The sequence below is a fragment of the Stigmatopora argus genome, chromosome 21, assembly GCF_051989625.1.
Source record: "Stigmatopora argus isolate UIUO_Sarg chromosome 21, RoL_Sarg_1.0, whole genome shotgun sequence".
Lineage (NCBI taxonomy): Eukaryota > Metazoa > Chordata > Actinopteri > Syngnathiformes > Syngnathidae > Stigmatopora > Stigmatopora argus.
The window spans coordinates 9,930,458-10,218,815 of record NC_135407.1 but is presented as its reverse complement, the minus strand read 5'-3'; the positions used below and the strand labels follow the sequence as shown (position 1 = coordinate 10,218,815).

Genomic DNA, 288,358 nt, shown 5'->3' with positions numbered 1-288,358 from the left:
GCCAACTGCCTGAGTCAACTCCCGTTTTCCCGCGGATGGGTCCTAATCTATTCCCGATCGCGTCGCGACGACGCAGCGAGATCGTAACAGAACGATCCAGCCCTCCCGGCCGAGGGGGCAGGCGGCCCCCCGAGCAGCCAGGGTAAGGTGCCCGACGACCGTTCTAAGATTCTGGTGTCTGTTAAGGGCAGGGGGCTTGGCCAGCACCTTAAGGACCAGCAGGGAGGCCCGCCGGACCGGCTACTCCCACTCCTCTACAAGGGCCGACGTGGACACCCGCCGGATAGGCCCCTCCTAAGCCTCGTCTCAGGCCGGCGCAGACGCCTGTCCGACCGCCCACCTCGATACCTCGTCACCGGCCGGCGTGGACGCCCGCCGGACCGGCCACGCCCATCGTAACAAGTGTATGTGTCAGGGGGCTTGCTCGGCAATACAAGAGGAATACTTCAACGATATGCACCCTCCTGAAGCAGAAGGACGTGACTAAGGAAGACTAAGAAACCTTCCAAAGGACTAACTCAGGCATGGGCAAACTACGGCCCGCGGGCCACATCCAGCCCGTTAGGCTTTTTAATCCAGCCCGCCGACATTGTCCAAAGATTTTTTTTTCTTCCGAAGATGGCGCCGTCCGTCGGAAGCCAGTGGCAGTAGCTCTGTCCACTCTTATTTGTGGTTATTACAGTCATTTCATTTAGCGTTTACTTTTGCCACATTCAAAATGGCGGCAATGTCACGTCATTCTTCCGCGCTGGGGCGACTGTCTATGTCTGGCTCCTCTTAAAAGGACTGCGTTCCAGTCTCCGTCAAAGAAGAAGAATTCCAGAAATGCCTCAACTTGCGGGCCTCGGTCAACCGGCGCGACCGACTAGTTTGAGCGGGGAGGTCCGGCCGGTGGTGCTATTTTCCGGCTAGTAAAAGCAAGGTGTGTGTTGCAGGGGACGTCCATCTTTTGCATCGGCTATGGTCACTGGCTTGCTAGCTATTCGACTAGGCTGCTAACGGTACCGTACCGCTGTGCGGACAAAATGGAATTGAATCCGTCATCATAGACGCCGTTCAAAGCGGCTGCTTGTTGCAGTAGCTCCCTAAACCTTCACTCATATTCTGTATTTTTTACAGCTTTTTTATCCTTTATTTTTACGTTTTATTGTCTCTTAAGACTTTACTTGTTACTTTACTTTGGTCTTTGATCTATTAAGTTTAGTTTATCTTTGCAAATTCTGGACATTACATTTTTGACCCACTCAGCCATGCCGACGCTGTTTTACACAAAGGATCAGCTGTTAGCGCTACGCAACACCTGGATTCCCCTGGGCCTGGACCTCCCCGCTGAGTTAAAGAGGAAGAGAAGAGGATGCAGAGCTGGACGAAAATGTCAGGAGAGAAAGCGACGCTTCAGACCCAGCATTCCATCTATTATGAGGAACGTAAGCTCTCTCCCCAATAAGATGGAAGAGCTAACGGCGCTTACCAAACAACAACGACAATATCGGATAATCTGCATTACAAACGCTCCCCTACTTACGAACATTCAACTTACGAACAACGGTGCATACGAACATGTCTGCAAATTGCGTTTAAGTCGAAAAATGTGCGCAAGTCCAATTTTGTATTTCGCGCCTTTTTCAGCGTAGTACTTCTTTCCGCCGCTAATACCGACGCCTGGCGCTGTGAGAGCTCAGCTCACCCAGTATCTACCTTCTTCTTCGTTGCAATGCGGAAGTGCGTGAATGTATCTCCAGTGTGCAAAGAACCTTTTTCATTTGTATCATTAAATATCTCATGCATCCATTATTGAATATGGTTGGTAAAAAGCTAAAGGCTTCTAATGAGGGAGTTGCAAGGAAGAGGCAAGCCATTTCATTTGAAACGTGTGGCAATAATAACGAAGCTTGATGCGTGTGAGAGTGGTGAGCGTTGCACATATATGTACAACTTGAATCGTTCGACCGTCAGTACCATTTATAAACAGAAAGATCGAGCAGCAGGACCCAAATATTGAACGTTGTACAAAGTTTGCAAATCAATTGAATGATGCCATACAGTGCTACCGCATCATTTATGATGAAAAAAAGAAGAAAACTGTGCAATCGTCGTTAGATCGCTTCTTTCAGCCAGTTTCTAATACATAAATCTCTCTCTCTATACAGTACTGTACATATTCTCTCCGGCTCACACTGACGCTGCGGCTTTATGCTCTCCAGTTCGGTGTCGTTCGTTATCTTACAGTCGCCAGGATTTACTCACTATCCGAAGGATATGCGATACATCCGATTTCTCAACAAACTCTCCGGGATCTCCGTGGCTAGCCAGCCCAACAAAAGCACGTCGAAGGCGGCGAAGGGACAGAAAACAGAAGCGTGGATGCCGGGCGGGCCTTGCTGCTAAGCTGAAACAACCACACCGAGCACCGCTTCCTAGTATCCTTTTGACCAACGCCCGATCCATCACCCACAAAATGGATGAGTTGGAACTTCGTATTGCTACCAACAGCTTTGTTAGAAACTGTAATATTATTATCATCACAGAAACGTGGCTACACCCGCATATCCCCGACGCTGCGGTATCGCTAGCTAGCCGAACGCTTTTTCGGAACGACCGTTCAAAAGTATTAACAGGCAAAAGCAAGGGAGGAGGACTGTGCATGTATATACATAATGAATGGTGTTGTGACAGTAAGATTATTGACACTCACTGTTCCCCGGATTTAGAGTTATTGGCAATACGGTGTAGGCCCTATTATCTACCAAGAGAGCTAACCGTCGTCATAGTAACGGTTATCTATATACCTCCGAATGCTAACGTTACCACGGCACTTAACCTCCTGCTAACGGCTGTAAACAAACAACAGCTTGACCACCCCGATGGAGTTTTTATTGTCGCTGGTGATTTCAACAAGGCGTGTTTAAAGACTGTTTTACCTAAGTTTATTCAATACGTAAATTGTAATACTAGAGGAGACAAAACTCTTGACCATGTCTATTCTAACATCAAACATGCTTATAAAGCCACTTCCCTCCCTCACCTAGCTGGATCAGATCACCTCTGCCTATCTCTCACCCCCGCTTACACTCCACTCCGGAGGCAAACAATGCCACAAATAAAGATAATAAAAACTTGGCCCGACGACGCACTCTCTCAGCTGCAGGACTGTTTTTCCCGCACCAACTGGGAACTTTTTGTACACGACAACCTCCAGGACTACACGGACTCTGTACTTTCTTACATAAAAAAACTGCATTGACAACGTCACTATAGATAAACGAATACGGGTTTTTCCTAACCAAAAACCCTGGATGACCAATGAGACACAGGCACTCATCAAAGGCCGTAACTCTGCCTTTAGATCAGGGGACAAGATAAAATATAGAGCTGCCAGAGCTGAGCTGAAAAGAGGCATTAAAAAGGCCAAGGCAGCATATACCAAGAAAATTGAGGAGCACTTCACAGAAAATAACCCAAAGAAGATGTGGCAAGGAATTACCAACTACAATAATAATAATATGTCTGTTAATGCAGATGCCTCACTAGCGGAGAAATTGAACCGTTTCTTTGCCCGCTTTGAGACTGACAAATCAGACCCAGTCTCAACACCCCCACCACCACCCCGCAGCAATTCACTCACGTTCCGGGAACAGGAAGTGAGACTGGTAATGCGGTCTGTAAACACCAGGAAGGCTGCTGGCCCAGACGGAGTACATGGGAAGGTGCTCAAAGCCTGTGCTGACCAGCTGGCTGGAGTCTTCACAAACATTTTCTATTGTTCCCTGCAACAATCCATCATTCCATCTTGTCTGAAATCTGCCACCATCATCCCTATCCCCAAAAAGCCAACCATTGGCAGCATGAATGATTATAGGCCTGTTGCCCTCACGCCTGTGATCATGAAGTGCTTTGAAAAGTTGGTAGCCCGCCATATCAGGAATACAATCCCTCCCTCAATTGACCCTCACCAGTTTGCTTATAGAGCAAACAGGTCCACTGATGATGCTATTGCCATTGCTCTTCATACAGCACTGAGCCACCTGGAACACCATGGGAACTACGTGAGGATGCTCTTCATTGACTATAGCTCAGCCTTCAACACCATAAAACCGGACATTCTGACTGACAAACTCTCCCACCTTGGACTATCCTCTTCAATCTGCTGCTGGATAAAGAACTTCTTGACCAACCGACCACAGACTGTTAGACTTGGTCCCCACCTCTCTTCCTCCATTACACTAAGCACTGGCTCCCCTCAAGGCTGTGTACTGAGTCCTCTTCTGTACTCCCTGTACACATACGACTGTACACCCACCCACCAGTCTAACGCCATCATCAAATTCGCTGACGACACCACTGTGGTCGGACTCATCTCAGGAGGGGATGAGTCGGTTTACAGAGATGAGGTCAACAATTTGTCTTCGTGGTGCTCGGTGAACAATCTCACACTGAAAACCACGAAAACTAAAGAAATAATACTGGACTTTCGCAAACACGGCACAGATCTGGCCCCACTCCTCATAACTGGAGTATGTGTAGACAGGGTCCAGTCCTTTAAATTCCTGGGGGTCCACGTCACGGATAAGCTCTCATGGTCTACAAACATCACGGCAGTGGTGAAGAAGGCTCAGAAACGACTCCATTTCCTCAGGGTACTTAGGAAGAACAACTTGGCCACTAAGCTTCTGATAACCTTCTATAAAACCACTGTAGAGAGCATCCTGGCGTACGGCATCACAGTGTGGTACGCTGGAAGCACGGCGGCAGACATAAAGGCCATGCAGAAAGTGATTAACACTGCCCAGAGGATTGTCGGCTGCTCTCTGCCCTCACTGGAAGACATTGCCAGCCCTCGTTACCTCAGCAGAGCCAAGAACATCATAGGGGACCCTTACCACCCTGGTCACAACCTGTTCCAGCTGCTGCCCTCTGGCAGACGCTATAGGTCCCACAAAGCACGGACAAATAGGCTTAAGGACAGTTTCTTCCCCACATCCATCAGAAATCTAAACTCGCGGTAACATAACACACATTCCCTTCTGCGGTAATATAAAAAGAGGTTTGGGTGGTGATCTGCCTCCTACTAGCTGACTGAAGTAAGGTAAGTGGAAGACAGTGAGAGGTAGGCGAGAGGTAAGCGACCTGTATCCACAATAGCAGAATGCCATTTTGCCGAGTAAACGTAGATTTAGGTCTTTTGCCGAGTAAACGTAGCTTATGGAGAAGCACCATCAATTTCGTCACACGCAGTTTCTGCGTGTGATGACAAGTAGGCTTTTTGTGTTGTGATAACGACAACAGGGGCCTATGTCCGATTATTATTATTAAAATAATGTCCGATTATTATTTTTATTAATGTTTTTTTCAGTACAAACCAATGCGTGTTACTTATACAAGCCTTAAACATACAAATGCACTTATATCAACCTTCAATATACTTATATAGGCCTTAAACATAAATTATATTACAAAATATAGCACTGAATCAACTTACAGACAAATTCAACTTATGAACAATCGCTCGGAACCTAACTCGTTCGTAAGTAGGGGAGCGTCTGTATGTGCTTCACGGAGACCTGGCTGAATGAACTAATTCCGGAGACTCTCGTCTCCTTGGATGGCTTTCAGCTGGTGAGGGTAGACAAAGATGCTGAGAGCAGTAGGAAGAAAGGTGGGGGACTAGCTGTTTTTATTAATAGTAGACGGTGCAGCCCCAGGCATATTACTGTGAAGGAGCAACTTGTGCACTCGAGATATCGAGCTAGTAGCTGTTAGCATCAGGCCGTTTTACGTTTTACATCCCCCGGGAGTTCTCGCACGTTATCGTAATAACTGCGTATATACCTCCCTCGGCCGATGCGACAATCGTTCGCGAGCTGCTCCACGCTGCTGTGTTCTGGCTGCAGACGCCACACCCCCAGTCTCTCCTTATCTCTGGTGATTTTAACCATGCTCCCTTGGCTTCTACTCTCCCCACCTTCACTCAGTATGTGAAGTACCACACCAGGGAACAAAAAACTCTGGACCTGCTGTATGCCAACACAAAGGAGGCATACAGCTCAGTCCTCCTCCCCCCACTGGGCCGCTCAGACTACAACCTGCTCCATCTGATCCCCACCTACATCCCTATGGTGAGGAAAGTAAAACCTACCACAAGGATCATACAAAGATGGACCGAGGAGACCAGCATGGTACTGAGGGACTGTTTTAAGACCACTGACTGGGAGGTGCAGTGCAATTCACATGGGAAAGACATTGACAGCTTGACCCACTGCATCACAGATTTTATTAACTTCTAAGTTGAGAACATTGTACCCTCCAAGAAGGTCCGTTGTTTCTCCAACAATTAGCCGTGGGCCACCAGGTATCTAAGGGCCCTCCTGAACAAGAAGAGGGCTTTTAGGTCTGGGGAGAAAAAAAGTCTGAAAATGGTGCAGAAGGAGCTGAAGAGAGAGATAAGGAGGGGAAAGACTGTATTATATTGATACTAGAATTGTTAATTGCCTCAGGTTATACAACTGTGTTTAACCACACCCCCTGGTGACCGTTGTGAAATACACCGTGACCCGGATGGAGTGGTGTTGTGTGTCCGGTTCTGGTGTTGCAATAAAGAGCTACACGTGTGAACCCTGGGTCCGCCGTCTATTTCTGTTATGGTTATATTAACAGTTATATAAAGTGCAAAGTTATCGCAATTCGCCGTGGGCCACCAGGTATCTAAGGGCCCTCCTGAACAAGAAGAGGGCTTTTAGGAGAGAAAAAAAGTCTGAAAATGGTGCAAGAGGAGCTGAAGAGAGAGAGATAAGGAGGGGAAAGACCATCTACAGGAGGAAGCTAGAGAACCAACTCCAGAGAGCCAACACCAAAGAGATCTGGAGGAGCTTGAGGACCATTTAAGGCCATGGAGGCAACAGTGAGAGAGACCCAGAGTCCGGAGACAGGGAGTGGGCCAATGAACAAATTCAGTCCTGCCCCCAGTCCCCTGACGCTCCAGACCAGAAGCTACTCTCCCCCCTCTTTCTCCTCCTCCTCCCCCTCTTCCACCTGTCTCTGCATTAGTGTCAATCAGGTGATAAAACAGCTAAAGAAGATTGAGGCAAGGAAGGCCTCAGCTCCAGATTACTGAGAGACTGTGCGTATCAGCTTGGCAAAGTGATTCTGCGTATTTTCAACCTCAGCCTTAGTCTGCAGAAGGTCCCCACATTGTGGAAAACTTCCTGTGTGGTCCCAGTTCCAAAGACTGTGAACCCCAGAGAGCCAAACCACTTCAGGCTGGTAGCATTAACCTCTCACCTGATCAAGACATTGGAGAGAATCATCCTCAATCACCTCAGCCCCCTGATGAATGCAGAGCTGGACCCTCTGCAGTTCGCCTATCGTCCAGGCATTGGTGTGGAAGATGCTACCACCTACCTGATGCACAGGTCTCTTTCACACCTAGAGAACACGGGAAGCACGGTGCGAATGATGTTTTTTGACCTCTCCTGTGCGTTCAACACCATTCAGCCAGTCCTACTGGAGAGGGAAACTGGAAGAGGCTGGAGTAAGGAACCACCTCTGGAAGAGGCTGGAGTAAGGAACCACCTCTGGAAGAGGCTGGAGTAAGGAACCACCTCTGGAAGAGGCTGGAGTAAGGAACCACATAGCCGCATGGATCATTGACTTCCTCACTGACAGACAACAATATGTGAGACTCCAGGACTGTTCGTCTGATGTGGTAGCTTGCAGCACGGGGGCCCCACAAGGCACAGTGCTCTCCCCACTCCTCTTCTCCCTCTACACATCAGACTTCAAACATAACACAGACACCTGCCAACTCCAGAAGTTCTCTGACGACACCACTATTGTTGGACGAGTGACAGACGGGAACGAACTAGAGTACAGGGAAGTCATCACAGCCTTTGTTGACTGTTGTAGGCAAAACCACCTCTACATCAACATCATTAACACAAAGGAAATTGTCATCTATTTTCAGAGGAATCCTCAACAGACCACTCAGGTGAACATCCAGGGTACAGACATTGATAGCGTGGAGAATTTTAAGTACCTGGGTGTTCACCTCAACAACAAACTAGACTGGTCCACAAACATAGATGCCCTGTATAAAAAGGGGAGTGACATTCTCTGATGGAAGCGACCAGAGTTATGGAGCCGTGGTGTACCTCAGATGGGAGACAGCGACGGGCTTCAAAGTCAGACTCGTCGAGTCCAAGGCGAAACTCTCACCACTTGACCAGAAGGGAGAACTAGTAAAAGCTGAAATATGTGGCGCTGTCTATGCGGCTCGCCTCAGAAGATACATCAAAAAGCACAGTCGAATGGAGATTGAAAAATGGGTCCACCTAGTAGACAGTCAAACTGTGTTAGGAGCAATCCAAAGAGACAGTTACGGATATCAAACTTTCTTTGCGAACAGAGTTGGAGAAATTCAGAAGACCACGTCCGTTGACGACTGGTGGTGGATCCAGGGAGACCTCAATGTAGCGGACATACTAACAAGAGGAGTTGCCCCGGAGGACCTCAGAGAGGGCTTCACGTGGCAAGATGGACCCGAATTCTTAAGGCTGCCCATAGGAGAGTGGCCAAAGAAGTCGCTGCCTATGCAAGGGAAGGAATTAATAAACTCCAAAGGAAATCTTTCACAGCAGTACAGACCAGGTCACAGACGAAAAAAATACACGAGCGATGCACCATTTGCCGGAACAAGTAATCCGACCCATGCCACGAATGGGAAAGATCAGAGTATCCCACAAGAGGCTGCAAGCGGAGATGAGCCCTGAGCCTGAAGACCTCCAGCCGGATCTGCTGTGAAAGAACTGATCGATGTAAGGAAATTCAGCAGCCTAACCAAGTTGATCAGGGTTATAGCCTGGGTATGAAGAGCTGCAACAAAATGGAAGTGTATTGGAAAAAAACCCAACTACAAGTAAACCAAAGAGGCAGAGACTTTCATCGGACCAGATAAAGTCCAGAGCCAAGCAAGCTGTACTTACACTGAGTGAGTATGAAGAGTCGAAGAGGGACCTCTTCCAGGCAGCCCAAGAGGGTGCATCCTTCCAAGACACCACCCTCAACAGGTTGGCTGTATACAGAGGCGGAGACTGAACTCTTGGTCTGCGGAGGAAGATTTCAAATCTTCGACAACGACAAAACTGCCGTACCAATTTTACCCCATGATGCATGGATATCTTCTCTTCTGGCACAAGAAGCCCACAACGCAAACCATGAACAGCAGGCACACTCCTGCGTATGAGGAAGAAAGCGTGGTTTATAAGAGGCCAAAGATTGGCTCAGAAGATCGTAAATGATTATGTAACCTGCAGAAAAAACAAAGCCAAAAGATGCCAACAAATCATGAGTGACCTCCCATCCGAGCGAACGACACCAGCCAGGCCATTTCAATACGCAGCTGTGGACCTGTTTGGCCCTTATGAAGTGAGGGATGAGGTGAAGAAGAGAGCAGGACTCAAAGTATGGGGACTAGTTTTCTGCTGCATGGCATCCCGAGCCCTACACACAGACGTTGTAAATGACCTGTCATCTGAAACGCCTGTCCCCATCAAGAAATTCGAGATGAAACTCTTGACCAAGGGGTTTTCGCTCAAAGATAAAGCCATCACACACTTCGAGCAGCAAGACCCAAATATTGAACGTTGCACAAAGGTTGCAAATCAATTGAATGATGCCATACAGTGCTACCGCATCATTTATGATGAAAAAAAGAAGAAAACTGTGCAATCGTCGTTAGATCGCTTCTTTCGGCCAATTTAGGGTTAGGGTTTTCAAATGTATTTATTAACCATCTCTTTTTCAGCACCTTTCTCAAAGAACTGGAGAAATATGAACACATGCCTGAGGAGTTTGGACGCTGCTTTGTCACATGGGTATTTATTGCTTTATCTATAACTACTATCCTGCTGAAAATTGACCCATAACGATTCCCTAACAATTTAGCTTGTTTGCAGGCTGTTAAGTTTCAGTTCTATGTGGATTATTGCAAGAACCATCCACGATCCTCTAAGCTCATCATGGTGCATTCTCGGAACTATTTTGATGTATGTTAAATATCAAACTGATCAAAACTTGACTCCAGGACACAAATTTTCATGATCTTAGTCTTTTCTCTCTCTGTGTTAAACAGTAAATTCAGCAAAAAAACCAATTGCCAAAAACGATCGCCTCCTACCTGCTGAAGCCTGTACAGATAATCTAAAAATATCCACTCGTGCTCAAGGTAAGTCCAAAAATGGTGGTAAGATTTTAGTATTCAGTAAACCAACATTAATTGCATTCTTTACATACTCATAATAGGTGACATTCAGCAAAACCACTTCTAAAGGTGTCTAATTAAACAACAATACAGTGGTACCTTGAGATACGAGCTTAATGCGTTCCGGGACTGAGCTCGTATGTCGATTTACTCGTATCTCAAATCAACGTTTCCCATAGAAATGAACTAAAATAATAATAATTGGCTCCAAACCTCTGAAAAAACACCAAAAAACAGGATATTGCAATGGGAAAACATTTTTATTTGTTATACAGGTAATTGGCCAACTGAGATTCTGTGGAAGCATGTTAATAATGCTCTTCATTTATTTAGAACCTCCTGGAAAGTTGTGAGAGGAATAGCGAGCTCCAGGAAGCCGTGGAGGGGATGCTTAGCATTTCCAAGGCAATCAATGATGCCATGCATCTCTCCTTGGTGGATGGTAAATGAACACTTGGCAAGATGGCCACACATTTGCTTTTCATTGATGTATCATTTTCTTACATTGCCTACTTTACCCTTCTTCAGGGTTTGACGAGAGCATCAAAGAGGAGCTGCTCCTAGAGGAGTCCTTCAAGGTGTGGGATTCCAAGTCACCCTTCCGAATGTGCATAATAAGGCACCTCTTTCTCTTGGAGAAGAGATTGGTTTTCTACAAGGTGGCCAAGGACACCAAGGGAAAGTGCAAATACTAAAGAGAAAACTTAATGTGAGTAATCCTTTACACCATTTTTATATGTGAACAAAATCTGTGAAAATGATAATCCCATTGCCTCCTCAGCTCTTCGAACTAAATGTGATAGAGCATGTGGAGGGAATCCCCGCAAGTTTGCACTTTCGATGGGTTGCACATTGAACAACACCATTGTTCTCAAGGTTAGGTGCTCTTCGCTCTCTTTGAAAGTAAATCAGAAAACAAATATTGTAACTCTTAGAGTAATTGAAATTCCAGCGAATAGTTTAGGATGCTTATGTGGTTCTCAAAAGTGGTCCAAAAGGCCACATTTTACTTTTGCCTGTCTTCCAAATCAATAGGCGTCCACTGTTAAGACCAAACTGGAATGGATCGAGCACATCCGAAAGCTGATCCATGAACAGACCAACTTCCTGGGGGCAGGACTGAAGAAGCCTCTTTATATTCCTAAATTCAAGCACCAGAGGTATTTAAGTACACTCCTACAATATACAGGCACTTTTTGGTTTAGGTCTACACCAGACATGTCCAAAGTCCGGCCCCCGGGCCAATTGCGGCCCGTGGACAAATTTTTACCGGCCCGCGGCCTCTATCATGAAATCAATAATATGCGGCCCGCCAGCCCTGTTGACCACAGTATAAAATACATGTGTACAAAAAGCTATTTTTCATATTTTTCATTTCACCAGAAGATGGCAGTAGCCCTGTGGCCGCACTCTGGCCTCCGTGACCCTTGACCTTGCGTGATCGTTTCAGCCCAGCCCATTTCTAACATGGCGTCTGTAAACAAAAAAAGGAAAGTTGACCGCGAGGGCCGCCGCTTCCAGGACAAGTGGAAATTTAAGTATTTTTTCACTGAAATACAAAACAACTGTGTCTGCCTAATTTGCCAAGAGACTGTGGCTGTTTTCAAGGAATTCAACATCAAGAGGCACTACCAGACGAAACATGCTAGCTACGACAAGCTAACTGGGAACAAACGCGGTGAAAAAGTGAAGCAACTGGAAGCTGTTTTAACGGCACAGCAAAGCTTTTTCACAAGAGTCCGTGAGTCAAATGAAAATGCCACAAAGGCAAGCTACGAAGTGGCAACGCTGATTGCAAAGCACTCCAAACCTTTCACTGAGGGTGAATTTATTAAAGACTGTGTAATGAAAATGGTTGAGAAAATTTGTCCCGCGAAGAAGCAAGAGTTTGCCAATATTTGCCTGGCTCGTAATACTGTGGTACGGAGAATTGAAGACGTTTCATTAGATATTAAGAGACAGTTAGAGGCAAAAGGAACTGAGTTTGACTTTTTCTCGTTAGCGTGCGATGAAAGCACGGATGCGTCCGACACCGCTCAGTTACTGATCTTTTTAAGAGGAGTGGACAATGACATGAACGTGAGTGAAGAGCTTCTGGACCTCCAGAGTCTGTAGGGCCAAACAAGAGGAACGGATTTCTTTGTTTCTGTTTGTTCCACCGTAGATGACATGAAACTACAGTGGAATAAAGTCACCGGGATTATTACGGACGGCGCACCTGCCATGGCTGGCGAGCGGAGTGGATTATCAAGCCTTGTCTGTAACAAAGTCAGCGAAGAAGGAGGCAGCGCTATTAAACTCCACTGTATTATTCATCAAGAAGTTCTCTGTGCCAAATATATGAAATATGATAATGTTATGAAACCGGTGATAAAGACTATTAATTATATTCGCTCCAAAGCGCTGTGCCACCGCCAGTTTCAACAGTTTCTTCTCGACATCCAGGCTGAATACGGAGATGTTTTGTATCACACCGACGTAAGGTGGCTCAGTCGGGGGTCTGCGCTGCAGCGCTTCTTCTCTCTCAGGGAGGAAATTGGACAATTCTTGACTAAAAAGGGACAACCCATGCCACAATTAAATGATCCTGTTTGGCTGGCTGATTTGGGATTTTTAGTTGACATAACGCGACATCTGAATGCGCTGAACACAAGCCTTCAAGGGCAAAATGCAGTGGTAAGCCAACTGTATTCACACATCAAAGCCTTTCGGACCAAGCTGCTACTTTTCCAAAGACACCTGTCACAGGCGCAGCCCAATACCGCACATTTCCCGTCGCTGCAGGAAATTGTGACCAGTTTCCCACAGATCAATATCAGTGCGCAAATGACAAAGTATGCAGCAGACATCTCATCTCTGGTTGAGGAGTTTCAGCAGCGCTTTCGGGACTTTGCAGCTATTGAAAAGGAGATCACGCTTTTTTCCTCTCCTTTCTCCGTGGACCCTGATGACGCTCCAGACCACCTGCAACTGGAGCTCATTGAGCTGCAGTGTGACGCCGAGCATCGCAGTCGGCACCAACAGCTCCCTCTTGTCAACTTCTACCGCCAGCTGGATGAAGGCAGGTTCCAAGCAATTCGGACATTTGCTAAGAAAATGCTGAGCTTGTTTGGCTCCACATACATGTGCGAGAAGACATTCTCCGTTATGAACATTAACAAGAGCCGCATGAGGACGAGACTGAGTGACTCTCACCTGCGTGACGTCTTGCGCATCAAAACCACTGCTCTTGAGACAGACATGGACTACATACTGCAGTCAAGATCCCAGTATCACCCTTCACATTAGTGCAGGCAAGACCTTTGTTAAGTCCTGAGTTGAATAAATTCTTAAATCTCAGTTAATTAATTTTTTTGTGATGGTCAAAATCACAATTTGAATATGCAGTGATCATTGTTTTGTTTTCAGCACTTTTCCTACAGTGAGCATATAATAGTGAATAATATGTAATGTTTCACATGAATTTAGATATCCTTTATAGTTTTCTTAATTTTTTGTGGTTTGTGATTTCGGTAAAAACCTAAATGTAAAAAAAAATGTAAAAGTATGCCATTTGTAATTAAAAAAAATCCCAATAAGTTAATTAGTATTTTATGTTAATGGTTCAAAGAATGTCAGGCTAAATAGTCGGCCCCCACACATTTTCACCTTACCAAATCTGGCCCTCTTTGCAAAAAGTTTGGACACCCCTGGTCTACACACTAAAAGTGGTGTTATGAGTCATGACTGAGTCGACTGTTTTTTTTTTTTTTAAACGAGCCATTGTATTACAGTTTTTTTTTCTTTCGACTTAAAATGTTTGCGCAGTGTACTTGACCCAACTGGTTCCACGATAGAAAATAGTTTGGTCAATAGTAAACAGTTTTTTGAAAAAAAAAACAAAAGACAAATTACAGCTGCTTTCTTGGCCCTCCCATTTGACGTGTGTAATGACTTGTTATAATTCCTGCATTCCAACCTATGTGCCAATTTTGGATACGACACAGCCGTAAGTAATAAAGAATTGAAGTTATTGCAGCACTGCCTATTTGCTTAAATCAAACCGGAATTGTCATGATTTGGGACTGAAATTTCTGAGATTTGACTTCATGCTTAGAGTGGTTTTTAATCATTACAAAACTTTTTTGTAAGTATATTTCTAGAGGGCGGCCCAGTGGCCTCACAGGTCTGGGATTGAAGGTTCGTTCCCAGGTGGGTGCCTACTGTGTAGAGTTTGCATCTTCTCCCCGGGCTTGCATGGGTTTTCTCTGGGTACCCCGGTTTTGAAAACTCTATAAATTGCCCCTAGGTGTGAGCGTGAATGGTTGGCCAAGGACACCAAGGGAAAGTGCAAATACTAAAGAGAAAACTTAATGTGAGTAATCCTTTACACCATTTTTATATGTGAACAAAATCTGTGAAAATGATAATCCCATTGCCTCCTCAGCTCTTCAAACTAAATGTGATAGAGCATGTGGAGGGAATCCCCGCAAGTTTGCACTTTCGAGGGGTTGCTAATTGAACAACATCATTGTTCTCAAGGTTAGGTGCTTTTCACTCTCTCTTTGAAAGTAAATCAGAAAACAAATATTGTAACTCCCAGAGTAATTGAAATTCTGACGACAGCGCTATTATTGGACGAGTGACGGACGGGAACGACCTGGAGTACAGGGGAGTCATCACAGCCTTTGTTGACTGGTGTAGGCAAAACCACCTCTACATCAACACCAGTAAGACAAAGGAAATGGTCATCGATTTTCGGAGGAATCCTCAACAGACCACTCAGGTGAACATCCAGGGTACAGACATTGAAATCGTGGAGAATTTTAAGTACCTGGGTGTTCACCTCAACAACAAACTAGATTGGTCCACAAAGATAGATGCCCTGTACAAAAGGGGCCAGAGCCACCTCTACCTACTGAGGAGTCTACGTTCCTTTGGAGTGTGCAGGACACTGCTGAGGACTTTCTACGACACTGTGGTGGCATCTACAGTGTTTTATGCAGTGCTCTGTTGGGGATGCGGGAGCACGGAGAGGGACAGGAACAGGCTGAATAAGCTGGTCAGGAGGGCCAGCTCTGTTCTGGGCTGTCCTCTGGACTCTGTGGAGGAAGTGGGAGAGCGGAGAATGCTGACCAGGATGATGTCCATCAGGGACAGCACCTCCCACCCCCTGCATGAGTCTGTGGAGTCCCTCCGAAGCTCCTTTAGCAATAGACTGCGGCACCCTCATTGCAGGAAGGAGCGCTTCCGCAGATCTTTCCTCCCATCAGCTGTCAGGCTCTTTAACAAAAAAATGGCTGAGTGTTGACACCTACCGTATGCATGCATGTATATATGTGCTAAGCAACACACTTATTTATTTATATATTTATTCATGTATTTATTTATTAACTTACTAATTATCTATCTATTTAGATCTCAAATGCCTTTCCTATTTCTGCATCCTCACCCTCTAGCTACTGTGACAACGAAATTTCCCGAATACGGGATGAATAAAGTTATCCAATCCAATTCAACCCAATGTTAATTTGAAGCGAAATTTGCCATGATAGATCAGAAAAATGGGACAAATTGCACGTGTAGCAAATTTAATTGCTGGACTTAGTTCAGGGCAAATTATTATTTGTTTTAAATATAAAAATTACAATCCAATGTCAATTTGAAGCGAAATTTACCATGATAGATCAGAAAAATGGGACCTGCAACCTTGACAAATTGCACATGTAGTAAATTTAATTCCAATTTTCTCCAAATGTAATCTGTGAAATTGTATAATTTGAGTTTCTGAGTAGTCAGAGAGGTCTGCTACAAGGATTGAGCCACTTTCTCTGAAAACTGTGAAAACATTTTTATTTACAGTACCACAAAAATGAGAAGTGCAACCAATACAAAGTGACACATAAAACTTTTTTCTTAATTTAATCTGTGAAATTGCATAATAGTAGTCAGGGACATGAACAACTAGGATTGACCCACCTTGCTTGGAAACGATCAGAAAATTTTGATTTACAGTCCCACAAAAATATGGCCTGCAGCGTTGACAAAGAGCACGTACTATTTTATTCAATTTTTTCCCCAAATTTAATCCATGAAATAGCATATTTTTGAATTTATGAGTAGTCATTGAAGTTTAGTACTAGGATTGAGCCAAGTTTCATGGAAAAAAAATCTTGATTTACAGTATCAGAAATATTGGACCTGGAACCTTGGCAAAGTGCACATGTCTTAACTTTAATTTTCTCTAAATTCAATCTGTAAAATTGCATAATTTTGAGCATATGCGTAGTCAGGGGGTGTACTACTATGATTTAGCCATCTTGCCTGGAAATTATGAAAAAAATCTTGATTTACATGACGACAAAAATGGGACCTGCAACCTTGAACACAGTACGCATGTAGCAACTTTAATTCCCATTTTCTTTAAATTTAGCCTGTCAAATTGCATAATTTTCAGTGAGTAGTCAGGGAGGTGTAGTAGTAGGATTGACCCACCTTGACTGGAAACTAAAAATAAGACATTTTTATTTACAGTATCACAAAGATGCTGTCCTGCCGGTCAGGGGGATTCACATGGCATTGTACTCATTGACTGGAGTGTGTATGTTTAAACCATGGCACTCTATTTCATTCATAAATTATTAAAATGCTGGGGGTTATATGGTGCTCTTTTTTGACTGCGCTGTGAGCACACGAAGGGGGGTAGGGGGGTGGGGGGTTTAGTTAGTTCTTTGAGCGTCCGCTCATTGGAGCACGAAAACGCTAAAGTCCGCTAGCTTGACCGCATTCAAATTTCGGTATGGCAAGAGAGCCTTCTGAGTCGGCAGGGTGCTCTATGATGTCCTCTACAGAAAATAAAGTAAAACATTATGAATAAGTATATCAATTTCTGTTGCATCTACTGACGGGCTAAACAACAAGATCGCAGAAGGTTCCTATTTTTATCCTCCAGGAGTCAATTAACAATTAAGAATAAGGGTCGGGAACCTTTTTGACAGAGAGAGCCATAAACAATTCATATTCTTTAATGTTATGTCTTGAGAGCCATCCTTAGAATTGAAAAGTAAAAATACATGAAAGTGGGATTTTTTTTCTTTTGGGCATGTCACCACTTTTAAAGAACAAAAAGTCTCTGAATTCTTTTGACAACATTGTTATGCTGTTGCTAATTTCGGGACTCAGCTCCCTAACCAGTGAATTCCATATTTTACCTCACAGGTTAGTGGAAAGCGACATATGGCTCCCGAGTCATAGGTTCCCTACCCCTGATTTATAAGGACGCAAAGTATTATCTGCATTGTCAGGAAAAAAATGTTTAGAAAAGCCCACAATTAAACGATAGCAAGAGCTTTTTGTTAGCTCTTGGTACATTCAATTGGAGATTTCTAAGTCAGTTTCTTATCACTAGCATTTACAAACAGCAACAGGTGAACTTGCTTCAATTACTCGTTGGCTAAACTAAATACCGTTTGATATTGTTATAAAATAATGCCAGAGTAATTCAACTTACCTCATTCGTTCAATCGTTGCAAACATTTTAGAAGCCAACTGTTCCACGTGTGGTCTTGTCCAGTTCGTTTCTGCTTGTTCGGTTGTCGACAGTACTACATCATAGGTCAAAGAGCGCTCTTTTATGACGTCATGCTCTATCATCTTTAGTTCAAGTTTAGCGCCAAACGGTGATTTTGCTAACTGCGAAATTGCAGTTAAAAGAAAAACGATTACAATTTAATCTTAAAATTATACTCAAAAAGGAGCAGCAGAGAGAAAAACAACGTTTTTCCATCACAATAAATCACTCGCACTTTTTAAATGTGACATCGCAACCTGCTTCAACGTTGCGTTTCCTGCGTTTAGATTGATGAAACTTTGAATTCGTTGGGAAAATGAAAGAGCAATCATCTTAAAACAATAATTTATTGAGCAACAAAACAAAGTGCATTTTCTGTTAAAGAACCAAAGGGTCGTGTTACTCTCTGCATTTTCCAGAATTTTAAATGACAGTGGATCGTTGATGAACAAGAAAAATATATGTATTATATGTAACTTGTATTTTAATGCAGTATAATCAAATAATAAAGTAATATCAATTGTGTTGGTGAACACCACCCCACCCACACCCAAATTTCTTTTAAAATATTTAACAATTATGTACATAATGATTGAACAGATACAATATTACGTCTGTAATCAATCATATGAACTGTACAATAGGGGGAAGGGGATACAAAAATATTCAATTTAAAGGTGACTTTCTTTTGTTCCATACGCTCCAAATATATTTAACAACATATGACTGTCCACAAGCAATAAATTACAAGTCTAAAATATTTAAATACAAACATTTAATTAATTCAATTTAAAGGTGACTTTCTTTTTTTCCAAGTGTTCTTTGTTTGGTTGATTAACTTTGAGAATGCCTCTGTGTTTCTTGATGCAAGCTTTAGGTCGGGTGTCATCTTGTGGCAATCCCCAATCTTGTTGGAGGCGGGCTCACCGAGCTACTCTCGGCCACTGTAGTTCGCTGCTTTCACCTTGACTCTCAAATGTTCTTCACCCCTTAAAACACAATAAACAACACCTCTTAAATTCTGTTATTAATCTATTTTAACCAGGCAGTAAGTGACATGATGAACGTATGTGTAAATAACAAATTACCATCAAATCCTAATCTCAAAACATTAAAGCAGGTCCCTGTACTTCTTGAAATAAATTCTTACATTTTCTGTATGGCTTATCCCCACAGATTTTGAGGGGGTGCTGGAGCAAATCTCAGCTAAATATGTCAGGGGATAGATACCCTAAATCTGTGGCCAGGCAATCGCAGGCCGCATGGAGACGGACAACCATTCACGCTCACACTCATACCTAGGGGAAATGTATAGAGTTTTCAAAACCGGGGTACCCAGAGAAAACCCATGCAAGCCCGGGGAGAAGACGCAAACTCTACACAGTAGGCACCCACCTGGGATCGAACCTTCAATCCCAGACCTGTGAGGCCACTGGGCCACCCTCTAGAAATATACTTACAAAAAAGTTTTGTAATGTTTAAAAAAACACTAAGCATGAAGTCAAATCTCAGAAATGTCAGTCCCAAATCTTGACAATTCCGGTTTGATTTAAGCAAATTGGCAATGCTGCAATAACTTCAATTCTTTACTACTTACGGCTGTGTCGTATTCAAAATTGGCACATAGGTTGGAATGCAGGAATTATAACAAGTCATTACACACGTCAAATGGGAGGGCCAAGAAAGCAGCTGTAATTCGTCTTTGTTTTTTTCAAAAAACTGTTTACTATTGACCAAACTATTTTCTATCATGGAACCAGTTGGGTCAAGTACACTGCGCGAACATTTTAAGTCGAAAGAAAAAAAAACTGTAAGACAATGGCTCGTTTAAAAAAAAAAAAAACAGTCGACTCAGTCATGACTCATAATACCACTTTTAGTGTGTAGACCTAAACCAAAAAGTGCCTGTCTATTTTGTAGGAGTGTACTTAAATACCTCTGGTGCTTGAATTTAGGAATATAAAGAGGCTTCTTCAGTCCTGCCCCCAGGAAGTTGGTCTGTTCATGGATCAGCTTTCGGATGTGCTCGATCCATTCCAGTTTGGTCTTAACAGTGGATGCCTATTGATTTGGAAGACAGGCAAAAGTAAAATGTGGCCTTTTGGACCACTTTTGAGAACCACATAAGCATCCTAAACTATTTGCTGGAATTTCAATTACTGTAAGAGTTACAATACTTGTTTTCTGTTTTACTTTCAAAGAGAGAGTGAAGAGCACCTTACCTTGAGAACAATGATGTCGTTCAATGTGCAACCCATCGAAAGTGCAAACTTGCGGGGATTCCCTCCACGTGCTCCATCACATTTAGTTTGAAGAGCTGAGGAGGCAATGGGATTATCATTTTCACAGATTTTGTTCACATATAAAAATGGTGTGAAGGATTACTCACATTAAGTTTTCTCTTTAGTATTTGCACTTTCCCTTGGTGTCCATGGCCACCTTGCAGAAAACCAAGGTCTTTTCCAAGAGAAAGAGGTGTCTTTTTCTGCCCATTCGGAAGGGTGACTTGGAGTCCCACACTTTGAAGGACTCCTCCAGGAGTAGCTCCTCTTTGATGCTCTCGTCAAACCCTGAAGAAGGGTAAAGTAGGCAATGTAAGAAAATGATACATCAATGAAAAGCAAATGTGTGGCCATCTTGCCAAGTGTTCACTTACCATGCACCAAGGAGAGATGCATGGCATCATTGATTGCCTTGGAAATGCTAAGCATCCCCTCCACGGCTTCCTCGAGCTTGCTATTCCTCTCACAAGTTTCCAGGAGGTTCTAAAAAATGAAGAGTATTAATAACATGCTTCCACAGAATCTCAGTTCACCAATTACCTGTACAACAAATAAAAAAAAATCCCATTGCAATAGTATCCTGTTTTTGGTGTTTTTTTCAGAAGGTTGGAGCCAATTAATTTTTTTTAGTTCATTTTTTTTATGGGAAAAGTTGATTTGAGATACGAGTCAATCGACATAGGAGCTCAGTCCCCGAACGCATTAAGCTCGAATCTCAAGGTACTACTGTATTGTTGTTTAATCAGACACCTTTGGAAGTGGTGGTTTTGCTGAATGTCACATATGAGTATGTAAAGAATGCAATTAATGTTGGTTTACTGAAGAATACTAAAATCTTAACACCATTTTTGGACTTACCTTGAGCACGAGTGGATATTTTTAGATTATCTGTACAGGCTTCAGCAAGTAGGAGGTGATCGTTTTTGGCAATTGGTGTTTTTGCTGAATTTACTGTTTAACACAGAGAGAGAGAAAGGACTAAGATCATGAAAATTTGTGTCCTGGAGTCAAGTTTTGATCAGTTTGATATTTAACTTACATCAAAATAGTTCCGAGAATGCACCATGATGAGCTTAGAGGATCGTGGATGGTTCTTGCAATAATCCACATAGAACTGAAACTTCACAGCCTGCAAACAAGATAAATTGTTAGGGAATCGTTATGGGTCAATTTTCAGCAGGATAGTAGTTATAGATAAAGCAATAAATACCCATGTGACAAAGCAGCGTCCAAACTCCTCAGGCATGTGTTCATATTTCTCCAGTTCTTTGAGGAAGGTGCTGAAAAAGAGATGGTTAATAAATACATTTGAAAAAGTGAATGGCATATACAGACGCTCCCCTACTTACGAACATTCGAGTTACGAACAACGGTACATACGAACATGTCTGCGCATAAGGCATATGTCGAAAAATGTTCGGAAAGAGATGCTGTAAGTTAGATTTTGTATTGCGCGCCTTTTTCCGAGTAGTGCTTCTTTCCGCCGCTAATACCGACGCTTGGCGCTGTGAGAGGGAGGAGGCTCAGCAACGTGTCGAGGAGGAGGAGGAAGAAACGCCTGTCCCCATGAAGAAATTCGAGACGAAATTCTTGGCTGAGGGGTTTTCGCTCATAGATATAGCCATCGCACTCTTCGAGCAGCAAGACCCAAATATTGAACGTTGCACAAAGGTTGCAAATCAATTGAATGATGCCATACAGTGCTACCTCATCATTTATGAAGAAAAAAAGAAGAAAACTGTGCAATCGTCGTTAGATCGCTTCTTTCGGCCAGTTTCTAGTAAATCCTCCAAGGAAGATACTCATCAACCCTCATCTTCTTCTCCTCGACCCTCAACTTCTTCCTACATTGAAGTTACGGAGGAGGAAGTAACTTTTGAAGCCCATTCCAGCGACGACGAAGATCCTCATGATATAAAATCCTCCTGCTCCTCCATCATCTCCTTAAGCATCGAGTACATCTTCCAAAAGTAAGTTAAACTTCATTTTATTTATCTTATTACGTACATGTACATACTGTGTGTTACTTATACAAGCCTTAAATAACTGTATAAACCTACAATATACTTAGATAGGCCTTAAACATAAATTATAATACAAAATATAGCACTGAGCAACTTATGAACAAATTCACCTTACGAACAATCGCTCGGAACGTAACTCGTTCGTAAGTAGGGGAGCGTCTGTATCAACACCAAAGATTTATGAGTCATTTAATTAAATAAGAACATGCATACTAAAAAAAATCTTGCCTCAGGTAAGGAAATGTTTTAAGAATTTACCAAGAACAGCCTCATTTATTAAGATTTGTCAACTCTTTAGAAAATATGAACACACCAAACTTTGACATAAGAGGCTTTAGGTTTCATTTTTAGTGAAAAGTCACATTGTTTACTTGTGGTGGAATTCATATAGGTCCAGCAGGTTCCCAAAGTTGACGTGTTGCATTTTGCTGTTTCCTGGAGGGATCCTATTGGTTGGTCCGCATCGCCCATGTGAAAATCTGCCAATGCCACACAAATCACTTGGTTAGATTGTCTAAAATAAAATGGAAAAAGAAAAGAAGCTTACGTCAATGCCCTACACCAGGTCTTGCACGCATGTCTGCTCGAATAATCTCTGCCACAATGAACATGATAAAAATTAAAAAAGGCATGAATGTGCCAGCGACTGATAAAGCAAAGTAGGCATGGGTGAGGACATTTACAATTGAAAATAAGGGATATTCTACATCTTCCATTCAGAAACAAATAACAAAACCGCTATGAATAATAATAAAAAAATCCTACTTGTTAAATGATACTACATAATTCACAAATGGATAATGAGCCACATACCTTTTTTTGGAAGCAGATTTTTTTTCTGTGTTTATCTTGTGTCAGGAATTACATCCATTTCAAATTTCACTGCGGTCAAGCCAGCGGACATTCATTTTTTTGTGGTCAAATGAGCGGACGCTCAAAATAGCCCGCCCGCTGAATACAAGCATTACGGTAATTCCATTCAAAACAGCCCGTGTGCATGTAGTGCTTTTAAACTTTTAAAAATACTCTCAACAGTAAAAAAAAAAAAATGCACCATTTAGATACAGCATTTTCATTATTTAAAAATGAAATAAAATGTCATGATTAAAAAAATACACACTTCACTACGCAAGTACAATATTATGTGAATCCCCCCTTTTTTCCATTTCATCCTCCATACCGCGCATCCTCAAAAGGGTTGCGGTTGGTTGCTATACGCGTAGTTTGTTCAAGGTTGCAGTTCCCATTTTTGCAGTACTGTAAATCATTTTTTATGTAATTTCCAGGCAAGGTGGGTCAATCCTAGTAGACCTCCATGACTAATCACATACATAAAATAATGCAATTTCACGGATTAAATGAGAAAATTGGAAATAAAATTGCTACATGTGTACTTTGTTCAAAGTTGCTGGTCCCATTTTTGTAGGACTGTAAATAAAGATTTTTTTTCAGTTTCCAGGCAACGTGGGTCAATCTTAGTAGCAAACGTCCCTGACGACTCACAAACAATATTATGCAATTTCACGAATTAAATTTAGAGAAATTTGAAATTAAAATTGCGACTTGCGTACGTTGTTCAAGGTTAAAGGACTTTAAATGAAGAATTTTTCAGTTTGCAACTAAGGTGGATCAGTCCTAATAGTACACCTCCCTGACTACTTTCAACCTCAAAATTATGCAGTGACATATTAAATTTTGAGAAAATTGGAATTAAAAAATGCTACATGCGTACTTTTTGTTCAAGGTTGCAGGTCAATGTAAATTAAGAATTTTTCATAGTTTTCAGGAAAGGTGGGTCAATCCCAGAAGTGAACCTCCGTGACTACTTATTCTCAGAATCTTTGCAATTTCACAGATAAAATTTAGAGAAAATTTGAATTAAAATTCCCACATGCATACTTTGTTCAAGGTTGCACTTTTACAATTTTTGTGGTACAGTGGTACCTCGACATACGAGCAATTTGAGATAAGAGTAAAATTTCAAGCAAATATTTACCTTGAGATACGAGAAAGCCAGGTGGCCAAGACATGAGAGGCTGTTTATGATTTTAGCGCACTGTCTTTTTTGCCGCATCTCTTTCGTGTATACTGATATCTACGAGCACTGGGCGGAGCGTTGCATTTTAACGTGTTTTTCCCCCCGTTAGTCAATGCATCATAATACAAAGTGAACAAAATTTGATCCAAAGCAAACAGGTGAAATGAAGAGTTGTGCAAAGAAAAGGCGAACAATGACAATCAATATTAAGCGCGAAATAATTGAAAAATATGAGTGGTGTACGTGTCACGGAGTTTGCAATACGAGAGGAATACTTCAACCATATGCACCATCCTAAAGCAGAAGGACGCGATTAAGGACAAGAAGCCTTCCAAAGGAATAACTATAATTTCCCCCGGCGCAGTGACATTCAGGACGTTCATTTTTTATCCCAAGATGGCGCAATCATGCGGCAGCCGGTGGCAGTAGCTCTGTCCCCTTTAAATTTTTTGGGTGTTTTACAGGCTTTCCATCTTTTTTTATTACATTCTAATATTCCTTACTACATTCCTTTTTACTTTACTTTGTACTTTATACTTTAATGTTTTTACAACTTTCTTTGTTCTGTTAGCCTGGCTTCTTTCTGCTACTTCTTTTTTGGAACCTTTCAGCCATGCCTACGCTGTCATACACATGGGACTAGCTGTGAACAATACGCAGCAGCAGGAGCAACACCTCATACCGCTGGAAATTCGGCGCTGGACAAAAGTGCTGGGGGAAGAAGGCGCCGTTCAAGCGGCAGCCAGTTGCAGTAGCTCCCTAAGTCCTACCTCGTATTCTGTGTTTTACAGCTTTTTTATCCTTTATTTTTACGTTTTATTGTCTCTTAAGATTTTACTTGTTACTTTACTTTATACTTTATACTCCATACTATAATGTGTTACAACTTTACTTCAAAACTCAAGTTGTGCGAGAGGCAGTCTTTGATCTTTGCAAATTCTGGACATTACATTTTTGACCCATTCAGCCATGCCTCCGCTGTTTTACACAAAGGATCAGCTGTTAGCGCTACGCAACACCTGGATGCCCCTGGATCTCCCCGCGGAGTTAAAGAGGAAGAGAAGAGGATGCAGAGCTGGACAAAAATGTCGAGAGAAAGCGATACTTTCAGAGCCAGCAATCCATCTATTATTATGCGGAACATAAGATCTCTTCCCAATAAGATGGAAGAGCTAACGGCGCTTACCAAAGTACAATGACAATATCGGAAAATCTGTATTATGTGTTTCACGGAGAACTGGCTGAATGAACTAACACCAGACTCTCGTCTCCTTGGATGGTTTTCAGCTGGTGAGGGCGGACAGAAATGCTGAGAGCGGCACGCAGAAAGGTAGGGGACTGGCTGTTTTTAGTAATAGTAGATGGTGTATCCCCGGGCTATCGGGCTAGTAGCTGTTAGCATCTGGCCGCTTTACATCCCTCGAGAGATCTCGCACGTTATCGTAATAACTGCACAATAACAAACACAATAGACACCTGCCACCTCCAGAGGTTCTCTGACGACACCACTATTGTTGGACGAGTGATGGACGGGAACGACCTTGAGTACAGGGGAGTCATCACAGCCTTTTTGACTTGTGTAGGCAAAACAACCGCTACATCAACACCAGTAAGACAAAGGAAATGGTAGTCGATTTTCGGAGGAATGCTCAACAGACCACTCAGGTGAACATCCAGGGTACGGACATTGATATTGTGTGGAATTTTAAGTACCTGGGTGTTCACCTCAACAACAAACTAGACTGGTCCACAAACATAGATGCCTTGTAGAAAAGGGGCCAGAGCCACCTCTACCTACTGTGGAGACTGTGGTGGCATCTAGTGTTTTATGCCTTTGCGACTGTATTGTCTAACTTGTAACTATGCCTTTCCTGTATCTGTATTCTCACCCTCTTGCTACTGTGACAATGAAATTTCCCAAATACGGGATGAATAATCCAATGACGAGATGGAGAGCCTTCTTTTATTATGGATAAAACAAATAGTTAGCAGGAGATAGAGTGACCGAGTCAACAATATGTGAAAAAGCCAGCGGAATTTACATGGATTTATGTCAGGAGCAGCCCGTTTGTCCCTCCTGGCTTCCCTTCAAGGCAGAGCAGCTGCAATCAATCTGTGATTACCTCCTGAATTTGTATTTAAAAACACCAATGAGTTTTAGTATCAGTGTCGGATCGCCCTGCATATTCCTGCGTGACACCCTTCGTGTTACGGCACACAATCGCTACAAGGTACCATTCCCCATGCTCCCGTTTTGTTCCAAGCCTTTGTTGTTTTGTAAAGCCCTTTTGAGTTATTAAAGTTGTTGTGTTGAAGCTAATTGCCTCGTCCTCACCTACTTCCCGCGCCTGGGTCCGAATCCATTCCCGATCGCGCCGCGACGCAATCATAACAATTTAAAAACAAAGAAAGGATCTGAAAAAGGGGAGCCTTCAACACCTTGTTGGGTTAAATTTTCTCTATAATTATATTAAAGTTAAGTTAGTAATCTGACTCCAATTTATGACCTTACCCGACTTTCACTCATCCAACAATTTGCGCGCTCGTTCTGCAATAGAGGTATCAGGAAGCTAGCAGTTTCACACACACGAGTGGATTTATTCTTACCACACAAATCTAATACACACACCCGGGGTCCAGGTTCCTCTCAGTACACTCTATACGTCTTATTTGACACCAGTCGACGTAGTTCTCTCTTCTGGGTTGCCCGGGAACTTAGTTATACTACACAATATGCAAATGACACAACACAAAGGCATCCTGGCACTATACTATTGGTTATGTGTAAAATGCAGTTAACTCTAGCTTGCTCATTGGTCTTTCTTTCCTGAAGAATCTCCTCGCGGTTCCGCCCAGTTGTACTTTTCCACTCCAGCAACTGCCTCTTTGTTCTCTCGTCTTGGTACCTGCAAACAGTTCAATCTTGCACCCCCCACACATTTGCAACCATTTGGCTTCAACCCCCACATCCTGTCTCGTGACCTTCGCATTCCACAGGCAATGTAGGGAGATCGAAAGAACTACCGTTAAGCTTAACTCTTAATATCCCTTCATTCCCTCTCATGACCTCGGATGACTGAGGTCATCACTTGAATACCTTGTTTTATTGTTACACACAAACTAAAATCAATGGCCATAAGCTAAAAATCAGTAAACAATTAAAAAATCAGTGGAAAACTAAAAATCAGTATAACATTTCATTCTAGTAAAAAATCAGTACAAAATTACTACTCTAGTAAAAATCAGTAAAAAAAATTACTACTCTAGTAAAAATCAGTAAAAAATTAATACTCTCCTTGTGGCCTCAGATCCTTGAGGCTACCTCCCCCTACTCACATCCCGAACTCCCGGAGGGCCACAGCTGTCTCCGCCTCCTGGGGGTCCTTCTGAGGGATCATCATGTACTGGCCACCCGGAGTGCGTGGCCCCAACGTGCGTTCAATTGTCCTGATAGTTAATGATCTGATACATGTGTTGGATCTAATCGATTAACATTCAATAACTTCGAATTAGAGGAAGCACACAGAGTCGGCCATGATGAGTTTTTAACTAGCTTCAGCTGAAGGAGGAAGTCAGAGTAGCCAGCGCCAAAAGATGGACTCACCTCTTAGCTTAGCCAGTTTGAGATTCCTGCTCCCTCCAACAGAGTCTGCCAGTTTTATTGAACGAAGGTCATGTGACATAGGTACAAACTATAGGCGGGAAAATGTGAACAAAGAAAAGGGTGTGTCATGGTAGATGATGCGCCCCCAACTCATAGGTGTCACGGACGGAAATTTCCGCTAGCCCATGCAAAATTCTATTCTAGTGACTACACTAAATAAACCTATTGACTAGTAAAAAGCATAAGAATACATTTCATACTCCACATTTCCCCCCTGTAGTTACTTTGAAAGAATTTTCTTCAAACACATCAATTCATATCCCTCCTATCCAGGTTCTAGAATACAAATATCATCAACAGTTACTTATCAAGGGGTATGGAAAATAATAAAATCACTTGTCAAGGCAAAGGCGAAAAACTCGAGGTATTTAGCGTCATTCGAGAAAAATTCCTCTGCGTCCCTCTTAATGAGCGAACACAATTTTTAAGTCAAGACAAGTACAATTACCCGGACGACTCGACATCGTGGGACCCGTCACACTTCGAAAGAGTGCGAGAATCTCCAATATGGTCTGCCATGCGGTGATACTGTATGTCACTGTAAGCTACCAGCGTATGCTGGATAGTATTTCGAATCATAGCTTTCATACATGGGATTACACACAAAAAATACAGAACAGAAACATAATCGCAAGTAAGGGGGTTGCAATCTTAACCAGAATTGAGAACCATGACCCGGATAAAAACCACGACCATAATGATGCACCTACGGCTGAGTGATCCTGGGCCATGGTGTTGGCTAAGGCATTCATTTCAGCTATGGCACGAGTAATATTACCTTCGTCACCGGTTTCATCTGGGATAAAAGTGCAACAGTGTTCTCCGACTATGGCACACACCTCCATCCTTGGCTGTTATCAAATCCAAAACCATTCGATCCTGCAACTCCATTTCTCTAAGGGCTTTTAATTCATCTGCTATGCCCTGTAGGGCCTTGACGGTTTGGTTAATGAACAGTCCCATACGATAATTCAATGTCTCTACTCGGAGCATAAGTTTACCCACTCCAAGCTGGGGAAGTAGTGACAATATGATTTTTTGGGGGGTGGACCACAACTTATGGTCGTCAGGAGCATCACTACCCCAGATTGCATCACGTGGTTTGAATTGCACGGATTTTGCACTGATTTTGATCTCTTATCTCTTACTGTTATGTTCACTCCCCTTAAAAGGAATGCATCTCATCTGCACCACTGCAGATTTAAGTGTGGCGTCTAGACCCAGTGAATTCAGGATGTCAGGATCTGTGGAAATGGGTATACGGCTACACACATAACAACTTTCATTCGGAACAATCAGTTTCTTCTGGAACACCATGAAATTATACCACACATCTTCTCCATAGTAGTTCTCCAGATTGTTCTTTCATCTTGCTGTTGAGGGATCGAAGGCCCTCCAGGGCCTTGGTTAAACTCCCGTCAGCTGCTGTGTTGTTCGGGATGAACGTGCAGCATTGGTCGCCAAAGATGGAGCACACGCCACCTTTCTCTGCCAGGAGCATGTCAACAGCAATTCTGTTCTGGAAGGCCATCAAGGAGGTCGCCGACAACTGTTCATGGATGGCTGCAAACCCTTCTTCCGTCCTGTTCTGGAGTCGTGCAATTTGGTCAGCGAGCTTATACTCATCTGGTACGCCGCGGGGAACCCCGATGTTGTTGATGTAGGTTGGGGCCCCATCCAAGAGCGGACCGCTTGGCTCTGCCTTTCCAGTGATGAGGCAGGACGTTTCCTGCACTTGTTTTCCAACTCGAGTCTCTGTGGGCGGGGCGTTCAGATACGCCCAGGCTGTCACTGACAGTCCAGTCACTGTGATGTGGGTGACAACAGCTTTCACTGTGGCTTCTGTATAGAGGTGCAAAGTCTATGGGAGGTCAGGGTTAAGTGAGGGGTGCTCGTGGCAGGTGAGTAGACGTCAGATGAGTTTTTCACGGACAAGGGTTTTGACACCGTCCGACTTACAGTCTACTCAGTCACCTGTCTCGAACGACCTTGACCTGAAGTTGACTTTTCAGTGATCTTTGCTGCTGTGGAGGTTGGTGAGTTGGGCCACGAATGGGTCTTCCCATCGTGGAGAGAACCAGGACTTCATTTTTATGACTCGGATCAGGATCCAGTCACCTGGCTACACCACCTCCTGCAAGATAGACAAAAATCACGGCAGCTTACATGTTCTTTGGATAAGTTTCTCTTCTTCCTTAGTCTCTCGTCATGGGTCATCTTCCCATAAAGGAAGTTGGAATGGTCTTCCAATAACTATCTCAAAAGGTGTTAATCTCGAGCTAGTTCTACCTGTTGTTTTGCCATGTTTTGCACTATGCTGTTTGGAAAATGAGCTCCATTGTCACTCCAGATGATTCTGGAGATCCCATGTTCTTTACAGATCAATAAAATAACAAATTAAACAGTTCCTACAAAAATTTTAAAATAGGCATTTATACCTGTTCACCATACCTCCCCCCTGTTGAGACATTTATGGATCAATTATGGAATACATTTTTGGTAGGCACGGTAGGCCTTTAGCTTTGTACAGTTCGTCTGCAGACTGTTCTTGAGATCGGCTCAGTTTTGTTGTTGTGTATGCTGCTGTGTTCTGTCGTTGTCTTTAACACGTGCTTAACATTCATCATTATGTTTGTGAAAATTTAAATACCTTATCAGTCAAAATTAAACATGCTAGCTGATATTCTATTTTGAACACTGCTTCCTTGTTAAGATCAAAAGCCATATTTGTTTTTTCCTCTTTCCTACAATTACACAAATTAACTAATCATACTAAAAATAGGAAAAATACAAAAAGCAAACCAGGCTGCTTTCTCCCCAGGAAAACAGCTTTCCCGTTCTCTGTAACAGTTTAGATTCACATCAATATTCAGAAACAAAATGCACACATTTATAATTCTAAATATAATTGAACCCAGTAAAATGTACCCACCCCTTGTTTGTCAGGGTCAATATTTTTTAGCATAATTGTATCCTTTAGAGCAATTAAAGCCCATTACTTTTAAAATGCATACTAATCAAGTCCCAATTCATCTAACAATGTGTATTGCGTTGCATATTAACCTCAGTGTTTTTTAATTCAAAATATACCAATCTAGTAGTCTTATTATCAAAAGTAACATTCCATTGTCTTCGGAGTTTGCCAATCATCTCCTATAAAACTTTCTTAATCAATATTTTTCAATAGTCAGGCATAAAATTAAATTCTAGTTACATTTCTATCCATTGTAATTAATCTTTTCTCTCTAATTGTTTACTTTAACTATATGTAAGAAGATCTAGTCACAATTGTTTACTTTAACTATCTGTAAGAAGGTGTAGTCTCAATTGAAACGCTTTTTTATATGGAGACAATAAAACCAATATAAAAAGTTCCTTATGGCTTACAGCATTGCTCCCCGAGCAATAATCTTTCCAATCAATATTGGAGTGCTTGCCATTTTGTCTGATTACGTCAAAAAGTTTATCTTACCTGTCTCCTCATACGTTTCAACTGAGAGAACCTTCTTACAGTGCACAAAATGGATCCGCTATTTTCATGTCTGCGGTCTGTCAGGAACACCTTGCACTCTCATCCTGGGTTGCTCATCATGTTTCCTGTTGAGAAATGCAATCTCCCTCTGCCAACCCAAAATTAATGCGTTTCTTTAAAGTTTTTTCTTTTATGCAGACATATGTTTAGCCTCATCCTCCAGTTCCAATCGTGTAGTGAATAATGGCGTTTGGTACATTCCACTAAATTGGATTTCCATTTTTTTTTTTTTTTTTCCCGGAACGAAATATGGAAACTTTTGTCAATTCAGTCAATTATTCTGTTAACACAATTTGGATGCCATTATCACAATAAATCAATAGTACTTTGGAATTTGGTATCAAGCACTGTCTTTTCAGTGCTCCTAAATTTTGCATAGCAGATTTGTTTCTCCACTTCAAATTTCACGTTTGGAGTACTGCTGCTTTCACCATTAAAATTTCATTTGACTAAACAATTTTCCATAATTTTCATCAAAAATTGATTTCAAATTTCTAAATCATTTTCCACCTTGATATCTGATTGATTATATCTTGATGGTCGGCCAATTAGAAACACAAAAAGACAAACAAACAACCATTCATTTACACTCATTTTCAGAAATCAGTGGTCTGCAATTTTTTATCACTGGTGAAGAGCCATCCCCAGTCTGGGGCTTCTTGGCAGCTAACCACCTTTTTGCTGTGCTATCAGCCTAATCATTCTCAAAAGAAATAGGTTAATGTTGTTTGGTTGACATCAACTGTTTGATGCTAATGCAATTAATATCTTAATAGTCATTAATATGACCCACGCTAAAGCATATTTCACCTGTTCCGGGCAAAACAAGGAATGTCTTTCTGTGCACCGAAAAACATTTCATGCCTCTTCCGTCCTAGGGAAATCATGCCTATCCTTAATTTATCTAAATTTACTTAATAATTTGGATAAATGCCATTTCTGCATTGTTTTCATGTTTGATATCATTAATAATTTGGATGATTCTTAAAACTTAAGTCTAAATCGCAAATCACTCTCATATTTCTACAACAAATAGTTAAAGCTCTGGCTGAATTCCTATCCGCTCTAAGAAGGCGGTTTTATTTAAAATAAGAGCCATTTTCTGTGCTCACTGTTACCTCAATTAAAATTTAGGGAAAATAACCTTTCACTAGGCATTTCCTAATATAAATTTCAGTGTTTAATAAAGGACCCATAATTTGTCACTAATATATTACAACACTGTCATCTCTCTGTCTCTCTCTCTTTCCCTCCCCCTCCCTGTGGGGAGACAATCGGACTCAAGTGATTTAGGTTCATACCTGCAGTGGCATTTGCGTGCTCTGGTTCCTCTCTTCTGACTCCATCTTGTGGTAGTCCTCCTTGCCAGCGACTTTGTTCAGCTTGTGCTCCTTTGTTAGGTGTGAATGGGGCAGTAGACTATGGGTGTGCATGGCTTGGCGGGTGAGGGGTGTCAAAATCTGTGAAGGGGGGGCTGGCCGTAAAGTGGGCTTCTTGCCTGGCCCCACATTTTTCGGCCATTTTCTTCCTTTGTTCTGTGTGTCTTCAGCAAGATTCAAAAGCAGGCAGACTTTTTAAGGGGATTCTCATGTTCCTTCTTCAGATTTTGGTTCTCTGAGAATTCCTCATAGGCCTTCCTCTTAGCTCATCTTGCCAAAAGTCGTACCTCTTGAGCTCATGTTCAATGATGTTCATAGGTAGGGCCCCAATTTTGAAATGTGTGACTATTACCTGAACTTGTGAAAAACATATCATTCTTGTTCTCCATGAAGATAGAAAGTTTCTTGAGGAAAAACACCAGCTAAAGCAGCTCCTCATCCTTTCTGTCCAGAATCTTCACAAGCATGTTAACCATGTTTTTGTTTCATTCTTCAATCATCAGGAAAATCTCTCAGCATGAATTTCACATCTTCTTACTTCACGTCCCTTTGTTTGAACGTTTTTTTTTTTTTTTAAACAATGGTCACATGTTACGCTATTAATACATTTAAGGCGATATTTTACGGCGATTCTCTTGGGACGTCGCATCTAATTTATTATCTCTTTAATACTTATCTTTTATTATCCTATTTATCCGTCTACGCCGTCTTTTTAACCGTTATTCTCTTCAATCCTCTCGATTCATGAGCGCATACCAAGCGCGTACCGAGCGCGACATAAAGCGCGTCACGGCCTACTTCCGGTTCTTAACAAACGCTTCTGGTTTATATAATAGTAGTACTATACTTTTTAATCGAGCGCTAGCGCTTTCTTACTCATCGGGTGCAGTATTTTTGGAAGCTTTATTTTTGACAATCTCCAGAAATCCTTTACCGAGGGACTATTTCACCCCCTAGGTTAAAGCCGCGTCACCAGCTTGCCTTACGAACGTAACTTATGGCCGAAGTGTACGTCCGCCGCATACCTTGTGTATTACCTTCTTTTTTGACATACATACTCCCCAATGATATGCATTTATCCCCGATTTATGAGGCGTTTTTCTTCGACTTTCTCACGATTGGAAAAACGGGATTCCCACCAGACTTGTCCTAAATATTAATTTTAAACATCCCCTTACCGTCTCTTGTGCCTCCTCCTTTTCGATGGGGGTTCGTTCTTCAAACGGGCCACGATCGACCGAAATGCCCTCTCTTTTAAAGTAAGAGTAGCTGACGTCAGTATTCTCGGCTTTCAGTCCACCGCGGTCCGAAAATTCAGAAATGAATCTCCCGGGTTTCTAAGGCACCAGAAAATGTTGGATCTAATCGATTAACATTCAATAACTTCGAATTAGAGGAAGCACACAGAGTCGGCCATGATGAGTTTTTAACTAGCTTCAGCTGAAGGAGGAAGTCAGAGTAGCCAGCGCCAAAAGATGCACTCACCTCTTAGCTTAGCCAGTTTGAGATTCCTGCTCCCTCCAACAGAGTCTGCCAGTTTTATTGAACAAAGGTCATGTGACATAGGTACAAACTATAGGCGGGAAAATGTGAACAAAGAAAAGGGTGTGTCATGGTAGATGATGCGCCCCCAACTCATAGGTGTCACGGACGGAAATTTCCGCTAGCCCATGCAAAATTCTATTCTAGTGACTACACTAAATAAACCTATTGACTAGTAAAAAGCATAAGAATACATTTCATACTCCACAACATGGAATACAGCAACATCCGCATAACACCATAATAGCGGTAAACACAGCGATAGAAACCAGCATTGATGCAATCAAGCTTTTATATTTGCCAAGGCCGCTTAACCAGTCAGAGTACCAACTGGTGTCCACACCTGAGTGCTCTTTCATTTTGTTACTTAGCGTGCGCAGACCCTCCAATGCCTTAGTAAGACGCCCGTCAGGAGACGTATTGTTGGGAATCAGAGTACAGCACTGATCCCCAAAAATGCCACATACTCCTGCTCTCTCAGCTAACACCATATCTAAACCCATTCTATTTTGAAATGCCATAAGAGACGTGGCTGCTAATTGCTCATGCACTGCCTGGAGTGCCGAGGTGGTGAAGTTTGCCAATCGTTGGACATTGTAGTGGACATAATTAATTCGGTCCACATTTTTGTTTACAGTAACAAACAGGAAAATACTCTCCCATCCTGCCGCCACTTGATCCACCAATTTGTATTCATCAGGGACCCCTCTCGGAACTCCAATTGCATCCATGTACGTGGGGTCTCCTGCCTTTAACCATTCTTGCATGTCCCTTTTCTTCCTCACAAGGAAGGGGATTCTTCCCCATCGTCCAACGCCTTCCCAATTTATTCCGGCCATGTCTAATGCTGTTACACTAATTGGCATGATCAGCGTTACTAGGGCGCACTTACCTGAGGCATTGGAGGGAAGCCTATCGTACAACACTTTCGCTCCACACCATATCCAAACATCAGCACGAGCGAGAGGGATTCCTGCTGGCAAAGACACATTTTCATTACACCATGACTCCTGGATATTTCCAATCCCAGGGCCAGTCCCATTTAAATTTAGGCAGGTGAAATTTTGTTGTGCAACATGGGTGTCAAAAATGGGCTTTCCCTTTTCCATATCTGTCAGTGGAAAGGCCGAGTCCAATTGGCTGCACTCTCCTTGCATAGTGTTGTTATATAGGAAACCAAAGAGACAGTTTTTGGATACAGCAGTTGCTGCCATGATCTTCAAAACTGGTCTTGCACCTAAACATACCAAACAATTCTCGTTAGTGTTGTGAGCGGCCTGTTCAGCCATTAGGAGCCAATTATTCGTAACCATAGAGATACCTGTGTGAATCATAAACCAGTCATCCACTGTCGTCATTGTTCTGGCTGTGGTACCCGTTTGACGTGTATAATTATTTAACGCTGGTGTTTCCCCTTTTGTCATAGTCCCATTCTCACAAATGATAATTGGAAAATATGGATCTTTTCCAGATGAATATGCCCACAACTTAAACCCCCAACATGATGTGTTTAGCACTAACACCTCTTGTTGTGGTGGCGCAATTGAATTATTGCCCATTGCAATTGTCAATTTCCATATCTCCCCTTCTTTTCTTAGGAAAATCTTATTATGGAAATACTTAGCAATATTATTCTTTGATGGTGCCCAATAATCACCCGCCTGTGTGGTAACCATGGAATCCCATCCCCACATTGTCACGTGTCCTGTTATATACCACCAATGACCCGGGAACATGTCTCCAGTTACTACTGACATGTCAGCCATCACTGATGTATACCACGCTTCCCGAAAACCTCTCAGTGCCTTTATTGGTATATACTTCGTATTGCTACCAACAGCTTTGTTAGGAACTGTAATATTATTATCATCTCCGCAACGTGGCTACACCCGCATATCCCCGACGCGGCGGTATCGCTAGCTAGCTGAACGCTTTTTCGCAACGACCGTTCTAAAGTATTAACAGGCAAAAGCAAGGGCGGTGGACTGTGCATGTATGTACATAATGAATGGTGTTGCGACAGTAAAATTATTGACACTCACTGTTCCCCGGATTTAGAGTTATTAGCAATACGATGTAGGCCCTATTATCTTCCAAGAGAGCTTACCGTCGTCATAGCAACGGCTATCTATATACCTCCGAATGCTAACGTTAACACGGCACTCAACCTCCTGCTAGCGGCTGTTAACAAACAACAGCTTGCTCACCCCGATGGAGTTTTTATTGTCGCTGGTGATTTCAACAAGGCGTGCTTAAAGACTGTTTTACCTAAGTTTATTCAATACGTAAATTGTAAGACTAGAGGAGACAAAACTCTTGACCATGTCTATTCTAACATCAAACATGCTTATAAAGCCACTTCCCTACCCCACCTAGCTGGATCAGATCACCTCTGCCTATCTCTCACCCCCGCTTACACTCCACTCCGGAGGCAAACAACGCCACAAATAAAGACAATAAAAACTTGGCCCGACAACGCACTCTCTCAGCTGCAGGACTGCTTTTCCCGCACCAACTGGGAACTTTTTGTACACGACAACCTCCAGGACTACACGGACTCTGTTCTTTCTTACATAAAAAACTGCATCGACAACGTCACTATAGATAAACGAATACGGGTTTTTCCTAACCAAAAACCCTGGATGACCAATGAGACACAGGCACTCATCAAATGCCGTAATTCCGCCTTTAGATCAGGGGACAAGATAAAATATAGCGCTGCCAGAGCTGAGCTGAAAAGAGGCATTAAAAAGGCCAAGGCAGCATATACCAAAAAAATTGAGGAGCACTTCACAGAAAATAACCCAAAGAAGATGTGGCAAGGAATACGACATATTACCAACTACAACAACAATACTATGTCTGTTAATGCAGATGCCTCACTAGCGGAGAATTTGAACCGTTTCTTTGCCCGCTTTGAGACTGACAAATCAGGCCCAGTCTCAACACCCCCACCACCACCCTGCAGCAATGCACTGACGTTCCGGGAACAGGAAGTGAGACTGGTAATGCGGTCTGTGAACACCAGGAAGGCTGCGGGCCCTGACGGAGTACCTGGGAAGGTGCTCAAAGCCTGTGCTGACCAGCTGGCTGGAGTCTTCACAAATATTTTCAATTGTTCCTTGCAACTATCCATCATTCCATCTTGTCTGAAATCTGCCACCATCATCCCTGTCCCCAAAAAGCCAACCATTGGCAGCATGAATGATTATAGGCCTGTTGCCCTCACGCCTGTGATCATGAAGTGCTTTGAAAAGTTGGTAGCCCGCCATATCAGGAATACAATCTCTCCCTCAATTGACCCTCACCAGTTTGCTTATAGGGCAAACAGGTCCACTGATGATGCTATTGCCATTGCTCTTCATACAGCACTGAGCCATCTGGAACACCCTGGGAACTACGTGAGGATGCTCTTCATTGACTACAGCTCAGCCTTCAATACCATAAAACCGGACATTCTGACTGACAAACTCTCCCACCTTGGACTATCCTCTTCAATCTGCTGCTGGATAAAGGACTTCTTGACCAACCGCCCACAGACTGTTAGACTTGGTCCCCACCTCTCTTCCTCCATTACACTAAGCACTGGCTCCCCTCAAGGCTGTGTACTGAGTCCTCTTCTGTACTCCCTGTACACCTACGACTGTGCACCCACCCACCAGTCTAACGCCATCATCAAATTCGCTGACGACACCACTGTGGTCGGACTCATCTCAGGAGGGGATGAGTCGGCTTACAGAGATGAGGTCAACAATTTGTCTTCGTGGTGCTCGGTGAACAATCTCACACTGAACACCACGAAAACTAAAGAAATAATCTTGGACTTTCGCAAACACGGCACAGATCTGGCCCCACTCCTCATAAATGGAGTATGTGTAGACAGGGTCCAGTCCTTTAAATTCCTGGGGGTCCACGTCACGGACAAGCTCTCATGGTCTACAAACACCACGGCAGTGGTGAAGAAGGCTCAGACACGACTCCATTTCCTCAGGGTGCTCAGGAAGAACAACTTGGGCTCCAATCTTCTGAGAACCTTCTATAGAACCACTGTAGAGAGCATCCTGGCGTACGGCATCACAGTGTGGTACGCTGGAAGCACGGCGGCAGACAAAAAGGCCATGCAGAAAGTGATTAACACTGCCCAGAGGATTGTCGGCTGCTCTCTGCCCTCACTTGAAGACATTGCCAGCCCGCGTTACCTCAGCAGAGCCAAGCACATCATAGGGGACCCTTACCACCCTGGTCACAATCTGTTCCAGCTGCTGCCCTCTGGCAGACGCTATAGGTCCCACAAAGCTCGGACAAATAGGCTTAAGGACAGTTTTTTCCCCACATCCATCAGACATCTAAACTCGCGCTAACATACACACTTTCCCTTCTGCGGCATATGAATAGATGTTTGGTTGGTGATCTGCCTCCTACTAGCTGACTTGAAGGAAGGTAAGTGGCAGACAGTGTGCGGTAATCGAGAGGTAAGCGACCTGTATCCACAACAGCGGAATGTCAAATTACAAGTCCGTAACTTACACTTATTTAGGTCTTTTGCCGATTAAACGTAGCTTATGGAGAAGCACCATCAATTTCGTCACACGCAGTTTCTGCGTGTGATGACAAGTAGGCTTTTTGTGTTGTGGTAATGACGACATGGCCTATGTCCGATTATTATTATTATTATTATTATTATTATTACTTGGGTAGTTGTTTTAGGAGCCACTGTTACTCTCACCGAATTATTGTATGCCCAGCCTATTATCCAAGGCTGGTAACCCTTTTTCTCCCACTCATTTTCTGACTTTACCTCTCTTCTCCTCCTTGGCTCCTGTGGGTCCTGGTACCGTGTTTTATAATTGTCCAATTTATCTAACAAATCAAGCCATTGTTGAGTCCAGTTCAAAATTGTCACCCAAACGTTCACCTGTGTCGATTGTTTACACTTAAGATTTAGCAGTAATTGTTGTGTCTGTGTCAGCGTCTTACCACCATCTCGCTCTGCTTCATACCATACCGTTCCATTCCAGGAATGATACACCATCACTCGTTCTCCTTTCACTCCATTCCGTCTGTCATCCTGCACCATCAACATAGTCCACACAAAACACAAGCCAGCAAGCAAAATAGTCCATAACGTTAAACATTTGCATTGTCGTCGTCTTTGTCCAGACACTTTCGAGTCCGACTTTGATCCAATTCTTGCCATCGTCATATTCCCTCTCTTGACCTGCCCGTCCGGGCGGTCAACCTTTAAGCTCACCATTGGCGGGCACAAAGTCTGGGGCCGGGCGCAACTGTGAGTAATGGTACCACTTTTGTCCTTTAGTTTCCAATTGAACTGCGTGTGAAGTTCTAGCCAGAACCCTAAACGGTCCTTTCCAGCGAGGTTCAGTCCACTTCCGGGAAAGCACCCGGAGGTAGACGTACGGAGTTATGTCCGACTCCACTAATGCTGGTGATGAATCTGCAACCGCCTTGTTTGTGACCTGCGTAGACACACTGGATACAAGTGAATGAAGGTACTTCCAGTATTCAGCGTGTGATAAATCAGGTGTCGGTACGTCAGCTGGCAGGACCAAGGTGGAGGCGGGCCCCGGCATTAGGCGAGCAGTTAACAGTTCGAATGGCGCAAAACCTGTGATTTTGTGAACAGTTTGGCGGACGACCAACAGGGCTAGGGGCAAAGCTTGCAACCACGTCATTTTTGTTTGAGCCATGATCTTAGCCATTTTTTCTTTCAAATTTCTGCTATATCTCTCAACTTTGCCTTGACTCTGGGGGTGATACACACACCCAAAGCGATGCTTCAGCCCCAACAACGCCTCCACTTTAGCCATTGCTTTGTTGTTAAAATGTGTCCCATTATCCGATCTGATTAACGCAGGAAAACCATGTGTCGGAATATAATGATTGACCAATGCTTTAATGACTGAGGCGGTGTCTTCCCTTGCACACGGATACGCCTCCGGCCAGCGTGAATAAGAATCCACCATGACCAGAAGGAACCGCTTCCCGTTGACCCTGTCAATCATGTCCGTGAAGTCAATTACAATTTCTGCTCCAGGCCAGGCCACAGGGGAGAATGTTCCTGGCCTGGGTTTCAATGTCGGTCGTGCATTAAATGTTTGACATAATTCACAAGCCGCCACAAACTGCCAGACCACCTCCCGCAACCTCGGATGCCACCACTGACGAAGTTTTGGAATCATTGGCTGAGGCCCCACATGCGCCACTGTATGGGCCTCAGTCAACACCGAGGTCATGAGTTGTCCTTCAGGGAGGACCGGCTGGCCTCTGGGTCCCACCCAAAGACCATCCGATCGCCTGACCGCCTTTGATGCGATCCACATAGATTTTTGTTCCGGCGACAACTTACCTTGTGCGCCCATAATGTCCTCCAGTGTAATTGCGGGTGCCACTGGAAGATCCGGGGGTTCCCCGTCCCAGACCACAGCCGTGGTTGCTAACATCATCTCGCCCTGAGGGGTGTACCCAGCCACTTCTTTCGCGAGAGCATCCGCCCTCTCATTACCCTTTGCCATCATGGTGTTGGCCTTTGAGTGTCCCGGGACCTTTACAATTGCCAATTGGTGGGGACCCTTAATTGCTTCATACAATCGCTCCATTAAAGTTTTATGAGCAATTTCTTTGCCTTTTGCTGTTAGCCAGCCATTGTTGAGCAACCCCTTTAGGTCAATCAGGGCAGCACACGCTGCATACGCCGAATCAGTATATATATAGTTAATTGCTGTCCTGGACACTGTTCCAAGGCCAACACCAGAGCCAACACCTCAGCCGCCTGGGCGGAGGGTTTTATTGTCAACTTCTGAGATGTCACCGGGAGGAAAAAAGAACCTGTCCACTCCACCACTGCCGCGTGGAGTGTCCCCTCCTTGGCACGCCAACAACACCCATCCGTGAACATAACCCGTCCTCCTTCCAATGGTTCCGCATACAAGTCCTCACGGACTTTTTGATCTTTTTGTACTTTCAGAGCACACTCATGTGCCCCTTCCAGGAGGTGGTCAGCCATGTTCACGCCATCATGCACATACGTAACGTTTGCTGCCGTCAATGTTTTCATCATCCGTGTTTGTCTTAGGGGTGTCAATGTAAATGCTGCCGATGCGACAAAAGCTGACACCGCATGGTCTGTTAGCACCTGGACAGGATACCCCATGATCATATGAGCCGTTTTCTGTAGGACCTTTGCCAGGGCCGATGCGTACCTAACGCAGTCTGCTTGTTTCTGTTCAATTCCGTCTAATGGCACACTACAATACAATAACACTGCCCTGTTTGTCCCCTGTCTTTGGTACAATGCCGCATTCACTGTCTTCTCACTAATGGCCACATCTAAATGAAACACCTTGGTGTAATCTGGGGTAGCCAAAGCTGCTGCTGATGCTAATTCCTGAATTAGTTGCACAAACAATGAATCATCCTCAGGGGTCCACTGCAATGTGGCCTTCAAATTTCTGACCCCTTGTTGTTTGACCAGGGCCCGCAAGCCTGCTGTTTTATCCACAAAACATGGGATGTAGGCTCTGCTGTAGCCACACAATCCCAAGAAAGGCAACATGTCTTGCACTGTCTCTGGACGTGGGTGTCGCAAGATGGAGCTGCGGTGATCCGGGGACATAGCCAAACCGGCTGGTGTAATGACACGCCCCAGAAAAATCACCGACTTACGACAGCACTGTAACTTTTTCCTAGACACTTTGAAGCCCTGGTCAGCAAGCTTCAACAGCACTGCTTGTGTGGCTTTCACGCACTGGTTGGATGTTTCGGCTGCAATGAGGAGATCGTCCACATACTGCAGGAGCACTGAGCCTTGGGGTAGTTCACATGAAAATAACAAGTCCTTCAATACCTGATTAAAGATTCCCGGCGAATTTTTGAAGCCCTGTGGGAGTCGTTTGTACTGCAATTTCACCCCTTTGTAGAAAAATGCAAACACGTGTCGTATTGACTCAGCCAGTGGTAAACAGAAATATGCATTTGCCATATCAATTACTGTATACCACCGTTTCTGAGGGTCCAGGGAGGACAGGATGCGATTGGGGTCAGGGACTGACAAAACTGGAGTTATAGTTATGTCATTCACTGGCCTCAAATCGTGGGCCATTCTCCATGTCACGCCATCAGCCTTCTGGACCGGCCTCAGAGGTGTGTTCCAAGAGGACGCCGACGTCTCCAACACCCCCGCATCCCACAATCCTGCCACTGTGTCCTCCATACCTTTGTCTGCTTCCTTTGGCCATCGATATTGAGGACGGCGGACCGGACTGGAGCAATCAACTTCCAATTGGATCGGCTGAACCGTATGACAAAAACCAACATCATATGGACCCTGTGACCACAAGGTCTGTGGCATTTGATCCAGCATCGCTTGTGCAGACTCATGGTCCGTCTGTTCCCGCCCATGAGGGCGGTCCAGGAAGACCAATTCAAGGTCTGACTCATCTACCATTTTTGCCATTATTTTGTAACTTTTGGTTGCGGCCGAATGCCACACATCTGGAATCTCAGTCATCATCCAGTCATGTTGTTGTGTTAATCGTTTCACCATGGGCCCCAATTGGCGGGGCTCATGGCCTGGCGACACAGCCAACGACACGTGAGGCAAACCTTCCTCACTCATTCGATACCATTGCTCTTGCGACAACTGTACATATGCTGCCACCCCTTCGGGGCCCACAAAGATGCATGGTGATTGTAATGTCCAATCATCTCCCTCAATTTCTCCAAACGCATCTCTACATATATCATCTGATTCCCTATCATAATATAGAGTGCAATGCAATTGATCCACTGGGGGGTGGTACGGTGCCAATGCCTGGATCCATGGTTTCCACAAGAGGTACGTGGAGTAGACACCTCCCCCAAACGGAGTCTCAGGATTCAATCTTGCCCAGTAGATTCGTGCCGTTTCTGGTACTGTGGGGAGTGGTGCCATCAACCACTGACCCAGAGGTGTCACAGGCTGGGAGCATCCCAACACCTGTCCGTCAGGAAATGTCACTGTAAGTCCTTCCTCGCCGCACAATATCTGGGCTCTCAATGCTGACAACATGTCTCTGCCCATCAAGTTGATGGGTGTGTCCATTGCATGAACATATGAATGATATAGTTTCTGTCCGGTGTTTGTGATTTCCGTTTTCAATGGCCGAGTAAAGGGCAGAGTCTGAGGACGTCCCGAGAAGCCGACCAACGTTGGAACTCGTTTCGACAACGCTGTTTTTGGCAGTGGCATGTTGATCGATGAATGTGTTGCTCCAGTGTCCACCAACATCTGGACCGGAGTGTCCGCCACTGTCAACCGAAGCATTGGCTCTGCCTGGCCAGTGCTTCCCGAGCTTCCCAGGCCCCCCTATTCGTCCGGGCCGTACCACGGGTCAGCTTGGTAATACTGCCCGTGGATTTGGCTGTGGCCACGGGCGGGGCTGCTGCGGTCCCCTTTGATGTGGTGGCCTTGCTTGCTGGTTCTGCTGCTCCGCCCCTGGTGGTGGTGGGGTGCCATGACATTCTCGTGCCCAGTGATCATGGGACCCGCAGTGGTAGCAAGTCCCTAGGGCGAACCCATTCCGCCCCCGCCCAAAGGGGGCGCCACGACCACGCCCTCTGTATTCACCACGGAACCCTTGGCCTCGGCCCCGTCCAGCCCCCACTGGCGTCTGATACATCTGTTTTTGTTTACTCTTGTCTTGTTTTGCCTCACCATGCAACTTTGCCAACTGTAGTTTAACCAAACTAGTCGCCAGAGCGTCAGTTTCCTTTTGATCTTTATTAGCTTTTTCCATGTAGATGCGGCAATGGTGTATCAAATGCCTCTTGAATCTCGGTTCCGGACAGACCAAAATGTCCGGATCAATTCTCATAATTGTTTGCACCTCATTTGGGAGGCCGTTCAGCATTGCCGTCCTGAACATGATCTCAGCTTCAGGGTAGTTGCCTGGGTGTTTACCTGTGGTCTCAATCCACAGCTCCAATGCCTGAGCATAATGTTGCTCGGGAGGCACCTCTCTTACATAATTAAAAATTGCTGGAACCACATCCACTGGGGAGGGAAAGGCCGCCCTCAACTCCCGGAACAACGCCTCCGCGATCTCCGCCAGGGGCGTCTCTCTCCCCAGCAGGCGGGTGCCAGCTGCCCCCTCAATATGCTGTAATTGAATCAGGGAACATGATCCCAAAATGGCTTGTCTGAAATCCCCCAATGCTACTCCCTGTCCTGACATGGCAGCTAAGAATTTAGTAATCCAGGCTCGTGCCCCTTTATGCAGGGGGGGGGGGGGGCAACTTCTCCACCAATGCAGCCACATCCCGAAGAACCAAAGGCTCATATTGACGGCCAGCATGAGTTACCACTAGGGGTGCCATTGTCTGCGGCTGCTCCTGCTGTGCCATCATTTTCCCTTTACGACGTGTATTATAGGCTCGCTCTGCCCTGGACATGCTCTCCTCACTAGCGCCCAGCCTCTCTCCCTCACTCAACGCTCCAAGCATCCGCCGCTGTTCACGTAACACCACCTCGTCTTCCTCATCATTTTCCACTTGCTCCTCGCGGCGATCCGCGTCGCTGGGCTTTGTCTGCCCATGGCCCCATGTCGCTGTCATCACTTCCTTTAACATTCCTCTTTCCTCACTCTGCACCCTATGTCCATCCCCCAACTTACGCGCTGCCTCCTCCCTCGTCAGCTTCCTTGCAGTAGTGGTGTCCCCGTCTCCTGCTAGCGCCGCCCCTGGCGTCCGCGCGGGCGACTCCACATTCCCCTGCTGCTCTCCGCCTCTCATTATTCACAGCCTGTTCAATCAACTGTATGGTTGCTGGTGTCATACGTGAACCGTCATCCTCCACATCTAAAACCATTCTTCCCCCCAAAGTCACTACGGGGGCCATCACTGGCGCCGTTTGATACGGCGGCGGCTCAACCACATACTGTCCCAAACTCGGCAACTGTGGATAAATGCCTCTAAAACTTCCCAACTTCTTTCCCACTTTTTTAATCACTTCCTCCTCTTTCTTCACTTCCTCACTCTTTTCCTCTCTTATCACTGCCAGCGCAGTAGCAATAGTTGCCAATTGGTGAATACCTCATCTATCTTTCTCCACTTCCTTCACTTCCTTCTCAAGTTTATTACGCTGTCGCCATCCGACCTGCTTCTGTTCCTCCTTCATATCTCGAATACTTAGCAACATTCTACTTTCCTTCTTCTGTAGCTGCCACGCTAACTTCGACATGTCCCATGTCCCCGGTTCTCCCCGAAACAATTCATCCTTCTTTAATTTCCGAAATACCTTCTGACACCGTTCTCTTTCCTTCTTAACTCTCTTACTTTCTAGTCCACTAATCAACTGTGCTTCCAGCTCAGCGTAATGACCATTAATCTGCGACCAGACTTCAGTCCCTACGTCCGAAATGCCACCCACTGAGAGGGACCCGACACTCCCATCACCCTTCTTATCATCCATTCTGGAAATCCACCCATGCGTGTCCCAAACACTTTTTACGCAGAACAATTTTAGTTTTAATTTTAGTTTTCACACACACCGCTTCCACACTGATACGTAAATCCCAGATTTTAAACCGTATCGAGCCACGAGTAGTTCCACGTTATTGTAGTAGGTAAAATCTTAGATTTTATACCCTACTGTCCATCCTTTTTTTAAGCCACAAATGGACTACTCTACGTAGGTAAATCCCAGATTTTATACCCTACTAATGGAACTACTCTTAGTAGGTAAATCCCAGATTTTATACCCTACTAATGTCCACACTTACACTTTTAAGCCACTAATGGACTACTCTACGTAGGTAAATCCCAGATTTTATACCCTACTGTCCACCCTTATACATTTAAGACGTTCCGGTCCTCCTCCCTCTTATGATTTAGAATTTTCAATGTGCAGAATTTGAAAAGGAATCTGCTTACCTTGTGTCATTGTGGGCCCAAGAGGAAAGACGGTCGGACGCGTGTGGCTCCTTTATCAGGTCGTTACCTGGTGTGAACGTGGGTCCCAGACCCGAATCCCAGATTCTTGTGGCTCTTCCTATCTCAATCGCGTCACAGTCGGGGATCACCAGAAATTGTTGGAATATAATTCTCTATAATTATATTAAAATTAAGTTAATAATCTGACTCTAATTTGCAACCTTACCCGACTTTCACTCATCCAACAATTTGCGCACTCGTTCTGCAATAGAGAGATATCAGGAAGCTAGCAGTTTCACACACGAGTGGATTTATTCTTACCACACAAATCTAATACACACACCCGGGGTCCAGGTCCCTCTCAGTACACTCTATACGTCTTATTTGACACGAGTCGACGTAGTTCTTTCTTCTGGGTTGCCCGGGAACTTAGTTATACTACACAATATGCAAATGACACAACACAAAGGCATCCTGGCACTATACTATTGGTTATGTGTAAAATGCAGTTAACTCTAGCTTGCTCATTGGTCTTTATTTCCTGAAGAATCTCCTCGCGGTTCCACCCAGTTGTATTTTTCCATTCCAGCAACTGCCTCTTTGTCTCGGTATCTGCAAACAGTTCAATCTTGCTACCCCCCACACATCTGCAACCATTTGAGTCCAACCCCCACATCCTGTCCAGTGACCTTCGCATTCCACAGGCAATGTAGGAAGATTGAAAGAACCACCGTTAAGCTTAACTCTCAATATCCCTTCACCAGTTCCGGTCTGCCCAGTTCCGGTCTGCCCAGTCCCGGCCTGCCAAGTTTCGGCCTGCCCAGTTCCGGTCTGCCCAGTCCCGGCCTGCCAAGTTTTGGCCTGCCCAGTTCCTGGGTGTACAGTCCCCGCCTGCCTAATTTCACCCTGTCCGGTGTCTCCCTGGCCGGCTTCGGCCAGCCCGGTTTGAGCCTGCCCAATTCCTGGGTGCCCGGTTTCCGCCTGCTCAGCTCTTGCCCGCTCAGCTCTTGCCCGCCCAGCTCTTGCCCGCCCGGAGGCGGCGGCGACGCGCCGGGGCCCCTGGACGAGGGGGCCGGCGATGGCGAGAGCGACTCTCCGGCGCTCCTGGACGAGGGTGACGGCGAGAGCGACTCTCCGGCACCCCCGGACGAGGGGGCCAGCGACGGTGGCGAGAGCGACTCGCCGGCGCCCCCAGACGAGGGGGCCGGCGACGGCGAGAGCAACTCTCCGGCACAGGCTCGCAGATAAAACAAAATATTCTCACTTGGTTTAATCCATCCATCGATTTTTCACTGCACATGTCTTGTTCAGGGCTGCAGGAGCAATTGTCAATTATTTTAATTGGATGATACTGGCCTACGTTTGCCATTGCTGGGTAAAACAGGTAAACGCCCTCTTTTGAATCAGTCCGAGACTGCGTCTGCTCGGTCATTAGCTCAAAGCTAACCCTTCGACGAAGATGGCGAAAAGAAAAAAAGGCGACGAGTATCGTACATTTCAGGACAAATGGACCGAGGTATTCACCTTTGTGGGGAGAGCGGGTTCTGCGGTGTGTCTAATTTGCAATGACAAAATTACATCGTTAAAATGGTCGAATGTAAAGTGGCACTTCAACAAGCACCACGCTACCTTTGCATCAAAATACCCTGCGGGAAACAGCAGAAAGAAAGCGTGCCAAGAGCTTCTGAGCAGGGTGCAAGCTAGCCAGCAGCAACTCTGCGTATGGACCCGGCAAGGTGACTATAATTCGGCTAGCTTTGCCGGTTCTTTAGCAATAGTGAGGAACGGAAAACCATTCACAGATGGAGAGTATGTTGAAACGTTCATGCTGGATGTAGCCAATGAACTTTTGGATGATCTTCCGAACAAAGACAAGATAATCAAACGGATACAAGACATGCCTCTATCGGCAAGAACTGTTCATGATCGTACCTCGTGATGGCAATCAAAGTGGAGGAAATGCAAGTGAAGGACATAAATGGAACGCCGTTCTTTTCTCTGGCTTTGGAGGAGTCAACAGACGTGAAGCATTTGGCGCAGTTCAGCGTGATTGCAAGATATGCTGTTGGTGACACACTGCACGAAGACAGTTTTGCTGTTCTGCCATTAAAAGGGTCCACAAAAGGTGAGGATTTATTCAAGTCTTTCATGGAGTTTGCTCAAGAAAAAAGACTACTTATGGATAAATTTCTGTGTGTACTGATGGTGCTCCGTGTATGGTGGGGAAAAACAAAGGATTTGTGGCGCTTCTCCGTGAACATGAAAATAGACCCATCCTAAGTTGCCATTGCATTATACACCAGGAGGCACTTTGTGCTCAGATGTGTGACAGGCTGTTTGGCGAAGTGATGTCGCTGGGCATTCATGTGATCAACTTTATTGTTGCCCGAGCCTTAAATGATCGCCAGTTTAAAACACTGCTGGATGAAGTTGTAAATAACTATCCTGTTCTGCTTTTGCACAGCAATGTGCGTTGGTTGTCAAGAGGGAAGGTGCTTGGCAGTTTTGCGGCTTGCCTAAACGAAATCCGGACTTTCCTTGAAATGAAAGGTGTCGGGCATCCTGAGCTAGCCGACACAGAGTGGCTCCTCAAGTTTTACTATATCTTAGATCTGACTGAACATCTGAACCAACTCAACGTGAAAATGGAAGGCGTTGGAAATAGTGTTCTCCCTTCAACAAGCTGTATTTGCTTTTGAAAACAAGCTGGAGCTTTTCATCACGGATCTTGAAACAGGTCATTTACTACATTTTGAAAAACTGAGCCAGTTTAAAGATGCATGCACAGCAAGTGAGCCCATTCAAAACCTTGATCTCCACCAGCTAGCTGGCTGCACATCCAGTCTCCTACCGTCCTTCAAAGCACGCTTTGGAGAATTTCATGAGCACACACATCTTTTTAAGTTCATCACCCATCCGAACGAGTGTTCACTGAACACAGCCGACCTGAATTACATCCCTGGTGTCTTCGTCAGAGATTTTGAAGCAGAAGTGCTGACCTGAAAGCCTCGGACATGTGGGTGAATAAGTTCAAGTCACTGTTACAGATTACAGTAATGTTTAAGTGACACCTAGTGGGTCATCACTAACAAATTCTCAGTTCTACCCATAATGCCATGCGCTGTTGTTTGTTGCCATTCTAATAAAGACACGATCTGAAACATGGTGTCAGGAGTGGCTGGCTAAAAAAACTAAAGCAATGGCAAGCGGTAAGATTCCGGCACCGGAAGGCATGCAGATGTCCGGGGATTTGGCAAAGAACTGGGACGTTTTTCGTGCTGAATTTGAGGACTTTGTGTTAGCCACAGGGCTATACGAGAAACCTGAGGAGGTTCAAGCTGCTGCCCTGAGACGGCTAATGGGTAACGAGTGCCGCCACGTCTATATACAGATGCTCCCCTACTTACGAACATTCAACTTACGAACAACGGTACATACGAACGTCTGCAAATTGCGTTTAAGTCGAAAAATGTTTGTAAGTCCAATTTTGTATTTCGCGCCTTTTTCTGAGTAGTGCTTCGTTCCGCCGCTAATACAGACACCTGGCGCTGTGGGAGCGCAGCTCACCCAGCATCTACCTTCCTCTGCCCAGTTCGTTGCAGTGCGTAAGTTCAGTAAGTGCGTGACGTATTTTGAACGCATCTCCAGTGCGCAAAGAACCTTTTTCATTTTTATCATCAAATATCTTGTGCACCCATTACATTGAATATGGTTGGTGAAAAGAGAAAGGCTTCTAGTGAGGATGGTAATGCAAGGAAGAGGCAAGCCATTTCATTTGAAACAAAAGTGGCAATAATAAAGAAGCTTGATGCGGGCGAGAAAATGGTGAGCGTTGCACGGGCGTACTATTTGAATCGTTCGACCGTCAGTACCATTTATAAACAGAGAGATCGTATAATGGCACACCTGAAAAGTGCAGTGCCAATGCAATCGACGATTATTAGCAAAAGAAGAGGGAAAATCATAGAAGAGGTGGAGAAACTTCTCATCATTTGGCTCGAGTATCAACAGCAGCGGCGTATTCCTCTGAGCCTTATGCTCATTCAGGAGAAGGCCAAATCTCTCTTTGAGGATGTCAAGGCTAAGGCTGGGGAAAGCGCTGCCAAAGAAACGTTTTCTGTCAGCAACGGGTGGTTTTTCCGTTTCAAAAAGAGGGCTAATCTCCACCATGTGTCCGTGTCCGGAGAGGCAGCATCCGCAGACAAAGTGTTAAAGGAGATCATTGAGGAGGGTGGCTATTCGGCTAAGCAGATCTTCTATGTCGACGAAACTGGTCTTTTTTGGAAGAAAATGCCAGAGAAGACCTACATTAGCCGTGAGGAGAAGACTATGCCCGGATATAAAACGGCTAAAGATCGCCTAACCTTAACGCTCGGGGAGAATGCTGAAGGGAGCTACAAGCTGAAGCCGCTGCTAGTTTACCGGGCAGCTAACCCTCGAGCCCTGAAGAACGTGATGAAAAGCTCTCTCCCCGTTATCTGGATGTCAAACAAGAAGGCATGGGTGACACTCGCTGTATTTGAGGACTGGTTCTTCCACCATTTCATCCCAGCAGTGGCTGTGGCTGAAGGCAGCACCCTTTGGTGTGGTATATGCCTAACCTCAGCAATGGGAAAGGTTATGGAACGTATGGTGACCAACGGATTGATCTACCACCTGGAAAGAGAAGGGCTCCTGACACCAGAGCAATCCGGTTTCCGACCGCAAAGGAGCACTGAAGACCAACTCTTACGACTTTCACAAACAATCAGCGACGGTTTCCAGGCCAAGCCGATGCAAAGAACGATGCTGGCGCTCTTCGATTTCAGCAAGGCATACGACAAGGTTTGGCGGGATGCTCTACTCTGGAAAATGACCCAAGTGGGGCTACCACACACCGTTGTCAGGTGGGTGCAGAGCTGGCTATCCAACCGAGTCAACTTTGTCACATTCGGCGGACAGAGAAGTAAGATTGGGATCTTTCGCCAGGGGGTACCACAAGGGTCGGTCATCTCGCCAATACTCTTTTTGATATACATGAATGACCTCACGAAGACCCTGCCCAGTGGCGTACACAACAGCCTCTTTGCAGATGACGTGGCATGTTACACCCAAGCGCCGCAACTGGAGACTGCCCAAGAACAACTTCAAACTGCGGTAGATGCCATAGTCGGGTGGAGCAAGGAGGTGGAAACTTACCTTAAATGCATCCAAGTGTGAGTGTACTTTCTTCTCCACAAACTCACACGAGGAGAAGTGGCAGCCTACGCCAAGCATCCTCCAACAACCGATGCACCACAATCCAACACCCACATTCCTCGAAGTTACCTATTATCGTCAACTGACCTTCACCAAACACACCGAAACAGTCGCGCGCAAAATGGCGACCAGAGCTCGGGCAATCCGCAAACTAGCACACACTGACTGGGGCTATGACAAGGCAACCCTTCAGAACACCTACATTGCCACAGTCAGAACGGTAGCAGAGTATGCGGCGCCAGCCTGGATCCCCTGGATCTCCCCCACCAACCTGGAGAAGCTTGAAGCCTCGCAAAGATATGCTGCTCGAGCCTTAACTGGCCTTCTGAAGACGACACCATCTGATGCAGTCCTCATTGAGAGTGATCTGCCGTCTATCAAAACACGAGCCACTCAGCTAGCAATCTACGCATACGACAAGTCTCTACGCGTTCCAGGCGACAACCCGCGACGACTGGTGGCGGAGAGGCACCAGACAAGGCGAACTAAGAAAAACCGACTGGCGCGACCACGCACGCGACAGATGGGCGACGGTGTTCGTCAATGCACAGGGTAACCAGGACCCTTTTCCCCAACTGAGAGCACCATGGGAAGAGATAACCACCATGACCTTTGCCAAAGCGGCTGAAGGCAGATACCAGCAAACCGAAGACAACTACGCAGCCACCGTCAGCGCTCTCAATAAAGATGCAGACGTCTTCCAACTGACCTGCTTCACTGACGGCTCGGCGCGAACTGGTAATACTGCCAGAGGTGCCGGAGTCCTGATAATTCACAGGGAATCAGGGGAAACGTGGGAGCAAAGCCTACCAGCTGGAAGCTGGACCTCCTCCTTCCAAGCTGAGATGATTGCGATCGAAGCGGCACTAAAGATGGCCACCGAAAGGTGTGAGCCAGGGGCCCCAATCTGTTTGGTGACAGACAGCCTCTCCTCCCATCAGAGGCTGCAAACCATGGAACATGAGTTCAAACTGAAAACCACCACCGAGACCTCAATCAGAGAACTCCTGACTACCCTAGAAGATAAACAAGTGGCGGTGGAAGTACTATGGGTCCCAAGCCACTGTGGTGTCCCGGGCAATGAGAGAGCCGACCAACTAGCCGCTGCAGGAGGCGGCATGGAACAAGGCGGTGCACCACGACACTTCGCAACAGCAAAAGCTGCCATCCGGCGAGCGACACAAAGCCACCGCATCCACGCCGACAAACGAAAGAACCTCTACGCTGACAACGAAGACAACACGATCTTCCCCAGAGATCAAAACTTGAACCGGCAGGAACAAGTAATGATCAGTCGCCTCCGAAGCGGACATCATCCGGAGCTGCGCTACTGGAGGAAGAAGATAGGGCTGACGGAGTCAGAAGAATGTCGGCTATGCGGCACGGGCGACGCTGAGACGGCAGAACACGTCCTGACAAAATGTCCAGCTATGACTGCCCTCTACCCAGATGGCTGGACACACAAAGACCTCTTGACATCCCCCAAAGAGGCACTCAATATCTGGAGCAAATGGCTGGAGGTAGTGTCCCTCGACACTGCCTAACAACAACAACAGCAGCAGCAGGAGCAACACCTCAATGCTGCTGGGAATTCGGAGCTGGACAAAAGTACCGGGGGAAGAAGGCTCCGTTCAAGCGGCAGCCAGTTGCAGTAGCTCCCCAAGTCCTCATTCGTATTCTGTGTTTTTACAGCTTTTTTAACCTTTATTTTTATGTTTTATTGTCTCTTGAGATTTTACTTGTTACATTACTGTCAGGCCCCAGACTAGACTGTCGGCTGGTTGCGCCCGTCACCCAATCACAGGTCCAGCCCCTAATGACTCGAGTGCTGCCAGGTGTGTGTCATTACCCTACAAGGAGTATTTAAGGCCACCAGGAACATGACCATGCTGCTGGATCGTCAAACAGAATACTGTGAGCTACCCTCCCGCGTTTTACCTACCGGTCTTATTGATACTCGACCTCTTGTTTACACCCAGGATCCGACCACACTCTGCCCCCTACGACCACGGATCACGGACCAAGGACAACGACCACGGACAACGACCACGTATCACGGACCAAGGACAACGACCACGTGTCACGGACCAAGGACAACGACCACGTGTCACGGACCAAGTACCCCGACCACGGATCACGGACAACGACCACGCCGACCTTCCCGCTACGGCTTACGACCCGCCTGCGTCGTCACCTCGTGCTCGCCCGCCTCGCGGACGATCGAAATAAAGATTCGAACGAACCAGACACGCACCCTCGCCTGCTTTGGGGTCCTCCACCCACGATCGTAACGGCACGATTCAGCCAGAATGGACCCCGCGGGCGCAGACCAAGCCCCCACTGACCCACCTTTGCAGGTCGTGGACCAGCACACCCAAGCTATAATGTACCTCTTGACTGAGGTGTCGAGCATGGCTCAGACCCTAGATGCCATACGGGCACAACTAACGCCCTTGCCTCACTCACCACATGCACAGCCAACCCCAGCCGCTCCCCAGGTAACACCGATATCGCCGCACCGCGAACCTAGTCGCCCTGGTCGCGCTGAAGTGTCTGAGGAGGAACGATCGCGACGCCACCGGCATTTCCTATGCTTCTATTGCGGCAAGGGGGGGGCCATCTCTCGCCATCATGCCCTGCCCGCCCGGTAAAAGCTATGACTCACCAGTAGGAAGGGAGGTCATGGTGAGCCTGGCCATTGCGGAATCCTCCCGTCGATTTGTATTACCAGCATCTCTTTCCTGGGGGGGAAGAGATCACAACACCACTGCTTTGATCGACTGCGGTGCGGACGAGAGCTTCATCGACCGCTCCGTGACCGCCAAGCTGGGCATCGGGACTCAGGCTATAGAGAGACCCCTAAGTATAACGGCACTGGATTGGCGTACCCTAGGCAGAGTGCAGCGACGGACGGACCCTGTTCTACGCCGCCTATCCGGTAATCACGAAGAGATGGCGTGCTTATACATCTTGGACTGCCCGGAGGCGACTATTGTTCTGGGCCTACCATGGTTAAGACAGCACAAGCCGGTGACCGACTGGGGGGGACCCAACGTGGTAGCCTGGAGCCCGGCATGCCACACCAAGTGCCTCCAGGCAACCCACTTACCCCCAGTGTCACCCCCGAAGAAAGACCCCCCTGACCTATCAACAGTGCCCGAGTCCTATCGGGTGTTTAGCGAGGACCAGGCCTCAGCACTCCCCCCACATCGCCCCTACGACTGTGCCATTAACTTATTGCCCGGTGCTTCTCTTCCTAGGCGCCGGATCTACAACATCTCCAGGCCGGAGCGGGAGGCACTGGATGACTACATCTCCCAGGCGCTGGCATCTGGACAGATTCGCCCTTCTTCCTCTCCCGTCGGGGCAGGGTTTTTTTTGTCGACAAGTACGGCTCGCTGCGCCCGTGTCGACTACCGAGCCCTGAATGAGATTACGGTCAGGAACGGATACCCGTTGCCACTCATCGACTCGGCTTTTACCCCGCTACACGGCTCTTGCATTTTTACAAAGTTAGACCTCCGTAATGCTTACCATCTGGTCCGGATTCGGGAGGGGGACGAATGGAAGACGGCCTTCTCCACCCCCCAGGGACATTTTGAATACCTGGTAATTCCTTTTAGGCTCTGCAATGCCCCAGGAGTGTTCCAGTCCCTGATCAATGACGTCCTCTGGGACATGCTCAACCGATTTGTATTTATTTATCTGGATGAGATCTTGATTTTTTTATGCAGCCTCAGGGAGCCTGTGCAGCATGTGCGCCAGGTGTTGCAACGTCTCCTAGAGAACCGCCTATTCGCCAAGGCTGAGAAGTGTGAATTTCACGTCTCAGAGACCACCTTTCGAGAGAGCGAAATATAAAGTTGTGGCTTTGTTTTTATTAAAAAAAAAATTTTTTTGCAGGCCATAGCTTCAACATGGGAGATTTTCTTGGTTTGATATCAGTAAAGCTGAATTTAGGAAGCAAATAGTAAGTACTACAACATATATATTTAAAAAATGGCTGTTTTTATTAAAAAATATATTTTCTTACAGGCCATGGAGTTCACTGTCACCAAGCGTGGTGGGAGATAGTTGCTCCACGATGGGTATGCTTATATAGTTGAAAAAAGAGACGACAAAAAACCAGAGGCATTACCTATTGGAGATGTGAAGAAAGAGGAAGATGTGTAGGGCGACTTTGGATAGTGAATGATGTTCTATCAGGTGTCCCAACGCAACATTCTCACCAACCAAATACCAGCAGGGGTCAGGTTCTCAAGACAGTACAGAAGATTAAGGAGCGAACCTCCACTACTGAAGAGATTACGAGTAGTATAATTCAGACTTGCACATCTAATTTTCCCTTAGTGTCAAGTGGATCTCTTCCCAAAAATGAAAGTCTTGGCAGGATGTTTAGAAGGCAAAGGGCATTCACAAATGGCAACGAAATAACAGACGAACGATGGGTTTCGTTAAGAGGGGAGAGATGTTTTATTCGAAGAGGTAGATTTCGTTTAGATGGCAACTGACACCAATCTCAACCTATTGGCAAAAAGTAAGCACTAGTTTTGTAACGGTACATTCAATAGGGCACCTGCCAACCATCAACTGTATACCATCCATGCTCTTCTTGGAGAAAATCATGCCGTTCCACTGGTATACTGCATCACAAAATCTAAAACTCAAAGAACATATGATATTATTTAAGATTAAAGAAAGCCTTGTTATGGAGCCTAGTTCTACAACTGTTGATTTTGAACAGGCTACAATAAGTAGTAGAAAAAAGCATTTTCCAAACGCTCACATATCTGGATGCCTTTTCCATTTCGGTCAATGCCTTTGGAGAAAAATTCAGAAATGTAGCCTACAACATTGGTATAATGACCCAATGAATACCTCCGTAATAAAACAACTTTCAGCACTGGCGTTCGTCCCAAAGGACGATGTCATAGAAGCATTTGATGCATTAATGGCTTCACTAGACAAGGAAACAGAGGAAGTACTAGCAGAATTTCTCACATACTTTGAGTCTACTTGGCTAGGTGAGCCAAAGGGAGGGCGACAGCGACGTGGTCCATGTTTTGCTATCCCCTTATGGAGTTAGAGAAAAGACCTTGCTGGGAATACCACGCACTAATAATTCTGTTGAAGGTTGGCACCACGCATTTCAATGTAGAGTGTCAGTTGTCCATCCAAATTTATCTTGTCTGATAAGCAAACTCAAATTAGAGCAAAGTGATTGGGAAATACGAATAAAACAGGCTTATGGCGGTATTATGCCCAGACAGACCAAAAAGTCATACGCAGCTGTTGATGAACGGTTAAAAAAGCTCACAGATGACTATGAAAACCCGGATCGATTTTCAAACAAACTACAGTACCTAGAAGCCATTGCGCTTAATTTGTAAGTTTTACTGTTTTAATAAAAACTGCCACTGTCATCTGTGAATTCCCTTTGTACATAATTTGTAAGTTGTTATTATATTTGGAATTTTTGTACATAGTTTGTATTGTATTTGTAATTTTTGTACCAAATTTGTACTTTATTACTGCTTTAATAAAAACACCATCTGTGATTTTGCTTTGTCTTCTTTTTAATAAAATATTTTTTTGAATGGCAGCTTATTGATGATGTGTTTAATATTAAAAAGCAAGTAAAATGATTCTTTGTACTGGCTCTTGAGTAATTCATTTGAACCATGTCTATTTACTCCCAAATGACCCATTATTTAACTTGCATCCAGAGGATGGTACTCTTTGCCTGACAGATTTGACTGAGAGCAGTGTCCAGTGAATTTGTTTTGTGATCCATTTGCCACTCAACTACAATATTCCTTTTGGTGACCCTTGCTGACCCACAGCACTGGTAAAACAACCTAAACGGGATGAATAAAATTATCCAATCCAATCAATTTGTCAGGAATAAATTATCTGTGGATTAACCCGTCGAATCCACCCTGGTCGTCTCTTCTGATGCTGAATATGGACCATTGTTAAGTCGATAAGTCAGTTTTAGCCGTTGGAGTCAGATGCCAAAACTTATCGTCTAACACAGTGGTTCCCAAACTATCTTACCTGACGCCCCCCTTCTTGCTTCCAGTAGACCCGCACGCCCCCCCTCCCACTTCCTCTTTTGCTCATGTGAACTTATTTTATTTTATTGCATTTATTTCTTAGCATTGTTCAGGAAAACAGATCTCTGTTAATAGAAAACGGGTTGGACCGTTGGAGTGACTGCTATAATCATATTTTGCATGTATTTAATGGCAGATATTTGTTCTTTGATTTTATTATTCTTATAATCTATTTAAACATTTTTTTAGCAGATGACTTCACACCCCCCTTGAATTCTCTTTACGCCTCCCCAGGGGGGCACGCCCCCCAGTTTGGGAACCACTGGTCTAACAAGTCCCACAAAAATGTGGCCTGCAGCATTGACAAGGAGCACATGTACAATTTTAATTCCAATTTTCTCCAAATATAATCTATGAAAATGCATAATTTTGAATTTCTGAGTAGTCATTGAAGTTTACTACTAGCATTGCCCAAGTTTCTTGGAAACTATGGGGGAAAAAAAATACAATATCAAAAAAATTGGACTTGGAACCTTGACAAAGTGCACATGTAGTAACTATAATTTGAATTTTCTCTAAATTAAGCCATCTTGCCTGGAAATTATGAAAAAAAATCATAAATTGATTTATATGACCACAAAAATTGGACCTGCAACCTTGAACACAGTACGCATGTAGCAACTTTAATTCCAATTTTCTCTAAATTTAACCTGTCAAATTGCACAATTTCCAGTAAGTGAGTAGTCAGGGAAGTGTACTAGTAGGATTGACCCACCTTGACTGGAAACTATTAAAAAAAGACATCTTTATTTACAGTGTCACAAAGATGTTGCCCTGCCGTTTCAGGGATTCACATAATATTGTACTTGTGGAGTTAAGTGTGTATTTTTAAATCATGGCTGTTTATTTTATTTGTAAATTATTAAAATGCTGGAGTTATATGGTGCTCTTTCTTGACTGTGCTACGAGCACACGAAGGGGGTAGAGTTGTTTGAGCGTCCGCTTATTTGCGCTCAAACGCTTAATTAAGCTAGCTTGACCGCATTCAAATTTCGGTATGGCAAGAGACCCTTCTGATTCGGCAGGGTCCTCTATGATGTCCTCTATAGAAAATAAAGTAAAACATCATGAATAAGTATATCAATTTTCGTTGCATCTACTGACGGGCTAAACAACAAGATCGCAGAAGGTTCCCATTTTTATCCTCCAGGAGTCAATTAACAATTAAGAACAGGGATTGGAAACCTTTTTGACAGAGAGAGCCATAAACAATTCTTATTCTTTAATGTTATTTCTTGAGAGCCATCCTCAGAATTAGAAAGTAAAAATACATAATGGTTGGATTTTTTTGTGGTCATTTCACCACTTTTAAAGAACAAACAGTCTCTTAATTCTTTTGACAACATTGTTATCCTGCTGCTAATATAGAGACCCAGCTCTCTCACCAGTGGTTTCCATATGTTACCTCTCAGATTAGTGGAGAGCCACTTATGGCTCCCGAGTCATAGGATCCCTACCCCTGATTTAGAATGACGCAAAGTATAATCTGCATTGTCAGAATTTTTTTTTTTAAAGCCCACAATTAAACGATAGCAAAAGCTTTTTGTTAGCTCTTGGTACATTCAATTGGACATTTCTAAGTCCGTTTCTTATCACGAGCATTTACAAACAGCAACAGGTGAACTTGCTTCAATCACTCGTTGGCTAAACTAAACAGCGTTTGATATTGTTAGAAAATAATGCAATAATGTAATTCAACTTACCTACTATTCGTTCAATCTTTGCAAACATTTTAGAAGCGAAGTGTGCCACGTGTAAAAAGTCTTGTCCAGTTCGTTTCTGCTTGTTCATTAGTCGACACCGTAGGTAAAGGAGCGCTCTTTTATGACGTCATGGTCTTACCTCTTTAGTTCAAGTTTAGTGCCAAACACTGATTTTGCTAACTGTTAAGTTGCAGTTTAAAAAACACGATTCCAATTCATTCTTAAAATTATACTCAAAAGGAGAAGAAGAGAGAAAAACAATGTTTTTCCATCACAATAATTTACTCACACTTCTTAAATGTGATGTCACAACCTGCTTCAACGTTGCGTTTCCTGCGTTTAGATTGATGAAACTTTGAATTGGTTGAGAAAATAAAAGAGCAATTATCTTAAAACAATATTTTATTGCGCAACAAAACAAAATGCATTTTCTGTCAAAGCAACAAAGCGTCGTGTTACTCTCACTGTATTTTCTAGAATTTGAAATAACAGTGGATCATTGATGAACAAGAAAAATATATGTAGTATCCTATGTACTGTGTATTTTAATGCAGTATAATCAAATAATAAAGCAAAATATCAATTGTGTTGTTGATATCCGTCCTCCTTGCGAGTAAAAATCCAAAAGGGTGTCTTTCCTTTATCTCTCTCCACACTTTTATGAATGTCGAAAAGCAGTTTGGAGAAGTTTTATTAATTGCATCAAAGAAAAAAGAAATTCTGGTATCAAAATCATTCTTCCTACCACTTCCTGTCCACACACACATTTCTTTGAAAATATTTAACAATTATGTACATAATAATTGAACAGATACAATATTTGCCAACCTCATAAATAACCTGGAAGCCACATTTAGTTGAAGAGGTTCACTTGCCTGACCTCAGTGCAGGCAGGCGCGGGTTAGACTCCCCCTAGTGGCGGTTTGGTGGAAAGTGCGGATGGTACTTTGTCTCTGTGTACCCTATAACTGACTACTGAACTAACTAACTGAAAACTATGAAAAAAATCTTAATTTACATTGACCTGCAACCTTGAACAAAAAGTACGCATGTAGCATTTTTTTATTCCAATTTTCTCAAAATTTAATATGTCTACCTGCATAATTTTGAGGTTGAAAGTAGTCAGGGAGGTGTACTACTAGGACTGATCCACCGTGGTTGGAAACTGAAACATTCTTCATTTAAAGTAACTCAAAATGGGTCCTGCAACCTTGAACAACGTACACATGTAGCCATTTTAATTTCAATTTTCTCTAAATTGAATTCGTGATATTGCATAATTTTGTTTGTGAGTCGTCAGGGACGTTTGCTACTATGATTGACCCACGTTGCCTGGAAACTGAAAAAAAATCTTTATTTACAGTCCCACAAAAATGTGACCAGCAACTTTGAACAAAATGCACGTGTAGCAATTTTAATTCCAATTTTCTCATTTAATCCGTGAAATTGCATTATTTTATGTATGTGATTCGTCATGGAGGTCTACGAGGATTGACCCACCTTGCCTGGAAATTAAAACAAAAAATTTGATTTACAGTACTGCAAAAATGGGAACTGCAACCTTGAACAATTTACGCATATAGCAACCCCCACAACCCTTTCGAGGATGGGCAGTATGGAAGATGAATGAATGAATAAATAAGAGCAAAACATTCTGTGAAGATAACAGACATTTAATTCTGTAAAAATATCAAACTATATACAAACGTCTGTAAGCAATCATATAAACTGTACAATAGGGGGAAGCGGATACAAAAATATTCAATTTAAAGGTGACTTTCTTTTGTTCCATACGCTCCAAATATATTTAAGAACATAGCAATAAGTTACAAGTCTACAATATGAAAAATACAAACATTTAATTAATTCAATTTAAAGGTGACTTTCTTTTTTTCCAAGTGTTCTTTGTTTGGTTGATTAACTTTCAGAATGCCTCTATTTCTTGATGCAAGCTTTAGGTCGGGTGTCATCACGTGGCAATCCCCAATCTTATTGGATGCGGGCTCATTGAGCTTTTCTGGGCCACTGAAGTTCACCGCTTTCACATGGACTCTCAAATGTTCTTCACCCCTTAAAACACAAGAAGAAGAAATATATTATTTTCCTTTTCTGTATAGCTTATCCTCACAGAGGTCAAGGGGGTGCTGGAGCAATCTCAGCTAAATATGGGCACCTGGCAGGGGATACCCTAAATTGCAGGGCACATGGAGACGGACAACCATTCACACTCACACTCATACCTAGGGGCAATTTAGAGTATTCAAAATCGGGGTACCCGGAGAAAACCCATGCAAGCCCGGGTTGAAACTTCGATCCCAGACCTGAGAGGCCCCTGGGCCGACGTCTAGAAATACACTTACAAAAAATGTTTTGTAATGATTAAAAACCACTCTAAGCATGAAGTCAAATCTCAGAAATTTCAGTCCCAAATCTTGACAATTCCGGTTTGATTTAAGCAAATAGGGAGTGCTGCAATAACTTGAATTCATTATTACGGATGTGTTGTATCCAAAATTGACACATAGGTTGGAATGCAGGAATTATAACAAGTCATTACAGACGTTTTCAAAGAACTGTTTACTTTTGACCAAACTACTTTCTATCGTGGAACCAGTTGGGTCAATTACACTGCGCTAACATTTTAAGTCGAAAGAAAAAAAACAGTAAGACAATGGCTCGTTTAAAAAAAAAAAACTTAAGTCGACTCAGTCATGACTCATAACAACACTTTCAGTGTGTAGACCTAAACCAAGAATGCCTGTATATTGTAGAAGTGTACTTAAATACCTCTGGTGCTTGCGGAACGTGTCTGTGCTGGATTTAGGAATATAAAGAAGCTTCTTCAGTCCCGTCCAGAAGAACTTGGTCTGTTCATGGATCAGCTTTCGGATCTGCTCGATCCATTCCAGTTTGGTCTTAATAGTGGGCGCCTATTGATTTGGAAGACAGGCAAAAGTTAATGTGGCGTTTTGGACCACTTTTGAGAACCACATAAGCATCCTATACTATTCGCTGGAATTTCAATTACTGTAAGAGTTACAATACTTGTTTTCTGTTTTACCTTCAAAGAGAGAGAGAAGAGCATCTAACCTTGAGAACAATGATGTTGTCCGATGTGGAACACATTGAAAGTGCAAACTTGCGGGGGTTTCCCTCCACGCGCTCTATCACATTTAGTTCGGAGAGCTGAGGAGGCAATGAGATTATCATTTTCACAGATTTGGTTCACATATAAAAATGGTGTAAAGGATTACTCACATTAAGTTTTCTCTTGAAAATGTATTTGTACTTTCCCTTGGTGTCGTTGGCCACCTTGCAAAAAAACAAGGTCTTCTCCAAGAGAAAGAGGTGTCTTTTTCTGCCCATTCGGAAGGGTGACTTGGAGTCCCAAACTTTGAAGGACTCCTCCAGGAGCAGCTCCTCTTTTATGCTCTCGTCAAACCCTGAAGAAGGGTAAAGTAGGCAATTTAAGAAAATGATACATCAATGAAAAGCAAATGTGTGGCCATCTTGCCAAGTGTTCATTTACCATCCACCAAGGAGAGATGCATGGCATCATTGATCATCATTTCTGTGTTTATCTTGAGTGTGTCGGGAATGACATCCATTTCGAATTTCGTTATGGCAAGAAAGTCTTCTGATTCAACAGGATCTATGATGTCCTCTTTAGAAAATAAAGTAAAACATCATGAATAATACATACATACATACATTATTTACTTTATTTAAACATGATTTAATCCTCCAGGAGTCACAATAACTTAGAAGAACACAAAGTATGATATGCATTGTCAGAAAAAAAAAGTTTTAAAAAGCCCACATTGAAAAGATAGCAAAAACTTTTCGTTTTCTCTTGGCACGTTCAATTGGACATTTCTAAGTCAGTTTTTCATCACTAGCATTTACTGACAACAACAACAGGTGAATTTGCCTCCATCACTTGTTGGATGTTGGATAAATTAAACTGCATTTATGTTGTTAGAAAATTTTGCAAGTGTAATTCAACTTACCTCCTATTCGTTCAATCATTGCAATAATTTGAGATGCTAACTGTTCCATGTTAGAAAAGTCTTGTCCAAGTAGTTTCTGCAGGTTCAGATGTGAGTACTACTGCATCTGACTTATTTTCATTCGGTTGTTGTTCATATCTCGGGGTAGACATCAAAGACCAAAGAGCGCTCCTCTGACGTCATCCTCTTTGATCGCGAGTTCAAATTTAGCGCCATACAGTGATATTATAATCAGCAAAATTGAAGTTAAAAACGATTACATTTTAATCTTAAAAATATCCCCAAAAATTGGCAACAGAGAAAAACGACGTTTTTTTTCCATCACATTGAATTTTCCCACGCTTCTTGGACGTGACGTCACAACCTGTTTCAACGTTGGGCTTCCTGAATTTAGATTAATGAAACGTTTATGTTCGTCCAGAAAATAAAGTAGCAGTTAAAAACCTCATACTAATATTTTAGTGCGCAACAAAACAAAGCGCTGGACCGCCCTGATGAATCTTTTGTCCTGAAAAAAAAACGTGTTGAAAGATACACAAACTGCTGTTATAGTCTGTTGCTTTTCAGTTGAAATTCAAGTTGGAAAGATTTGAGCCACACGCTAGCCTGCCAATGCTAGCCCTACCACAAATTCGACTACATCTAGCATATTGTTGTTTATACAGGCCGAAATTTGTGTTGAAGTTGGTGGACTAAATATTTTGATAATACTGCATTAAAATACAAGGTACTGCATGTATTTTTCTTGCTCATTAATGATTCACTGTCATTTCAAATTGTTCAAAATACAGTGAAAGTAATACGACTTTTGGTGCTTTAACAGAACTTTCTTTGTACTATTAGCTTAGTTTCTTTCTGGTAGTTCTTTTTGGATTGGATTGGATAACTTTACTCATCCCGTATTCGGGAAATTTCATTGTGACAGTAGCAAGAAAAGGCATAGTTATAAGTTAGACAGTAGTACAGTCAAAGGCCGCAGAACAACAAAGCAAAAGCACAAAGTACAAAGCAAATCAAAGTCAATGGGATCATTAAGAATCACCAAATCATTACGACAGAAAAGCAGCAAAAACACAAAACGAGCTACGAGTTTCGGTAGCAAAAACGGATAGACTCAAAAAGACATAAAGTTGGACAAAAACTGGAACCACACACAGGAAGTCTTCCACGAGATGGGGAACTTCCGCAGACTGTGACCGAGGTAGAGAATATGCAGAGTCACTCTTCCAAGCTTATCCGCACAGTTCCTCAGTAGTCTGGAGCTGAAGAAAACAGCAGCAGGGCAGAACTCCTCGACTCCGTTGCTGGTAAGCGCCGACAGCTCTTCCATCTTATCCCACGATGGAATGGTTGGTCAGAAGCGTTTTTGGAACCATTCAGCCAGCCCTCCACTGTCATACACATTGGATCAGCTGTGAACAATACGCAGCAGAAAGAGCAACTACTCGATGTCGTTGGAAATCCAAAGCTGGACAAAAGTGCCGGGAGAAGAAGCGACGCTTCAGACCAATCATTCCATCTATTATTATGGTGAAAGTGAGATCGCTCCGCGATAAGATGGAAGAGCTGTCGGCGCTTACCAGGCCGGAAAGGGAGTATCGGGAGTGTTGTACTCTGTTACTGTTCAGCTCCAGACATCTGAGGGACTCTGCAAATAAGCATGGATGAGTACATTTTAACCTCCTTGTTTTGCATGGAGTTGTACACCTCTGTTAATGCTATCAGTTTAGCTGTTTGTGCATAGACTGAGGTGGCAATATATATATATATATATATGTATATATATATATATATATATATATATATATATATATATATATATATATATATATATATATATATATATACACACACTTCAGCAACACGCTTATTTATTTATATATTTATTCATGTATGTATTTATTAACTTACCTATTACCTATCTATTTATGTCTAAAATGCCTTTCCTATTTCTGCATCCTCACCTTCTTGCTACTGTGACAACGAAATTTCCCGAATACGGGATGAATAAAGTTATCCAATCCGTGGGAAATTATGCCTATTCAAAAATCAATTAATTTATCCAAACAAGCCCAATTGTTTGAATAAATCCAATTTCTGCTCTGTTGTTTGTAAGGTATTACTGTATATCAAAACAAACCTTGAAAAACAAATTAAAAAATTCCAGCACAACCGAAATAGCTCAATTTTGTGACTTTCTGTTGGGTTTTTGTGTGGAGGTGAGTGTATGTGTGCCCGTCTTTTCCCCTCCTCTCGTAGTCAGCTGTGTTCAGTTTCATTGATTAAGCTTTTATATGTATATGAGGAGAGTGTTTGGTGACGTCTAGCGTGGAAGTATTGCTACCTTTACCTTATGTGTCTTGTCCAGTAACTCATGTTTTTGCCTTTTGTCGGTTTGCGTTTCTGCTCCTGTTTATTTTGTCACTTGGATATAGAGCTTTTGTCATTAAAAGCCCAAATTTTTTCACCAGCAATTTTTGCCGTCTTTTCTTCCCTGCATCCTGGGTTCAACTTCGCCACAGCCGACCCTAAACATGACACATTTAAGACAATGGATTATTTTATATTTAAAGTGATTGTACTAGTATGTGGAAAAAATACTGAAACTCTTATTGGATGGTTTCCTACATTGATTTTAACACGCAGCCAGCTTTTGACCCCTAAACTACGGGAAAAGTGCGGTTCCAAAGAGACTCTATCCACTGTTGAAGCTGACTAACGCAAGCGAATGTGGTCTGAACTCAACCTTAGTGTGTGGGCCATATTTAATGATGATTTCATAATTTGCTGTGGGCCATTGGTAACTGGGCGCCTGGCTCCAGTTGGCTTGTGGGCCATATGTTCAACACCACTGCTGTATTCCGTAGTTACTCATTGTATGCACCCGTCTGTCTCTGTATATCAAAGGGGTGAATGAATTATTGATGCAGTCTTTCCTACTGTCCTACCTAAAACAGCAGCAATATTCTTGGATATTCCCGATAGAGGAATTGGATATCTTTAATGTGTCACATTGGTTGCCCAGACTGCAGCAGTCCCCACGTCACGTAGCCCAATTAACCAATCAGAAACTATCCAGGCTCCTCTTTCACGATGAATTCGCAAGAAGGGACACAACGCATGCCCGAAGGCGGTCTTGACGACCAAGACCACAAAGGTGGTGGGAAAGACAATAAAAATAACATCACAAATGACATTCGAATGATTTAAGAGGTGGTTTACATCTGACAGATTGGCCGACCATAATAGAGAAAAGACACAGTGATGCTTCAGAACCTTGGACAGCACCCTTCTGGATTAGGATTCCCGAAGGTGTTCACGTCACCTCGCCACCACTAAATTTCCAAAAGATAATTGTACAGGTAAGAATATTTCAGTTATTACCACGGTAGTTGGCGATTGTGAGATGAGGATACGTAAGTTAACACAATTGAATTTACAGACCTGCTAAAAGTGGTAATACCAGGAGAATGTGTCATTTCAGTTCCTAGGCTTTAGTTTCCCGTTTGTTAAATAGTGCATGGGTGTCGTGCACCTATTTTTTTTACAAGGATTCATCGACGTATCCATGTACATTTGCTACATTGCAGAAAACTGCGTGTGCTTTCTTTTGGCGCATTGGGACATCTTGCAGTTTACCAGAAGAGGGCGCTATAATACCTTTTGTTATTTCTAGATTTAGAACAAGGGTGGCCAAGTCCGGTCCTCGACAGACCCTATCAAGCCTGTTCCCATTTGTCCCTCCTCTAGCACACCTGAATGAAATGATCAACTCATCAGCAAGCTATCCAGAAGCTCCACACCGATCCCGATTATTTGATTCAGATGTGTTGGTTGACGGACAGACTGGATAGGGGTTCTCGAGGACTGGAGTTGGCCACCCCTGGTTTAGAACATAAACCCATCTGCAGAAGGATAATTGACTTTGTGTTGCAATTAAACAGTAGTTGATTCTTCGAGTCCCCGTCCCTTTATTAGATACACCTAACTAGTACCTGGTTGTACCCCCTTTTGCCTTCAGAATTGCCCGAATCCGCCATGGCATAGATTCAACAAGGTACTGCAAACATATCTCATATAGCTTAGTCAATATTGCCATTGGAGTACATAGAAAGCATTTTCATGTGCAAGAAACAATGCAATCTGAGATGATTCAAGGTTTATGTCATGGCGAATTATATTGCTGGAAGTCACAATCTGGGATGACATGGTCAGCAACAATCCTCAGGCAGGTTGTGGTGTTCCAACGATGTTATTGGCACCAAGTGTGCAAAGAAAATATTCCTCAGACTACTACACAGCCACCACGAGCTTGATACAAGGCAGTTGGATCCAAAAATTGAGACTCATGAGACCAGGCGATGCTTTTCTAACTTTCTATGCTCCAAATTTGGAGAGTCTGACCAAATTGTGGTATCATTTGCCTCAAGCTTATACATTTTATGTGCTCGGAGATGCTGCATATCTGGTTATGTGAGTTAGTTCTGGCTTTCACTCAGCTCAAATTATTTTCCAGCATCAACAAGGTATGTTGGCCCAATGGATGTTTCTACTTTTTGGGACCATTCTTCTTTAAACCCAGCAGCAGTGAACAAGGCCAACATATGAGTTTAATTAAAAGCCAGATTGCATGGGCCAGTTTGAAGGTTATAATTGAATATTTCTACTGATGGGTAAAGTGTTCCAGAATACACTGGAGCCTGAATAGTTAAGACTGGCAAACATGTCACCAAAAGACACGCATGCTGGGAACTACGGTTCTCGGGAAGAACATAGGGTGATGACTAACTTGACGAGGCAGCAAGATTCAAAGGAGGATAGGCTCCAGCACCCCCCGCGACTCTAATGAGGATAAAGCGGTTCAAAAAAGGAGATGAGATAATCTAGTAGTATTCAGTTATACATTTGAGAAGAGTTATGGGAGGTGCTAGAGTCTATCCCAGCCAACCAAGGACACCCCAAATTTATTGTCAGCCAATCGCAGGGAAGAATAAAACCGACAATCAATAACTCTCACAATAACTCCGTCACCGAGTGGGAAATGATCCGATACTGCCCTCAAGAAATTCAGGCGGAAGAACCACTGCACTATCAGGTGTCTATAATCTAATGATATGATATTGTAATATTAGAAAACTGCATTTTCCATTTCTGCAACATTGCAAAAATAAGACACATCCTACCCACAATAATTCATGCATCCGTCATGTTCAACCTTGACTATTGTTATCTATTGTTCTCTTCCTGTATCGAGTATAAAAAGCCTGCAAATGATACAGAATGCTACGGCAAGGCTTTCGATGAGAACAAGAAATTGGTATTACTTCTATACATGTAATGTAGTGTTGTGGGCAGGCACAAAAACGGGGATGGATCCAGTTGCAAGGGACATAGGGGAGGCCAGGACAGTGGTGGTAACTCAAAATGTTTAATTTAAGAGACAAAAAAATGCAAACAAAGGCTGGGAATCAAAAAATATCAAGGTTAGACAAAAGGGCTTGGATGCACATCTAACACTTACATGACATCGACATGAACGCAACAAGAAATGAACAAACAAAGGGGACTTAAATACACAGACATGGGTTAACAAGACATGGAAAACAGGTGGGTTCATTTCCTTGTGCGCTGCGAGTGGCTGGCCACCGAGTCAGGGTGTCCCTCGACTGACGTTCCTTCCTAAGGGGACAACTCATATACGTACAAACTCTTATGCACTCACACGTCCGCTCAGTGAAACTGCTCAGGGCCATTGTTGGCTTTTATTGACGCATAGACCGTGTTTTTTTGCCTTGTTTTGTCGCTGGTCTTTTGGTCGCCGGTCTTTGGGTCGCCCGTTGTTTGGGTCCGGGCGACCAAAAGACCGCAACCAAAAGACCGGCGACCAAAAGACCGCGACCAAAAGACCGGCGACCAATCGACCGCACACCCCGGAGAGAACGTGTGCCAACTTCATGTCTCTTGCTAAGATAAAATACAAATAGAATTCCGACAATGTTTACATTTTTTCCATTTTAAAAATTTGTTCAAAAAATTAAAATGACAAAAAATATGTTGACTTTTTTTGTCATTGTGAGGCCGACGCGCTAACCCAGGGGTAGGGAACCTATGGCTCGGGAGCCACATGTGGCTCTTTTGATGGTTGCATATGGCTCTGAGCTAAAATATGGAAACCGGTGGTGAGAGTCCGGTTTTTTTCCGATTGGTCCGGAATGCACCAATAGGAACGTCACATCGGCACTGTGGCATTGACTTTTTTTTCCATTAGAGTCTTCTGCATCTATTCTCTCATTGATACCCATTGATATTCATTGATTAGCAACAGCGTAACAATGTTGTCAAAATAATTCAAAGACTTTTTGTACTTTAAAAGTGGTAAAATGACTAAAAAATTGGCACATTCTCATGTATTTTGACTTTTAAATTGTGAGTATGTCTCTCAGTGAATAACATTTGAAAATAGTAATTGTTTATGGCTCTCTCTTTCAAAAAGGTTCCCGACCCCTGCGCTAACCACTCGCGCCACCCTACTAGATTATATATTTTCTTTATATGCAAATGAAAAGAAAGATTTAGGCTGTGTCACTGTTTCACTTTAAAGTTATAGTTTATTATCAAAATTCAAAGCAGTATTTGGAACACAAACTAGTATCGGGGCAGGCCAACAATTCACAATTCAGGATTCAGATGCAAAATATTCCCAGATAATAAGAGTCAGTGAGGAACAATGCTCCTTCTAAACTGCGCGTGTGCGCAATTGCGCACTACTCTCGTCTTCTCTGCGCACAGCAAATCATATGGAGCGCACAAAATAAAATCCCAATTTATTTATTTTTATTTTTTTAATTTTTTTTAATTTCTAATTTTTATTTTTATTTATTTTTTAGCTGTGAGGCCGACGCGCGAACCACTTATTTGCCGGGCCGCCCATTCATAGATATTAATCATTACATTTTATTATTATTAAATCATTTATTTGTAGTAGACATACACCTGCTTATGACAGGTGTGATACTGGTGTGTGCCCATAGCGAGCAATGATGATGTTGCTCACACCTGTACTCAGTGTGCTCAGGGAGGTTGTCTTTCTGCCCAGACAAACAAAAAATTAGAGGGAACATTGGTGAGGAATGCATTTTCTGCCAGGTGTCAACCAGATTTGGCGCACCATGAATTTCATTGACCTAAATCCCATACTTAACTCTTCTGAATCTGTGTGGATCTTCATCGTTTATTGTGTAAGATTCTTTGACCACATTCTATCATATGATCAGTGTGTAAAAATCAATGAGAGTGATACAATCACATCTCTCATGGAGACAAAACCCAAAAATGGAGCCCAAAATGATTTCATTTTAAAATACGCAATTCTTGTTGTCACAGTCAAACTCCCAAGATGCCCGGGAACCTTTCAGCGTGGGTTTCGACACCGGCCTATCCTTTACTCAACCGCTCTGTCTCCTCCCTGTTGAACGCCACCTCTGCACACTGGGATGCACCATCCTTCACCGTCGCCGCCCGCTGCCGAGTCGCTGCCACACTGGTGCTCTTTGTTTTTGCCGCTCTCAGCAACCTGTCAGTCTTGATTAGTGTGTGCTGGGGTCGGGGATATCGCCTGGCAGCCCACCTGCGCCCTCTCATTGCAAGCTTGGCATCAGCAGATTTGGTGATGACGTTTGTGGTGATGCCGCTGGATGCTATTTGGAATATTACCGTGCAGTGGTACGCCGGAGACGTCATGTGCAAGTTGTTATGTTTCCTGAAACTATTTGCAATGCATTCAGCCGCATTCATATTGGTCGTAGTAAGCCTCGATCGATATCGTGCCATTCTTCATCCTCTGGATTCCTTGGACGCCGGCCTGAGGAACAAGCGTATGCTGCTGGTAGCCTGGACACTGAGCTTGTTGCTGGCCTCTCCACAGGTATGTTACGATCAGTCGTTTATTGGTGAAATGTTGGCTATCAGAACATATGTACTTTTGTGCTTAAATTTTTGACAAACAATGAATTTTCCATGTGTACTGGGTCTATGTGGCTAATATATATACATTGTAAAAAGAGGGCTGAACCAGAGCCACTTGAAAGATGACTAAGTGTATATCTGCAAAAGTTCAAACGAAGACACATCGCCTCCGCAGCCTTTGTTCCCCGCAGCCACCTCTGTGAATGTGAGGAGCTAAAAATAGAGAACGTGAGCAGCTTGTTGAATCCCAGGGCAGATTCCGTCATTGATAGATGAGAATGCTGGATAAAGAGCTGACAAGGAGTTTACATTTGGCTCACTTCTGTGCGAATAACCTACACCATGAAGCACAATAGTTAAACGATGTCATAAGCCTTTGTGATGGTCTTTAATTTAATTCATTTAGGACAGAAAAGGCACCGCTCAGAAAGAACATACTCACTGTGTGGCTTGATTCCAAATGACTTATACACTGAAGAATGACAAATTAAAAGGACATTTCAGAGGTAGTCAATGTTAATCAATTATTGAATTGAATCGAATTAAATGCCATTATACAAGTATATAATGAGATTTAAATCTTTACCACAAAGTACATGATAACAACAACAAACAAACTGATAGATTTATTATTAATATACTTTAATCAAACAGGGAGACATCTTTAACATACGCTGGCTACAACTTGCAAGGAAAATCACTCCCAACTCGCTTTCGTTCAAGAGGATTCTAAAGAAACGGCATCTTCCTCTGTCAATTTAGTCAGTGCATAATCAAAACATTAAAGGTAATCTGATTCAAACAATTGCATAAGCTAACCGAATAACACCATTAAGGTAAAAAAACAACTGCTCATATTAGATCAGAAACCAAAACAACTGCGTAAGATTTTGCACGAATAAGCATATAATTTCTTTATAAGGTGAACAGAGCGACCGTATTTTTAAACAATAATGCGATTATCCCCATCTGCCGGAATCCAAGTCAAAGCAATTTAAAAGTCCCTTGTAGATCTTCATTGCCAACTCAGATCAACAGTCTCGGCCTGGTACAAGGTGTCCTGTTCTGTCAATAGTCCTGAAAACAATTAACTGGCCTCGAAAGCAGCTGCGGGGGATGTGTCCTTGTGCTTACTTGGTCCCAACATAAAGCACAAATTAATTTATAGCTTCATATATTAACATCCCAGAATAAACCCAACACAAACACAAACAAAAAACAAAAACAAATAAATAATCAATAAATAATAACACTAAACAATAAATGAAGAATCACTACACAAGTAATAAGTATTAAGTAAGTAGTCACATAACAAGTACTAAATAACATAAATAAGAAGGGAAGTGCATGAATAACAACAACAAACAAACAAACTAACAAATGAACAAACAAATAATAATAAATATTTAATAAATATGTAACAATTAAATCAGGAGTCAACATAATGAATAAGTCGTAGTCAACATGAATAAGTGGCCACGTAAAGTGGTTAACAGCCTATAGTGTTTTAGTGCAGTACAAGATGTCTTGATTGATCGAGTTGAGTACGGTGACAGCTCTTGGGAAGAAACTGTCCTTGAGTCTGTTTGTCTTGGCTGTTACGGTCCTGTAGCGTCTGCCAGAAGGCAGCAGGTTGAAGAGGTGGAAGCCGGGATGTGTATTGTCTTTTATCATGCTTTTTGCCCTGATTCGTAGATGGGCTGTGTTGATCACCTTCTGCAGTCTTTTCCTTTTGGCTTCTGTGCAGCTTAAGTGCCACACTGACACAGCGTATGTCATGATCGCCTCGGGTGCATGGCGAGAGAGGACCCAGAAAGCGGGATGCAGAAAAAGAGAAGGTGCTAGTGCACAACTTGGGATTTAATGACAAAAAATGTTGTACAAAAGTGACAAATAAACGGGGAAGAACGCACACCGACGAAGAGGGAAAAACATGACTTACTACTTGAAGTCGACCAAACGAAACAAAAGGTACACAAGGTAATACTCCCACATGTTATCACAGGACACTTGCGTTTAAATACATAGACAGGGGCTGATTACACAAGGAAAACACACACAATGAAAACACACACAAGGAAAACACACACAAGGAAAACACACAAGGAATACACACACAAGGAAAACACACACAAGGAAAACACACACAAGGAAAACACACACAAGGAAAACACACAAGGAAAACACACAAGGAAAACACACACAAGGAAAACATACACAAGGAAAACACACACAAGGAAAACACAAGGAAAACACACGCAAGGAAAACACACGCAAGGAAAACACACGCAAGGAAAACACACACAAGGAAAACACACACAAGGAAAACACACACAAGGAAAACACACACAAGGAAAACACACACAAGGAAAACACACACAAGGAAAACACACACAAGGAAAACACACAAGGAAAACACACAAGGAAAACACACACAAGGAAAACACACACAAGGAAAACACACAAGGAAAACACACAAGGAAAACACACACGGAAAACACACAAGGAAAACACATGGAAAACACACAAGGAAAAGACATACAAGGAAAACACACGAGGAAAACACACACACAGACACACACACACTCATACACTCACATACACACATACACACACACATACACGCACACACGTACACACTCATACACACACATACACACACACACATAAACGCACACATATACACACACATACACACACTCATACACATACACACACATACACACACATACACACACATACACACACATACACACACATACACACACATACACACACATACACACACATACACTCACACATACACATACACACAGCAAAACCCCAACAAAACATGACGCCGTAGGTCAGCATGCTCTTAATGGCTGACCGGTAGAAGGTCACCAGCAGGTTGGTGTTTAGTTGCTCTTTTCTGAGTACTCTCAGGAAATGTAGCCTTGCTGTGGCTTCTTGACGAGTGCTGTGGTGGTTGCTGCCTAAGTGAGATCAGCAGATATCTGGACCCCCAGGAAGTCTCCACTCGCTCCACACATTCACCGTTGGTATAAAGCGGTGTTTCTCAACCAGTGTGCCACGGCACACTGGTGTGCCGTGAGCAGTGGTTAGTTGTGACGTGGGAAATTGCAAGAAGTCATACAATGTAATAATGTAAAAAAAATGTAATAATGTAATAATAGATACAGCAGTGGCGGGCCGTCAGGGCCTTCAAGGCCTTCTCTGCTGGCCTAAGAAATATCTGAATCATATATCATATTTTGTCCATCAATACTTATTATTCCAAATAGTCTGTTGGCTTCCTTTCATTGCTTTTCCCCCTGGTTGCACTGCTTCCAGATGTGCGTTTTCATATTGAAGCATTTAACCAATCACATTTCAGCCATTATTTGTTGCCAGGATCAGAAATCTGCCTCAAAGCCTTCACAATCAGTTCTACGGGCTCTGCTGCATTAAACAAGACTGTTGCTTTTAACCAATCAGATTTCAAGTTGGCAACCCCACAATGCTTTTTCGGAGGCATTGCCATTTTGCTGGCTGCGATACGTCATTGCTTTCACCAACTATGATTGGCTAGCTATAGAGAGTAGGCGGGCCAAAGCCATAGTGAGGCAGCCAGAGATCGCAAACTCCACCCACAATGGCCGACAGAGGCAAAAACAAATGGATTTGGTTGCAGATTTGCTCACAAAGCTATTTTCCAGACAGACTTTTCCAGAAAAAAAATGGACATCATTAAGAAAGGGCGGTCAACTCCGAAGCTAGCAAGCCTGTTACAGCTGGGAAAAGGTTTTGTGCGCCAGTTTCAGTGCGCTAACTACAAAGAGCTACCAAACTGTATTTGGAGCAAGCTGCACAAGCAAATATATTGTTGTGTTGATTTAAAGCCATTTTCAAGACGGACTATGTCAGAAACACGACAGGACAGGCTCAACTTTCAGCATTAGCTTCGATGCTGATAGAAAAGAAGGAGGAAAGAAAGGAGGATGGATATTGTGTACAGTTAAAAAGGATTTTTGGTGAGTAAAATATGGCTATATTCCTAAATAATATTTCAATTGTATGAGGTTATTATTGATGATTTTTAATGTGTAGCAGCTGTAGCTGCTGTAGAGGTTTTATAGCCATAAAATAGTTTTTGAGGGTTGGATTGATTCCGATAGCAGAAGGCGCTACCCCAAAATGCACGGACCGCCACTGAGATACAATGTAATATTCAGAGAGAAAAAATAATATAGATATAATGAGATTAGAATTGAACTATTACAAGGTTAAAACCAAAATATGATGAACGTTAAATTATAGCAGATTTCTGACCCTGGCAACAAATAATGACTGAAATGTGATTGTTTAAATGCTTTAATATGAAAACACAGCAGTGCAACCAGGGAGAAAAGCAATGAAAGGAAGCTAACAGACAATTTGGAATTATTTAATAAGTATTGATGGCCAAAATATAATATATGATTCAGATATTTCTTAGGCCAGCAGAGAAGGCATTGAAGGCCCTGACGGCCCGCCACTGCTAAAATGATGGTGGCCGATTTTAAGCTGGCAGAGATGGTGGCTTATTCTAGTGACAGGTTGAAAATGTCTGTGAAGACTGGTGCTGGTTGGTCAGCACATGCCTTAAGCCTGGCAGCGCATACGGTCCCTCACCAAATACACCGGCCGACCTGCGACTCCTAAGCAACTTTTTTTGCCTGCTTTGAGTCCCAATCCCAGCACCCAGTCACACCACCTCAACCTCCAATACATCCCACACCAACCTCGGGAAAAATCTTCACCCCTCTTACCGTGGAGGTAGTGGACGTGAGACGTGTGCTCGTTCTAGAAGTGGTTTCATAAATTGGAATTTTTATAAATAGAAGCATACTGTTGGGGTTATTCTGGGATGTTATTATATGTTCATTAATAATTAATAGGTAATGAAGCTATATTTTAATTTGGGCTATATTCTAAGTATCACCGAGCAAGCTCGAGGTCACTCTCCAGGGCAGCTGGCTCCAGCTTGTTGACGTAACACCTCACCGGGTGCTCGGCTCCAAGGACTGTTTACTGGGAGATACACCTCGACCCTTTACCCAGATGCAAGTTCGCAATGAAGATCTGCGAAGGACTCTTAAATTGCTTTGACTTGGATTCCGGAGCAGATGGCGATAATCGAATCAACTTCCGAAATTACTCGCATATTGTTTTTGAAATAGTGTCGCTCGGTACGCCGGATATGCAATTGTTGTTGCAGTTGTTTTTTGACCTTAATTGTGTTATTCGCTTATGAAATTGGATTGAATAGATAACCTTGTAATTGTTTTGATTCAATGTCTTAAATTGGCAGGAGATGAATTCGGTCCTTTAGAATTATCTTGGACGAGGACGAGTCGGGAGTGATTTTCCTTGCAAGTTGGTAGCTAGAGTATGCCAAATGATGTCTATCTGTTTTATTAAAGACTAATTAATAATCCTAACACATACTTTGCATTGAATTAGCATAATTTATTACACGATCTTTAATACTTTGCCCCTAAACCCTTTAAAAAATGATAAAAGTATACCAACTATGTATGAAATAAATATGTAAATGTTTTTATGTATGCAAAAAAGAGCAAAAGTATAAGAATTTTTTTTTAGCTATTAAAATGATGTCACAACGACGAACCAAACAAACATCAGTTCAAACATAAGATTTCTGATGAGGTTGGTTTAGCTCAAATCTCAAGAGCTGATAGGTGCGCAATGGCACCCTGAAAGTATAAAGAGTTGTGAAGTGGGCTATTTACAGACAGTGTTTCGTAATCTGAAAATTGTGTATGTTAAAGCATTCATAAGTTGAGATATATTATACTATATTGCATCTGCGGTGGATATATAATACAAATTAAAAAAACAATAAAAAGATTCAATTCAATTCAATACCACTGTAATATGTTTAACAAACAATATTTATAAAAAAATCAGTTTTTAAATTGATATTTTAATTTTTTTATTTTTTTTATTTCACAAAAAGGAAGCAATAAGTAAATATTCACTTTTTAAAACTAATGCATTGTGAAATGATAAAAAAGGAGAAAAGAAAAGTAAATATTCTCTGATTTCTGCAATCCTGGTGCTTTCACAAATATTACACATAGTTTAACTGATTAATGTTTTAAAACAAAGGTTGTTCATAATTGATAGGTTTATTAAAACAGAGAGACATCGTTGACATATTCCGGCTACAAAACTTGCAAGGAGAATCCACCCTGACTTCGTCCTTGTCCCAGATGATTCTGAAGAAACGGCATCCTCCTCTCTCCATTTAGTCGCGCACAATCAAAACATCTAAGGTAATCTGATTCAAACAATTGCATAAGCTAACTGAATAACACCATTAAGGTAAAAAAAACAACTGCCACAACAATTGCATATCAGGTCGGAAACCAAAACAACAGCGTAAGAATTTGCACAAATAAGCATAATAATTCCATATATGGTAAAACCCGAGCGACAGTATTTTAAAACAATATGCGAGTATTTTCGGAAGTTGGTTCGATTTTCGCCATCTGCCGGAATCCAAGTCAAAGCAATTTAATAGTCCTTTGTAGATCTTCATCGCGAACTCAGATCAACAGTCCTTGGCCTGGAACGTGGTGTCCTGTCCGAGTCAATAGTCCTGAAAACAATTAAATGTCCTCGAAGTGGCTCCGTCCTTTTGCTCGGTCCCAAATTAGATGAAGCTCCTATACATATTAATGATTTAAAATGCACACATAATAATATCCCGAATAACCCCAACAATAATTATTAAATATTTTTTTATATCGGTCTCTCTATATTGATAATGGGATATCCCCTGAAATATTGAGGGTCTCTATACCACCTTGTGATTTACTACCCTTTGGTTCATATTTTCATTGTTGCTTTAAGTGGTGCATTAAGGGATTTAATGCACAATACTGGACCAAAGAACTGTTGATTTCAAAGTTCTTTGACATTTGTATGAGATAAACAAATGTCACATTTGTTTACTACAACCAAACGACTATCGACTAAAGCAGGAGTCACCAACTCCAGTTTTTGAGGGTACCTATTGAGTCAGTTTTTTTTTTACATCTCCCTCCTCCCACACACAAGAATAAAATAATCAGGATCATAATCAAACTTCGGGATAGTTTGGTGATGAGTTGATCCTTAGATTCTGGGGTGTTGGAGGTGGAAGATATGGAAAACAGACTGGATAGGTGGCCTCAAGGACCAGAGTTGGGGACCCCTGAGCTATAGCGTTTTTGTGGCATCCCTCATCTTTTCACTCTCATTCTCAGCTGTTCATCTTTCGAGCCATTAAAGCGGACGGAGTGGACTTCACTCAATGTGTGACCCACGGGAGTTTCCAGTATCTCTGGCAGGAGACGGCATACAACATGTTTCACTTTGTGACACTGTATGTCTTCCCTCTGCTTGTCATGACCTTCTGCTACACACGCATCCTCACCAAGATAACTGGGCAGATGCACAAGAGCAAAGGTGTGTGAACGTTGGCTCATTTAAAAAAATCATTCAGACCCACAATAGTAAGTGGGAGAAATGAAGATGTGTTTCAAAATTTAGAAAGAAATGTGTGTAGATCAGGGGTCGGGAACCTTTTTGATGGAGAGAGCCATAAACAATTCATATCTTTTTAAATGTTAATCTTTGAGAGCCATGCTCTGAATTTAAAAGTCGACATACATGAAAATGTGTGCCTTTTTTAGTCACTTCACCACTTTTAAAGTACAAAAAGTCTCTGAATTCTTTTGACGACATTGTTCCGTTGTTGCTAATCAATGAGTATCAATGAGAATATCAATGCAGAAGAGTGTAATGAAAAAAATATTATGATTATAAGGCGCTGTAGGTAGTGTCAACGCCATAATACCAACGTAAAGATCCTATTCCTGCGCTTTCTCACCAGCAGTTTCCATAATTTACCTCACAGGTTAGCGGAGAGCCATAAGCACCCATCAAAAGAGCCATATGTGGCTCCCGAGCCATAGGTTCCCTACCCCTGGTGTAGATTATAGTGAAGATATGGTCAATCTCTGGGTACATATTGTATAGACAAATGACCATTTTCACTGGCATTCATTAGTCGCAGGAATCAATTCAATTAAAGTACTAAATGGCATGTACCCAGAGAAAACCCGCAGAAGTAAAGGCAGCAATTGTAAAAAGTTTTGTCTTTCATCTTTGTTAAAATTAAAGATCGTTTAAAGGTGTTTCCCTTTGAAAAGTGCTAATCATCTTGTATTCAAACAAATACAATTTTCTGAACTGCATTTTGATCATTTCTGAAAAACTGTTAGCAACACCCCAGATTCAAATGCAGTTTCTTAATAGAGTGATAAGTAAATGGAATGTAAAAAAAACCTGTTAAAAATTATAATAATTGCAATTCAATGTGTGGCTTTTTCTGATGTTCTTGTAGCGCAAGCTAGGGTGTCCAAACTACTTCACAAAGGGTGCAGGTTCTTGTTCCAACTGATCCAGAACAGGCAGTTTAACCAATGAGGTTTTTTTTCTGAAACAAGCACCGCCTGATGGCAATCAAGTGATTACACTGAAGAAAAAAAAAGATTAATTTAATCAGTTGGAATGAAAACCACCCACAGCGGCCATTGAGGACTGATTTGGACACGTTGTAGTGTAGAGGATAGAGAATTTATGTATGTGATGATGTGTTATCTGTCAACATATGACATAATTTCTCTTCTGTTTGCTTAGAAATTTAAATTGTGATTTAAATTAAAGGCAGAATTAAATATGTTCAATGGTTTAAAATTTGGCCAAATGCTGCTACTTGTATCTGAAGCTTGCATTCAAAATGTTAAGACAAACCATATGTATACATATGTCTATATGTATATATAAATATATATATATATATATATATATATATATATATATATATATATATATATATATATATATATATATATATATATATATATATATATATATATAAATAATACATAAATCTATATATGTATATATATGTGTATATATGTATATGTTGTATATATATATATATAAATAAATAAACCTATATATATGTGTGTATATATGTATATGTCCATGTGTATGTATGTATGTATATATATATATATATATATATACATATATATATATATACACATATTTCATGCAACATTCTTATTTCTTATTTACTTACTTATTTATTACCTATTTATTTATGTCTAAAATGACTTTTCCTGTATTCTCACCCTCTTGCTACTGTGACAGTGAAATTTCCCGAATACTGGATGAATAAAGTTATCTAATCTAATCTAATCTAAATTTCAAAAATCCACAGATTGACAGCTTGTATTTAGAACAATTCGCAAACCTGATCACTTGTTCTGAACAGCTTAGTTGAGTGAAATATTTTGTGTAAGAATTGATCATTTCTTACGTCTTTAGATGGTGAGCGATGTCTGCGACGTAGTGGAAAAGATAAGATCCCGAAAGCCCGCATGAAAACCCTCAAGATGACAATAGTGATTGTCAGTTCCTTTGTCATCTGTTGGACCCCTTACTACATTCTGGGGATCTGGTACTGGTTTCAACCAGCCATGATCAAGCACACTCCAGAATATGTGCACCACATACTCTTTGTCTTTGGAAATCTAAACACATGCTGCGACCCAATCATCTATGGCTTCTACACTACTTCCTTCCGGGCTGACCTGGCGGACGTGATGGCGTGCTGCCGCCACGGACGTTCTGCCAATGACTCACCTCGCTCTGTGGACCGGCTTTCAGGCAGAAACGGTGCAGGTGCCGGGGAGATGGAGTCGGACCTGAGTTCCAACCCTCACAGTGGTAACCCAGGGTACCTAGAGGCTTAACTCCAATTTGGGCGATTGTATTCATTTCCTGGTAACCTCAAATGTCTGTGATAAGTGCTCAAGTGAATACAGCGAGTGCATTATTTGCTTGGGTAACTGTTTTAAGTAATAATCCCCTGAAGAATTATTAGATATGACTGAATATGCTGCAGTATCCACATATAAATGAATGTATACAAAGTCAGCCAAAGTACTTGAACACTTAGTTCTTGTAACACCATGGGTATTCGTAAGAATTCATTCATTCATTCATCTACCGCGCATCCTCGTAAGGGTTGCGGGGGTTGCCGGAGTCTATCCCAGCTGACTTCGGGTGAAAGGCAGACTACACCATAGACTGGTCGCACTCAGTCGTAGGGCACACAGAGGGACAAACGGCCATCCACACTCACAATCATAGGAATCAAGCGCACGCCTGCCCCCACTAAAGTCAGGAAAGTGAACCTCTACACCAGAACTATTCCAGAAAGGGCCGCAGTGGGTGCAGGTTTTCGTTCCAACCGGTAAGAGGAAACCTTTCCACCAATCTGGTATCCTAGAAGTGCAATCAGTGGATTGCAGTCAGGTGCTTCTTTTTTCAGCAGAAACCTCATTGGTTAAACTGTTTGTGTTGGATCGGTTGGAACAAAAACCTGCACCCACAGCGACCCTCCAGGACCGGTTTGGAGACCTCTACTCTACACCATCAGGTGGTGGTCCTAAGAATTGACAAAAATATTAAAGTTGCTTCTCCTCTTCTAGCTATAAATATGCTTTTCCTCTCATTCTCATCTAACCATCATTTCTAATAAGACTGCTCAAATTGTTCCCACAAAGTTTATTTACAAATCCTTTTTACAGCAAAATTATTTTAAGAACAATGCCATTCATCCAATTTTCTGAATCTTTTGTTGATATTATGGACTACTGATGATGAAATTGTCTACAGTTTTACCTCTACTTACAAAATTAATTGGTTCCAGAACTTGTTTCTTAAATTGGATTTTTCGTACATAGTAGTATTTCATATATATGTAAATTCTCTCATTTGTTCCATGGTGCTAAAAAAACCTACCAAAAAAACTACCAACAAAACCCTTTAAAAATGATCAGTGTCCAAATTTTGTACAAAGATGTGAGAAACAAACAAAAAGAGAGAAAATGATGAGAAAATTATTTAATAATGTATTAAAATGAATAACAAACATGCAAAAACATTTGACCTCTACTTACAAAATTAATTGGTTCCAGAACTTGTTTCATGCTTACTGACTGACATTTGATCATAGTGCAACCACCACTGACTTAGAAAATTAAAGATGTGAGAAACAAACAAGAAGAGAGAAAATGATGAGAAAATTATTTAATAATGTATTAAAATGAATAACAAACATGCAAAAACATTTTAACTCTACTTACAAAATTAATTGGTTCCAGAACATGTTTCATGCTTACTGACTGACATGGCATTTGATCATAGTGCGACCACCACTTAGAAAATTAAAACAAAAACGCAGGCAGGCCAAAATATAATGAAAATACTGCTTTTTCAAAATTCAAAAATTTGCACAACTCAATACCCCATGCACAAATGAGTGTCAACAGCAATATTCCTGACTTCTGAGTGAGAGGGTTCTAATGCAGTTTTTGTATAGCCGTTTTCAATCATGTTTTCTTTGTTGTTTTTTTCCAATTCTGATTGTGAATAACCCTTTATAGTCATTCAAATGATTGTGATGTCAATGATATGCTGCTGAAAATCTCTAGGCGTCATAATTATTCTTATACCTGGTATGGTATGCACTTTTGCTCTGTGACAACAACGCAAACACAATTTGTATAAAAAATGACAAATCTTTTTTTTTTTTAAATAAGTCTATGCTTCTATTTGTGTATTTGCTATTTGTACTGTTTGTGATATTTACTTGATTAAGTTTCTAATGGTACATTCATGTCCCAATTATCAGTAGTGGTTGTAGGGTAGAACGGGGTTGGTTGTTGTGAGGTCTAAATCCCCAACATCAAAATAATCTTCAAGCAGAGGAGGGACCAAGCATGTAATAGTTTTAGACTCCGTCGGCCTTCTCGGAGTGGTGCGTGGCAGGCTGCTTTCCACGACCGTCGCGGCTCGCTAGCTTCTTTGTCTCTTGTTCGCCCCCACCCTTCCGAAAAGGGGGGGAGCGGACGGACAGAGCCCACGTCGATCTGGTAGCTCTGCTTTGCCAAATACACATCCGAAAAGGGGAGCGCGAGCACTGTTATTCAAGGTAGGCAGAGACAAACTTTAGGCGGGAACGACAAGGGAAGGTGCTATAAACAAAGTGATGACAGGCCTTGACCAGTAGGTGTAACTAAAATTCTATTCTAGATGCTAATGTTAAGAATAAAAAATAAGAATACAAGAGAAATACATTCCATATTCCACAGTTGTCACACTTGCTAAAAGTCCATCACAATGGTGGTGTGAAATACCAATATCTAAAAGTATACATTGTATTGACTTTACATTATTACTTTTTAAAGGCGAATTGAAAAAAAAAAGATATTTACTCTTGTTTTATTGGTCTTTTAAACAAAAGATTTATAATTGTGAATACATTATCATTAAGCAGTATGAGAACAAAGCTACAATTTTAAATCAGGTTCTCGGGCGAGTCAGTGGCTTGCTAGCTTTTAGCCAAAAACATAGATGGGGGTTGTCAGATTTTTTATTGTCACTTTACAATGGACTCTCAGTTATGTATAAGGGTGTCCGTATAAAATTAATCACAAGGAAGTAAAACAGTAGTGCCAGTGGGCACACCAAATTTGCATATTTGGAGTTTTCAGACAGTAAATTGCTGTCGGAAAAATATGTTGATGTTCATTTCTGGACTAAATTAAATGTTTTGCTGGATGAGCTGAAAATTGGATATGTTCTTTTGAAGCAACATTGTAAATCTGCCCTAATTTAAGGATAACATTATGATGTATACTTGTCGACATTCATTATTTATAAGATAACAAGCAGAAGGGCCAGGCTTCGCTGGTCCTACCTGCTTGGGCGAGGTTGTTATTGCTTGTGTTTTGCTAATCTATTTGTGTAAGGAGAAGCACAGTGGCTAGTCCACACGTGGGCAGATCGCAATAAAGGATCAAAGTGGAAAAGTCATGACAGAAAAAAGCACCTGGAAACTCGCTGGCGTAAATTCTTCCGAAAATGACGTTTGTAAATGACGTGGAAAGGCGCCCTACCTTATGACCTATCAGCGGTGTGTATAGGCACATCATGTAAAAACAACGATCCATACATCATTCAGCTTTAACAAATAAAAGATTGAGTTTACACACTTAGAGAAGGCAAAGAAATTCAATCACTTGTTTAATAGGATCCGACAGTCGTTTCTGGCCACCATAAAAAAATTCAACTCTATACAATGCACGGTTTGGACAAACGTAGCGAGAGAATCTTAACACACACACACACATCCATCCATAAATCACGCTTTATAAGGATTATAGATTAAGAAAAATAAAAAAAGAACAAAAAAAAAAAAAAAAAAATAAAATAAATGGGAAAATTGGTATCTGGATAGGAAAGAAATTAACGTTATGAAATGCAAAATCGCACAAGTCCTGCTATTCTCCAATTTGACGACGTATGCCTGATGCATTTTAGGAAAATATATTAAGGATCATGAAAAGACAATCATCGTTGAATCAATATTTCACCAAATTTAACATAATTTTTAATGGTTAAGCTGTGTTTAAATGCGTGGTCAAAATTGTGACAACCAACCCTGTTACCCTGTCAATTAAGCTCAAAACTCATTAGATTTTGTCCTCCTCTTATAAGAAAATAAAGTCGTCAAACATGTTTATTCTATAAAGTGTTTAAATGCTGTGTGGCCTTTTGTACAGGATTTGTAAACACTGCAGTTTTGGCAAAGAAAGTGTTGAAATGATTGTTTTGTAAATTGCTGCGTGATTGGCCTCTCTTCAAAATCAAACAAGTAAAAATCAAGAGTTACCCCCACAGACAGGCGGCCCGGCGGCCAAGTGGTTAGCGCATCGGCCTTACATTTCTGGTGTCCTGGGTTCAAATCTAAGTTGGAAAATGAAGGAATGAATTTCTATTATCTTGCATGATTGTGAAAAACTAGATGTGTTAAGTGATGTTCAGATTTATTACTAATTGGTTACCACTCAGTATTAAACTAAGGATCAGCAAGTAATTATCTGTTGTGAATTTGTTCATAGGCAGTACTTGTATGCTCAAAATACTGTGTGCAGTTTATCTTTCCCTAAATGAGACACTATCTAATACTGTATAATCCTGTGGAAATTATGTGAAGAATCAAAATACAGTAGCTAATAAAAGTGATGTCAAACTGGTTACAAAAGAAGGTGTGCTTTTTCCTAATCATTTTTAACATTTTATTTCACGTGACTGTTTTTTTACAATTTCAAACTTTCAAAATTTTGATCACTAGACTACCAATGTTCCCTATAAGCTGCGCGTGTGCGCAATTGCGCACTACTCTCGTCTTCTCTGCACACAGCAAATCATATGGAGCGCACAAAATAAAATCCCTTTTTTTTTGCTGTGAGGCCGACGCGCGAACCACTCATTCGCCGGGCTGCCCATTCATAGATATTAATCATTACATTTTATTATTACTAAATCATTAATGTGTAGTAAACATGCACCTGCTTATAGCAGGTGTGATACTGGTGTGTGCCAATAGCGAGCAATGATGATGTTGCTCACACCGGTACTCAGTGTGCTCAGGGAGGTTGTCTTTCTGCCCAGACAAACAAAAAAATAGAGGGAACATTGGACAAGACACAGAATACAGAAAGTCTTTATTTGGTTTCAGGCATTTTGGAATATGAAAACTGTGTGCAGAGTTCAGACATGGAGGGCAGTTTGCAGAAAAAACAGAGACCAAGCTATAAAAAAGGAGTTCCTTTCTTGATATAAGTTTAAAAGTATTCAGGATTCCAATATTTTAAAAAACAAAGTACCTTTTATTTTATATTAGTTACTGGTCGTACTGTTGAATCTTGTGATGACTCTTAAAAATAAATAAATAAATAACAAAAGGTCAGTTCTAACATGGTGTCATAATATGAATAACCTTTTTTCATATATTTTGACCTGAGTTTCTATTTATTTATCATGACTATGATGCAGTTTTTAATGTTGGTTTCGTAAAGTTACTGCCAATAGGGATTGGAAATTCAAATTTCCAACTTTGTGTGCCCTGTGTGAGCTAACACTGTATATTTTTTATTGGATTCATAACTAAAATAAATGGAAATCATAGCTTGGCCTTGGTTCTGTACTGCAGCTTTTCTCCAGTTTGCTTTCCACATTACAACCTATTCATTATTACAGTCTAAGAACACTGTGACAACAGTTTAAAGCTTTTTCTTCAATCTTCAGTATACTTGGACAGCTTGGAAGCAATTAAAGAATTATTAAAGCATCATTTCTCCTCGTTTCTGTAGTCGCCCATTTCTACTTCCTAACAAGTTTATTATGTACTAGTAGCTTTCCCCCCCCTCAGGACACAAGGTGAGTTGGCTCTCAAAAATATCAGCCTTTAAATTTAATCTCTGGAAAACTCGCCTTGTTCCCAAACACCACTCTGCAATTCTATAAAAAGGAAAATCCGTTGGCGCACAATAGAAAATAATTCAAAGTCATCCAGTGTATCAAATCTAATAATCATAACAACATTATCAAACATTCAAAAAATCTGAACATTTGTTTTGGCGACTTTTCCTCTTTAACAAGAAAAGGAATATAAAAGAAATTCCAAACAGAAGGTGTAAATTATTTCCATTTTTTACAAAACTATCTCAACGACTACAAAGTTCATACTACAAAAACACATTTTTTGGTATCTTGTCAGTTAACAGCTCTCAGGTGTGTAAAAGAGACAAGGTTGTCTTATAAACTATAAACTTTCACCACACATAAGGGTATGAAAACCAGTTTTAAACATATTTCTGTGCTTTGGTTGTGATGAACTATAAATGTAAAAACTATGGATGGTAAAAATGTAGATGTATTTGGTTATAGACTTTTTTGAGGTATCTAAATATTTGGTGAGAGAGTGACAACTAAAAAAAGCAGAAAGTATTCCATATAGTAGTATTAACATAAACCACTTCCAAAATATCTTTTCACTTAGCGACTCTTAAATGTTTATGATGTATTACAAAAAAATAAAGAAAAAAAATCTCCATGTTATAGGGGGCCACCAGAGAGGAAAGAAGGATTTTTGTTTTTTGTTTTTGTTTTTAGATTTTGTAAAAAAGTTTCATGTTCAGTTAAAGCAAGACAGGTGACCCTTTTCAAACAGGAACAATATGTCAAGAAAAAAATGAAATGAAAGAAAACCATCAAAATGTTAACGTCTTTGGGTGTCATTTAGCTTGGTTTTCATAGAACTTTTTGGACAGGCTGATGTAGTGAAACAGAAGCCTAGTCCATGTGCTCAGGCATTAGAGGGCGACCAAATTTGGCATCTGGAAAGAGCAGTTTGGCCTGTTAAAGTCATTTCATTTGGCATCTACTTGACTGTGGTGTGGCGAAGCTACACAATCATGAAGATGGAGAAGGTCAGGTTCGGTTTCTCCCCAGTCGACCCATTAAGATCTCTCAGGACTAGCCTGGCATTGGCACTGGTCAAACAGGAATTCAACTGAAGGGATTTTTTTCTCTCTATTGGGCGAGATAAGTTGGCAACAAGCAATCAGATCTCAACTCTGACTTAGACATCCTGAGGTAGCTTTCTTTGGAGGCGTGCAACATTAAAGAGTTTGTTATTATTATTTAAAAATGGCTTCTGGCAGAGTCAAGAATGTCATTGCTAATGACGATACTCTCATCTCGATAAGGCTTTTGTCAAGGCCACTGGGTTTCGTCCTTTATTATTGCAGGCGAATTGAAGGCAATGTCAAGAGCTCTGTCACGACAAATCATTTGGAGAGTCCATCGGGTGTTAATATTTGGCTTAGCTTTTGCGTACACATTCACGTGCCAGGGGAGAGTTGAGAAATATAAAACATTTTGGTTATAGGACAGTCTCCCACTAACACGCTAATGTGAATTTGAAGTGACAATTCTCTTTAAAGGCTTTTTCAACATGCACTTATGCTTGGACATAGGCAATAAAGGCAATATGCTTTGGTATTACTTTGAGGTAGGGACATATTAGGAGAGGGTAATTTACTGTTGGTTGAGGGTGTTGCACTATGAAGTGTTATTTTAACTCAGCTTATAGCAGCTCTTGTTTTCTTAGGTTATTCGCACAAACTGGAGTGAAGCGAAGAAGGGTTGATGGGGGAGGGTGGCAAGGTTATAGTGGAGTTTGACCAGTGCTAGCCTGTGCCAGTGCCAGGAAGACCTGATGAGTGTTGCTCAATGACCACTTGGCATTGAGCCGGGCAAACCGCTTGATGCTGACAGGAAAGAGATAAGAAGAGAGAGACATCTTATTAGAGAAAATTACAGCATGTTAAACACTGTGGCTTTTTCATTATCTCCTCCAAAGGAATCCCGCTGAGCTAACGTTTTTAAATTCTGGTGATGAACGATTTAAAATTGATCGGTAAATACATTTTCTTACTGTCCACAGACAGCGAGTAGATAAAACGACACCTAATGTGTCAAATAGGAGATGAATACAACAATTGGATGAAGCTCTGTGTATTTTTGAATGGAGATTTATACCGTATTTTCTCACATATAAGCCGACCTCGCGTATAAGCCGCACCTTTAAAATTGCCTTAAAATCGTTGAATTTTACAATTTCTCGCGTATAAGCCGCCCCCGATTCACAATGTTCTCCTACATATTCATGGTTTTAATAGGGAGTACAAAGGTGTTACTTTGAAGGGAAAATCTTAAGAAAAATAATCACACGTGGTATTTCTGAGATACTGTATGACTCAAAAGCACACTATTACGATCAATATCATAAGGAAGTTAGTAATTCATCCAGTAATGGTTGCTTTCTTACTGCAAAACAGAAAATAACCAACAAATAGTAAATGTTAATTTGCCGATATCTACTGGAAAAAATGTGCGCATATAAGCCATAGCCTTGATTCAGTCAGCATTTTTTGGGTTACAAATATGGCTTATATGTGAGAAAATACGGTACTAGACAATGTGCAGTGCACATAATTACCACAGAAAGACAGTATTCACAACACCTTCCACACCTGCAACATGTTTCTATTTTTTTTAGACTACCTGGAGTACAGGTTCCATCCTCATGCGTTTTGTTGCCTCTTTGTGGATGCCATTTTGTCCCATGTTGTCATTTGGTACAGACCAGCTGTCCTGAGTCCCTTTAGCGCAAAATAGACTGCAAACAAATTCCAGGAATGAACACAGAATTGACCAAAATATATCAGAATCTCAGAGATAACTGGGGCTGACCTGCGGCGATATCCAAACATCAGGAAGATGACACAGAAGATGATGCAGGCTGTACCAATATGAATGCCAATAACAATGCTGCCCAGAGAAGCTTCTTCATTTCTGCACTGACATGGTGAGTTCTCACCTGCTGACAGGGTTTATGTTGCAGACTGTTATTTTACAGCACGATTAATATTGACAAACGGCTTATTTATTCATTCATTTTCTGAATCGCTTATCCTCACAAGGGTCGTGTTGGGTGCATTAGCCTATGCCAGGTAACTATGGTCACTAGGCGGGCGGCACCTTGAATCAGTGGCCGGTCACTTTAGATAAGTATTTGAATCAGGCAGTGGTGTGCCGTCAGGGCTTTCAAGGCCTTCTCTGCTGGCCTAAGAAATATCTGAATCACAGACTGATGTTAATTATATTTTGTCCACGAATACTTATTAAATAATTCCAAATTGTCTGTTAGCTTCCAACATTTTAGTGCAATTTTTGCCGTTTCACTATTGACGTCCATCGCTGTCTTTTCCCGGGGAAATCACCCCCCTGGCCTGGTTGTAATGTCTGAAAAGCTCCAGTATCTGTATTTAATCAAAAAATTCTGCTAGGAAATGGATTTTACACAATTTTAGTGCAATTTTTGCCGTTTCGCGTATGGACGTATCGACGTTCATCGCTTTCTTTTTCCCGGGGAAATGATACTCTGGGCCCGGTTCTGATGTCTAAAAAGCTCCAGTATTTGTATTTAATCAATAAATGCTGTTTTCGGCTGGATTTTACCGCATTTTCGGGCAATGTTTGCCGGTACGCCATTGACGTTCATCACTGTCTTTTCCTAAGAAAATCATCTCCCTGGCCCGGTTGTAATGTCTGAAAAGCTCCAGTATTTGTATTTAATCATTAAATGCTCCTAGGAAGTGGATTTTACCCCATTTTTGTGCATTGATTTATTGATTTTTTTTAATGTGTCGCAGCTGTAGCTGCAGTAGAGGTTTTATAGCCATAAAATAGTTTTTGCTGAAGGCGTCACTAGGAAATGCATGGACCGCCACTGGAACCAGGAAATCAGCCAGTGTGTTTACTTGGTTATCTGCAAGCTATGCTGCCTTGGAGGTGGCCTAGGCTTGAATCTCATTTAAAAGATTATTATACTATAGTGACCTAACCTGAAATCCAATTGACATAGAATGTTGAGTTTATAGCATTAACTTGTTTCAAGTTTTTCATCAAAACTTGGTTGACTTGAAACCATTTTTTGTGCGTAAACTCAACTTTCAGTGCAAATTGTACTTCACTCAAGTAGTTTGAACTTTACATTCACACTGTTTTTATTACATCTTTTCCTTCCAATGTCTATAGATGTGCTTGGAGATTGACCAAGCACGAATGAATGAAACGGATAACCAACCACTCACACTCACAATCACACCGCCACCGAGTGGGACTCGAACCTAGGCTGCCCGAACTGAAGTTAGGCGGAAGAACCAGTGCACCTTTGGGTGGCCCAGTTGATAACTGCTTATGGTTAATTTATGGTTAAAATAAATGAAATGGTTAATCTGGTTGGTATATCACTTGAAAAAAAGCCGGGGAGTTCGATTTCCGCTTGTGGCGTTATGATTGTGAGTGCGAAGTATGTTTTTTTTCTCTCTGCGTGTCCTACAGCTGCCCTGCATCCTCACCACAGGAAAGTTGGAACCCACCTGGGATCGAGCCCTCGATCTCAGAACCTGACCTGCTAATCACTTGTCCACCAGGATGATTGTGTTGAATTGAAGCAAGAAATTCACAAGCTAAAAATAACCAGTCTAAATGTAGTTGATGACTTATTCCAAATAACTGATGTTTTTTTTAAACCAGAACTATGGTTTGAAATACACAAAAGTGTTAGATTTGTGTTCTTTTGGAGTTCTGTGTTGATTGCATTGGCTTTTTTCTTCTGTAACTTGTCATTGTGACTGTCCATTGTGCAAAACGTGACAAAACATTGTGTAAAAAATTACTTGCGAAGCTACATGATGCCATGTGATCCCACTTACCAGTGTTTTGGGCAGTTGTCCCTTCATCTGCCAATGAGACAAGTCTCTTGGAACAGTCACTCTCCCCATTGCCATTGTAGGCGACCAATTTTACTTCATATACTGCACCTGGTTCTAAAGTAAAAGAAATAGGAAGTATGCAGTTTATTTAATCAATTTTTTTTCATTTATGTTTGTTTATTGCAAAATTTGCCCATTAATCATAATCAGAGCTCCCAACTACTCCGGAATTTCCGGAGTTTACCCTGAAATGCAACATAAACTACGGAACTCCGGACAATGTCCCTGAACTCCGGGAATCCCCCAAAAAATGTCACTTAAACTTTTTTGGAAGCAACCATTTCAGAAAAGTACCAAATTTCCAATTCAAATGCCTCGAAATTCAAACCATAGCTACGGCTTCCGCCATCTTGATTCAACTGCACTGTAAACCGGAAAAATTCGGAAACAAGAGTGCATTGTGAATCATCCGAGTTACAAGTTCTGACAAATGATTCGTCTTGTGCGACTTCAGCGTGGCAATCGATTCGGATTGCATAGGTAGCCTCTATCGCTTTAACATTTTCGTTTTTTGTTTTTTTCCACAAGGGAAGTAAGTATTATTAAGGCTGACTAAACCACCAGTCTTCTGTTTTGAAACAAATCCTATAATTTCCGGGGTTGTTCTAAAGGAAGATCAAGTAGGAGTACGCAGCACTTATCAACATGCCTCCTCGGAATAAACGCAAAATGGATCACGTGACTCTGCATATTCTCTACCTCGGTCACAGTCTGCAGAAGTTCCCCATCTCGTGGAAGACTTCCTGTGTGTGGTTCCAGTTTTTGTCCAACTTTAAGTCTTTTTGAGTATATCCGTTTTTGCTGCTTTTCTGTCATAATGATTTGGTGATTCTTAATGATCCCATTGACTTTGATTTGCTTTGTACTTTGTGCTTTTTGCTTTTGCTTTGTTGTTCTGCGGCCTTTGACTGTACTGTCTAACTTATAACTATGCCTTTTCTTGCTACTGTCACAATGAAATTTCCCGAATACGGGATGAATAAAGTTATCCAATCCAATCCAATTTGGATGAAACTTTTAAGAAATCCAGACACTAGCAGAACTTTATTGCTTCTTATTTGATGAAATATCCCATGTTGACGCCGTCTCCAAAAGGACCGACATTTCCACATTGCACATTATGCAACTGCAGGTAAGGGACCAGCTGAAAAACTTATGTTAATGTTGTGGAAATTTGAATTTGCCAATAAATGATAAAAAAATATATACTTTGTTCACTTTTATACTTATTTTCATTATGCCGTACTTTTTCAATAGTTTGCAAAAAGTTGACTATAAATTTGACTACAATTTTGAATTACACTTAAGAACTCACTAAATAACTCCTATGCAAATGAGTAGTGCCTATGAAGCCCAACATTAAATAGCAGTTATTTCCAAAGTAATAAAGATAAATGTGTTCCAAACATTAAACTAGGTAAATGTTGGGTTTATTCTGGGATGTTACTATATGTTCATTAAGCATTTTAATAGGTAATGAAGCTATAAATTAATTTGTGCTTTATGTTGAGACCGAGTAAGCTCGACACTTTCCCCCCACAGCTGCTTTCGAGGCCAGTTAATTGTTTTCAGGACTATTGACTGAACAGGACACCATGTTCCAGGCCGAGACTGTTGATCTGAGTTGGCAATGAAGATCTACAAGGGACTCTTGAATTGCTTTGACTTGGATTCCGGCAGATGGCGATAATCGCATTATTGTTTAAAAATACGGTCGCTCTGTTCACCTTATAAAGAAGGTATTACGCTTATTCGTGCAAATTCTTACGCAGTTGTTTTGGTTTCCGATCTAATATGAGCAGTTGTTTTTTTTTTACCTTAATGGTGTTATTCGGTTATCTTATGCAATTGTTTGAATCAGATTACCTTAAATGTTTTGATTATGCGCTGACTAAATTGACAGAGGAAAATTCTTTTTCTTTAGAATCCTTTTGGACGAAGGCGAGTTGGGAGTGATTTTCCTTGCAAGTTGTAGCCAGTGTATGTTAATGATGTCTCCCTGTTTTGATTAAAGTGTATTAATAATAAATCTATCAGTAAACCAACTTAAAGGAAGAATTAAAGAAAATCTTTAAGTGTCACATCATCCCTTAAAATGTATTGGTCCACTGACATTGAAATGATGAGTCCTCTTTGTTTCTCCCGGGCATTTTACAACATTGTAAAACATAACAATATTGATTCCTCATTGGAGATGACAGTGTTCCCCACCAAGCCATAAATTAAATCAATCAATTTTAGACACATCCCGTCATTCACTTCTGCAATAATAATAAAAAATAAAATAAAAATTGCTCTGTTTTTATAATTTTATTACTTTTTTAAAGGATAATTTTCTAAGTCTTAAGGTCTTCACTATTCCTTTTATCATCTTTTACACAATGAGATTATCCATTGTCTAAAAACTGATAAATTAGGTATATATTAATAATAAATTAAAGATAAATTATAAATGTTTTACCATTCAAAAGCCAGAGTTTTGCTTCACATACTCTAAGTAACCAATTGCTTGCAACCTCTTAGTTTAGGTTTTAGCCCAAAAATAAGTTGGGATTGGTTTTCAAAATATGCATGGGAACACATTAACACGGTATATTTGGAGAATGCAGATCGTAATAGTACGAGATTAAAATTGAAATATGATGAACAATAAATCCATATTGTAATATTAGAAGATTCAAATGGTAATATTACAAGATTAAAGTCATTTTGTTGCTAATTTTTAATGTAAGATTAACGGGATCTTTGGTTTCACGGACATCAATAATATTAAGAGATTAAAGTACGTAATTTTGGGATTAAAAAAAGTAATACAATTACCAGAATAAAATTGGTGCAATACAAATTTTTACATTATGTAAACTGGAAATTGTTCAGGGTCCACGGAATTCAACATCTGGTGTCGTAAGGTCAGTGTTAAAAATTTGAGAGTTTTTTACCAAGAGCTGTCACCATACTCAACTTGAGTTCTGCACCTAATCAAGACTTATTGCTAGCCACTTTAATCACTTTGTATCAATTACTACTTATTTATTATTTTGACCACTTATTTATTGGGGTCGTGGGGGGTGCTGGAGCCTATCCCAGCTGTCTTCGGGGCAGAGGCGGGGGACACCCTGAACCGGACAACCATTCACACTCACACTCATACCTAGGGGCAATTTAGAGTGTCCAATCAGTCTACCATGCATGTCTTTGGAATGTGGGAGGAAACCAGAGTTCCCGGAGAAAATACCCACGCAGGCCCGGGGAGAACATGCAAACTCCACACAGATGGACCGACCTGGATTTGAACCAGGAACCCAGAGCTGTGAGGCCGACGTGCGATCCACTCAACCACCGGGCCGCTACCTATTACTATTTATTGATTACTTATTTATCATTACTATACATTGATTATCTGTGTGTTTGTTTGTTGTTGAGTCCATGGACTCAGCGCTCAACAACTTGGCGCTGAATGTCTCCAAAACCATGGAACTCATCCTGGATTTCAAGACGGAACATAGCCTTTGCTAATCTCACTTGGACTACTTATTTATTGATTATTTGTTTGTTTGTTTGTTGTTGTTATATGTGCGCTACGTGGTGAAAGCTTTAAATCTCATTCTACTTGTATAATGGCAATAAAAGCATTCAATTCAATACTGTTTTTGTGTTTCGTGGATTCCTGTTGAAAAAATGAGAATGATTATGTATTGTAAATATCGGTGACAGAGTTTTCGAATAGAAGATTTTCATCTGGTGGTGTGCCTTGAGATCTTTGCAATGCAAAAAGTGTGCCACAACTGGGAAACACTGTACAATCATCTTTTTACAACCAAACCTGTTCACCCTTATCTCATTTAACACATACCCAGATCTGAGACGACATGAGCGTTGATGTGACTGGGCAATTGAATAGGTCCCTGGAAGTCATCACTGGGAACCCTGCGGTAGGATAACCTGAAGCCCTCAGCTTTACCCGCCTTGCTGGGAAGTTCCCAGAGTACTTGAACAGCACTGGAATTAACCACTTTGGTGAAGAAAGTGGGAGGGGGTGGTACTGTGTAGTGGGATGACATAGAGTAGAGACAGTATAAATAAAGAATATGTTTCAGCAAGTGTAACACAATTTTTCGATTTTTTTTTTAAAGAATGAAGTATGGTCTGAGTCCTACTAAATGGTCCTTACCGCCACCTAAAGTTGTTGCCACCACAGTGTGAGACTGCTGACTTGCTCCAAAAGGTGAATAGGCCTTCAGGTAAAGAGAGTAAGTGGTGGCTGGATCCAGGTTGTTGACATCATGCTGAAAGGCCCCTTTGCTTATGGCTTCTTGTAGCTCCAAAGCATCTGGTTCTAAAAACACGAACAAAGCAGAATTTTTGATGGCAATATGAGCAAACGTTCTATTTATTTCAGCATTTTCTTATGTCACACACCTCCTATTTTGCGGATATGCAGCACATAACCAATGATACCCTCAGTGACTTCAACGGGTGGCTGGCTCCAAGAAATCTGCAGGGCGCTAGTGGATAGCACGCTGACCGCGAGGCCCTCCGGAGCAGCTGGCAGGTCTTTAGCTTGGGCCACTGCAAGTCTGGCGCTGGCCTGGTTTGTGCCTGCGCTATTCTCAGCTATGCACTGGTAGATGGCTTCGTCCTCAGAGTTGATACGTGTGAGAGCCAAAGTACTGCGGGAGCAGGTGACATTATGGGTTTACAGTCAAACATAATCAAAGCATGGCTAGAGTGACATGCAGTTAGAAAGTGATACTGTTGGTGCTCTCCTTTACTTTTAGAAATTATTCATTTCATTTTTCTCTTCCACACATACAATACAAATACAGTCGTAACCTCTACTTCCGAAATTAATTGGTTCCAAGACTTTGTTCGTAACTTGAAAATTTCGTAAGTAGAGGTGTACTTTATATGTAAATTCTCTAATTCGTTCCACAGTCCTCACACAACTACCAACTAAACCCTTTACAATTGGTCAAAGTGTCCCAATTTTGTATGCAAGACGTGAGGAAACTCACAAACATGAGTGAAAATTATAAGGAAATGATTGATTAATGTCTTAAAATAAAAAAAACATATGAAAATGTGCCCTGCGCCGCTGAAATATCTCCCTCCGTGGCCATTATAGCTGCACTACCTGTGTTTGTCTGCGAGATGGCGGCAACAGCCCATTCTACCAGGGCCAAAAAACGTCCACTTTGTAGTACATTTTAGACTTTTACGTGTGCCCTAAGCGTGTGTGTGTGAAAATATGTGCCATGTTGCATTTGTACAGTTTTTAATCGCTTAATAAGGGGAATTCAAAATGAATTAATGGGTAAGGATATGCACTTACTTTTTGTAACTTTTTCATAAATCGAGTCACTCATTTGCATATAAAAATGTGAAACCTGAAACTTTCGATCCTAGAGGCATTCATAAGTAGAGGTATGGCTGTATATCTTACAGATAAGACTAGCATCTTGAATAATGAATGAACATTTGTATCTTTTATTTGAGGATAAAAGTGTACTCGGTGAATGGTTAGCACATTGGCCTCAGAGCCTTGGGATCCTTGGTTCAAATCCAGGTCGTTCCATCTGTGTGGAGTTTGCATATTCTCCCCGGGCCTGCATGAGTTTCCTCTGGGTACTTCGTTTTCCTCCCACATTCCAAAAACATGCATGGTAGGCTGGTTGGACAATCTAAATTGCCTCTAGGTATGGGTGTGAGTGTGCATGGTTGTCCGTCTCCTTGTGCCCTGCGATCGGCTGGCCACCTATTCAGGCCCGGAGTCACCTGGGATAGGCTCCAGCACCCCCCGCGACCCTAATGAGGATAAAGCGGTTCAGAAAATGAATGAACAAATGAATAAAAGTGTACGATGTACATATAAAGGTCAAAGTGAAGTTCACAAAATAGGTGTCACAGTTGCTACAATAATATACATATGTATTTTCGTTGGGTGTTATGTGTTCAATTGGAAGGGATTGATAAGAGGTTTATTGTAATGTAGAGTACTATAACTCATATATTTTCTTCCCATGACATATTCAGTGGTAATTGGATATGGTGGCCTTACAGAATTTGGTTGTGATTTACAGAGAAAATAAAATTTCAACACCATTGTTGTATGAATGGAACACTGTCATAAACCAACTAAGCTTAGTTACTTTTATATTTTGGTAAATACAAGTTTGTGAACATTTCAAAACTGCAAACAGTTCCTTTATTATGTAAAAAATGTCCTAATTCATTTGTTAATAATCTTTTCTTGACTGTACTGTATTATACGGCTTGCATATTATAGTTTTCTTGAAACAAAATGTGACTGCAGTTGTAGTAAGTGATATTTATCACAGATTAAATCATATATTGCCTGTGTTTGTTGAAAGCTTAATGCATACAAAATTAGGAATGCATATTTGTCAAACAAAATGTGCAGTAAAGAAGCATGCGACATGGCCTGTGGGGCGAGTGGTTAGCACGTCGGCCTCATAACTCAGGGGTCTTGGGTTCAAATCTAGGTCGGTCCACCTGTGTGGAGTTTGCATGTTCTCCCTGGGCCTGTGTGGGTTTTCTCTGGGTATTCCGGTTTCCTCCCACATTCCAAAGACATGAATGGTAGGCTGATTGGACACTCTAAGTTGCCCCTAGGTATGAGTGTGAGCGTGAATGGTTGTTTGTCTCCTGCGATTGCCTAGCTACTAATTCAGGATGTCCTCCCCTCTGGCCCAAAGTCAGCTGGGAAAGGCTCCAGCACCCCACGCGACCCTAGTTAGGATAAAGCGGTTCAGAAAGTGAGATGAATCGTACCTGTTGTTGTTGGTCAACTTGACATTCTGTCCCGGCATTAAAACCTTGCCGTTTTTCAACCAGATGAGGTGAGGCTCGGGGACACCCTGGGCCACACAAGTGAACACTGCACTGCCCCCTGCTGGTCTAGAAACAGATTGCGGCCACTGCAGGAACTCCGGAGGGGCTATGGACAATTAGGGAAAGATCAAAGATGAAATTGGTGAATGTACAACCATCAAAAATTGGCTTCAAAACACAGGGCAAATGATTGAACAATTTACCAAAGAGTTCAACAGTGAAAAAAATTGGTTTAACAAGGTTTTTTTAAAAATTCATCCGGAAACGTTGTCATTGAATACCCTCAACAACCAAACAATACTGATTAATAGATGTCAAAACCGCAACTATTATTGCAATTCTCATGAATTTAACTTTTGACAGCGTCATTTTCATTAATATCACATTTGCTGTGCCATTCAAATTGGTAACCAACAGCTGAACAAGTCTGCAATCAAATTCTGTTTTATTTTCCAAATAATATCTTAAATAATCTGTTTTATCATGTATTTATCTAGAAAAGCTCATTTTTGCTTAAACAGCTACTCATAAAAAACGGAAAAAAAACTTCCCACAATTTATTGTGCAAAAAATAGACAAAAATTAATATTTATGTTTTGTAGTATCTTTAGAATTCCATGCATAATTTTAGTTCATACTGATGCAGAATCCAAAAGAAATCTTAATCTTTATAAGACACAGTTCAGAATTCCCTGTGTGGATATTTATGAAAATTACTGTGAGGTAGTGTTTTTAGATCATTTTTAAAGTTTTTTTTTTGGTATAAAGAGAAATTTCAAATGCACAATGTTTATTTAATAATAACGGAACTTTGAATTGACAAAAGGTATCTTTATTGACTATTTAATGATGAAATTTCAAAGATTTACAAATAGTAAAAACTATTTTTTTATGCAGAAAAGCATCAAAACACAAACACACATGCACGCTCACGCACACATACAAAGGACAGACACAGGGATGTCGTCTTCTAACTGTTTGTGAAATTGTGTCATCACAATAGACTTGCATGTTAATGCACAGCTCTGTCAAGCCCCTCCCCACCAGCTCAGCATCTCATTGATCCACTGAACTCCAATCCACTTTGACCCCTACATTTAAGCCAATTGAAATGTGTTAAATTTGTTTGTGTAATCCCTCATACTGTTTCTTAATTTCTCCGATTCTTGAAATCAATACTAAATGAACAACACAATCACCTAGATGTGATTTCATTTGACATCTTCCCAAAAAATCTTAAAAGCAAATGTATTAATTAGGAATTCAATTCAAAATCATGAAATGCAGAGAAAATCTGACAGTGGATGTGTTGGGTTTATTCTGGGATGTTACTATATGTTCATTAAGCATTTAACAGGTAATGAAGCTATAAATTAATTTGTGCTATACTTTATGTTGGGACCGAGTAAGCTTGAGGACACTTTCCCCCCACAGCTGCTTTCGAGCCCAGTTAATTGTTTTCAGGACTATTGACTGAACAGGACACTATGTTCCAGGCCGAGACTGTTGATCTGAGTTGGCAATGAAGATCTACGAGGGACTCTTAAATTGCTTTGACTTGGATTCTGGCAGATGGCGATAATCGAATCAACTTCCGAAAATACTCGCATTATTGTCTAAAAATATGGTCGCTCTGTTTACCTTATAAAGAAATTATTATGCTTATTCGTGCAAATTCTTACGCAGTTGTTTTGGTTTCCGATCCACTCGGGTCACTTTGTATGCTTGTGCAAATTCTTACGCAGGTGTTTTTGGTTCCGATCTAATATGAGATTGATGTGGCAGTTGTTTTTTGACCTTAATGGTGTTATTCGGTTAGCTTATGCAATTGTTTGAATCAGATTACCTCAAATGTTTTGATTATGCTCCGACTAAATTGACAGTGGAAGATGCCGTTTTTTTAGAATCATCCTGGACGAGGACGAGTCGGGAGTGATTTTCCTTGCAAGCTGTAGCCAGAGTATGTTAATGATGTCTCCCTGTTTTGATTAAAGTGTATTGATGATAAACCTATCAGTCTGCTTATAAATGATTTAAGTTCAGTGCTCATTTTTCCTTCATTTTCACTATGCAGCTTTTGTATATGCAAATCAAGCATCAATGAGGAAAGAGCAGCTCATCACTTGGTCTTTTCAGCTGTCCAAACGTCATGTTGGAAATTGTCAGCCCTCCTCAGTTGACTGGGTATATTTTGATCCATACTTTGTATTGATCTGTGATTCTGTTGACCTTGAGTTTTACCGCAGCTCATAAATCGTGTCCCCTTTTCCTTTGTTTGCAATCCTACATTGGGAAAAGCCCTTTACATTGTCGTGCAAAGTGCCTGTTATACATTATCATTCTACCCTTGATAACATTTTGAATGGTAATAAAGTCCAGTATCTAAATATGTGGTAAATCTTCAATAATGTATGGGTATAAGTTTCATTATTATTGTTATTCATTATTTGTTTATTTACTTTTTGACTTCTAATATTATTTATCTAATCATTCTTACTTTTTTGTACTTTGTTTTAATGATATCAGTGGGCAAATTAATCACATTCTTTAATTGACTCAAGGAAATAACATTAGCAATTAATTAATTAACATTAGTGTGTAAAAAATACTTTAAAATTTAAAAAAATAAGAATAAAGTCAAAGTGGAATGAAAATCGAGGCTTCTGCTCATGTTGAACATTTGTGAAACTATTTTGTGAATTTTGAGATAACTAAAGTCCAGTATCTAAATATGTAGTAAATATTCAATAATGTATGGGTATAAGTTTCATTATTATTGTTATTCATTATTTGTTTATTTACTTTTTGACTTCTAATATTATTTATCTAATCATTCTTACTTTTTTGTACTTTGTTTTAATGATATCAGTGGGCAAATTAATCACATTCTTTAATTAACTCAAGGAAATAACATTAGCAATTAATTAATTAACATTAGCGTATAAAAATACTTTAAAATTTAAAAAAATAAGAATAAAGTCAAAGTGGAATGAAAATCGAGGCTTGTGCTCATATTGAACATTTGTGAAACTATTTTGTGAATTTTGAGATAACTAAAGTCCAGTATCTAAATATGTAGCAAATCTTCAATAATGTATAAGTATAAGTTTCATCATTATTGTTATTCATTATTTGTTTATTTACTTTTTGACTTCTAATATTATTTATCTAATCATTCTTACTTTTTTGTACTTTGTTTTAATGATATCAGTGGGCAAATTAATCACATTCTTTAATTAACTCAAGGAAATAACATTAGCAATTAATTAATTAACATTAGCGTATAAAAATACTTTAAAATTTAAAAAAATAAGAATAAAGTCAAAGTGGAATGAAAATCGAGGCTTGTGCTCATATTGAACATTTGTGAAACTATGTTGTGAATTTTGAGATAACTAAAGTCCAGTATCTAAATATGTAGCAAATCTTCAATAATGTATAAGTATAAGTTTCATTATTATTGTTATTCATTATTTGTTTATTTACTTTTTGACTTCTAATATTATTTATCTAATCATTCTTACTTTTTTTGTACTTTGTTTTAATGATATCAGTGGGCAAATTAATCACATTTTGTGTCTTAAAATTGCTTTAATTGACTCAAGGAAATAACATTAGCAATTAGTTAATTAACATTAGTGTGTAAAAAAATACTTAAAAAAAAAAAAAAAAGAATAAAGTCAAAGTGGAATGAAAATCGAGGCTTGTGCTCATATTGAACATTTGTGAAACTATTTTGTGAATTTTGAGATAACTAAAGTCCAGTATCTAAATATGTATTAATTTTCAATAACGTATAGGTATAAGTTTCATTATTATTGTTATTCATTATTTGTTTATTTACTTTTTGACTTCTAATATTATTTATCTAATCATTCTTACTTTTTTGTACTTTGTTTTAATGATAACAGTGGGCAAATTAATCACATTTTGTGTCTTAAAATTGCTTTAATTGACTCAAGGAAATAACATTAGCAATTAATTAATTATTATTAGCGTGTAAAAAATGCTTTAAAATTTAAAAAAATAAGAATAAAGTCAAAGTGGAATAAAATCGAGGCTTGTGCTCATATTGAACATTTGTGAAACTATTTTGTGAATTTTGAGATAACTAAAGTCCAGTATCTAAATATGTAGTAAATATTCAATAATGTATGGGTATAAGTTTCATTATTATTGTTATTCATTATTTGTTTATTTACTTTTTGACTTCTAATATTATTTATCTAATCATTCTTACTTTTTTTGTACTTTGTTTTAATGATATCAGTGGGCAAATTAATCACATTCTTTAATTGACTCAAGGAAATAACATTAGCAATTAATTAATTAACATTAGCGTGTAAAAAATACTTTAAAATTTAAAAAAAATAAGAATAAAGTCAAAGTGGAATGAAAATCGAGGCTTGTGCTCATATTGAACATTTGTGAAACTATTTTGTGAATTTTGAGATAACACACTAGCTCTGAATTTTACGTTTTCTTTTCCATTTTTTTTTGTATTAACTCAAGTCCAAGCCAAATACCTTCTGTGGGAAAGTTGCTGATGTTGATATAATTTATGAGAACTTGAATGCCTTTGAGATATCTGCATGATAAAAGATCTGCATATCTTTTTTTGAGAAGACTTTGTGGACAAAACCAGAATAGAGGGGGTGTTATGAAGGCAGAGACAGAAGGAGGGAGTGGATTTTTTTTCCAACACTATTCTATAAATTGGCTGGCCGTCTTTTGTATCCCCTCCTAACGCGGTGACACCCTGGTCACCCTCAGCACCCCACTCCCCCCTTGTGGGATGCTATCCATCTTCTACCCCTCCATAATTAACTAAAAGAACAGACCTCCTTCCTCTTTTCATTTCAATGTCCGTCCCAGCACCTCCTCCCTAAACTCAACCGTTCTATGCCCCTCGGCCCTCCTGTCAGGGTTAAAGTTGAAAGGTCACAGATCGCTAGTCACACCCCTTCCCATCGATCCATTTGCGCCATCCGTATTGACAATTTCCTCATCCTTTGCTTTGTCTTGAGCTTTCTTATTTTCTTTGTACCTTCTCTTTGACCATGGCCATGGATATGCGCCCACACAGATAGGCTGAAGTCAAGACTGTGAAAATTTAAACCTGCTCGCTAGAATCCCCCTGAACTTGATTTCACTTTTAGGGGGACACTTGTTCATACAAAGCCAACATCTGTTATGTTGTACTTGAATCGTTTTTGGCAAACTATCCCAACTTGGACTTGTTATTTTGAAATTTTATATACATAAGTGCCAGATTACTTGTTATTTTGAACACAGAAACATTTCTAAATCTTGAACTATAACCCAAGGGTGTCAGACTCGGGTTGGTTCGCGGGCCGCTTTAACGTCAACTTGATTTCACGTGGGCCGGACCATTTTAGATATAATATTTAGATTTTTTAAAATAAATGGATTAAAAGAACTGGATTAAAAATTCAGTTTTTTATAGATCTAAAACAATGTTTATTTTAGCTTTTTAAAAATATATTTTTAAATTTTACAAAATGATTTTTGAACTAAAAACACAGAAAAAAATGGATTAAAAAATTACAATTATTGATTTCAAAGGGGGAAAATCAGGAAATTTAATATACATCTATACTCTTCATTTTAATTTGATCCTAAAACAGAAAGTCAGCACTCATGATTTACTTTCCCGGGCCACACAAAATGATGCGGCAGGCCAGATTTGGCCCCCGGGCCGCCACTTTAACATGTGCTATAACCCCTTATAGATCACTTGTTTAACTCACCAGCTGCCATAGATGACGCTAGACATGCTATCCATTTGGACTGGGGGAAGCTGTCAACAAATGACGCTGCCATCCCTCCCAGTCCAAATAAATTGAGCGTCTATTGCAGTCATTTGCAGTTATTTGCAGTCAGTCCCCCCAGGTCAAATGGTATTTATTTCTATTGCAGACAATGAGTTAAATACTATGAACTTCATAAAAAAATGTTAAAAGATAAAACAATCATCTTTCTGGGGTGGAATAACAAGAGGGTGTCTGTTTTTTTTAATTTTTTGGTAGATTATTTTTATTTTCTCTTGAATGAATGAATGATATTTAAGTATATAGAGTAAAAATACAATAACTATTATATTATGATAAAATACATTTATAATAGTAATAATACTTATGTACTTACTTTTGGGTAGTGCATATAAGTATGCATGTACTAGTAAATGTTCATATTGTCGGTTAGATGTGAATTCCACATATTTTGACCCCAGGTCTTAAAGATTTTTGACTAATTATAGATTTATACTTTATAAAGGGGTAAAATGTAGGTTTAAAGAGAAATCATTGGAAATTAAAATTTGTTTATTTATTTTTTATTTATGTATTTAATTCTATTTGGGACTAAAAAGCTTATCTTTGCTCCTAGTAAATATTAGCCCATTTGCTGATCCATTTAAATAATCCATTTTTAACTCTTAAATGTGGTGGCCATGTTAACAGATAATCAGAGCTCATTATTGTCTATGAGGTGGAAACTGGATCAATACATTAATGAATACATTAGAGATGAATTCTTTTCTCCCTATTCTTTTACTTGTGAAAGCCTGACAAGGGCTCAAGTATTGATTGTTGCGTCAACTAAGAGAGTGATGATAGAAAGGCTGAATTATAAGAAAAAGATAAGAACCGTAACTGATTCTTTCTTAGATTGTCTCTAAAATGTGAAGAACATTTTCAAACGCATACAATATTCCATGCTAGAGCTGTTTAGCTATTACTGCCTTTACATCAACTCACATACAAATCACTTTTGATTTGCGAAGTTGGAGTAGTATTCGTTTTGACCAGTCATGTGTCAAATATTAAATAAGATATTTGACTCCCTCAGGATTGTATTATATTTAAATACACACGATATAATCATCACATTGCTTTTTTGTTTGGCTGGAAGAAAATACATGGTTCTAAGGCTATGTAAACGAAAAGCAGCATCCATTTTTGCTAATGGGAAATGAAGTAGTATTATTTGATATAGCTTCTGATACAACTAAAATAAGGGCACCCTTTGTCAATTAGAACAGTCCTATGTATGTACAGTCATGATATTCTATCGTATACAATGTCATCTGTTCTTTTATCTTTTAGAGACTCACGTTAACTTACATAAGAGAGCAGATATAGCAATATAGTAAATGGATCTGAGCCAATAACCATCCTCAATAATTGTGTCCTTTCAGCTTGTTTTGCCCTAATCTCTCTGGGAGGCAAACTGCTAATGAGTCGAACACACCACTGCCAATTAAAACACAGGTAATGACAGAAATGTGAGTTTGTTAAGGATATGGACATCAGCACTTAGTAACCATCAGTCGGAGCCCTCCACAATCTTTTACCACTCCCAGGATGTACGTACACAAACAGTGACACTGATTTATTTCACTGTTGACCAATCAACTTATACGTTTTTCCTGTATTTTACAAGTTTTTTTGATCATTTCAAAATGTGTACGCCTCAGTGGCGGGCCGTCAGGGCCTTCAAGGCCTTCTCTGCTGGCCTAAGAAATATCTAAAGCATATATTATATTTTGTCCATCAATACTTATTAAATAATTCCAAATTGTCTGTTAGCTTCCTTTCATTGCTTTCCCCCCTGCTTGCACTGCTTCCAGATGTGTGTTTTCATATTGAAGCATTTAACCAATCACATTTCAGCCATTATTTGTTGCCAGGGTCAGAAATCTGCCTCAAGGCCTTCACAATCAGTTCTGCGGGCTCTGCCGCTTTAAACAAGCGTCGATAAGACTGTTGCTTTAACCAATCAGATTTCAAGTTGGTGACACCAAGGTCATTTTGCTGGCGTAGTGATACGTCATCACTTTCACCAACTATGATTCGCTACCAAACTGTATCTGGAGCTAGCTGCACAAGCAAATGTATTGTTGTGTTGATTTAAAGCAATTTTCAAGATGGACTATTCCAGAAATTCGACAGGACAGGCTCGACTTTCAGCATTAGCTTCGACGGCGATATAAAAGAAGGAAGAAAGAAAGGAGGTTGGATATTGTGTACAGTTAAAAAGGATTTTTGGTGAGTAAAATATGGATATATTCCTAAATAATATTTCAATTGTGGGCCAAGTTCTGATATCTGAAAAGCTCCAGAGTTTGTATTTAAGCTCCAGTGTTTGTATTTAATCACTAAATGCTGCTAGGAAGTGGATTTTATCCCATTTTAGTGCAATTTTTGCCATTTCGCCATTGACATCCATCACTGTCTTTTTCCGGGGAAATCACCCCCTGGCACGGTTGTAATGTCTGAAAAGCTCCAGTATTTGTATTTAATCATTAAATGCTACTAGGAAGTGGATTTTACCCGTTGAAGGCGCTACGAGAAAATGCACGGACCGCCACTGGTAAGCCTATAAAAACTTTTGTGCATATGTTTTTTTAAGTACGTTTTTTTGTAAAAACGATCTCGTTTTACCCATTTTGGATCATCTCGGTCACTAGTAGCAGATGAAAACTTCACCTGCTAATATTGTCATGCTTTAAGCATGATATGCGACATCGAAATAATCTTGAATTTAGTGCTGACTTATTGGGCACCCCGTCCACTTTGGAGAAAGTTTTAGACTTTTAAGTGCGCCCTATGTGAATAAATATGTGCCGTGTTGCATTTGTACATTTTTTTTAATCGCTTATTAAAGGGAATTGCAATCATTGATAAGGGAAGAAATTGGCCAAGGTTGACAGGTATGGAATAAACTAGTTGGATATCTAGAATTTCTATGTCGTTACGGTGTACATCTCTCATGACATTTGGCATCTCGCAAATGTTAAGTTTAGAGATACAATGATGTGGATAGTGTGTTGTGTGGGTGGAGTTGTTGACAAAGCTCATGTTGGAAACATCTGCCCCCATTTAGGAGTCAGGGGCAAAGGTGGGACAAAAGGGTGGAGCTTTGCTATTGACCCCCTCATTTCTTTTCATTCGCTGCTGCTGCACATTAACATGGCCAAGTGGTACACACGTGCGAACACACATTAGCTACAGATGCTCGAGGCAATTAACAAAGCCTCCATCAAAGGTTATATGCTTGCAGTGGAAGATGAGACTGAATATGTATTGTAATTACTACTACTTCGACTATTTGTATAACATTTCCATAGATCGTTTTTTAATTTGTATAACTGATTGACTATATATATATATATATATATATATATATATATATATATATATATATATATATATATATCTATCAGTGGCGGGCGGTGCATTTTCTGGTAGCGCCTTCAACGTATCAATCCAACCCTCAAAAAGTATTTTATGGCTATAAAACCTCTACTGCAGCTACAGCTGCAACACATAAATAATCAATAATTTAATGCACAAAAATGGGGTAAAATCCACTTCCTAGCAGCATTTCATGATTAAATACAAATACTGGAGCTTTTCAGACATTAAAACCAGGCCAGGGGGTGATTTTCCCGGGAAAAGACAGCGATGAACGTCAATGGCGTACGGGCAAACATTGCCCGAAAAAAAAAAAAAAAAAAAAAAAATATATATATATATATACACATATCAGTGGTGGAGCCTGCAAGGCCTTCTCTGCTGGACTAAAAAAAATTCTGAATCACAGACTGATGTTAATTATGTTTTGTCCATGAATACGTATTAAATAATTCTAAATTGTCTGTCAGCTTCCTTTCATTGCTTTTCCCCTGGTTGTGCTGCTTCCAGATGTGTTTTCATATTTAAGCATCTTACCCATCACATTTCAGCCATTATTTGTTGCCAGGGTCAGAAATCTGCCTTGAGGCCTTCACAATCAGTTCTGCAGGCACTGCTGCATAAAACAAGCGTCGATAAAACTGTTGCTTTAACCAATCAGATTTCGAGTTGGCGACACCAAGGCCTTCTCACAGGCGTAGGGATACGTCATCGCTTTCACCAACTATGATTGGCTAGTGATAGAGTGGACTAGCCAGAGCTAACAAACTGTATCTGGAGTGAGCTGCACAAGCAAATATATTGTTGTGTTGATTTAATAGCGGTTTTGTCAACCCGCAATGGCTGAAGGAGGAGAATAAATGGATATGTTTGCAGATTTACTGTCAAAGCCATTTTCATGACGGACTTTTCAAAAAAAGCTGGACATCATTAAGAAAGGTCGAACAACTCCGAAGCAAGCAAGCCTGTCACAACCGGGAACGAACATTTTCAGCACTAAATCGAATAAAAACTTATGCCAGAAATACGACAGGACAGGCTCGACTTTCAGCATTAGCTTTGATGGCGATAGAAAAGAAGGAGGAAAGAAAGGAGGATTTTGTGTACATATAAAAATGATTTTTGGTAAGTAAAATATGGCTATATTCCTAAATAATATTTCAATTGTATGAGGTTATTATTGATGCTTTTTATGTGTCGCAGCTGTAGTTGCAGTAAAGGTTTTATAGCCATCTTCACAAGTGTATGTAAACTTTTGACCACAACTGTAAGTATATACGGTATATCTAAATATTAATGGCTGCACATGTATACTGTATCCCAAAGGGCCATTATTTTCAATGATGCCTTCATATGTATTTTGTTTTTTCAAGAGAATACACTATTTTTTGACCTATAAATAACACTTTAACATAAGTCACACTAGACAAAAGATGGAATTTAAATAGGGAAACAAACATAATTCGCACTGGAGTATGAGTTTGGGGTCAATTTTGTATGACCAGAGACCAATAAAAACTTTTTGGAAGTACAATATTAATAAAAATGCAATTGAAAACAACATGAAAGTCAGTTTAAAAGCTATTAAAGGTTATTCATTAATATTAATGGCTGTGAAAACAGTGTCTTATAGTCTTTACAGTATTATATGTTATACCATGTATCATTTTCTGATGATACAAGCATTTCAAATGAAATTCCCATTTCTATTTTGAGTGAGATTTTTGGACCACAATAAAAACTCTGGTACAGTAGCGATAATTATAAAGTTGGCCTGACCTTGTACCACAAGTCTGCCAAGGGCTGTACGCCTCATCCTGGTGCCTGGACGGTTGGCAGCGCACACATACACACCAGAGTGTTGCAGAGAAACATCTGAGATCATCAGGTTCCCAGTTCCAAGAACCTGGATTCCTTCCACTCCAATTGAGCGGCCATCTGATTGAAAGAAATATAGAAATATGATTTTTAAAAACCCCACATGAATACTTCAGTGTTGCAGCAATACCTACCGAGTCTGCTCCAGGATACAATAGGCTTTGGGTTTCCTGTGGCAATGCACTCCAAGATAGCGGTCTGATGGACAGTGATGGTTAGATTCTGGGGTCCTGACAAGATGACTGGCTCCTTGTACATTCTTGTAGCTCCACCTAAAGGCAAGGCAAATGATCCAAGTCCATGTTTAACCAACTTTGAGAGAGCAAATATTAAACTGCATTATTACATATTATATTTGTGTATGTGCAACCACCTACCAGTCACGTTGAGAATAGCCTCATGGCTATACCTAGTGTTTGCAATGTTGGTGGCCACACAACGGAAGACCCCAACATCAGCGTGTCTTACACCCGTCACCTGAAGGATCCCCATTGGTAAAAGAGTGTATCTGGATGTGAGAACAGAAGTAGTAAATAAGACTGCATCCCAAACAGGATCATTTTGCCTTCATCCATATGGAGGATTTGTTGGTTGTTTCTTCCAAATGTTGTCACCTTATCTAATCTCTCATCTCATTTTCTGAACCGCTTTATCTTCATTAGGGTCGCAGGGGGTGCTGGAGCCTATCCCAGCTGACTCCAGGCCAGAGGCGGGGGACACCGTGAATCGGTGGCCAACTGTTGGGGTTATTCTGGGATGTTATTATATGTTCATTAATCATTAATAGGTAATAGGAGCTATATTTTAATTTGGGCTATATTTTAAGTTGGGTCCGAGCAAGCTCGAGGACACTTCCCCCCTACAGCTGTTTTCGAGGACATTTAATTTTTTTCAGGACTATTGGATTGGATTGGATAACTTTATTCATCCCGTATTCGGGAAATGTCATTGATTGACCGAACACCCTTTTCTATAATATGGTTGGCGTAAAAGATGAGCTGAGCCCCCTTTCTATTCTACACTACATAGCAAACTGAATAATAGCTTGATCTTTCCAAATGGTGAGTCCTCACACTGATTAAAATTTCAGAAAATGACAAATATACTAACGAATCGCTACCCATCCTACACTGTCCTGTACCTGCTGTCAATGGTGCTCAGTGGCATTTTGTCTTTCTCCCAGGTGATGTTGGCCTCAGGAATTCCATTGATCTGACACTGGAATCGTGCAACTCCTCCCTCATCCACTGCCATGGACATTGGGTGTGTGTGGAACTTCGGAAGCGCTGAGAAAGAGGGCACAGATCAGCATTTCGGGTAGAAAAATTCAAATTGTACATTCATTCATGTCAACCTTAAAATATTGTGGCTGTCATGGAGTAGTGAGAAAGATTAATTAGTGTTCAGTTAATGTCTATAATTTCCCAAATAATCTTTCAACTTTCTTGACTCCAATAAACGGTTCCTTATGATTTGATGCCATAATCTGAGGTAGTGAACCAATGGCTCGGGAGCCACAGGTGGCTCTCCCCTAAACTATGATGTAAAATATGGAAACCGCTGGTGAGAGAGCTGAGTCCCGAACGCACCAATAGGAGTGTCACGTCGGCACCGTGTAGCACCGACGCTACTTGCGCCGCCTTAATCGTGTGCGGTCGATTGGTCGCCGGTCTTTTGGTCGCCGTCTTTTGGTCGCCGGTCTTTTGGTCGCAGTCTTTTGGTCGCCCCAACCGCGACAACGGGCGACCAAAAGACCGGCGACAAAACAAGGTACAACAACACGGTCTACGCATCAATAAAAGCCAACAATGGCCATGAGCAGTTTTACTGAGCCGACGTGTGAGTGTATAAGAGTTTGTATGTACATGCGTTGTCCCTTTAAGAAGCTATGTCAGTCAGGGTCTTAACAAGTTCTCCAACAAAAAACAATAAAAGTCCGGGAAATTTGGAGTTTTTCTTTAGCCTAATAATTACTAGGGCATTAAGTATGACGAAATAGTAATTCGCAGTTTGTATTTAGGGAATTTGAGCAACGATTTAAATGGTAATTATCACTTACCTACCGGGCGACCAAAAGACCGGCAACCAAAAGATGGCCGACCAAAGGACTGGCGACCAATCGACCGTGTACCGCTTTAATCATCTTTATTTTTTTCATTAGACCCCTTTGCATGCATACTCTCATTGATTAGCAACAGCTCGTTGTCAAAAGAATTTAAAGACTTTTTGTACTTTAAAAGTGGTGAAATGACTAAAAAAGGAACAATTTTCCTAACCCTAACCCTTTTTCTTCTATCTTTTAAATTGTGAGAATGGCTCTCAAGGCACAACAACATATGAAAATATGAATTGTTTATGGCTCTCACTGTCAAAAACGTTCCTGACCCCTGCTGTAATCGATATGAGTGTGGATAAGGCTGGCAGAAAATTACATAGTATTTGCTATGGAGACTCATTGCGTTAAGGTAAGACAAGATAACTATGACCAATGTTCCCTCTAAGCTGCGCGCATGCGTAATTGCGCACTACTCTCGTCTTCTCTGCGCACAGCAAATCATATGGAGCGCACAAAATAAAATCCCAATTATGATTTTTTTTTTAATTATTTATTTATTTTATTTATTTTTTTAGCTGTGAGGCCGACGCGTGAACCACTCATCCGCCGGGCCGCCCATTCATAGATATTAATCATTACATTTTATTATTACTAAATCATTTATGTGTAGTGGACATGCACCTGCTTATGGCAGGTGTGATACTAGTGTGTGCCCATAGCGAGCAATGATGATGTTGCTCACACCGGTACTCAGTGTGCTCAGGGAGGTTGTCTTTCTGCCCAGACAAACAAAAAATTAGAGGGAACATTGGCTATGACCCTCCTAAATAACCCATAAACCCCTGCTTTTATTGGTGTGACCCAAGTGGTGGTCAGTGTGTGCATGGAGGACAAGGTTCAATACTCCATCAAGGAACAGTAGTGAGTCATGTTACACGTCATGCGCCAGTAATTAATGAGTTTTACTTTCCTTGCTTCATGAAGAATAAGAGGGGTGTTCAGTTTGCCAGGTACGATGGAGAAAGTTTCACCATATATGGCATCATTTATACATACCTGTCAACTCTTAAATTTTTCCCGTATTTCACACATTTTTTGATCATTTCAAAGTGTGTACGCCGTATAACAACTTTTGTACGGGTAAAAAGAATATTTTTAAAAAGTAATTTTTTTGTAAAACCGATCTCATTTTACCCATTAACATTCTAATCTGGATCGTCTGTCAGTCAAGCTTTCAGCATAATACAGTGACATCTACAGTATCTTGGATTTAGCGCATATAAAAGGAACAGCGACTGATTGGCCACCACGTCCACTTTGGGGAAATTTTTAGACTTTTAAGTGTGCCCTATGTTAGTAAATATCTGGTTTATTGGACAATTGCCATCATTACTAAGGGGAGCAATTGGCCGAGGTTGACAGGTATGTTTATAATAAAAACCAAATACTATTTTGACAAAGATAAAGCTAACATATGGTGACTGTTAGGGTTAGTTGAGGTTTTGGTTTGTTTGTTTGCTTTTTGCCTGCCATGTCCCTCTAGGCTTCCCTACCAATGTTCCCTCTAATGTTTTGTTTGTCTGGGCAGAAAGACAACCTCCCTGGGCACACTGAGTACCGGTGTGAGCAACATCATCATTGCTCGCTATGGGAACACACCAGTATCACACCTGCCATAAGCAGGTGCATGTCTACTACACATAAATGATTTAATAAAAATAAAATGTAATGATTAATATATATGAATGGGCGGCCCGGCGGATGAGTGGTTCGCGCGTCGGCCTCACAGCTAAAAAAAAAAGGGATTTTATTTTGTGCGCTCCATATGATTTGCTGTGTGCAGAGAAGACGAGAATAGTGCGCAATTACACACGCGCGCAGCTTAGAGGGAACATTGTTCCCCACCTCTTGTAACCAGCTGCGTGTACTTTGTAATCAACCCTTGTCTGTCTATTTGAACCCCATGTGTTTGTTAGTCATTTTCGGATCATCTTCTTTGTTTTGCTTCATGCCAAGTTGCCATGCCCTGTTCCATGTTTCTTGTTTCCCCATGTCTTCCATGTCAGGTTTGATTTTGTTATTTATTGCTATGTCCTTTAGAGGACTCAAGCGCACTCATCCATTGCCTGCTTCCCTGCATTTGGGTCCAACTCGACGTTCCACGCTTGACGTCGCCAAAAACGTAACAGTTGACTTTCAGTAGATTTCTCACTTTTTGAGCTGAGACTGAGTATGAGTATCAAAAGTAACAGGAGATGTCACCTATAACAAACGTACATATGTTCACCTCTAATTCACATGGATTTGCCTCAATTTACATTAACAAGATACTCAATACACTTTTGATGACTCTGATTAATTAGGCCTGAAACCTGCAGTACTCTTGATTCATAACAGGAAAATGATTAAGTATACCAAATATGGTTCAATCCCCATCTTTCCTCATTTGTTAAAACTGTGGTCCACTTACATGCCAAGAGGACTTTGGCCTTGCGGCTGACCAGCATGCCATAGCGATTCTGAACAGCGCAGTCGTACTCTCCTATATCGGCGTCACTGCCTTCTTTTCGTTTCTGGAAGCTATGGATCAACAGGGTGCCATTTGCCAGCACCTGAATCCGTGGAGTGGCGGCCAAAGGCACCCCGTTCTTGCGCCACGTGATCTGGATGGGTTCCTCGCCCTGAACGCTGCAGTCCAACATGAGTGAGCGATCCCTGACTGCAATCACATCTTGGGGCTCCTCTAGAAAAGACAGCTCTGAGGCCAAGCAGGTACCTGGGAAATAGAAACACAGAATATGAGGGATGAAAGTCGGACTAGTAGTCCATGTACAGTCATTATTAGTCTAATTATTACTTGTGGAATATGTGGAACATAACATGTGCGCAACCCTGTGGTCACAACCTATTTATCATCATAGGAGCAGATAGTTGACATCAAATAATAAGAGAATGGGTAGGCAAAATGTCCTCTTTTCAATTTTCGTTGTCAATTTTTTATAAAATAGTTAGCTTTGACTGAATGTCTCACTTTACCTCATGCAACATAAAAAACAGTGGGAGAAATAGCTGGATTTCAATTGTACAGAATGGTAACTTTTCTGACTGAACTTACGCCAAATGTTGTAAGCATCAAATAAATCATGTAATTAAATGTTTTTTTCTCCTTTGATTGATGATTTGCTGCATTTATCACTTTTACGAAGGTGAGCGACAATAGAGGCAGAATGCCAGTAAAGCATCCATCCAGAGAGGAGCACAACAATGCTTAAAACCGAGGAGAGAACATTGGCTCGGGTTGCAGGGGTCAAGTTTAGGAGAAGGTCTATACAACAAGGGGCCTACTGCGACAATGGTGTTGTGACTATGGTTATTTGCACCCAACCCCCAGTAACCTCTGTAAAACTCAGTCAACTACCATGCACCCAAAGGGCACCATCTGCCCCTTCTTATGCATCGCCTCTACCCCTCCCATCTTTCTCCATCCTTATAGATCCATCTCCGAGGTGACTTTCCCATGCCACCAGATCTCCTCCATCACACCCTTGTGCCCTCTCCTCGTGACCTTGGCGACACCAGCTAGTCTTCTCTGTTTTCTCTCAGACTTAATGTGTTAATGAACTCATATGCAAAACACCAGCTTTCGCCTTCCCAGCTGCGATGCTGGAACAATTGCCGTCTGCACTTGAACCGGCACAATGACCGATCAACGTCACTATAAAGCCTTGAATTTGTCCAGCCGAAGGCACCCCTCCCTAAACTTTCAATGTCGTCCAGACGGCATCAGTTCCCACATTCGAGACAAAGCAAGTTGCAGATGAACTTGAATCTGGATTGATTTCAGTCTTCTGGTCGTTAAGAAGAACATTCTTCCAACTGTGACTTTAAAAAAAATCCTTTCAGTATTTGAGATTCGAGCATTATTGAACCACATTTAATTACTATATCAACAACAACAAAATCGCTCTTCCCTAAAGCATATGGTCAAATTACATTTTCAGTATTTATTTAGCGGTTAAGCACAACAAAAAGGTTCCTTGACCCAGAGTTGCCAGTAAAATCATGCCATGCCGTGATCTAAATGCCAAAAAAGGCAAGAAAGACAAAACAAAACCCTGATTAACCTGAATGATCCAATGACAAATAAGCTCCTTCTAAAAAAAGCAATCCTTCAATTCTATAAGAACTCCCTAAAAGTGAAGAATATCTAAACATCATGTAATATATGGTTTTCCTTAAACATAGTGTCCTGTTTTTGCTTAGCTTGTTTTCATTTTAGTTGTCCCACAGTGAGTCTTGTCCATGTCATTGTCTCATTGATTTCACCTATGTGGACCCTTTACCCTGGTCCATGCATTTAACTCTTTCAGTTTCATTGATGATGATTAACCTTCAATTATGGGGTTCTTTTCATAATTCTACAGTAAGTTAAAATGATTTTGCCACTGGTAGACAACCAATCCATTTGACCTGCGAGGGTTGCCAGCAGAAAAAAAATAATTCACTGTTATCCGTGCTTTTTTTCAATGAAATCTGCACACTCCAAATCACAACCAAATCCATTAAAGTCTTCATTTTCAGTATCACTAATAAATGACCTCTGTCAATTCTGGAAGTTGAGGTCACCATGAGAGCAAAAACAAATGAATAGAAATCATAGGCCCAGCTTGAAATTGAACATTTTGCCATGAGAGGGATCCTTTTGGTTAGAAATGTATTTTGCAACATCTTGCTCCTCTCTTTGAGACCTACGCCATTGCTTTGAATAATGTGTCACATCCTGACACGAGCATCTGCCCACTCCCTCTAATGAGAAATCTCCCATACAGCAGATGTAGTAGGATTGTGGGTGTGCCGCTCAGCTGTCTCTGAATGACCTGATATAGCCCCCAGAATAACCACCCAGCTGATCTTCCTTGCCCTGTGTTTATAATGAAATTCAGGACTCCCAAGGGGTGACATGCATTGCATTTTCTGGCTTATCGAACACATGGCGTTGCAACCTGGGAGGTTGAAAAGATATAAAATAATATTTGGTGCAGAGATTTTGAGTGCCCACGACCCTAATGAGGATAAAGCGGTTCAGAAAATGAGATGAGATGAGAGATTTTGAGTGATATTTACATCAATGACGTTATTAAAGGATTTGCAATGAGTGTCATTGAACTTCTAGGAACCAAAAGAACTTTAGGGCATTATATTTTTATCTTCTTTAAATGCTGATATATTATTTTGTAAATATAATTTTATTTATCTCAATTATTTACAGTACGAATGTTGTTGTCCTGTACACTATAACATTTTTGCAGCCTCTCCATCAGGTTGGTTTTGAACAAGAGATTTTAGATCTCAATACACAGTTTTTATTATTATTTATTTATTTAAAACAAATAGTTTTCTAATTGAAATGTCTACTCCTAACCTGAATGACAATGTTAAGAACAGAATTAACATTTGGAGTGAACACAGAAAATTCAATAACTATTTTAAAAGGCTACCCAAATTTACAAAGATGGTGCTTGGGCTGTAATTCAGCAATAATTGTACTGCCATGATCAGAGTTGTGAAACTGCATTGCCACATATAAAAGTTGGGCTCATTATTTTGCTCTTCTAACCAATGTTCCCTCTAATTTTTAGTTTGTCTGGACAGAAAGACAACCTCCCTGAGCACACTGAGTACCGGTGTGAGCAACATCATCATTGCTCGCTATGGGCACACACCTGCCATAAGAAGGTGTATGTCTACTACACATAAATGATTTAGTAATAATAAAATGTAATGATTAATATCTATGAATGGGCGGCCCGGCGGATGAGTGGTTCGCGCATCGGCCTCACAGCTAAAAAAAAATGGAATTTTATTTTGTGCGCTCCATATGATTTGCTGTGCGCAGAGAAGACGAGAGTAGTGCGCAATTGCGCATGCGCGCAGCTTAGAGGGAACATTGCTTCTAACTTACATCTTAATAAAGTAACCAATATATTGACAAGGAAATATTAAAGACTGTGATTGTTGTAAAAAACGCACAATTTTAGAGAACAATATGCAAAGTTTTAAAAATACTAGACAGGATGTTGAATAGAATGAAGTATCCATTAATCAATCTGATTGATTTAGACATGCTTAAAGTACCGCTTAATGAATGATTTGCTTGTCAACAAAAATGTGGTGCAGTGGCTATTTTGGTTTAATGGAGCATTTACTGAACTGTTATATTAGCTTGCATTGATTGCAAAGAAGAACCAAGTAAACTGCCAGCTGAGATTTGTGCCTTTGCGCATTAGCATTGATTGTTGCTTTCCAGATTGAAGCTTCAACTCAAATATTGCGCAGCAAATGGGTGCATAGCCTTACGATCAGGCCATTTTCAATATCGAGCAAGGACTAATAATGAGATTTTATTAAGAGAGGGGGTTGTCCAGCAACCCCCACGCTAGCACCCTGTGCCTCTAACCCCGAGCCCCTCAGGGGTCATGAGAGAGTCAGAAGCAAGGAGGATGGATGCATAGAATGGGGGGAGTTTGTGTCCAGCCAGAGGTACCCCCCGAGCATTCATCTGCTATTGTTTGTCCCACTGTTGCCCCTGAACTTCATACATTTGACCACCACGCCATACAAAAAAGAGAAATGAGTAGTGTGGACAAATATGGCTGAATGTTAAGACCACCCGTATGTATACATGTACATCTATGTGTATATATATGTATATTTATATATACGTATGTATGTATAGGTATATATATGTATGTATAGGTGTATATATGTATGTATAGGTGTATATATGTATGTATAGGTATATATATGAATGTATAGGTGTATATATGTATGTATAGGTGTATATATGTATGTATAGGTATATATATATGAATGTAGAGGTGTATATATATGTATAGGTATATATATGTATGTATAGGTGTATAGATATATGTATGTATATATATATATATATATATATGTATATATATATATATATATATATATATATATATATATATATATATATATATATATATATATATATATACAAATATGGCTGAATGTTAAGACCACCCGTATGTATACATGTACATCTATGTGTATATATGTATATGTATATTCATATATATGTATGTATAGGTATATATGTATGTATAGGTATATATATGTATGTACAGGTATATATGTATGTATAGGTATATATATGTATGTATAGGTATATATATATGTATGTATATATATATATATATATATATATATATATATATATATATATATATATATATATATATATATATATATATATATATATATATATATATACATATATATCAGCAACACGCGTATTTATTTATTTATTTACTTATTTATTACCTATTTATTTATGTCTAAAATGTATTTTCCTGTATGGCTATTCTCTCCCTCTTGCTACTGTGACAATAAAATTTCCTGAATACGGGAATAAAGTTATCCTATCCAATCCAATATTAAATGCTGAAATTTTTGACTGAATTTGAGTTTACTTTTTCAAAACCTAGATTGGGCTAAACATTTCAGGTGCAACATTTGAATTTAAACAAATGAGATAGTATAATGTTCTCCCTGACTATCTACGACATATTGCTTTGATGACTTTTTTAGTTTGAGTTGGAGTTTAAAAAAAGACCTGAAAGGATGAATAGGCATGAAATCCATCACCTCAGGGCTTCTTTCTTTTTTCACTTGATCGGAGTTAAACTCTTGTTGCTGTGAGGCCCTTTCCACTGTGTTATGCAAACATGCTTAATGCGATTGTTGCTACAGTGGGGGGTCGGTCACGGATCTTTTCGCCAGCCCCATTCATAACCATTTAGGTGGAGGTCAAGATCAGTGTCTTTCAATGTTATTGAAAATAGTACTCTAAGCATTCTGAAACTTAGTTCAAATTTTACCTACATTATCAATTTTAGGTGAGGATCATGGCCTGCTTCCTGGTCCACCTGAACTGCATTTTAATAAATGCCTGTCCCAAAGAAAGCGGTAAACCAGTACACCAGCAATGGGGATGAATATGGAACAGCTTTTTGTGAAACAGAAGGGGCTTATTCTTCTTCTAGTTTTAATTAGTTAAGTATTTGCTCACTTCATTTCTTCAAGAATTACTACACAGTTCTTGGTGCCAGGATTTTTGATTACACAGTCAAAAAGTATGATATTGATCAATAATTCTGTCAGTCTTGCCACATCCTACTATGGTCTACCATGTTCTCCTGCGTAGGTTTCCTCCGGGTACTCCGGTTTCCTCCCACATTCCAAAAACATGCATAGTAGGCTGATTGGACACTCTAAATTGAGTGTGCATGGTTGTTCGTCTCCTTGTGCCCTGTGATTGGCTGGCCACCAATTCAGGGTGTTCCCTGCCTCTGGCCCGGAGTCTGCTGGGATAGGCTCCAGCACCCCTCGCGACCCTAATGAGGATAAAGCGGTTCAGAAAATGATATTGGAATTTGACATAATGGGTTGAATGGATGAATGAAATAGGTCCATCGTCTAACAACTTTTTCAAAACCTTCCCTAAAGAGTCACAAAGAAGATTGTGAATACAGTAATCCCTCGATTATCGCAACTTCATTTATCGCGAATTCACTACTTAGTGATTTTTTTCTGCTATTAATTATTTGGAAAAAATGTTTTTTTAACTCTAGTACTGAGTCCTAGTAGCAAGAGTGACTTCCAGTGTGGATTTTCACATTTTTATGAACTTTAAAAAAAAGAATCTCAATTTTTTCGATTATCGCGGGCATGTCTGGTCTACATTAACCGTGATATTTGAGGGATTACTGTAGTAGTGAATCCCCCCTTCCTGTTCTACTGGTTACTAGTTGTATCCCTTTGACACATCAGTAAAGGTAGTCATAAAGAGCTTACAATGCACTTATACCAAGGTATCATATACAGTATATTGATTTATATAGTCATATATATTCATATTCATCTTTGATTTTGGAAATTGACATAATGGGACGACAACAACGAGCTGAAGGGATGAAAGAAATAGGCAAAGTCCATCAATCATCATCTAACAACTTTTTCCAAACCACTAAAAAGTCACAAAGCAGGTTGGGAATAGTGGTTTCATACAGGGACATTTGGATAAAATTCACAGTCAAAACCACAACTTTTACTTGGTTTAATTGATAGAGATGTTAAGATTTAGGGTTTTAAGTCATGACATTGTCTCCCCACTGTGGATTAAATCAAGGGTGTTTCTGCAAGTTTACTCTACCAAGGACCCAGTGTGAGATCCCTCATAGGGGAGGAGGAGGTGCAGTGGCAAAAGCCATGGGCAGCTAAAGGCAGATTACCTCCACACTCATGTTTAATAAGGTCTCAATCTCAGCACAGACTGATGGTAGTCTTATGGAGATGAGGACGTGATGGTCGGGTCAGCCAACACAGAGGAAAAGGGCAGCCTATTGTGCCCATGGTGAGCCCCCCTCACAGGCTGTACCTCTGGTCAGGCCAAGGCCCTACCCCCTCCTGCACAGGTCAAAGGTTATTGACTTGAACCTTTCATTGTGGTACGAGCTAAAGGCAGCCTCCCACACCGTCTGCACAGCACCCCTATAGACATTTAATGCAAATCTTTTCAATCTGGGGGGAGATTTGGGATGCTATGACAGGAAAAAATAATCAAAATAACATTAAAATCTTTGATGCAAATTAGTGTGTTGAGAGAGAAATTCATATTATATGAGGGAGGGCTCAATAAATGAGATGTTTCTAACATTTTGGGTCAGTCAAATTGTATGGTTTCCACTAAAGTCTAAACACTGATTTCATAATGTGATATCTAAACAAATTAAACTTCATCTGTATTTTTTGTGGCCGAGTAGTTAGCACATCGGCCACACAACTCTAGGGGCAAGGGTTCGATCCCAAGTCGGTCCTCACTCTGTGGAGTTTGGATGTTCTCCCCGGGCTTGCATGGGTTTTCTCTGGGTACTCACACATCTCAAAAACAAGCAGGGTAGGCTGGTTGAACACTCTAAGTTGCCTTTAGGTATGAATGAGCATGAATGGTTCTCCATCTCCTTGTGCCCTGCGATTGGCTGGCCACCGACTCAGGATGTTTGTTACTCGCCTGGCGCCCATAGTTAGCTGGGATAGGATCTAGCACCCCCTGTGACCCTTGTGAGGATAAGCAGTTCGTAAAATGAATGAATGATATTGTTTGTGTCTTAATTTTTCTTTCTTAACGATCACTTGGGTTACTGATTTGTGGATAAGACTTTCAGGTGCTTGACCGAACTCCTTGTACTTCTCCATCATGGAGCGGAATTTATGGACAACTACAGTACTAAACCCAACTCTGAGAATCCAGGATGTAAGTCTTCTATATATAATCTCAGAATAGTGTGCAATTAGTCGGTCTTTTAATTTACTTTACAGATTTAATCCCCTTAATGTCCATCATGTATTCCATACCAAGATGGAATTCAAATGATCTGTGCACCTCATTTTAACTAGACACAAAAATCTTGTACATAATTTTTTTTTTAACTTTGCTGATCAATGTAATTGGAAGAAAATACTTTTAAAAATTACTCAAATTGACATTAGTTAAATTCAATTTTTCAATTCACCTTTTCCAATCATAAGACTGTTGTCCCATGATGAGGTACAAAATATCAATATACTAGTTGTATTACAAAATATGATTACTTGTGTAAAAGGCCTAATTCAGTCTGTCAATGAGAGAAGAAAAGGGGATCCAAATATATTTTAATCGAAATTGGCTTGATCTGCTGGTCAATTGTAATGTAATGAATTGAGCAGAGAATTTGTTGATAATATTTGTCATGTAAATAATAGGCGAAAAAGTCGAATATATGTAATATGTGAATGAAAATAAGTTCAAACTTAGCATTAATTTGAACCATTGATTAAAGTATGCATCAAATGTCATAACAGAGAACCCCAATTCTTAATGTTCCAGCAAATTTAACAACACTTCCCAAGGCAAAACTTACCTAAACATAGCAAAGCTGTCAAGACAGTCAGCAATATTCTTGGTTTCATTTTGACGGGCTTCACTCCAATTTCTGTGATGTTAAAGCTTCTGGTTATCAAAAGTCTTCAAAATCAAACGAGTAGGAATCGGTAATCCAAATGAAAACTCTTCTTATAGCTATACTATTTATTCTTTGGTTAGAAAGCTAAAAAAAAAGTCTGCTGATATGACTAGAGCATGTCTATACTTTTGTATTCTCGGTCTCGCTGAAGGCTGCTGGTCATCTCGAAAGCCACTCTGAGAATAGTGAGAGGATGACACCTCAGCCTGCGTCAGGCTCATTAGTTATTCAGCTTCATTGTTGCCGCTGACCGGACAATGATGCAGCGTCTTTCTCCGGCTGATGGCAGGTTGGTCTCTTCTGGACCAATAGCAACACAGGAGTTTTCGAGGGGTGGTGGCTCACTCGGCCTGGGATTCATGATTGATATTCATTTCAATCGAGAGCTGCCGGGCACTCACTCTGACTTGGCCTGATGGACCAGCTGTGGCCTGAGCTGGACACGTAGTTCTCCAGTCAGCTGTCAGCAGTAACCCCTTGACCTTTAGCAGCTTTTATTCAGATTGCCAAAAACGGCTGATCTGGGAAACTGCAAGCTTCCACAAGTTTTTTTTTTGTTGTTGACATTTTTCAAAGGTCTAAACCAGCAAACTGCGGCCCGCGGGCCATATCCGGCCCATTAGGCTTTTTAATCTGGCCCGCCGACGTTGTCCAAATTATAGTAAAAATCAATGACCTCATTCCCTTTCCCCTGCAATACCCTCGTTCACCCGATAGATGACGAACTAACTCCAGATTTTGATGCACTGGCAAAAAAGGGAGAACAACAACACAAATCCCACTGAAATGTGTTTCTCTACTGTGTTAAAAATAGCAACTTGCACATGTACGCACAGCAGCAGTACAGTAGCTTAATTAACATGCCGCTCATCACTCTCAATTTAAAAAAGTGCTTTCTTTTGTTGAATAATGATATGTTCTTAATGTTGAAAGTAAATTTGAAAATAAATTTTCACCTTCAATTGTCTTTTTTCTTATATTTCCATCCCCAGGTTTGATCAATTACATTGCGTGTCCAAATGCTCCTGGCCCGGCCCCTCTGTCAAATTTTAGTATCCATTCTGGCCCGCAAGTCAAAAAGTTTGCCCACCCCTGGTCTAAAGGAATAAAGGTCATTTTGGAATTGAAGGACGCTTGGAAATTTCAGCGATGTACACGTAAAATACTCAAATATAAATATTTCTCTTCAAGAATTACTACACAGTTCTTGGTGCCAGGGTTTGTGATTACACAGTCAAAAAGTATGATGTTGATCACTAATTCTGTCAGCCTTGCTACATCCTACTATGGTCTATCTCCCCCTTCCTATCCTATTGGTTACTAGTTGTATCACCTTGACACATTTTGTCCCATCGGTAAAGCTAAATATCATATACTGTGATAGGTTTATTATTATTACACTTTAATCAAAACAGGGAGACATCATTAACATATTCTGGCTACAGCTTGCAAGGAAAATCACTCCCAACTCGTCCTCATCCAGGATGATTCTAAAGAAATGGCATCTTCCTCTGTCAATTTAGTCGGCGCATAATCAAAACATTTGAGGTAATCTGATTCAAACAATTGCATAAGCTCACCGAATAACACCATTAAGTTCAAAAAACAACTGCCACATCAATCTCATATTAGATCGGAACCAAAAACACCTGCGTAAGAATTTGCACAAGTAAGCATACAAAGTGACCCGAGCGGATCGGAAACCAAAACAACTGCGTAAGAATTTGCACGAATAAGCATAATAATTTCTTTATAAGGTAAACAGAGCGACCGTATTTTTAAACAATAATGCGAGTATTTTCGGAAGTTGATTCGATTATCGCCATCTGCTGGAATCCAAGTCAAAGCAATTTAAGAGTCCCTCATAGATCTTCATTGTCAACTCAGATCAACAGTCTTGGCCTGGAACATGGTGTCCTGTTCGGTCAATAGTCCTGAAAACAATTAACTGGCCTCGAAAGCAGCTGTGGGGGGAAAGTGTCCTTGAGTTTACTCTGTCCCAACATAAAGTATAGCACAAATTAATTTATAGCTTCATTACCTATTAAATGCTTAATGAACATATAGTAACAACCCAGAATAAACCCAACATACAGTATATTGATTTATATATAATATTTATGATAATCATCTTTGAGGGCGGCCTGGTGGCGCAAGTGTTTAGCACGTCGACCTCACAGCTCTGGGGTCCAGGGTTGAAATCCAGGTCGGTCCACCTGTGTGGAGTTTGCATGTTCTCCCTGGGCCTACGTGGGTTTCCTTCGGGTACTCCGGTTTCCTACCATATTCCAAAAACATGCATGGTAGGCTGGTTGGACAGGGGTTAGGGTTGGCGTTGCGCCTTGGTATGAGTGTGAGCGTGAATGGTTGTTTCTCTCCTCGTGCACTGTGATTGGCTGGCTCGTTTTTAATATAACATGAACTAACAATTGTTTGGTGTCATGGGCATCAGCCTCTGATGACGTAAAGTCGGTGTGACCACAAAACTGGTTTTTGCGTAATATTAAAGATTGAAATAATCTTAAGAGAAGAAGTCATAAAATTACCAAAATAAAACCGATATATTACTGTATTTTCACACATATAGCGCGCATGACTATATGACGAGATCATTAATGGGTAGTAGACATGCACCTGCTTATGGGAGGTGTGATACTGGTGTGTGCCCATAGCGAGAATTTATGATGTTGCTCACACTGGTCCTCTGTGTGCTTTCAGTACAAAACCACAACAATATGCTGGATTTCTTAACATGGTCACAACGAAAACTCTTTGATTTAGGAAAGAATATTAAGGTCAAACAATAACTCAGGAGTTCAATGCACCTCTGTTTGTTTATACATGTTCAAGATCTCAGAGTAACTCACATGACATTATTTGGCAAGTTTCAAAGGATAAGCTCCCCTCTGTGGCTTTTGCACACCGTTTTCGCCCTTGTAAATCAGCCTCAACAAGGCATATAAATGCAAGAATAATAACTATCCGTATTAAAATGAACCCCTCCATCTCATCATGAATATCACCACGCAGCTTGAAAAGGACCACTTAGTGGCCCCATTGTATGCTCATATGTCAAATTTGTCTCGTATCTCAGGTCAAAAATTTGCTCTGAATTTTCTTCATGTCTCATTTTTTTGTGTGTGTTGGGACACTCGTATGTCAAGGTATTACTGTAATGAAAACAGTTGTTTCTTATTTATGGCCTCTCCTGCATGCCAGGAAGGGTAGTTCTCCAGACCCATGTGGGCTGTTTATATTCAATGGGAAAAGTGTCTAACAGTTATTAATCACTATTTTTTTTTATTAATTCAGAACTCAGTAGTCATTGACTCATTTCTTAAGTTATTCTAATTTGTCGTTGGTGGCACATAGGTGGCACATTATAACTTTTGTCTGCCTTGGGCTGACCCATTTTTTTTATAACCTGCATTACATGATCTTAACAACATGACTTACTACATTTTCTTCTACCTGTAAAAAGACGTATTGGAGATAATTACAGATTCCTAATACAATAATAGAGTGAACATAATTCTGTATAGCATGGCAGATTCTTGCACTTTAAATCAGCACATTTGTATTTTTTTGCAAACCAATGTTACCTCGAAATTTATCAGTACAGAAGACATACTTTTAAAAAAATATAGCATATTCCATATAGATAGTACAAAACAAAACAAAAAACAAGTATCTCTGGGGGCCTTATGTAAGCCTTATAATGAAGACAGCACATGCTTTCTCACGGGGGGTGCTGGAGTCCGTCCCAGCTGACTCCGAGCCAGAGGGGGGGAGAAACCCTGAATTGGTGGCCAGCCAATCGGAGGGCACAGACAAACAACCATTCACGCCCACACTCATACCTAGGGGCAATTTAGAGTGTCCGATCAGCCTACCATGCATGTCTTTGGAATGTCGGAGGAAACCAGAGTAACCAGAGAAAACCCACGCAGGCCCAGGGAAAACATGCATACTCCACACAGGCTGACCGACCTGGATTTGAACCCAGGTCCCCCACTTTGAGGCCGACGCGCTAACCACTCGGGCCGCCCGTAAGGATGAACGCAGTACTTTTTTCTAAATGTAAAATGTTCATCTGTTTTTTCGCATACTACTACCATCCAGTGGTTCAAATTTGAAATTGCAGTTTAATTCAAACTATAATTAATATAACATTGACATCCATCACGCTAATGAATTCATATAAATGCCTGAAAATCTCACGTGCCTTATTTTTCGGGCGTTCGTGTAGTGTTGCTGCAATATTGCATGTGTCGGAAAGATCGAGAAACAAGAAAACTTTGTTTTCTTGAAAAATTACAATTGCTACTAATACATGCTTGAAAAAGACTCATGGCATGATACATATTCTCAGTAAAACAAAATAATGCGGTGTAATATTTGTTTTTTTTTTCTTCTGTCCAAAATATCATCAGACATCTATTGTCATATATATGATATCTATAGTTTGACAGATCCGTTACTGGAGTCCCACCCACTACACGTGACGTAAGCCTCCATGTGACTTACCAGGAAGGGCAGTACTTTTTTTTGACTGCAAGAGAGATACACAACGCCTATGTGTTCTTCCCCGACCAAATAAGCAAGTACCATGTTTAATTTACATAATTTCCCATGAAATACTGCTGTTTTTAAACCAATATTGTTGGATAAACACATATCCTGTTCGAAAATTCAATGACATCTTTGAATGCATGTCTGGAATGTTATCTTTACGTAGCTAGAAAGCTAACAGCTGAGCAGAGCTCAATTGTGACGATCCAACATTGCTTTAAATCCACAACAGTAGAATTCTGCGTGAATAAATTGTTAGCACAATTGTTTATCTCTATGGTTAAATAAATCTAATGTATACTTGCAGTGGTACTTGTTTTGATCCTTTGATTTGAGGCATTCGCTAGCTAACGACCTATCCCTAGTTACTCAGTAGCTGACCTCATTATAAGTCCAATTAAGTTATAAATTTTGAATTGTTCCTCAAATATAATGGTAAATATAATCCTCAAATATAATAATAAAAAGAACGTTGAAACGTTGTTTGTTTCAAAATACCCGTTGTTGCTGGTATTTGGCAACCTTCATGTGTCGACGGATATCCGGCCTGCATATATGCCCCGCCTTCTTTTTTAAAGAGACAATCTCCTTTTCGATAAGAACTGGTGAATTTTAGCAATAAATAAGCTTAATTCGTTTAGTTTTCTTCTAAAGATGTGCCGCACTTTATGTATCAGAATAAAATTATGTCAAACACTACAGCGCCAGAAGATGACCCTAAAGTTTTTTTCTAAATAGATTTTTTTTTAAAGATTCACAAATCTAAAGTAAGAAAAATTGTTTTATTATTGAGCGTCAGTGAGAAGCTTTATTCAACATCATGATAAACGGCGGTCCATGGATTTGCAGCATCGTGGGCTCTACTCCAGCAGGGATACCTCGTGGAAATACGCACCAAGCATTTTGATCCCTTGAATGTAGTTAGATCTGAAGATAAAAATAAAATGAGGAACATAATTGACAACACGACAACAAACGAGTCTAGCACCTGTTGAGTTTCTCATTCTGGGAGTGCGCGCCGTCATCGGAGGAGCCGACGGGAAGCAGCATCACGTTGCGCCCCGTCGCTTCCTGGAAGGTCAGCGTGACGGGGATGCTACCGCCCTCGCGCGTCAGGTCCGGTTCCACGCCAAAGACTGACAAGCAACAGACACCAATGGTTTAATGAGAGCGTACCGAGTCGAAAATACATTTGACGTACCCGTTTTCATGGCTTTGCGCCCCGCCAAGTAGTGAGGATGGTTGAAGTCGGACACCCAGGCTTTGGCTCCGTGGCCCATGTACACGTTCAACTTATTTGGACTCTCCAGTTGGGCAAATTTCTGCTTCAGATAGTCGATCACCTAAAAAAAAAAAAAAATTGAAAATCGCACTACTGTTATGAGTAGGTCAGAAAATGCCTTCAAGTGCAAAAATTTCCCTACGTGTGCATTTTCTTACTTTTTTTTGGGCCCGTTTCTAACAGTCAGAGGAATCTACTTCCTAAACATGTTTTGACTACTTCTGTTTTTAGGTCCAGTCAAACCACAATCATATGATGGCTAGCAAAGACAGACACAATAAGAACTGTTTTAAAGGTCAAATGATTTCAGGATGGAGTAAATTTAAAAAAAAAAAAAATGCTACTTGCGGCCATTTTGTGTTGAATTCAAATGACTGTAATCTACTTTATTTGTTCTTGAACTATATGGGGTCGTACCTTCTTCTCCACAACTTTGGGGTCCATGTCGGGCACCAGGCGGATGGAGAATTTGCCGTTGACTTTGCGTGGGATGACTGTCTTTGCGCCCGCGTCGGAGAAAGCCCCCTCGATGCCATGCAGAGAAAGTGAAGGGTATCTCCATCGGTGCATTAGGATTTGCTCCTGCAGGAAAAAAAAACTTAATAGTGACCTCATTTTTCCCGTAATGTGGCGTCGGCTCACCTTGGTGCTGTGCAGTAGCTGTTCCACGCCGACATCTTTGCAGTACTCCTCCAAGTCAAATTCGATCTTGTCGTAAAGTTGCCTCTCGTCATCCGTCAGTGGGGCCACGTCATCGCAGATCCCGGGAATTAAGATCTCCCCCTTCCTGTCCACCAGGGAGCCTGTTGAAGGATGCGAAATTATAGAAAACAGAGATGTGTGCTACTCCGGTTACGCGGCTGGCTATGAAAACAAACTCGCCCATGAGCGTAATGAGGTCCGTCATGGCCTCGTGAACAGAGCCGCCGAAAACACCAGAATGCAGGTCCTTCTCACAGCCGTCCACCTTGAAAAGCAGCGTCCGTATTATTGTTCTGCTCAGACAGTCAAACGCTCGTTACGTCCACCTCGATGAAGAAGTAGCAGATTCCTCTCAGGCCATAAGTGATGCAGGGTTTGGTCTTCCCCAACCAGTAGTTGTCAGAGATGCACACATAGTCCACATCCTTGAAGAAGCTGTCCTTGCGCGAGAAGACCAGCTCGTCCAGGCCCTCCGAACCCGATTCCTCCATCCCCTCAAAGCAGAACTTGATGTTGATGGGAAGCTCCTGCCATGGAAGCGAGAAAGCGGCTGAGATGAGCGCGTTTAATGATTAAAGGGACAGAAAAGAGAAGCCAATTTGCATAGAGACCTTTGAACGCTTGCCCTTCTGAAATGATCACCAGGTGAGACATGTGACAATTTGTGATGGAATTTTACCTGCTGGATCTTCTGGTAGGCTTCTATGGTGTTAAACCAAGCCAACACTGGACCTTTGTCGTCAGTGGAGCCTCGTCCGTAGAGCTTTCCTGGAAAAAAAAAGACGGCAAAGGCAGTGTTTTCGTTAGGAAAAATAAGATGAGCAGGCAGAATGAAAGCGACAGGAAAACGGAAATGGGCGTGCTGCTTTCTGTCAGCTGTTTGGGGCTAATATAAAGTCATGTTTATAGTGTGATAGAAGTCAAATAAAAGTAAATATTGAATAAAATTCACTCCCATTGGCAATGAGAAGACAACCAGTGGGGGAAAAAAAAGCTAATGAATTAATTACATGCAGAGGTTTTCAAAGGGGATTTAATGTCCATGCTTGAACAATAATTAATACAAAGCAAGATAATGGCAGAGTCTACTGAGATAACATGTGATGACTTGGAAAAGGACTTTGGAAATGGGAGTCGGGAGAGACAGCATCGGCTGATAAAAATTGCAGCACAGACATTGTGTCCAAAAAGTGACAAACCAGTGTCATGGAATTATGCCTTTGGGCAGTTAGTTGCTTGTTCTGGAATGTGTCATATGTCAGTGCGTCAAAACAAAACCAAAAAAAGGAATCATACTGAAAGTGAAAGCGTCTCTCCGCACTCACCATCTTTCTCCACCAGAGTGAACGGTTCCGTGTCCCAGCCGTCGTCAATATTGGCGGGCTGAACGTCGAGGTGGCCGTAAATGCAGACCGTTTTCTTGCCCGGGTCCGAGCCCAGTCGCCCCAGGATTATGGGGGGCAGAGGGATCTCCTCCCCGCCTGGAAGCTGTGTCAACCAGAAACCAAAGGCTGTTAAAATATGATCCAGAAAAACCACATTCCGACCCACGCACCTTCTGCAGGCCGACGTCCACCATCTCCACCGTGCCGCCCAGCCGCTCAATGTCCTTGGCGGCCATTTGCATCATTTTCTTAATCTCGCCGCGCTTCTGCGGCCAAGCGGAAACGCTCTGGACAGCCACCCATTGCGCTAGGCGCTGTTCAAAAGTAAATGGACGGAAATAAGTCAAACTGAGGTAGCTCGAAAAATCCTCAAAATATTTGATTGTTCATAATATTGAACCATAAGCAATTAAAGACATCTTACCTCCACGTAAAGGTCCTGATGTTCGTCCACATACTTGAAAAGAGTTTTGAGGTGGGCCATTTTGTCTGGGGTGTGATGTTGCTGAGACCGAAGGGAGAATGGTGTGAGAAAGCCAGCCTCCAAACCAGCACTGCTTCTTAAAGGGGATGGGAGGGTTACTTAACTCCACCCATTTGCTGACAACACGGTGTCTAGTTGCTGGTCTAAAGTCAACACAAGTTTATTTGTATTATATTATCTATATTGTACGTATCTAGAGTTCATAATCCATATTTATTCCTACATTCTTTTTCATTTTTGAAGTATAGTTGAACGGAGATTGTTTGAAGTCTCCTTTCATCATTATTTTTTTGACCAATGTCTTACTGTGGTGGTCTTTATTCTTGGAAAAAAAACCAAAACAACTTTGGGAAAACAACCTATCTTCTTTAAAGTAAAAAAAAATAATGCGTCACGATTGTGGTACTTGGAGAGCATTTTTTCTACATTAGATTAGATGAACTTTATTCATGTAATTGGGAAATGAAAAAGTTTGAGAACCATAGCAGCAAGCATTATGTAATTGCTTAGGGGATGAATGGCGCAATTCGTGACTTGTCTTGCGTCATTATTAAGAAGCCTCGCGCTTTAGAAGTTTGTACAATACTAATAGATGCAATTTTAGGGTCATTGATGCTGCATTTGCTCGTTGCATTTTCACCAAACAAAATAAGCTATGAGCGATAAACTAGCTGTCAGGTTGACAATTAACATCAGTGCTATGTTAAGAAAAACCCCGAGGGGAGGAAAAAACTGACCTGTTTCTCGGAATAGATGAAAATGAAACGATGTTTTTCAATGATGACTTTGCAACTTCTGTTTTAAAATGCGTGTCACGTGACACTCCAGACAGTAAAAATACTTCCGGGTTTCGATACCGGCTTCGTCGTAATAAAAACATGCACTATTAAATTGGGCTTGAAACTGTATTTTTTTAACAAAAAAAAGCTACGAAGTAGAGGGATAAATAATATAAGAGTTCATTTCACAATAGGACCTTAAAGTTTATCAATGTGACTGCTTCTCCCACGTCTGGGGGCGCAAAGGATTGTGGGTTTTAGTGTTTATTTGTACTGCTGCTTATTTAATTAATTATTTTATGGTTGAATAGGTCACATATTTTTTAAGTTCCCTATTTTTAATAACCACTGATTATTTTCTTTTCATATATTATGAGTAAAACAATTTTACAATATAAAGACCCATGCTAGCTAGCACTATTGATAAATGAATGTCTCATTGGCCAAAATTGCATTAAACCAGATACAAGTCTTATGAACAATTTTAATAGCGATAGATGAGAAATATTCCCAAATCAATACGTTTGAATATACAATAAAATGTTTTCCATTTGTATTTCCGGGCAGCAGTTCACTGTACCTGCAATGACAAGAAGATTAAAAAGTTTATAGAAATAAGATTTTGGCAGCAATATGCCAGATATAAAATCCCACTTTTCCATCAAAGCAGCGCTCTTCACAAATCTTTTCATCCGACCTGCAAACCTCTGAAGAGCACATGAAGTGGATCTGCATGGGCAACATTCACAGAAAGTTAGCCAAAAATATGAAAATCCACACTGAAACTCATAAATGGAAGCCACTCTTGCTACTAGGAATCAGCACTGAAGAAAAAAAAAAGTCATAATAGGAGTGTGACCCTACTTGTATTTTTCGATTATCGCGGCCACGTCTGGTCTACATTAACCGCAATATTCGAGGGATAACTGTATATAGCTTTTTACCTTCTGGATGACAATTTCTCGCTGTTTCATGGTCATGTTGGAGTGGATGCAGGCGGCTTTCAGCTTGGCCGACACGCCAAAAAGCTGCCAATACACAACATGGCTTTTGAATCATCATTACGCAACCATTGTTACAATTTCCCCTCTCGAGGGCACGCACCTGGTCATCCATGAGCGAGACGAGAGGCGAAATGACCAAAGTGATGCAATTGGAGCGCTTGGCGTACAAGTAAGCCGGTAGCTGATAGCAGAGGGACTTTCCCATCCCGGTGGACAATACCACCAAAGTAGAGAGACCTGTGCAAAAACAAGGACCATCCAAAAATTCACGTAGACGTACGTAGAGTCCGATTGGTTCAGAAGCCACTCATTTACAAATGTGATTGCACTTTGAATTTGTTTCTTTTTTCAAACTTGAGTTTTGAAAAAGAAGGGGTCGTCTTATATTCGGGCCAATACAGTACTATATTTTCCAGGCGTGGATCTTGCGGGACCTGTGGAACGGTGAGTTTTTATGTACCTGATAGGATCCTCATGATGGCTTCCTCCTGGCCCGCCCTGAACGAATTGTAGCCGAGTTCTCGAAGAGCGGCAAAAACGGCCTCTGGGGTGGCTGAAGGCAAAATCTTTTATTTTTCATGTCGTCGTCATCAATAATCGACTTTAATTACCTTGAACGTTGCCGTCGTCGGCGAGGCTGTAAAGCGGCTCGACGGGCGATGGGGGCGCCGGCCGTTCGTAGTCGGGACGGATCACGTTGAGAAGAGCTTGGTCTTTGTCCTCCGTTTCTCGGTCGTCTTGGACGCCACAATCTTGCAGCGTCCCTGTAGCTCGGGCGACCTCCTCCAGAGTGGGCAACTGGAAAGGCTCCTCCTCCTCCTCCTCCTCAACGGGCTGCTGGATGGCGGGGGGTGCCGCTGCTAATCGAGCAGGAAGTTAGTAACAACAAACTTTTTTTTTTTAAATGAGGTTAGTTAGCATGTCGCTACCTGCTCCCTTGCAGTGGACAGCCCAGTGTCCCGTCCCGCCGCATTTGTAGCAGGTGTCACCCTGCCGGTTGTAACCGCCACGGAAACCACCGCGCCGTCCTCTTCCCGAAAATCCGCCGCCGCCGCCAAATCGTTCGCCTTTCAGCTGGAACTTCTGCATGGACAACTGAAGGAAAACAAACATTTGACGTATGATTGAGTCGTTTCAATACAAGATCATATTCCAAACATTTTTTTCTTGGTGTACGTTACTTGTTTCCGTAGGGCCATCCCTCTCAAGGCGTATCCTTTGACGTGAGATTTTTTCTTGAGATTGATTTTCACAAAGTTGCCTTCGGCAGCTTTGGAGCCTCTGAAAGGACACAAAAATGTGCATAAAATTGCTTAGAAGAATTAGGAAATGGTAAGGCTTACCTTGCTCTAACTGGTCGTGCGTGATAAGATCTTTTTGCGTTGAAGTCTTCTTCGACCTCTCCGAGTAAGTTCTCTTGAGGAACCTGAAGAGTTTAACGAGTTACCGTATTTTACGGACTATAAATCACACTATTTTTATAGTTTGGCTTTATATAGCTTTTACAGCTTGTATTTTCTGGCTGTGGTTATCCAAAAAAACTGTGAAGATGTTACATTAAGAGGTGCTTATTTTGACTGTTGTTTCATCACTGCAATGTATAATGTTGTAAATAAAAAATAAATAAGTGTTATATAATTTATACTACAATGCCATTTATATTTTTTCTTTCATTGTGCCATTTTTGGCTAGTGCGACTTATACTCAGGTGCAACTTATACTCCATAAAATACGGTATTTCTGCATTACATGATCTTAACAACATGACTTACTACATTTTCTTCTACCTGTAAAAAGACGTATTGGAGATAATTACAGATTCCTAATACAATAATAGAGTGAACATAATTCTGTATAGCATGGCAGATTCTTGCACTTTAAATCAGCACATTTGTATTTTTTTGCAAACCAATGTTACCTCGAAATTTATCAGTACAGAAGACATACTTTTAAAAAAATATAGCATATTCCATATAGATCAGGGGTCTCAAACTTGCGGCCCGCGGGCCAACTGCGGCCCTCGGGACGATAATTTGCGGCCCCCGTCTTAATATGAAAGATTAATGTTCGTGCGGCCCGCAAAATTGATATGAATGACACTTGTGTTCGGAGCAATGTTCCCTCTAAGCTGCGCGCGTGCGCAATTGCGCACTACTCTCGTCTTCTCTGCGCAGTAGCAATCATATGGCGCGCAGTAAAAAAAAAATCGATTTTTTTTAATTTTATTTAATTTTTTTTTTATTTTTTTTTTATTTTTTTTTTTTTATTTTTATTTTTATTTTTTTTACCCCTTTCCCCATGATGGCGCCGTTTAAGTGGCAGCCAGTGGCAGTAGCTCTGTCCACTCATGTTTTTCGTGTTTTACAGCATGTTTTACATGAAAAATTAGAGGGAACATTGACATGCACCTGCTTGTGGCAGGTGTGATACTGGTGTGCCCATAGCGAGCAATGATGATGTCGTGACCGGATGATTCGCCTAAAGACGTTTCGCCGACGGACGTTTGACAGACGGACAGGTTGTACTAGTATTTGTTAGTTTAATGATTAAATACAAATACTAGTATTTGTATTTAATCATTAAACGCTGTTTTCAGCTGGATTTGACCGAATTTGAGAGCATTTTGAGCCGTTTGGCGAATGGACGTCTATAGACGTTTTTTTGCCTCCATCGCGATATCATCCAGTATTTGTATTTAATCATTAAATGCTGTTTTAGGATGGATTTGACCCGATTGCTGTCATTTTACGGCTCGGTTCTGCTACATCTGCCTGCCCAAGAGTGCTTATTCCCGGACTGCCATGCCCGCCCAAGAGTGCTTATTCCCGGGCTGCCATTGATGGTAGACGAACATTGATTTTTACTATAATTTGGACAACACCGGTGGCGGGCCAGATTAAAAATCCTAACGGGCCGTATATGGCCCGCGGGCCGAGGTTGAAAAACTTGTACACACACGATCCGGCGGGGCGAGCGTTCGAATCCCGTTTCGGCGAAACCTCCGTTCGGCCGAATGAACGTTCGGTGGAACGTCCATTCGGCGACCTGCCCGTCTGTCAAACGTCCGTCGGCGAAACGTCTTTAGGCGAATCATCCGAGTACCGATGATGTCGCTCACACTGGTACTCAGTGCGCTCAGGGAGGTTGTCTTTCTGCTCAGACCAACAAAAAATTAGAGGGAACTTTGGTTGGAATGTTTTAGCAGTGCTTTTCTTGTGGAAATCCTGATGCGGCCCAGTCTCACCCAGACTCGGCCTCTAGCGGCCCCCAGGTAAATTGAGTTTGAGACCCCTGATATAGATAGTACAAAACAAAACAAAAAACAAGTATCTCTGGGGGCCTTATGTAAGCCTTATAATGAAGACAGCACATGCTTTCTCACGGGGGGTGCTGGAGTCCGTCCCAGCTGACTCCGAGCCAGAGGGGGGGAGAAACCCTGAATTGGTGGCCAGCCAATCGGAGGGCACAGACAAACAACCATTCACGCCCACACTCATACCTAGGGGCAATTTAGAGTGTCCGATCAGCCTACCATGCATGTCTTTGGAATGTCGGAGGAAACCAGAGTAACCAGAGAAAACCCACGCAGGCCCAGGGAAAACATGCATACTCCACACAGGCTGACCGACCTGGATTTGAACCCAGGTCCCCCACTTTGAGGCCGACGCGCTAACCACTCGGGCCGCCCGTAAGGATGAACGCAGTACTTTTTTCTAAATGTAAAATGTTCATCTGTTTTTTCGCATACTACTACCATCCAGTGGTTCAAATTTGAAATTGCAGTTTAATTCAAACTATAATTAATATAACATTGACATCCATCACGCTAATGAATTCATATAAATGCCTGAAAATCTCACGTGCCTTATTTTTCGGGCGTTCGTGTAGTGTTGCTGCAATATTGCATGTGTCGGAAAGATCGAGAAACAAGAAAACAAAGTTTTCTTGAAAAATTACAATTGCTACTAATACAAGTGCTTGAAAAAGGCTCATGGCATAATACATATTCTCAGCAAAACAAAATAATGCGGCGTGATATTCTATGACATCTATTCTCATATATATGATATCTATAGTTTGACAGATCCGTTACTGGAGTCCCACCCACTACACGTGACGTAAGCCTCCATGTGACTTACCAGGAAGGGCAGTACTTTTTTTTGACTGCAAGAGAGATACACAACGCCTATGTGTTCTTCCCCGACCAAATAAGCAAGTACCATGTTTAATTTTTTAAATAATTTCCCATGAAATACTGCTGTTTTTAAACCAATATTGTTGGATAAACACATATCCTGTTCGAAAATTCAATGACATCTTTGAATGCACGTCTGGAATGTTATCTTTACGTAGCTAGAAAGCTAACAGCTGAGCAGACCTCAATTGTGACGATCCAACATTGCTTTAAATCCACAACAGTATAATTCTGCGTGAATAAATTGTTAACACAATTGTTTATCTCTATGGTTAAATAAATATAATGTATACTTGCAGTGGTACTTGTTTTGATCCTTTGATTTGAGGCATTCGCTAGCTAACGACCTATCCCTAGTTACTCAGTAGCTGACCTCATTATAAGTCCAATTAAGTTATAAATTTTGAATTGTTCCTCATATATAATGGGATGGGTCCTTAATTCATCACCAAAAACCAAACCTGACCATGTTACAGCAACCGTGAACCTGGATAAAAAGATCCAGTTCTCTTATTTTACTATGGCAACAATCAAACTAACACATATATTCGTACAATATTACGTTATTAACACGTATCTTATTTTTTCTGCAGCCAAAATTTCAAGCAAACGGACCTTGAAGTGACAACATGTCGTACGGTCAAGGAGAGAGTTATCGCCCAGCTCCTTTGGACTTCACAAGCCTTATCCAAACATGCAGCTCCAATATCCAGAAAATCACACAAAACAGTAAGTGCTGTCGCCTAACATATTACAAACTCCTTTTAAAAGAGCTCAAGAATCTGTCATGGTGTCACTTGAGAGTGAGCTGGGATGTATGTAGCACATAAACTATGACACTGGTGTCAAACTCGCAGCCCGGGTGGCCAAATCAGTTCCATCACATTTTTGCAGCCCACTAAAGTAAATCATGAGCATTTTGTTTCTCACTATTATTAAAATTTGCATAGTTCGAGAGCAGTGGTGTCAAACTTATTTTTTGTCGCGCCCCACGTCCTAGTTTCGTGTTCATCTGGAGTGCCGTTATGTCTTCCAACTAGGCTGCCAAAATTAATTGATTAATGAATTGTTATCTTTTTTTATTGTGCTGATTAAAAAATCATTTTTGGACATTCAAATGAGTACAAATCTGCAATTATTGATTTAAAAAGGGGAAATACAAGAAAATTACCTATTCATATATATAATCTTGCCACTTTGACACCTGTTTTCTAGAGGAAACATCGAATAATCCAAACATTAAAACATCAAATCCATTCTGAATAGTTTTGACATCAATATCCATAAATGGCAGCTAATAAGTCAAATAGTTATGAGGATTGGCTGATATAATAACCGGAACTACGATGTGACCCGGTAAAAAACAAGTTGACACCCCTGTACCATAAGATAATGCATTAAAATTTAGTGTGAATAGATCATTTTCATGTAGTTTTAGTGTTCTAATGCATTTGTAATGTTAATCTCTCACTGGTAATGAAACACTAATCTATTAGCCAATACATTTCAGTGTCTCTTAGGTACTGTTTGCAGACCTTGCATTTTTTACTTGTGCTTTTAAATTTGTCAGATTAGAGGCAATTTGGCAATTGGTAATAGGATGGTGTGAAAGGGAGTGTAGGGGGGTACTCACACCCCTCAAATTTATGTGATGACTATGTAAAACTATGTCAAACTGAGTAGAGTTTTTGGTTAAATGTAGAGATTCTACGGTCGAAAATCTTCAAAAGCAAGGTAATTTATGTTTTTCCAACCACATATTTTTTGCAAGACCAATATAATTTTACCTCATTTTTCATGTCATATTGCAAATGATAGCAGATATGGAGCATTATTTAAAAAAAATAATAAAAAATCACTTTTTTTATTACTACCAAAATATACAATACCAGTAATAGTGACACTTTCTTATTAATAAAGAATTCAATCATTTTCCTGAAAGTATTTCATTGTCTCGCTATGATATTACTCAATCAAATAGACAAATACAAAAACTATCAAAATGTATTTGATCAAGTTTTCCGTTATATACCATTGCATAGCTACACCCTTGCAGTGAGTCCAACATCTTTTTTCAATCAATAAAAACAGACCATTATAGCCTGGCATCAAGTTGATCATGCCCCCACACTGTTTTTCATAACATTGTGTGTCTCATGTTGTAGCCAGTGAGTTAATGTCTAGAGTTAAAGTAAAGACTGAGGCTCTTTGTTTTCTCCCTCTGAGCAGAAAGTGGGCCATGTGATGTGACTGTCACATGCTGCTTCTTAAGCCACTTGTACATTGGCTTCCCAGTAAATCGTCTCATCAGGGGTGTAGCAGTGGAGATTAATTCCATTTCTTACTTTGAGAGAGAACTCTCAGGAGCAAGAGGCTGTTGTGTTGGAAGTTTGCGGTCATGGAGCAGTTGTGGCTTGCCATATTACGATAATTAAATGTATGGTGTGTGTCCATGCATTTGCTTTCAGTACAAAGGGTAAAGGGCATTTTTGGGTGTTAAAATTTTACACTGGTCGTGAAACCCACTTGCCCATCAATACCATACACAGGCGATTTTAGGTCTTGACATCAGGTTTAGATTGTCAGTGTGTAAGGAGCTTTTTTCTCTACCAGTGATATAATTAGTTGACTGAGAATGCAGACTTGAAGCATTATTTGTCTTTTGAGCCCCATTTAAGACCAAATATTTTTTGGATTAGATTGGATTGGATTGGATAACTTTATTCATCCCGTATTCGGGAAATTTCATTGTCACAGTAGCAAGTGTGGTCGCCGGTCTTTTGGTCGCGGTCTTTTGGTCGCCGGTCTTTTGGTCGCCGGTCTTTTGGTCGCCGGTCTTTTGGTCGCCGGTCTTTTGGTCGCGGTCTTTTGGTCGCGGTCTTTTGGTCGCCCCGACCGCGACAACGGGCAACCAAAAGAGCGGTGACCAAAAGACCGGCGACCAAAAGACCGGCGACCAAAAGACCGGCGACAAAACACGGTAAAACAACACGGTCTACGCAACAATAAAAGCCAACAATGGCCATGAGCAGTTTCACTGAGCCGACGTGTGAGTGTATAAGAGTTTGTATGTACATGCGTTGTCCCTTTAAGAAGCTACGTCAGTTAGGGTCTTAACAAGTTCTCCAACAAAAAACAATAAACGTCCGGGAAATTTTGAGCTTTTCTTTAGCCTAATAATTACTAGGGCATTAAGTATGACTAAATAGTAATTCACAGTTTGCATTTAGGGAATTTGAGCAACGATTTAAATGGTAATTATCACACACCTTCCGGGCGACCAAAAGACCACCGACCAAAAGATCGGCGACCAAAAGACCGGCGACCAAAAGACCGGCCACCAATCGACCGTGTACCATACATATATATATACATATACATACATACACATAGATGTACATGTATTACATTTTTTTATTTTTTTATTATATTATAATATATAATAATTATATAATACAATATATTATTATTACATCTTTCCAATTAAATAATTTCTCAGGGATTTACATAAAAGCCATGTGAGATCATTCAAATTCATGATTTTTTTTAAGTATCTAAGTTTCAAAAATCGTGCAAAGACTGAACAATTTATTGCTAAATTGAGAGCTATATCATTGAACAGTATTCCGCCTCCTGAATCGACAGGATTTTTGGGGCGGGCGCGAAAAGGATATCTACTAATGTTACTAAAAACCTGTGCCTAAAAACCTGGCCTCCCACTATATTGGGATAAACACAGTTCGTTAGCAATTGAAACTTTTTCATAATAATTTGGCCATCAAGCTATGTGCACAAGTAACAACCTCCTGCCCACATCTTCCCTCAGGTTTACACTAGCTCGTGTGGTAGATGAATTGTGATAGCATAGAAAAAAGGTAGACAACGTAACATCAATTTTCCTCGTTGCAACTAGTACAAATGTTTGACAATTGCCTCTTTAGCGGGGCGTGGTTTGAGCCTGTTGGGGTTATTCTGGGATGTTAATATTCATCATTAATCATTAGTATGTATATGAGCTTTATTTCAATTTGGGACCGAGCAAGCTCGAGGTCACTCTACATGGCAGCTGGCTCCGAGGACATTTAATTGTTTTTAGGACTATTGACCTGACAGATCACCAAGTCCCGGGCCAAGGACTGTTGATCTGAGTTCGCAATGAAGATCTGTGAAGGACTCTTAAATTGCTTTGACCTGGATTCCGGCAGATGGCGATAATCGAATCATCTTCCGAAAATACTCGCATAATGTTCCAAAATACTGCCGCTCGGTTCACCTTGTATGAAAGTTATTATGCTTACTTGTGCAAATTCTTTCTTTCTTTACGTGTACTTCCATTCAATTGAACCATTTGAATTAAGCGTGTAACTGACTGCCGCCACCATAGAAATGCATTTCACAGGCAGTTTGTCTCAACTGGTTTCACATTGACTTTGTTTCTTTCCTATGACAGCTGCTCAGATCAAGAACATGGTCAGCCAGTTGGGGACCAGACAGGACAACAGTGAACTTCAAGATCGACTGTATGTATTCACCACCAAGATAACATAAAAACTATATGATCAGTTCCATGGTCGAGTCGTCACTTTCATAAAACCTTTTGAATGAACAATTTTTAAAATTAATATTTTATCATTAGTCAAAGAAAAGACATGCAGAAACTCACTAAAATATCTCACTTTTATTTCCAAACCAATTTATATATCACATTTTCTTGCATATAAGCCGTATTTGTTATATGCGCACAAGACTTGCTATACTCTTTTTTACCAGTAGATGGTCGGCAAAGTAACATTTGCTATTTGTTGGTTATTTTCTGTTTTGTAAACAACCATTACTGGATGAATTAATTCCTTATGATATTGACCCTAAAATTGTGCTTTTGATTCATACAGTATCTCAGAAATACCATGATGATTTTTCCTTTCAAGGTAACACATTTGTACTCCCTATTAAAACCATGAATATGAAGGTGAAAATTGTGGATCAGGGGTGGCCTATACGGGAGAAATTGTATAATTCAACGATTTTAAGGCAATTTTAAAGGTGCGACGTATACGCGGGGGTGGCTTATATGCGAGTAAATACGGTAGTGATTAAAGCAGGTCTCATGTTATCCCATGTTTAAAAAAAGATATGCCTAGAAATATTCAAACCTCAGCACATCACCCGGCCCTCATTTGTCACACAAAGATAAACATATATGGGATGCTGTTAATATTAATCTTATATTGAGTGCGAAAAGGGTGTGTAAAAGCCACAGAAGGGAGCTTATCATTCAAACTTGCCAAATCATGTCATGTGAGTTACTCTGAGATCTTAAACGTGCATTAACAAACTGAGGCGATTTGAAGTCCTGAGTTACTGTTTTACTTTAATAATCCCTCCTAAATCAAAGTTTTCGTTGGGACCATGTTAAGAAATCCAGCATATTGTTGTGGTTTAGTACTGTTTTTGCTATTTCGGGAAACCAGCATATGATGGATTTATCAGGGAAGATCCAATCCAGATCCTAGAAACTTTGACGTGACTTGATGCCGTAATAGAAGGGCATGGTAGTATATTTTTGTAAAACTGAAAACTATTACTGTTTCCACAGGCAGCAGATACAGCACTACACTAACCAACTTGCAAAAGAAACCAACAAGCACCTGAAGGAGTTGGGCTCAGTTCCTTTGCCAATATCTTCATCGGAGCAAGTTAGTACAGTATTCTTCTCCTGTAGCCCTCAACACTCCCTTTATTATCAGTTCCAATCTCTAAAATCAACAAACCTCTTTTAATTTATTGCTTTTATTCTTGGTTTCTCGTGTTATTCTTTTTTTAATATACTTACCGTATTTTCACAACTATAAGGCACACTTAAAAGTCTTAAATTTTCTCCAAAATAGACAGGGCGCATTATAATCAAGTGTGCTTTATATATGGACCAATACTAAAATTGTTATCACGATAAAATAAAATAAATCAGTCAATAGGGTACACTCTACAGCTCTCACAACTACGGCAGGCAGCCCCCGACTCTACTATTTTTCCCGTAGAAAAAGTACTGCGCAGTGACTGCTGGGATATATAGTTCTTTTGTCAATACACCCAGTATATATTTCTTTTGTGAATCCAGTCGGAATGACGGCGAGCACCAAATTAGTGTGCTCGCCGTCATTCCGACTGGATTTACAAAAGAAATCCTGCCGCTAGATGTTGGCGTCAACAGAGCATTCAAAGCTAGACTGGAAACGATATTTATATATATATATATATATATATATATATATATATATATATATATATATATATATATAAATAATATTATATTATATTATATTATATATGGATGAATATCGAACCGCAATAGCGCTGGCAACTACGGCAAGCAGCCCCAGACTCTATTTCTGGTGCGCAGTGACTGCTGGGATATATAGTTATTTTGTCAATACACCCAGTATGACGGCGAACACACTAATTTAGTGCTCATCGTCATTTCGGCTGTATTTACAAAAGAAATCCTGCCGCTAGATGTTGGCGTCAACAGAGCATTCAAAGCTAGACTGCGAACTATATATATATATATATATATATATATATATATATATATATATATATATATATATATATATATATATATTATATATGGATTAATATCGAACCGCAACATGAGATTATGGCTACGTGAGGCGTATGTCAAGCGACCGGATGGCTTTTTTCACGCCTCGCCGTCACTTTTGATTTGACAATTGTTCACAGAAAATGAGGACTTTGATGGATTTGTGGGTGATGATGACGTGAGTACATTGTAAAATGGCTAAAACCGAACTCAGTTTTGCTTCCGTTGCCTTTTTAAAAACGTGTTTTTAGCGTGTGGGTTTAGCGTGCATGTTTAAGCTGGTGTATGTTTTGCCATGCCTGGCTGCGTCTATAAAAACGGTGCGTCCTTTGTGTGTTTAAAATACAGAAATAGCACTCGTTACTGACACTGCGGCTAAAAATACGATGCGCTGTATAGTCGTGAAAATACGGTAATTGATTCCCTGAGATTAGATAGTGACCACGGCCTGCCAGCCTAACTCAATTTGCTAGATTAACTCTAGCACTCGTAAGCACTATAGAACAAATGGTTGAATACTTAAGTGATCCCTGAAGGCAAATTCTCTTTACTGTTCGGGTAGATGTTCTTAAAGATTTATCCCAAGACCAACATAATATTCAACTGCACATTCTAGTGCAGTGTTTCCCAACAGTTTTTGACCTGAAGCTTACATTTTGCATTGTAAAAAAATCTCACAGCACATCACCATCTGAAAATCTTCTAATTTAACCTTCACCTATATTTAGAATATATAGCCATTCTCATCAATTTTTATCAACAGGATCAAAGAAACACAAAATAAGTATTTCAATAATAACTTCTGGGTCACGTGATATAAAAATAAGTAATGTATCAATGTTTTTTTTCTTCTTTTTTTCTTTCATGATTTTATGAGTTTTTCTTTTTTCTCCAAAGCAGTCTTGTGTTCACACAGACTTTGTCACCGAAGTTGCTGGCCAACTTTTGGCGACGTAAACCAAACAATTTTTGGTTCATGTTACATTAAAAATAAGCATCAAAACTTTAATTTTCTAATATCACTATTTCAATCTAATCTACTAATTTCCCATGGTGCACCTGACCATCGCTCACACCAGTGTGCCGTGGCAGAGTGGTTGGGAAACACTGATCCAGTACAATAGTGGATGTTAATATTTTTAGTTGGCAATTGTTTTGAACTATAATATTTTGATTTTCTCATCTTGCTACGGAATACCTCCATAAAAATATAAAATAAAGATTCTCACAAATGTAGCTTCACGTCACTAATTGGGCTGTATCTCTGAAAAGGCAGAAGAATTATTGATACAACTCATTGTGAGATATCAGCTGGGTTATTTAACTATCCTATGTATTTGTCAAGATACAAAAGTATCACAAGCTCAAATGACATATGTGCAAGATATTAAAAAGGTCTGAATCCTTTTGTATTCAATTACTGACTATGATTTTTTTTTATTAGACTGTTAATCAAAGCTTGCGTATAATTGCATTTTCAATCACTATCTAATGCTATCTTTTCTTCACCCTGCTGTGTCCAGCGGCAGCAGAAAATTCAGAGGGAACGACTGATGAATGATTTTTCTGCTGCTCTTAACAACTTCCAAGCAATGCAGAGACGTGCAGCAGAGAAGGAGAAGGAATCAGTAGCCCGAGCAAGAGCTGGATCTCGCCTATCAGTATGTAGGAGTTCATGAACTTTTGATCAATATTTAAATAAATAACTTAACCGGTGTGTAGATGAACAGATGCGACCTAGGCCTGCTGTGCATGCAACAAGCTACCTGACTGTTGTGGAGTATGCAGTGTTCAGCAATTACCATCACTTTCAGATGACAAGGCACACCAACCTAAATTTTCCAAAATAACTGTTTCGGGAGATGGATGATTGAATATTTTAATTTTTAGGCCGCACTTTTTCCAGCCACGTTTTCATGTTGTATAATGGAATATTTTAGACCAATACACATTTGCATGTAATGGATTATAAAACACAAGTTTGAAACAGGGGAAAGAAGTAGAGCTTTATAGTTAGTAAATGATGGTACTTTTCATACGTGACCGGACGTTTGGTCGCCGGACTTTTGGTCGCCGGACTTTTGGTCGCCGGACTTTTGGTCGCCGGACTTTTGGTCGCCGGACTTTTGGTCGCCGGACGATTGGTCGCCGGACGTTTGGTCGCCCAGACCCAAACAACCGGCGACCAAACGTCCGGCGACCAAAAGTCCGGCGACAAAACAAGGTAAAACAACACGGTCTACGCATCAATCGAAGCCAACAATGGCCCTGAGCAGTTTCACTGAGCGGAGTGTATAAGAGTTTGTATGTACATACGTTGTCCCTTTAAGTAGCTACGTCAGTCAGAGTCTTAACAAGTTCTCCAACAAAACACAATAAAAGTATGGGGAATTTGGAGCTTTTCTTTAGCCTAATAATTAATAGGGCATTAAGTATGACAAAGTAATAATTCGCAGTTTGTATTTAGGGAATTTGAGCAACAATTTTAAATGGTAATTATCAATAACCTTCCGGGCGGCCAAACGTTCGGCGACCAAAATTCTGGCAACCAAAAGTCCGGCGACCAAACGTCCGAGTACCCTTTTCATAAATGGCTAACCGTGAGGTACAGATGGTACTTTTCATAAATGGCTAACCGTAAGATACAGTTGCAATTTAGTTGCACATATATATATATATATATATATATATATATATATATATATATATATATATATATATATATATATATATATATATATATATATATATATATATATATATATATATATATATATATCTTGTATGTATATCTTTTGGATCTATACCACAATCCCTTACAGCTACTACTATCAGCAGTACCACCGCCAACACAATACTACAGTAGTCACTTGGACCAGACTGATTCCAAAATGTGTAGTATAGCACACCATTATTGTCCACACCATGTTTTTCTTCCAGCAGAGAGCTAGTTTGCTTACAGACGCGTAAAGAGAACAAGGCAGTGCAAAATAATTTTAATAACATGTAATTTATTGTGTCCTGGAAAAAAGAGCTTGTTAGTTTATGCGTCACCTTACAAAAGACCAACTAATGAAAAATCCAAGTTACAGAACGCCTTTATGTAAAATCTCTGAATACAAAAGAAAATTCAAGCTAAGAAATGCAAATTCAAAAATTCAAACAATGTGTGCTTGGCTTTGCAGTCGCCCAAATCCCCCGAAACGTAAATAGACTTGTATCATCCTGTATTTTATTTAGAAATTGGCATGCTAGAGCTTCTCTCACATTGGCTCCCCCATCACCCCGCAGGCCTCCCATTGGCCAGGAGTCTTCATGATGCCTTTCATGTGCCTTCGACTCTGATTTGTCACGTTCTAACACGTGTAATGGAAAAAGTTACTGTTGTTACGTGAGTTTTTTAAGTGTGATCATCTTTTATTCTTCCTTATTCATCATGGGCCTCAAGTTCAAAATATATGAACGTGGCATGCAGTTGAGTGATACTGCAAAAGAATATGTCCAAAACCCGTATACCAATTTTAGTTGAATTAAGTTTTATGTTTATGTGGGTGTACGTATGTAATCGCACAACTTACAACTTACAATGGTTTTTCTTAGGTGCCAAAAGTCATTACGCCCCTAGAGTTTTGTTTGTTAGCTCATGTTTTCAAGTCATTCATATACTGACCAAAACATTTAAATTTCCAATATTGTCACACAGAATGACAACAGATATTTCCCTTTGTCTTTTAGACCGAAGAAACTGCACGAGAGGAGAAGCTTGTGTCATTTGATAAGTAAGTGGATGCCAGTTATTCCTATTTGATTAGATTGAGATGGACTGAATAGTAAACTGTAATACACCAATTTTCACGGGTAATGTAGACCAGACATGGCCACGATAATCAAAAAACCATGACATAGGATCACCCCCATTATTACTAAATACCATACTACATGTTTTCGCGCCTATATGAAAATACAAGTGCAATTATCAAGATGCGTATTTATTAAATATCACAGTTACAGGCATATGAAAAGACAATAATGTATTAATATCTACATATAATCTATAAATTACAACAATGTAAATACTTTAATTACTGTACTCACTGTGAAAATAGTTCCTCTCCGCTTGATTGCGAGTTTCAGATTTAGACATTTTATAAACTTTTTATTTTTATATACCTCAGAAATAAAATCCACGATGTAGTTAAGCCAAAAAAGTTGAGGCTATCCCTGCCAACTGTGACGTGCTAACTCGTCGCACACTTTCCTTTTAATTTAATTTATTCATTACTTATTTTCTGACAGGAATTTACCAATGATTAAATGACTACTCATCATCAATTCTATTGTAACTTATACTGTATCTGCAGAGTCAGTAATGTTTCAGACTGAATGGTACATTGTTTTACAATTGTTGCCAATATGAATCATGTTTTTCTGAAATTGGCGATAAAACTAGAGCACAGTAATCATTTAAAACGGTATCGGCTTCCGATATCCATTGTTTTTTATTGTTATAAATATACTTTGTATTCACATATGCACAGATGCATTCCAATTTTTCAATGTTTTTTGGTCAACAGTCAGGGTGACTGGGGTCAAATGACCACTCAGACAGAGGAGGCAACCATCACTGAGGAGGACCTAGAACTTATTAAGGAGAGAGAAACTAACATCAGACAGCTGGAGGTGAGCAAATTTCTCTCATTCACATTCACTTAGGCCTGGGTGATGTGACAAAAATTCTTATCATGATGAAAAAAATCAGTCGATATAGATACTTATTATGATAACACATCTTTTTTCTTTCAAATTTGAAACTTCAATCTTCTGTGAATAAGTAAATATTATTTTCCTCGTTTTTTTCAATTATAAAAGTAACTATGTTACCTTACTTTAAGACAAAAGAGAATATAAAATACATACCTGCCAACCTCTGCCGATAACTGCCCTAAGGGGAATCATAATCATTTATAAGGGCAGTTATCGGCAGAGGTTGACAGGTATGAAAATATGATGATTTTAAAAAGTATATTTGTTGCTCTGTTGTGCAACCCCTAAGACTCTCTAAGACAACCCCTTCAGACTATGAAAAGAAATGAATAATACAACCTCCCGAAATTTTTACAGGTGTCTATATTTTTATAAATTTTCCCTTCAAACCAAAAGTTGCTGTGCAATATGAAAAAAAAACTTAGACATTATCACCAATAGCAAGCACACTGTTTTCAGCCTCACAAAAATAAACTGTAAATTTACCTCACATGACCATTTAGAATAACATTTGGATAAAACGGGGAAACTCCCTGATATCAAGTAAGAAAAGGCTGTCCTCAAATGATGACAGCGAGTTAAAATGGGTGGGTTTAGGAAATTTTCAAGAAGGCTGCTGTTTGTGGACAGGTATTCAATAGGCATTTAAAAAAAAGGAAACTACAGGGAGACTTTACTTGGATCTTTTAGTGGGTCGGCTCTGTGTTGTCCTGCTTCTCATAATCGCTCATTTGGCCCTTTTATGCTTTGTGTTAGCCGCTCTATAGCCCACCATGTTAAAAATGTTCCTGTTTGTTCCATACTATTTTCTTCGTCTACTGAACGTGGTCTGGAACTAACGTCCAGCTCGCACCAGCGCCCCTGTTCTTTGCGGTGTTCAGGTGGTGTCGTTGCCGTTTAAATTTATTGAACTTTATCAAAAGTTTTTATTATTGTTGAAAAAAAATTATTTGACAATAATTATCATTATCGATTTATCGCCCAGGTCTACATTCACCCATCACTTGGTGACATCATGTTTGTATCTGGTTCTGTTTATATATTTATTTCTTTTTTACAGTCGGACATCATGGATGTCAACCAGATCTTTAAGGACCTCGCAGTGATGATCCACGACCAAGGAGAGATGATTGGTGAGAAGAAACAGGCTTTTGACTCTCAAACACAAAATGAAAAAAACATTCAACCATTCACCTTTTGCAAGTGTAATCCGTTGATTGCAGCCAGGTGCTACTTATTTTAGAATACCCTGATTGGTTAAAATGTCGACACTGGATCGGTTGAAACAAAAACCAGGACCCCCTGCGGCCCTTTGCGGAATCGGTTTGAGACACCTGCTCTATAGTAATACCTTGACATACGAGTGCCCCGACATACGAGCAATTTAAGATACGAGTAAAATTTTGGGCAAATATTTATCTTGAGATACGAGACAAATTTTGATATCCGAGCATACAGCGGACGCGAGAGGCTGCTCATAAGAACATCATGGCCACTGTCTTTCTGGTCGCAACTCCCTCGTGTATTGTCTCTACGAGCACTGGGCGGAGCGTTGCATTTTTTCAGTGTTTTTTTTTTTCTCCCCGTTAGTCAGTACGAATGGTGGAGCTTGTTCGCTAATACGAGAGGAGTACTAATTCCTGGGCAAGTTGGCAAGTGGTCGTGCGTTATCCTATTGTGAGGACATTTGTGTGCATCATTTTGGGAATATTTTGAAGGGAAGACAAAAGCAAACAACCCTCGATAGGTTGCATATATGAACAAAAACTTGAAAACAACCATCAACCACCAAAACAAAAAGAACCATCTATTTTAATAAAAAGATTGTTTTTACTCTATTTTAAAAAGATATCCCCATTTCGGAGTTTGCTTAATGAAAAGAAATATGACAACATGCTACGGATGAGCAATTCCTAGTGTCCCATGGCTGGTAGTGTGGCTCAGGTAATCAATAGTTAGTTTATTTTTACACTTTAAACTAGTTATAATTGGAGGAGCAGCTGTTGCATCCCAATTGTGTAACACAAAGTAATTTCTGTTTTGCAGATAGCATTGAGGCAAATGTAGAAAATGCTGAAGTCCATGTTGAGCGAGGTACAGAACAACTACAGAGAGCCTCCTACTACCAAGTAAGTCATGGCAGTGAAAATGTTAGACTTGACTTGTTGATTTTTGCAACATAATTCATAGGAGATCAGTGAGTTCATTACTCACATTTTTGTGAATGGTAGAACCATTACACTGAAAACTGATGCTTTTTGTTAAGGTGTTGGTAAAAATGTTGTTCTGAAGTCCTGTTTATTAGAGAAAAGAATTGTGAGTGAGTGTTTAAAAGACAAACAAGTCTCATGAATCATCTTTGTACACTTTCTCAGATTTTACACATCATCTTGAATTTTCTTATATTTAAGGATATTTATTGAAATACCATTAGCGGTTCTGACCATACATTGTACCGCTGAAATTCCTCAAAATTAAAAAAAAAGAAAAATACATAAATGTGCTAATTCTGACTAGCTATAGACCGATGTGGGGTTTTCAGGACGATTATTAGTAGTAAGAAGCCGATAACCGATGTTTGGAGCCGATATCATTTGCAATAAAATTGTAAAAATTGGTTTAAAAGAATGCAATAATGCAAGGCCTGAACTTTATAGAACTCTATTAAATCACACAAACGATGAAGTCAACATTTTTCTACCCCATAGTTATGAATAAATATATTAAAGATTCTCACAACGTGTGTTGATGTATGTTATTGATTTTACAATTCAACTTTATTTGCATAATGGCAAGGCAATAGAGGGTAATGGGGTTAAATTTGCGTTGGGGCTGGTGTGTGTGTTTATTACCTATAAAGGGCCCCGCGAATTGATGTTTAGCAGTTGAAGCCCTCGACTTAACGAGCAGCTGGTTATTTATTTTAGAGGCTGAGATGCAAGGCAGGATAGACAGGAGAGCGGCTGCATCTGTGCCGAAATAACCCAGTTTTAAATTGATTGCTTCATATCGGCTGGTTGGATTAAAAACGCTCCGATACCGATGTACAGACGCCCCCCTACTTACGAACGAGTTACGTTCCGAGCGATTGTTCGTAAGGTGAATTTGTTCGCAAGTTGCTCAGTGCTATATTTTGTATTATAATTTATGTTTAAGGCCTATATCAGTATATTGAAGGCTTATATAAGTATGTTTAAGGCTTGTATAAGTAACACACAGTATGTATATGTACGTAATAAGATAAATAAAATGAAGTTTAACTTACTTTTGGAAGATGTACTCGATGCTTAAGGAGATGATGGAGGAGGAGGAGGATTTTATATCATGAGAGGGTCTTCGTCGTCGCTTGAATGGGCTTCAAAAGTTACTTCCTCCTCCGTAACTTCAATGTAGGAAGAAGTTGAGGGTCGAGGAGAAGAAGATGAGGGTTGATGAGTATCTTCCTTGGAGGATTTACTAGAAACTGGCCGAAAGAAGCGATCTAACGACAATTGCACAGTGTTCTTCTTTTTTTCATCATAAATGATGAGGTAGCACTGTATGGCATCATTCAATTGATTTGCAACCTTTGTGCAACGTTCAATATTTGGGTCTTGCTGCTCAAAGAGTGCGATGGCTTTATCTATTAGCGAAAACCCCTTAGCCAAGAGTTTCGTCTCAAATTTCTTCATGGGGACAGGCATTTCTTCTTCCTCCTCCTCCTCGACATGTTGCTGAGCCTCCTCCCTCTCACAGCGCCAAGCGTCGGTATTAGCGGGGGAAAGAAGCACTACTCGGAAAAAGGCGCGCAATACAAAATCTAACTTACAGCATCTCTTTCCGAACATTTTTCGACATATGCCATATGCGCAGACATGTTCGTATGTACCGTTGTTCGTAACTCAAATGTTCGTAAGTAGGGGAGCGTCTATACGTCAAATTGCCAAATTTCGGTCGATCACCATGCTAACCTGTCTATTGATGAGCCTGAGATGTGTCCGTCTTACTCTGCAATATTTGCATGTATGTTCCACAACAAGATTTAGTACAACAAAATTATATACTATTTTCTAACAAAATGAACATTAACACTCCTAGTTGTGTGTTCCTCATTTATATGCAAGCAAACTGTCAGGGAACCCGGACACCCGCTATATTATCCTGAAGCAGGCTGAACACATTGGAAAAAAAAACATGTAACATGAAAAATCATTTAACTCCATTTACAAAGAAGAAAAAATAAAATCCAATTGTCTTTGATTTCTAAGATCGCAGTGGATGAAGTCCTCTTCCAAATCCCATAGTGGTTGATAAACCATTTTAAGGGCTGTTGCTACTAGCATAGCTGCACCGCCGTAGCACATTGTAGCTGTCAGTCCTCTTTAAATCTGTCCAACCACACACAGCTAACCTTAAACTATTCTATTTAATGGTATCAAGCACTAAACATAACTTTCATCGGCAAAGTTGTCTTACATGACGAAGAAAATGCCTTTTCGGTGCTAGCATAGCGTCCTTTAGTAGAATACAGAAAACACTGGTGTGAGGTACTTTAATGTCTATGTTTGCTGATAACTCATTTTGGTTTTCCTATGACAGCAAAAATCCCGGAAGAAGATGTGCATCCTGGCATTAGTTTGCACTATTGCCCTGGCTGTTCTCGGCATCATCATCTACGAATTGTCCAAGTGACAACACTCCAGGTTAATTACTTTGTTATTACTCCATTTTACTTTGTCCTCTACCCGCTTGAAAGTACTTGCTTGGTAAGATTACTCATTTCATCAGGATCATAGGCATCAATTAGTGCAGACCTCCAGAGATAATAATCTGGAATGTCTATGGATTTCTTTCCTCTTTGTAAAATAGCGACATTTGTATGAACAGTAATTTAAGGAGTCCTGAGGTGGTTTAAGAGAGTTATTTGTTTTCCTTTTCTGCACTAACGCTATCACTGTATTTCTAATTATTGCAATTAGGTGACCAAACCAGGCAATTAGGATGTCTTTGTATTATTATTCTGGCTCTTATTGCGGCACATTCTCATGAAAAGGTGTTTGTTGCACTTTTGATGGTCTGATTGAGCAAGTCAGTTTTAGACACTTTTAAAGCTGGATGGGCCTTAAGAATAAATTATAATCACACATGATCAGGTGGACTCCAAGTGGTGATTGTAGTATAACTGTTATATACATGTCTTAACAGACGGGCAGTAAATCCATATTTGTAAATATTACACTGTTCTGCATTGTAACCGCCCATATCAAGTTTATCTTGAAAAAGCAACTCCTGCTTGAGGTAGCATTTAATTTGAATATATATAATAAATGTCTTGAATACAGTATTATAAGTGTGGGTGTTTTGCTTCAGTTGAAATATTCTGGAATCTATGGCAAACAAAAATAATAATTTTAACATTGACATTTGACATTTTTTTCCCAATGCATTGCTTCTGGGTGTGTGTTTTACTTTTACTTAATATTATAGACAATTCAAATCTCAGCCAGAACTTAACATGTTTTTTTTTATTCATAAAGAAGCTGGGAATTAAAATAACACAGAACTCGGAAAAATCCTCACTTGTTTCTCCCTGAAATTTGAGCGATCTCAAAGAATTGTAATTCATACATTTTTAATAGAGTAAATTGTGATTAAAAGGGTTTGTTCCATGCATAGTCAATATTAAATTATTAAAAATTACCAAGGTCCTTTAGAATGGTGTTAGGACTACGAATTCAAAATTTAAAAACAAAAAATAAATCATGAATAATGACACAAGGAGGCGCTGATGTGTTTTGCAGTAGTGGAAAAGCTTGACATGTGGTCTCCACTGCAAGTGAGAATGAACAGTGCAGTAGGTAACAGTATTCAAGTATTTTCACACTATAGCATGGTATTTGAACAACCTGCTATATTGCAAGTTCTCCCACTTCATGGAGGGGTCTGACATTTTCATAGGGTCCACTATGAGATAAAAAAATAAATAATAATAGTAGTAGTAGTAGTAATAATAATAATAATAATAATAATAAATCAGAAATCGCAATGTATTATTTTTTTAAAAACAATATAGGTATTTGTGTGAAGCAGCTGTCTATCTTAATTATTTGATACAGTAGCCTTACTATGTCAATCACATTTGTCAAACATTTCCTGTAGTTTTTCCACCATGTTTGCACACACTGCAGGAGGGATTGTCGCCCATTCCTCCACACCGTGTGCAGTCGATTGGTCGCCGGTCTTTTGGTCGCGGTCTTTTGGTCGCCCGGACCGCGACAACGGGCGACCAAAAGACCGGCGACAAAAGAAGGTAAAACAACATGGTCTACGCATCAATAAAAGCCAACAATGGCCATGAGCAGTTTCACTGAGCCGACGTGTGGGTGTATAAGAGTTTGTATGTACATGCGTTGTCCCTTTAAGAAGCTACGTCTGTCAGGGTCTTAGCAAATTCTCCAATAACAAAACAATAAAAGTCCGGGAAATTTGGAGCTTTTCTTTAGTCTAATAATTAATAGGGCATTAAGTATGACTAAATAGTAATTCACAGTTTGTATTTAGGGAATTTGTGCAACGATTTAAATGGTAATTATCACTTACCTTCCGGGCGACCAAAAGACCGGCGACCAATCGACCGTGTACCCCTCCACACAGATCTTCCCTAGATCATTCAGGTTTCTGGGCTTTCGCTGAGAAACATGGAATTTGAACTCCCTCCAAAGATTGACTATTGGGTTTTTGGTCTGGAGACTGGCTGGGCCATGCCAGAACCCTGATATGCTTCTTAAGGGGCCACTATACTTGGTTTTCCTGGCTGTGTACATCGGGTCATTGACCTATTGCCAAATTACAAGTCCGTAACTATCACTTATTTAGGTCTTTTGCCGAGTAAACGCGGCTTATGGAGAAGCACTACCAATTTCGTCATACGCAGTTTCTGGGTGTGATGACAAGTAGGCTTTTGTTGTTGATGATGACGACAGGGCCTATGTCCGATTATTATTATTATTATTATTATTATTATTATTATTATTATATTGGAAGACCCGACCACGACCCATCTTCAGTGCTCTGACTTGACGGAAGGAGGTTGTTGCCCAAAATCTCACAATACACGGGTCCGATCATCCTCTCCTTATTTGAAGCTGTATCAAACAAATCATTCAATAACAAACAATACATTATGAATACTGGATTTTTCTTTTTAGATTATCTCTCACAGTGGACATGCACCTATAATGAAAATTTCAGATTCCATGATTTCTAAGTAGGAGAACCTGCAATATAGCAGGATGTGCAAATACTTATTGAACTGATTGTATACACTGCCTAGTGAAAGTTTTTGTCCACCTTGAACTTTTCAACCTTTTGCCACATTTCAGGCTTCAAACAAAGGTTAAAAAAATGTAAAAAATTGTCAAGAATCAACAAGTGGGACACAATCGTGAAGTGGAACAAAATTTATTGGATATTTTAAACTTTTTAACAAATGAAAAACTAAAGTGAAAGAAATTTAGGAGTCTCAGACCCCTCCAAACCTAGGACAACAATCAGTCGTATACTAAACAAATCTGGCCTTTTTGGAAGTGTCAAGAAAAAAGCAATTTCTCAAAGATATCCATAAGAAGCCACCTGGGAGGCACCAAACGTGGAAGAAGGTGCTCTGGTCAGATGAGACCAAAATTGAAACAATATGTTTGGCGTAAAAGCAACACAGGACAATGATCCAAAACACAAAACCAAACCTACATACAATGGAATGATTTACAAATTAACGTATCCAGGTGTTAGAATGGCCAAGAACAGACATTAAATCCAATTGAGAATCTGGGCAGAGCTGAGGACTGCTGTTAACAGATGCTTTTATTTGTACTCGGACGTTTGGTCGCCGCACGCTTGGTCGCCGGACGCTTGGTCGCCCGGACGTTTGGTCGCCCGGACGTTTGGTCGCCTGGACGTTTGGTCGCCCGGATGTTTGGTCGCCCGGATGTTTGGTCGCCCGGACGTTTGGTCGCCGGATGTTTGGTCGCCGGACGTTTGACAACATGACAGAGAGTTTACTCTTGAAACCAGCTCTCAAAATTATATTCATGAGAGAGAGAGTTTAATATCTAAATATCTACTGTTGAAACCAGCTCTCAAAATTATATTCACCCGGGCGACCAAACGTCCGGGCGACCAAACGTCTGGCGACCAAACGTCCGGGCGAACAAACGTCCAGGCGACCAAACGTCCCGGCGACCAAACGTCCGGGCTACCAAATGTCCGGGCGACCAAACGTCCGGCGACCAAACGTCCGGTCACGCTTTTATTTGTTAAAAAAGTTTAAAATTTCCAATACATTTTGTTCCAATTCACGATTGTGTCCCACTTATGGATTCTTGACAAAATATTATATATATTTATATTTGAGTATTAATGCAAGGGGGTGAATAATATTGCATGCCACACTTTTCAGATTTGTATTTGTTAAAAATATTTAAAATATGTCTCGGCCACTGGTGTTGGCATTGCTGTGGGCACCAACTAGTCCCCATTGACTGTGAATGAATAATTTAAAATTTTGGATAAGTGTTTGGTACCGAAGTAAACGGCAAATAATGAATCAAAATTGGTAGTCTTTTTTGGCTTGCCAAGGAAAATCAATGGAGTATCTCTACCCTTTGCGTTTTGTAGGGTAAAAGCGAATCTCCTGGTGCAGTTTGTGTCAGTGTCTTGGGTCTAAAGGTACTTTGTTTGTGGACATTATGTTACAACTCTATGGGCAGGACTCAACACATAATTGGGGGTAGGTGCCACCTTTTTTTATTCTTATTATTATTATTTTTATAACCCTGTCAATTCCATTCTCTTCATTGTTCTGATCTTTATTATCCAAGTTAACATGTCTTCTATCTGCTTTGAAAAAAATGGATTACATAAACACAAGATGCAGGCACGTTTAACAAATGGCGGATACTTGTTCCATGTTTCTTGGCTCTATAGTCTGACCTGTATGTACTTTATGTGACATTTATAATGATGGTGATAGTGTGGGTGGGTGTCTTTCCATTCTATTGGGTCACCTCTCCCTCAAATGCAGCTGAACCAACATAGGCCCAATGGTCCATTAATTACGTAATGTTTATAGCAGTGCAACAATCTTCTGTGAAGTATATATATTTTTTTGCACCCAGCCTAGTCAGGGACTGCGCAAATATTTCTTCCTATCTGTGCTATAAAGTTGCTAGAGTCCGTACTCAAACTCATGCATGAAAGTCAATCCCAAATGGGGCAAAAGCAATCCGTAAGAAATACTGTAAATAACACGTTCATGGTTTTGTTTCATATCAAGGAAAAATCATAAAAATGCCAAATGCATTTGAGTACTTATCGTGATTGTACTGTAAAGTCACATTACCTAAGAGTGAATAGTAGTTGTATACTTTACTATATCAGTCCCTTTTTAATCAGAATACAGTCAAACCTCTACTTACAAATGCGTGTAGGTACGACATTTTCAGGTTACGATTTTTTTGTATGCAAGTGTGTCACTCAAGATACGAAAAAGACCCAAGTTACGAAATCCCCCCAAAAGTAAATTCATTTCCTTATTTTACTTTGAAAATATTGTTGCGGATGCATTGATTCTCCCTTTAGAGACCTGCTACCCTCTACTGGGCTCTCATTTCACCCTTTCTCATATGACAATAAAAGCATTCAATTCAATTCAATTGGCTTTCTCACAACAACCACGATCCATGTTTCCAGATTCACTCTTATATACCTGTCCACCTAGGCTAGATGCTCCCCTTAATGATTGCAATTCCCCTTACTAAGCGATTAAAAACCATACAAATGCAACGCGGCACATATTCTCACATACACACAGGGCACAGGTAAAAGTCTAAAATGTACAAAGGATGGCTTTCGGCCCTGGTAAGACGGGCTCTTGCCGCCATCTGGCAGACAAACACGACTATTACGTCTCTCAATGTAACGGCCGCGGAGGGAACTATTTCAGCGGTGCAGGGCACATTTTCACAAGGCGTTTTTGGCCATTATATTCATTTTAAGACATTAATAAATAATTTCCTCATAATTGTTCTAATTTTTGCGTGTTTCTCACATCTTTCATACAAAATTTGAACACTTTGACCAATTTTAAAGGGTTTAGATGGCAGTTGTGTGAGTACCGTGGAACGAATTAGAGAATTTTCATATAAAGTACACCTCTACTTACAAAATCTTCAAGTTACGAAAAAAGTTATGGAACCAATCAATTTCGTAAGTAGAGGTACAGACGCTCCCCTACTTACGAACATTCGAGTTACGAACAACGGTACATACGAACATGTCTGCAAATTGCGTTTATGTCGAAAAATGTTCGTAAGTTCGATTTTGTATTGCGCGCCTTTTTCCGAGTAGTACTTCTTTCCGCCGCTAATACCGACGCCTGGCGCTGTGAGAGCTCAGCTCACCCAGCATCTACCTTCTTCTGCCCACTTCGTTGCAATGCGGAAGTGCGTGAACGTATCTCCAGTGCGCAAAGAAACTTTTTCATTTTTATCATTAAATATCTCGTGCATCCATTATTCAATATGGTTGGTGAAAAGCGAAAGGCTTCTATTGAGGGAGGTGCAAGGAAGAGGCAAGCCATTTCATTTGAAATGAGTAGCAATAATAACGAAGCTTGATGCGCGTTGCACGGAATACAACTTGAATCGTTCGACCGTCAGTACCATTTATAAACATAAAGATCGAGCAGCAGGACCCAAATATTGAACGTTGCACAAAGTTTGCAAATCAATTGAATGATGCCATACAGTGCTACCGCATCATTTATGATGAAAAAAAGAAAACTGCAATCGTCATTAGATAGCTTCTTTCGGCCAGTTTCTAGTAAATCTCTCTCTCTCTCTCTAATGTATGTATACAGTACTGTATGTATTCTCTCCATTTTATTAAATGTTTTTTTTTCAGTACAAACCAATGCGTGTTACTTATACAAGCCTTAAACATACAAATGCACTTATATAAACCTTCAATATACTTATATAGGCCTTGAATATAAATTATAATACAAAATATAGCACTGAGCAACTTACAAACAAATTCAACTTATGAACAATCGCTCGGAACCTAACTTGTTCGTAAGTAGGGGAGCGTCAAGTGTAGTTACTTTGAGTCAGAGTCAATCTTCAGTGGCACAGACGTGCGTGAGAAGGAACAACGATGTGATGTACAGTCTGTTTACAACTCTGGGGATTTTGCTTTCATGTCTGCTGGTTTTCTAAGTACAGTCCATGATTTACCCACCAATGCTTGTAATGGTTAACTGGTATGGCAAAGAGTGGCAGCTCTCACTCCAGTCCATTCTACACTATACATGTGCACTCCGGAATCAACTAGCTTTGTTGCTCAATGGCTCCTAAAAAGTTGGAACTTGAATGTAAACACAGAGCTCAAATTAGAAACATAATGGTCGCCTTCATGTAATCCCTTTGTACAAAGTTCCATTTTTGTATACAGTAGTGAATTAAAGAAATTGTCTTTGTACATTTTCATTCCAAAAATGGAATTGCATTGTTTTATTAGCTACAACTATATGTAACAAACTTAACATAAAGTGTGTTTTGAGTGAAGTTTTTGTGCATTTACAATACTTGCGCTTCCTAGAAAAATAAATAAAATCTTTGTTTGGTTCCCATTCTTGGCAAAGTCAAACTGTGTGTCCAGATTTGGCTATTAATTAAGAAAAAATATAAATGATGTGATAAGGATACAAACTGTTGTGTTTGTATATTCACCAAGTGATGTAATCCTGTGGGAATATAACCAGGCTCTCTGACTGATAAGAGCCAATACAACATACAGTGTGCATGAGGATGGGAGTGTTCTGTTTACATTCCAAATACTTGGATCACATTTTCCATAAGTGTCACCCTCAGATAATTAACAGGAGCAATGGATAGCAGATGTCAGTCATGCTTTGATGATGCACGTAGTATTTGTTTACGCACAGTTTGAACACTGCAAAATTATTGGATGGCTCGCTGTGTCAATTTGGCTCCAATATTTACTTTTGTCATAGAAAAAAAACATTGAAATGTAGGTGTTGATTTCAATTCTCACACGAGCTTGACATTTCTCTCTGCATCATTCCCACCCAAATATCATGTAATAGTGACGCACGCAACTTTGTCCCCTCCTGTGCAGAGTGGATGTAGTGGTTTTACCACGACTGACTCGTACTGCCAGACACCCTATGTGAATGTGAGCCTGATCCAAGCCTTGACGCACTTGATGTCACACGACTGTTTTGCCTCACAGCAGCAAAGTATTACAGCAACACCAGAATTAGTAACACTTCCATCAACATGAGGCTAGGCAACAGAAAAAAGATCGCACTGAGAAACTCAAGAGAGAACCAGCAACTGGAACGTGTCAAGTATTAAAAAAAGGCTGGATACAGATGCTAAGAATAGAGAACCATCATGGAACATTTTGTGATTTAAAAAGGTATTACACACGCGTTTGTCCTACTAAAAAGAACAATACAAGCAATTCATTGAATATCAGTGATATCATTTTTAGAAATGTGACCAGCAACAAACTGAATGATAGTTCCTGCCTCATGTAGTGATATAATTAACCAAAACAACAAAGTAGTTGCCAGGGTCCAGAAATGGAAAGATTAAGACTGGCCACTTTAATCTTCTGATTTAAATCTTAAGGAACATTCATTTTACCTGCTCAAGTGAGTGTAAATAATTACCTTACAAGTGTGAGCCACATCCTGTCCTGTAATGTTATTTTCAGCATGAAAAAAGTGTTTTGTTATTAACTATACGACCTTCCAATCTGATTGTTTCCAAGATATGTTTTGTTGTTACAGATCCCAGGTGGACCTGGTCCCCTAGTAAAAATAATGCAACCATTAAATAACAGATTATATTTCCGCTATGTTACTACGCCATTTCCTCATCTTCATCACCAGTTTGTCATTCAAACTCCTCAAAATTTGTTACTAATATTATCATTTCAATAGTCTTTTTAAATATATTTGTTTTAGACTTGGTAAGATGAAACGATAATGATTATTATCGTCTAACTATTTTTGTCAACAATAATAATGTTTAAACTGCAATTACACCACCCGAACACCTCAAAGAAACCCTAATTCCAGTACTTATTTATTGATCATTTATTTGGTACACTTCATGGTGAAGCTTTAAATCTCATTATTGAATTCAATTCTATTATGAGATGCAGGACAACACCCATGTGACCCAGTAAAAGATCCAAGTCTTTGTCATTTTCATTCTTTTAGTTTTTTAAAGCCTCTTAAATACCTGTGCACAAACAGTAGCCTTATCAAAAATTTATTTAACCCATTTTAACCCACTGTCCTCAAACAGCCTGTGATTCTTTTCTTACTCTATATTATAGGTGTCAAACTCATTCCAGAAAGGGCCGAGTGGGTGCAGGTTTTCGTTCCAATCCACCAAGACGACACCTTTTCACCAATCTGTTCTCTTACAACTGTAATCAGTTGATTGCAGTCGGGTGCTACTTCTTCCAGTAGACCTCCTTATTGGCCTAACTGTCTGCGCTGTTTCACTAGGGAGGAAAACCTGCACCCTCTTGGCCCTTCCTGGAATCAGCTTGACACCTTGGGGTAAAATGGGTTAAGTTCATCCAACTTTAAAAAAAATGGCTATGTGAGTTAAATTTAGATCGTTTGTTTTTGTGAGGCTTAAAATAGTCTGCTTCCTAATGTGATGATGTCTTCAGTTTTTTTTATTTATCTCATATTGCACAAAAACTTTTGGTTTAAAGGGAAATTTATAAAAAATAAAGATGCCTGTCAAAATTTATGGAGGTTTTTATTATTTATTACTTTTCATAGTCTAATGAGGGAGTTGTTTTATCTTTATTGCACAACAGAGGAACTAAAATCCTTTTAGTAGTAGTCCTGCTGGTGGGCATTTTGTTCCCTTATCGCAGTCCAAACCAGAGCGATAATGTCCCCCCTATAGTGGTTTAAGTGTTGTGGTCTTTACGCCAATCTATGCCTGGTATTGCATTTTTCTTTTTTTTTTAATAGAGTGATGAAAATATAATTTGATGGAGGGGTCTTCTAGTTGTTAATTAACAACTCTAAATTCTCCCATGAGGAAATTGAGTTGAGTTCAGGATTATTGTTCGACATTCTAACTTTCCCAAAACTACGTTTAAAATTAGTTGAGGGAAGCCCTGTACTTATCATATCATGTGTCCTATTCATTTTATATATACATTTTTAGAGCAGTGCGGAAACAGTGAAGCTATATTTATAGGTGAAAGCGCTTATTTTCCTGTAAGCATAGCAAAACAGTTACGAAGGGCTTGGAGATTTTTTTGATAAAATCACATACTATAAAGACATTACAGGATTGCCACAGAGAGACCAATTTTTAAATACCAATACGGCCTGAACAAAATCAGGGAGCTTAAATTGACAGACAAGGACTAACAAGATGACTGCTGGTGGGTACGAGAGGCATCTGTCTGGTCAGAAACACAAGTAGCACACAAACACACACACACACACACACACACACACACAGTAACATGTTTAAATATTTACAGAATTACGGCGAAGGTTCGGCCATCACAGTTTTGTGTTAAAAGAGCACTATGTAAAACTGGTGGCCAAATAAGAATTTTTCTGGCTAATAATCCACTTTTTAAATGGGAAAATATCAGTTTAACTATTAAGAACTTTACAATTATTTCCCCAAAACTGTTTCTTTAATGTTTATTGAAATATTAGGGCCTTTTAATGAATAATTGAAGTTCAAATGTTACATACTGCTTCTCCAACAGGAGTTTATGCTAGCCGAGCTAACATTTTTTTGAGATGAAGACTTCTTGTGACAGTTCCTACTGCCATCCATACTAGTGTATAACGGGGTATCAACATTGGATTGGATTGGATTGGATAACTTTATTCATCCCGTATTCGGGAAATTTCATTGTCACAGTAGCAGGAGGGTGAGAATGCAGACACAGGAAAATACATTTTAGACATAAATGGATAGGTAATAAATAAGTTAATAAATAAATACATAAGTAGATAAATAAATAAATATATAAATAAATAAGTGTGTTGCTGATATATATATATATATATATATATATATATATATATACATATACATACATATATATATATATATATATATATATATATATATATATATAAATATAAATATACATATACATACACATAGATGTACGTGTATACATACGGTTGGTCTTAACATTATTATGTTTTAATTCTATTATGTTTTTTTATGTTATTTTTATATTATTATGTAATAATATTAATATATTTCTGTATATTTTACGCCTTAAGTCTATTAAACTACAGGATTGATTTACCAATATCAAGTGTTGATGCAGTCAATGTCTTACACTGTATGTAACATTATGAAATAAATCAATCTAAATGTAATTGTCTCTCCAAATTTTGACTCCGGTCCAGAGGCGGGGGACACCGTGAATGGGTGGCCAGCCGATCGCAGGGTATAAGAAGACGGACAAACATGCACACTCACACCCATATGGGCAATTTAGAGTGTCCAATCAGCCTAGCATGCATGTTTTTGGAATGTGGGAGGAAACCGGAGGGTACACGGTCGATTGGTCGCCGGTCTTTTGGTCGCCCGGAAGGTAAGTGATAATTACCATTTAAATCGTTGCTCAAATTCTCTAAATACAAACTGCAAATTACTATTTAGTCATACTTAATGCCCTAGTAATTATAAGGCTAAAGAAAAGCTCCACATTTCCCGGACCTTTATTGTTTTTTGTTGGAGAACTTGTTAAGACCCTGACGGACGTAGCTTCTTAAAAGGCCAACGCATGTACAAACAAACTCTTATACACTCACACGTCGGCTCAGTGAAACTGCTCATGGCCATTTTTGGCTTTTATTGATGCGTAGACCGTGTTGTTTTACCTTGTTTTGTCGCTGGTCTTTTGGTCGTCGGTCTTTTGGTCGCCGGTCTTTTGGTCGCCCGTTGTCGCGGTCGAGGCGACCAAAAGACCGGCGACCAAAAGACCGGCGACTAATCGACCGCACACGAAACCGGAGTACCCAGAGGAAACCGGAGTACCCAGAGGAAACCGGAGTACCCAGAGGAAACCGGAGTACCCAGAGGAAACCGGAGTACTCAGAGGAAACCAGAGTACCCAGAGGAAACCCACGCAAGCCCGGGGAGAACATGCAAACTCCACATGGGGGACATGACCTTGATTTGAAGTCAGGACCCCAGAGCTGTGAGGCTGGCGCGCTAACCACTCGCTCCACCGGGCCGCCCTGATTTATTCCTTACATCCCAAAAAGGTGCCCTATGTATAGGTGGATTGAACACTCTAAATTGCCCCGAGATATGAGTGAATGTTTGAATGGGTGTCTGTCTCCTTGTGATCTGTGATTACTTGGCCACCAATTTAAGGTGTCTCCCTGCTGGTGCCCATATTTGGATGGGACAGGCTTAAGCACCCCTTTCGATTCTTGTGAGGATGAGCAGTACAGAAAATGAATGAATGAAAATAACTCTAAAGTTAACCTTGTGCAAAGTGAGGAAAAGTGTGTGCATGTGTCCGTGTGTCTATTTTTCTTATGGGTGGTGATTGGAGCTTTGGAATCTTTTTGAATGGATCTTAGCAAGCAACAATGTGCAGAGCTTTTTTTTCTGGAAAGTTAGAAACAGAATTTCCCTTTTTTCCCCCCCATCTATGTGTGCTACAGTCAATTGGCGAACTGGGAGGTGAACATATATACAGTCGGATAAAAACAAGAATGACTGAATGATCCCGAACAGGGAAGCCAAATTGTGTTAGGAGTGGTGTCACTGGAGGATTGTGGGGAGCGAGCTAAGAGTATGCACGTTACACACTTTGGGTGGGTCACACTGACTCTTTGAAAATTGGTCTGGCCACCTCATCCACCTTTTCCCCTCTTTAATTATTTCCAGATGGGCCGAATGTTGAAGCTGGAAAGCCTTCAAGGGCTTCTCTCGTCTGGGTGTGTGTGAATGCAATAAGAAGGAATGGGGGGGGAAAGGGTGGGCAAGGTGGGGGGTGGGTTGCGGGTAAATACCATCCAACCCTCAATAAAGGGCCAATTGGATCACTTAGAAAATTCCCCTTTCTTGTTCTTGTCAGCTTATGGCAATACATCTCAGGCGATCAGCTCTCCTGCCAACCTGGTATGTCTTATCCCATTTGTTAAAGGCGAAGCAGGCATGTCCTCGATTGATGCCAATGGTATTTCCTCTTCTATTAGACCTGCTACCGCTGCAGTCCATGAGGACAGATCCATCTATGCCAGTTCCTTAAAAGGCTCTGCAGCTTTCAACTCTGTGTGGAAAAGTCTACTTTCTAGGGTTCGTCCAAGCAGACTTTATATCCAAGCATTTACTATATTCATTTGCAATCTATCAATAGGGGTCCTAACCTAGGTTCTAGCGGTTAACGATGTCATTTCACCACAAGATGGTTTAGAAGACGGGGACTTTCTGTGTACAACTCAATTTATGTGGTTTTCTTGTGCTTGTGCTCTGCAGATGCACACAACATTTATTTGTGTTTACTTCCTAAGTATAATTAAAAATAAGGAAAACAATTACAGGCAGATTGTCTGCACACATGTTTATTTGGCATACAGTGCTACCTCGAGATACGAGCTTAATTCGTTCCGGGACTGAGCTCGTATGTCGATTCACTCGTAACTCAAATGAACTAAAAACAAATTAATTTGTTCAAACCCTCTGAAAAAACACCCAAAACAGGATATTGGATTGGAAAAACATTTTTATTTGTTCCAATTTGCCATCTATTAACAAATAACTGGTGGTTTAATAGTACTAAAATGTTTTTAATAGTAATTGCAGTATTTTAATGTTTGAACAGGTAATAGTAAGTCTATTTTTCAGATGATATGACGATGGAACACTATCTATGGAGAAATGCTTGTTATGGGAGAAATGATTGAACGTTTTAAATAAGTCTGAGACTGACAGATTTTGCAGAATGCACCTTTTGACGAGTGTCTCGCTTTACAAATTCACAACTGTCACTTCCATAAAAAATTATATATGATGACCTCCAGCAAAGAGTATCATGGATAGTTGTGCAATAAGCAGTATTAAAAATGTTGTGGACAGTTTGACTGATGGTCAAGGGACCATAAATAGCACATTGCTACTCGTATAAAATGACATATTGACGATTGTGTTAATCCCCAAACTCCATGAGCCTAATAATGAGAAAACCTTTTGCTTGTTTGCCTGGTTGAGTTACATTGGGAACCATGTTGATAGTCATTACGTAATCATGTCTGTGTAAGAATTATTAATGTTACAGTTTGTGACAGGTTGCTCCCAAAGCACGAGTGTTTGGAAGTAACTTAAGCAACCCCCTCGCCTCCTTCAACAAATAAAGGCAAAAACTGTTTAATACAATAAAAGTAAAAAGAAATTAATCAAAATAAGAACACCACAATATATTGCACGACTCAAAAAAAAGTATTTTGTGAAGATAGGTAGAAGGAGAAGTGAAGCTTACCAGGAAGATGCCAAAACTCTCCAGAAAATAGACAAAAATAAAGTAAACCTACAGAAAAATAAAACTAGAGGAAGACAGATTGACAGACAAGACTGGGAGTGCACATCTCCAAGCCTGTTAGGTGATTGGCAGTTACTCCCAGGTGAAGGAACACCTCCTTTCTCACTCCATCTAGATTCCAAGAAAAAACCCAGGTAAAAGCCAACTGACACCAAGAAGTAAAACACAATTCAGATAGGACAGAACACATTATTGGCCAAAAGGGTCTGTCACACAGTCTCTGTTATGCTTGGCTACAACACTTTGATTTAACATACAGTTACAGTTTCCCCCTTCCATTTATCCTTATCTGCACTGCTTATATCACAAGAATTGCAGGGGTGCTGGCGCCTATCCCACCTGACTATGGGAAGGAAGCTTTGCTCATACCACATGATACTGGAACATAAAGGGACAATTGTTACTATAAAAATAAGAAGGTCACAACCCTTAAAACCTTGACAGAAATTAGATTATTTTAGGTTGGTGTGACCAGACTCCAACTTATCTAATGTGGGGACTAACATCATATCTGCATGGGATAGTATATGAATGTATTTAGGCACACGGAACCTTGATGACAGTACCCGGTCGTTTCGTCGAAAGACGTCTGGTCGACGGACGTTTGGTCCCCGGACATTTGGTTGAGCGGACGTTTGGTCGACCGGACGTTTGGTCGGCCGGACGTTTCGTCGTTGCCGGATTCTCGCGCTCGCCCCGCCCCCGGATTCGTGTGTGTCAATGGCAGCTTATTGATAATGTGTTTAATTTGGGACAATAATAGTATAAAAGAGGCAAGTTTGTCTGTACCAAGGGTGGGCAAACTTTTTGAATGGCAGCTTATTGATAATGTATTTAATTTGGGACAATAATAGTATAAAAGAGGCAAGTTTGTCTATACCAGGGGTGGGCAAACTTTTTGACTTGCGGGCCAGAATGGATACTAAAATTTGACAGCATTTGGACACGCAATGTAATTTATCAAACCTGGGGATTGAAATATAAGAAAAGAGACACAATTGAAGGTGAAAATTTATTTTCAAATTTACTTTCAACATTAAGAACATATTATTATTCAACGAAAGAAAGTAGTCTTTAAATTGAGAGTGATGAGCTTTATTGCAGGGCAAAGGGAAATGAATGAGGTCATTGATTTTTGCTATAATTTGGACAACGCCGGCAGGCCGGATTAAAAAACCTAACGGGCCGAATATGGCCCGCGGGCCGAGGTTAAAAAACATATACACACAAATCCGGGGGCGGGCCAGCGTGTGAGTCCGGCGACAACGAAACGTCCGTTTGACGAACTGTCCGGCGGTGAATCCGTCGACCAAACGCCCGTTCGACCAAACGTCCGGTCAACTAAACGTCCGGTCGACCAAACGTCCGGTCGACCAAACGTCCGGTCGACCAAACGTCCGGTCGACCAAACGTCCGGTCTACCAAACGTCCGGTCGACCAAACGTCCGGTCGACCAAACGTCCGGTCGACCAAACGTCCGGTCGACCAAACGTCCGGGGACCCAACGTCCGGGGACCCAACGTCCGGGGACCAAACGTCCGGGGACCAAACGTCCGGGGACCAAACGTCCGGGGACCAAACGTCCGGGGACCAAACGTCTTTCGACGAAACGTCCGGTCACGTTGATGACACAACAATTAGAGAATATAAAACATTTTTGTCCATTACCTGGGTGGATAGGCTAAATGAGATAGGTTCCAAACGAAACGAGTTTCTACAAATAGAATTGTGTAAAGGTACTGACAACATTATTATGTTGTAATGTAAGTTGATGTTCATCAAGACAACAGTTGTTTTCAGGATCTCCACGTCCAACATTATCTGAGACCACCACTCCAATATCTCCCCAATTAGAGTCACAAACTGTGAGAAACCAACACAAAACAGGAATTGCTTATCTGCATACTCGTCACCATCATCAGGGTGCCCACATTACTGCAGTTCAACATGACTAGATGTGTCTAGCAACAGTGTGAGCTTCAAGTTACAATCACATTATTACTGGCAGGGCTAAATTTAGTGTAGGGCACTCAGAAGGATTTGAAAAAATAAACATTGAACACTTAATGCATGTAATATGGTTGATAATCACTCAGGATATAATCCTTCAGAGTCGTACCGTTTTCTAACGTCGCATACTTTGATTCCATAGGAGGTAAAGTGCTTAGTCTTTTAGGCCGACTGTCATTCGATTCTGCCTTACTCTCAATTCATACTTTCCCATTCCCTTACCCCATTTTTAATCCAAACTTTCCTACCTGTTGCTTGTCTACACTACATCACTAAGTAATGTAGTTCACTATCCACTCATGTGAAATGAGAAAGTTAGATAAACACATGCCAGTCTCATGTCAGTCAACAAGACACAATACAGACACTTACTCCATTAATTCCACCATCTCTATGACTGTCCGACTTTCACAAATGATTGTCCGGCCTTTTCGTTTCTCCTTCAGACAAGCATCCCCCTAGGTTTTGCTCTCTTGTGGAAAACCATGTCTGCTTTAGTGCTTTGCATTCCTGTGGCTTGACTGGCACTTCCTGCCATGAGCGAGAATTAAGGCGGTAGAAGAGAACATTCCTTCAAGCAATGTAGATTTTTCAGGACTGTTTTTCTACTATACTCACATTCTCCTTCATTTTTGTGATTCAGATGGAAATGTCCTTCAGGATGTAGTTGATGTATGTCTGTGGCAATAATTAAAAAAATCTATTAAGTTTACTTCTCCAATAGCTTTTGGTCAAACAAGAGTGTGTGCTCTCAAAACTATTGTAGTCACATAACTGGATATGGTCATTTTAGTATCTTCAATTGACCTAACACAGGGGTCGGGAACCTTTTGGACCAAGAGAGCCATAAGAAATTCATATTTTTAAATGGAATTCCCTTGAGAGCCATATTCAGAATTTAAAAATAAAAAATAAATGTGTGCATTTTTTGTCATTTCAACACTTAATATACAATAAGTATCTAAATTCTTTTATTAACATTGTTATGCTGTTGGTAATCATCGGTCGATGCAGTGGCGCGAGAGTTAGTGTTGGCACCACTTTGATGTGCCAACGCGAGGCTCTTATTGGTGCGTTCGAGACTCAGCTCTCTCACTAGCAAGTTCCACATTTTAGCTTACAGCAGACAGCCATATGCACCCATCAAAAGCAACGTGACTGCTCGTGAACCATATACAAAATTTTGTTCACCGTTTTATCTTATTATCTTTTTTTCTATTTTGAAATAAATTCACATATCGGCCGCATTGTCTTCCGTTATGGCGCCATGGTGTCACGGCGTCACGGCGTCATGGCGTTATGGTGTTATGGTGTTATGGCGTTTTGTCTTTGTCACCCCGCAGTTTCATGCATGTCGTCTTTTTATCCGCCAATAAGCCGTACCTTTGATTCAGTCATCATTTTTTGTCTGACAATTCCGGCTTATATGCGAGTAAATACGGTAGGTTCCTGACCCCTGCTTTATGTTTTTAAACATGTATCACAGTACTGTTAACACTTTCAAATTGTCTGATTCATAATAATATATTAACACATCTTTGTAATTATAAATGAATATATTATAATTAATGTTTTTTTCCATAGGTGGCATGAATTACATTGTGGAGGAATTTAAATGTGAACTTTTTAGAGGGATGACCCAAACGATATGACGTTTTGGTTCTATATTGTGACGTTCATGTCATAGTGAGGGATCATTTGCACTTTATTTTGTAAGCCAAATAACTTATCATAATATAAGTGAAATGAACAAATAAATACCAAGTAATGAAACAACTAAAATAGTCACTATAAAGAAATATTTGGCACAGAACATAAACTTTGAGCGTTATGATTATCGTTTCCGAGAAACACCATGTATGCTTAGAGACATGAGACTTTTCTAATTATTCTATTACGCATGCATAGGTTGATGGATGATTGTTAGGGCACCGTTACTGAGAGTTGTCATGTTCACAAATTACCTACCTGTGTGCTGTGTTCAATATAGCGACATATATGCATACGCACGATATTTTTACACATATTTTAGGATGAACAAAATTCCTCATAAAAATTATTTGAATTATTTGTACCCCTGTGCGACTTAAAGTCTGAAATATACTGTAGATGGAAACATTTTTTTCCGTATATTTAGATTGTTGACTGACTGGCATGCCCCACAGGCACTCGTGTGGGTGGCTCACTTCCCTTGCCTCTATTCTTACCGAAGCCCATCTGCAACTCTATAATAGGCTACATCAAGATCCATCAGAGCATATCTTCCCTCTGCTCAAGAGCAGTTTTTCCAGAGTACTCAGCATATTACTAGTTTTCTCCCAGAATCACCCTATTCACCTTTCATACTGACATTCACATTCAGTTATCAGAAGCCAGACTGCACCACAAAACCATCAGTTACCCGTTTTGAGTCTTTTTCAAAGGTCCAAATGACAATAAATGTAGAAAATAGACGTGAAACAGAAACGGATTAAACCAGAATTTTGATGATGCTACTGCATTGATACAGAGGCTTAAGAACCATTCTGAATATAACATGAACTTGCCAATGGTCTGATCCGAATACAATAAATTGTATTTGACCGAAGAGAACTGCTTTTCCTTCTTTGTCACACATTTGTTTAAAGCTCATTCCCGGTTTGACAGTTTGTCTTCACGAAAAAGACATGCAGACATATCACCTAATTGTATTGATAGACTGTGTTAACATAATATACTTATACACATTCACATAGCACCTGCTAGTCTCCTGTGGCGGTGATTTATGCTGTTTAATATCTTGTTTTATTTTGGTGGGTTACTGGTGTCCTATGCCAGTGTGTCACTCGGTTGTTGGAAACTACCGTATTTTCTCGCATAGAAGCTGTATTTGTAACTAAAAAAATGATGACTGAATCAAGGGTACGGCTTATATGTGCAGAAGACTTAAACTTGCTATACTCTTTTTTACCTGTAGATGTCGGCAAATTAACATTTACTATTTGTTGGTTATTTTCTGTTTTGCAGTAAGAAAACAACCATTACTGGATGAATTACAAACTTATGTATGATATTGATATTAATAATGTGCTTTTGATTCATACAGTATCTCAGAAATACCACGCGCAATGATTTTTCTTAAGATTTTCCCTTCAAAGTAACTAATTTGTACTCCCTATTAAAACCATGAATATTATATATATATATATATATATATATATATATATATATATATATATATATATATATATATATATATATATATATATATATATATATATATATATATATTTAAAGCTAATTAATACAAGTTTATTTTTGAACGTTTAGTTTTGTGCTTACGTACTTATTTTGCTACTACCATGCAAATGTGATTAAAAGCATTGTATATACAAGGTTAAGGTATCACATTTGCTATATTTTCAATTGAAATGTATAACTATAATTTGAATCAGATTTTTGTTATATTTTTGGGGTGATGTGTTAAACTTGATGTCTAGTTTTTCTAATTGCTGTTTTGTGCTCTGCATTTTCAGAAGAAAAAAAGAATTTTGAATATGTCTCTTAGTATTACTTGATTGCAAATGTTTAATAGTTTTAATTGTATGCTGGGAAGGTTATATTTATTAACATTTTTTTTTACTTAATATAATTTGGATTTTTACTAAGTAAGTTCACATTCATAATTTGGATTTTTATTAAGTAAGTTCACATTTATACGCAAGTTCAACACTGAAATATGATTTTATTCATTATAGATTTTTTAAACGTGCGGGAAAATTAAAAAAAATATATATATATATATATTGAATTTTCCCGCACGTTTAAAAAATCTATAATGAATTAAATCATATTTCAGTGTCCTATGACACACCTCATCTTTAAGTGGCGGGGTGTTCCACCCATTTATTTTGCATAGTTATGATTTCATTGATATGACTGTGAAGCTATCGAAATCTAAGATTGCATTTTATTATTACATTCATTCAATCATTCACTATTTGAAGAACTTATCCTCACAAAGGTCGCGGAATCTTATATATCAACTTTATCAGTCCAAATCTAGACTCCAGGTTACCAGCAACTGTAAAATAGACAAGAGTACGTGTTCAAAAAGATGGACTGATATTTGGTTGTATTCTTCCGCCAAATAATATTAAGTACTAATGGGTGATTTCAGAATTCTTTGATCAAAATAAAAATGTCTAGGACAAAATTCTGAAAAAAAAACATGCCAAGTGAAGAGTTAGGGCTTCTCAGCAAGCAGCTCCCCTTTTCTGTCAGCCTTGCTGTTTTATTCCTCCATATACTTACAGGAATTCAGTAGCCACTCACACAATTTAACTTCACAAATATTAATCTCATGTGGTCACACCTTCCTGGAACTAAAGCCAGGTGAATATCCCTCATCCATGCGAAAGGTCAATAAGATGGATGGGGAGGAAAAACTGACACATATTGGAAGACTTCATAGATGCTCTTGTGAGTCAGGTTGCCGTGTATACTTTGTACTCTTCAAATGGAATGTTAAAATCATGCAGAGTAGGCAGTAGAGAAACGATTCTGAGCAACCTTTTGCTTTGTAGAGGAATGAGGACAATATACAGTGAAATGTAGTAATTTCCGATTTTAAAAAATGATACAAAAACATTATACATGTTCATCGTAATACACTTGCACGACAGTTTAGGTACAGCTGATCTCAAACAAGACTGAACAATAATAGAGCCTGACACACTGGGAGACTCAGCCAAGGAGATTTGAATTGTTGAGTACTGGATTAGTGTGTTGTTAGTTTACAAAAGGTGTCACCACTTCGCTTTTTAAATGGCAATTCGGAAATGCAGAAGCAGAGACGCTTTCACAATAGCATGTCTAAAACGGCATCAAGTTGGCTGGTAAAATAAACAAAACAATAACTATACACTTGGCTTTATTACTATATTTTCCGGACTATAAGTGGCATTGTTTTTTATTGTTTGGCTGGGCTTGTGACTAATATTGAAGTGTGACTTAAAACTATGTTTTTTTAGGCTTTGGTTATCTAAAAAATGTAAATAGTACATTTACAGGTGCCTATTTAGACTGTTGTTTTCCATGTACAGTTGTAGTCAAAAGTTTACATACACTTGTGAAGAACATAATGTCATGGCTCTTGAATTTCCAGTTATTTCTACAACTCTGATTTTTCTCTGATAGAGTGATTGGAACAGATACTTCTTTGTCACAAAAACATTCATGAAGTTTGGTTCTTTTATGACTTTATTATGGGTTAACAGAAAAAGTGATTAAATCTGCTGGGTCAAAATATACATACAGCAACACGAATTAGCAATTTTGGTGACTTAGAAAGTTTTGTCAGTGAAATGAGCTTCATAGCATGGCCTCTTAACTTCTTCTGAGTGATTATGAGTGACTACAGCTGGTGACTTCTCTGAGGCATTTAAATAGGGCTCATTGGATGCAAACGCCCACAAACGCTACAATGGGAAAGTCAAAGGAGCTCAGCATGGATCTGAAAAAGTGAATCCTTGACTTGAACAAGTCAGGAAAGTCACATGGAGCCATTTCAAAGCAGCTGCAGGTACCAAGAGCAACAGTGCAAACAATTGTTTGTAAGTATAAAGTACAGCCCGAAGATTGGGTCTTGGGGGCAGTTGGGTGTTCCAACAGGACAATGACCCCAAACACACATCAAAAGTGGTAATGGAATGGCTAAATCAGGTTAGAATTAAGGTTTTCGAATGGCCTTCCCAAAGTCCTTACTTAAACCCCATTGAGAACTTGTGGACAATGTTGCAGAAACATCCATGTCAGAAAGCCATCAAATTTAACTGAACTGCACCAATTCTGTCAAGAGGACTGGTCAAAGATTCAACCAGAAGCTTGCCAGAAGCTTGTGGATGGCTACCAAAAGCACCTAATTGAAGTGAAAATGGCCAAGGGACATGTCACCAAATATTAGCGCTTCTGTATGTATATTTTTGACCCAGCAGATTTGATCACTTTTTTCTGTTCACCCATAATAAAGTCATAAAAGAACCAAACTTCATGAATGTTTTTTGTGACAAAAAAGTATCTGTTCCAATCACTCTATCAGAGAAAAATCAGAGTTGTAGAAATAACTGGAAACTCAAGAGAGCCATGACATTATGTTCTTCACAAGTGTATGGAAACTTTGGACCACAACTGTAACAATTTTTACTTTAAAGTAGTATGTTTGTTCTTGTTTTCTGATCAAATAAAGAAAATGCCCTCCCTAAAATGTGACATACTCCAGCGCGACTGTATATATATATGTATATATATATATATATATATATATATATATATATATATATATATATATATATATATATATATATATATATATATATACTTTTTTTTCTTTTCATTGTGCATTATTTGGTTGTTGCAACTTATATTCAGGTGTGACTTATAGTCCAAAAAATATGGTGTTTTGTTGCTTTAACATACTTTATCAATCTGCTGCATTTGAGGCGAATCGCAAGTGCTTCATGCAACCTTTCAAATGCCAGGGATATTGCTATTTCTTTGAGTTCTCCAGTTCAGTTTAGCAAATAGATACAGCTTACTCATTATGTACGTCCTTCCTGCCAACATCAGCTGTACCTTTGATTCTTATGTCAATATGATAAGCCAAAATTAAGCTTCTTCAGTGGTAAGCAAACTCCTTGCAGGAAGGCCGACAATGTTAGTGGCTTTTAAGACTGAGAATACATCAAAAAGAAAGTGTCTTGTAATCCTTTAGTTGACTAATAAACTTGGTAAAGTAATATTGACTTCCTCAGTAAATGCACAATGTCTAATTTTACACCAAAACTATGGATTATTCTATTTCATAGTCAATAGAAGGCAAGTTTTTCATCTCAAAACATGACAAATCATCATGACCACATTGACAAAAAAAGAGAAAGAAAATCATAATTTCATGAAAAAGTTTCAATGTTAACAAATCACTCGCATAAAAAGACACACAAAAGTATTTGTATCTGCAAACCTCAATGGAAAACATTTGGACAGCACGCTTACACTAGTAGTGGAAATCTCTTTGAAGGGGGCACAATTCCTGTAAATGTCTTTAAACTAGGCACAGCCCCAATAATTAATTAAGTGTAGAACTTTATAGTTTAGGTAAAGAACGACAGGAATTCCAGTCAAAACAACTGTGTCAATTTGAGAACGTTTTCGAGCAGGAACGCAGCATATGAACAAGCATCTGAACCACAGCTGGTGCACAGTATTCTTCCAGTATTAGAGGGTGGATGCAGAAAAACAGACTGAGACCGGGAAGAGACAAATTTGCTGGCTGGCTGAGCGTGAAAGGAATGTAGCAGACTTAAACAACATCCTGAACAGAGGAGGAGGGTACTTACTGTGTTTCCACCCAGAGGGCTATTTTTAGCTTTTCAACCCAATTCATTAAAGACAAGGTGTTTTTGCAACCTCAATGGATCTCCTGCTGGCATAAAAATGTAGAAAAATATGCAAAGAACTAGAGTAGTCTCTCAAAGTCGTAAATGACAAGGTGAATAACTAAAGTATTATTTAGGTAATTCATTCATTATGTTTACCTGCCAAAGAGTTACAACCATGAAAACCTACTGAAGTTTACCGTTTTTTTAACAGTTAAGACAACAGTCATATAGTACGCATTGCATTGGAAAATATTTTCTTTCATAAATTGAAAAAAAAAATCTGATGCATAACAAGGGGGAAAAACTGTAAATAAAAGTCAGTATTTGCAGGAAGTGGCCTCTCACAATGGGGTAGGCATTTTTTTCAATGACTGTAATATTACAGCCAATCAAACATGAGAATCCCAGATCACCTTTCTTTTCAGGTGGTGTTATTAGTGTTCATGGTAATCTCCATCGGCGTCAAAATAATCTAACTGTCATTTCATCAATCATAACATTTTCTTAATGTTAGAGGAAAATGACCGTTATTCATTGTAAGTTTTAACTTTATATTATCTGACCTGTTGCTTCACTTAACTAATGACATCAGTGGACCTGCTCAATGCAGGAAAAAAAGAAATAAAACCTAGCACATCTCCGATCGGCTGGCCGCCGATTCAGGGACTCCCCCCGCTTCTGGCCAGGAGACAACTGGGATTGGCTCCAGCACCCCCCGCGACCCCAATGAGGATAAAGCGGTTCAGAAAATGAGATGAGATGAGACCTAGCACATTACCGTGACCGGACGTTTGGTCGCCGGACGTTTGGTCGCCCGGACGTTTGGTCGCCCGGGTGAATATAATTTTGAGAGCTGGTTTCAACAGTAAACTCTCTGTCATGTTGTCAAACGTCCGACGACCAAACGTCCGACGACCAAACGTCCGACGACCGAACGTCCGGGCGACCAAACATCCGGGCGACCAAACGTCCGGCGACCAAACGTCCGGCGACCAAACGTCCGGCGACCAAACGTCCGGCGACCAAACGTCCAGGCGACCAAACGTCCAGGCGACCAAACGTCCGGCAACCAAATGTCCAGGCGACCAAACGTCCGGCGACCAAACGTCCGGCGACCAAACGTCATTGTGCCATTTCACGTTTTGATGTGCCAAACACAAAGAAAACATTTGAGTATAGAAAAAAAACCTTTTTCATAAATCTCTAATCTTTAAGATGGACAATCATAGAGTCACGGAGGATTGAAAAATGAAGGGTTAATAAACCAACCAGAAGAGACTGTAAAATCATCCATCAAGCATTAGGATAAAACCAAAGATTATGGAACTTCATGAACTCCTGTCTGGGGAAGAAACATGCTCGGCACACCCTTAATCCTACTACACCAGTTTTTGTACTTACAAGCATGTTTTTCTTTTCTCATTTTTAAACTATGGATCTAGTTTTACACTCGCTTTGGTTCCGAGTCAAGTGAATAATATTGACATAAATTTGTAGAGGAAGTTTAAAGAGATGGTTCATTTCTTGAGAAACAGATCCTTGATGAATGAGGTGTTTTCTATCACCAGATGGCAACATGTAGAAGACATCAGCATGTGTGTTTGCCTGTCTGGAGAAAATAGGGGGCTATAAAAATACTGGCTTTGTTGTTCTTTTGATTTTTATCCCAGTCATCAACATTACTGTCTGTACAAAGAACAAGATACAGTACAATGTTTTGCCTGGGTGTTAAAAGCATCCATACTTGAGGTAGTGACCGCTCAAATTCATTCTATTTTTACACCCATTTTATATTTGCGCCAGACAAGCATTACATAAGTCATCCATATTACTTTCAGAACCTTTACAGTGTTTCACCACATTTTGGAATCATTCTTAGCTAAGGGATTCGAACATTTGGATTTGTTTTATTTAAGAAAAGAAATACAAACATGTAAGGGTGTTCAAATTAGCATATATATAGACAGTTCTTATCTCTATAGAGTGGAAACTAAAACTGTGCAGCTAAAAGCAAGGTATTAATGTTTCAGAGTAGCGGTCAAAGAGCACAGTAACACCAGAATGCAGAAATAATACTTGCAGTAGGGGGTTGTACTTTTAAGAACAACTTAGCGTCTTCGTCAATTAGATATGATAATATATACAGCATTTTCTCACATATTAGCCATATTTGTAACTAAAAAAATGATGACTGAATCAAGGGCACAAGACTTACAGCGTTGCTATACTCGGTTTCACCAGTAGAAAATTAACATTTACTATTTGTTGGTTATTTTCTGTTTTAAAGTAAGAGAACAACCATTACTGGATGAATTACTGACTTCCTTATGATATTGATCATAACAATGTGCTTTTGATTCATACAGCATTTCAGAAATACCACTTGCGAATTTTCCTAAGATTTTCCCTTGAAAGTAACACATTTGCACTTCCTATTAAAACCATGAATATGGAGGTGAAAATTGTGAATCAGGGGTGCGGCTTATACACAGGACATTGTAAAAATCAATGATTTTAAGGCAATTTTAAGGGTGCGGCTTATACGCAGGAAATTGTAAAATTCAATGATTTTAAGGCAATTTTAAGGGTGCGGCTTATACGCAGGAATTTTCTTAAGATTTTCCCTTGAAAGTAACACATTTGTACTTCCTATTAAAAACCATGAATATGGAGGTGAACATTGTGAATCAGGGGTGCGGCGTATATGCAGGAAATGGTAAAATTCAATGATTTTAAGGCAATTTTAAGGGTGCGGCTTATACGCAGGAAATTGTAAAATTCAATGATTTTAAGGCAATTTTAAGAGTGTGGCTTATACGCAGGAAATTGTAAAATTCTATGATTTTAAGGCAATTTTAAGGGTGCGGCTTATACGCAGGAAATTGTAAAATTCAATGATTTTAAGGCAATTTTAAGGGTGCGGCTTATACGCAGGAAATTGTAAAATTCAATGATTTTAAGGCAATTTTAAGGGTGCGGCTTATACGCAGGAAATTGTAAAATTCAATGATTTTAAGGCAATTTTAAGGGTGCGGCTTATACGCAGAAAATTGTAAAATTCAATGATTTTAAGGCAATTTTAAGGCTGCGGCTTATACGTGGGGCGGCTTAAACGCCAGAAAATACGGTCCTTCCAAAAGTCCATAACTCCCAACTCACTTGCTACTCATACAATGCCATTGACATTATTTGGCAGATATGTTACGATTTTTTGCTACATGTTACCAAATGAATTATAGCCTTTTTAATTATGATAGAAGAAAAATAAAAAGCAGTGAGTCCCGTGATATGCTGGATTTGACATCAATCAGGCAGTTTTTCAAAAAGACCGTCTCGAGCAAATTTCTTCATTATCCATTAGATCAGAACAAGACATTTTAAAGAAATCATGCAACGAAAATTGCCATTTAATAGTGTAGCCGTCCACTCACCTGATTTCGGCGCTAGCAGCGTGGGACCATTTCCTGCTGAGTGGTTGAGTGATTGTGAGTGCAAATGGTTGTGTGTGCCCTATGATTGACTGGCGACCAGTTCAGGGTGTAGTCCACCTTTTGCCCGGAGTCAGCGGGGATAGGCTCCAGCACCCCGTGACCCTGCCCAGGATAAGCAGTGTTGAAAATTAATGAATAAGGAAAATCCTAATTGATTCAGTACGGTATGTCAATCAGTCATGATTTGTAAGGTGAGCTATCAACCCTCTGATTGTTTATTAAATATTATGAATTAATATGGAGCAGAAACCAGACAGGTGAAGGATTATGTAGAATTGAATTTATCTGGAATGACCCACAAACCACAAACCTGCTCAGTTCAACTAAATAGAGTCCAATGTTCCACTGGAGAAAAACAAACCCAAAGCATGATTCTGCCACGATCATGCCTCACCAATGGCAGTGATGTTTTTCTTAGTACTTCTGTGCCAGAAATACCTTTTGATATTTTGGCCAAAAAGTTCATCTTTGGTCCTGTTAATTCAGTCCATGTTCCTGTGAGACTTGGGAGTATGTTTTTGCCAAAATATATCCGACGTGAATGTTTTTCTTGAAAAAAAAATGCTTCCTTCTGACCAGCTGACTGCCTTGCCAGAGGGATACAGGACTTTGCTGTCAGAGAATTTATCCAATCTGTACTTGCCAACATTTTTTGAAGCTCCTTCAATGTTGCTGAAGGCCTGTTGGCAGCACCATCGACCAGTTTTCACTTGTATGCCACATTTTCTCAGCTTGAGGATGACCGTCTTCACAGTGGACCGTAGTATATCCACTGCACTGGAAATTATTACTTCGGCTAGTCGGTGAAACCTACGAAAGCAGAGGGTATGAATTTGGTTCTGTTTGTCTGCCTGTCTGCTTTTTTTGTTTGTATTATTTGTCTGTATAGTTTTCAAAATGAAAAAAGTGATTATGTTCAAACTTTTAGATATGTTTGTAATAAAATTTGATTAATTTTTGTGGTGATGATGTCAAAAAAAGGATTTTTCCAATAACTTGATAGCACATATGCCTATTTAAGTGTGGGTTTTCTCAGGGTACTCTGGTTTCCTCGCACATTTAAAAAACATGCTTGGTAGGCTGGTTGTACAATCTAAATTGCCCTTAGGTATGAGTGAGAGCATGAATGGTTGTCCGTCTCCTCGTGCCCTGCAATTGGCTGGCCACCAATTCAGGGTGGGATAGGCTCCCGCACCCCCCGCGACTTTAGTGAGGATAAAGCGGTTCAGAAAATAAATGAATGAATTAACTGCAGGGTAAGCTGACATGTTTTTCTTTTTTGTTGCTCTCAGTTTTGTTCCTCTTTTCCAGCACCTAGTTTACCAGAGTGGGCGGGCCGACATCCCTCTTACCTTTGTATGGTTGAATTTCTTATGGTTATCATTTCAGTACATAACATCCTTAGTTTACTCACCGACTTGGTCGTGCTTTTTTTTGTTCTACCTTATTATCCACATAGATTTTGCTGCACCTTAATTTTTAACTTTTCTGCGAATTGGGTGGGGCTTTATACTTAGTTTTCTTGCTGACTTGGTTGTGATACCTCTGTTGGACTTTGTCACACACGTTTTTTGGGGCGTGCTCCTTGTGTTTAAATAAAATCATTTGTTCATTATTTCCTGCGTCTGAGTTTGTGTTCAGAGCCATTCTAAATGGCTTGCCATTTTATAATATAGCAGATTTGATGGGAAGAGAAAGAGTGATGGCATTTTAGGGCATGAAGGCAAAGGTAAAAGATCGTGACCGGACGATTCGCTGAAAGACGTTTCGCCGACGGACGTTTCGCCGGCGGACAGTTCGCCGAATGGACGTTTCGCCAAACGGACGTTTCGCCAAACGGACGTTTCGCCAAACGGACGTTTCGCCAAACGGACGTTTCGCCAAACGGACGTTTCGCCAAACGGACGTTTCGCCGAAACGGGATTCGCGCACTCGCCCCGCCCCCGGATCGTGTGTGTATGTTTTTCAACCTCGGCACAAAAAACAACACGATGAGAAACATCCCCACTTTTATTTGTTTAATAAAATAATACATTCAACACTTTAATTTTTTCGGCGAAACGTCCGTTTGGCGAACTTTCCGTCGGCGAAACGTCCGTCGGCGAAACGTCCGTCGGCCAAACGTCCGTCGGCCAAACGTCCGTCGGCCAAACGTCCGTCGGCCAAACGTCCGTCGGCGAAACGTCCGTCGGCGAAACGTCTTTCGGCGAATCGTCCAAGTACCGTAAAAGATGATTAAAGGGAGTAAGTGGCCACTCTACTAAATACAGTGATGCTTTGAATTTGGCTGTACTTAATACTTTGTATTCAGGTTCCGCTATGCATCACATAAGAAAACATAACTTTCTATACCTGCCGCTCCCACCAGTTGTTTTCAGATATGAATACCACAGCATTAACTTGGGAGTGAAACTGAATCGAGACACAATTTGTGGCTCATTGTTTGCTGGCTTCTTTTTAGACATTGCAATATGGCAAAAACAGACTAAATAATGATGCATTCTTAATAAACACACCTGACTGTGGAATCACTATTTAGACATTTTTTGTACAATGCACATCCATCACTTGCAACGTGGTAATGATGCATTTGTAAATTCTTTTGACACTGTCATATTCAAAAATTTTAATCCTCTTTCTCAACCCTAAGATTGAGCAACTTTCTTTTCTTCTCATTTTGAATGTTTCAATGTTCTTTGTTTGTAGATTGTCAAAAGATAATCCTTTTTGAAATAAATATTTATCCCTTTTAAAGCCTTATTATGTGTACTTATTATTTTTTTATTCATTCAAATTTGCCAGGGTCAAAGCACATTCTTTACTTTTGCCCAATCTAACAATTTTTTATTTTAATTTTGCATGAGAGTCAAATGAAAACACACAAAATATCATCAGAGGCCTGTCAAAATGAATCATAATAAGGTGGGGAAAAAGGCTTATATTTGCATTTCAGGCTAAGAAATATAACAGTAAAATCATGCCCAAATGTGAAAATTTTTCAGCCAACATCTAACTTGAGAAAACACTGTGCAGTATTAAAGCTTCATTAAATATCTGCTGGCGGACCAGTGATTAGTGTTGGGTATTCGGACGTTTGGTCGCCGGACGTTTGGTCGCCGGGACGTTTGGTCGCCGGGACGTTTGGTCGCCCGGACGTTTGGTCGCCCGGACGTTTGGTCGCCTGGACGTTTGGTCGTCCGGTCGTTTGGTCGCCGGACGTTTGACAACATGACAGAGAGTTTACAGTTGAAACCAGCTCTCAAAATTATATTCATGAGAGAATGAATATAATATCTAATTATCTACTGTTGAAACCAGCTCTCAAAATTATATTCACCCGGGCGACCAAACGTCTGGCGACCAAACGTCCGGGCGACCAAACGTCCGGGCGACCAAACGTCTGGCGACCAAACGTCCCGCGACCAAATGTCCCGCGACCAAACGTCCGGCGACCAAACGTCCGGCCACGGAGTGTCGGCCTCACAGTTTTGGGCTTGAGGATTCGCTCCCAGGTCTGTCCTCACTGTGTGGAGTTTTCATGTTCTCCTCCTCAGGATACGCCGGTTTCCTCCCACATCCCAAAAAATTTGCGGGGTAGGCTGGTTGACCACTCTAAATTCCCCCTAGATGTGTGTGAACGTGAATGGTTGTCTTTCTCCTTGTGCCCTGCGATTGGCTGGGTGTCCCGCACCTGATGCCTGAAGTTAGCTGGAATAGGCTCCAGCACCCCTTGCTACCCTAGTGAGGATAAACGGTTAAGAAAATGAATGAATGAATAAATATCTGCTCAAAGTGTGACATTTTTGGGAAGTAGTTCATATGTTTTTAATTTGTAATTAGAATCGGTGGGCGGCCCGGCGGATGAGTGGTTTCCGTGTCAGCCTCACAGTGGGGGAGTTAGGTTCAAATCCAGGTCGGTCCACCAGTGTGGAGTTTGAATGTTCTTCCTGGGCCTGTGTGGGTTTTCTCTCTGTACTCCGGTTTCATCCCACATTCCAAAGACATGCATGGTAGGCTGATTGGACACTCTAAATTGCCCCTAGGTATGAATGTGAACATGAATGGTTGTTTGTCTTCTTGTGCCCTGAGATTGGCTGGCCACCAATTCTGGGTGTCCCCCGCCTTTGGCCGATAGGCTCCAGCACCCCCCGTTCCCTAGTGAGGATAAAGCAGTTCAGAAAATAAGATTATAATCGGTCTTAAAAGATGTGTTTTCATGTGGAAAAAAACAGCTATTATAAAGGTTTTTGGGGGATTATACTAATCTTGCTTTACATTAAGGGTATACATTCTCTCTCAGTGGAACAGACGGAACGAAAACTCTACTCAAGCGAACTGGCTTTATATTCCAGTAAACAAAATTGCACAATGTAATTAGCTTGTTCAGCCCAATCACACATGTAGGAGCACTCCACCCTCATGGGTCACAGGCTAATCTGGCTCAAATAACACTGGTCAGGGCTTTAACAGGTGGGGTCATGGCACAGGAAATACGAGTCAGCTGAGATAAAAAGAATGATGTAAGGTCATAACCCAGAGTAGTTATGCTACTCGCCAGGTGGTTTGAGAAATGTGTGGTAAAACTTCCTCTCTTGCACATTCTATCAGACTGTTTTTCATCCTCAATTTCACATTTGATGCTTTACTCTCCTATGTATATATATATATATATATATATATATATATATATATATATATACACATATAAATATATATATACATATATATGTATATATTTATATATATACATATATATATATATTTATATATACATATATATATGTACATATACATATATATTATTTTTCTTGTGCAAAATCCTGACACCGACCTAAATAACCAATCCCAGTCAAAACACCGGTTGTCACTTTCAAGCATGGCAGCAGGAAAGAGAATGTTTTAATTGAATCCAAAGTCTTTTAAGACAACATGAATGACTCACGCGGTACTCATGCACCGGAAGTTTGTTGTGAAAAAGACCCTATTAAAGTTTGCTTCAGTGCTTTGGCTGAACAGTTCTAAGATTAAGCCAAAATCACCAAGCTGAGCTCCAGTCCTTCAATCACTTCAGCTGTCGTACTGCAACACAGGATGTAATTAACGTTGCATATCGTGCTGTGACCAACAATCTGTATAGTCAGGTGGTTTGGTTTCCCCCCCTGTGAATATGAAGACAAAAGGGATCAAGGTTAAGGAATCATTGCTCACCCAAAAATATGAAAGAGTGCCCCTTGACCCCTGACTGTGCAAAATGGCGGAAGACCCCTTACTCTCCTTGGGCGTACAATAATCAGAGAAGAAAAACAATACACTAATTCCTCGTTTTTCACGGATAATGTAGACCAGACATGGTCGTGATAATCAAAAAACCATGAAGTAGGATCACCTATTATTACTACATACCATACAACGACATATTTTTCCGCCTATACAAAACTACAAATACACAACTACAATTATCAAGAAGTCCATTTATTAAATATCACAGAAATGAAAAGACTATTATGTATTAATATATAAATATAATCTTTCATTTAAAAAATGTAAATAGTACTGCACTCAGTGAAAATGGTTCCTATCCGCTTGATTTAAATATTTATTGGAGCTTTAGTCCAAGTCTTCTTCGTCAGATCTGAGAGGCATATTCCTTGTACAAATATTGCTGTTGTTGTTGTTTTGACTCTGTCAAGATGATTGCCAAATTCATTGGCAGCGACATTGTGGGATAAACTGGCCAACTGGCTTAATAAATGTTTGTTCGATTGCGCCATGTGGCCAAACTGGCTTTACAATTGTTTGTTAAGATCGATGAATGTAAGATAGGCTAACTAGCTGGCTTTGGAATTGTCTGTTCGTATCGTGGAATGTAAGATAGGCTAACTAGCTGGCTTTGCAATTGTTTGTTCGCATCGTGAAATGTAAGATAGGCTGGCTAACAGGGTTTGCAATTGTTTGCTTGTATTGTGCGATGTGGTAAACTCGTTTTGCAATTGTTTGTTCGCATCACGAAATGTAAGATAGGCTGGCTAACAGGGTTTGCAATTGTTTGCTTGTATTGTGCGATGTGGCAAACTCGGTTTGCAATTGTTTGTTCGCATCGCGCAATGTAAGATAGGCTCTGGCAGTTTGTGTGAGCTATGAAAACATCTTGTTTGCACAAACTTAAACCTGCAAATGTCTAACCATATTATCCCAAAGTTTGTTTGCATAAACTCTGTCCTACATCACTGTCATAGAAACTTTACCCTGTTTTCCTATATAAAGACTGACCAACTGTTCATTCGGAGAGAGTTGCAAGGACAACAGACTGTGAGCGTGTTCACAGCTGTTTGAGCTCTCTCCCCATCATGCAGTCTGGTAATAAACCTATTTCCTATTAAATTGATCTCACTCTTTCTTAACCTGTTCCTGAAGTTGTATTTCAGATCTATCAGACATAATCAGACTCCTTCCGAGTGACTCCATGCAGTGTTGACGTCCTATCGTCATGCCAGCTTCACGGACGTATCTACGGCGTGAATCCCTAATAATGTTAGTGAATTTTTTTTTATTTCTCAGAGTCCGGGTGTGTTTGTCCACATGGGAATTTGCTCGGATGCGAGCTTCAGGCAGTGAACAATAGCACATGCATGCCGGTGGCCAAGGAAAGCGGCGGCGCTTCGAGGAGAAGAATGGTCGCTGCAATGTGCAGCACGGCAACCTGGGCGGAGAGACCAGCCGCTACAGCTCGGACCTCTTCACCTCACGAGAATTTATTTTTATTTATTTGCAGCATACAGATCGCCACAAACCGCTTGCATCTCCAGCGGAGAAGTGCGGACATTTTTTTCAAACGTTTTTTTTTTTAATATCCCTCAGAAAAAAATACTTGATGTAGTCAAGCCGCGAAAGTTGAAGCCGTGAAGTGAAGAAGGACCACAGTAACATCATGGCTAAACCATGTGAATATATGAAAGCACTCAAATCTAACAATCTCTGGGTAATGGTTTGTTTTCTGCTGCCGATATAGTCTGGGTTACATCAAGAATTTCCCCTAATGTTGTTTGGATTGGATTGGATAACTTTATACATCCCGTATTCGGGAAATTTTGTTGGCACAGTAGCAAGAGGGTGAGGATGCAGAAATAGGAAAGGCATTTAAGACATAAATAGATAGGTTAATAAATAAATACATGAATAAATATATAAATAAATAAGTGTGTTGCTGAAATATATATATATATATATATATATATATATATATATATATATATATATACATATACACACGTGTACATACACATTTATATATACATACATACACATACATATATATAAGCACATATGTACATGCATGCATACGGTAGATCTTAACACAGCCATTTTTTTAAAGAGCCTGACAGCTGATGGGAGGAAGGATCTGTGGAAGCGCTCCTTCCTGCAATGAGGGTGCCGCAGTCTATTGCTAAAAGAGCTTCGGAGGGACTCCAAAGACTCATGCACTTTGGTGAGGTTGTTGCTAAAATCACCACCCAAAAATATAATTAGCTTCAGTCATATATGTCCGGCCATAAGAGTTGTAAAAAGCGAAAACAACAAGCAGGATCGAGTGTGGCCCAGCAGACTAAAACGCTGAAGCGTGAATTCATATGTCCTTGACTGGCTAACTTGGAAACTCACAGACACAATAAGTCCGCAATCAATTAGTTTTGCGGATCGTGAGGAGTGGTTGGACTCAAACGGAGGGAAGCAGGCAAAGACAGGGAGTAGAGTGCACTAACAAAAACTTTAATAAATTAGGCAATGTTCCCAAAAAATAAAGACTTTGAAATCAAATAACAAAACCAAAACTGACATGGAGGATGTGGGGAAACAAGAAACAGGACATGGACATGAGCATGACAAACGCAGATGACCCGACAAGGACTGACAAACACAGAGGGTTTAAATAGACAGACATGGGTTGACGAGAAGGGACAGGTCACACAAGGGAAAAACACATCAAAACCAATCCCTAACAAATACGAATAATCAAAAATCGGGCTAAGAGTATGGAAAAGACAGGAAGTGATTTGAAGCCCTAAATTAAAAACTTTGAGTTAGTTAAGTGAAGCACTTTTCTCTATTCAGGTCAGTACCCGTATTCAAATTTATTTCACATTATCTTTAAGATTATATTACATTTGTGCTGGACTCCTTCCAGTGTGTAAATTGTTTTGTATCTAATCCGATCCAAATTCAATCCATCAATTCTACCTGCACAAGTACCGCAAACTCATTCTGTCCTTCCGCTAACTGGTTCAACAATGGACCTGTAGCTGTTTGTCCACAATTAATTACCGTATTTTCACATCTATAGAATGTGCTTAAAAGTTTTAAAAAATCTCGAAAATGGACAGGGTGGCCAATCAGTTGGTGGGCCTTGTTTATGCACTAAATTCAAAATTTTGTATGACCCTGCGCGCTGGACGGACTGGTTTCATTTCTTGCCGACACGCTACTTATTGTGATGAGCCCAGTAGACGTTCATCCTGAAAATATTTATTGACATATTTCTTTAATTATGTATTTATTTCTTTATTTATGTATTTATTTCTTTATTTATGTATTTATTTATTTATGTATTTATTTCTTTATTTATGTATTTATTTCTTTATATATTTATTTATTTATGTATGTATTTATTTATGTATTTATTTCTTTATTTATTTCTTTATTTATGTATTCATTTATTTATGTATGTATTTATGTATTTATTTATTTATGCATGCATTTATTCATTTATTTATGTATTTATTTGTTTATATGTATTATTTATATATTTATTTACATATTTACTTATTTATTACCTATTTATTTATGTCTAAAATGTATTTTCCTGTATCTGTATTCTCACCGTCTTGCTACTCTGACAATGAAATTTCCCGAATACGGTATGAATAAAGTTAGTAAATGTACAACTGAGGCGAAGGCATGCCAGATGCATAGTATGGTTGGGAGGTGGGTGGTGAATTTTGAATTCTGAGGTAAATGGAGCATGAATGTATGCATATTTCACTGACAGATGGAGATGTTGAGGTGTTACATTGCTCAAACTCAGATTTACTGACCTGTATGTGGTGGAAATAAAGAGAGTAGTGGGCCAAAATATACCAGTATAATTTTTATTAATTCATTCATTTTCCATGCCGCTTATCCTTACGAGGGTCGCAGAGGTGCCGGAGTCTATTCAGGGCAGTAGACAGGATACACCCTGAATAGGTTGCCACCAAATTGCAGGGCAGTTTAGTTTTTTGTGCAGTCAACATATTGCAATAAACTAAAAAATATATATATTATGAGTCAATAGTTTAATATTTCATAGTGTCAAGTCAACTTTGGAGAAGATATGTCTGCCCCTCCTCCAGGCCAACAGGGGGCAGAAAAGAAAAACCCAAATCAAAGTCACCTCGCCTCATTTCCTGCCTGAGATCATAGGGCATGAGCCAGGATATAAAAATTCAGATTCAGATTCAAGCCTTGAAAGTAGACAGGCGAGAAAGGAGCAAGGAATACCCTTCAGACCCGATCACACGCAACTGGTAGGACAAAATAAGTACCACATAGATGCCAGCTGATTGATGCTTAATTTGCTTCTCGCAACCTTAAGTTGCATTCTTTGTATTTTCCCTTAACTTGGATTACTCTTATGACCTATCTCTGTAAAGTGAATATTTGTGTTTGATTTACTCAATCAGTTAATGTACCCATGCATTTCCACTCAATCATTTGAACGCTCTCCTGCTTTTCTGTAGTGAATTCAAGATGTTATTAGTAAACTCAAGAGCAACACTTTGAATACCATAGTAACCTGAAACTTGAATGATGTCACATGCTTCCTTCTTTCCTCCTTCTTTAAGGTTTTCAACCTAACCCCTTCCTATCACCATAAACTTCAATAAAATTGTAAACTGGAAGGATTTGAGTTGTTCCTGCGTTGATAAGATTGGGGCCCCTTTTCAAGTTTGGGGCAAAGTTTGAAGAAAGTAGAGAGAACTTGACAGTTGAAAACCAGCGTGGCATCATAGACAAAGGATTAAAGGCCTTGAGTCAAAGCCAACGCAGTCGTCGGAAGGGCCTCAAGAGGAGTGCGAGGCCTCAAGCCATGGCGGAAAAACATACTGGGAAAATGATTGAGCTGCTAGAACTCGAAAGGGCCAGAGCAGAAAGAGCTTTCATCAATCAAGCCACTCACCTAGTCAGAGATGCAGGGAACCTGGAAAAATCAGAGTTGCTGAAGGAATACAATAGGGTCTATGCACAATCAAAAGAGGTACATGGCACTAATAGCGATTACGAACTCGGCCTCCTTGCCGAACGGGGAGGTTCTGAGGAAGATATTGAAGGAATATTGGAGAAAATAAAGAAGACCAGAGAAGACTGTGACACCAAGCTGAAAGAAGTAAGGAAAACGGTACAATCAAATCTCTGGGATAGATTTGGCAAGTTCGAGCTCTCGATCGGATTCGAGGAAGCAAAATTATCTAGCGAAAAGGCCCTTGAAGTCCCAGTGTCTGGGGGATGATATAAGGGGGCCTATGAACACCTTGTAGGCTGCGCCAGAAAACGGATAAGTGACTTCACGGTAGCAGCCAGGGAATGGGGAAAGTGGATCCCTGACGGAGGATGCGCCACCCAGAACAGGAGAATGGAAGACCTAAGGAGACAAAAGGCCCTCTTCGATGAAAAGCAGGCAGAATTCATAGTGGTTCAAGAAGCTGAGGATGAGGTGGCAAGAGAATTCCAAACAAAGTGTGCAGCACAAGCACCAGTTCTCAAAATGAAGGCCACCAGCCTACCCACATTCTATGGCTCCAGAAGAGACTTCCACCCGTGGAGAAAGACCTGGGAAAGCCTTCAGAAACAAAGCGAGCCAACTGGCTCGAAGGAAGCCCGAAGGCTCCAGCTCCTTGAAAGTGTGGACGGGAGGATCTGCAGAGACCTAAGCCTGTCCACCTGTCAGACCGCCGAAGACATGTTCAGGATACTGGAAAACCGATTTGGAAACAAAACAACAATAGCCTTGGAAATTGTTGAAGGCCTGGAAAAATTCCCCATCCTGACATCAGACCAACCCCGGAAAGTGATTGACATGATCCAGGCAATCGAAAAGGCCCTCAACGATCTCATAGAACTTGACTACACTGGAGCCATCAAAAATCCGCTTGTAATCAGATCAATAGAGCGCAAGTTACCAGGGGCGATAATGAGAGACTGGTTAGTCTTCATGACCAACCCAGCCAATGGAGTCACCCCAGGCAACCACTTCGACAACCTCCTACGGTACCTGAAGGACCAGGAGGGGGTCTTGGAGAGGACCGAGCAGCTTACATGTCGGAATCCCCCAAGATCAGTGGAACCCAGGCCATATGAATCCAGGAAGTACGCCTCAACCAAGTCCACGAGCAAAGGGGGATGTGTCGTCTGCGGGGAAGAGGGGCACGGAGAGAAGCTTTTCTTCTGCAAGGCGTTCAAAAACCTGAAACCGAAAGACAAGTTGAGTGCAGTTGAAAGGTTGGGAGCCTGCAAAAAGTGCCTAGGGTGTCACAAGGATGAAAGCGAATGCAGGGACACTTACTTGTGCAGGAAACAGAGCTGCAAGAGAGACCATCACTTTTTCCTGTGTCAAAAAGGAAACGCAATACCAAGACCAAGTGCGGGGAGGCACGAATTGACAGAAGAACAACAGGGATTTGTGTCTAGAATGTCCCCCGAAGCGGCAGAAGAATTCAAGAGAGTCTTCACCAATGTTTCGGCAAGTTCGCTCTGCACCGACAAGTCTGCAGCAATGGGGCATAGTGAAGGGGAGGAACTCCCAGTGATGCTTATGCTCCTCGAAGTAACAACCAATGCAGGTCAGAAAATTGGAACACTGATTGACTTGGCGTCTGATACAAACTACATTACCCACAGCGCAGCCAAAAGGCTCAACCTCAGAAGTGAGAAGGTCACCCTACTGGTCCACGGTGTTGGGGGGATGGTTTTGAAAGTAAAAACAAAAAAGTATCAGCTCCGAGTGAGAGTTAAGACACCCACAGGGACGCAAAGAGCCCATGAACTTACCTGTTATGGTTTGAAAGAAATAGCCAAGATAAGTAGGACTATCAAACCTGAAGAACTGAAAGGGTTCTTCCCAGAAGTCAGCTTAGAGGACCTGCACAGACCAGAGCAGGTCGAGCTCCTCATCGGTCACCGGGAAGGACGCCTCGCACCACAGAGGGTGAAAGTGATCGGCGACCTCGTCTTATGGGACGGACCATTAGGAAAGACCGTTGGTGGAACGCACCCAGACCTCTTTGAGGAAGAGAGTGTGGCAGCTCGCACATCCAAAACACACTTTGCACGGTCCATGAGGGCCACGGCTGTGAAATACCAAGAACTCAGAGCATCAAAGGAATTCAAAGCTGAAACGAGAAGTACTGTCACAGACAAAGAATTCCTCAACTGGTGGAAATGGGACAGTATTGGGGCAGCCTGCGAACCAAAGTGCGGAGGATGCAGATGTGGTAACTGCCAGCCAGGAGGCAAGGAGATGACACTGAGCGAGGAGAGAGAGCTGGAAATCATCAGAAAAGGCCTCACCTATGTCACCACCGATGATCACGTCAACCAACCTCACTGGGATACGAAATACCCATGGATCGAAGACCCCATTAACCTACCCTACAACAGAAGTGGAGTAGAAGCAACCTTTCTGAGGACAGAAAAACAACTCAAGAAAGAACCCAAGTGGAAAGTGGCATACGCATCCCAAGTCCATGAAATGGTGGAAAGAAGAGCAGCAAAGAAACTCAGCAAAGAAATGATCACCAATTGGAGAGGACCGGTGTGGTACGTTAGCCACTTGGTAGCGCCAAACCCCCACTCCGTCACCACACCAGTGCGCCTAGTCTGGAACAGCAGCCAGAAGTTCAAGGGACTTAGCATGAACGATATCCTGTTGAAAGGACCAGACGTCCTCAACCCAATCAGAGCAGTTTTACTCAGATTCAGAAGAGGGGTGCATGCAGCCCTTGGTGACATCAAGAAGATGTACAACTCAGTGTGGTTGGAAGAACCAGAAATGCACCTACACAGATTTCTTTGGAGAGACACCGAAGAAAGTGAAATTGAGGAGTATGCCATCACCCGAGTCAACATTGGCGATCGGCCAGCAGGATGCATTGCACAGCTGGCAATGAGAGAGACTGCAAAGCTACCCATGTTTGCTCACCTAAAAGAGGAGTGCAGAATCCTGGAGGAAGACTCTTATGTTGATGATGTGCTTACCTCTCATAACGACTTGGAAAAACTGGATGGGTACACCAAAAGAGTTGAAGAGATCCTGAAAGCAGGGGGCTTCATCCTCAAACCCTGGCTCCGGTCAGGTCAAAGTGGGAGGGAGATACTCACAGCAGGAGCATCTTCCAGCAATATACTCATTCTACCAAATCAAAGAAGAGGAGAAGACGACAAAGCCCTTGGAGTCGGCTACATTGTCGGAAGTGACAAACTGTACCCAATGACCTCAGTTAACTTCTCAAAGAGAAGAAAGAAAATGAGAGTGGGTCAAAACCTCCTGGAAGAGGAGGTGAGAGAAAACACTCCCAAACCACTGACTAGGAGACAATTACTAAGCCAGGTAGCTGGCCTCTATGATCCGATAGGCCTTGTCACCCCCACCAAACAGAAGGGTGCCATTCTGGTCAGGAAAGCTTTCCAAGAAGCTGGAACCAGCAGAACCCAAGACACGTGGGACAAACCTCTATCTGAAAAGTTAAGGGAAGAAGCAATCCAGTTATTTGAAGAATACGTCCGTCTCAGCCAAGTTACCTTCCACAGGAGCCTCACGCCACGGAACTGGACCCGAAAACCGTGGGGAGTGACATTCTCTGACGGAAGTGACCAGAGTTACGGGGCCGTGGTGTACCTCAGATGGGAGACAGCGACGGGCATCGAAGTCAGACTCGTCGAGTCCAAGGCGAAACTCTCACCACTTGACCAGAAGGGAGAACCAGTGAAAGCTGAAATATGTGGCGCTGTCTATGCAGCTCGCCTCAGAAGATACATCGAAAAGCACAGTTGAATGGAGATTGAAAAATGGATCCACCTAGTGGACAGTCAAACTGTGTTAGGAGCAATCCAAAGAGACAGTTACGGATATCAAACTTTCTTCGCGAACAGAGTTGGAGAAATTCAGAAGACCACGTCCGTTGACGACTGGTGGTGGATCCAGGGAGACCTCAATGTAGCGGACATGCTAACAAGAGGAGTTGCCCCGGAGGACCTCAGAGAGGGCTCCGCGTGGCAAGACGGACCCGAATTCCTAAGGCTGCCCATAGAGGAGTGGCCAAAGAAGTCGGCCAAAGAAGTCGCTGCCCATGCAAGGGAAGGAATTAATAAACTCCAAAGGAAGTCCTTCACAGCAGTACAGACCAGGTCATAGACGAGAGGAAGGACGAGCGATGCACCAGTTGCCGGAACAAGGAATCCAACCCATGCCACGAATGGGGGAGATTGGAGTATCCCACGAGGGGCTGCAAACGAAGATGATCCCCGAGCCCGAAGACCTCCAGCCGGATCTGCTGTGAAAGAACTGATCGATGTAAGGAGATTCAGCAGCCTAACCAAATTGATCAGGGTCATAGCCTGGGTATGGAGAGCTGCAAGAAAATGGAAAAGTGTATTGGAACAAGACCCAACTTCAAGTAAACCAAAGAGCCAGAGACTTTCATCAGACCAGATAAAGTCCAGAGCCAAGCAAGCTGTACTTACACTGAGTGAGTACGAAGATTCAAAGAGAGACCTCTTCCAGGCAGCCCAAGAGGGCGCGTCCTTCCAAGACACCACCCTCAACAGGTTGGCGGTATACAAAGAGGCGGAGACCGAACTCTTGGTCTGTGGAGGAAGATTCCAAATCTTCGACAACGACAAAACAGCCGTACCAATTTTACCCCATGATGCATGGATATCTTCTCTTCTGGCACAAGAAGCCCACAACGCAAACCATGAAGAAACAGCAGGCACACTCCTGCGCATGAGGAAGAAAGCGTGGGTTATAAGAGGCCGAAGATTGGCTCAGAAGGTCGTAAATAATTGTGTAACCTGCAGAAAAACCAGAGCCAAAAGATGCCAACAAATCATGAGCGACCTCCCATCCGAGCGAACGACACCAGCCAGACCATTTCAATACGCAACTGTGGACCTGTTCGGCCCTTACGAAGTGAAGGATGAGGTGAAGAAGAGATCAGGACTCAAAGTATGGGGACTAGTTTTCTGCTGCATGGCATCCCGAGCCCTACACACAGACGTAGTAAATGACCTGTCATCTGAAGGCTTTCTGTTGGCCTACAAGAGATTTGCAGCATTACGGGGACACCCGAAGAAGATATGGTCAGACCCAGGAAAAAACTTTGTGGGCGCCAGGCCAGCCCTCAAAGAACTGCATGCCTTCCGGAGGAAGCTGGAAGCATCCAGAGTCGAGGAAGAAGCCTCCACGCATGGAACGGAATGGAACTGGAAACTCCACCCTGCGGACTCCGCACACCGAAATGGAGCTGCCGAGGCCGCAGTACGCGCTGTAAAACGTGCCCTGCACAACCTGGCAGGAGACAGATGCTTCATGTGGAGTGAGTTCCAAACCTTCCTCTACATGGCTGCCAATCTGGCCAACGAAAGACCCATTGACGCCAGGACGCAAAGTCGTGAGGAATGTATAGACTACATCAGCCCAAACACTCTTCTGCTGGGAAGAACAGGACCTGAGGGAGATGTAGGAAGCTTCGACTTTCAAGGATACCCCTACAAGAGACTAAGAGCCATCCAGACCGAAGTCGACCGATTCTGGAAGAAGTGGAGCCAGCTGGCGGGACCCAACTTGATCATCCGAAGTAAGTGGCACACAACGAACAGAAATGTAGCCACGGGAGATATCGTCTGGCTGGCTGACCAAAATGCTCTAAGGGGCCAGTACAAGCTTGGACGAGTCGATAGTGTCGTCCCCGACACAAGAGGCATCGTCAGAGATGTACACGTCAAGACCTTCCCAAGCTACCCCGTCTCTACTACCAAATCTGATCAAGCAAAGAAACCCCTCACAAAAATCCCTTCCACCATCTCTGCATAGAGATGTACGACGCATCATTGTCCTGATACCTGTGGAAGAACAGAAATAGACCAACAAAGAAACGAACGAGAGCAACCAGGAACTGTGTGACCTCTCTGGGTTCAAGAACCGAGATGCCAAGTGGGAGGTGTCAAGTCAACTTTGGAGAAGATATGTCTGCCCCTCCTCCAGGCCAACAGGGGGCAGAAAAGAAAAACCCAAATCAAAGTCACCTCGCCTCATTTCCTGCCTGAGATCATAGGGCATGAGCCAGGATATAAAAATTCAGATTCAGATTCAAGCCTTGAAAGTAGACAGGCGAGAAAGGAGCAAGGAATACCCTTCAGACCCGATCACACGCAACTGGTAGGACAAAATAAGTACCACATAGATGCCAGCTGATTGATGCTTAATTTGCTTCTCGCAACCTTAAGTTGCATTCTTTGTATTTTCCCTTAACTTGGATTACTCTTATGACCTATGTCTGTAAAGTGAATATTTGTGTTTGATTTACTCAATCAGTTAATGTACCCATGCATTTCCACTCAATCATTTGAACGCTCTCCTGCTTTTCTGTAGTAAATTCAAGATGTTATTAGGAAACTCAAGAGCAACACTTTGAATACCATAGTAACCTGAAACTTGAATGATGTCACATGCTTCCTTCTTTCCTCCTTCTTTAAGGTTTTCAACCTAACCCCTTCCTATCACCATAAACTTCAATAAAATTGTAAACTGGAAGGATTTGAGTTGTTCCTGCGTTGATAAGATTGGGGCCCCTTTTCAAGTTTGGGGCAAAGTTTGAAGAAAGTAGAGAGAACTTGACACATAGATAATATCAAAGAATTGGGATTAATGACCATTGTTCAAAAATAAGTAACCTTAATTGCATTTTTATAATCTAAGTCTAATCTTAGTTATTTTCTTAAATACAGTACCTAACATACCCGTAATTTCAATTATTATGTAACCTAGCTAATCATAGTATTTTCAGGACTTGACAAATCAATTTACCAATAAATTAATGTGGTAGTTTTTTTTTTTATTACATAAAAACGAAATGAAGTGGCCCGGTCGTGCGAGTGGTTAGCGTGAGTGGTTAGTGTGTCGGCTTCACAGCTCTAGGGTCCTGGGTTCAAATCAAGGTCACGCCCATCTGTGTGGAGTTTGCATGTTCTCTGCGTGGGTTTCCTCCGGGTACTCTGGTTTCCTCCCACATTCCATAAACATGCATAGTAGGCTGATTGAACACTAAATTTCCTCTAGGTATGGGTGTGCGTGTGCATGGTTGTGTGTGTGTGTATATATATGTATATATATATATATATATATATATATATATATATATATATATATATATATATATAAACAAAAAAAAAATTCTTAATGAAAGAAGCGTGCCTATTTTTTCATTTTATGTATAATATATATATATATATATATATATATATATATATATATATATATATATATATATATATATATATATATATATATATATATACATACACACAAGAACAAAAAAGGTAAACTTAAAATGTGTTTTCTTGGTGAAAGAAGGGTGTCTATTTTTTCATTTTATGTATTATATATATGTATGCCATCAGCAGTGGAGCTTATTTTTAATTAAATCTAGTAACCTCTCATTATGCTCTGGCAAACTTGGCTGTTCTCATATCCAATAAGGTGCATATGCAAGTTGTTTCCAACCTTAATATTCCCTTTGAAGGTGCCTCAGATTATCCTCCATTTACTCACTGAATGTGTCATTTGTGATAAACTTCCGCACCATTACAACAACTTTAAGCAGTACTACGTAGAAAGAATGAATGTCTGACCCAGAGGGCTTCGAAGCATAAACACTGTAATTGGGAGATTCTTCTTCAAGGTCTTATGATCCTTGCCTTAGGACAGCCAACGTTTAATGGTTAGAGTATTATACATGACAAACACACTCAGTCTGTTTGTGTAGCACAGGGTAGGGGAACCTCACACCTGTGTGAGAAAGAACACAAAGCTGATTCATGATGGGTCAAACCCAGTGTTGTGCCATCTAGATGTACGTCATTCAGCAAGCATCAGCTCGGTTTCTGTCATGGCAGGTATTAGTCCCTGGTCCGTACTAAAATAGCTTAAGCAATGTTTGTGTCAGGAGAAGAGACAAATAACATGTAATAACGTGGTTACTGTGGAGAGGCATTTTTTTTCCGAGTACTAATAACATATAATGAAGAATTTTCATACTTAAATCAATCTTGCTCAGCTGTTTTCATTATTATTTTCCAATACTGAATCTCCATTATTCACTGTGTCGGTTTTAAAGAAGTATTTACTTCAATGCTTAAGGGGTTTGTTCTTTTTCTTTTCTATGTTCAAATTGCTTCTCAGTTGAATAGGCAGTTTAGACTTGAACATTTGTGTCATCACTGCGACATTTCAGATACCCTAAAAAAAAACATCACATGGATCAGCTTTATGTTAAACGGTACAAGAGAATCCAGGAAATTGGCTGAATAGCCTGAAGACACCGGAACACCGGCATCAAAATGTCAAAAGTCGAATACGAGTAAATGGAACAAATGGGCCAGACAAGGCATCATCTAATGCACATGTGTCAAAATGGCGGCCCGGGGGCCAAATCTGGCCCGCCGCATCATTTTGTTCGGCCCAGGAAAGTAAATCATGAGTGTCGACTTTCTGTTTTAGGATCAAATTCAAAGTATAGATGTATATTAAATTTCCTGATATTCCCCCTTTGAAATCAATAATTGTAATTTTTTAATCCATTTTTTTCTGTGTTTTTAGTTCAAAAATCATTTTGTAAAATCTATAAATATATAAAAAAGCTAAAAGAAACATTGTTTTAGATCTATAAAAAAAATGAATATTCAGGGCTTTTAATCCAGTTCTTTTAATCCATTTGTTTAAAAAAATCTTAATATTTTACCTAAAATGGTCCGGCCCACGTGAAATCAAGTTGACGTTAAAGCGGCCCGCGAACCAACCCGAGTCTGACACCCTTGCTCTAATGCATTCATATTGTCAGGCAACAAACCATCCATCACAACTTCCTCATCAAGATGTTTTGCAACGGCTCATGCACATTCTTTTATTTCTTCTAGCTTTTCTGAGTTTAATCCTCGTGAGTGTAGAGGACAGGTCAGCAAACTCAATGTTTTCAAACCTGCCTTTTGTCTGGTGTAATCTTTTGGGTTTTTCCCACTCTTGTGCGATTCACTAATGCAGGTCTGAACACTGCCATTGTACTTGGGCACAAACCAAAACAACTCATGCTGTGACCCTTGGGTGGCCTTTTGTCTTTCTCAAATTGGTTATTTGTGGTGAGAACGTCATCAGACTTCAATCCAAACCTTCTGTGAGGATGAATCAGCAAGTTTGAGCTAAATGGTTCTTTTGGTCAGAGTGACCTTGCAGGCACAAAAGCTGATAAAAATTAGAAGTTAGCTGCTATTCACAGAACTGTAAAGTGTAACCTCCAAACTAAAATTATTCTATAGAGAACCCGAGGTTCTGGAGCCGAATGAGGCTCTTTAGCGAAACCCTAGTGGCTCGTTGGAGCTTTTTCCAAAATGTTTGAAAATGGAAAATGGGGGAGAGAAATATATTTTTTGTTTTAAATTGATTTCTGTAGGGGCGGTCCGGCGGATTGAGTGGTTAGCACATTAGCCTCACAGCTCTGGGGTCCTGGGTTCAAATCCAGGTCATGTCCATCTGTGTGGAGTTTGCATGTTTTCCCCGGGCCTGCGTGGGTTTCCTCCGGGTACTCCGGTTTCCTCCCACATTCCAAAGACATGCATGGTAGGCTGATTGGACACTCTAAATTGCCACTATGTATGAGTGTGAGCGTGAATGGTTGTCCGTTTCCTCGTGCCCTGCGATCGGCTGGCCACTGATTCAGGGGGTACTCGGACGTTTGGTCGAAAGACGTTTGGTCCCCAGACGTTTGGTCCCCGGACGTTTGGTCGACCGGACGTTTGGTAGAACGGACGTTTGGTAGAACGGACGTTTGGTAGAACGGACGTTTGGTAGAACGGACGTTTGGTAGAACGGACGTTTGGTAGAACGGACGTTTGGTAGAACGGGTTCGCGAGTCCCGAGGTTTGAGTCACGAGACTTTAATTTGTTTAACCCTAACCCTATTCACTCAATGTTAAATAATAGTCATTAAATCCCTATTCACCCAATGTTAAAATCTATCAATTGCATGCAAACCCATTCTACCAAACGTCCGTTCTACCAAACGTCCGTTCTACCAAACGTCCGTTCTACCAAACGTCCGTTCTACCAAACGTCCGTTCTACCAAACGTCCGTTCTACCAAACGTCCGGTCGACCAAACGTCCGGGGACCAAACGTCCGGGGACCAAATGTCCGGGGACCAAACGTCTTTCGACGAAACGTCCGGTCACGGATTCAGGGTGTCCCCCGCCTTTGGCCCGAAGTCAGCTGGTATTGGCTCCAGCACCTCCTGCGACCCTACTGAGGATAAAGGGGTTCAGAAAATGAATGAATGAATGGTGTCTGTAGGAGGACAAAAAATGACACAAACATTCTTAACGTTTTTCAATTCTGTAAGAATGTGTAGAATAAATATTAAATTTCAACATTTCTGTCAACGAAGATTTGCGTTATAGCCTGCGACACACGTTTCTAACAGCAAGGCGGGATGCTAGGCAGGTAGGTGGCTGTTGTAAATAAACCGACTCTGTGATGGGCCATGGATCCCAAGGGGGAAAGAGAAAAATAACTGAGAAAAATTGAGGTTTGCATTTGCATTCATTGCCAATACAGAATAATTGCCTGAATGTTCGCTTTGTAGCGAGATTTTGTCAAATAACAAAAAGAGTCATTTAAAAAAGACATTTCCCGGTAAGGCATACTACATTTGCAGCCGAGTACCCAGTTGGAAAAAAGAGAACAAGTGTGATTGCATTAATTCTGGAGAAATTAAAAAAGCGCAAAAATAGATTTACTAATAAGTGGATTGCACCTCCAAAAGTTTTGTAGCAACCCGAGACATAATTTAGCGTGGAAAACTGTTTACAGATGGCAAAGGGCGTGTCCGGACATTTGGTCGCCGGACATTTTGTCGCCGGACGTTTGGTCACCGGATGTTTGGTCGACAGGCGTTTGGTCACCGGACGTTTGGTCGCCGGACATTTGGGTCCGGTCGACCAAACGTCCGGCGACCAAACGTCCGGCGACCAAACGTCCGGCGACCAAACGTCCGGCGACCAAACGTCCGGCGACCAAACGTCCGGCGACCAAACGTCCGGCGACCAAACGTCCGGCGACCAAACGTCCGGCGACCAAACGTCCGGCGACCAAACGTCCGCCGACCAAACGTCCGCCGACCAAACGTCCGGCGACCAAACGTCTGCCGACCAAACGTCCGAGTACCAAACAAGGTAAAACAACATGGTCTACGCATCAATCAAAGCCAACAATGGCCCTGAGCAGTTTCACTGAGCGGACGTGTGAGTGTATAAGAGTGTGTATGTACATGAGTTGTGCCTTTAGGAAGGGACGTCAGTCAGGGTCTTAACAAGTTCTCCAACAAAACACAATAAAAGTACGGGAAATTTGGAGCTTTTCTTTAGCCCAATAATTAATAGGGCATTAAGTATGACAAAATAATAATTCCCAGTTTGTATTTAGGGAATTTGAGCAACAATTTTAAATGGTAATTATCAATAACCTTCCGGGCGACCAAATGTCCGGCGACCAAACATCCGGCGACCAAACGTCCGGCGACCAAACGTCCGGCGACCAAACGTCCGAGTACCGGCAAAGGGGCATGTTGTCCACGTTCCATTTTGTTGTGGTTTTGTCGAATCCTAAAAATAAATGACATCAAAAATCACATTTCTTTATTGCATTTCTTTAAGTTCATCACACCAATAGCAAAAAAGCACATAGTTCATTAATATTGTAATGAAGTTAAACTTGAGGCGGCATCGTACAATAGAGTTGTCAGGGAGTGCGTCATTCTCTACAGAATGCACTGCAGGGAAAATAAACATTTAATTTTGAATGCTCATGATGTATTTGTAGCCAACTTGGTAAATTTGATACTGGGCTAAAAAAAATACATAGAGCATGTGCTGCCTTCATTATAAGGCTTATATAAGTAGTATTTTAATATTTTGGCGCCTTCAGACATAATTGTTTTTTGTTTTTTTCATCCAATATGGCTCTTTCAACATTTTGGCTTGATGACCCCTGTTATAGCCTATTAGTCCGCCAGCTTAATACTAATATTACAACATCTATGTTGTGGAAGCAAAACCCTCCAACCAATAGCTCTAACACATCTGGTGAGGTAACAAATGTAGACAAATTACAATAAATTTGGATGTGAAAAGTTTCATGATGATCCGATGGATAAATTCATTGGACAATGATACAATCAGTGGTGTGCTAACAGGGCCTTCAAGGCCTTTTCTGCTGGCCTAAGAAATATATGAATGACGATCTGACTGATGTTAATTATATTTTGTCCATGAATACTTATTAAATAATTCCAAATTGTCTGTTTGCTTCCTTTCATTGCTTTTCCCCATGGCTGCACTGCTTCCAGATGTGTTTTCATATTGAAGCATTTAACCAATCACATTTCAGCCATTATTTGTTGCCAGTGTCAGAAATCTGCCTCAAGGCCTTCACAATCAGTTCTGCAGGCTCTGCTGCATTAAACAAGTGTCGATAAAACTGTTGTTTTAACCAATCAGAATTCGATTTGGTGACACCAAGGCCTTCTCGCAGGCGTAGGGATACGTCATTGCCTACTCGCAGGCGTAGGGATAATTCATCGCTTTCACCAACTATGATTGGCTAGTGATAGAGTGGACTAGCCAGAGCTACCAAACTGTATCGGACAACTCCAAAACAAGCAAGCCTGTCACAACCGGGAACGAACATTTTCAGCACTAAATCGAATAAAAACGTTTGCCAGAAATACGACAGGATAGGCTCGACTTTCAGCATTAGCTTCAATGGCGATAGAAAAGGAGGAAAGAAAGGAGGATGGATATTGTGTACAGGTAAAAAGGATTTTTGGTGAGTAAAATATGGCTATATTCCTAAATAATATTTCAATTGTATGAGGTTATTATTGATTATTTTTTATGTGTCACAGCCAGTGTTCCCTCTAAGCTGCGCGCGTGCGCAATTGCGCACTACTCTCGTCTTCTCTGCGCAGCAGCAATCATATGGCGCGCAGTAAAAAAAAAAATAGGATTTTTTTTATTTTTATTTTTTTTTTATTTATTTTTTATTTTTATTTTTTTTACCCCTTTCCCCATGATGGCGCCGTTCAAGCGGCAGGCAGTGGCAGTAGCTCTCTCCACTTATGTTTTTCGTGTTTTACAGCATGTTTTACATGAAAAATTAGAGGGAACATTGACATGCACCTGCTTGTGGCAGGTGTGATACTGGTGTGCCCATAGCGAGCAATGATGATGTCGTGACCGGATGATTCGCCTAAAGACGTTTCGCCGACGGACGTTTGACAGACGGACAGGTCGCCGAATGGACGTTCCGCCAAACGTCCGTCGGCGAAACGTCTTTAGGCGAATCATCCGAGTACCGATGATGTCGCTCACACTGGTACTCGGTGCGCTCAGGGAGGTTGACTTTCTGCTCAGACCAACGAAAAATTAGAGGGAACATTGGTCACAGCTGTAGCTGCAGTAGAGGTTTTATAGCCATAAATTAGTTTTTGCTGAAGGCGTCACTAGAAAATGCACGGACCGTCACTGGATACAATATATACCAATATTAAAATTTTCATCACAATATGATTTATTCGTCGATATAATAAAATAATATGATTTACCGAATAAAATTAGTTCCATTTCACCTAACTTAAGATATTTTTACATTTACGTGAAACTCATTTTTACCAAATAACATAGAAGATGACAAAAACCTCATTTGCATTTTGATCAATTTCCTATCTGACATCATATATTGGTTTTATGAAATTATGAATCTTAATTTGAAAACAGGGCAGCCCGGTGTAGTGAGTGGTTGCGCGTCAGCCTCACAGCTCTGGGGTCCTGGGTTCAAATCCAGGTCATGTCCATCTGTGTGGAGTTTGCATGTTTTCCCCGGGCCTGCGTGGGTTTCCTCCGGGTACTCCGGTTTCCTCCCACATTCCAAAAACATGAATGGTAGGCTGATTGGACATGGGTATGAGTGTGAGCGTGGCCTGCGATTGGCTGGCCACCGATTCAAGGTGTCCACCGCCTCTGGCCCAGAGACGAGCTGGGATTGTCTCCAGCACCCCCCGCAACCCTAATGAGGATAAAGGAGTTCAGAAAACGAGATGAGATTAATTTTAAAACAGATTAGAGTAAGTGTTTTTTTTCAATGTTATGTTGCAGACTAAAAATACACAATGAAAAACACTCAAAAGCTATTATTGTTTTACCACTTCCAATATTGTCATTTTTAAATGACAGATTGCCTGAAAGCCTTTTTAATTAATTCAGTCAACTTGTATATATTATGGAAGTTGATGAAAACCTCTTTGAAAATTCCTCTGCCCTTTAGAGCCAGTGGTCTTTCAAAAGCCCCTGCATTGCTTGTCAAGTTTTGGCACTCATCATCTCATTTCCCAGACCCATCATCTCGCCTCATGACATCATTGTTCATAGAGTGAGTAGAACATTGACATCAAACTCAGGCTGGTTTTTCCTCTCATGAGTTGTTTTCAGGCAGCCTGTGAGAGAACCTTCTCAGGTTACCACATGTTAATTGGAATAAAGTTCTCACTGCTATAAGCAGTTGGCACACATGCTCATGGCATTTTATCCACCCCGCCCATTGGAATTAATGATTGCGCAGACATGTAGGATTTCTGAATCAGAATATTTTCACCTTTCAGAGCAGCGTGGCATGGGTTGTTGTTCTTCTGGCTACACCCACTGGGCTGGTATTTAAGTTGGAGTCCCCCGCCATCCTTTCATCATTCAGCTTAGAAGCACAAGACCCCAGCCTTCTGCAACAGGAAAAAAATACAACTAGGTGGACGGCAATTCACAAAGAACCATGTCTGGAGAAACATCAGCAACTTTCTCTCTTCTTCTGATTATAATCTCATCGGTAAGTTTTTACTCAACCATACAACCATACAGCATCATTTGTTTTCAGATGAATTATATTTTACACATTTAGTCATTATATATATATATATATATATATATATATATATATATATATATATATATATATATATATATATATATATATCCGTGTATATTATTTGACTGCTAAAAGCACCTTATTTAAATATGATTTTTGGGTTATACGAAAGTGAAAAATGTTATTTAGGAATTTTCCATCATTATGACTGCAGTGGAAATACTGTTGAAGCAAAACATTGTATACACTACCGCAAATTTAGTATTTTGTCGCCCTCTTGCGGCATTCATTATTGAGTAAAGAGCTAAATATACTGTACTCAGTACAGTATAGTGTAGTGTAATACATAGTCTTAATACAATATATAGTAATACAAATACAAATATTTTTTTTAAGTGCAACAAACATATTTATGGGTTGTGATTTACTTAGACTTTAAGTTATTTTGAGTTTGAAATGCATAAATAGATTTCTGCACTTTAAAGCTACAGAATTGGGTATACATTGACAGTGTAATAGAATACCGAGCAATAACTAAATAAACATTTTCTTCCAAAAATTTTATATGTGAGCGTTTTTGTTTTAAAATCTATTACCTTATTTGTTCTTAGTTTTCAGTTAGATAAAGTGCTTTTGTATACCAAGAGCAGAAATGAAAGATTTGCCTTTAATTGTATTGTGTCTATATAATGTGAGTTAAAAAAAAAAATCCTTACCACAGACAAAAAATTATAACATTTTCAAATGAACAGTAATAAAATTATCCATGTACCTAAAAATCGTTTTATTTTCCGTTCCATGAAACTACTGACATGTAGGTCTACTTGCAGCTTATGATTTTGCATCTGGTAATAACTTAAGCTTCTTTACAAATGTTTTTTCTGCAGACAATGGCCCAGGAGTGCTCACAGCCCTGCGCCTGCCCTGCAGACCCCCCTCTCTGCCCAGTGGGCACCAGCTTGGTGCTTGATGGCTGTGGTTGCTGTAAAGTTTGTGCCAGGCAATCAGGAGAGCCTTGCAACCTTCTCGAGCCCTGCGACCACCACAAGGAGCTCTACTGTGACTACGCACTGCTGAGCGACACTGACACTGGCATCTGCATGGGTAAAATATTGCCCACACCATGTAGTATATTACTTTTAAGTCTGGGTAACTATTCAAATAGTTCCGGCAATTAAAAAGTATTGAATTGAATTGAATGCTTTTATTCTCATTATACATGTATAATGAGATTTAAAGCTTTCACCACATAGTGCACAAATAACAACAACAAACAGACAAATAAATAATCAATAAATAATAAATAAATAAATAATTCGTCCAAGTGAGGTCAGCAGAGCGAGAGCGAGAGTCTATAGACGCAACAACAAACAAACAAACATATATAATCAATATATAGTAATGATAAATAAATTATCACCAAATAGTAATAGATAAATAAGTGGTCAACATAATAAATAAGTAGTATAAGTAGTAGTATTAAGACTCGATTAGGTCCTAGGTGCAGAACTCGAGTTGCGTAGGATGACAACTCTTTTGGTAAGAAACTGTCTTTGCGTCTGTTAAAAAGTCATATATAAAGTAAGGTTACATTGATGAAAACACACAGTGATGAAAAATACAATTTTAAAAACATTGTAATTAGTTAACTGCAATCAATACTAAGAAATAAAACAATTATATAACATCATTAAACTGAATTGTGTCTTCACAAAAGTAACTAAAACATGATGAACACCTAACCAACAAAACGTAAACTGAAATTAATCCTTAAAAAAAAAAAAAAACTAATTAAAACTAGCAAATCCTCTCTTCAATAATTAAACCATAAGGAATGAGATAAAAACATTCTAAACTAAAAAAATGTTATAACCGCCTTTTACAAAAAATAATAATAAAAAATTTGGATGAACATAACCCATTTTAACCCAAGAGAAGTTTTAGATTTTTGCAATGTTTTCAGAACATTTACATAAAATGGAAAACCTCTTGATATCAAGAAAAAACATTTCAGGCTGTCCTCAAATGAGGACAGTGGATTAAGGACATTTTCAATAAGGCTGTTCTTTGCACAGGTACGAGGCATTTAAAAAAAACGCCAAGGAGAATTCACTTGAATCTTTTAGTGGGTCGGGTCAGTGTTGTCCTGCATCTCACAATTGCTTATTTTGGCCGTGTCATTGTCCTTTTGCGTTCATGCTCCGTGTTCGCCTCTATTGCTAACATGCTAAAAACACGTTTCCTCGTCATCCTCTTCTTCTCTAGTCTGTAACTAGCGTTCATCTCGCAACAACCCCCATTCTCTGTGGTGGACGGGTGGTGTAATTACAGTTTACATTTATCGATTTTTTATCCAAAGTTTTTAATATTATCATTGAAAAAAATTATTTATCCATAATTATCATTATCGTTTTATCGCCCAGCTGTAATTTATATATTTGTTTACAGCTCAAGAAGGTCAGCCATGTGACTTGGGTGGCGCCATCTACCACAGCGGAGAATCTTTCCAACCGAGCTGTAAACACCAATGTGTGTGTATGAATGGGCAGATTGGATGCGTGCCCACATGTCCCAGTAACGTCAGGTTGCCATCTCCGGATTGCCCGTACCCTCGCCGCATCCACATTCCAGGAAAGTGCTGTGAAGAGTGGGTGTGTGATCAAACTCCCCAGGACCACCTCTATGAGTCAGTGATGGGCGGTAAGTACAATTTTTGTCACATTTTACACACTATGCATTCACACATTGTAATAACACATTATTAAAGCATACAAATTGTCCGATGTAAAGACTTATTTTAAGATTCTGCACAGAAGTAAATCCTGATATTTTCTCTTCACAGGGGGCTCTCAGATTCATCCACTGCCTTCTTCAAAACCCATCCCAGCATTCAGAGAGATGCCCATTCATGCGCTGGAACCAGAGAACCCCAGAGATAACTGCATAGTCCAGACGACAGAGTGGAGCGAGTGCTCAGCCAGTTGTGGCATGGGGGTGTCATCCCGCATCACTAATGACAACCAGCGCTGTCAACTGGAAAGACAGACTAGGGTCTGTTTGATTCGACCCTGCGACAGCCAGCAAGAGAAAGAAATTAAGGTTCGTTAACATCTTGCTTGTTTTGTGAATTGGTTGGGGTATAATTGTAAGCAGACTAGGCAATGTGTGCGTTATCACGTCTGCCCTCATGGTGTCTAAATTAGGGGTGTCAAACAAATTATTTTTTTCTAATCAGGTTAATCAGTGGCGGAACAAATGTGATGAGTATCAACTGACCCATTCAGTTGAGCAGCAGGCGTATGGGCAATGTTCCCTCTAAGCTGCGCGCGTGCGCAATTGCGCACTACTCTCGTCTTCTCTGCGCACAGCAAATCATATGGAGCGCACAAAATAAAATCCCATTTTTTTTCCTTTTTGTTTATTTATTTATTTATTTTTTTTAGCTGTGAGGCCAACGCGCGAACCACTCATTCATAGATATTAATCATTACATTTTATTATTACTAAATCATTTATGTGTAGTAGACGTACACCTTCTACTGGTGTGTGCCCATAGCGAGCAATGATGATGTTGCTCACACCGGTACTCAGTGTGCTCAGGGATGTTGTCTTTCTGCCCAGACAAACAAAAAAATAGAGGGAACATTGGCTGTCAATCAAATTATTTTTTTCTAATCAGTTCAGTCAGTGGCGGAACAAATGTGATAAGTATCAACAGACCCATTCAGTTGAGCAGCAGAGCAAAGGCGTACGGGGTATTTTTGGGGGGACATTTTCATTTATCACAACTAATAACACAATTTGAAGTAACTTTAAAAAACAATTTATTCTCAACGTAATACTCAAATACCAAAACACCCCCTCACAAATCAACAACCACATTAATGAAATATATTACTTCACTTTTGTACATGATAGTACTCAACCATTCATTTTCCACTTATCCTCACAAGGGTCTTTGGGGGGTGCTGGAGCCTGTCACAGACAACTATGGGCACTAGGCGGGCAACCTGAATTGGTGGCCAGCCAATCGCAGGGCACAAGGAGATAGACAGCCATTAATGCTCAGCTTCGTACCTAGAGGCAATTTAGATTGCTCAACCAGCATACCAAGCATGTTTTTGGGATGTGGGAGCAAAGCGGAGTTCCAGTAGAAAACGCACGCAATTTCGAGGAGAACATTCAAACTCCACACAGGAAGGATTTGGGTTTGAATCCTCAATCTCAGAACTTTGTGGGCCGACAGGTTTCCATGTGATAAAATAGAAAACATATTATTTAGTAAAAAATACAACAGAAAAAATATATGGCAGGATCAAACATATTTGCTGACATTAGTGTAGCCCAGGGGTGGGCAAACTTTTTGACTTGCGGGCCAGAATGGATACTAAAATTTGACAGAAGGGCCGGGCCAGGAGCATTTGGACATGCAATGTAATTAATCAAACCTGGGTATTGAAATGTAAGAAAAAAGACAGAATTGAAGGTGAAAAATTATTTTCAAATTTACTTTCAACATTAAGAACATATTATTATTCAACGAAAGAAAGCAGTCTTTAAATTGAGAGTGATGAGCGGCATGTTAATTAAGATACTGTACAGCTGCTGTGCGTACATGTGCAAGTTGCTATTTTTAACACAGTAGAGAAACTCACATTTCAGTGGGAACTGTGTTGTTGTTCTCCAAGTTACACTCCAACAAAGGTCTAGACTAGTGCGTTATCTATCGGGGAAACTAGGGTATTGCAGGGCAAAGGGAAATGAATGAGGTCATTGATTTTTACTATAATTTGAAAAGCCTAATGGGCCATATATGGCCCGCGGGCCGTAGTTTAGCCTGCAGAAGTTGTATTTCCGGGGATAGCCAACTAACACCATGATATTTTCACCCACAGCGGGGCAAGAAATGTGTGCGGACACCGAAGGCCCAACAAGAGATGCGATTCGAATTGTCAGGCTGTACAAGCACCAGGCTCTACAAACCAAAGTTTTGCGGCGTTTGCACAGACAACCGATGCTGCACGCCTCACACCACCACCACAGCTGAGGTTGAGTTTCGCTGTCCAGAGGGTGACGTGTTTAGGAAAAAAATTATGTTCATCAAGACATGCTCCTGCCACTTTGACTGTCCACGAGACAATGACATCTTCCTGGCTTCCAACAAACGAAGGATGATCGGTGACTATGACCACAACATGTGATATTGAGAAGGCATTTTCTAGTAAATACATCTCTGACCACTACACAGAATCCATATTCAATTAATCGAAAGAAAGCCTACAGTAATTTGTAATGTGTTGCTGTATGGCAGGGGTCGGGAACCTTTTTGACAAAGAGAGCCACAAACAATTCATATTTTCCAATGTTATTCCTTGGGAGCCATACTACGAATTTAAAAGTCAAAATACATGCATGTAAACGAGTGCCTTTTCAATTATTTTTTGTAATTTCACCACTATTAAAGTGGAAAAAACTGAATATTTTTTAAAGATTCTTATGCTGTTGCTAATCAGTGAGAGGATGCATTCCTTAAGAGTCTACTGCAAAAAAATGAATATTAAAGCAGTTCTAGATGTAATATCTCAGTTCTGTCACCAGCAATTTCCATATTTTAGCTCACAGGTTAGCAAAGAGCCAGATGCACCCATCAAAAGAGCCACATGTGGCTCCCGAGCCATAGGTTCCCTACCACTGCTGTATGGTATCATAGATGATCACTGCATCTACAACAGGATTATACAGACAATTTGGCTCATCAAGGGACAGATTTTAAACCATTGTCTCTTTAGGAATACAACTGCATCTCCATTTTACAATGTCTCCTTGAGTCTCACAATGTACACAGGGCATGTGGTTATTGAAAAAAAAACATCATTTGCTGTTGTAGTTAGTATATTTGGCCCAAATGAAAAATATACAGGTTAGAATCATTTGTAAAAACCTAACTACAACTAGTCACTGATGGTGTTGTGGTACATTTTCCCGACTTTACGCAGGTTTTGTGGGTTTTGCTCCCACTCAGTGACAGTGTGAATGTGAATGTGGATGGCTGCCTGTCTCCATGTGATTGAATTGTGACCAATTCAGGGTGCAGTTGCCTTTTGCTAAAAGTGACTACAATCTCTGAATAGGATTAGAAAGTGAATGGACTGATACAAATGAGTGATAATAGACCATATAGCTAAATGTATTGTTTTACATTTTTTCCCAGTTTAAAAATGATTTACAAACAGGGCTACATTCTGGCCTCATACAGACAAGTCGGTGCACAAGTGTGTATTGATGTGCCCAACTAATAATTGTAATTGACAAAAAGCCACAACAATGTGGAGATGCTGAAAGACTTCGGGGTATCTCATACACAAGCCCCCAATGTGTAGTTTAATGAAAAAGAAAACGATGACGTTGTCAGGATTCTATGGACTCTTTTTGTCTATGATAAAACATATTTGTATCTTGCATCCTGAATGGTCCAAAGACGCACTTGTAGCACGACTAAGTGATTGCTGATGAAGGCAATTATCCAATGTATTTAAAAAAAAAAATCCATAAGACGAGTTTTGGCAGCCAGTAAATACATAACTTTTGTGAATGCTTTGAGACTGTGTACAGTTTTGTACTATAATTTATATTTAACGCTGACTGTATATTGTATATTATATTGTTTAAGTTTTTCCACTGTAACCACCTGACTAAGATACTGAGTTCTTGTCTTTTGCACTTTTGTCTCCTTTTTCCTTCAATAAACAAAGTATATTTTTATAGATATGGTGTTGCCATTCATGGAGGTAAACTTGTAGCTACAAGGGTGAATCCAGAATTGGAAGGCATTTTATGTCTCGTGCTTCAGATTTTAAATCATCCACTTACAAAATTAAAATATATGCAGTTTCTGAGTTGGCGGCCTGGCGACTCGAGTGGTTAGGATGTCGCCCTCACAGCTATGGGGTCCTGGGTTGAAATCCAGGTCGGTCCACCTGTGTGGAGTTTGCATGTTATCCTCGGGCCTGTGTGGGTTTTCTCCGGGTACTCCAGTTTCCTCCCACATTCCAAAAACATGCATGGTAGGCTGATTGGACACTCTAAATTGCCCCTATGTATGGGTGTGAGTGTGCATGGTTGTCCGTCTCCTTGTGCCCTGCGATTGGCTGGCAACCGATTCAGGGTGTCCCCCGCCTCTGGCCTGGAGCGTGTGCGGTCGATTGGTCGCCGGTCTTTTGGTCGTCGGACGTTTGGTCGCGGACGCTTGGTCGCCTGGACCCAAACAACCGGCGACCAAAAGACCGGCGACCAAAAGACCGGCGACCAAAAGACCGACGACCAAAAGACCGGCGACAAAACAAAGTAAAACAACACGGTCTACGCATCAATAAAAGCCAAAAATGGCCATGAGCAGTTTCACTGAGCCGACGTGTGAGTGTATAAGAGTTTGTATGTACATGCGTTGTCCCTTTAAGAAGCTACGTCAGTCAGGGTCTTAACAAGTTCTCCAACAAAAAACAATAAAAGTCCGGGAAATTTGGAGCTTTTCTTTAGCCTAATAATTAATATGGCATTAAGTATGACTAAATAATAATTCACAGTTTGTATTTAGGGAATTTGAGCAACGATTTAAATGGTAATTATCAATAACCTTCCGGGCGGCCAAAAGACCGGCGACCAATCGACCGTGTACCGGCCTGGAGACAGCTGGGATTGGCTCCAGTACCCCTCGTGACCCTAATGAGGATAAAGCGGTTCAGAAAATGAGATGAGGTTGTCTACACCTTAGAACGTTCTATTGGGTGGCTTTTGAGTTTCACATCTGTGAGCTATATTAACAGTATACAACTCTGTTACTTTAATCATGCCATAAATGTGCAACATCATATACTCATTTAATTAAAAATGTACATTTGCACTGTAAGATGATGTATGAAAGCTTCTCTTTCAAGAATTTAAATTCCAAATGTCCTGTAAATTTAAAACCAGCCATATATTTCAATATATATATTGATGGCCTGGATGTATAATTGAAATCACATGGGAGGCGTTAAAGTGGTTGGGGAAAATGATGGAAAACTAGAAAATAATCAGTTTCAATAACCAACTATTTGTACTTTATTACTTCCCACCACTGCTGCACTATCTTGCTATCCCAGCTCCAACCACCATTCTCTTATTGTGTGCACGAGGAGATTTTGGTGCATAAAAGCTGCTGGATGTTGCTGCTGTATGTGCTCTCTTTGCTGCAGTGCGATCACCTCATCTGCCCTGCCTGCTCCATCCCGAATGACACAGAACCAGCTCAGAGCTCCATCTTGCATGCTCTTCCGTCTCCAGCTCAGCATCAGGACTATTTGCTGCACATCCTAACCATGGACTGTGAACTTAAACCTGGCATTGTCCTAAATGCTGCAAACAAGATGGCAGAGATAAACTTTTAGGATAGTTGGTGTGTATTTTGAAGGCTTTACTCATTTCCGTTGTTCATGTGAGCTTGATGCAGCAGTGTGGGAGCTGCGGTGACCACTCCCACGCATAATCTCAGTGCGTGGACGTGGGGTCCTCTTGGTGATGTGATGACGGCCGGCAAGATCCGGCTTTTATAGCCGACAAGCAGAAATGTATGCTGCTGAGTGGATGAGAAATAACATTCCTACTGCAGAAGAAGAGGATCAATTTTAAAGGTATGCAAACTATCCCCTAACAAATATTTTTTAAACTGCAGCATAACTGCAATAATGTTGGTTCACTTATTCATTAATTTTTAAAATTATAATTTTTGGATTTTGGTTCCCTCCCCTTCAGCAAGTTTTTAAAGAAAATCATACGAGGTAAAAGTTTATTTTGGAGCACAAGCATATGGACACTTAAATATGTTTAATTTATTCATTCATTCATTTTTTGAACCGCTTTATCCTAACTAGAGTCGCGGCCTCGCGGGGGGCGCTGGAGCCTATCCTAGCTGACTTCGGGCCAGAGGCGGGGGGCACCCTGGTGGCCAGCCAATCACAGGGCACGAGGAGACGGGCAATCATTCACTCTCATACTCATACCTAGGGGAAACTTAGAGTGTCCAATCAGCCTACCATGCATGTTTTTTTTAATGTGGGAGGAAATCGGAGTACCCAGAGAAAACCCACACAGGTTCTGGATTTGAACCCAGGACCCCAGAGCTGCGAGGCTGACGTGCTAACCACTCAAGTCACCGGTAGTTCAGTATTTATTAAAAAATCTTTAATTTTAGATTGACTGTATGGCTGCATAGTAAACATTGTACTGTATATTTTTGGAAACAGGCGGCCCGGTTAGTGTGTCTGCCTCACAGCTCTGGGGTCCTGGGTTCAAATCCAGGTCATGTCCATCTGTGTGAAGTTTGCATGTTCTCCCTGGGCCTGCGTGGGTTTCCTCCCACATTCCAAAAACATGCATGGTAGGCTTATTGGACACTCTAAATTGCCCCTAGGTATGGGTGAGTGCGCATGGTTGTCCGTCTCCTTGTGCCCTGCGATTGGCTGGCCAGGAGACGGCTGGGATTTGTTCATAATATTGCTCAATCCTTTCAGATTGCATGGATTCCAAATTCTGCACTACAGCACTGCTAGGTGGAGTACAGCGTGTACATAACCCTGCACCACGGCTAATAAATGTCTAAAGTCATGTTCTTCTGTGAGGAGCCCACAGAATTAAAGCTTCTCTGGCTCACACATTGTGGCCGGCAAAACTCTCTGCTATGTTTCACCCCAGAATCCCACATAGTTAACAATCTCTGAAAAGAATTGGAGAGTACATGATAAATCATAGATTGGAAATTATTATAAAAAAACATTTAGAAACGTAACTTTAATCGAGGTATTAAGAGGCACTATAAATGTCTCTCTAACATAAGTCTTATTGTGATACTCTACAACAGGGGTCGGGAACCTTTTTGACAGAGAGAGCCATAAACAATTCATCTTTTCAAATATTATTCCTTGAGAGCCATACTCAGAATTTAACATACATGAAAAATGTGCGCCTTTTTTAAAACGAATTTCACCCCTTTGAAAGTACAAAAACTCCCTGAATTCTTTTGCCAACATTGTTACGCTGTTGCTAATCACTATGCATAAAGAGTCGTCTAATTAAAAGAATAATGATTAAAGTGGCGCTAGATGTAGCGTCAATGCCACAGACTTGATGCTCCTATTGGTGCATTCAGAACTCCATATATTAACTGACAGGTTATCTGGGAGCCATATGCACCAACCAAAAGAGCCACATAAGGCTCCCGAGCCGTAGGTTGCCTACCCCTGCTCTAAAATCTAGATCAGTGTTTCTTAACTTGGGTTCGGTGAGTCGGTCTCATAGGTTGGGTGGAGCCTCTGCTGCGGAGGTCAAGACACATCGACTCATTATGTCTATTCAGGATAACATCACTGGCTGGAGATGATCACGTGACTTGGCTTGGCCAATCACTGCTGCAGGGAATGTATATATCTTGAATTTGAAGAAAAAAAATGTTACACTAAAGCAGTGGCGGTCAGTGCATTTTCTCGTAGCGCCTTCAACGGGTAAAATCCACTTCCTAGCAGCATTTAATGATTAAATACAAATACTGGAGCTTTTCAGACATTACAACCGGGCCGGGGGTGTGGGGTGATTTTCCCGGGAAAAGAAAGCGATGGACGTCAATGGAAAAACGGCAACAATTGCACTAAAATGGGGTAAAATCCCCTTCTTCGCAGCATTTAGTGATTAAATACAAACACTGGAGCTTTGCAGATATCAGAACCGGGCCCACAATTGAAATATTATTTAGCAATATAGCCATATTTTTCTCAAAAATCCTTTTTAACTGTACACAATATCCATCCTCCTTTCTTTCTTCCTTCTTTTCTATCGCCATCGAAGCTAATCCTGAAGGTCGAGCCTGTCCTGTCGTATTTCTGGCATAGTCCGTCTTGAAAATGGCTTTAAATCAACACAACAATATATTTGCTTGTGCAGCTCGCTACAGATACAGTTTGGTAGCTCTGGCTAATCACTAGCCAATCATAGTTGGTGAAAGCGATGACGTATCCCTACGCCTGCGACAAGGCATTGTGGTGTTGCCAACTCGAAATCTGATTGGTTAAAGCAACAGTCTTATCGACACTTGTTTAATGCAGCAGAGCCTGCAGAACTAATTGTGAAGGCCTTGAGGCAGATTTCTGACCCTGGCAACAAATAATGGCTGAAATGTAATTGGTTAAATGCTTCAATATAAAAACAGGAAGCTGGAAGCAGTGCAACCAGGGGGATAAGCAATGAAAGGAAGCTAACAGACAATTTGGAATTATTTAATAAGTATTGATGGACAAAATATAATATATGATTCAGATATTTCTTAGGCCAGCAGAGAAGGCCTTGAAGGCCCTGACAGACCGTCACTGCACTAAAGTAGGGTTCATTGACTGCGGATATGAAACTGGTGGGGTTTGGTATCTCCAAAAAGGTTAAGAACCACTGCTTTAGATGAACGAATTGGCTTCATTGGAAGTGATAGAAGTTCAATTAACTTGAATTTAAGAATACTATTCACTCGCTGCCAGGTCTCCCAGTTAAAAAAGATTAGATATCTACTAGTGACAATTTAAATTCACAACAGAAGGATTAAAAGAGCCAACCATTGGACATCTCTCAATCTCAAAAGTACTAAATGAGTTAATTTTGTTATATTCTATGTTAATTAACACATCCTGTTCCCATTGAAAGAAAGTGTGCACGCTTCAGCCATCTTATTATTTTACTTCCCCTCTCAAAATGATTCAAAACATCCTGTTATATCTATTTTAGGGCAGTATTATCCTGGGCAAAATATTTGAAATAATTTGTCTCGGTCTATTTTTTTACACCCATAAGACTTTATTTCCACTGAATGTTTAATAATAGAGGGGACAATGTTGTGTTGTTTAAATTCACAGTGGAAGGTGAAGATTGGTATCTTGAACTGAACACAAGTCTTTTAAAATTCACTTGAGGTTTTCATTTCCAGGACTTGACCCCAGTGAGACAGCATTGACTCTGTCACTCATTGTACTGAACTACAGGGATTTCTCAGCACTTGTCTGCCCTGTCAAAATCAAATTCAGCGTATGGATTTCTGCCTCATTTTGGTTCTCAATGAATGCAGGTTTCTCTACTCACATTGAAACTTTTGGGTTGGGGAGTAGCATTTTGTTCACAGTTAAATCAGACTGTGTCATGAGAATTCAAAATCCTAATGGTAACTCACCTATTCACAATTAATAAAATTGTTCGCTACATCTACTGGAACCACCAGAGAAATGAATGACTTTAACTGTTGTATTTTTATTTAGTTCATCACAATATAATAGTTTCGGCACGTGCTAATATAATTTGAATGAAACAGGAAGGCTAAAAATGTACTGATAGAATCTGATAACATTTTTGTTTTTGTCTTTCCATCTCCACTTTGTCAAACACTGGATCTGACTGCCAATGATGACATCTAAAATCCTCCCACTGGCTAAATGGTAAGTAAAAGAAGCAGAGTTAAAAAATTAAATACTACTTTTTTTTTTAAGTATCCCGTATTTTTCGGACTATAAGTCGCACCAGCCATGTAATGCACAATAAAGAGAAGATATATATATATAGGTCAGTATATATGCGGGTGGACTAACGTAAAATTTAATGACAAGGTTTTTAATACATTCATTTTCTGAACTGCTTATCCTGACAAGGACTGCGGGGGTGCTGGAACCTATCCCAGTTAACTATGGTAACCAGACGGGGGACACCCTGAATCGGTGGCCAGCCAATCACAGGGCACAAGGAGAGGCACAATCATTCACACCCATACCTAGGGGCAATTTGGAGTGTTCACCCATCCTACCCTACATGTTTTTGAGAAATTGGAAGAAAGTGGAATACCCGGAGAAAACCCATGCAAGCACGGGGAGAAAACATGCAAACTCCACACAGTGAGTACCGGGGATCAAACCTTCTCCCATAGAACTATGAGGCCGACCCGCTAACCACTCATCTGCCGGGCTGCCAAATGACAAGGTACTTCACAAATAAACCCTTAAACACAAAGAAGCTGGCAAAAGTGACAACACAACAAAACTAACTTGCTTGGGAAAACATGAAAGGACATGAAGTACACGAACATAACCACACAAACACGGTTCTGACCATCCTGTGTGGAGTTTGTATGTTCTCCCCATGCCTGCATTGGTTTTCTCCAGGTACACTGATTCCCTCCTGTATCCCAAAAACATGCATAGTAGGCTGGTTGACCACTCTAGGTATGAGTGTGAGCATGGATGGTTGTTCGTCCTTGTGCCCTGTCATTGGTTGGCGACCAATTCAGGGTGTCCCCCATATGCACCCCCTCGACACTTGTGAGGTTGAGTGCTACGGAAAATGAAGACATACTCCCATACATGGACTAAACAGCCAATCCAAGACCTTCCCAGAGAGGTGGTCTCAGTCCACTTCCAACCAGACCAAAGCGGTTGTTCGTCCTTGTGCCCTGTCATTGGTTGGCGACCAATTCAGGGTGTCCCCCATAGCACCCCCTCGACACTTGTGAGGTTGAGTGCTACGGAAAATGAAGACATACTTCCACACATGGACTAAACAGCCAATCCAAGACCTTCCCAGAGAGGTGGTCTCAGTCCACTTCCAACCAGACCAAAGCGGAGCTCGCACGTAATAGGCTTCCATGGCCAAAGGCCTTATTTTGTTTGGTTAGCTGTGCATTGGCAAACATGTATTAGGGTTCGACATGGAGCGATTGGATTGGATTGGATAACTTTATTCATCCTGTATTCGGGAAATTTCATTGTGACAGTAGCAAGAAAAGGCGTAGTTATAAGTTAGACAGTACAGTCGCAAAGGCCACAGAACAACAAAGCAAAAGCAAAAGTACAAAGCAAATCAAAGTAAATGGAAACTGGAAAATGGAAACAAAAAATGTAAAAACACAGGAAGTCTTCCACAAGATGGGGAACTTCTGCAGAGTGTGACCGAGGTAGAGAATATGCAGAGTCACTCTTCCAAGCTTATCCGCACAGTTCCTCAGTAGGCTGGAGCTGAAGACAACAGTGGCAGAGTAGGGGACCTCGACTCCGTTGCTGGTAAGCGCCGACAGCTCTTCCATCTTATCCCACGATGGAATGGAATGAGGAGACGTAAGGTCTACTATTGATCCTTCCCAATGATCAAGCCCGAGACAACCAGAGCTAACAAGAAAGAATTATGAGTCCTAAGATACAGTTGAATTAGCAGAACAAATGAGCACTGTGTTGAGAAGCAGCTGCAAAGATTAGGCATTCAAATATAAGTGTGTGGGCGGCCTGGTGGATGAGGGGTTAGAGCAGGGGTCGGGAACCTTTTTGACGAAGAGAGCCATAAACAATTCATATTTTCGAATGTTATTCCTTTTGAGCCATACTACGAATTTATAAGTCAAAATACATACAGGTAAACGAGTGCCTTTTCAATTTTCTTTTGTAATTTCACCACTTTTAAAGTGAAAAAAACTTAATATTTTTTCAAAGATTCTTATGCTGTTGCTAATCAATGAGAGATGTAATATCTCAGTTCTGTCACCAGCAATTTCCATATTTTAGCTCACAGGTTAGCAAAGAGCCAGATGCACCCATCAAAAGAGCCACATGTGGCTCCCGAGCCATAGGTTCCCTACCCCTGGGTTAGAGCGTCGACCTCACAGTGGGGGACCTGGGTTCAAATCCAGGTCGGTCCACCTGTGTGGAGTTTGCAAGTTCTCTGCGGGCCTGCGTGGGTTTTCTCTGGGTACTCCAGTTTGCTCCCACATTCCAAAGACATGCATTGCAGGCTGATTGAACACTCTAAATTGCCCCCTAGTTATGAGTGTGAGCATGAATGGTTGTTTGTCTCCTTGTGCCCTGAGATTGGCTGGCCACCAATTCAGGGTGTCCCCCACCTCGTGCCTGAAGGGAGCTGGAATAGGCTCCGGCACCCCCTGCGACCCTAGTGAGGATAAAGCCGTTCAGAAAATGAGAGAGAGAAAATAAGTGTGAATACATGCATGATTTGAGTTACAATACAAACAAGATACATGATCAGTGTGAGGAAAGTCAAAAAGGTTATAGACTAGTGAAACCTTAAATTTGAATAATAATGAAATACATTGCTGATAAGTATTGTTTTTCAAGTGCTTGTATCACTCAAATCTCCACCTCATTAATTCAGGTTTGAGTCAAGTAAATTTAAAAAATCACTTCTACACATGCAAAAATAATGTAAAGACTGACAGTTATTGACCAATCAGCTCTGCTAATGAGGTGTCCCTTTTTCAAGGAGTTGGCAACCCCAGTTCAATTTATTTTTATAATGTAGTTACTTTTTTGAGCAGAAAAATACTGCGTACACTTACTGCATCACAGGATAGTTTTCTCAGTGTTTATGCAAAGTTGTGTTGCAATGCAGTTTTCAGTATACCATGTTGTGTGAAATACAACCAGACGGTGGCAGCAAAAATCGATACAGATGTAGCACAAAACAGGAGGTCTATTTACACCGGTTATATTGGTCAAATTACATCTTGTTGATCCACTATCGACAAAGAGTACATTGTTTTCTTCAAACTGTTCTTGAATCAAAATTATTACTCCTTAGGGCTCCATTATTAAGGGCATAAACACAAATAACTGTGAGCAGTTTAAATATATTTTGTAAATGATTAAAGGAAATGGGCATCTTGTGTCAGGTTTATGTTAAAAGTCAAATCTCTATATATTTACTGAAACTGGGTTAAGAATCACTGCTATGAAAACAGTGTGTTGGCATGCATAAGTGAAATAAATATTCTAGAATTAGAATGACAAATACACTTGTTTTAAACAAAATTAGATGAGCCCTGGATTGAGAGTCTTGACCTTTGCTTCTGTTAACATATTTTAACAAAATTTACCAATATCACATAGTCAGGATTAGCAAGAAATAAATTATATACCGTATAGAAAATCCCCCCACATTAAAAAAAAAAAAAAAAAAAAAATCAAAAATCAAAATCAAAAGCCTTTATTGTCATCATACACAACTGCGTATAACGAAATTGGTGGTGCTATTCCACAAAATATGTTTTCCCAGTATAAAAAAAACATAAATAGTAATATAAAAGTATAAAAAGTCACATCCTGGCTAGGTAAATTCTAAAATATTGCACAATCTAAAATATTGCACATTGTTATTGCACGCCCCGAAGTTATTGCACAGAAGGGATTGTGTGTCGTGCTAACGCAAGTTCAGAGTCCTGATGGCTGTGGGAAATAAGCAGTCCTTAAGTCTATTTGTCCGTGCTTTGTGAGACCTATAGCGTCTGCCAGAGGGCAGCAGCTGGAACAGGTTGTGACCAGGGTGGTATTGGTCCCTGACAATGTTCCCGGCTCTGCTGAGGTAGCGAGGGCTGGCAATGTCATCCAGTGAGGGCAGAGAGCAGCCGATGATCTTCTGGGCAGTGTTAATCACTCTCTGCATGGCCTGGAAAAATTTGGAACGATTCCTCATTTTGTCAATAACAGTCAAGAGACCCATTAAGAAAAAAAAAGTTAGCTAACTGATCAATCTCACAGACTTCAATGGTTAATTATGGTGAACTTGTTCATGTTGAACTATTACTTTTCAATATTGATTCATTTTCTCTGTAAATTAACATGTTTTCCCGAATTATTAAAATATATAGTATATCAACCCCTAAAAGGGCAAGCGATTCATTCATTTTCTGAACCACTTATCCTCACAGGGGTCTTGGGGGGTGCTGGAGCCTATCCCAGCTGACTTCGGCCACAGGGTGGGCGACACCCTGAATTGGAGGCCAGGCATTTCAGGGTAAGAGGAGACGGACAACCATCCATGCTCACACTTATAACACAGGGCAATTTAGAGTGTTCAACCAGCCTCCCACGCATGTTTTTGGAGGTGGGAGGAAACCGGAGTACCCAGAGAAAACACATGCAACAACATACAAACTCCACACAGGAAGATCGATCTGGGATCAAACCCAGTACACCAGGTCTCTAAAGCCGAGGCTTTTACCACTCAGCCGCCAGGCCGCCGGGCAAGTTGACTATGTCAGGTATTTTTTAAAATTGAAAAAATAGATTAACCTCCTGAAGACCTTGTGTCTAGGTACGTAAACATGTAGTTATCACACTTTGAGTTATGTAGGCAGCCACCTAATAGTGTAGCGCAAGGGTGTCAAACTTCGCGGGCTGCATTAATGTCAACTCAATTTCATCACCATTTTAGATATACCGTAATTACTCGAATATAACGCGCACTCGAAAATAACACGCAGGTAATTTTGGGCCAAAAAAATCTGGAAAAACGCAGTACTCGAATATAGTGCGCACCTAAAATTTCCCGCTGACGAAAATCAGAAATCTTACCTTTTTTTCTTCGTTTCACGATTGTTTTGTTCAAAACCGGATAGAGAAATCTTCAGGTACGAGCGTGTCGAGTGTCGTGCAGCTGGTGGAGTTATGCGTTTGAATTTTAGGGCAATAGATGATACACAGAGTGGACAAACATATCATGTAGACATGTTATGTTGCAATACCTTTTAGATTTCCTTGAACATTGACTACATTTCAATTGACAATACCATGTTTTAATTCAAATATCTATTGTCATTCTCAAACAAGAAAAGGAACATACAAATTGAATAAATAAATGATTTGAAGATATGCACAATGGAAAAGACTATCACATGTAACAAGGGAATGTACTGCCCCTCGCTGGACATATTTCTAAATACAAGTACGTACTACACTACAATGTAGTATTCTACTTTCCAGCTTATTAATGCAGGATTGTGATGTTTGTGAGGCTTGACGATCTTTAATATGCGTGTATTTTGAATTCAAAGTTGGAAATTGCACAATGTCCGTGCGTCAAAGTGAGTTTGACAATGCTTTTTTCGATCGAAAATTTGTAATTTATTTTAGTTATTGATTATAACACGCACCCCCAACTATTGGAATTAATTATATAGCAAAAATATGCGTGTTATATTCGAGTAATTACGGTAATATTTATATATATATTTTTAAAATCGGTTTAAAAGAACTGAATGAAAAGCCCTAAATATTGAGGTTTTTTTTTTAGATCTAAATCATTTTTTATTTGAGTTTTTTGTTATTAAGGAGTTTCAAAAGGAAGCCAAATCTTTTTTTAATTATGTTGCATATTAAAGTGGAAAACAAAAAATATTTTTATATATTTATGTTTAGATTTTAGAAAATGCTTCTTTAACTAAAAACAAAAAAAAAGATTAAAAAATGCAATTTTTGATTTAAAAAGGGGAAAATCAGAATACATAATATACATCACCATTTTAGATCTAATATATAGATTTCTTTTTTAAAATCAGTTTAAAAGAACTGGATGAAAAGCCCTAAATATTCAGTTTTTTTCGATCTAAAACAATGTTTATTTGAGTTTTTTTTCTTAGTAAGGAAAACGTCTTTTAATCATTTGTTTTTCCATTTCAAAAGGAAACCAGATCTTGTATTTAATTATGTTCCTTATTAAAGTGGAAAACAGAAAATATTTTTATATATTTATCTTTAGATTTTACAAAATGCTTGTTGAACTAAAAACAAAAGAAAAAAATGGATTTAAAAAATTACAATTATTGATTCAAAAAGGGGAAAATCAGGAAACATAATATACGTCACCATTTTAGAGCTAATATTTAAATGTTTTTTTAAAATCGGTTCAAAAGAACCGAATGAAAATCCCTAAATATTCAGGTTTTAAAAAAATCTAAAACAATGTTTATTTTAGTTTTTATTCTTAGTAGGGAAAACGTCTTTTAATCATTTGTTTTTCATTTCAAAAGGAAACCAAATATTTTCTTTTAATTATGTTACATATTAAAGTGTAAAACAGAAAATATTGTTATATATTTATGTTTAGATTTTACAAAATGCTTTTTGAACTAAAAACAAAAGAAACATTGGATTAAAAAATTGCAATTATTGATTTCAAAAGGGGAAAATCAGGAAATATAATAAACATCTATAATCTTTATTTGAATTTGACCCTAAAACAGAAAGTCGGCACTCATGATTTACATTCTCGGGCCGTACAAAATGATGCGGCTGGCCAAATTTGGCCCCTGGGCCGTCACTTTGACACCTGTGGTGCAACCGACAACATAAGATTTTGACTATTAAAAATATTTAACATTTGTTTTATACAGCTTCCTTAGTATGCTAAAAATAAATCAATAAAAAAGGTCATTGTCATTGTCATTCCCAGAGTAGTTTATGCAACATAATCCCATTTTTTTTTCAATTACCATCATGGGCTTTTTGAACAAGCCAAATATTAATCACTCCCAGACCTACTAAATTTAGAACCATAATCATCTTTAATTTACCTCATACAGAAAATCTCACAATATTTGGAATATTGTGCGAAAGTGAATGATTTTGTGTTATTATAACATTTCACCAATTTTAATATTTGGTCATTTTCACCTCCAAATTCTGAGAAATCTCTTGTGAACGCGTTCTTGAGTGAAAGGTAGCGCTTAAATGTTGAAGGGAGGCCTTTTCCCAGCATCCCCCAAAGGGAGCCGTGAAGCTTGCTACTGTCACTTCACCTCGACAGACAGCCTGCCCCGGCACCTGCTCCTCATACTAGGAGGAGGGGAAGCTGCTATGATGGTGAACGGAGGAGGGAGACGGTGTGGGGCCAAGGGTGGCCTTTTGTGCAAGTGATGGGGGAGGAGTGTATTAATGTCTAAGGAAAGCAAACTGTACAGCGTGCTGATCCAAGGAGCGTTGTCCTGAAAATTCTGCTCCCCAGACAAAAGCGTCCAAACTGGATTAGATATGCCAATTACTAGCAGACTGCTGCATGAGTTTGAAGCCACTTTGTATATTATGTACTGTTGCCATATTTGCTTGGTTGGTCACCTTTGTGCTGAATAAGTGTACTAGTAGTGTTTTTTTTTGTCTTTAGTCATGGTGACGATGCTGAATTCAGGCTTTGAGCTGTATAGCAATCGTGTTGTATTTGAATTGTATTGAATTTGTCTTGTGGCCCTATATGATTACAAAATATTGTTTTTTTTTCTTTCTTTCTTTCTTTCTTTCTTTCTTTCTTTCTTTCTTTCTTTTTTCTTTCTTTCTTTCGTTCTTTCGTTCTTTCTTTCTTTCTTTCTTTCTTTCTTTTTTCTTTCTTTCTTTCGTTCTTTCTTTCTTTCTTTCTTTTTTCTTTCTTTCTTTTTTCTTTCTTTCTTTTTTCTTTCTTTCTTTCTTTCTTTCTTTCTTTCTTTCTTTCTTTCTTTCTTTCTTTCTTTCTTTCTTTCTTTCGTGCTTTCGTTCTTTCTTTCTTTCTTTCTTTCTTTCTTTCTTTCTTTCTTTCTTTCTTTCTTTCTTTCTTTCTTTCTTTCTTTCTTTCTTTCATTCTTTCTTTCTTTCTTTCTTTCTTTCTTTCTTTCTTTCTTTCTTTCCTTCTTTGATTCTTTCTTTCTTTCTTCCCTTCTTTTTTCTTTCTATCATTCTTTCTGTCTTTCTTTCCTTCTTTCTTTCCCTCTCTTTCTCTCTGTCTTTCTCTCTTTCTCTTTGTTTCTCTCTTTTTCTTTCTTTCTCTCTTTCTCTCTCCCCTCTCTCCCTCTCTCTTTCTCTCTCTCCCCCCCTCTCTCCCTCTCTCTTTCTCTCTCTATTTCTTTTTTTCTCTCTGCCTTCCTTGTTTCCTTCTTCTTTCTCTCTCTTTCTCTCCCTCTCTCTTTCTCTCTCTTTCTGCCCCCCCTCTCTCCCTCTCTCTTTCTCTCTCTATTTCTTTTTTTCTCTCTGCCTTCCTTGTTTCCTTCTTCTTTCTCTCTCTTTCTCTCCCCCCTCTCTCCCTCTCTCTTTCTCTCTCCCCTCTGTCCCTCTCTTTCTCTCTCTATTTCTCTTTTTCTCTCTGCCTTCCATGTTTCCTTCTTCTCTCTCTCTCAACACATTGGAATTAGGCTTCATAATACTCATCTCATGTCATCTCATTTTCTGAACCGCTTGATCCTCATTAGGGTCGCGGGGGGTGCTGGAGCCTATCCCAGCTGATTCCAGGCCAGTGGCGGGGGACACCCTGAATTGGTGGCCAGCCAATCGCAGGGCAGGAGGTGGACAACCATTCATGCTCACACTCATACCTAGGGGCAATTTAGAGTGTCCAATCAGCCTACCATTTATGTCTTTGGAATGTGGGAGGAAACCAGAGTACCCGGAGAAAACCCACACAGGTTCAGGGTAAACATGCAAACTCCAGACAGGTGGAGCGACCTGGATTTGAACCCAGGTCTCCCACTGGGAGGCTGACGCGCTAACCACTCAAACACCGGGGTTCCCTGCTTTTAAAGAATGTGCTTTTTATTTCTTTTGGATGTATTACTTAAGTTATTATTTCCACTATGAATCATATTGAAAGTGTTCTGACTGGAAATCCAGCGCTACCATATGACATTATATAACCAATGCAGTCCAAAAGCGGTCATAGCAATGATCCTCGCAGCACAGTCTGTTAAATAATGTATAGATCGACTGTCTGGGATGAAATTAGCAAGGGGCCACTTCCTTTTGATTTCAATTTCAAATGACTTGAGCGGCATGCTTTCCCTCTTTTCTCTTACAGCTCCGATCAGTGATTGAAAATGATTTTATTGATTTTAATATAACTCAGGGACCATCAGTATCCTTGGTTACTGATGGTGAAGCTCCGCAAAAAAACAGCGTCACAAAGGATGGCGATTGGTGAAGCCTTTTCCTTGAGCTCTTGTCATTGGCTAAAACCACAAATACACTTGCTTCCAAAATTAATACCCCCCACCACCCTACCCGACCCTCCCCCCACTACAATATGGCTAACACGCGATGAAACCCGAGCCGTGTCTCACAGGCTTAATAACAACTTTAACAACAGGTTGACGACAGTATACACTACACATGGTGGAAGATATATATTATATATTTGAATGTGAAAAAATATTTTCAGAATATTTATCAGAACCCTTGAAAGTAAGACAAAACTGTATGGTCTAAAAATCTAAATAATAGACAGCAGCAAAAAACAGTATTGCTTTCCAAGAGTAAAAACAAATGAAATATATCAATATCTTACTATTATTAAACTCTACTTAAGACATATCTTTTACCCAAAGATGCTAAGATTTATTACATGGAAGTATTTTAATAGTACACTTGACATGTCAGTGAGCTGCTCATGCCTGTAAGACCTCGATGAGGGCAAATTCGGCAATCCCGTTGCTGGTACAACACATTGAAAGCAGCATATGAATCACTACTTGGCTCATTCTACCAAAAAAAAAGCAATTTATAACTTGGAAACACACTAGCATTGTTATTTTACTGCTGGATCTCCAGAACTGAGCGGGTGAGTGATTTTAAATCTCTGCGCGCCTGTTTAGACAGCGAATTTGTTGACATATTTTTTTCACATTCAGCGCCATTTGCAGACAGGTGCACCCACCGCCCCTTTTATTGTTTCGGCACAAAATGCGCCGTTTTATTATTGTTTCGATATCAAAAGCATACGTCGATAAAAGTATATTTCTTTGTGTGTTTTTGTTTGATCATTTGAATCGGAACTGATTTCTTTTTCGTTACCGTACGTTACAAGTGCGCACATGAGTAGATGTGATTGATGGTGGCTTGTCGTAAGAGAAAATTGTGAATTCCACATTTTCTACGATTAATGTACAATTAGGACGAGATTTGTTATGTACATCAGCTCCTGTAGTAAGAAAAAATACTGCTCGCGTAATATTTAATGATAATAAATGATTTTCAGTTTATTTTTGTGTCTATATATCTATATATATGTATATATACCTATATATGTGTATATGTGTATATATATATAATTATATTTATTAATGATAATAAATGATTTTCAGTTTATTTTTGTGTCTATATATATATATATGTGTGCATATGTTTATATAGGTATATATATATGTGTATATATGTGTATATATATGTGTATATAGGTATATATGTGTATATATGTGTGTATATATGTGTATATAGGTATATATATGTGTATATATGTGTATATATGTGTATATATGTATATATATATATATATATATATATATATATATATATATATATATATATATATATATTTGTGTATATATGTGTGTATATAAAGTACTCTACAGGCACAATTGTGAATGCACATTTTGTGGCAAGAGTGTTGCATTTGTAATGAAGGATATGATGTGTCATCAGTGCTTCAGTGAATCGCGTGTTTGCCTGTAAACTGATTGTGCAATGATACATTCACAATTTCACACACATTGTCACCGTCGTCAATGGAAACTGATCAGATATTGTGTTAGAAAAATAAAAAGCCTTTCAACGCCCTCTGGTGGCTAAAAGCGCCGTGCCCAAAATGCTTGCATGTCCTGGGGCAATGAGAAAAGGCAATTTTATTGTTGGCTGTCATCAGGGAGAGGTCTTGGTAAGTGTTGTGACACAGTTGTGACTGACACTTGAGCGATTAACTGAAGAGTGAGAGCCATTGTTGAGCGCATGATTTCGGACACTTGGGAAATGCAAGTCATTAATCATACAAAAACTGTTGCTTCTTGTCATACATGACACCTGTTGTGAATGTCACGTAATCCACACAATCCTTATAATCCATAACAACCTCAAGAGTGCAGGGTTTAAAAAACCCAATGTCACGGACAGACTAAGGAAGATGGGATTGTCTGGAAGTAGGGAGTAAGGCAGAAGTGCGGACCCAATTGCAAGGTGCAGATAGAAAATGCCAGGGAACAAGGGCAAATTACAGTGTTATATATTTAAATCATAATTATACGTGGGCAGGCTGGCAGATTAGTGGGTAGTGCGTCGACCTCACAGTGTGGGACCTGGGTTCAAATCCAGGTCGGTCCACCTGTGTGGAGTTTGCATGTTCTCCCTGGACCTGCGTGGGTTTTCTCCAAGTACTCCGGTTTCCTCTCACATTCCAAAGACATCCTTGGTAGGCTGATTGGACTCTCTAAATTTTCCCTAGGTATGAGTGTGGGCGTGAATGGTTGTTTGTCTCTTTGTGCCCTGCGATTGGCTGGCCACCAATTCAGGGTGTCGGGATAGGCTCCAGCACCCCCCACAACTCTAGTGAGGATAAAGCGGTTCAGAAAATTAGATAATTATATGTGGCATGATGGAAGATTTGGCGGCCCGGCGGGCGAGTGGTTAGCGTGTCGGCCTCACAGTTCTGGGGTTGAAGGTTCGACCCCAGGTAGGTCCTCATGTTTGCATGTTCTCCCCAGGCTTGTGTGCGTTTTCTCCAGGTACTCAGGTTTCCTCCCACATCCTCAAAACATGCAGGGGTAGGCTGGTTGAACACTCTAACCCAGGGATGGGCTAACTGGTCCTCAAGGGCTGCTGTGGGTGCAGGTTTTTGTTCCAACCAATATAGCACAGACAGTTTAACCAATGAGATTTCTGCAGAAAACAATTAGCATCTGACTGCAATCCACTGATTGCACTTGTAGGACACCAGATTGGTGAAAAGGTGCCCTCTCAACAGGTTGGAATGAAAACCCACAACCACTGCGGGCCTTTGTGGAATAGTTTGCTCACCCTTCTTCTAACCCTATGAGTGTGAGTGTGAATGGTATTTCTGAACGTGAGTTTTTTCACGTTTTATGCAAGATACGTACGTTTTTTTTCTTGAATTTCATTCATAGGCGTTAAAATAAATTTTGTTTAGCGTTAGATCTGTTTATCTTTTCTCTATTTTGAAATACATGACCGTATCGGCCAGATTGTCTTGCGTCATGACGTCACGGCGCCATTGCATCATGACGTCATCGTGTCATGGCGTCGTCAAATTGCAGTTTTGTGCATGTTGTGTTTTTATGGGCATATAAACCGTACTCTCGATTGGGTCATCATTTTTTTGTCCGACAAAAACGTCTAAATTGACCCTAGGTAGGCTTCAGTACCCCTGCAACCCTTGTGAGGATAAGATGTATGAAAAGTGGTGGTTATCCCCTGTACCCCCCCAACCAGTGTGCCGTGGCATATTAGTGTGCCGTGACCGGACGTTTGGTCGCGGACGTTTGGTCGCGGACGTTTGGTCGCGGACGTTTGGTCGCGGACGTTTGGTCGCGGACGTTTGGTCGCGGACGTTTGGTCGCGGACGTTTGGTCGCGGACGTTTGGTCGCGGACGTTTGGTCGCGGACGTTTGGTCGCCTGGACCCAAACAACCGGCGACCAAACGTCCGGCGACCAAAAGTCCGGCGACCAAAAGTCAGGCAACAAAACAAGGTAAAACAACACGGTCTACGCATCAATAAAAGCCAACAATGGCAATGAGCAGTTTCACTGAGCCGACGTGTGAGTGTATAAGAGTTTGTATGTACATGAGTTGTCCCCTTAGCAAGGGACGTCAGTCAGGGTCTTAACAAGTTCTCCAACAAAACACAATAAAAGTACGGGAAATTTGGAGCTTTTCTTTAGCCTAATAATTAATAGGGCATTAAGTATGACTAAATAATAATTTGCAGTTTGTATTTAGGGAATTTGAGCAACAATTTTAAATGGTAATTATCAATAACCTTCCAGGCGACCAAATGTCCGGCGACCAAAAGTCCGGCGACCAAAAGTCCGGCGACCAAACGGCCGAGTACCTTAGTGTGTCATAAGAAATATTCAAATTTGCGCAGTCGGTTGTTTGACGTTATTTATTTGGACAGAAAAAGTTTTATCTTTACCAAGCATTTTTTTTTAATTTACCTATGCCATTGACTGATTGACTTGTCTTTGCCACAACAAAGAAATTGATGAAGAAGATACAAAATAAACTGCCTATCCACAAATCAGGCCATTTAAATTAAGTGGTGTGCAATGAAATTATTTTAAATGTGAAATATTTTACTTCCTAATAAAGGTTGAAAAACATTGAATTATTATTTAAAAATAAAAAAGTGTGCATAAACATATAAAGTAAACTGCAGTGTTTCTTTTCCTTAGAGCAAACCAGTGTGCCATCCAAATGAATTTTAAGCAGTTGTTTTATCCTAAAATTAGTGCACGTTTCTATATTTATCTTCTACCTTGTTTTTGAAGCGATTAGGGTGAGCAAAACAAAGTGTGAGGAGCTGCTAAAGATCGATCTTTTTAGTGCCTTTGTAGTTCACATAGCTTCGTAGTTGGCAAATGTTTTTCTGAATTAAATAAAACTGTCTGTTTGAAAATGAAAAAAAAATTGGTCTACATGAAAACAGGTTTAAATTAGTTTGACATATTTAGATTATTCGGAGTAAATGATTTTGAGAAAGACTGTTAAAAAAAGGATAATTGCAGAGAAATCAAACATTTTTTATTTTTTCTTTGCTGGAAGTGTGCAAAATTTATTTGTGTATGACAAACATTTTGAAAACAAACACTTCAGTCAAAAGTTCCTGATAATTTCAAGATTCTCATATGTACCGCTTGTCGTTTGTGTTTGAACTTATGCTTGGAGGAAGCTGTGGCCGAGTGTCTTTGACGGACTTGCAAACGAGCCTCAACCTGGACTGCAGCCTGCGGTCGGCGAAATTGTGTTTTGGGGTCAGGCGTTGGGGGTGGTGGTCAGTAAAGAGGACATTGACGAGTTTGTCGAGGGCCACCAAAACGAACTCTCAGCGGAGCAGGAGTTAATGCAACGCCTAGGAATATATGAGGAATTCAACGATAATGTGGCTGAGGAAAAAGCAGCCATCATTCCAACAGCACAAATAAGAAAAATAATGGGGGAGAAATTAACGAACTTTCTGACTCCGTAGAAAAAACATCCTGAAAAAGTGTTCACGAGTCGTGCGATCACCCACTTTGACGACGTTTGTCTTGTGCATTTTAGAAACATTATTAAAAGTCATCAAAGGCAATTGTCTTTAGATCAATTTTTCTCAAAACGTCCGTCAAAAATTACCATATTCAAACAGGTAAGAAGCAGTGGCGAAAACTAAAAGAAATCATAAAACATTAATGAAAAAGATTAAAAGTTCAATGTAATGTGTGCTCTGAGTGTTTTGCCTAACGTTAGCTTCCTCACCTGCGCCTAAACACGAATAGATTTTGCATGTTTATTAATTTTAATGGCTTACTTACTAATTTTATGATTATTTTCTTTTATTTTTGTGTGTTTCTCACCTCTTTCCTACAAAATTGGGACACTTTGATCAATTTTAAAGGGTTTAGTTTTGGATGTCTCGTGAGAACCGTGGAACAAATTTAAGAATTTACATATAAAGTACTGCTCTACTTATGAAATTTTCAATTTACAAAAAAAGTTCTGGAAACAATTAATTTCGCAAATAGAGGTAGGACTGTATCAATTTGTGGTCAGAAGCGCTAATGTTAATCATGCGTTCCATGGAAAAATTATTGTAATTGGTTTACTTGTTCTGTTCCAGTTTAAAATTAAGGGACACAATTGAATGTACAACATGCTAGATGTTGGTGGCTTGTAAAGGATTTACAATTCTGGGATTTTTGCAGGAGTTAGTTGAACATTTTTCTTTTTTTCATTTTCTGAACCGCTATATCCTTACTAGGGTCGCAGAGGTCCTGGACCCTTTGGGCACAAGGCACCCTCGTGGCCAGCCAATTGCAGGGCACAAGGAGACAAACAACCATTCACTCTCACACTCATACCTAGGGCCAATTTAGAGTGTCCAATCAGCCTACCATGCATGTGTTTGGAATGTGGGAGGAAACCGGAGTACGCGGAGAAAACCTATGCAGGCCCGGGAGAACATGCAAACTCCACACAGGTGGACCAACCTGGATTCGAACCCAGGACCCCCATTGTAAGGCAGACGCGCTAACCACTCACCCGCCGGGCCGCCCCTCAGTTGAACATATACTACTGTATAATATATGAAAGGCATGAGCAGTCCTCTGGCTTCTGCTCGGTGACCTTTGGTTATCTTAGTATGTTTCATATGTGTTTTTACAGTGCAATGTCTAAGGGCACTTTAATCCTTGGCGAACATTGACTGCAACCAATGTTCCCTCTAATTTTTTGTTTGTCTGGGCAGAAAGACAACCTCCCTGAGCACACAGAGTACTGGTGTGAGCAACATTATCATTGCTCGCTATGGGCACACACCAGTATCACACCTGCCATAAGCAGGTGCATGTCTACTACACATAAATGATTTAGTAATAATAAAATGTAATGATTAATATCTATGAATGGGCGGGCCGGCGGATGAGTGGTTCGCGCGTCGGACTCACGGCTAAAAAAAATACAAATAAAAAATTGGGATTTTTTTGTGTGCGCTCCATATGATTTGCTGTGTGCAGAGAAGACAAAAGTAGTGCGCAATTGCGCACGCGCGCAGCTTAGAGGGAACATTGACTGCAACAAACATCAAATCTATTTGAACTGTAAGGGCTGCCAGTAAATCATCCTGTTTCAGGGGCTTTCACATTCTTAGAATGAAGCTTCGGAAAATGTAAAAACAACAAAAGACTCATAAGTTTGAAAAAACTTGATAAGGCGCAAATGGACTTTTACTACTTGGAATGTGATTCGGCTCATATTTGTCTGCTGCGGTATACATGACTTAATACCAGTTTTTGGGGCTAATGCAAAAAAAAAGAAAGAACACGTGCTGATGTAATCCCTTGCTGCATTGAGGTTTATGAGCTATGCTGACATTATATATTTCATTCATTGATAAAGGAGCACGCTTTAAAGTTTATTTTCGGCCATTCGGGGCCTATTGTTAGCCTAGATAGGATAATAGCTTCAACTGTAATTTGTCACTTTGCAAATAAACGGAGTGACTCATCTTTGGATGTTTCATGAGTAAACTATTTTAGTCAAAGTGTATTCATTAGATCTTGAAACACAAACTGTCGTCAGCAGAAGATCAAACGTGGATTGATGTCAAATATTCTGTTTCTTCTTTTATCACCTGCTGTTTGGTTCACCGTAACTGTCTGCTCTGTATGTGATTGAACTGCATGTATTTAAAGCATGATAGTTGTATGCCATATTTAATTCCTTTCTTCTAGATTTTTAATCTATTGATACAGACGCTCCCCTACTTACGAACATTCGACTTACGAACAACGGTACATACGAACATGTCTGCAAATTGCGTTTATGTCGAAAAATGTTCGTAATTTCGATTTTGTATTGCGCGCCTTTTCCGAGTAGTGCTTCTTTCCGCCGCTAATACCGACGCCTGGCGCTGTGAGCGCTCAGCTCACCCAGCATCCACCTTCCTCTGCCCAGTTCGTTGCAGTGCGTAAGTTGCGTAAGTGCGTGACGTATCTCCAGTGCGCAAAGAACCTTTTTCATTTTTAGCATGGAATATCTCGTGCAGCCATTATTCAATATGGTTGGTGAAAAGTGAAAGGCTTCTAGTGAGGGAGGTGCAAGGAAGAGGCAAGCCATTTCATTTGAAACGAGTGGCAATAATAACGAAGCTTGATGCGCGTGAGAGTGGTGAGCGTTGCACGGGCATACAACTTGAATCGTCAGACCGTCAGTACTATTTATAAACAGAAAGATCGAGCTGCAGGACCCAAATATTGAACGTTGCACAAAGTTTGCAAATGAATTGAATGATGCCATACAGTGCTACCGCATCATTTATGATGAAAAAAAGAAGAAAACTGTGCAATCGTCGTTAGATCGCTTCTTTCGGCCAGTTTCTAGTAAATCTCTCTCTCTAATGTATGTATACAGTACTGTATGTATTCTCTCCATGTTATTAAATGTTTTTTTCAGTACAAACCAATGCGTGTTACTTATACAAGCCTTAAACATACAAATGCACTTATATAAACCTTCAATATACTTATATAGGCCTTAAACATAAATTATAATACAAAATATAGCACTGAATCAACTTACAAACAAATTCAACTTATGAACAATCGCTCGGAACCTAACTCGTTCGTAAGTAGGGGAGCGTCTGTACTATGTTTTTCTAATCAATTTGACTATTGTGCTATTTAACCTCTTCTTTCTTTCACCAAATGCTTTATCTGATTCCATCTGGGTCAAGCTAGTTTCTGGATTTTCTCCATAGTTTGTGCCAGCTGAGCATGTGTGTATGTTTGTGTGGGTGGCTGCAGTGGTGGGGAGGACGGCTGTACTCGACATCAGCGCACAGTGTCCTTTAATCCCACACAAGGCCCGATTAATTTTAAAGCCGCTTTCTGTTTTTAAGCTCACTTTCAGCACTCGGACTCAAGCTAACATGCAGACATCAACACTCCTGCTATACTACTGCAATTGCATGCACTTAATATTCCCAAATGCATTCCCAATCAGTCTTTTGAGTAGAAAAACTCATTTTGAAGAAACATTTTTTCACATCAAAATAACTTTATTTTTGCTGGTGCTTTTAGCATCTAAAATGGAAATAAATAATGTGCATAAAGGCAAAGAATAGTATTGAGTTTCTGTTTCTGAAATGAGAGATTGCACTTAATAGATTGCACAATGTTTAGTGTCACTTCTGAAAGAAGCAGGTATGAATCGAGACCCTTTGAATTCAAACGAACTCAGTGGCCTGACAACATCTGGCTTCTGGAACTTCTGTTAATGTCCAATTACTAAATTACCAATAGATTCTGGCAGAATGAAGGTTATCACAGAAAATTTTGTATTTTTAAAAAAAATATGAAATACTGTGCACCAATGTTCCCTCTAATTTTTTGCTTGTCTGGGCAGAAAGACAACCTCCCTGAGCATGCTGAGTACCGGTGTGAGCAACATCATCATTGCTCGCTATGGGCACACACCAGTATCACACCTGCCATAAGCAGGTGTATGTCTACTACACATAAATGATTTAGTAATAATAAAATGTAATGATTAATATCTATGAATGGGCGGCCCGGCGGATGAGTTGTTCGTGCGTCGGCCTCACAGCAAAAAAAAAAAGGTTTTATTTTGTGTGCGCTCCATATGATTTGCTGTGCGCAGAGAAGACGAAAGTAGTGCGCAATCGCGCCCGTGCACAGCTTAGAGGGAACATTGCTGTGCACTATTTTTTTTCATAATGGAGTTTGCATTTTTCCCTGTACTTTTATGGGTACTCATGTTTCCTCCCATCTCCCAAAAACTTGCATGGAAGGCTGTTTTAACACTCTAAATTGGCCCTAGGTATGAGAGTGAGCATGTATGGTTGTCGGTGCAGTTGCTTAATATCGTTGGCAGAAGACAGTTTTATAACTAATTTTCCAATTAACCGACCAACTCACCCACCAACCTACTAACAGTCACAAAATTACTTCGTATAATGATTATTAAAAATGTCACCATTTGTAGTTGTTTTTTCCTCCTGCCCACCTTAAGTATGGATCTTTAGCAGATATTGCAAAACACGTTGCACAATAAATTTAAAGATTCTACAGAAAAAAAAGTATGCTGTTTTTCTGTAAAAATGAAGAGTCAGCTTCACAGCCACATGCTGCTGCGTTCCACCACATGCTGCTGACTGAACACTAAGCAACGGGGACATGAACAATTTGTGTTTTGAGAAAAAAAAGAGTGTTTACACCTGTGCTATGTAGGCCAGCCACACTCTCATTGTCTCTGCTATGTCAGCACTCATGTGACTGTGAAACAGCAAAAAAAAGGCAGCACTGCAGAAGACTAGCAGCTCCACCCGTTCCCAGATTTAACTTTCAGTATTAAAAAATATATGTAATTCAGTCATAGTTTCAAATAATAAACTAAATAAGGGTGTGGCGACTTTTCCAAGCCAGATTGTCCTATACCAGGGTTTGGCATCCCAAATTGTTGAAAGAGCCATATTGGACCCAAAAATAAAATAAAAAACAAATATGTCTGAAGCCCCAAAGCAATTTAAAAGGCAGGGCGGCCCGGCGATGGATAACTGGTTAGCCTGTCGGCCTCACAGTGGGGGACTTGGGTTCAAATCCAGGTCGGTCCACCTGTTTGCATGTTCTCCCTAGGCCTGTGTTGGTTTTCTCAGGGTACTCTGGTTTCTTCCCACATTCCAAACACATGCATGGTAGGCTGATTGGACACTCAACATTGCCCCTAGGTATGAGTGTGAGTTTGAATGGTTGTTTGTCTCCTTGTGCCCTGTGATTGGCTGGCCACCATTTCAGCGTGTCCCTCGCCTCTGGCCCAAAGTTAGCTGGGATAGGCTCCAGCACCCCCCTCAGTGAGGATAAAGCGGAAAATGAGATGAGAACAAAACTTCAAATGACTTTTTGAGGGAGAAAGCAATTTTCTTTTACATATAAAGTACTTTTCTACTTATTTATTTTGTTATTTGAGTTTTTCCATGGAACACAGAAGCATGTTTAGTAGTGTTAATCTAAAAAAAAAACAACAACTACGTAAACATTCACTTGATGAGATACAAAGTACATAATTCGATATTTTAATTTAAGATTTTGTGACAGTCAAAGTGTGCAGGTTTCAAATACAGAACTATATTTAAATGTCAAAACATGTATGTGAACATATTTTCACATTTGAGGTAGTATATTCTGGTATTCATTGAAAATCTTGTAATTTGTCAGTTGGCTGTCGGGTTTTGCGGTTGGGCAAATTTTATATTTCAGGTTAAATGTATTTATATAGCCTTTAATCATGACAAAATGTCTCAGAGCGCTTCACAGTCACAGTTTATATATGAAATCCACTGTTCTGTTCGCTCAGCAAAAAAATGGACTTCACAATACAACTAAGAAAAAGTCTATGGGAAAAAAGTTCTGTGAGTGATAGTGAGTGTGACAGTAAAATTCTGGTCCTAGACCGCAAATGGATATTTTTTTTGTTTTGTATGTATTTTTTAATGAAGTGAACTGGTTGTCAACTGGTTATTGTGCACAAGCATGCATTGCAAGTAATTTATTAACATTTCTTTTGTAATTGTCCACTGTTACTACATAACAAACTCTTGGTTATCATGGGTTATATTCTCTATGTGTTTTCTTTACTTCTGTCACAGGGGTCACCATGACAACAGACGAAGCAGAGAGTCACCAAAAGAAGCCAAAGCAGCAGCAGGAGGAGGCATGCCAGGATGCAAAGCCGACCTCTCCAGAAGAGGAACACCTGCGGCCTCGCAATCGCAACTCTGCCGGCCGTGGCCTCTCCCGCTTCTTCTCCTCCTTCCTAAAGAGACGCTCCCACTGTGAAAGCGAGGGAGGGGGGAAGGAAGAAGAAGAAGAAGCAAAAGCTCCCATCGCTGACCCTGAACCTGAGCTGAAGATTGAGGGAGAGGTGGCACATGACCAGCATTCAGTTAGCAGTGGTGAAGCTCAGGTTAGAACTTTGGTTTAAATCAGAATTAATCTCTATTTATTGCAATGCCATAATAACTAAGCATTTTTTTAAAATAATTAACTGTGTTCCAATAGTTACTGTGCACTGAAAAATCATCTAATTCCTTTACTCGTTCACTGCCAGCAATTTTGAAAAGAACTGCTAAACATATATTGCTAGCCACTGTAGACATCTCATCTCATTTTCTGGACCGCTTTATCCTCATTAGGGTCACGGGGGGTGCTAGAGCCTGTTCCAGCTGACTCCGGGCCAGAGGCGGGGGACACCCTGAATCGGTTTGCAGCCGATCGCCGGGCACAAGGAGACAAACAACCATTCATGCTCACAGTCATACCTAGGGGATATTTAGAGTGTCCAATCAGCCTACCATGCATGTCTTTGGAATGTGGGAGGAAACCGGAGTACTCGGAAGAAACCCACGCAGGCTCAGGGAGAACATGCAAACTCCACACAGGTGGACCTAACCTGGATTTGAACCCAGGACCCCATAGCTGTGAGGCCGACGTGCTAACCACTCGCCCCACCAGGCCATCCTATTGTAGACATTTTAAACAATTTGATGAATGAGAGAGAGAGGGTTTTTGTTTCATTTTATTATACATTTGCCTGCAACAAAGTATAAGCTTGGCCTTGCTATTAAAAAACGCCTTGTTCACCCGGTACACGGTCGATTGGTCCCCGGCCTTTTGGTCGCCAATCTTTTGGTCGCCAGTCTTTTGGTCGCCCGGAAGGTATAATTACCATTTAAATCGTTGGGACCAAAAGACAGCGACCAAAAGACAGCGACCAAAAGACCGCGACCAAAAGACCGGCGACCAAAACACGGCGGCCAAAAGACCGGCGATCAATCGACCGCACACGGTTCACCCTTAGTTATGCACACAACATTATTATCACGCTTGCTTGCAACGAAGTACAGACGCTCCCCTACTTACGAACATTCGAGTTACGAACAACGGTACATACGAACATGTCAGCAAATTGCGTTTATGTCGAAAAATGTTCGTAAGTTCGATTTTGTATTGCGCGCCTTTTTCCGAGTAGTGCTTCTTTCCGCCGCTAATACCGACGCCTGGCGCTGTGAGAACTCAGCTCACCCAGCATCTACCTTCTTCTGCCCACTTCGTTGCAATGCGGAAGTGCGTGAACGTATCTCCAGTGCGCAAAGAACCCTTTTCATTTTTATCATTAAATATTTCGTGCATCCATTATTCAATATGGTTCGTGAAAAGCGAAAGGCTTCTATTGAGGGAGGTGCAAGGAAGAGGCAAGCCATTTTATTTGAAATGAGTGGCAATAATAACGAAGCTTGATGCGCGTTGCACGGGAATACAACTTGAATCGATCGACCGTCAGTACCATTTATAAACATAAAGATCGAGCAGCAGGACCCAAATATTGAACGTTGCACAAAGTTTGCTAATCAATTGAATGATGCCATACAGTGCTACCGCATCATTTATGATGAAAAAAAGAAAACTGCAATCGTCATTAGATAGCTTCTTTCGGCCAGTTTCTAGTAAATCTCTCTCTCTCTCTCTCTCTCTCTCTCTTTCTAATGTATGTATACAGTACTGTATTTATTCTCTCCATTTTATTAAATGTATTTTTTCAGTACAAACCAATGCGTGTTACTTATACAAGCCTTAAACATACAAATGCACTTATATAAACCTTCAATATACTTCTATAGGCCTTAAACATAAATTATAATACAAAATATAGCACTGAGCAACTTACGAACAAATTCAACTTATGAACAATCGCTCGGAACCTAACTCGTTCGTAAGTAGGGGAGCGTCTGTATAAGCTTTCCTCCTGAAAGCCTTGTTTAGTCGAAACAAAGAACCAGGAGCCTTGACGCCCTGGGAACCTTCCCTGACCACCACACCTGTAGCATTTGCTCTCCCCCATTGACGGTCCAAAAGGCTTCCTGATGCTTCGGTCTTCATCTGTTTTGACTATTGTGGACACATATATAACACACTAAACGTCTCACTTATGTTTTCCATCCCTCCCTTTAGAGTTGAGACGTCCATGTAATCAGGCTCACCAAATGTAATAAAGTAACAGAAACCACCCGTAAGTTCAAAAGAGAGCTGGGAAGCGGTCCCAGTGGTCGTTCTCCTTGCAACCAAAACTTCCAGAAGACTGTCTTTTCCTCTTTATTTGTGCGTGAATTTGATAATGTCCAATGGTGAACCTGACAAATATGCAAAAAATATGTTTAAGATATAGTGGGTGTGGCTTATAATAAATTGCAGTTTATAAGTTGTGTTAATACAGCCCTACCTTTACTTAGGAAATTAATTGGTTCCAGAACTTTTTTGTAAGTTGAAAATTTCGTAAGTATAGAGCAGTACTTTATATGTAAATTCTCTAATTCGTTCCACGATCCTCACACAGGTACCAACTAAACCTTTTAAAATTGGTCAGTGTCCCAATTTTGTATGAAAGATGTGAGCACACAAAAATGAGATTAACTTCTAAGAAAATTATTTATTAATGTCTTAAAATGAATAACATGCGTACAAAATATATCCGTGTTGAAACGAAGGGGAACAAGAGGAAGCTAAGCGACAGAGAGAGAGCACACAAACTCACAAACACACATTTCATAAACGTAACAATAAGAATTCAAACAGCAACATTAACAACTTTAATCAACAACAAACATTAACGTTTTGTGATTTTGAAATTTAATTTTTCACCCATTTTATTAGTCGCTACTGGTTCTTACCTGTTTGGATTCAAGTTGCCTTTCTGCAGGGCTTGTTTACAAATGTTTTAAGAAATATCAATCTAAAGACAATTACCTTCGACGACTTTTAATAATGTTTCTAAAATGCACGAGACAAACGTCAAAGTGGGCAATCGTACGACTCGTAAACACTTTTTCAGGATGTTTTTTCCACGAAGTCATAAAGTTCGTAACATTTCACCCCCGTTTTTTTTTTCTTCTGATTTGGGCTGTTGGAATTGTGGCTACTTCCCCCTCAATACCCTTCTCGTTGAATTCCTCGTTTATCCTCGAGCCTTGCATTAACTCCTGCTCCATTGAAAGTTTTGGTGCCCCTCGACCAACTCGTCAACATCCTCCTTACTGATCACAAGCCCCATCGCCTGCCCCCGCGACAATTTTGCACACCGCAGGCTATGGTTCAGGTTGCGCCTCGACTGTGAGTTCATCGAAGGCACTCGGCGGCCACAGCTTCATCCAAGCATAAGTTTAAGCAGACAATGGCAGTCAAAGAAATATGGAGGGATCTTGTGAGACAGCCAATGAGAGCCCAGTAGAGTGTAGGGAAATTGTCAAGCAAGAAGGAGTGCATCCGCCAAATTTTCAAAATAAAATAACAGATTTAGGAACGTTATTGACATTTTCGGAACTTGAGCCACTCATTTGTATCTCAAAAGGTTTTGTAACCTGAAAATTTCGTACCTAGAGGCATTCGTAAGTAGAGGTATGACTGTACTAACAATTGTACACGATCCCCCTCCTTGCAAAAATACGAGGTATTATTGTTAAACTGTTTTGAAGCTTGAAACACTTCATAGATGTAGTGAATTTTGGATTATGCGTTGTGTTTTTAATTACGGTGTCTTCCACAGGCTCCACAGGTAGACAAAAAAGAAGCTGAAGAAGAGGAGGGTGGAAAAGACATAGAGGTCACCAAGGAGAAAGCAGAGGTGGCTACACTGGAGAGAGAGGAGGATAACAAGAAGGAGGAGGAGGAGGAGGAGGAGAAGGAGAAGAGGGAAGACGAGGGAAAGGAGGGTGGATTGGAAGGTAGCATTAACGGAGAGAAAGAAGAAATGGCCACAGAGGAGGAATCCAAAACCCCAAAAGCTCCACGTCGCCCCAAAACCATGCAGATTAAAGTCACCCTGCTGGATGACACTCTGTTTGAGTGTGAGCTGGATGTAAGAAAAACAACATTATTTTAGTAAAATTCTATCCAAGAAAAAAAATGGGGATTCAGCACCCCACAAAAGCTAAGGAAAAGAAATGGTTGGCCTTATCTAAAACACTCCAGTCATCATCACAAGAGTTAATAAAATGTCAACCAAGTACATGAATCCAACATTTCATACAAAGACAAGCCTATGAGGCATCTACTTATGTGTGCTATTTTGAGGAGGAAAGATCATTAATTTTCTGATCTTCCGTCTGGCTTTGAAAGCTGTTAGTGGTATTTTGGGGCAAGGACACTATTCCCCTGAGCGCAATATGCTGTTCTCACCATCAGCTCAGCCTTGTTGGACACAATAATGAAATCACTGTCCCTTATGAGGACTAAACGAAATGAATTTTGTTGTTTTTATCAGAAACATATCAAAGGCCAAGAGCTGTTTACAAGAGTATGCGACCACCTCAATCTACTAGAAAGAGACTATTATGGACTGGTCATCTGGGAGACATCCAATGTGAAGGTGAGCTTCATATAAAGTAGATGGGATAAAAAAACAGTTTTTATATTGTTAATGATAGAGCAAATCAGATTAACCCGTAACCGTTGGGGTTTGTGCACTGTGGTACACTATAAGGTATACACGCTTGCCTGCATTATTATTATCATTATTATTATTTTTTTTAGATTTGGATGGACCTAAGCAAGGAAATCCGCAGGCAGGTGCAAGGTAAACTTAATATGGGCCACAAATGTACCTACACTTGTCACAGTTTGGCTCATGGGATTTTTAAATGATCTTCTATTCTTAATAAATTCATGTTTTTTAAAGGTGCCAACTATGATTTCACTTTCAATGTGAAATTTTACCCACCTGATCCAGCCCAATTGTCGGAAGACATCACAAGGTATTACAGTTTTTATATATAAAAGTTTTATTTTGTGATGTGAACATTGTTTTACTGCACAAAAAGTTTATTGTCGACTGCCTTTACATCAGTGGTGGTCCGTGCATTTTCTCGTAGCGCCTTCAACGGGTGAAATCCACTTCCTAGCAGCATTTAATGATTGAATACAAATACTGGAGCTTTACAGACATTACAACCGGGCCGGGGGTGATTTTCCCGGCAAAAATTGCATTAAAATGGGGTAAAATCCACTTCCTAGCAGCATTTAGTGATTAAATACAAACACTGGAGCTTAAATACAAACACTGGAGCTTTTCAGATATCAGAACTTGGCCCACAATTGAAATATTATTTAGGAATATAGCCATATTTTACTCACCAAAAATCATTTTTAGCTGTACACAATACCCATCCTCCTTTCTTTCTTCCTTCTTTTATATCGCCATCGAAGCTAATGCTGAAAGTCGAGCCTGTCCTGTCGTATTTCTGGCATTGTCTGTCTTGAAAATGGCTTTAAATCAACACAACAATATATTTGCATGTGCAGCTCGCTCCAAATACAGTTTGGTAGCTGTGGCTAATCACTAGCAATCATAGTTGGTGAAAGCAATGACGTACCCCTACGCCTGCGACAAGGCAATGACGTATCCCTACGCCTGCGACAATGCATTGTGGTGTTGCCAACTCGAAATCTCATTGGTTAAAGCAACAGTCTTATCGACGCTTGTTTAATGCAGCAGAGCTCGCAGAACTGATTGTGAAGGCCCTGAGGCAGATTTATGACCCTGGCAACAAATAATGGCTGAAATGTGATTGGTTCAATGCTTCAATATGAAAACACACATCTGGAAGCAGTGCAACCAGGGGGAAAAGCAATGAAAGGAAGCTAACAGACAATTTGGAATTATTTAATAAGTATTGATGGACAAAATATAATATATGATTCAGATATTTCTTAGGTCAGCAGAGAAGGCCTTGAAGGCCCTGACAGCCCACCACTACTTTACATGCATCTTTGTCTACTGATCAGGATGTGTTGATGTTTAATTAACAATTGCATTCATTTTTGGCCTGGTTTAGGTTTTCATGGTCTGGATTAATTATTATCCTCTCATTTGTCATTTTCAAGGTACTATCTATGTCTCCAACTACGTAAAGACATCCTGCAAGGGCGCCTGCCCTGCTCTTTTGTCACTCTGGCCTTGCTAGGCTCTTACGCGCTGCAGTCAGAACTGGGCGAGTATGACCCCGAGGTGCATGGCAGTGAATATGCTAAAGAGATGAAAATGGCTAATGGGCAGACCAAGGAGCTTGAGGAAAAGATGATGGAGCTACACCACAGTTACAGGTTAGAACATTTACTGTATGTATGTCATCGATAGAAGGGCTAAGATCATTTAAAGTACATGCATCAATACCAAATAGACATATATAAGTTCATGACAGTTCGCCAAGTGGTGTAGAGGTTCACTCGCCTGACCTCGGTGCGGGCAGGCGCGGGCTCGATTCCCGCTGGTGGTGGTATGATTGGCAGTGCGGATGGTCGTTTGTCTCTCTGTGTGCCCTACGACTGACTGGCGACTAGTCTAGGGTGTAGTCTGCCTTTCGCCCGAAGACAGCTGAGTTAGGCTCCAGCAACCCCTGCAACCCTTTTGAGAATGGGCGGTATGGAAGATGATGATGATGATAAGTTCATGACAAAATAAAAAGCAGCAGTATGACTGAAATATTTGTGACCCCACAAAAATATCACAATTTGGAGGTATTTGTCAATGTATACCTGAATTTTTCAAATATTTTTCATTATTTTTTGTCCTCTGCAGTTTTTAAGACACTATATATTGACAATAGGGTTCCATACGTGACCGGACGTTTCGTCGAAAGACGTGTGGTCCCCGGACGTTTGTTCCCCGGATGTTTGGTCGACCGGACGTTTGGTAGAACGGACGTTTGGTCGCCGGGTTCGCTCGCTGTCAAATTATGACAGAGTTTACTGTTGATATTTTGATATTAAACTCTCTCTCTCTCATGATTATAATTTTGAGAGCTGGTTTCAACAGTAACAACCCGGCGACCAAACATCCGTTCTACCAAACGTCCGTTCTACCAAACGTCCGTTCTACCAAACGTCCGTTCTACCAAACGTCCGTTCTACCAAACGTCCGGTCGACCAAACGTCCGGTCGACCAAACGTCCGTTCTACCAAACGTCCGTTCTACCAAACGTCCGGTCGACCAAGCGTCCGGTCGACCAAGCGTCCGGTCGACCAAGCGTCCGGTCGACCAAGCGTCCAGTCGACCAAACATCCGGTCGACCAAACGTCCGGGGACCAAACGTCTTTCGACAAAACGTCCGAGTACCGGTTCCATATTATCGTCTGTCTTGTGTTTATTTAATGTTCATTGTGTTTGTGAAGTGCCATGCGATCGGCTGGCCACCGATTCAGGGTCTCCCCCACCTCCGGCCCAAAGTCAGCTGGGATAGGCTCCAGCACCACCTGCAACCCTTGTGAGAATAAACAGTTCAGAAAATGAATGAATGAATGTGCTTGTGAATGTCTGGTCATTCAATCTTGCTTTGTTTTTGAAGGTCAATGACTCCAGCGCAGGCTGACCTGATGTTCCTGGAGAACGCGAAAAAGCTATCTATGTATGGAGTTGACCTCCACCAGGCCAAGGTAAACATTGCTGGTAAACCTATCATGAAAAACTGAATATATAGCGTGCATTATTTGCTAGAAGTACAGTATACTAAGGGCTCAGATAAATAAATGGCAAGCATTGGGGGAAAAACACAGGAGGCAACACAACACGTCATAAATCTGTGTGGGCCCAACAACAGGACATGTGACTTGTTAGATTTTATAACCGAAATCAGGTCAATCTGTTTACATCAGAGCAGGGATATACTACAGGTGTAGTGTTTTAGAAAACACTAGGCTGCCCCCTCGTGGTAGTGATGCAATCATACAAATGCAGGAAGCCTGCATATAGTGAAAGTTGTTTATGTATTTGTTTATTTTATGTGCACGTTTGAAATAATGACTGGCGGACTCAATTTTTGTTCAGTTAGCTCTGACAGCTGTTTTCAAAACATTTTTGGCTGAGGGATTTTTTTTTTCTTTATCTGTTCTTTATTAGTTTATTTTTTACTGTTTGTTCTCAGTTCTCTTAAAAAATATGAAATGCTACCTCTATTTATGATTTTTTTAAAATAAATTATTATAAAGTAGTGTTATGACTTTAATACTACCGCCCTAAACCAGGGGTAGGGAGCCTATGGATCAGGAGCCACATGTGGTTCTTTTGATGGGTGCATATAGCCAACCTGTGATGTAAAATATGGAAAGCGCTGGTGAGAGAGCTGAGTCCCGAACATACCAATAGGAAGCGTTATGTCGGCACTGTGGCGTTGACACTACCTCTAGCGCCACTTAATCATCTCTCTTTTGGTCGCCCGTTGTCGCGGTCGGGGCGACCAAAAGACCGCGACCAAAAGACCGGCGCCCAAAAGACGGCAACCAAAAGACCGGCGACCAATCAACCGCACACGAAAAACAACACTGTGATAAACAAGGGTAAATGGCACACTAAGCAGGAACTCTTCGCCGGCTGGATGTACTCCACCATGATCCCGGAAAAACAATAAAAAGTGCCCGGAAAGGGGGCTTTTGGTCAGAGGGTCACGATCAAACTCTGCCAGTGGCCGCTACCCCATTTTGGGCCAGCTCTACCCTATGCTTGAGGCACGCTATTTGTGGGTCGGGCTTGCGTTGTTCCCCACTCTTGGACCCGATGGCTGCTACTCCTTCAATGCCCGGTTCAAAGCTCCGCCTACAGTGCACTAACCTTGGTTCCAGCATCAGGAAGACGTAGCTTCCTTAAAGCCATTGGGAGGCCTGCAAGGTGTTGGGAAAGCAACACTACCATGACAATTTAGAAAATAAAATCCTAGATACAGGAAGTATATTTACGTTTCGAGCAGGTTTGATTTCATTTTATGTTTCAGAACTTCAATGTTTTTTTTGTTTGTATCTTGGGATAAAATGGTTCCCATTGAGGGTTTTCATAGCATGTATATTTCGTGTATTAGAAGGATTTGTAAAAAGAGCTACCATTGTACTCAAAATAAGTTACTGAAGTAAAGATGAAAATTTGAACATAGCAAGTTTTAATATAATAATAATAATAGGACATAGGCCCTGTCGTCATCATCAACAACAAAAGCCTAATTGTCATCACACCCAGAAACTGTGTATGACGAAATTGGTAGTGCTTCTCCATAAGGTGAGTTTTCTCGGCAAAAGACCCAAATAAGTGATAATTTCGGACTCGTAATTTGGCATTCAGCCGTTATGGATAAACAGAAATAACCCCCCCCCCCCCAGCGGATCACTTACCTCTCACTGTCTTTCACTTACCTTCAGTCAGCCAGTAGGAGGCAGATCACCGCCCAAACATCTTTTCATATTAGCTCACCCCGAAGTTATTACACAAGGGATTGTGTGTTGTGTTACCGCAAGATTAGAGTCCTGATGGATGTGGGGGAAAAACTGTCCTTAAGCCTATTTGTCCATACTTTGTGGGACCTATAGCGTCTGCCAGAGGGCAGCAGCTGGAACAGATTGTGACCAGGGTGGTATGGGTCCCCGATGATGTTCCTGGCTCTGCTGAGGTATCGAGGGCTGGCAATGTCTTCCAGTGAGGGCAGAGAGCAGCCGACGATCTTCTGGGCAGTGTTAATCACTTTCTGCATGGCCTTTTTGTCTGCTGCCGTGCTTCCAGCGTACCACACTGTGATGCAGTATGCCAGGATGCTCTCCACAGTGGTTCTATAGAAGGTTACCAGAAGCTTGGTGTCCAAGTTGTTCCTCCTGAGTACCCTGAGGAACTGGAGTCGATTCTGGGCCTTCTTCATTTATTTTTTATTTATTTTTTACATTGTATATATAGTCTCTTGTACATATCTTACATTTACTGCACTACTGTAAACCTGTACTGTACTTACAGTATGTGCTTGTTTAAATAAAACAAATAATATCAAACATACATTGAGATATTAAAGAGCCAGGCATGACAGAAATGTTGATTTAGCACTACAGAGGATATTTATAGGTGTGTGCAAGTAGTAAGAACAGAAATAGACAGACAACTATTTTAGAATCTGCATTTAACTTTATTTTAAATTAGCACATAAATCTTTCTTCTGTAATCCAATTGTATTCATTGTGCTTTGTTTCTGGCTGTCAGGATCTCGATGGTGTGGACATAACACTGGGTGTTTGCTCGAATGGTTTGATGGTTTATAAAGACAAACTGAGAATAAACCGTTTCCCCTGGCCTAAAGTTCTTAAGGTTTCATACAAGCGCAGCAGCTTCTTCATCAAAATACGCCCATCAGAGGTACAGAATGCAAAACATTTTACCAAATTGTACATGCTTGTATGAATATCTTTATTTTCACCTACTCCATCAGGTTGAACAGTACGAGAGTGCAATAGGCTTCAAACTACCAAACTACAAAGCAGCCAAAAAACTATGGAAAGTATGTGTAGAACATCACACCTTCTTCAGGTATTTTATCCGGATATATAATCCTTCTCCATGAAAGTCGGTGTTAAAATTTTAGAATTACTAGCTAATGAAACCTGCTCTGTGTTTAGGCTGACATCCACTGAGATGGTTACAACTCCTAGGAAGTTTCTAGCACTAGGGTCTAAATTTCGCTACAGTGGACGAACTCAGGCTCAGACCAAACAGGCCAGCTCTCTCATTGACAGGCCAGCTCCTCTTTTCCAGCGCACTTCCAGTAAAAGGAACTCCCGCAGCATGGATGGAGGTAGAGCACTCTTTCTATTTATTTTTTGTGTTTATTGACCAAGTCAAGGTTGACATTTTAATCGCAGCATGTGACTCTTAGTAGGATAGGCAGTATGGAAAATGTATGGTGGCTTCCTGTGGTACTCGGACGTTTGGTCGCCGGACGTTTGGTCGCCGGACGTTTGGTCGCCGGACGTTTGGTCGCCTGGACGTTTGGTCGCCGGACGTTTGTCGCCGGACGTTTGGTCGCCCGGACGTTTGGTCGCCCGGACGTTTGGTCGCCGGACGTTTGGTCGCCGGACGTTTGGTCGCCCGGACGTTTGGTCGCCCGGACGTTTGGTCGCCGGACGTTTGACAACATGACAGAGAGTTTACTGTTGAAACCAGCTCTCAAAATTATATTCATGAGAGAGAGAGTTTAAAATCTAAATATCTACTGTTGAAACCAGCTCTCAAAATTATATTCACCCGGGCGACCAAACGTCCGGCGACAAAACGTCCGGGCGACAAAACGGCCGGCGTCCAAACGTCCGGCGACCAAACGTCCGGCTTCCTGTACTACGTCAAATTTTCTGGACTATAAGTTGCACCAGAGGTTAAGTTGTGCTAGTCAAATGACATGACAAATAAAAAAAAAACAATGTATTTCATGACTTTAAATATAAATAATATAAAATAAATAAATAATAAGTTGTATTTTGGGGCAAAAATGTATCTCATTCGCCATGTGTCTTTACCAATAGATACGTAAACACTCACTAGTGTGTTGTATTACTTCACCAACAAAGGAGCAGTTCAAAAGAATTGAACTCAAAACCACCTTCATGGCCAGCAGCCTTATTGGACAACGTCTCACATGATACATTGGTAGTGCTAACATAAGCTGCCTTTGCCTTAGCAAATCACACATTGCAAGTGAGCAGCAGCCACTTTGTCATCTTTCGTGTCATGCACTCATTCTTTTACTGGGTTTAAAAAAATATATCTATACAGCTCATTCTTGCTGATGGTAGTTACACTTATAGATATCCTATAAGAAGGGAGGGTCCGCGGCTTTTTAAATGGAAGTGGATGCTCCAAATGAAATTCTTTCAACTTGATGAATTCTTGATTTATTTACAAAAGGTTTGTTTGTTTATGTTATTAAATATATATGGGATTCATAAGAACGCCAGATACTTGAATACATGTTTAAAGCACCCTATCCGCAGCTTTCAGAATGAAAAAAGTTACACCAGAGTACAGTGGTACCTCTACTTACAAATGCTTCAACATATGAATTAGGTTAGGAACAATGTTCCCTCTAAGCTGTGCACCTGCGGATAAATCCAGCCTGAATTGTAAAAAAATGAACACATTTTTCTGTGCCATTTTGCAATTCAACTCTGAGAGTGACAGCCTGTCACTGACAAACGACAAAAAACGCTAATTACGGATTAAACTATGACTAACATGGTGTCCAGTCAATAAAATGATGTGGTTACTCCCTCAGCATGAGTAAATCTTAACGATATTGATTGGCTCCCTTAGTTACGTGTTTTGCGCAGGTGCCTCTGATTTGCAGGTTAGCATATTGTTAGCATACAGCTCGGTGCAGCTGCTGCCAAGCCTTTATCATGGCTAAACAAGCCAAAGTAAGAAATAAATGTGGTTCTTTTAAGATGGAATGGCTGTTGGAGTATGTGCAAATAGAAGAACAAGCGGTGAAATTGGGTGAGAACTGTCTAAAACTTTGCAATGTGTGTGTGTCTAGGATGTGTTATCGTTTGTCTTCAACATACAAGGCTATCATCTTACATATTTACAGATATATGTTCATTAACATGAACATAAATATGTTTATTAATATGTGCTGTCCCTTATTAAATATAAAATTATAACATTTTATTATGACTAGAACATTTATGCGGAGTAGACATGCACCTGCTTATGGCAGGTGTGATATTGGTGTATGCCCATAGCGAGCACTTATGATATTGCTCACACTGGTCCTCTATGTGCTTGGGGAGGTTGTCTGTATGCCCAGACATATGAAAAATTAGAGGGAACATTGGTGGGGAAACATTTTAATATGTAAATTTTGGTTCCAAGGAATGATAATTAGTCCAACTACAAAACATCAAAAGAGGTATAGTTTATATATTTAGCGAATGCACCACCAGGAGCTTTGCATTATCATTTGGCACCAACATGAGTGACGAGTGAGTGAGTGATTGAGTGAGTAAGAGACGGAGAGAAATTTGACTAGAACAACCACTTCAGCGATTGCACGTTTAAACTGAGGTGCTTTTGCTTTGGTTTGGTTTTATTTTGTATTGTGGCATCATTTTAATGGCTTAATAAATATTTTTCTTTATTTTTGCTCTTCTTCTGCATTCATAAATTTAGTTCATACAGAATTGCTATACTTTTATACATTGTAAAGAGTTTATAATGGGTAATATTAAAGATTGTGGAACAAATTATGCAAATTCAATATTATTATATGTATAATTCTACTCTACTTACAACAAATTCAAGTTACAATAAAACATCTGGAACCAATTCTTTTCGTAAGTAAAGGTACCACTGCATAAGTTACAGGCTTAGACAAACTAAGATAAAATCTGCAACTTGTAGTCCGGAAAATTTGCTAATTCATGTTTTTGCTAAGATTCACAAATTTGCGTGCACGTCTTGAGGTTTACACCAGTGTTCCAACATGTGTTTTTCTCCGGTTTAATCAAGCAATGGCGTCCACTCCAGACAACAGGGCAAGCCGCCCAGTTAGCGCGCCAATCATGTCACCACTGTCTCCTGGAGAAAACACACCATCGCCTCTTTTACACACCCTTCATTTCGCCAACCGCAGCAACAGCTCCACTCCTAAGCTTCACCGCTCTACAGACAGGAAAGCAGAAAATAAGGGCCATAGTCGAAAGACTGCTTCCACCAAAACCCAGAGCCCCAGACCAGAGTCCACTCCTGAAATTAAGGTAATGTTATTGGACTATTGAAGTGAATTAAGGCACTTTTATTCTTATTATAATTTTAAAGGAAGGGCCTGTAATAGACATTGAATTAACAACATTTTAATACTGCTACATTACATTACAGTGTAAGCTACTTCTCAGTGTGAATGTTAATAAGGTACAGCATCAAACATCAGCATCGTGTTTGGGGATAACTGAGGGAAACAAAGAGTATGTTTACTCTTGCTCTGAGATTGGCTAGCCATTGATTTAGGGGGTCCCCCACCTGGTGCATGTAGTTAGCTGTGATAGGCTCCATGTTTGGCTAGTTGTGCTTGACACAATCTCGAAACGGTATTTGTGAGCTGTGTCTGTACTACCAGACATTGGCCAGGAGAGAACGGAGACGTTCCCCCTCTGTGACTACTGCCAATGGGGAACGAGAGAAAAAGACTCAGGTTTGTTCAAAGAATGCATGATAAGAGTAAATGAATTGATTATTTGAAGAATTTTACTTAATAAGATGGATTTTGAACTGTTCTACCATTTGTAGAATAGAAGATGGTGCCACTACGGCAATATCATGCACTAGACTGCATTATACGTTACACTAATAATTATCATTAATAATTTCATCCTACTAATTGATTTACCTACCCTATATATATATGTATATGTATATATATATACATATATATATATATATATATATATATATATATATATATATATATATATATATACCTATATATATATATATATATATGGGTCATTTTCACATAATTCAGCAAATAACGGTAAAGACACTTTCAGAAAATGAATAATTTACAAAATGCAATTCAAGCATTCTGATTATCTCTAATTAGCAACACTAGCACTGCCTGGAAATATCTTAGCTGGAACTTTAATGAAAACATAATTAATTAAAATTTAAAAAATATGGGTGAATATTTGGAATCTTTCCTTGTGCCTTTTTTTTCTGATATCGTTCCCTTTCTTTCTCTAAATATTTGTGATAGGCTCCAGGGTCATTTTTAATCTTCTCCCTGCATTTGCGCATCGCTGCAGCATTAGATTTTTTCGCAGGTGGCTTACCGCCTTTTTTCTTAAATGGATTCATGTTCTGGAAATTTTACAAATCAAAGCAGGAATTAGTATACACATAAACATAGCATAACATGTTAGCGTCATCTCTACATATCTGTTGTATATTTAAAAATATGTATTTCATCTCTACATATCTATTGTATACACCTTTTAATAACGGTAAAGACAAAATTTATTAACGGTAAAGACACAACATTCCACCTCAGCCTTTGACATTGGTAGATGGTATTTCTTGGCACTCAGTAAATGATAGTGTTCTGCATGCATACACCATGCCCAGTTCATTAAAAAGCAAAGTAATTATGTTCACCAAGTTTTTAGGACATCGGTAAAGACATGGAATTGTTACGACATTTCACAGGTATGGTCCTTACCTTGGTTTTAGTTTCATTCTCATGGCTTCTGCTTAGCTGGCGTTGACAATATGGCTGACAACATCCTGGTACTTCTCCCACACCAGCCACCTGGTGTATTTACTGTGAATTTTTTGGTGTATTTCTCATGTGATAACGGTAAAGACACACTAACTGATATGAAAGGTACATCAGTAAAACTGTTTGCAGTTGCAATTCTTTTGCATTTTTCTCAAAGACAACTTGAGTGAAAATACTATTGAAACAAATCTAAACAACACATTCTAAATAGAGACAAACAAATAAATCATAACCCGACTTTTCATTCCTATAAACTGTGACACTAGATTCTGGACATCTAACGGAGTGGACAAATTCAACATAAACTGGCTCTCAATGTATTTGTGTCTCAAATAGATTTCTCTTAAAATTGGTGCCAAATGTAGTATAATATGTGGCAAACAAAGCAGTAGTAATTAATTTTTATAACTTTGTAACACATAAAGGGAAAGTCCAGGGCCATATCTTTACCGTTATTTGCTGAATTATGTGAAAATGACCCATATATATTATATATATATACATATATATTTATATATACTACTAGGGTAGGTAATTATATAATGTAAATATGTATGTATATATTTACTGTTTTGTGTTAGTATACAGATAAAGTCAATATAAGTATTGTCCCTAAAATTTAAAATTTTTCAATGTGTTTCAAAGGTTACATTTTTGATCATTTGAATGACATGTACTGTAACATTAGTCTTCTCTTCTCCCTGCCTCTTTTTTAACCATAACACAAATATAACTTTTTTTTCTGATGGGGGAGTAGCACTCTCCTCAAGACAAAACAAAAATGGAGATGATGCGCATAAGGAAGGTTAGCATTTATTTCCTAACTGGCTTTGTTCATGCTTGCAGTTCCACTTTCATTTTCTTGCTATTGACAATGAGACTGCTTTGGCTGCTTTGTTTCTATATTAAGCCTATACCATATGGCTGACTTCATTTTTTCATATATTTTCTGATTTACCCACTATAGTTATAATTAATTTATCATTATTTTATTTTATTTTTGAATTTCTACAAAGCAATGGCGTTCTATGAAGCAATTTTTTTATCTGCTATGTCTGTGTACTAGTAAATTAACTAAAGAACAGTAAAGTTAGGGCTATAAAAAGGGTTAGTTTTTGTAATTAATGTTCTTAAAACAAAAAATAGATTCTAAATTATTTTTTACTTCTGAGGGGTCCTCAGCTATTCAGACTTTTTTGCTTTGCTGGCCAAAGGAAAATAGTAAGAATGTTCTTAGGTGCAAAGATTCACCGGGATAATTTGTGAAAGTTCTAAGAAACCTCTCTGTGTCCCCATTTAAAGTCTAATGCCCTTCCCAAATCCCTTCCTATTGCTTATCATTTTCAGCTGGGATTGGCTCCAGCACCCTCCGCGACCCTAATGAGGATAAAGCGTTTCAGAAAATGAGATGAGATGAGATTTTCACAGAAGCCACACATGATAGCAGCCTTGTATTTCTGGTGCAATTTTTCGAAATCAAATAACCTGCTATCCATTAGTTTTAAACTACGTATTATACTGTGAAATTATTTAGAAAACCCTTGTGATTATGCGCGGGATGTAAAAAAAAAAAAAAAAATGAATACAGTAATAACTTGAGATACGAGCTTAATGCGTTCCAGGACCGAGCTCGTATGTCAAATCAATTTTTCCCATAGAAAATAACTAAATACAAATGAATCCGTTCCGACTCAGTTCGTTTTTTTAAATTATCAAACCAGCCACGCTTTGAATGGTGGTGGCTTTTTCAGATGATTGCTTTGCTTTCAAGTCCATGTAGATTCCGCTGGCTTTTTTTGGACAGTATCGACTCACTCACACTATCTCCAGTAAAAAATGCAAGCTGTACGGCCTGGTGCTCGTAGATATCTTTGTGCGAGGGAGATGCAGCTAGAAAGACAGAGCGATGCTGTTCTCATAAGCAACCTCTCATATACTGGACGGCCGCATCGGGAACCATCTCGTATTCTCGTACCTCAAGCAAAAATTTGCTCGGAATTTCCTTCGTATCTTAAATATCTTGTATGTTGGTACAATCGTATGTCAAGGTATTACTGTAGTCTTAAAGGATAATTAAGGACTGTTATTCTTTAGGTGGTGCACTAGCAGTCCAGTTTAGACACATGTTAACATTGATTATGTAGGCGCTAGCCTCATTGCACCTTTTTCGGAAGTTGGCAGACTGCTCTGTGCAAAGCAAGGTGTGTCCTTGAGGATATGTCTTGCAGATTGACAAAATGATGGCAGGAAGAAATTGAATGCTTTATTATTCCTATTATCTGTGTTGTTGTCTGTTGCCACTCCAACTAAGAGCAGTTGTTACGAACGGGGATGAAGGATCCCAAAGCAGGCGAGGGTGCAAGTTTGGTTCCTTCTAATATTTATTTCGATCGTCTGCGAGGCGGGCGAGCACAAGAGGGGACGGCGGAGGCAGGTCGTTAGCCGTAGTATTTGCTTGTGCAGCTCGCTACAGATACAGCTTTCTAGCTCTGGCTAGTCCACTCTATCACTAGCCAATCATAGTTGGTGAAAGCGATGACGTATCCCTACGCCTGCGAGAAGGCCTTGGTATCACCAAATCGAATTCTTAAAGCAACAGTCTTATTGACGCTTCTTTAATGCAGCAGAGCCTGCAGAACTGATTGTGAAGGCCTTGAAGCAGATTTCTGACCCTGGCAACAAGTTATGGCTGAAATGTGATTGGTTAAATGCTTTAATATGAAAACACGCATCTGGAAGCAGTGCAACCTGGGGAAAAGCAATGAAAGGAAGCTAACAGACAATTTGGAATTATTTAAATATTCATGGACAAAATATAATTAACATCAGTCTGTAATTCAGATATTTCTTAGGCCAGCAGAGAAGGCCTTGAAGGCCCTGACGGCACACCACTGATATATATATATATATATTTTTTTCTTCAGTGCTGAATCCTTGTAGCAAGCGGAAGACAGGGGAGTTGCTTCCGCCTGCGAGTTTCAGTGTGGATTTTCACATTTTTTAACTTATAAATAAAAATCATTATAGATAAATTTAGCTGACTTCGCTGCGGGCAGACGGGGGCTCGATTCCCGCAGGCGGCGGTATGATTGGGAGTGCAGATGGTCGTTTGTCTCTCCGTGTGCCCTACGACTGACTAGCAACCAGTCTAGCGTGTAGTCTTCCTTTCGCCCGAAGCGCGAAGTAGCGAGCTGCATTTACTTTCACTTTGTAGGTCTATAAAGCACTGCATCAGGCTTTGCATGTACATTCTTTATGTTACACTCAAATTCACTAAAGATGTCAGTGGGTCTCTGCTTTGTCCTTTTATACACACAACTGTAATAAGGTTGTGGGCATTTTACCTTTTGTTACAAATGTGTCTGCATCACATTTCCGTGGTTTTGCAGCCCTTTTTATTTTTCACAATTCATAATTTTTCCCCCTTGGATGGTACTCCCAGTTGTTCTCATTTTATGGCAAGCTAATTTCAATTTTCAAAATTGTGAATGACTTTGAAACATTTCTCAATCACTTGTTCTTTTTTCCCCATTTCCTACAGAAACGAGCTAAGAAACTTGAGGGTGAAACTATTTATATCAGACATAGCAATTTAATGTTGGAGGTTTGTATGATATTCAATTCTGTTGTTAAAGTTGTGTTCCTGATTCTCTGCCTGCTTCATATTTCCATAGGTCTTTTATTTCTTTGATTCTTATGTTTCTCTTTATCCATTGTATTGTTTTCAGCTTAACCCTAAAGGCTTGGCATGCACCATTTTCCTCTCTGACTCTAATGCAAGTAACATCACTTCTCTTTTCCCATTGTCCTTTTCATGTATTGTTTTCATAAAATACGGTACAGATTATGACTGGTGTGCTTTATCAATTAGTTAGATTTTTAACCATTTAAGGCTCAAATTAGATTTGGTTTGGTCTTGAATGAACACTGAAGTTTATCCACAATGGTACTTAGCACCTCTATGCTACATTCGTGCTATATCAAAATATGTTCTTATAAATAATATGTGATGTGATAAATAACATAATTGATGTAGGTTGTGGCAATGTTAAAGTGAACTAATTTATTTAATGTTATCTGCTTTCCAGTCATACTATGTACTGTACAGAATACTTACCATATGTCATCTTGGACACAGTTGTATTTTATCAGACAAAACTAAACATTATATAGTTATTAAGGTGATGAATAGCTTGATTGTGCAAGTTGTCATAACATCACTGGTTAGTGGACATATTTTTCTGATTGAATTGCTATCTTGCCATGCCCTCTGAGTTTTAATAGAACTTCGATCACTCACGTTTCCTGTGGTCATGAGCTGCTTTTGTATCGGCGGTTAACTCGGAATATCATTAAGATGATTGTCTTTCTATTTAATAATAATCGGACATAGGTTTTGTCATCATCATTGACTCGACAAAAGCCTAATTGTCATCATACCCAGATAACTGCATATGACGAAATTAATTTGATTTGGATGATGAGATTTATGATGGATGACCTTTCTTAATTTAGTTTGGTGTTTAACCATCCAGTCAGCCGTTTGTTGAAAAAAGGTAGCCTCATGTCATGCCTACAGTGGTACCTCGAGATACGAGCTTAATGCGTTCCAAGACTGAGCTCGTATGTCGATTTTCTCGTAACTCAAACGAACGTTTCCCATAGAAATGAACTAAAAACAAATGAATTCGTTCCAACCCCAAAACACCAAAAACAGGATATTGGATTGGAAAAACATTTTTATTTGTTCTAATCCGCCATCTATTTACAAATTAACAAATAACTAGTGGTTTAATAGTACTAAAATGTGTTTAATAGTATACTAAAATTAGACGGATTTCGCGGAAGGGAGAGAGTGACAGAGAGAGGGGGGGGGACTTTTTTCATGGCAACGCGCTCGTAACATAACATAAACAAGTTTAAATGAACTTGGATTAAGATGCAGACACACTCAAAAATAAATTTAATCTAACCTAACACTAAACTTAATTCTAATTTTGTTTGACATTTTGATACCTTTCTTCTCCCGGTTTGGCTCTGTTTGCCCCGCCTCCACACTGACTTTCAGTCAATATCGAGGGTTATTTGATTATGTATTCCCTTCAAAACATTCCGAAAATGATGCACACAAATGTCCGCACAATAGGATAAGGCACGACCACTTGCCAACAAGAAGTAGTATATACGCCATTCGCACTGACTAACAGAAAAAAAACACTGAAAAAATGGAACGCTCCACCCAGTGCTCGTAGAGACATTACACGAGGGAGTTGCGACCAGAAAGACAGTGGCCATGATGTTCTTATGAGCAGCCTCTCGCGTCCGCTGTCTGCTCGTATATCAAAATTTGTCTCATATCTCAAGATCAATATTTGCTCAAAATTTTACTTGTATCTCAAATTGCTCGTATGTCGGGGCACTCGTATGTCGAGGTACCACTGTATTTGCTTTAGGTTGCAACAAGACAGAAAATCATTTATACATTTCTGCAAATATTTCATGCAAAATTTTACTTTTTAAAATAGTTGATGTAGGAATTTCTGAACCTTAACAAAAATTAAGAATCCCTTAATTGTCCGCACCTTTTAAAAACTACACAACACGCTAATAATAAAAAGTAGACTAATTTGCTTGCAATAGATTAAGCAGTACAAGCTGCAGTGGTTGTTGTCTTCATGTCATGCATTAGTACTTTATGAGCATGACCCAAGGTGCATATTTTAATTTGTTTTGCATTAAATCTTATTCTTTGAATTAGGGATCAGCTTGCATTAAATATTACTGCAATTTTTTTTTACTATTACAATGATTGTCTTGTTTAAAATATTGTTTGCTCTCCATTAAGGACGTGGATAAGACTCAGACCGAGATCATGCGTCACCACACCAGTGTCAGTGAATTAAAAAGGAGTTTCATGGAGTCTGTCCCAGAACCTCGCCCTAGTGAATGGGACAAGCGTCTTTCCACCAACTCACCTTTCCGCACAGCAAGTATCAATGGTCAGCTACAACCATCGGTGAGTCAAACAGTCACTTGACTGTCCCATTTTAATGCAAAAGTAACAAAAATGTACTGTCATTTGCATTTTAACTGCGACAAACTTGTATATAAAGCACCTGATTTTATTAAGTTTACTCTTCAAAAACACATACACCATAGCTAATGTGAGTTGAGCAAATTCACACAATATTCGGAAGTTTTATATCACATTATTCGTTCTAACTGGGATTGGATAACAAGCATTTGCATTGTTTTTTTCAAAATTGTAATTAGTAATTTTTTTAGCAACACCTTATTTGAGGGAAAGCAGATAAGTCCCTCGACTGAGTATGTGATGTCAAGCCAAACCTTTTGATTGAAATTGTAAATCGAAAAAAACTTTTTAATGGAATAAAACAAAGTCGTTGAAACAGACCCCAAATTTGAGGGTTTTGCGGCAGTTTTTTTTACCCTCTGGTTTTGGTAAAAAGTAACACAATGCACACATAAACTAAGAAAATTGCGTCTAGCTAGCTTTAAATGCACAACATGTTTTATCTTTGGACCCTCAGCTAACTTAATGCAAATCTTCAATCAAAAATTGAAAATAAAGTGCTAAAACAAAAAATAAAGTCAACCCTCGGTATTTTCCAGGGGTTAGGGACCGAACAGGCATGCTTAGGCACAAAAATAACAACACTCTCTTGCATATACTCTTTTTAGACTACCAAAAAACAAATTTAATCAACCCTCAGATGTTCATTGGTTATTTCAGATTAGGCACCTTTCAAAAAACTGTTTTATAAATGGTGTCTTATTCCTGAGGGACAGTTTCTAGTTTTTTTTTCATTATACTTACAACCAAAAATTACCGCGATTAATATTTTTTAATATTATTGCAATGATTTCAATATATTAAATAAATTTATTATAGTTCATCAATTTATTTCATTTATCTTTTTTATTATTAGTTTTGTACTTTTGTAATTTTGGGTAAGTTACAGATATTAATCATGATATGTATTATATTCCAGTATTTACCACTGTAGCTAATTTCTTGCCACGACTTCTTATTTCACATTTGAATTAAATGTTAACTACGATAAAGTTTCTTGTTTTTGTTGCAGATTATTTCAAACTACTAGTAGAATAAAAACAATAGAAAACCAAAGTAAAAAATAAAGAAAGAAAAAAATCAAGATCAGCTCATACAAGAAATAAATGTCTTTTTTGGGGACAGATCACCCAGCCCTACCATGCAAGTAAAAATCCATGTGACAATTAATAGGATTTCACTTTTTTCTGCTGTTTATCACTTCCATTGTGTTCAAAATTGCATTTAAAATGTTTAAACTGTCATTTATACACTTGCATGTAGGCATGTGAAGGACGAAAGCATAAGCAAAGCAATCAAAAAGGCTGTGTGGTGGTCCATGATTAATTTGGCACATTTTTTTTACCTACACACTTATGTTTCACTTGATGGCGCTCTTGGCTTCTGTCATTCTTATGCTTCTGCATGAGTAACCGCAATCACATTGGGGCTATAGTCTGTCTTTTTTTCTTTCTTTCTTTCTATTTCTTGTTTGCTGATGTGACGATGGCGTGCCTGTGCAAGCGGAGGATGTGCACAGTTGTACCACACCAGCTACAGCACATTCAAAGTATAAGTGTGCTGGATCTGAGTGAAAAAGGTGCATTATCTTGTTTTTGACCCAGGCTGCAAATAGGTCCCAATTGCCAAGCCGCCCAGCATGGCATCACGAAGCCACGGTTTACTAGTGAGAATGACATCCCATGCCTAACATCACCACAAAGCACTTATTTGCCAAAATTAAGAATTCAGTCAGTATGCAAGAAGAGTTAGAAGTGCATCTCGTCTACCGTATTTTCCGAACTATAAGTCACACTTTGATTGATAGTTTGGCTTGGCCTGCAACTAATTCTTAAGTGCAATTTGTGCATTCTTATTTTTTCTCTGTATGTTTTTTTTGATTAATTATTTTAGGTTGTAGTTATATGAAAAACTGTTGTGTTAACAGGTGCCCGTTTTTCTTAATTTTACTATTGTTACTTTAAGAATATGTTTGTTCTTGTTTCCAATGAAGTAAAAAAAAATTAAAATGCCGTACCAAAAGTGCCTTTACCCCAGTGCAACTTTATATTTTTGTTTCTCTTCATTGTGTAATATTTGGCTGGTGTAACTTTTACTCAGATGCGATTTATAGTCTGAAAAATACGGTAATGAGAATATGGCGTAAATGTGCAGATGTTTTTTTTCTCCGTCATTTCAGAGAGTCATTCATGAAAATGAATGTATTTTAAGTCTCTGTTTCTTCTAAGTCAGATGATTATGGCTATCAGTTGGTTTCAGATTTCACATTCAATGGTCAAAGCGTTTCGCCTTTTTTCATTCATTTTCTGATCTGCTCATACTGACGAGGGTCTCGGGGATGCTGTACCCTTCCCAGCCAACAATGGACAGTAGTTTAACCTGAATCAGTTGCCAGCCAATCGCAAGGCACAAGCAGACTAAAAACCATTCACGCACACACACATACTGGAGGGACAATCCTGACTTGTTTTGTGAAATGGGAGGAAACCAAAGTACCCAGAGAAAATTATTTGTAATTGTTGTCTGAGTCAGAAGGCTAGACAATGATAGGGAAGACTGATCTGACAGATGTCCAGAAAGCAGTCATAGACAGCGGATATTATCCAAATGGAGGGTAAGCAAGAAAATATTTTGCTCAACAAAGCTGCCTGTTAACAGAGTGCTGTATCAAGGCATACTGACAGAAGGAATCAAAGGAAAAATTGAAGTCCCAAAAGGTGTAAATTTCAGAGATATAATCGCCTTGGATTGTCTAGCAAACTACCTCGACATGAAATCCAAATCTATAAGATTTTAACAAGCTAAGAATGAAATTCACCAGACCTAAACAGTACAGATAACCTGACAAAAGGCACTACTAGTGCAACCTGGGTTTTCGTTACACCTACACAGTGCCAAATATTTGTCTATATACATGAATCTGTTCTTGTCTTTTGATTTAAATTTAGTTTTTTACCATTTTGTTTGTTCCTCTTACTGTATTTACTCACGTATAAGCCGCATTTGTCAGAAAAAAAATGAACGAATCGAAGGTACGGCTAATGTGCGTATAAAAAGACGAAACGCCATAACGCAAGACAATGCGGCCGATACAGTCATTTTTTTCAAATTAGAGAAAAGATAAACAGATAAAAGCATTAGCGAATTAGCTTTGCGTTACAGTGTTCGTTGATAGCACTGGGACACCGCATCTACACAGATATTCTGGTCAGAGAGTGCGACGAACACATGCAGATGATTCATCAGCTCCGTTTATATGAATTCCAAGGAATTGACAGTCCATGGCATTCTTCTCCATGGACGCGTTACAGTCAACTTTTAGACGAACATTGAAAACTCCACTGAAAACGTTTGTGGTACTCCATGCAAAATAACTACAACTATAGGACCCCAAGATGTCCGCCTAAGTGCCGAAATAACATAACATAAAAATTTAAGGACCCTGAGCTGCCCATGACCGGACGATTCGCCGAAAGACGTTTCGCAGACGGACGTTTGGCCGACGGACGGTTCGCCGAACGGATGTTTCGCCGAAACGGGATTCGCACGCTCGCTCCACCCCATATACGGCCCGTTAGAGATAACATTCATTTAGGAATAACAAGGGCATGTACTGCCCCCCGCTGGACATATTTCTAAATACAAGTACGTACTACAATGTGCTGCCAATTTTTTATATTTTTTATTTTATCCTTGCATTTAAAGTAGTAGCCATTTGGATACGCAATGTAATTTGTCAAAGCTGCGGATTGATGTCTGACACTGAGAAAAAACAACACTAGAAGACTTATGAGAAATTCTAAGTGCCTTGGACAGACTAGAGGGATTAGAGAAAAATACCTGAAAATGCCATGGAACACACTTTTACCTCTAGTTTAATTTTAAATAATTTCCCATTATTTTAGGAAATATATATTCAAAATGATTTGCTGAGAACCTTCATTCAAAGATTAATCTCAACATTTTCTATGCTGGTGTAAATTTTCTGGAGTAGGATTTCTGGATTTACAATTTCATTACAGTACTACTTACTGTTACTACTACTTTATTTTCTCTATTTCTTCTGTCACGTACTGTTCTGCGTGATCTCCGTCCGTCGGCGAAACGTCTTTCGGCGAATCGTCCGAGTACCGAGCTGCCCACTTAGGTGCCTGAACAAAAAGAAACAATATACTAACATGCCTTTTAATGAAAACACAACGGAAAACATAGGAAATTTATGACATTGTGAAATTGTATTTCCTGTCATTAAAAAGCATCAAGTTCTCATCAAGATATACTTATTTCTTTTTTCAAATTGAATAATTTGATATTTAGAATTTACAAAGACAGGCATATAAATTTCCTTATGATATTGACCCTAATAATGTCTTTTGATTCATACATTATCTCAGAAATACATACACATAAATGATGGTTCTTCTTAAGATTTTCCCTTCAAAGTAACACATTTGTGCTCCCTAATAAAACCATGATTATGGAGGTGAAAATTGTGAATCAGGGGGCGGCTTATACATGAGAAATTGTCAAATTCAACAATTTTAAGGGCGCGTCTTATACGTGGGGCGGCTTATATGTGACTGAATACAATAGTTTTACTTCCTGTCTTGTTTGATCAGGTTTTCACTCCCACCTGTCTTGTCAGCCTTTCTGTTGTGTCAGGTAATCAGTCTAAACATCCTTCATTGTCTCGTCCAAATGTGTATTTAGTTCCCATCTCTGTTTCAAACGATATTGCTTCATTGTTGTTTTTCTGTTAAACTTGATTTTCTAGAAGTTACTTTTTGCTTGTTGTTTTTTAGAAATTAAACATTTCTGTGTTCCTCCCTCTTTCCTGCACTTGCCCAATCTTGACTTGCTCTTCCAAACAAACATTTAGACAAACTTGACAACATAATGCTTGCTTTGATGCATTAATCTATGCAAAGAAGGCACAACCAAGTGTGCATGAAAATTAACATACCTTTCAGAAGAGATTTATGCTTAAAAAGTATTTTTTTTACTCATATATTAACATTTTGGGGGAAATAATGAAATTACCTTTAAAATATCTAAAAGCCATAATCATCAAAACGTATAAGGAATGGTTAGCGGGTCGGCCTCGCAGTTTTGAGATCAACTGTTCAATTCCAGGTTCAGATCTTCCTCTGTGGACTTTGTTTGTTCTCCCCTGGCTTGCTTGGGTTTTGTCTGAATACCCTGGTTTCCTCCGACATTCCATAAACATGTATGGTTGGCTGTTGGACACTGTAAAAGGTTCCTAGATGAGTGTGTGTTTGAATGGGTTTTTGTCTCCTCCTGCCCTGCGATTGATTGGCCACCAACTGAAGGTATGCCCCGCCTGATGCCCATATGTTCAGATATGCTCCAGCACCCCCCGCGACCCTAGAGAGGATAAGCAGTAGGGAAAATGGAAAAATGATTTTTTTAAACCTAAAAATTTTGACCCGTTTGTAAAGAATTCAAATAAAACTGCAGTTTCTCTTTCTGAAAAGTCTGACAAAATATATATATAGCTCATTTTACACAATATTCTAATACAAAACTCACCTGTATGTGGTCAGAATGGGTGTAAATGCGGAGAAATATAATTTTGCTTGCGGCCGCGCCGGAACTAGACATATGCAAGGCAAAAGATTTGAAATGTTAACTGTATTTGGAAACATTGTAAAGTTAGCCAGCGAGGAAATTTGGTGTATACCAATATTGTATCAGGTTTTGTATCCCAACTTTTGAAAAGCCTTGCGCTGGGTTTGCTCCTTTGATGGCTGCTGTCATATTGTTTCATCAAGCAATGAGCCGCATGGCTGGGTTGACCATGATGATCTCCTCGCATGTTTGAGCCTCCTTGGAGTTCAAAGAGGGAAAAGAGCACTAGGGAAAAGCCCAAGACAAGTAGATAGAACTATTATTTAGCCTTACCTCACCTCTAATCAGTCTCATTTTTCCACTCCCTCGTTTCTCGCCCACATTGTCTTTTCATGTCTCTCTTTTGGTCCCTGTTGTTCCCTCCAAAGGAAAATGTAGGCTTCCGTCTTTTTAAAAATTGAGCTAAATTTCCAGAATATTTCACATCCACAAAATATGTAGATCAGTGAGGGTCTTTCTTATACCGTATAACACAACAATAGGCCTTCTGTTTCATACTCAATTAATTAGCTACAGGCCACTTAGTACCTCAGGGAAAAATGGTGGAAACTGTAATTACTCTTGTTTATAGACACTATTATTTACACAGACAGCAGTAGCTCTTCTGTCAGCACATAGCCTTTAGTTGTGTGTTATCTGGTACACTATTTATTGAGTACTAAACGAGATATAGCTAGTGTGCGGAATATTCCTTTTATGATTATCATCAGAATTATAAATAGAATAAAGGGGAAACTCCGCTGCTAAACAAAACAATCTGACATTAATGAGCATGTCAAGTCTAACTGGCAGTGATAAATGACCTCTCTAAGATTTAAGATAATCATATATATTATGTGCGGCTGAGGGTCGTGGGTTTGAATCCAGGTCGTTCCACCTGTGTGGAGTTTGCATGTTCTCCACGGGCCTGTGTGGGTTTTCTCGGGGGACTTCAGTTTCCTCCAACATTCCAAAAACATGCATGGTAGGCTGATTGGACACTTTAAATTGGCCCTCGGTGTTAGTGTGAGCGTGAATGGTTGTCCGTCTCCTTGTACCCTGCGATCCGCTGGCCACCGATTCAGGTTGTCCCCCGCCTCTGGCCCAAAGTCAGCTGGGATAGGCTCCAGCCACCCCACGACTCTTGTGAGGATAAAGCGGTTCAGGAAACGTATGAATGAATGAATATATATTATGTTGAAACTTGTGTTCTGGCACTTAGTGTTCCATCAAGTAATTGAATCTATGAAAAAAAAATTGTCTGTGTTGAGCCTGTCTAGGTTCTTGATTCATTACGAGATTTAAAGTAAATATTAACAATAATCTGGCGGCCCAGTAGCGCGTCAGCCTCACAGCTCTGGGATCCTGGGTTCAAATCCAGGTCGGTACACCTGTGTGGAGTTTGCATGTTCTCCCCAGGCCCGCCTGGGTTTCCTCCGGGTACTCTAGTTTCCTCCCACATTCCAAAAACATGCACAGTAGGCTGATTGGACAATCTTAATTGCCCCTAGGGATGGGTGTGAATGCGACCCTAATGAGGATAAAGCGGTTCAGAAAATGAGATGAGATGAGTTGAACAATAATCTATGAAAAATGTTATTGTCTTTGTTGAGCCTGGCTAGGTTCTTAATTAATTACAAGATTGAAATTAAATATTAACAATAAACATATTTTGTGGATTTATGCAGTTATTTTACATAAAATTTACTCTCACAGGAATTTTATCAATTATTTGTGTTAAATTAAACTTAAAAATGATCTGCAAAAATACAGTATAAAATACTGGTGAAATATTCAGTCATAATGGGACATTTTCAACAGTGTCTGAGGCCCAACTCTCCATTTCATATTAATGTATACAACGTTGGGAATTATGATGACACCCAAGTTGAAAATGAGAAACCTCCACTTTATCAGTGATTAAATACTCATAGAGACGGTACAGTATTTTCCGCCATTAAATCATGTGCAAGTCAAATACATAGACAAATACAATACATACAATGCTGTGCAAATATAGTTTATTTTTGTAATATTTTCCCCTCCAGTCGTTTTGACTAAAGAAAATAGAAAATTTACAAAAAGAGATACAAAACCAAAATCTACCGTAGATCCAGATGCAGCAATAGGAAGTTATTATTGTACAATATACTGAAAATGTGTACTTGTCATTGTTTCAGCTGATGGTCTTGTGTGTCTCTTCACTTTCACTTAGCACCGTTTGAAAGTACAAAAGTTATCTTAAATATGTTAATTTTGAAAAGTATCTTAACATTAACAAAATCCTAATATTTCCCTCCATTCTGAAGTCTATGACAGATTTCATGTCTAATTTGGAGTAAGTCATAGTATTCACAGTCATCCTTTAGCACTGTGTTATTATTACTTCAAAATTATTAAGTTTTGCCACGAAGGCCACTATTTGAAAAATTATGATCATTAAAATTATTTGTGTACCATTACCATAATCCTCAAACTAGTGTCGATATTATGAAATATCTACATCACTTGAGACTGCCAATTCTTTACTACTGTATTTTCTCGCATATAAGCCTTATTTGTAAGTTAAAAAAATGATGACTGAATCAAGGGTACGGCTTATATGCGCACACGACTTACAACGTTGCTATACTCTTTTTCACCAGTTGGCAAATTAACATTTACTATGTGTTGGTTATTTTCTGTTTTGCAGTAAGAAAACAACCATTACCGGATGAATTACTAACTTCCTTATGATATTGACCCTAAAAATGTGCTTTTGATTATTCATACAGTGTCTCAGAAATACCACGTGCGATTATTTTTCTCAAGGTTTTCCCTTCAAAGTACCCCCTATTAAAACCCCGATTATGGAGGTGGAAATTGTGAATTAGGGGGCGGTTTATACGCGAGAAACTGTAAATTTCAATTATTTTAAGGGTAGGGCTTATATGCGGGGGTGGCTTATATGCGAGAAACTGTACTTTATGAAGTTTTATTGGGCCATTTCCCTTTCCCTTTATCCATTTCCCCTCTGCTCTTGTGAGCTGACCACCTACCACTTGTCTTTTCATTGTTATTTGTCTTTCCTTGTCATCCACTGCTGAGCACAGCAAGGAGAGCAGTCACTTTTTCAACCAAAGGTAAGAGCATGTAGCTTGTCCCCTACATCTGGGGAATCGCCGCTGTTCAGGCATGGTTTTCTGCTGGACGAGGACAGTGAGGTACTCTGGGTAGATGAAGGAGAGGAGGAGGTGGAAGATGAGGAAGAACAAGCCTGTGGCCACTCTTTAGAGGTGGCGATCAGGGTGCCAGATGAGTCAAGGCGCTTGGACAGCACTGGTGAGGTCAGCCCATCCAGGCTCCACACACACTATAGGCACTCTCGGATGTCATTCTTCCTGTCAGGCCTACTTGCGATGGCCCTGACCATGCTGTGGTTGGCTTTTATTTGAAATGCAAATTCAAGATAATCTGAAAAAGAAGTACAAGACTAAAAAGGACCGTGAGCAATTTAAAGGTCTCCTTATTTGACTGCTGATTTCATCACGTTACCTCAGTGCTGGGTCTGCACTGATTTTTGAGTGTGCATATAATGCACATCACAGTTTTGTTTTGATCAACTATCTGTTGTTGCTCCTCTCTCCGTCCTCGGGCGATCTGCTACATTTTCAACACTGGATGTCCAGTTTTATCTACTGGTAACCACTAGCAGAAATACACACGTCGGTTTTTGATTGTTGCTCTATCTACCATGTAATTTACCTTGGTTGAGAGTCCCTCGTAAAGCAATGTTCACAGTACTATATTTTCCGGACTATAAGTCGCACTGTTTTCATAGTTTATGACTAACACTCAAGTACGAGTCGTACGGTGTTTGTAAGGTTTTTTGGGGGTTTGTAAGGGGAATCATAATCATTTATAAGGGCAGTTATCGGCAGAGGTTGACAGATATGCAAGTGCAACTTTTTCTTTCTCTCTCTGACCACCAACATCCTGGTATCTTGTTTTTTTCAGGCTATAGTAAGGTGAAAAACTTGTGTTAACAGATGCCTATTTAGCTTGTTGTTCTCCGTTTTACTATTGTTACTTTAACGTGTTTGTTCTTGGTTTCTGATAAAAATTAAAAAATTGCCCTCCTAAAAATGCAACTATTTTTCCCCTTTTCATTGTGTTTTCTTCATCTGGTGCAACTTATAGTCCGAATAATATGGTATATGTAACTAAGCCTGGCAATTTAATCAATTAGATGAATTCAGCAAGAAAACACAAATAATTTTATCACCCAAAAATTTTAAGTGGTATGTTTGGATTGAAAATAGAAAATGATTGTACTTTACTTGGTTTTGGTGGAGATATGTTTGTCTTTTTAGGATTCAAAAGGATTCTAGTTTTTTTTTCTGAAGTAAACACAACTCATTGAAATGTGCATGACACTCATGTTCATGTTGGACCAAGTTGAAGCAGACAATCAAGACCATATGCATGACCACAAACAATCGCTGGACATGTTTCTCAGGACTGTAATCCAGCATTTTTGTCTTTTAAATCAGTCGAATAATTTCTTTGACCAGGCATATGTCACTATCAAATCTACCCATTCAGAGGTTGAAAGCATTGGGCATCAGCTTTTTGTAAAAAAAAGTTTTGCACTACCATAAAATTACAGTGATGTGGTGCCAGGATTGTTGGGAAATTTAGCTCGGAGTGTGTAAACTATCGCATATATTGTTGACTGCATGACAGTTCAAGATGGTTCTTATCTTACTAAAACTTTTTCTTGCCCAGCTGAACTTTGACACTTGCAGGACAGAAAACAGTGGCTAAGGCATTAATGCTTAAGAAGGGATATGTAAGGAAATTGTCAAGATGTTAATGTTTAATATGTGCTCATGTTGGCTATTTAAGTCTACTTGTTCCATCATACACTATGGATAAAGGTATTGGGTTTCTCTCAAGCCACACTTGAGGTTTTTTGGCATTCTATTTCAATGGAGTCTTCCCCAGTATTTATGTTATTTAGAGTATATTGAAGTGGGCAGTGTAAAAGATTTTGGAAATGTTCCAGACATGTCATTTAAAAGTTTGTCAATTGTTTTTAGTGTTTCATGGTATTGAGGTAAAGGATCTCAAATTTTACCATACCAAACACGTGGTATAATTATACTGTAACAGAATAAAGCCGTATGAAAATTATTTCCAGAAATCATAGAAGGGTCTAAAAATAACTGTTGGGAAGCAGTCAATACGGAATACCGATCATGGCCAAGCTGATATCATTATCCCTCCTGGGATACTTCAAAGTTGGCACAATCGAGACAGGCAGGTAATGTTCTGTTGGCATTCACCAACCTTAAACTCATCCATCAGACTGCCAAGTAGAGAATTGTGATTCATTACTCAAAAAGACACTAAACTGATTTGTTCCAGCAGTTGCTTCCATTACAGTATTGTGCTACAAATATGGATGCTCTTAAACTAGATGTTCTTTCACAAAAATCTTGGCAAAAAGGCCTGATGCTTGATTTGATAAACATGACAATAAGGCACAAACATTCTAAGATGAGAGGTCCAATACCTTTTTCATTCAAAGTAGAATGCATTACTGTTTCTACTGAACTTGGGTCCACCTATTTGTTGGATATTTTATCTAGTTTATTGAGCTGGTAAATGAAGAATGCAAATGTGTTAGGTTTTGGAGATAAAGCAGTAAATGAATATTGCTATTTGTCTTACACTTGTATAGAAATATATCAGTCAAGCTTTGCAAAACCACATTTTATTGTAAATCTGATGTGTTGCATGGGTCTGACCTGAAAAAAAGAAAAATGTGGTTGAGTTGTGTATCAGATGTTTACAATGGGTTAATTTGCCAGAGAAATGTATGCGGAAACATATTTTTTAAAGCATTTATTTCAACGTTTTTTCAATCAAGTATATATAGTGACGTTCAGTGAAATATGGTACACGAGTGTGCACACCTTCCTATAAATAGATGGATGTGTTCAATTCAATCACATTCAAAGTCATTATAAATGGAATCAGCACACAAATATGACCATTTAATGTATTTCTGAACAATCATTAATAATTTTATCACACTGTAATTTACATGGATCTTCTCTGTCAGCCTGTTTGGATTTCTGCCCGACCATCTTTATTTGGAGATTATGATTCATGCAAGTCACCAAGGTTAATGGGGGAGTGCGTATTGGCCAGGGGAGAAATGAGCTACAGTGGTACCTCGACATATGATCGTAATCCGTTCCGAGACTGAGATCGTATGTCGAGCTTTTCGTAACTCGAGCGACCGTTTCCCATGGAAATGAATTGAAAAAAATAATTCGTTCCAACCCTCTGAAAAAAACGCCAAAAACAGGATATTGGATTGGAAAAAATGTTTTATTTCTTCTAATTTGCCATATATTGACAAAGTAATAAATAACAAGTGGTTTTATAGTCATAAAATGTGTTTAATAGATGTAAAATTAGACACATTTCACGGAGGGGAGAGACAACGACACACACGGAGGCGGAGGGGGGGCTGTTCGGGGGGACTTTATCCACGGCACTCGTAAACGAACAAACAAATTTAAATTAACTTGGATAAATATATACAGACACACTCAAACATACGTTTAATGTAACTTTACACAAAACTGAATTCTAGTTTTGTCTTAATCTTTTGTTACATTCGTTTTCCGGGTTAGTGGTTTGCCACGCCTCCACCCTCACGTTCGCTATCGATGGACTGTTTGCTGTTGTATTGCCTTCAAAATATTCCGAAAATGGTGCACACAAATGTCCTCACAATAGGATAACGCACCATCACTTGCCAACGAGAAATAGTCTTGAAAGAACGATCGCGGGAGCTTAGAAAGAATAACAGGAAATGCAATAGCTGAGCTTACCCACGTATTGATTGTGGGTAATGAAGTTTTATTCTGAGAAAGGGTGCCATTGCCTATGGGTGTTGTGTGCACGAGTATACTTCATTACCCAAAAAGCCCTCTTTTTGCCCGCGCATGCGCGTTGTGCGTTTCCTGGTCGAAACTCGTCTGAATAAATCGTTCAGTCCTCGTAGATATAGAAGTTATACACGAAAGAGATGCGGCAAAAAAGACAGTGCGCTACAATGATAAACAGCCTCTCATGTCATGGCCACCTGGCTTGGTCGCATCTCGAAATTTTAATCGTATCGCGAGCGAATTATTCGATCGAAATTTTCGTCGTACCACGAGCATGTTGTATCACGAGGTACCACTGTATTGTTCAAGGAATCCCTTCATAATTGCTAGAAATATGACAAACACAATCCGTTCTTCTCATTTTCACCACCAGGTGTCGGTATTGCCAGATTACTTACGTATTTATTCGAGTATAACGCGCACACAATTTGTGACCAAAAATTGGTATATTTTTCTTTTCATTTTTTCTCAGTTTACACCAAGGATTGCACCTGTACTGGTAACTGGCAAATGCTGAACCTATGTGACCATGACAAAACATTTATTCACAACATATGGTATGGAAACTTAGTGAAACAAAGTAGTACCAATATGAACACAATTCTCAAATGGAATTTACAATTTCAAATCTTTAAAGTCTAATTCATCATCATAATATTTAAAATTGGAATCAATTATTTGATGAAGCTGAGTCATCATTATTAGAGTCACCAAATAATTGATTCCATTCTTCTTGATCGAAGATAGCGCTCCCTGGGTGGACTCGTTTCCATGGAGCAACTTTCTTAAATCTTTACCCCTATTACCCTATAAACTTGCCAAAGGCTATTTGGACAGGGCTGTCTTTTGGAAAAGAAGGTAGATTATCGCTATCTGGCAGACAAAGATAGGTTTTACGTCTCCCATTATACATAACGGCTGCGGAGGGGGACTTTTTCACCGGCGGAAGGAAGTGTTTCACTGGGATTCATGTATACCGCGCACCCAAACTTTGTTTGAGTTTTGCGTGTTATACTTGAATAAATATGGTAATCAGATTTTTTAAATCTGGATCAAAGGATTCCAAGGTTTTATTTTTGCTCTCAGGACAAGTAAATGTACTCGTGTAAATTACGAATCTTTGCATTTTGCACGTGAATTATGTTACATTTGATGGCCGTAAAAGAGGATTAACAGCTACTACTGACAGAACAATGTTTAAACTGTAATTCGCAAAAAAAATGTCTAATTAGGCTGTATTAGGAGACTACTTTTTGGGTCATCAAACCTGGTGGAAGGATCTTTGTCGCTCAGCAAAACTTCGTTCTGTAGAAACCAGCAATATCATTGACAGATATTCAACTTCTTTTTTTAAAAGCCTTTCTTCATATTTGTCGTAGCAATAATTCATCATACTTTGGTGGTAAATTAGAATATTATTTTTATGATTCCTTTGTTAGGCTGTGTGTTGGCCAGAGGATGATTATTTTGCATGTGGATTTTCTTTGTATTATTGAGCATTAAATGTTCTCTGACTACATCAGACATATTCCAGTTTTTAATAACTGTAAATGGTATAGTGGCAGCCTGGTGATCAGTGGTTAGCGAGTCATCCTCACAGTTCTGAGATTGAGGGTCAAATCCCAGGTAGGTTCTGACCTTCCTGAGTGGAGTTTGCATGTTCTACTCCGGTACTCTGGTTTCCTCCACATCCCATAGCCATAGGATGGTTGAACACTCTAAATTACTCCTAGGTATGAGTGTCAGCGTGAATGATTGTCCATCTCCATGTGCTCTGCTATTGGCTGGCCACCAGTTCTGGGTGTCCCGAGCCTGGGCCCATAGTAGTTGGCTGGGTTAGGCTCCAGCACCCCCTGTGACTCTTGTGAGGATAAGTGGTTAAAAAAAATGAAGGATTCAATTTAATATGAATTGGAAAGTGATTGAATACATCTACATTCAGAACCAAAGGGTTGTCAAGATTTTAGGTCACACTAATGGTGGGCAAAGGTTTGATGTTTTTGGTCTTGATCTAATTGTTTGGATGAGTAGATCTGAAAATAAAAATGAGGCTCTTGGTTGCGTCCATTTATTGATCCTCTTGGCTTCCCAAGTTAGCATTATAGTAACTGCATATGATATGAATGTTGGCGTTATCAGATGTAACATGGTCAACAAACACTAAATTAATTCTTCCCGTTCCTAGCTCACAATATGACTACTTTGTATCAAAACAATTGTTTTCCAATTTCACACTGAGCCACCGAGGTCACAGCTCATTATTTATCCAATGCATGCATCGTTTTGTATAGCATCAAACAACCTTTCTACTTGCCAGCAAATGTGTTGTATCCATAGTAACTACCCAAGAAATAATAAGACTTTTTGTTTTCAAATGTGTATGCCCAATGTGTTTAATATGTAAATCAGTCATTCAAATGCATCAGCCAAGCTTGGCTTTCCCACAAGCAAATGCTTGTGGTATTGCCTGAGCTGACAGGTGTTATTAATCAGTCATTTAAAATGCCTCCTTTATGTTACCAATCACTTAAGGATTTTATTGCACTGCTGACAGTAAATAGCCCTTTTTGCCCACCTATATACGTACAATTGCTACTCAGGCAGAGTACCTACATTCCAGTGCGTTAATGTATGTATGTAACAATAACATGTATGTATGTAACATAACAACTAAGATTCCCTTTGCACGAGAATTGAAGACAAGTGACAAAAATAACAGGGCTTTGGAAAATAAATATGAATAATATTTCATGAATCTTCTCTAATAAAGACAATAACCAAACAATTGCTGGTGGCAATCCAAGACTCTTGGAGGGTAAAACCAACTAGGATTTCTCATGATATTTTTTACCTTAGTGTTTCTATAAACCTCTGTTGGCTAATGCCTATGGTACTCGGACGTTTCGTCGAAAGACGTTTAGTCCCCAGACGTTTAGTCCCCGGACGTTTGGTCGACCGGACGTTTGGTCGACCGGATGTTTGGTAGAACGGACGTTAGTTCGCCGGGTTGTTACTGTTGAAACCAGCTCTCAAAATTATAATCATGAGAGAGTGAGTTTAATATCTAAATATCTAATATCAAAATATAAACAGTAAACTCTCTGTCATAATTTGACAGCAAGCGAACCCGGCGACCAAACGTCCGTTGTACCAAACGTCCGGTGTACCAAACGTCCGGTGTACCAAACGTCCGGTCGACCAAACGTCCGGTCGACCAAACGTCCGGTCGACCAAACGTCCGGTCGACCAAACGTCCGGTCGACCAAACGTCCGGTCGACCAAGCGTCCGGTCGACCAAGCGTCCGGTCGACCAAGCGTCCGGTCGACCAAGCGTCCGGTCGACCAAGCGTCCGGTCGACCAAGCGTCCGGTCGACCAAGCGTCCGGTCGACCAAGCGTCCGGTCGACCAAGCGTCCGGTCGACCAAGCGTCCGGTCGACCAAGCGTCCGGTCGACCAAGCGTCCGGTCGACCAAGCGTCCGGTCGACCAAACGTCCGGTCGACCAAACGTCCGGTCGACCAAACGTCCGGTCGACCAAACGTCCGGTCGACCAAACGTCCGGTCGACCAAACGTCCGGTCGACCAAACGTCCGGTCGACCAAACGTCCGGTCGACCAAACGTCCGGTCGACCAAACGTCCGGTCGACCAAACGTCCGGTCGACCAAACGTCCGGTCACGAAACGTCCGGTCACGAAACGTCCGGTCAGGAATGCCGGTACGTTATACACAGATTTTTTTGGGGGGTGTTTCAAATATTTGACTTAAAAAAAAAGGTTGCTTGTCTAACTTTGACTGGGTCCCCCTTACAAGTAGACAGGTTATCATGTGTTACATTTTTTTCCTGTAAGTGTAGTGCAAATGAATGAGAGTGAACAGGATTTTCAAATATCTTCACGTTACGACAGTCAATGGGTCTCACGATCATTAAATCTTGGTTGTACAATTCTTCAGAAATGTTTTTGTTTAGTCATTTTTAAGTATTGCATTAATTGCCATACTTTGTTACCATTTTAATGACTTATTCAAAAAGCTTTGAATTAATCTGAGTATGTGTTAGGGTGTCTTATTAGAATTCTCAGGGAGCTTGTCTCTGACTGTTACTGCTTTTTGCAGTCTCCCGTACTGAAGACCCAGACAATCACCATCTCAGATGTTACCAACTCTCTGAGGGGAACTCTGGCCTACAAAGACATCCCCTTAGTTCATACTGAGACCAAGACAATTACCTACGAATCAGCCCAGGTAAGAGCCTTTTTGAATCTGAGAACAAAAATCATTATTTAATATTCTTAAACTGATTGTGCAGCCAAAACCTATATTGGATTTTTGCCAAGTTCGACTTCTTGAGAATATTAAATGCCTTTTAGGTTTTCACAGTGAATCAGAAACTAGAGAAAAACATAGATTTTTATCTAATTTTATTTAATGTCTAACACTGAAAAGGTCTCTCTCCCACAGCCCGTGGACACCTTGGCAGAACGAGATTCAGGAGTGCTGCTGAGTGCTCAGACCATCACATCTGAGACCATCAGCACCACTACCACTACCCAGATTACAAAGGTATGTCTCATCGATCAGTACAAATCAATTCAGTTGTTTGAATGCTGTGTTAGCATCCTAATAGTTGTTAAGTAATTAATTACTGCATTCATCTGAATGGAGCAATTTAACACAGACACAAGAGGTAAATAGACAGCTTCTTTAGTTTGATTTATTTAATAAAGGTACAATGCATATTGCGGTTCTAAATCCGGATTAGAAAATGTATGTTTCACTTGACATCTATCTTTCATACTTAACTAACCTCCAGATGTCTTTCAATGTCAGTAACCTACAAATGGGGATTTTCCACAGTTCTCTTAAAACAGCAAAGCTTCCATTCCCAGCGCTGAGGTCAGCTGAGACAAGAATCTGTTAGTTCTTTCATTTGTGTTTCGAATTGTTTTGTAGTTCTAATAATTGCAAGAGGATGAAGATTTTTTAATTCTGTGCTAGAACCATCCTCAGATTGCCCAACTACATTTTATAGAAAACCTCACAATTCTGCATGGCATGGTTACTTTTCACAAATATTTAATCTAATAATAATCTTGAGAGTAAAAAAAACAATTCTATACCACTGATAACACCAACTAACAGTATACTGCACCTGTGTCAAAGTGGCGGCCCGGGGGCCAAATCTGGCCCGCCGCATCATTTTGTGTGGCCCGGGAAAGTAAATCATGTGCCGACTTTCTGTTTTAGGATCAAAGTAAAATGAAGAGTATAGGTGTATATTAAATTTCTTGATTTTTTCCCCCTTTTAAATCAATAATTGTATTTTTTAATCAATCTTTTTCTGTTTTTAGTTCAAAAATCATTTTGTAAAATCTAAAAATATATATAAAAAAAGCTAACATAAACATTGTTTTAGATGTATAAAAAACTGAATATAGGGCTTTTAATCCAGTTCTTTAAATCAATTTATTTTTAAAAAATCTAAATATTAAATCTGAAATGGTCCGGCCCACATGAAATCGAGTTGACGTTAACGCGAACCCACCCGAGTCTGACACCCTTGATATAGTGAATAAATATTTACAATATGTACTTGATAATATTTCATCTCATCTCATTTTCTGAACCACTTTATCCTCATTAGGGTCGCAGGGGGTGCTGGAGCCTATCCCAGCTGTCTCCGGGCCAGAGGTGGGGGACACCCTAAATCTGTTGCCAGCTGATCACAGGGCACAAGGAGACGGACAACCATGCACGCTCACACACTAGGGGGCAATTTAGAGTGTCCAATCAGCCTAGCATGTATATTTTTGGAATATGGGAGAAAACCGGAGTACCCGGAGAAAAACCCACGAGAACATGCAAACTCCACACGGGTTGACGGACCTTTATTTCAACCCAGGACCCAAGAGCTGTGAGGCCGACATGCTAACAACTCACTCCACCGGGCCACCCGGGACTTGATAATATGAATTAGGAATATTCAAAATAACTGTTTATTAAAAGGATTAAAGAATTTCAATAATGTCAAAAACATTTAAATTGGTATAGAGTATTTTTTGCAGTGTATTGCCTACATGCGGGATTCATTTTATTTGTTTCAATTTCCATTTTACACTTGGCCAATTTCATGTCTGTTGCAGACAGTGAAAGGAGGAATCTCAGAAACTCGCATTGAAAAGAGGATTGTCATAACTGGAGATACAGAGATTGATCACGATAAGGTAAATTGTGCTTTTCTTGGTTCACAATAATAGTAAAATATAATTGCATTGACTAATAATTAATAGAATGAGACATATTTGTAATGTTTTCTTCAAGCTGGCTCATCATGCTAGCTTGATTTCACTACACTTTGATTCATTGTATGCCTGGGCAATGTGACAATATTTGTTATCACGATTTAAAAAAATATCAGTGTATCAATAATTACTATGATAACTATCACTATATCTTTTGTCTTTCAAATTTGAAACTTCTAACGTCAGGGAATAAATAAATACATTATTTTCTTCATTATTCAATTATGAAATTAACAATGTGACCTTACTTAATAAAAAGAGAGAATATAAATTATGGTGATTTTAGAAAGTATTTTTGTTGTTCCGTTGTGCAATAAAGATAGGATAACTCACTCCTTACACTATGAAAAGTAATGAATAATAAAACCTGCAGAAATGTTGACAGCCTTTGTTATTTTTATACATTTGCCTTTAAACCAAAAGTTGTGCGCAATATGAAATGAATAAAATAATCAATCAAGACATCATTACCATTGACAAGCAGACTATTTTCAGCCTCACAAAAACAAACGATGTAAATTTACCTCACATGACCATTTAAAAAAAAATGTTGCATGAACTTAATCCATTTTAACCCAAGCTAACAAGTTTAGGATTTTTGCAATGTTTTCATAACATTTGCATAAAATGGGGAAACACCCATGCTATCAATAAAGAAAAGAATTTCAGGCTGTCCTCAAATAAGGAGCGTAAGTTAAAATGAGTCAGGGACATTTTCAACAAAGCTGCTGTTTATACACTGGTGTTTAAGAGGCTTTTTAAAGGAACAGTTAGGGTCAGGCTAATTTGACAATACAGTGGTACCTCGTGATACAACATGCTCGTCATACAACATGCTCGTGGTACGACGAACATTTCGATCGAATAATTCGCTCGCGATACGATTAAAATTTCGAGATGCGACCAAGCCAGGTGGCCATGACATGAGAGGCTGTTTATTATTGTTGCGGACTTTTTTGCCGCATCTCTTTGGTGTATAACTACTATATCTATGAGGACTGAACGATTTATTCAGACAAGTTTCGACCAGAAAACGCACAACGCGCATGCGCGGGCAAAAAGAGGGCTTTCTGGGTAATGAAGTATACTCGTGCACACAACACCCATAGGCAATGGCACCCTTTCTCAGAATAAAACTTCATTACCCACAATCAATACGTGGGTAAGCTCAGCTATTGCATTTTCCGTTATTCTTTCTAAGCTCCCGCGATCGTGCGTTATCCTATTGTGAGGACATTTGTGTGCATCATTTTCGGAATATTTTGAAGGCAATACAACAGCAAACAGTACATCGATAGCGAACGTGAGGGTGGAGGCGTGGCAAACCGCTAACCCGGAAAACGAAGGTAACAAAAGCTTAAGACAACACACTTTGTGTAAAGTTACATTAAACGTATGTTTGAGTATGTCTGTATATATTTATCCAAGTTAATTTAAATTTGTTTGTTCGTTTACGAGTGCCGTGTATAAATTCCCCCCGAACAGCACCCCTCTCCGCCTCCGTGTGTGTCGTTGTCTCTCCCCTCCGCGAAATGTGTCTAATTTTACATCTATTAAACACATTTTATTACTATTAAACCACTCGTTATTTATTACTTTGTCAATATATGGCGAATTAGAAGAAATAAAACATTTTTTCCAATCCAATATCCTGTTTTTGGTGTTCTTTTAGAGAGTTGGAACGAATTAATTTGTTTTCAATTCATTTCAATGGGAAACGTTTGCTCGAAGTACGAAAAGCTCGACATACGATCTCAGTCTCGGAACGGATTACGATCGTATGTTGAGGTACCACTGTAATCACCATTATCGTTTTATCGCCTAGGTCTAATTCATTGTATTTGTTTCCATAATATCCCCATTATGCAGACAATAGCGCATATTCCCCATGATGAAGCAGTTACAATTTTCAAATTAAATTCCACTCATAGAGCAAATGGCCCTGTATATAGAGTAAATCTCATACCCAAGCTGTTTTAATTAAAGTCATTTATCTTGCTCTAGTGAACAATCACGCTTTGGTTACTTTGCTTCATTTGTTCAGGCCCTGGCTCAGGCTATTAAAGAAGCCAAAGAACAACATCCGGATATGTCGGTCACCAAAGTTGTTGTCCACCAAGAAACTGAGATTTCTCCTGAGTAAAACAATCCTCTTTTGGAAGGTTTGTGCCCACTCTACACCTTTACACATGTGGTTAAATGTTTTAAGACACCTTCTTATTCTACTCAACTGTTGAAAATTCCCCAAATCTTTAACTGTGGGTGAACATCTTTCTCATCATATATGTTTGGGGAACATTGCTAGACCACCTTCAACTTTTTTTCACAAAATATGCACAGGATAAACTTTCTTATAAAATGACTGAAACATTGAGGCCAAATCATTTATTTACTGTTACTATGTACTCTTGAGCACTTTAAAACCATGGGTGTACAGACGCTCCCCTACTTACGAACATTCGAGTTGTGAACAACGGTACATACGAACATGTCTGCAAATTGCGTTTATGTCGAAAAATGTTCGTAAGTTTGATTTTGTATTGCGCGCCTTTTTCCGAGTAGTGCTTCTTTCCGCCGCTAATACCGACGCCTAGCGCTGTAGAGCTCAGCTCACCTAGCATCCACCTTCCTCTGCCCAGTTTGTTGCAATGCGGAAGTGCGTGAACGTATCTCCAGTGCGCAAAGAACCTTTTTCATTTGTATCATTAAATATCTCATGCATCCATTATTGAATATGGTTGGTGAAAAGCGAAAGGCTTCTATTGAGGGAGGTGCAAGGAAGAGGCAAGCCATTTCATTTGAAATTAGTGGCAATAATAACGAAGCCTGATGCGCGTCAGAAAGTGGTGAGCGTTGCACGTGAATACAACTTGAATCGTTCGACCGTCAGTACCATTTATAAACATAAAGATCGAGCAGCAGGACCCAAATATTGAACGTTGCACAAAGTTTGCAAATCAATTGAACGATGCCATACAGTGCTACCGCATCATTTATGATGAAAAAAAGAAAACTGCAATCATCATTAGATAGCTTCTTTCGGCCAGTTTCTAGTAAATCTCTCTCTGTAATGTATGTATATAGTACTGTATGTATTCTCTCCATTTTATTAAATGTTTTTTTTCAGTACAAACCAGTTTACTGTTACTTATACAAGCCTTAAACATACAAATGCACTTATATAAACCTTCAATATACTTCTATAGGCCTTAAACATAAATTATAATACAAAATATAGCACTGAGAAACTTACGAACAAATTCAACTTATGAACAATCGCTCGGAACCTAACTCGTTCGTAAGTAGGGGAGCGTCTGTATATCATCAATATGCTGATGATGGGATTTGAATTCTTTCTATAATGACAACATTTGCTTATATTAGTATTTGCTTATATTAGTCTGGCACCATTCAATTTTGATTCGATTGTTTTTTTAGGTGCATATTACCGTTTTGGCCCGAATATAAGCCGATGTTTTTTGCATTGAAATGCATCTTACTTTTGGGGGGTAGACATCATACCCTTTCACAACGCTGGATGGCGCCAGATAACTTTAAAGCGAATGCTGAATACTGATGGTTAATTGAATTAAATTGAATGCTTTTATTTTCATTATGGTATAATTCGAATTAAAGCTTCAACCTGAAGTGCACACATAAACAATCAATACAGTCATCCCTTGATTATCGCGACTTCACTTATCGCGAATTCACTTCTTGATTTTTTTCTGCTATCTATTATCTCATCTCATTTTCTGAACCGCTTTATCCTCATTAGGGTCACGGGGGATGCTGGAGCCGATCCCAGCAGGGGCAATTTAGAGTGTCCAATCAGCCTATCATGCATGTTTTTGTGGGAGGAAACCGGAGTACCCGGAGGAAACCCACGCAGGTCCGGGGAGAACATGCAAACTCCACACAGATGGACATGACCTGGATTTGAACCCAGGACCCTAGAGATGTGAGGCCGACGCGCTAAGCACTTGCGTCACCGGGGCGCCGCTAATAATTATTCAATTTTTTTTTCCAAAAACATTCATGGTAGGCTGATTGGACACTAAATTGCCCATAGGTATGGGTGGGTATGGGTGGGTACGGGTTATTCATCTCCTTGTGCCCTGCGATCTGCTGGACCCCAATTCAGGGTGTCCCCCGCCTCTGGCCCGGAGTCAGCTGGCATAAGCTCAAGCACCCCCCGTGACCTTAATGAGGATAAAGCGGTTCAGAAAATGAATTATTAAATTAAATGCAGTTTGTGGTTTTTTAAAATTTAAAAATAAACACCTAATTTGAATGAGAGGTTTATTAAGATATATTGTCACTGCATTAGTGATTAATTTGGCTTTTTTACAACGATATTGCATATTGGCAATAATTCATCAGACATTATATCGCCTAAAAAAACACGTTATTTTATATGAATAGACAAAATATTTGATGTAAAATGGTATTTGTGGAGCCAATTATGAAATATCAAATAACATTAACTTTCATGTTATTAGTGGTCCTCACATTTGTATGACATTTAAATGCCATGCTGCAAGTTTGTAAGCTTCAATCTTAGCTTACATCTTCAATTAAGAGCAGAGCCTCAGTATTTACTCCTATGACTCTATGCTATAAGTTAGTCAACAACATCTAACAAGTTTCTGAGTGTCTGCCAAAAAAGTACACAAATTGAACTTGACTGCCTGTGGTTTCTAAATGAATCCAACTGTAACCACACAATTCTCATGTTTGCAGATATTCAAATACAGCAATGGGTTAGCCTTACCAGGGCCTCGAAGAACACAATTTACCTAATTAAACACAAAATGAGCCTCTAATGAGCCAACACAGTAACAATAAATGTGACAGCAGACTCTGACAAGGAGTGTGAATTGGATAATGTTCACATGTACTGGTAATAAAGATGGAAATAACATTACATCATCTGTATGCATTAAGGTTGTGAAATAGCTGTTTGTGTGACAGTAGAATGCGAAGTGTATGCCAATAAGAAATAAAGACCTCCAGAATAAACTTTGTTAAACAATGGTGCCCATGTGGCTTTAATTGTAGCTCTGTTAATGTGATGTTTAAAGGTCCAGGCTGGGAATCTGGAACTGTTTAGCTGACTAACTGTGCTGCCATGTAAACACATTTCTACCTCCCACTTTGTTCTTTAGTAGGGATGTGTAATGGGAGTTCCCTACTTTGGGGGGCTCAAAGCAATAAGAATCTGACAGACACAGAATGAGACATACATTTAAATCATTCCAAATTGAGTAAAAGCCACACCACCCAAAGAATACACAATTGAGAGAAAAATTGATAAATAAATTTCAAAAAATAAACAAATATATATATATATATATATATATATATATATATATATATATATATATATATATATATATATAACCAAGAACTAACATATGTTAAAGTAATAATATTAAGAAGAACTAGCTAAATAGGCATCTCTTAACATATAAGTTTTCAGATACCTAAAGCCTAAAAAGTAACATAAACTCTATATATGTGTTTCTTAACTTGTTCAAAAATAATTGTTACAATTTTTATATTGTTAGTATGATTAAATGTATATATATATATATATATATATATATATATATATATATATATATATATATATATATATATATATATATATATATGTTTCTTAACTTGTTCCAAAATAATTTTTACAATTTTTATATTGTTAGTGTATATATATACATTTAATCATACTAACAATATAAAAATTGTAACAATTATTTTTGAACAAGTTAAGAAACACATATATAGAGTTTATGTTACTTTTTAGGCTTTAGGTATCTGAAAACTTATATGTTAAGAGATGCCTATTTAGCTAGTTCTTCTTAATATTATTACTTTAACATATGTTAGTTCTTGGTTTCTTGGTTATATATATATATATATATATATATATATATATATATATATATATATATATATATATATATATATATATATATATATATATATATTTGTTTATTTCTTGAAATTTATTTATCAATTTTTCTCTCAATTGTGTATTCTTTGGGTGGTGTGGCTTTTACTCAATTTGGAATGATTTAAATGTATGTCTCATTCTGTGTCTGTCAGATTCTTATTGCTTTGAATGTATATATAGGTTAAATGTATATATATATATATATATATATATATATATATATATATATATATATATATATATATACTAACAATATAAAAATTGTAAAAATTATTTTGGAACAAGTTAAGAAACATATATATATATATATATATATATATATATATATATATATAAATATATATGTTTCTTAACTTGTTCCAAAATAATTTTTACAATTTTTATATTGTTAGTGTATATATATACATTTAATCATACTAACAATATAAAAATTATAACAATTATTTTTGAACAAGTTAAGAAACACATATATAGAGTTAAAAATTATTTTTTTAAATGTGTGTATATGTATGTATATATATATATATATATATATATATATATATATATATATATGTTTCTTAACTTGTTCAAAAATTATTTTTATAAATTTTATATTGTTAGTATGATTAAATGTGTGTATATGTATATATATATACACATATATATATATATCTATATATATATCTATATATATATATATATATATATATATATATATATATATATGTTTCTTAACTTGTTCAAAAATAATTCTTACAATTTTTATATTGTTAGTATGATTAAATGTGTGTATATGTATATATATACATATATATATATATATATATATATATATCTATATATATATATATATATGTTTCTTAACTTGTTCAAAAATAATTCTTACAATTTTTATATTGTTAGTATGATTAAATGTGTGTGTGTGTATATATATATATATATATATATATATATATATATATATATATATATATATATATATATATATATATATATATATATATATATATATATATATATATATATATATATATATATATATATATATATATATATATATACATACATATATACATACAAAAATTTGTAAGAAACAGACCGGCCCATCCACACCATGTTGATGAACCCTGTTTATACTACAATGCCAAACAGAACAGTTCTACATATAGAATACACACATAATATGTCTTTAAAGGTCAGATAGAATTCTTCTTACACAATGTTTCTCTGCTGTGACTTATAATTGTGTTGTTACTAGGCGTTTGGGTTCACAGGGAATAAATCGGGACAAGATACTGTCTTAAACGGAAAACGTAATAGCCAACGGTGCTTAGCTCCAACAGCTTGAAAAGTTTTTCATCAGTCAAACTTTCACGCACCGTTTATACTAATCTAATCTTGAAAGTACAGTGGCACATACTGGTTAAAAGTCGTTGTAATGGTAAACATAACCTTCACGATATGGTCACCAGCCTTAAGGCTTATAACCAAAAAAATTGAAATCCAACACAAACGTCAAACCGTCACTGATTCTATTCTTTTTCTGTATCTCTATTTTCATCCCTTTCTCTTGTTATGATCTACATTTGTGCATTCAGATCTACAGAATCCTTCTCCCAACCCGATCACATCATTTTTACCTCAGAGCTCTGAGCCACACCATACAACTTTGCCTTGGACATATAAGTCAGACAACATTGGAGAGACTGATTTCTTCACAGAACTATGAACTCTTAACATTTGTGAGTCTGGAGCTGTGTTCCAGGAGTCACCCGGAAAAATCACCAGAAACGTCCCAAGGACCCTCCCAATTCCCTCTCCTGTTCTACTTACTGCCAAAACACTGACCGTAAAACGGTGCTCGGACGATTCGCCAAAAGACGTTTCGCCGACGGACAGTTCACGGAACGGACGTTTCGCCGAAGCGCTCGCCCCGCCCCTGGATCGTGTGTGTACTACTTTAAACGCAAGGATAAAATAAAAAATATAAAAAATTGGCAGCACATTGTAGTACGTACTTGTATTTAGAAATAAGTCCAGCGGGGGGCAGTACATGCCCTTGTTATTCCTAAATGAATGTTATCTGTAACGGGCCGTATAAGGCCCGCGGGCCAAGGTTGAAAAACATGTACACACACGATCCGGGGGTGTGGCGAGCGCTTCGGTGAAACGTCCGTTCCGCAAACTGTTCGTCGGCCAAACGTCCGTCGGCCAAACGTCTTTCGGCGAATCGTCCGGTCACGCTGTATAAAACAAAACAAAAAAACTTTTTATGGAATAAGATAAAAGGTACAAAACTTGTGTAATGATATTGCTCCAATTTGGAGATTTTAAGAAAATTTTCAAAGAGGCATTTGGTCTTTTAATCTTTCAGATTATTTAACATTTATTTTTGTATAGCTTTTCAGAATTGGTTATTGTTAATCTGGAGCAATTCAGTCAAGTTTTATAATGATGTGATTAAAACAAATCAACAAAGGGAATGTGGGTGATTTTTGGGGGGATTGTACATAGCAAGACTCAAGGTTCGCTTCCCAATTGGGTTAATATCTTGCTCCGTATATTATTCATATATATTTCTCACTTTTTAATGTGAAGAAATATTTTTCCAATCACTGTTAGAAAAAATATTTCCTGTCTTACCATTCTTTGATCACTTTATCATTTCATACTTGCTGTAGTGTTCGTGATGGAGACCTTTACATGTATGTATTTATTCTCACCTTTGCCTTTGTTTGTTTTTGTGTTAAAGGTCCTCCACACAAACATATGTAGCTTTATTTATTTTTTTAATGTAGTCATTTCTACTGAGTGTGGCTGAAGTACAGTAACCAGAACACTTTCAGACAATTGTCATTTATAGCCTCAAGCATGACCAGAATACAAAAGTTAAGATTTTTGTTGCTTTGCTTGGAATGAAAGTATTATTTTATATCAATAATTTTCTTTCAAGTTGGACAAAAACTATTCCCACCATTGTTAACTCTAATTCATCCTGAAAAGATGGTTGGTGGCTCACAATGATCAAGATACAAAGTTTTTGGTCATGAACTAATTTGTGTAGAAGCATAAGACAAATTGTGACTATTACTGTCTTGTCATATTTTGGTGATAGACCTTTGTTCATTATGTTCTAAAAATTTGGGTATGTTGGGTGCTGTTTGAAAAAAAAATGACGGTCTTAAGTAGACTCGCATTGAAAATTAGTAAACGAGTGGAACTTGAAGCAGGTCTAAACATTTTAACTCTTACTTAGAAGTGATGAAAAGGAGAATACAGGAAGGTGGCTTTTTAACATTTGCGGTAATTATATGTCAGCTGGGGTAGTTTAACATTGACAGATTCAAACTTGAAGGTACGCAGAACGGTACTCGGTCGTTTGGTCACCGGTCTTTTGGTCGCCCGGAAGGTTATTGATAATTACCATTTAAATCGTTGCTCAAATTCCCTACTTACAAACTTTGAATTATTATTTAGTCCTATTTAATGCCCTATTAATTATTGGGCTAAAGAAAAGCTCCAAATTTGCCCTACTTTTATTGTGTTTTGTTGGAGAACTTGTTAAGACCCTGACTGATGTCCCTTCCTAAGGGGACAACTCATGTACATACAAACTCTTATACACTTCACACATCCGCTCAGTGAAATTGCTCAGGGCCATTGTTGGCTTTTAATGATGCGTAGACCGTGTTGTTTTACCTTGTTTTGTC

The 288,358-nt window shown here is 40.0% G+C and overlaps 8 protein-coding genes and 3 long non-coding RNA genes across 28 annotated transcripts in view; 5 read left to right on the top strand and 6 right to left on the bottom strand.

Moving 5' to 3' along the window:
* Positions 1–84,581, top strand: part of LOC144066887 (gonadotropin-releasing hormone II receptor-like) — a 252,259-nt gene extending 167,678 nt beyond the window's left edge. For 3 of the 4 annotated variants that reach the window (XM_077590296.1, XM_077590295.1, XM_077590294.1), the window contains 3 exons: positions 70,644–71,184; positions 78,521–78,722; positions 80,655–84,581. In XM_077590296.1, coding sequence (XP_077446422.1) covers positions 70,657–71,184; positions 78,521–78,722; positions 80,655–81,082 — 1,158 coding nt within the window. In that variant the 5' untranslated portion in view covers positions 70,644–70,656 and the 3' untranslated portion in view covers positions 81,083–84,581. Of the gene's footprint in view, positions 1–66,359; positions 66,421–66,491; positions 66,623–70,643; positions 71,185–78,520; positions 78,723–80,654 lie in introns of those variants that run through there. The other variant, XM_077590293.1, reaches the window with a different exon arrangement.
* On the bottom strand, positions 16,621–17,827 carry LOC144066905 (uncharacterized). The gene is made up of 2 exons (XR_013297785.1): positions 17,745–17,827; positions 16,621–17,079 (listed from the first exon to the last, which is right to left on the bottom strand). It is a non-coding gene; the product is annotated as an uncharacterized LOC144066905 (long non-coding RNA).
* LOC144067459 (uncharacterized) lies at positions 19,740–20,258 on the bottom strand. Its single transcript, XR_013297951.1, has 3 exons — positions 20,194–20,258; positions 20,027–20,121; positions 19,740–19,865 (listed from the first exon to the last, which is right to left on the bottom strand). It is a non-coding gene; the product is annotated as an uncharacterized LOC144067459 (long non-coding RNA).
* Positions 20,468–21,216, bottom strand: LOC144066901 (uncharacterized). Its single transcript, XR_013297781.1, has 3 exons — positions 21,126–21,216; positions 20,945–21,037; positions 20,468–20,569 (listed from the first exon to the last, which is right to left on the bottom strand). It is a non-coding gene; the product is annotated as an uncharacterized LOC144066901 (long non-coding RNA).
* Positions 84,582–85,930: 1,349 nt separating the features above from the next.
* Positions 85,931–122,899, bottom strand: LOC144067516 (immunoglobulin superfamily DCC subclass member 3-like). Of its 2 annotated transcripts, none has more exons than XM_077591334.1 (14): positions 122,584–122,899; positions 114,063–114,368; positions 110,678–110,822; positions 109,914–110,044; positions 109,671–109,808; positions 109,438–109,596; positions 98,381–98,546; positions 96,008–96,258; positions 95,760–95,924; positions 95,442–95,630; positions 91,529–91,642; positions 89,502–89,631; positions 89,313–89,427; positions 85,931–88,516 (listed from the first exon to the last, which is right to left on the bottom strand). In XM_077591334.1, the coding sequence occupies exons 1-14, from the start codon at positions 122,630–122,632 to the stop codon at positions 88,436–88,438; spliced, it is 2,139 nt and encodes a 712-aa protein (XP_077447460.1). In that variant the 5' UTR covers positions 122,633–122,899; the 3' UTR covers positions 85,931–88,435. The 2 variants fall into 2 exon arrangements, with proteins under 2 accessions (XP_077447460.1, XP_077447461.1); XM_077591335.1 differs by having other exon boundaries at positions 89,502–89,628.
* A 4,259-nt stretch (positions 122,900–127,158) lies between these two features.
* Positions 127,159–153,776, top strand: stx12 (syntaxin 12). Its single transcript, XM_077589994.1, has 11 exons — positions 127,159–127,285; positions 136,970–137,105; positions 137,682–137,817; positions 141,539–141,608; positions 142,685–142,784; positions 145,213–145,350; positions 147,425–147,468; positions 148,264–148,369; positions 149,514–149,586; positions 150,500–150,582; positions 153,032–153,776. The coding sequence occupies exons 3-11, from the start codon at positions 137,718–137,720 to the stop codon at positions 153,122–153,124; spliced, it is 807 nt and encodes a 268-aa protein (XP_077446120.1). The 5' UTR covers positions 127,159–127,285; positions 136,970–137,105; positions 137,682–137,717; the 3' UTR covers positions 153,125–153,776.
* LOC144066724 (cytosolic non-specific dipeptidase-like) lies at positions 128,021–132,217 on the bottom strand. 2 transcript variants are annotated; one of them, XM_077589989.1, is made up of 12 exons: positions 131,848–132,217; positions 131,051–131,253; positions 130,797–130,940; positions 130,567–130,729; positions 129,921–130,009; positions 129,568–129,768; positions 129,422–129,506; positions 129,182–129,342; positions 128,957–129,121; positions 128,459–128,600; positions 128,246–128,393; positions 128,021–128,184 (listed from the first exon to the last, which is right to left on the bottom strand). In XM_077589989.1, the coding sequence occupies exons 2-12, from the start codon at positions 131,108–131,110 to the stop codon at positions 128,118–128,120; spliced, it is 1,425 nt and encodes a 474-aa protein (XP_077446115.1). In that variant the 5' UTR covers positions 131,111–131,253; positions 131,848–132,217; the 3' UTR covers positions 128,021–128,117. The 2 variants fall into 2 exon arrangements, with proteins under 2 accessions (XP_077446115.1, XP_077446114.1); XM_077589988.1 differs by having other exon boundaries at positions 131,051–131,186.
* LOC144066725 (ATP-dependent DNA helicase Q4-like) lies at positions 132,360–136,928 on the bottom strand. 3 transcript variants are annotated; one of them, XM_077589992.1, is made up of 10 exons: positions 136,758–136,927; positions 134,237–134,319; positions 134,075–134,174; positions 133,823–133,988; positions 133,505–133,753; positions 133,354–133,446; positions 132,994–133,130; positions 132,834–132,917; positions 132,544–132,618; positions 132,360–132,469 (listed from the first exon to the last, which is right to left on the bottom strand). In XM_077589992.1, exons 1-10 carry the CDS (start codon positions 136,896–136,898, stop codon positions 132,461–132,463), a joined length of 1,137 nt encoding a protein of 378 aa, XP_077446118.1. In that variant the 5' UTR covers positions 136,899–136,927; the 3' UTR covers positions 132,360–132,460. The 3 variants fall into 3 exon arrangements, with proteins under 3 accessions (XP_077446118.1, XP_077446116.1, XP_077446117.1); XM_077589990.1 differs by having other exon boundaries at positions 132,360–132,618; positions 136,758–136,928; XM_077589991.1 differs by having other exon boundaries at positions 132,360–132,618; positions 133,505–133,750; positions 136,758–136,928.
* A 3,414-nt stretch (positions 153,777–157,190) lies between the features above and the next one.
* On the top strand, positions 157,191–212,046 carry ccn2b (cellular communication network factor 2b). Of its 2 annotated transcripts, none has more exons than XM_077591144.1 (6): positions 157,191–157,220; positions 205,024–205,241; positions 206,168–206,384; positions 207,729–207,980; positions 208,123–208,379; positions 210,176–212,046. In XM_077591144.1, the coding sequence occupies exons 2-6, from the start codon at positions 205,188–205,190 to the stop codon at positions 210,479–210,481; spliced, it is 1,086 nt and encodes a 361-aa protein (XP_077447270.1). In that variant the 5' UTR covers positions 157,191–157,220; positions 205,024–205,187; the 3' UTR covers positions 210,482–212,046. The 2 variants fall into 2 exon arrangements, with proteins under 2 accessions (XP_077447270.1, XP_077447269.1); XM_077591143.1 differs by lacking the exon at positions 157,191–157,220 and adding an exon at positions 203,989–204,794.
* On the top strand, positions 188,630–194,113 carry LOC144067326 (uncharacterized). Its single transcript, XM_077590963.1, has 2 exons — positions 188,630–189,571; positions 189,890–194,113. Exon 2 carries the CDS (start codon positions 190,678–190,680, stop codon positions 194,092–194,094), a length of 3,417 nt encoding a protein of 1,138 aa, XP_077447089.1. The 5' UTR covers positions 188,630–189,571; positions 189,890–190,677; the 3' UTR covers positions 194,095–194,113.
* Positions 212,047–216,857: 4,811 nt separating the features above from the next.
* epb41a (erythrocyte membrane protein band 4.1a) lies at positions 216,858–286,533 on the top strand. Of its 10 annotated transcripts, none has more exons than XM_077590088.1 (22): positions 216,858–217,780; positions 238,274–238,590; positions 242,224–242,535; positions 242,941–243,045; positions 243,210–243,252; positions 243,355–243,430; positions 244,560–244,778; positions 246,020–246,107; positions 248,680–248,832; positions 248,906–249,003; positions 249,093–249,268; positions 251,977–252,224; positions 252,584–252,658; positions 254,499–254,546; positions 257,283–257,345; positions 257,470–257,517; positions 259,587–259,757; positions 276,525–276,653; positions 276,855–276,971; positions 278,552–278,632; positions 280,755–280,872; positions 286,247–286,533. In XM_077590088.1, exons 2-21 carry the CDS (start codon positions 238,282–238,284, stop codon positions 280,851–280,853), a joined length of 2,658 nt encoding a protein of 885 aa, XP_077446214.1. In that variant the 5' UTR covers positions 216,858–217,780; positions 238,274–238,281; the 3' UTR covers positions 280,854–280,872; positions 286,247–286,533. The 10 variants fall into 10 exon arrangements, with proteins under 10 accessions (XP_077446214.1, XP_077446215.1, XP_077446213.1 ...); XM_077590089.1 differs by lacking the exon at positions 216,858–217,780 and adding an exon at positions 227,551–227,684 and having other exon boundaries at positions 276,870–276,971; XM_077590087.1 differs by lacking the exon at positions 216,858–217,780 and adding an exon at positions 227,551–227,684.
* Positions 286,534–288,358: the final 1,825 nt, after the last annotated feature.

Coding starts and splice junctions, on each gene's coding strand:
- ccn2b (XM_077591144.1), top strand. CDS start 205,188: ATGTCTGGAGAAACATCAGCAACTTTCTCTCTTCTTCTGATTATAATC. Junction 205,242..206,167: donor TTCTGATTATAATCTCATCG/GTAAGTTTTTAC, acceptor TTTTTTCTGCAG/ACAATGGCCCAGGAGTGCTC. Junction 208,380..210,175: donor AGCAAGAGAAAGAAATTAAG/GTTCGTTAACAT, acceptor TTTCACCCACAG/CGGGGCAAGAAATGTGTGCG.
- epb41a (XM_077590088.1), top strand. CDS start 238,282: ATGACAACAGACGAAGCAGAGAGTCACCAAAAGAAGCCAAAGCAGCAG. Junction 243,253..243,354: donor AATCCGCAGGCAGGTGCAAG/GTAAACTTAATA, acceptor TGTTTTTTAAAG/GTGCCAACTATGATTTCACT. Junction 243,431..244,559: donor TTGTCGGAAGACATCACAAG/GTATTACAGTTT, acceptor GTCATTTTCAAG/GTACTATCTATGTCTCCAAC.
- LOC144067516 (XM_077591334.1), bottom strand. CDS start 122,632: ATGAAACCAAGAATATTGCTGACTGTCTTGACAGCTTTGCTATGTTTA. Junction 110,823..114,062: donor GGCCAAAGTCCTCTTGGCAT/GTAAGTGGACCA, acceptor CCTCTTTCTCAG/CGCTTCCGAAGTTCCACACA. Junction 95,631..95,759: donor GGCAACAACTTTAGGTGGCG/GTAAGGACCATT, acceptor CCCACTACACAG/TACCACCCCCTCCCACTTTC.
- LOC144066725 (XM_077589990.1), bottom strand. CDS start 136,898: ATGTATTATGCCATGAGCCTTTTTCAAGCACTTGTATTAGTAGCAATT. Junction 133,754..133,822: donor TGTCCACTGCAAGGGAGCAG/GTAGCGACATGC, acceptor CTGCTCGATTAG/CAGCGGCACCCCCCGCCATC. Junction 133,131..133,353: donor CATCATGAGGATCCTATCAG/GTACATAAAAAC, acceptor GTTTTTGCACAG/GTCTCTCTACTTTGGTGGTA.
- LOC144066724 (XM_077589988.1), bottom strand. CDS start 131,990: ATGTTTTTATTACGACGAAGCCGGTATCGAAACCCGGAAGTATTTTTA. Junction 131,187..131,847: donor TCATCTATTCCGAGAAACAG/GTCAGTTTTTTC, acceptor ATCCCCTTTAAG/AAGCAGTGCTGGTTTGGAGG. Junction 128,394..128,458: donor GCGCAAAGCCATGAAAACGG/GTACGTCAAATG, acceptor GTTGCTTGTCAG/TCTTTGGCGTGGAACCGGAC.
- LOC144067326 (XM_077590963.1), top strand. CDS start 190,678: ATGGAAGACCTAAGGAGACAAAAGGCCCTCTTCGATGAAAAGCAGGCA.
- stx12 (XM_077589994.1), top strand. CDS start 137,718: ATGTCGTACGGTCAAGGAGAGAGTTATCGCCCAGCTCCTTTGGACTTC. Junction 147,469..148,263: donor AAGCTTGTGTCATTTGATAA/GTAAGTGGATGC, acceptor TTTGGTCAACAG/TCAGGGTGACTGGGGTCAAA. Junction 150,583..153,031: donor AGAGAGCCTCCTACTACCAA/GTAAGTCATGGC, acceptor TTCCTATGACAG/CAAAAATCCCGGAAGAAGAT.